The 274,760-nt window shown below is 41.7% G+C and overlaps 7 protein-coding genes across 11 annotated transcripts; 4 read left to right on the top strand and 3 right to left on the bottom strand.

The window, feature by feature from the left end:
- Positions 1-71,001: 71,001 nt before the first annotated feature.
- On the top strand, positions 71,002-124,148 carry unc5b (unc-5 netrin receptor B). Of its 4 annotated transcripts, XM_086259871.1 has the most exons (17): positions 71,008-72,059; positions 104,903-105,133; positions 105,427-105,570; positions 105,967-106,070; positions 108,237-108,417; positions 109,238-109,405; positions 110,351-110,515; positions 112,441-112,473; positions 116,132-116,323; positions 116,717-117,085; positions 117,176-117,263; positions 117,579-117,753; positions 117,849-118,088; positions 119,071-119,220; positions 120,396-120,560; positions 120,693-120,871; positions 121,341-124,148. In XM_086259871.1, the coding sequence occupies exons 1-17, from the start codon at positions 71,972-71,974 to the stop codon at positions 121,504-121,506; spliced, it is 2,838 nt and encodes a 945-aa protein (XP_086115997.1). In that variant the 5' UTR covers positions 71,008-71,971; the 3' UTR covers positions 121,507-124,148. The 4 variants fall into 4 exon arrangements, with proteins under 4 accessions (XP_086115995.1, XP_086115994.1, XP_086115996.1 ...); XM_086259869.1 differs by having other exon boundaries at positions 71,002-72,059; positions 116,744-117,085; positions 120,396-120,871; XM_086259868.1 differs by having other exon boundaries at positions 71,005-72,059; positions 120,396-120,871.
- A 7,299-nt stretch (positions 124,149-131,447) lies between these two features.
- Positions 131,448-142,124, top strand: slc29a3 (solute carrier family 29 member 3). Its single transcript, XM_086259867.1, has 7 exons — positions 131,448-131,722; positions 132,563-132,714; positions 132,799-133,211; positions 133,666-133,748; positions 134,814-135,040; positions 140,526-140,688; positions 141,027-142,124. The coding sequence occupies exons 3-7, from the start codon at positions 132,882-132,884 to the stop codon at positions 141,631-141,633; spliced, it is 1,410 nt and encodes a 469-aa protein (XP_086115993.1). The 5' UTR covers positions 131,448-131,722; positions 132,563-132,714; positions 132,799-132,881; the 3' UTR covers positions 141,634-142,124.
- Positions 142,125-142,773: 649 nt separating this feature from the next.
- psap (prosaposin) lies at positions 142,774-151,032 on the bottom strand. The gene is made up of 14 exons (XM_086259866.1): positions 150,873-151,032; positions 147,989-148,122; positions 147,730-147,804; positions 147,483-147,608; positions 146,588-146,803; positions 146,042-146,185; positions 145,898-145,954; positions 144,942-145,091; positions 144,707-144,799; positions 144,404-144,587; positions 144,057-144,220; positions 143,889-143,969; positions 143,542-143,649; positions 142,774-143,396 (listed from the first exon to the last, which is right to left on the bottom strand). Exons 1-14 carry the CDS (start codon positions 150,904-150,906, stop codon positions 143,361-143,363), a joined length of 1,602 nt encoding a protein of 533 aa, XP_086115992.1. The 5' UTR covers positions 150,907-151,032; the 3' UTR covers positions 142,774-143,360.
- Positions 151,033-153,825: 2,793 nt separating this feature from the next.
- mrps6 (mitochondrial ribosomal protein S6) lies at positions 153,826-159,537 on the bottom strand. Its single transcript, XM_086259865.1, has 2 exons — positions 159,061-159,537; positions 153,826-153,946 (listed from the first exon to the last, which is right to left on the bottom strand). Exon 1 carries the CDS (start codon positions 159,397-159,399, stop codon positions 159,067-159,069), a length of 333 nt encoding a protein of 110 aa, XP_086115991.1. The 5' UTR covers positions 159,400-159,537; the 3' UTR covers positions 153,826-153,946; positions 159,061-159,066.
- A 365-nt stretch (positions 159,538-159,902) lies between these two features.
- nolc1 (nucleolar and coiled-body phosphoprotein 1) lies at positions 159,903-167,366 on the top strand. Its single transcript, XM_086259864.1, has 14 exons — positions 159,903-160,032; positions 160,325-160,380; positions 160,947-161,098; positions 161,210-161,319; positions 161,420-161,534; positions 161,623-161,750; positions 161,876-161,993; positions 162,391-162,522; positions 162,608-162,697; positions 162,792-163,046; positions 163,170-164,396; positions 165,979-166,106; positions 166,180-166,263; positions 166,378-167,366. Exons 1-14 carry the CDS (start codon positions 159,922-159,924, stop codon positions 166,534-166,536), a joined length of 2,865 nt encoding a protein of 954 aa, XP_086115990.1. The 5' UTR covers positions 159,903-159,921; the 3' UTR covers positions 166,537-167,366.
- A 2,931-nt stretch (positions 167,367-170,297) lies between these two features.
- Positions 170,298-208,650, bottom strand: micu1 (mitochondrial calcium uptake 1). Its single transcript, XM_086259863.1, has 12 exons — positions 208,496-208,650; positions 201,904-202,068; positions 200,694-200,889; positions 198,811-198,973; positions 192,839-192,882; positions 182,506-182,620; positions 180,885-180,967; positions 180,286-180,486; positions 178,122-178,259; positions 176,640-176,748; positions 171,364-171,453; positions 170,298-171,168 (listed from the first exon to the last, which is right to left on the bottom strand). Coding segments are annotated over exons 1-12 (1,467 nt in total). The 5' UTR covers positions 208,498-208,650; the 3' UTR covers positions 170,298-171,007.
- Positions 208,651-213,268: 4,618 nt separating this feature from the next.
- On the top strand, positions 213,269-273,038 carry mcu (mitochondrial calcium uniporter). 2 transcript variants are annotated; one of them, XM_086259862.1, is made up of 9 exons: positions 213,269-213,433; positions 240,644-240,754; positions 263,875-263,938; positions 266,671-266,841; positions 266,948-267,052; positions 267,323-267,483; positions 267,812-268,015; positions 268,884-269,000; positions 269,207-273,038. In XM_086259862.1, the coding sequence occupies exons 1-9, from the start codon at positions 213,317-213,319 to the stop codon at positions 269,285-269,287; spliced, it is 1,131 nt and encodes a 376-aa protein (XP_086115988.1). In that variant the 5' UTR covers positions 213,269-213,316; the 3' UTR covers positions 269,288-273,038. The 2 variants fall into 2 exon arrangements, with proteins under 2 accessions (XP_086115988.1, XP_086115987.1); XM_086259861.1 differs by having other exon boundaries at positions 240,641-240,754.
- The last annotated feature ends 1,722 nt before the right edge of the window (positions 273,039-274,760 follow it).

Raw genomic sequence — 274,760 nt, 5'->3', positions numbered from 1 at the left:
CTAACACATAGAGACAATCATTCACTCTCCCATTAACACCTCCTGTCAGTTTAGAATCACATTAACACAACCGCATGCATCTCTTTGGATTGTGGGAGGAACCAGGACCTACTTGTTATGAGGTGACAGTGAAACTATTGTTTCAGTGCCGCGTTACTGTCAAATGTGCAGAAGAAGCATGGTGTGATACACAACTGCAATCCTCACTCACTACTGACTTCATCAACAGATTTGCCTCTTTGCATCTTCATCCAGACGCCAACAAATGAGATCCGGCACCCATCACACAGAGACAAGTACAAGGAACAATAGCAGAACTTGCACTGCGAGATCTTGTTATGGTCCTGGCAGGTTTGGGGTTGTCTCTTTGTTCTCTCTTTCTTTCAGTCTCCCTTTTGTCTTGAGTCCATCTCTCAGTATCGGGTAGATTTGTGGGCAGGTGCTTCCTCATCGGCTGCCTACAGGTGAAGCTTCTCCCGCTCGAGCTGTCTTTCCCACACCTGTTTCCAGTCATCACATCAAGCTCTTAGTATTTAAAGGAGGGATGGTGATGCCGTTTTCAACCAGGTCTTTAAAACCAATACGGTGGTAACCAGGCCCTCTTTGATACCTGGAAGTTAACCCTGTTTTTCTATCTACACCTTGGCCACTCCAAGCATTGCTTTCATTTACGTTCCAGTTCATTCCTCCTTTTTAATGAACACTATGTTGCTATATACACTATGCTGCTGCGACTGTGATGAGTTTGATTCTTAAATTGTGCTTCAAACATAGTCCAGAGGTGTATGAGAAGACCCTGAATGTGAGTTTTAAATCAAGTAAAATTTAAATTTCCATGGGCTGTTCTTGGGACTTTTTGATCACATTTCCTGTGTGGTGGGATACACCGAAGGTATGATTCTGCAAACTGCTAAAAAACATGAAAAGGAAGTGGGGGAATAAGAGCTTGTAGTGGCTTTGTCGTGCAAGGCTCATCCTGCAATGCTTTGTGATGTGAGAAATTACTTTTTTGGGGGGGGGATGTTTAATTCCACTCACCTAGAATATTTGATTCCTATACCAATTCATTCATTTGATTTATGTTTAAAATAATATCACACAGTCTTACAGCTAGACATTTAGGAATGAAGATCTCTACTGCTACTGAAGCTGCCAGAATAACTGTCTACATTGTTTAAGGATTGTGCAAGTAACCTGTAAGCAGGATTGGTACCGGCTCAAAGAGATACAGACAGGTTGCGATATGGCCAACTCCAGCAGATTATTCTCTTTCCTACTGTCCAAGGAGCCCTTTTTTGACTTTCACATTTCTATAGTGGTAGTGCAATTATTTTAATCTACAGTTTTGTTTTTAATATGCAGTGGAAGTTGCATTTTATAAAATTCAACTGTGTTTTTATAGCAATTTACGAGGCTTTTAATAATTTAACACAAAAGTAAAAGACACAGGGGTTACTTGTTTTATTTGTGTTGACAAAGAAAGTTTTAGTTAGGATAAAACTAAACTTTATAATACAGATGGATGGAGTTAAAAAATTGTGCAATTAAAGAACTTAATAGGCCGAAAATATTTTGCAAAGCACTTGTAAAAAAAACCCCATTAGGAACTGAAAACCTTCCAATCAATAGGTCAACAAATTTATGTCTTTGGTGAAGCACTCAGTAGTCATTACGGGGGGGGGCAGTGACAGAGAAAGCAAAAGCTATTTTTACTCTGAGGAAAGAAAGTATTGTTTTACACAGAAACTGTCAATGGAGTTAAATTATCTTTGTGCACTACGACTCAGGAAAATAAAAGGCATCTGAAAAAGTGGGGCGAACGAAGATCAAAAACTGTCTTACGAACCTACTGTATGTCAAGACTGCAAGTCTACAGCAAACAAGAAGCTGTAGTGTTTTTATAGGTCATAGAAAGTTTGACCTTAAGACAGTTATAAAACATCCTGCAGACTTCAGATTTAACAGGTTCACAGAGGGGTTGGGAATGCCTTCAGTTATTTTTATGGGATAGGGGCCATTTATCCAAAAGTAATTATTTATAGTGGACACTTTGGCTTGATGATTATGCAGGCAAAAAAACCATCAAAAATTAACATCTTAGTTTTATTTACAGCAACATCTCTTGCCAATATTATAATATAGATAAAATATAGAATAGCTAATACTAGAAATAACTTTAAAGCAATTACATGGGATGCTGTCTGCTTCATGAGCCACATTAGTAAGGAATCAATATCTAGGCCATTTCCATATGCCATAAAACAGACAGTCCTCAAATCTTCCACAGACTGCACTGGCTCTGGCTGCTCTCCATTTGGCTGTGCTAGTGTACGGCGCGTTATGTAGCATCAAGGCTGATGATACCCAGTTTATTAAAGTGCATGTGGCATCCGATAGACAGCAGCAGGTGGTGAGGATGCTCTAAACTTTAATTTGAACATTTCAGGGCTTGTGTTGCAGATTCCTGCGACACCACACAACATTTCCTATTTGGAGTCAGTTATATTAACCCCAGTTTGTGCCCTTCGTGTCTCTCCCTGTGTTTTTATTGTTATGATCTCAAACATATGACAGGAATATCACATTTATATTATGTGAGTGACGCAAGATCCTATCCTCGGTTTGCCAGAATAGTGGAAGTAAAGCTTCACTACCTGAGAAATAATGGTCTTTTTTTTTTCATGCACAATATGGGATTGTTTTTTTTTCTTTTTAAATCCAGATGTTTAGAGGAGTCTTTGAAGATTCTGGAAACAGCTTCTGAATCGACGTTGTCAAATGACCTTCTGGGTTTTTGAAAGATTATGGAACTGAAAATGGGATGCTTAGCTCTGTGACTTGAATTTATTACACAAACTGAGGATATTGTTATGTAGTCTGTGTGCTTTACAATGCTCTTGGCTGGTATTTTGACTAATGCTTTCCAATGACATATTACACATGCTTTCACCTTTGACATTAGAGCTTTTGTGTTAGTGGTCCCGACATGAAAAATGATACGTCACCAGATGCACGAGTTAATTATTCATCAGTACATTTGTAGTGCAGTCTAAGTATCTTGGAAGCTGTGCTGTGCACATTGTGTGAGGATTAAATTTAGAGAATCGAGCTGCAGTAATGCAAAAGACTGGATTCAAAAACGTTTATAAGTCTGAGACGGTTGACAGCAACACAGGACTTCTGCTTCCTAGTGAGGATCACTAATGTATCAGATTAAAGAAACTGCTGCTGCTCGTGAACGCTCGGGGATTTAAGGCACACACTGAAGTTCAATCTGGAAAGAAAAAGCATTTTACCTCTGCGAACAAACATCGAAATAACATCATCCACACAAGTCTTTCCCGGAGGATTTTCTATGGTGATTCTCTCATCTCTTTATGAGACTTTTACATCTGAGCAACTTTATTCATAGCTCAAAGAGGAAACAATAGGGAATCCATCTTACGGTGTTTTGGATGTGAGAAGCAACGTGGCTCATGCTCATTCACCTTACCTTGCCACTACTTTTCCAACAATAAAACATTACTCACGCTAAAAGCAGCTTAGAGAAATTAAATCACCATGTGTCCTGGCGGCTCAATAGACTTGCGTCTTCACTTGGATACACAAGAAGATACGATTAATCCTCTGGTGTTTGGGCACAGCGTAGAACTCTACATCACAGTAATTACTATCATCTATGCCAATTTACACCACATGATAATAGAAATCTAAAAAAAAAACTAAAAGAAAACTAAACAATTCAGGTAATTACACAACAGTGCTATCACAATAGTCTTGTTGCATTATTATTTATAAGTGCACGGGCCTGTGTTTGAGTCAGTCTCTAGGTCCCACTGGAGTCTGTGATATGTTTATGTGTTTATGCGAGTGTGTCACCCTCCCTTAGTGCCATTCTCAGTGTCAGTGTTGTAGTCATTCTGGCTACAGTTATCCCATCGCTGCGGTGGATTTACTGGCAACATGCCCCCCCTCCCAACACTCCCCTCCCTCCCCGGCCAGCTCTTTAATTACCCTGGCCTATTGATCCTCCAAGGGACATGGCACTCTGCAGCTGAACCTTGGCCTGCACCAGTTAATGACTGATTATTCCTCCTTAGGCCCTTGGGAATGAGCATGCAGTGTAGGGACAGAGGGAGCCTGAGAGCGCCATGCTCTGCAGCAGCATACCCACTTTCCACCGGCTCACCTGATTGCACAAGTGGCTCAAAATAGCATTTTGTACCTCTTGTTCTGCTAGCTCGAGGTTTTTGCCAAAGTGGACAACGAGTTTAAAAGTTTACACCATCAGGCTACTGTTACTTATTGCAACTGCTCCTGTATACGAGACATGTCTGTTTCTCCCAAGCAGGTAAAAAGACAAAAACATTTAAGTGAAATTGTGTTGTGTTGTACTTTTATGGCAGAGGCCCCGGGACACAAGTGCGACAGAACGGCGTGGAATCCAGCAATGACATAATGATGTGCGAGGAAGTAGAGAAGGTCGTGAGACAGCAAAGTGTTGATGTAAATGCACAGAGTCCTTTGAGGTCACAGTGTTAATCTATTTTTTCCTATAATCATTTCACACTGTGCTCACACCTTGACGTCTTCTTCAAACTTGTCGGCCTACTCAAAGCAGACGGGTAGCTTTTGAAGTCAGAGCGAGTGCTAATCATCGGCAGAAACTTTAATGCTCCACGCTATTAAAGTCCTCCACTTTAAGTTTGCTTACATGCCCATTTTCTGCCCTTCTCTTTTTTTTTTTAATTCATATTTTTATTAAGGTTTCAAAAGCAGGCATTCACAGTATGTACATCATGTAAGCATTCTTCATACTTAGGTTATCTGCCTTAAATACTGAAATAGTATTTTAATTTACATCCAAGTCATAAGGGAAGAATACTTACAACGATAGAAGTAATTGAAACCATCACATAATCCGAAAATCAAAAAACAAAAAGCAAAACTAACAAACCTAAGAAAGAGAAAAAAAAAAAAAAAAAAAAACACGGATGTGTTGGTATGGGGTGATCCTATAAATATATATACATACATCATAATTATTGGTTTGTAATAGTAAAATCTGGCCTATGAGGCGTGATATATTTAACCCAGTTTTCCCAATATGATGTAAATTTCTCCAGCTTGTGGTTAACAGAAGCTGTTATCTTTTCCATGTTATAAATTTCCATTGTGATTTCCATCCATGTACTTATGTTTGGGCTCTCTGGGGATAACCATTTTCTGGTGATATTCTTTTTACAGGCCACCAATAAAATATTTATTAAATGTTTATCATATTTAGGCCATTCCTGAGGTATATATCCAAAGAACATAGTCTTACTCTCGAGAGGTATTTCACGTTTAAAGATATCCTGTAAGGCATTATGTATTTCTCTCCAATAATCCCTCAAGATTGAGCAGTCCCAGAAAATATGGTAATGATTTGCACTTTGATTTCCACAGTTCCTCCAACAAGCAGGGGCGTTATCATCATAATGAGACTTCTGAGAAGGTGTTATAAGGTATCTAATTAGGCACTTCCAGCCAAATTCCCTCCACTTTTGTGAGCTGGTACACATCCACTGATATCTCCATATTGCCGTCCATTCTTCCTCTAATATTTTTATCCCTCCTTCCTTCTCCCATTTTGTTCTAATATATGAAGTCGAATGTGGTTTCAAATCCATTAGACCCTTATAGAGACATTTTTCTGCCCTTCTCAATCAATGGGAATAAGCTGGAGTAGCCAGTTCCTGGCTCTCTTTAATGAGAGCTGATGATGAGTGGGGGTCCACATCGTGTCACTTTGACTGATGTTCTCAGAGGGGAGACATTGGTTGAAGTTCATCCTTTATGAAAGAAAAAAAAACATTGAATGGCATGCTTTTCTTACTGTTCTCTCTCCCTTTCATCCATCTTTTTTTTCTTCTTCTGAGAGCAACAGCTATGTCTGTTTGGAAACTGCAACTTTTCCCCCCTCAGGGATTGCCTGAGGGGGAAAAAGATAGTGCTCATGATGAGTGATCTTTAACAGTCACTCCTCTGGAACTGACACAAGTCAGAAAGATTAAGGGGAAAGTGCTGAATATTTCAAAGGAGAAGAAAGACAAAGATATAAATGCAGAAGGTAAAACGAGCCTGCGAGTTGATCTTATTCTTTGTATCACTGGTATAATATCAGGGACTTATAATCCTGATAAAGCAGCTTCTTTAAAGAGGCTATATCATACCAGTCTGTTGCTGCATCCGAATGTATAACTTTTTAATGTATTCATTGTTTTTCATTAAAGCCTTGCAGTTAAACTGAAATTAAATTATTTTTTACTTCTTTATCTTAAGTGTTTGATTTGATATCTGCATATATTTTGTCCAGGCTGTGATTAATGGTAATGGTTTTCCTGCAATGGTAACACACTGTTGATCGTGCACTGATCTGGGAAGCTTAATTGTTGCTTATAGAATGAAATCGATACTGTAAAGACAGTTTGGTGACTAGCAAGAGGCCAGAGGAGGAGCCAGAGTTTTATATTAGCCCACGTTTTTGTTTTGATTTAATGAAGCTACATTTCAGTTATTTCTGTTGTGGAGGTTTTATTATTGTCATCTTCCTCATCGTTCTCCTCAGTGGCACCACTCTAGGGAACCTTCTGTTCACTCCCTGGTTTCTGTCTGCGTCCCTTGCACTTGTTGTCGTCTCTCAGCATCAGACTTTTCTCCATTAAGTGGCATTAAAAGTCAGAAGGCCAAGCAACCATTGATTCAGCAACCCACATCTATTATTTAATAATGTGATTTTGACACACTTTAAAATGTACATTTCAAAAGGGAAGTATTTTACTGTGCACAAGGTCCTGCTTCAAAGATGTATTTATGGGAAATTCTTTCTGATATTAATCTATACAAATAAGCTACTTGCAATAGCTGCATGTTCATTTACCCTCTATAAGTATTATTGATGCAAAAACTAAAAAGGAAACAAAAAAGGCTAAAGCTGAGCTGTTTGGGCCATACCAACTTTGACTATATAGAAGGGGAATTCCCTCGGTTTTTAATATCCACCTGATGGACTGTGACCCACAGGCTGTGGTGTCACAGCTGTAGAACGTGTCGTCTACTTTTAGAGCAGATTAATCAACGTGGTGATTGAATTAAATTGGCCTGTTTTATGTATGACCAGCACACCAGTCCAGCTTAACAGTTTTTTTCTTGTTTGGAAGTGATTTCCCGCGGCCACTCTGGCACAGCAGCAGGTATAGCATACACACTGTGTGATACACTTACACTGGTGAGCAACAGAGACACACTCTGCCTGTGTCATGGTCCTGAGTCTGAGGACTCAGTGTTTTGTGTTTCCTTATGCTTTTGTTCATTCCGAGTGTGTATTCTGTTGTGATTTTGCCATTTGTTAGGTTTCTGTTCTTTGCCTGCCTGCTCCCACTTCTCTGTGTTCCCTCTGTCTGTCCATGGTGTTATTGTGTCTGCTCATGAGTCTGCCTGTCATGTTCAGTGTCCTGTCTGGTTCTCTGTGTCTGTTAGTTTCCTGTTTTATTCTGAAAGTTCATGTCTCATGTCAGTGTGTTCAGTTTTACCTCTCCCCTGTCTCGTTAGCCTTATTGCTCCCAGCTGTGTCTCCCTCCTGTGGCCCATTCCCTGATTACTCCCCGTGTATTTAAGCCCTGTGTTTTCCTGTGCTCTCTGTCGCGTCGTCTGTTTAACGCCGTGTCCGTCTGCAGCATTCTGTGTAACCTGGTGTTTAGTCTGCGTCTCTCCGCCATCTTTCATTGTGTATTTTGTTCCTCCCTCTGTGCGTGTTTGGTTTAAGTTGAGTTCTTTAGTTTTCCCCAGTTTAGGTTGGTTTACTCCCCGCTCTGCTCCTCCTGTTTTTGTCACCTTATCACCTCTGCAAATAAATATTCACTCGCACCCCAGTCAGTGCCTGCATCTTGGATCCTTTACTCAATTCACCACACGACTGCTGTGCAGCCGTGACAGCCTGTGTAGTTTGCAAAATGAACATATTAGGATGAGGTTAGTTTTACACTAGCCCCCAGGACATGTTCCTGATTTCACCCAAGAGTAAGGTTTTGTTCTGCTGTTTTTAACTGAAAATGCCATTTATCTTGACATTTTAAACTTTCAAGTGCAAATTTCTCCCTCGTCTCACTAGAAAAAAAAAAGTGTTATTTATGCAATGTCTATGTCATAAAAGCTGCTGAGTATACACATGCTGCTCTGAGGAAACGATATGCCCTGGGTATGTACACAGCTGACAACAGTTTTGTGGATGACACGTGTTTAATTGTAAAGCTGTGATTTTAATTAACTTAAATTTAATCTAACACATGGACTTGTTACTACTTTAGATCACAGGGACATGTGATTGATCCACGCTGTTTGATGACCATTTTTTTACAGCAAGTTTTGTGTTTCCATAAATTTACTGAACATGTATATTTTCACTGTTGATCCATATTAAACCACATCTGGACAACGATTAAAAACATAGCTTCAGTTTCCTCTTGTTTGGAATTGATTTTATATACATGCAATCTAATAAGTGACTCAAAGCATCTAAAGAAAGAGTCATGGTCCTAAAGCCGTTCACAGATTCCACACTGCTAAATGGAAAAACTTTATTAGACTGAATATCTGCACGTAGGCTAGTCTAGTGTGTTTCCTCTGTAGAGGTCCTCTGCTACGCCTTTACTGCAGCCTCCTTCAGTTCCTGCTTGTTTGTGGGTGTCTCTGCCTTCAGTTTTGTCTTCAGTAACTGAAAAGCAGGCTTTATTGGGTTGAGATCAGGTGACTCACTTGGGAAATTCTTTGCCTTGAAAAACTCTTGTGTTGCTTACAGCAAAGGACACCTTGAGCGTATTCCTGTGACACTGGTGGTATCAGAGTATTTCAGAGCCTGGGATGAGGATTTTGAGTCCTCCTTTTGCTGCTCCTTGCTTACTTCTCTCATTTCATGGCCTCAGCTTCACAGTCCAAAGACACTGTCCAAAATAAACATGTCTGGAAATTCTGTCTACATCTGCTGCCGTTTCATCAATGAAGCCAAATTCAAATTGGCAGTTCAATCTCGTTTAGTTCTTTAAACAGTATTATCAGTTCACCCAGCAGCTTTATCCTGTGAAGTTTTAAAGCCGAGATTGAAAATGACATATCCTGTCAGTTCAGTTACTGTTTGTTTCACTTTGTCAAAAAATGTGTGGGGAGCACAGTGGTGCTCTGCGGGTCTGGATATAGAGCACACAGAGTAGTTTGAGGGGGGCTGGTTGATGCAACTCGGAAAGTTAAGACAACATTTAAAATCACCCTTGACCAAAATGCGCACACTGTCATTTGGTTGCCATGCCAAAGGTTCACCAATTTAGGAGCCGATCATTATCTCAGAGGGAGACCTGATGCATTATCCCCATCTTATGCTTCACTGATATGTGTGACTGTGTGTGGCTTTCTTAAATCAACTTGTGGTGAAATCTTAATGCCCCTATTTAGAGTAATGAGTAAAGAGTCAACATACGTTGAACAGTCACAAAAATTGTTTGACTCTCTAATAAATATGTAATGACAAATATAAATTAAAGTCCTTAAATATCATATAGACATATAGCTTAGCAGATTTTATTAAAACTGAAGATGTTTTGTTTTTTAATGTATTTTTATTAGTTTTTCTGTTTTCACAAATAATACATAATTACATAACATAATAAAGTGTACAATTCAGAACCAAAAATAAATTTAAAAAAACAAATAAACAAAAACAGACTGTTAACTAAGCACAGAACACCAGCTCAGTTCCATCTAATAAATAAAAAAAATAAATAAAGAGAGAATGCAGGTGTAGCCCAGATGAAAAAAATCATACTTATTCTCTTTATATTAACTGTCCACATCAACAAGCGTCGTATTTCCTATGACCATTGAATGCACCTCTCAGTTCACCCCACGTGAGGGCACCTAGCTCAGCAACCAATCAGAGCCTACCCAGGCCGCATTGACCCTGTCAGCCAGGAAGTGAGGTGGAGGTGCATGGTGCTCCCGGGTTTTTTTCTCATCTCAGCAAGAGGAGTGGAGGCATCTACTACTCAAACCGAGAAATCCACGGACAAAAGAGAGGAAAACTCAGGATTGAGAGGAAGGAAAGCCAGCCTACTTACCTGCTGGAAGTCCGGAGTCGAGTGGCTGGATGAAGGAGAGAGGCAACGTCGGTAAGACGAGTGTTATTCTGATGGAAAAAACTTGTAGAGACTTACCGTCGCGATCATGCTAATGCTAGCTCGGTGTCTCACAGGCTAACCACTCACCTTTCATCCGGAGAGCTGCTGCAATTCCAACGCCAGTGTGTGTTGGGCTTTTGTGAAACAGAGCAACGGTGAGCAACATGTTCTTAGCTGCTCTAAAGCTAATTTTTGTCAGTTCACTGTGAGTTAAAGTAATCTAGAGGGTAATTTTTAGTGCATTTCTCTCTCACGAATAGGCCTATAGCGTGGAGAAATTAAGCACACTGCTTTAATGCCTCTGAACTGAACTCACATGTATATTTTGTTGCTTATTTGCACATAGTTCTGAATTTGTTATGGTGTATTGTATTTTGAGTGTCAGTGGTTACTTACCATAAGTATTGTTTAATTAATGTTTACATGAATAGAGAAATATTTGAGCAACTTAGATGTTTAGTTCTCATATTTGATATGCTTGAAAATTGAATGTTGTACAACAGAACTGTGAGATTTGATAAGATTTAAGATGTTGATGCAATGAATATGAGGTGATGCAATATTTTGATTTTGTATTTTAACCTTAAACAATGCATCTGAAACAGACTGATTAGAATGTACATTTTATGACCTGGATTATAGGTCAGGTTTTTTGGAGAGGACGGAAAAGTCCAAGGACCAGGACGATATTCTGGTTGTGATAGATGGCGAGCCAACCACTTTGAGGACGATCTACCCCAAAGAAGATACACACCACACACTCATACATCCCAGTTACATTCACAAGGACCTTTGAAGTTGGCTATCGCCAGCTTAACTCTAAATTCTTAAAGGGCCCCAACGAGTACTTTTATTTTGTTGAGTGTGCACACTATTTATTTTATTTTATACTTTATCTGTACAAATTGGACAAATACCTGTTATACTTTGTAACAATACAAGAGTGGCTACTCAAAAGTTAACATTGTGTCCAGGTCATTATTGCTGCTCAATACTTTGGCTCCATACGAATTTGGTGTCTTCTGATTCTGGCCAGGGTCTTATTACGAGCCCAAGTAATTATTGCGCTGTAATTCACCTTTATACCTTAAAGTTGGTTACAGAAGTGGCGAGCCAGCCAGGAGCCAATTGATTTGAGCATCAATATTGAGGCAATGACCAGCATGGATTTCATACAAAAGTCTGGTGTCAAAATACCTAATGCGGTTGTTGTCGCTGGGATAACACAGGTATCTGAGAAAGATGAACAGGTCATTGACTTTCTGAAACAGTATGGTAAAATCACAAGAGTCCTTTTTGTTGATGATTCACTGTCCAACTTCTACCAAAACCTGATCGTAGAATACTCTAGCAGTTCAGCCTTAGAAGGTTTAGAACCTCGTTTACCATACACATACACAGCACAAGCTGATCCCAGCGTTGTCTATGAAATTAAAACACTCAGTAGTATGTACACTACCACGGTTGGGAGTAATGTTACAAAAACCTACTTGGCGGAACTCAAGGAACTAGCCAAGCTGAGTGGCAAAGACTACGGTGAGGTGCTGAAGGAGATGATGTGTCAGATTGGGGAGGATGTTGAAGCCATGCGACCTACCACTGAAGAACCTTCTCCCACGTATGTCGAGACCACTGTTGTATCTCCGCCCGCTTCTAAAGAGCGACAGTGTCACACCTCACATTCAGATGTTACACCAAGTGATACTGGTGGCACTGATGATGTTCCCCTCACTAATGGAAGGAGAGCAGCGTCCCTCTCAGTAAGTGACTTGAACCCACCTGACATTCAGAAGGTTGTGGTAGAGCATATCGTACGAAGGCAAGATGTTGTCCCACACATCCAGTCCCAGGTGAGACTCCGTTCCTTCTCCGGTAAGGTTCCCAGACCTAACAATGAAACTGATTATGACACATGGCGCACACAAATTGAACTGCTCCAAAATGATCCCAGCATGTCCCCCCTGCAAATATCCAGAAAGATCCATGAGAGCCTGCTCCCACCAGCAGCTGATATAGTTAAGAGTTTGCGGCCTGAGTCACCACCTGTGACTTATTTGCAGCTTCTAGATTCAGCCTTTGGCACTGTAGAAGATGGTGAGGAACTTTTCGCTCAATTCCTGAACACCCTTCAAGATCCAGGTGAGAAGTCATCCACTTACCTTCACCGGCTACAGCTAGCATTAAACAGAGCCACGAAGAGGGGGGGAGTCGCATGTGAAGAAGTGGACAAACATCTACTTAAACAGTTCTGCAGGGGATGTTGGGACAACGACCTACTCAGCGCCCTGCAACTTGAGCAAAAGAAGAGCAGCCCACCCCAATTCTCAGACCTGTTGTTAATGATTCGCTCTGAGGAAGATCGACAGCAAGCAAAAACTAACCGTATGAGAAAACACATTGGCACCACAAAGCAGAGAACTCAGTTACAGTTCCAGGGTGCACATGTTTGTGAACCAGAGGAGAAACATGGGAGTAGCATTGCTGCTATTGAGGATCTGCGAAAGCAGGTGGCGAGTCTGCAAAGTCAACTAACTACATTCATGTCACAGAAAAAAACAAAGTTTGCAAACAGCAAGGACCCTGCAGGGAAGCCGCAGAGTAAGATGTCAAAGCCACATGGTGTAGATGGACGTATGCAAAGACAGACTTCAAAGAGGCAAAGGGGCAGACCCAAGCCCTGGTATTGTTTCAACTGCGGTGAAGATGGACATATCGCTCCATGCTGTGTTGACCCCGCTAACCCCAACCTAGTAGCAGAAAAAAAGAAGCAGTTGGAGGAGAAACAACGCCAGTGGGAAGCGCGAGATTGTACAGATTCACCTTTAAACATCTAACAGTTCCTGTTGTGGGACAAACAGGAGCTGAGGAGAGTCAACAACGTCCCTCAGACGTAAACAATGGTGACAAAATCACAGCTGAGGTTAACAAAGTAAGTACCCCAGCAAAGACTGTCAAAGCACAAACATGTTCTGGCTTAAACCATTCAGAGCAGAACCAATCTTTCCAACTCCCTAAACAGTTGATTGGTACCAGAAGTACAGCTCAAGTGACTGTGAGAGGTGAAGAGGTCAACTGTCTTCTTGACTCAGGCTCCCAAGTTACCACTGTTCCTGAGTCATTTTACCAGCAGCACCTTTCAGAGCAAAAGATCAAGCCACTACATGACCTCTTAGAAGTGGAAGGTGCTAATGGCCAGCTAGTGCCTTACTTTGGCTATATAGAAATGACCATAACTTTTCCAAAGGACTTTATAGGTGTTCCAGTAGATGTAAACACACTTGCTTTAATCGTCCCTGACACTTCACAATCCCTCATGCTCATAGGCACAAACACCCTAGATGTACTGTTCGACATCTACTCAGAGACTGACTTAGCCAATCGTCAACCCCTCCCACATGGCTACAAAGTAGTCTTCAAAATCATTGAGTTGAGACGGAAGCAGACAAGTGACACCCATCAGGGGGTAGTGAAGCTACTTGGCAAGATGCCTCAAGTCATTCCAGCTGGTTCAACTGTAGTGGTGGAGGGAGTCGCCCTTGGCGAGGGCCTTCAGGATGAAAAATCAGTTGTAATTGAGTACCCATCATCGTCCCCCTTGCCCGGTGGCCTGCTACTTAAAGCCGGTCTGGTGGACTTTCCCCAGCGGCGGCCCCACAAGTTGCCAGTTGTTATAAGCAACGAGTCTGACCACGACATTGTCATCCCTGCCAAGTGTACTATTGCAGAGGTTAGTGCTTATCAGACCATCCTATTAAAGGAACACAACAAGACCAAACAGTCAGAACTATCCCAGAGAACTCCAGAGACTCCATCTTTCCAAGAGCCCACCATAACCTTCAATTTTGGTGACTCCCCAGTTCCATTGGAATGGAAACAGCGCATCACTCAGCAGCTCAGCGGCATGCCTGAGGTGTTTGCACAGCACGACCTGGATTTTGGCCGGACGGACCAGGTGCGACATCATATAAAACTTTCGGATGGCACGCCTTTCAAACTACGTGCCCGGCCAATCCACCCACGGGACATTGAGGCTGTCCGGAAGCACATTCAGGAACTCCTTGATGCAGGAGTTATTAGAGAGTCCGAGTCCCCATTTGCGTCACCCATAGTGGTAGTCCGGAAAAAGAACGGCCAAGTCCGGTTGTGCATCGATTATAGGCGTCTAAACCTTCAGACTATAAAAGATGCGTACAGCCTTCCGAAGCTAGAGGACACATTCTCAGCCCTCAATGGTTCACAGTGGTTCTCTGTTCTTGATCTAAAATCAGGGTACTACCAGATCGAGGTCGAAGAAGCAGACAAACCGAAGACGGCCTTTGTGTGCCCTCTCGGCTTCTGGGAGTTCAACAGAATGCCTCAGGGTGTAACAAACGCCCCCAGCACGTTCCAGCGGTTAATGGAGCGGTGCATGGGGGATATGCATTTGAAGGATGCATTGGTCTTTCTTGATGACGTGATAGTATTCTCCCGAACCCTTGAGGAACACGAAGAAAGACTCATGAAAGTGCTCACTCGTCTAAAAGAGTTTGGGTTAAAGCTGTCACCAGAGAAATGTGTCTTCTTCCAGACTTCAGTCCGTTATCTGGGACATGTGGTCTCCAGAAATGGAGTTCGGACTGACCCTGAGAAGATTTCGGCCCTTAAAACATGGCCTGTCCCACAGACCCTGCGAGAGTTAAAGTCGTTCCTTGGTTTTGCTGGGTATTATAGAAGGTTCGTTAAGGGGTATTCCAGCATTGTGAAACCTCTCCACAACTTAACTTCGGGGTACCCACCTAGCCACAAGAAATCAAAAGTAAACGCAAGACAAAGTGCACATCAGTACCATGACCCAAAAGACCCTTTCGGAGGTCGCTGGACGCCAGCTTGCCAGGAAGCCTTCGAGTCAGTCATCCAAAGTCTCACCACTGCCCCTGTACTTGCCTTCGCTGACCCCCAGAAACCCTATATACTGCACACCGACGCCAGTACCACCGGGCTTGGTGCTGTATTGTATCAGGAGCAAGAGGGACAACTTAGAGTCATAGGCTATGCAAGTAGAGGGCTGTCACGGAGCGAAAATCGCTATCCAGCGCACAAGTTGGAGTTTCTGGCGCTCAAGTGGTCAGTTACAGAAAAGTTCAGCGACTATCTCTACGGCAACCACTTCACTGTTGTAACGGATAGTAATCCGCTGACTTACATTCTGACTTCAGCAAAACTTGACGCAACTAGCTATAGGTGGCTAGCAGCACTGTCCACATTCTCTTTCAAACTCCTCTATCGTCCAGGGAAGCAGAATGGAGATGCGGATGGATTATCACGCAGACCACACGGAGGGCTAGCGGACGACCTGAAATCACAAAAAGAGATTGAACGCATACAACAGTTCACTCAAGATCACCTTTGTGATCCAGACAACATCAATGCTGTAAATCAGTCTGTGGTGAAAGCAATCTGTGAGAGGCAGTTCACCTACAGCGTCAGTCCTGACAATGAAAGAGAGGCAGATGCAGATTGTGTTGCCTTGGTGGAGGTGCTTGCTGTGTCTCCTAGTGCTGTACCTGATAGCTATGGGCAAGAGGAACAGTTTGGAGGTCTGCCAACCATTCCCCATCTAACTGAGGCAGAGCTGGCAGACGAGCAAAGAGCCGATCAGTGTATAAAGCATGTTATTTCTCAGATCGAATATGGGGACACACCACCTCCAACCGTGCGCACACAGTTCCCTGAGCTTCCACTGCTCCTCCGAGAGCTTAACCGTCTTGAGCTCCGCAACAATGTCTTGTACCGGCGACGCCAAGAGGGGTCCCAGAAAACCTACCAGCTTGTACTTCCAGCTGAGCTTCGCAACACAGTTCTCACCAGCCTGCATGACCATATGGGTCACATGGGAGTCGACCGTACACTGGACCTTGTAAGGTCAAGATTTTATTGGCCAAGGATGGCTTTGGACGTGGAAAGGAAAGTGAAGACGTGTGGCAGGTGCGTGCGGAGGAAGGCACGGCCTGAAAGAGCGGCCCCCTTGGTCAACATTAATACGACACGACCTCTTGAACTCTTGTGCATGGACTTCTTGTCCCTGGAAGCTGACAGGAGTGGAACCAAAGATATATTGGTGATCACGGACCACTTCACTAAATTTGCAGTTGCTATCCCAACACCTAATCAAAAGGCCCGCACAGTGGCAAGGTGTCTGTGGGAGAACTTTATGGTACACTATGGCATCCCAGAAAAATTGCATAGTGACCAGGGTCCAGATTTCGAGTCCCGCACAATCAAGGAGCTCTGTCAGGTGGCTGGTATCCACAAGGTGAGGACAACCCCATACCATCCTAGGGGCAATCCTGTGGAACGATTTAATCGTACCTTGCTTGATATGCTGGGAACTCTCCGTGATCAAGATAAGTCCTGTTGGCGTGACCATGTAAGACCCCTGGTCCACGCTTATAACTGCACCAGGAATGAAGTGACTGGTTTCACCCCGTACGAACTGATGTTCGGACGCCAACCTCGGTTGCCAGTTGACCTTGCATTCAACCTGCCAGTGCAAGAGGAACAACACTCATCTCACTCTGAATATGTGCAAAAACTCAAGTCACGTCTCAAAGAAAGCTACAAGTTAGCTATGGACAAGGCTGCAAAGATGGCTCACAAGAACAAAATGAGGTTTGACAGACATGTAACTGCATCAGACTTGGAAGCTGGAGATCGGGTATTGGTCAGGAATGTCCGTATCCGGGGCAAACATAAGATTTCAGACAAGTGGGAACGCACTGTGCATGTAGTGGTGAGAAGGGCAGGCAACCTCCCAGTATATACAGTTAAGCCTGAAAACAAAGATGGTCCCCTAAGAACACTACACCGGGATCTGTTGCTACCATGTGGCTACCTACCTGTGGAGGAAAGCAGTGAGCATGTACAGAAGCCAGTGTCACGCAGGCCAAGAACCCGTGCAAATCCAGCGCTAGAGGAAGAGAACTCCTCAGACGAAGATGATTTGCTCATTCCTGTTTGGTTGAGTTCCCCTGTCCACACAGTGAGTGAGAGTCCTGTAAATGTTCCTGATATTGACAACCCACCTGTTTTTGACAGCCAATCTGATTTTGGCAACATACCTGATATGCCTAACAGTACTACAGATGATACTGAGTACTTATCTACCAATGGAGTCACACCAACCGAACAAGTGGATGAAATAACCTTAACTGAAACTGACTCACCTGTTGATGACCCAGACGTCCAAGAAAGGCAACTTCCATTTCAGGAGGCTGGCACCAGAGGTGCGAATTCTGAGGAGAGAGTGGAGGAGATAGTCCCAGTGGATACAAGGGAAAACATGGATACAAATGATTCTGTAAGGAGATCTGAGAGAAACCGTCGTCCGCCACGACGGCTTGACTATACGGAGCTAGGCAATCCTCTGATCACTGCAGCAAAATCATTCTTGCAAGGACTGTCTTCAGCTTGGGCCGATGTCATCAGTGATGGTGAAGAGCCTGCTTCGCCCTCTTCCTTGACCCGTCAAATAATCATCATTTAACTGTCTACCATGCACAGGGACGTGCATGAGTTCAGGAGGGGAGGGTGTAGCCCAGATGAAAAAAATCATACTTATTCTCTTTATATTAACTGTCCACATCAACAAGCGTCGTATTTCCTATGACCATTGAATGCACCTCTCAGTTCACCCCACGTGAGGGCACCTAGCTCAGCAACCAATCAGAGCCTACCCAGGCCGCATTGACCCTGTCAGCCAGGAAGTGAGGTGGAGGTGCATGGTGCTCCCGGGTTTTTTTCTCATCTCAGCAAGAGGAGTGGAGGCATCTACTACTCAAACCGAGAAATCCACGGACAAAAGAGAGGAAAACTCAGGATTGAGAGGAAGGAAAGCCAGCCTACTTACCTGCTGGAAGTCCGGAGTCGAGTGGCTGGATGAAGGAGAGAGGCAACGTCGGTAAGACGAGTGTTATTCTGATGGAAAAAACTTGTAGAGACTTACCGTCGCGATCATGCTAATGCTAGCTCGGTGTCTCACAGGCTAACCACTCACCTTTCATCCGGAGAGCTGCTGCAATTCCAACGCCAGTGTGTGTTGGGCTTTTGTGAAACAGAGCAACGGTGAGCAACATGTTCTTAGCTGCTCTAAAGCTAATTTTTGTCAGTTCACTGTGAGTTAAAGTAATCTAGAGGGTAATTTTTAGTGCATTTCTCTCTCACGAATAGGCCTATAGCGTGGAGAAATTAAGCACACTGCTTTAATGCCTCTGAACTGAACTCACATGTATATTTTGTTGCTTATTTGCACATAGTTCTGAATTTGTTATGGTGTATTGTATTTTGAGTGTCAGTGGTTACTTACCATAAGTATTGTTTAATTAATGTTTACATGAATAGAGAAATATTTGAGCAACTTAGATGTTTAGTTCTCATATTTGATATGCTTGAAAATTGAATGTTGTACAACAGAACTGTGAGATTTGATAAGATTTAAGATGTTGATGCAATGAATATGAGGTGATGCAATATTTTGATTTTGTATTTTAACCTTAAACAATGCATCTGAAACAGACTGATTAGAATGTACATTTTATGACCTGGATTATAGGTCAGGTTTTTTGGAGAGGACGGAAAAGTCCAAGGACCAGGACGATATTCTGGTTGTGATAGATGGCGAGCCAACCACTTTGAGGACGATCTACCCCAAAGAAGATACACACCACACACTCATACATCCCAGTTACATTCACAAGGACCTTTGAAGTTGGCTATCGCCAGCTTAACTCTAAATTCTTAAAGGGCCCCAACGAGTACTTTTATTTTGTTGAGTGTGCACACTATTTATTTTATTTTATACTTTATCTGTACAAATTGGACAAATACCTGTTATACTTTGTAACAATACAAGAGTGGCTACTCAAAAGTTAACATTGTGTCCAGGTCATTATTGCTGCTCAATACTTTGGCTCCATACGAATTTGGTGTCTTCTGATTCTGGCCAGGGTCTTATTACGAGCCCAAGTAATTATTGCGCTGTAATTCACCTTTATACCTTAAAGTTGGTTACACAATACAGTACAATACCTGTGGTACGTTGCAGTTTGAACACTCAAGAGAATCCTTGTAACATAATATTAGAAACGTCAGGTTCCACATAAGTATGGTTCCCACACCTTAAAGAATTGATCTGTTTTTGAGTGCAGTACACATGTAAGATATTCCAATGGCAAAAACTGAAGATGTTTTTGATGGCTGTGTGAATCATTTGGCAAATATTGCTATATTTTATGGGACAGCTTATTTTTATTTGAAATGTTTTGTTGTTGGTTTTGATCACTGAACCTTAAGGCTACCTTAATACAGGCTCATACCAGGAGTTTTTGAGTGAAACAAATATAACCTCCACGCTTGTTTAGCAACTTCAATGCAAATCTAATCAATGAAAATCACATATTCAGACAATACACTCAGCTCAGAATTCAATGGCTCACCTGTTAACAATCACACAAAATATCTTAATTTCTTGGTAAAATTAGTTTTCTCCGTGGATTGTATTTTCAGGAGGAAACATAATTGTCTGCCATCTAGCTCCATGCTGGATCAGTTAAATTAATACTTTGACAAAAACGTAATAGAAATTTTGTTCACTGTTATGATTTAATTAGCTTGACCATGTCTCTACAATTGGATTTTAATAGTATACTGGAGTTAACTGAAACAAATGACAGTCTGGTTGATAGGAAGAAAAAAACAACTCTAATATTTGCTGCCCCAGTAGGATTGTTTTTTTTTTTTTCTTTTAGAAAATTGTTGTCATTTACCAAGCCAAACATGCAAAATCACTGTTATGGTCATTTGTAGTGAGAAGCGCTCACTATGAACACAAGGTTAGCAGCAGTGAGTTTGCTTATTGTGTGTGGAGGAAAAAGACAATGCCTGAGAGAGGCTACCTTTGCTTCTTTGGTGTTTTCTTCATTCTGATTACTCTCCATCTGTTTCTTAAGTACTGTAATCATGTCTCAACCATGTCTCCAGACTCAAGATTCTATTACATTTATTGAGGTTTTCATCTTTTGACCATGCAATAATGACTTTACTTTAATTTAATAGAAATATGCCACACCTAAGAAAAAGAACAAAAAGAACCAGTGGTTGATTTTAGTCTCTCTGCCTTTTTATTATCATCATGTGTAGCATGTTGTTAAAAGGGTAAGGTGTACACTACAGCGCAGGGATGAATAATGTTTGAACACTGGAGTAAATTTGGAATTAGTCCATTACATACAAGAGTCCAAACATAAAAGCGGTTTGTGGAAGCCACCACGTCTAGAGCAGCAGTGAGTTTGCTTAGAGTGGTCAATGTTCCCTCTAAGCTGCGCGCGTGCGCAATTGCGCACTGCTGGCACGGTCTCTGCGCACAGGAAATCTGCGTTGCGCACAAAAAAAAATCCAACCTGAATTGAAATTAAAATTAATACTTTAACAATTCTGTTTTGCAGTGTTGGTCAGTAAGTGACTAGCTGCTCCAGTATGGGATTAGAATGATGTCACCTTATCCCATAGTCCAGCCAATTACGCGATTCACATTCGTACATAGGCAGCTAATCAACGTCGTCTATGACAGCGTCCTTATGTTCCGACACCGGTGCTTTAGCTAGCAAAGCCGCGTGGCTGATGTGGAATGAAGCCACGTTAATGACAACGTGTACAACCATTGGAGATGTGAGCATGACAGATGGAACGACTGACGGAAAAAGTGTGGACTTTATACCAGCTTTTAAATTGTGTTGATAGGCCACATAAAACCAGAGTTATGATAAAAAATATCTGCAATGTTTGTTTTTCTTCCTGAATACTATCGTTGTTTATATTTACTGCGGGAGAAACGGTCAAAGCCAAATCCAAGAAAAATCCCACCCTTTCCTATTGGTCGAAAAATGTACCCTGTCGACCAATCAGAAAATGTTATGTCAACATGACACTTAGTTGTTTAGGCAGGGGGAAGTTTTAGGAGGTGTTTTGAGATGTGAGAGATTTGCAACATTTAGCGCAAATCTTGTGTAGTTAGAGTGTAGTGTAGTCAATAGTTTTGTTGTGTGTGTCAGAACAATGAGGCGACTACTGAATGTTATGGGTGTTACAGGAGCGATACATCTCCTGTTGTCAGGCCTGCAGGTATCAGGCTTTTGATGTTCTCCTTTATCTCATAGTGGACAGAAATAATGAAATAAAAGTACAACACAACACAAATAATTTGTGTGGCATCAAATTTGATGCAGAACAGCGGATTGTTCTGTAAATAGTTTGAAATGTTTATTTTAAAAGACGCCTTGGCTGCATTTTTAGGTAAACTGCTGCAAAAAACTTTGTTGTTTGCAAAACTCAGTTACTTTTTTGAAGAAGTAACTATATAATTAATTGCCCAGCATTGGTCTTCATATACTGTATTTTGCAGACAGAGAGTTACAGGACTCTCACCCAGACCACAGACTCATAATACAAGTCAGAGCTTTATAAAAAAAAAAAAAAAAGAAAGAAAGAAAGTTTTGTTTTCAAAATTGGAGTTCAAGTACAAATTTTTTTTTTAAATTCTCATTGTAAGTGGGCTAAAGCAGTTAATTAAAAGTAGTCTAACATAAATGTAAATGCTGTAATTTTATTATTTTAATAAACCATGTAACTTGGATGGATTTGATGCCGGTGTGACCACAGTGCACACGTCTACCGTTGCTCACAGTGGTCCAAGGGACCGCTCAGGGAGTTTGTGTGTTCACTCAGACACATGAAAAATTAGAGGGAACATCAGGATGCTCATCGCCATTCAGCCTAATTCCATTTTGTGTATGTGGCTAGACAAATATGTAGTATGCCAAAGCTCGGGAAGAGAATTTGTAGGTGTCCGTGTGCGATCAGGGTATATTTTAATCTGTGTCTGCATTTTCAGACTCAAGACATGAAGTACAGTATCACACCTATGATTTATCCAACCTGATATCACGGCAAACTGTGTAATCAACACGCACGTAGAAGTTGCAGTAACAGAAATTCTATTACTGACACGAGCTGGCTAAATAGCAACAACTGCTTAGGTTTAGGTCCCATAAATATTTTTAAAAATCCCATTTTTGGTATCTTCTTCCTGCCTAACGATGCTGTTGATTTCTGCCCATCACAAAATTTTAACCCTTTTCCTACCTTCCCTTTGGTGTTATTTTTATAATAGCCTAGCCATAGCAATGTTGCTCTTCCCTGTGTAAAGTAGCCCAGCTTCAGTAAACCACCAAATCTCAGTGCTGTTTAGTTTTACATCTTTGTTTGCATACAAAGTTATAGCAAAGCTGTATGTTTTTGTTTTTTTAGAGAGAACATGATATATCATCATTAAATGGAAACTAGATGGCTAACTCCCTGCTAATTTCTAGCTTTGCTAAACCTTGTGAAACCTCCTTTTTTATAGGTGCATACTATGAGCAAAGTTCAACACAGCCAAGCTTTCTTTTTGAGATGTTTGACAGGGTGTATCTGATATCCCAATGGGGGTGATCATAATAATATTGGTGTAGGATCAACATTCAATTCACCAATCATGTTGTTTTGATGCCATAGCTTTGCAATTTGGGGAAAATTAAATTCATTTATTTATACAAAACTTTCTTCTAGAACAAATGGTAAGCATTTCATTAAGAATGAATTTATACAATAAAATCAAATATTGTCAAGTCAGGTTTACTGTTAACCAAATTTAGGTTACTCATGCTGGTTGATGGATTTTAACAGCATGAGCTAAATTATTTGCTACCGCTAACTAAAGAATCAAGTATAACAATATTTCTTCTTCACCAAAATAATACAAGAACATTCCCATGACTCTGCAACGCACAGCGCCTGTGCTTCACTTTGTAGTTTCAGTCTATATATATTATTTGGGCTGACACTGCCATTGTCCTAACAGGTTAAAAATTAAAATTGGGAAAAAGTAATATCCTGTCGGTATCACTGCTGATATTAACAAGTTAGGCTCAATCACCTTCTGAATAGAAACTTGACTTACATGCTATCTTTCAACACAACATTGGGTCAAAATACCTTTATTATATATTTCCTTACACAAAAATATTCCCAATCTATTATTTAGGTTAACATGTCTAAATAGCAGGACTTCGGGCAATGCAGGTTCAAATCCACCAGTTTGTCTCTGGGAGAAAACTGAAGGACTGAAACATCGAGATATAAACAATGTATTGATCATGAGTCCCCCTTACAGTGAGGTGACAGTACTAGCACATGAGAGATCACAACTGATGGTCTAGTTACCCTGAAGATGATGAAATTACCCAAGGTCAAGAACCCGAAGATTACAGAAAATGTTCTCTGGACACACTGAAAAGATAGCTTTAACGTTTTACTCTGAGAGAATCACTTCTCTTGTTTTTGTATATCCAAAGACTATCCGTCTCAACTACAAATATATATCTATATCTATCTATCTATCTATCTATCTATCTATCTATCTATCTATCTATCTATCTATCTATATATATCTATATATATATAGATATATATATATATATATATGAGAGAGATACTATATTTCCTATGTTTTTTGGTTTGGGGATGAGTTATCACTTTGAGACATTTTTGTTTGCTTAAATAGTTTTTATTCATTTAATTATGGGAAATGGTGCACGTGTGTATTTGACAGCTGAATATATATTTTGCTACCTAGTTGCTGACTTTGGCCGATGCTGCCCTTGTTCTGTTGCACCTCTGTTGCATAGCAGTCTGGCAGCAAAGGAACATTTTGCAAACACATGCATATGATTAATGTTCCAACACATACCATCCATCCCTGCCTCCCACCGCTGTATTACCAAAAAATGTCTCACAAGATTAAACATTCTGTGTAAGAAACACATCTTTGACTCTGAGAGAGAATAACCTTAAAGTAAAGAATTAACAAGCTTTAATAATTGCTTAACTTTTTTCATTTGGTTATAAATCACCACTCTATGAAGTGCATGTTATTTTCGTCAGCAAGCACAGTTTGTTACCAGTGTGTTTGGTAGACATGAGAATTATGTGATAAGCAAGCAGTGGTTTGCTGTGCTGTTAATTGTTGATTACAAGATATATACTGCTGTGGTAATACAGTTTGTTTCCGCCCATGTCTGTGAATTTGCAATTATTGCGTGCTATTTCTAATTATCATTAGTCACAAACAACAATAGAGATTAAGTAATTGGCAGTCTAATCTTGCTTTTCTTCTTCATCGCCTGCCTGTAATACCGCTTGTTTATCACCCACTCTCTTGTCTTTGCCTCGTCACTGTAAAAAAAAAATTCATCACAGCAATGTAAGAGTTCAGTTAACTACTTCAAATGCCTGTTTTTGCTACTGCTGTAACATAAACGCTGCTTTGTTTAGCGCTTCGAACAAAAGGAATAAAAAAGTTGCTGAATGAAAAAGCTGTGGATAAACCTGTCGTGACATCTTTCCTAAATGACTCATTTGCAAGCAGAAGAGGTGTAATAACAGGGGGGGGGCTGTATACATTTAACATGTCTAAAAAAATTTGAATGTTTAATCAATAAAATAAATGTGTAACAGTCACATTTATATTGAATGTAAAATAAATACAAAATCACAGTTAAGTAATTATTTAAAATCAGAAGATTTTAAAAAAAATTGTTGTGGAAATGACACGATATATACCTTAGCACTAACATACTGTTTTTAGACTGCTGTACTCAGAAGTGTAAAGAATGGATTCGTTTCCTGCAGTTTTACTTCCTGTAATTGGATGTTTTTAATTTGTGTCACTTGTCATTTTGTCCTTGACACTCCTCCCTTAGTCATTTCCCTAATTAAAGAAAAGAAACTTAAAGAAAAAAAAATCTTATTTTGTCATTAATTTAATTGAATCTAGGGAAAAGAAGCTCACTTTTACATGTGGCACCCTTGATGTTTACACATGAGAGGAGAACATGCATTATAAGAATAGCAAGCATACATCAAAATGCATCGATAGAGAATTCATCCTTTATATATTTTATTACGATTAGTAGGTAATTCCTAATAACAACAACAACAACAACAACAACAACAACAACAACAACAACAACAATAATAATAATAATAATAATAATAATAATAATATATAACATTTGATCTGGCTTGTAATGATTCATCATTCTGCAAAAATGTTTTTAAATATTAAAGTTCCACCATTTATTCACTAAGCTTAACATTGGTCTTTCTATTAATATATTAATAATACAGTATAAATAAGGACGGATGCAACAGATAAGAACAGAATTTGTTTTGGATAAACTGCTGAAAAAGTTGGCTGCCAAAAAAACACTGAACACTGACAAGAAATTACATGAAGAGATGGAAAAGAAGGAGGAGGCAGAGAAGAGACACATGGAGCAGAAGAGATCTGAAATTTTGAAATCACAAGATGAAAGTATACCGGTTAAGTTAAAGCTGAAAGAAAAAGAAAAGTGTGCCAGACAAAGGGCAGTGTGGGACGGTGTGAGGATGAAATTAAGTATATATTACAATAAAAGGAAGGAAGAAGTTCAGAAGAGGTGGGGAAAAGGTATCCAATTTCAGAATGTAAACCTTGCCCTGGCAGCAGAAAAAGATGATCTAAACTGGAGAGGAGGGCAGAAGATCCTTCTCTCAAGGCTACAGAGCTGACTGCTGAGAAGGAGCAACTTTCCAGATATTTTAGAAACATATATATATATATATATATATATATATATATATATATATATATATATATATATATATGTATATATGGGGCACCAGGCCAATCCAGAGATTTCACCTCTCTATAATGTCCTAGGTCCCCCACAATGCTTCCTCTCAGTTGGGCATGCCCAAAACACCACACCTAGGCGACCAACCACTAGGCATCCTAATCCGAGGCCCAAACCACCTTAACTGGCTCTTTTCAGCTCCAGTGTGAGTTCCTCCAAAATGAAGGGGAGCCCAGACACCTTACAGTGGAAACTCATTTCCACCACTCGTATCCGTGATCTCATTCTTTCGGTCAGTACCCAGAGCGCGTGACCAGAGCTCTGCTTCAGTGGAGTCATTTTCATTATAAATATTTACATTTCAGGACATAAAACAGATGAAAGAGATGCAAGGCTACACAGATTACACATAATCATAGAGATACCAGATGAATAATCAAATTATCATTTCAAAGACGAGGCTGAGCCAAATTACAGTCTGTTGAATGCAATTTAGCCATGAATGCTACTTTAAAAGAAGAATAAGTTATTAATAAGCTCATCTGCAAATAAAAAGACAGATTTAAAGCAGCATAATAACTATGTCAAGGAAAATGACCTTAAAGACAAAACAAGACAGAAAAAAACACGCCCACACTCTGCCAAACACAGTTAACATGTGCCAGTAAAGACACAGCTTGAAAGCCACTGTCAACAGCAGATAGGCATTTATGTAACACTATAGATGTTGACCAGTCTTTCAGTCTCAGCTGTTGCCACAGTATTAAGTGATGAGTACTGTGCAGTCAACTATACAAAGCTGATATTTCGTTGGTGAAGTTCCTGTTTGAAAACACACTGTCCAAAGGCTACAAATGAATGTATACAACCTGCTTTAAACCGAGACCTCGAGCATCAGTGAGAGGCATATCATCTCATGACTCATCTTTCATCCTCTCTAGATTCTGAAGAACGCTAAATGATACTTTCAACCCACAGTGTCTGTTGCTGACGGTTAAACATTGCAGCCTAGCTGTAATAGTAGGGGCAGCCTCCACTGGGGATCATTAGGTCTGATGATTGCTCTGCATGACTGCGTAACAGCCAAGGAACGCGAAGGTATTTTACACGAGCAAGTGCACCCCGTGGCGTAAATTTTGTACTCTTTCGATGGGCCCGTAAACCAAGATGATAACACCGTGACGCCTGCTGCTAAATAAATTAAAAAGTGGTTCCGTGAACAACAGGAAGAAGTCGCAGATCTTTTAATTCAAAAATATCTAAGAGGAAATTTTAACCTGTTTTCCTCCATTAAAGAATGCATACTTTCTTTCTTGAAGAATTTTTAATAGCACACTGTACATGGCATGACACAGTTTCACAGGGATTTGAAGCTACCCAGAAGGTTAGCTTCACAGCTTTAAAGGTGACGCATGCTCATATTACAGAATAGGTTTGATTTATTGCTTTTCTACCTTATATATGTCAAAGGTGTGTTGTAGGTTTTACTCTGTTATTGAATGTTACTCTACAGTCCTCCGGTTCTACAGTCTATGCCTGCCTCGGGGTCTAAATAGGAGAAGGTACCTGTCTCCTATAGGTGCATGATTTATGATGGTGAAGTCTCATTTGTGCTCTCTATGCAGAACAGGTGCATTTTGTTTGTAGCTCTATACTTCCCGGACTTGTCACTTGGTAGCTCTGTCCTTTCCTTTATTTTCAATTATGCTGCCATTCTGCCCATGGAAAGCTGCAAGTCACTGATCATTGATTCATATTTCTGTCCTAGTCGCTCTGGAAGAAGGTTTGGCTTTCATAAGCAAGAATACTCACTTTCATTTTTAGGCTGAGAAACTGGTAGTAACTAATTTTTATAGATACATACAAATGACTAAATGGAAAATGTATTCACTTCCCAGAAAAGGTTGTCCGACATCATACCCTTTCAGTGACAAATTATATGAAAATAACAGTTTGTGAGCTACGTTGTATCTGGTTATTTTCACTTCCGTTTCTACCTTTTTCTAATTTGCACAGAGTTGTCTTCTTAGACCTTATTCACAAACTTGCCACAAACTTGCCATAGCCAAGTTTTTTTGCTAATCTGTGTCTGTTAAAATGAATTTTTTCTTTTGAAAAAGAAAAGAAGAGAAAAGTAATCACTCTTGGTCTTTTCTCTCAGCTCATTTAGCTTGTTTATCCAGTTAGGTTACAAAGCTGTCCTTAGCAGAGCTACTACACATGTTGTTTATCCAATTAACAATTTACCACTAAGACATGATGAACTTCTTTTCATGTCAAAAAGTTGTCATTAAAAGTACAAACAAAAAAATTTATATATTTATGTGAGAAAACATAGTTTTGAGTAGAGTGCCTGTGTTGCTAAGACACAGTTCTCAAAACTCCTAATACAAAACCCAGTTTTAAAATTACATTTAGAAAACGTCTTATCATAATGTCACTGCATCAGAACTTTATTTCCAAATATCACAGTATTTTACCATTTTTTCCCCCAAGAAAACATTAGAACTTGTATTTAAATTAAAATTTCCAAAAACTGTGCCTCACATTCAGAGCTGACTGCTTTTTCATAAAGTCACACATCTCTTGCAAAATGAAACGCAGCAATTCAAAATGGATTCAGTTTGCCAAACAATACACACAGCTATTATCTGCTCATGTCTTACAGAGCATCAAATAAACACTGATGTGATCAAAACGCTGCCATTAAAGTGTTCATTTATGTTTTGGCTTCATGATGCACATCATGTATTAAAATATATAGACGTTTACAGAATATAAGTAAAGTTTTGGTTAATACAGGCTTTTTTTTCCTTTTGTTATTGCCAAATTCTGTTATAGCTGCTACATGTGGGCCGGCACATTAAAGCCTATAGATTATAGGCATGTCAACATGTGTTTTATGTTGACATTATTATTATTTCTTATTAATATATTATTGTATGTTTTATTAGCGTGTGTTTAAATAGGGGACTTTACAGTAGTGCTGGACTTTTTTTTTTATATTTTAACAATACATAGACATTTTTTCAGTTTGGGGGATTTTCACGTTCAAATATAGCCTCGGATTTTCATCTGTTCTATAACCATTCTCTTCCGCTAATGCCCAGATGTCATTAGACAAGAGGTAGGGTACATTACAGACAGATCAAAGTCTGTTGTAGGGCGAAAACTTAGAGAGACAGACAAACATTCACACCAATGGGCAATTTAGAATCACCAATTAACTTAACTGCACTAATTGCATGTCTTTGGACTGTGGGAGGAAACCGGAGTACCTGAACAGAACCCACCCAGACACAGGGAGAGCGTGAAAACTCCACACAGAAAGGCCAAGAGATGGAATGACCTATATGCAACACAAATGCAACTTATTTTGCTTAGTATTTGGCAAAACTCTGTAATTTCCCCACTACAAACACTAGAAAGAAAATCGGCACACAGATACAAAAAGGTAACAAAAGGAATATATATATGTGTTTTACTGCATTACAAAGTCTTCTGCAGAACAGTCCAAAAAAACCTGCAAATTGCTTTTTGCTGCCTCCTAGGTTTCTTCTTATCCTTATCCTCACTCATCCTCTTCTTTTGTGTTCTTGCTGCTCCGTCTTCTTGCACAACTATGTAAGTCACTCGAGATCTCTTGTATACTCTGGCACACAACACAGTTGTTCTTCCAATTGAAGTTGAACAGGTGACACAGGAGTGAGACTAATTGGTAATCATTGTGTTGCATTTTCAAGGCCAGTGTTCCTAGGCGAACAAAGTGTGCTAAATGATTCAATTTATACTCAGAGACTTACGAGTCGGGTATTTTGAAAGACGTGAGGCCAATGAAATTGTGCTTAGAGTTTAGCAGTTTAAAGTCATTTTGTTGATACATGAGCTTCATGTTTTCAGAATTTTGTGCACATGTGGGTTTTTTGCATTTCTACAAGAATCCAAAAAGGTTAAAATAGGTCTGAAAATTGTGCCTAAATCGGTTAAAGCTGCTTTTGGATGCTTGAGTTAAACCCTCAAGCATCCAAAAGCTATCATAACCAGGGGTGCACATAAGTGGTCCCCAGGTGTGCATGGGCTGTCAAAATAAAAGACACGCACCAGATGAGAAGCTGCAACACATGTTTGCGTACATATAAAAGGCACTGTTTCTGTCCGCTAGAGTGGGATTTTCACGGCATATTCTGCACCACATCTCTGTGCGTTCATCATTTGTTTGAAGCCAGCTCTCCTCCTGCAACCACTTTTCCAAGGATATGCGATTCTTTTGCGGTTCAGACTCCTTCTGACATTTCTTTGTAGGTGGAGGAACACCAAAGTAATTGCTTAAAGGAGCTTCTTCGACATCTTTAAGAGTTCTAAACAAATGTCTGTCCTTCTGCAGAAAATCGAATGTAACCAAATGTGCGTTGCAATTTCTTATCTGGTGCGCGTCTTTTATTTTGACAGCCCATGCGCACCTGCGGACCACTTATGTGCACCCCTGATCACAACAACTAAAGTCACAGAAGGGGCTCCTTTGTGAGCCAATTATATTTATAAATTTAGGAATACATTTTTAATGATTGTGTGTTTATCAGACATATACTGTTCCCTTTCTCTAATCTCAAATGGAAGTTCTGGTGATTATCTGCTTGAGAGATGTGTTGAAAGCCAGATATAGGCTTTCCTGTGACTGTCCCTGTGGCAGCACACTTAAATCAGTCTGTCAGAGAAAATGTTTCCCCCTGCAGAGCACAACAAAGTCATGATGGGAAACTGTTGAATGAAAAGAATCTCACAAAAGCACATATAAAATATATACAAATATCTCCAGTCTTTTAAAGGTTAGAGAATTTGTCAAAAAAGTGACTGATTCCAGGCAGGCATTGAAAATTAAGTTTTATAAATATAGTATAAAGAATTTTCCGCTTTCCTCTTTAAATGGCCAGTTTCCTCATGCAGTTTACTGAACAAAAGTCTAACTTTAGGTATTTTATGGTGTTGTATGGTTTCCATGTCTTGAGCACCAAGGCACAGTTGGAAGCTCCTGTGCTGAATTTTGAATGTTGAATAATAATTTTCCAGCTTGTTTTCTGTAAGCGTTGTGATGACTGTTCTTAAATGGTGAATGCTGCCACACCGTTGCCATCCAGACACTTGAGGCTGCTCTAAAAATGGGTCTATTTTACCGAGGTTTCTGCACCTGCCCGTTGCAGGGGGGGGTGTTTGCTCTAACATCGCATCGCTGCCTCTTAACAAGAACACATCATGTTCAGACAAAGTGCTGCTGACAGGCAGTTCAGGGTTTAGCAGCAGCCGTGCTGTGCCAGGTCTCCCCTGGGGTATTTTCTCAATGCCTCCCATAGAGACACCCAGCGTCACGTAGCCAATCCCATACTCCAGTGATTCCATACACTGCTCTCTGATTGGCTTTAAGGAGGCTGAGGTGAGCTCACTGAGGTTCAAGATAGACCAGCGTGGGCGCAGGATGGATTGGGAGGAGGGTGATGTTGGGAGTGGGCATAATTAGACTGTTGGGAGCCATGGTGATAATGGCCATGCTCAGAGCACGGGAGCTCAGGGAAAGCACTTTAATTGAGATATAAAAGACTTACCTCCAAGAGTACTTCACAGGAAAGGGGGATGCCAGCTACAAATGCTTGCTCTGTGTAAACATTAAAACAATGTCACAGAGCCATTTGGTCTGTATTTAGAACACTGTTTATAACACACTATGTAATTAATTCCTAATTGACGTTAACAGCTAACGCTAACTGTCTTACAGTCAATGGTCTTAATGTTTTAATAAGCAAAGGAAGTAAACAAGATTCATCAGAGATTGTTTGCATGAGCACATTTGGCATCCTTTTTAGTCAAAATGACCGTTGCCAATTGTGCACAATGAGCCCTAAATATGTAGAATGAGAATGAACCAATCGAAAGTAACATCACTCTGTTTTCCAGTGTAGGTGTTGCGATAGCAGATGGAAAGTGCCTGGGACAGCAGGATAGCAGGTAGGGTGTGGCACATAGCAGCATACATGTGCTCTTTATTCTTCTTTCTGCCTACACGCTGCTGTAGTCAGTGACAGTCAGCCATGACTGCGTGCAACTTCAGGCAGGTACGTCTTCAAGTTCAGTTAATCTCTAATTCAAAACACATTCAAATCAAATGACTTCTGCAAATACTAATGATAAATATTTTCTTGTTTGGTTAGAGAATTTTGCATTTGTCTTTAGCCTCAATGAGAAGAATCATCATTACGAGCCCTATTTAGCATTTTCAACCAGTGTAGCTTTGTTTTTCTGCATTTGCATACAAATATTGTCTTGTCCTGCCCGGGCACAATTTTTAGTAATCAAAGCCTAATAGTGCTTAATTCCTGAAATAAATGTGTGTAGTCTAATGTGTTCCAACTGACTTCATTTGTATATCAAAACACAACAGACAAACACAGCTGAATATAATGTTAGTTGACGTGAATTTACATAGAGTGTGCATGTTGCTTAGAGACAAACATAGAGGGGTTGGTACATTTCCAAGCTAATATTAAGAAGATCAAATCCAGTCATTTCTCAGTTTCTTTCTGCAGCTGTGCTTCTTGCTATGCACACTCTGAACACCCCAAACTCACATGCAATCAAAAGCTCTCTCTTCCTATCTGTTTGCCTCTTGTCTTTAACTGACACACGCACAGAAACACTTACCCTCACTTTTGTCTGAGTCACTTTAGTTCAGGACTTTGTTATTCCATTGATTGAACAAGGCCATCAATAGCTTTCAAATTCAGCTACATGTCTGAAGAGGAGCTGTGGAGCATGAACAGAGGCACCTCAAAAGATTTCCTGCTAATGCTCTCCTTCCCTGGGCACTGAAGGCGCTCTGCTATTATTTCCAGCCTTTTGCCTTTGGCCATTTCGCTCTGTTCTGAGGTGAGAGGGCTTTGTCGCCACACGAACGCAGAGCCACCAAGACACCTTTCAAAGTCAAGGTAGGAATGTTTCCATGGTACCCAGCTCAAGGTCATCTGGACAACAATATAAAATTAGCCCTCCTGGGAGCAAACCTCCTCTGACACCTCTGCTTACGAGTCCCATTTTGCCACCAGTGCTCTTTCACATCTCTGTCCCACTCACACACACAAAAACGAGGTTGACTGGATGGATTTCTTTCTCTCTTTTTTCAGTGTGCTCCACTGGGATCTCGCTGAGCAGAAGAGCTGGCACCTGCAGGGGTAAGAGAGGCGAGGGGTAGTGCTGGTTGTGGTAGCTGAGGTGGGCAGAGTAGTCTGAAGCTTGAAGGAGAGTGGAGCAACTTGGCAATAGCGGCTACACAGGTCTCCCAGGTTTGGTCGGATGGCCCCTCATGGCCCAACCTACTGCTGGTGGTCAGATGGTCTGCTCTACTACCAGGCGACAAGGCCAGGGGTACGCTTTCACATTCACTTCAGGCCGTCTTTGTCAAAGACTCTCAATGACTTTCCAAAAATAGGCAAGTGGGAATTCAACACAGAAGGTGTAGCGTGTGCGAAGGAGGGAAAAAAAGATGTGAAATAAAAGCCAGTCTTAAATCGAGAGGTGTAAGGGAGTAACATATGTTGCTTTAGTGCTCTCATTACAGGTCCTCTTTCTCTTCCCGACATCCTCAGATGGGTCCTTCGATTTAAAACAGGTTCCAAAATGACAAAGAGGCCTGCTTATGTGTGGATGGCGAAAAGGGAGCATTTATACATCTGTACCTACACTTTCAGCAGCATCAGTGACTGATGTTGTGGCTAAGGATGCAAAACAAAACAAAAGGAGCTAAGCAGCAGGATATTCTTAAGCCAGTCACATGAAACAAAACAGTCAATGGCACGTCTCATGCAGTGCTTTTTAACAGTGCCTTTGAGACATCTGATGTTTTGTAATAAATTTGCCTGGTGGGCACCGTTTATCTCAATGTGACAGACAGCATTAAAGATGGGGGTTTTATCTGTACCACATCCAAAAGCCTGACTGCCCCCTCCTCTGCATCTAGACGCCCTGTTCCCCCACATCAGTCCCACATCCCTGGAGTGCAAGGCTGATAATTGTTAGAATTCCCAGCAGGTGATGCCAGTGGTTTAATCTAGTGATGGTGTAATCCCGTGCCCTGTCTGGTGCCGAAAGCCCATCGCAATACCTGCTGCACCCCTGAGCTTTAACAAAGGAGCACAGGTGGGACAGAGCTTTTAAATAAGACTCAAGTGTGGCACGTATGCCAAGTCCAACAGAGGAAAATATGGTGATAAGTATCAGAATTTTTAAAAATGAGTTGCCAGTGTGGAATTGCTGAACACGAGGATGCATGTTTTGCCTGAGGATATGAAAGATGGGATTTGACCTGTGTTAACTCTCTATTCCTGTAGGCTTAGAGCCAAGCCCCCACCCCTCAGGCTCTGCCCTTAGGGCTGGATAAATGTTGTCTTTTGTGGGCTCACTGGATAAATCCTGGGTATCAACAGATAATGAATGACTTGTTAGAATAGCTGCATTTTCCCCCCTAATCTGTAAATAAAATAAATTGACTGTTGGCATGGAAATCACAGATACTTCACTTGGATCCACATGCATAAATAACAACCTCCATCAACGTGCCCATTTCCTTGTACAGTCGAATTCAGTTAACGTTAACAAGCATGGGAGAACACGACTTCACTCTCCCTAATCTCCCTCCTCAGCAGCCCTACTCTACTTAAATGGCTGGGTTTCCACTGGCCGCAATTCTATATCTGTTACAACCTGTTTTTCTTGTTGACCTTCAAATCTCCTGTGGAGACCCTGTGCCATCATTGTGACAGTGTGGGCAGGAATGAGTTGGACTCTTTCCTAGATTCTGCTTTTCTAATGAGGGATATCAGCACTTTGGCACAGCTTACTGGCAGCCTGCATAGAAATGGATGGGGATGGGATGCAGCTCGTCAGAACTGTCCCACAGTCTTGGTCCAAGAAACTGGTGCCCAGAAGGATTTTGTTGCATTATCAAATTTTAAAATATGCCCATTATTTTCGCAGTTATATTTAATCCAAAAGCACCTTCGGGATTGTGGTTATTTGCAGATAATAGGAGCCACATTGTTTGCAGAGAGGTTTTTTTTTTTTTCTTCCAATGTCACGGTATGCTGTAGGTATCATTTTCTGCTCATTTTTCTCCCCCTGAGTTAGGTGCAGCATATCCACAAATAGCCTCTCTTGATTTTGGACATCATTGCATCTAAAATAGAGGTGCCTTTGAATGGACTTCTTGGTGAATCTGAAGAAAAAAAGAATACACTAACAGTCCTTCATAGAAAAGATACACAAGGAAAGTGCACCCACGAGAGATGTTTCGAGGGGTGCTGTAGACTCATTATCCTGTCACGTATCGTGAAAAAGGTAGCAATAGCCTACGTCAGGGGGCTTCTATGAATGTGTCCATACTCCCTTGGCTCTTGCTCAGCCAGACTCAGCAGCAGCCTCCCTTGTGGCACATAATGAGAGAGGGCTGTAGCCACGCAGCTCGGTGAGGAGTATTGATTGTCTCCCCAGAACCTTCTGCTGAGAGGTCTCATTCTGTCTATCACACTCCCACACAGGTGAGGAGCACACACAAAAACACACATACAAAAACAGACACGGGCACACTCTGCCAAACACACACGCACAACATATGTCACCCTAGAGAGCCTTCCTGTTTGATATCTCGCTCACTGGTTGCTCAATTAAAGTTTGAAAGTGTGACGTTAATGCCTTAAACCATTAATAACATAAGATTCTGTCAAGTGAAGACTCACTTTGCAAACCCCCACTCTCTGTCCTCCATGACTTTGTGACTTTCCTGCAAGGCCCTCTGGTGCCCAATCTTTGTCAACAGCGAGCTGGGAGGCCGTAAAACACCGTGGCTTTACTGGTCTCTGCCACTCAGAGCGAGAGCAAAATATCCCCCTGTTAATAAGAAAGAATGGAGATGATGGAAAGTTTACCACCCATTTTCTCTCACTCTCGTTTTATTGGTCACGGGTCTGTGCATATGCGTAGGGGTGCTCTCAACTGATGACAACTGAATCACTGGGAATATATTTTTTTTTATTAAATCCTCATTTCACCATTGAGCTTTCTTATAGCTTTCGGTCGGGAACAGTGTAACCTCTCAAATTAAGCTTTTACTGCCTTTGTGGCCTCATAATTCCAAAGCGCGTCATGCTGAATAAGTAATAAACACACACACACAGGTCCTTTTGTCTGATACACTAATGTTGTGCATGCAGTCTGTTTCTCTAACGCACACTGACTCGCTCGCAGAAAAGGCATGAAATTAACACCTTTCTGATTCACTATATAAAGGCACAAAATAAACATGTCCATGCAAATTTAAACAAGTGTGTGAGTGGGGGGGGGGAGTGGGGGTGTTAATTGACCAACCTGCTAAGTAATTACTGTTAGTTGACCTCATAACCAAAACTTGTTTCTGATTCTCATGCTTCAGAACGTCTGTTGTCAAGAAAGCCTGTTCAGACAGCACCTTTCACAGTCCTGTTCTCAATCAGGCGAGAATGTAATCTACGCCGCAAACTAATGAAAAATGAAAATGAATATTTTTTTAATGCTTTCTTTTTCTCTTAGTATTTGAATTTGATTACCATATTCTAATTATACAAAGCTCTCGGAATGAAAAGAAGATTTGCATGTAACCAAATCATCTGCCTAGTGGACCACGGACGTCTTTAGGACTCAAAGATATTAACTCCAGGTTCTTATGCACGGCTCGCCCCTGACTGCAAACCGATTATTAAATTTTTCACACACCTGTGTAAATGTCTGTGCAGCAGCATGAGATATGACACAATTAAGAAGTAAAATTCAACTGTTTTTTTTTTCTTTTTGGAAACTTCTGAGGTCATTTATTCCAGGTGAAAAAATGGTTTTTAGGGTGGTGGCTCCACAGCATGAGCAGAAATGTCAGCGGCCAGACAGGCAAGGGTGCTGAGCCTTGTGCGATGAAGATAGCTCTAGCAGAAAGAGGGGGTGAAGTTACAGTGTGTTTGTCCAGGAGATTAATATCCACACACACACATACACACACACACCCTGGGGATAAACACCGCAGTGACAGCGGTCGAATACTGTTTCCCTTTTATCAGGAAGCAGTTCCTGATAAAGGCGCAGTTTGTGTCTGTTTGCTTTCCAAAGCGCAAGTCATACCACAAATGAAGACAAACATCAAGTGGTGCAGTGAATTAGAAATTCTTTTCCCCCCGTATCTAAATCCTTTGAATTCTCCAGGTCCCCAAAGTAATTAGAGTCTCAGCAGAGTGGGGCTCACAGGGGCGCCCACAGTCCCTTTACTCAAATAGAGGGAATGCCCTATGCCTGACCAAAAGAAAATGATGTCCCAACCCTTCTCCATCAATTACCCCCCTCACAACTCAAATTTACATTAGGTCCTACTTACTGCTGCAAAAATTTTTTTAAAAATTGCGCTCCTGTATTTGCCTTCAGGCGTTCTACTACCTCAACAGAAAACCCATAGTTATATATTTTAGGATCAACCTCAGTTTGCTTATAGGTATATATATCTATATTTCCTGTGAGCAATATTATCTTCGTGTACGTACATGCACCACTGATAAGCCTCACTCATCTGCAGGCTCACTGAGGGTGATCTGTCCAGACAAGGGGAGACGGTACCCCAAACCAGCATGCCCACAGGCTGAGTGTTATCAGCCGGGCAGTAAGCGGGTGTTTAGCAGGACCCCGATAGCTTGTCCTCACCTAGCCTCGGGCACAGAATCAAACTCGCTGTCAAAGAAAGATGAAGTCAACACAGGCAGTCTGCCTTGGGTTAACGGCACTAAAAATGAGGGTCAGGACTTCTATTATGGACCAGCGCCTTATCAAACTCAGAACAGTCATCTGTCAGTCACCTGACTTACCTGCTATCCATCTGAGCAAGTCTTTAATTACGAATGACACGTGTGGACTAAGGAGCACTATATCTTTGAAGTGCAGCTGTGCAGTCATTTTTTTTTTATCATTTTTTTTAAGGGGGGTGGTGGAAAATAATACAGATGCAGTGGTGCAGGTCAAAGCTGACAGATGTCTAAAGGGGGGAGATGTTTGCCCAACCTTGTCTGAGCAGATATCTTTAAAAAAAGTAGCTTGTTTTATTTTTATTTTTCTCTGGAGCGGCTGCTCTTTTCTCGGGCCTCAGTCACTTCACCTCTCTCTTTAGCCCCTTGTTTCTCTATAGATCAGCCGGCTATTAGCTCTTTGTTACCTCCTTTTGGTCTCTCACATCCTTATGCATCCTATTATCTCCAGCTGCTTTTCTTTCTATACGAAAAGCTCAATGTACACTCGAGTGGGCCGTGAGTAGTTTTCCTTTTTTTCCCCTGCCCCTTTCATCCATCCTCCAGTCTCTAAACCCACCTCTCGGTGCCTTTGTTCTTGTTTTCAATTCTTTCCTGGCCCCATCCCTCTTTTCCTATTTTTTCTGCCAATGGACTGATTTCTTTTTATCCAGGAGCGGAGCAGATTAACAGATATTGTATCATGGCCAAGACAGGCAAAGCCCCTCTCTGTCCCTGACATCTAATTAATGGTAATCCTTTAATCTGCTGCTTGTAGTGCAGACCCCTTGGTTGCTGTCCCATTTGCAGCAACAGAAACAAGTATGAAGAAGAGAAGGAGAAAGAGTGGAGAGGGTGGGTTTGCTCACTCAGCAGGTCGACCTGGGCTGCTCCGGACAAAAACACAATGAGAGATAAAGTCCTTTTCATTTCTAGGGATTACACGTATTTCATTTGTACCCTATACCTGTATGCAAAAGCTGCTGCCGTGCAAAGTAAGAAGAATAAAATAGGTTTTTGCATGTTATATATGCGAAGTGTATGCAAATTTACCATTTATTGGCAACACGAATTATGTTTACACACCTGCATACAAACATGCGCGTGCAAACAGAGCTTAATCCCTAGCAATGCCGGCGCACAGATGACATCTGTATTTATGGCACCGGCCCTGTGCTGTACACACAAACACAATGTAATTAGCAACAGGGAAGACAGAAGCAAATCCTGTCATCTTGATTAACTTAATTAATAGATATAAATAATCACCTTCAGACTGTCTTCATTTGTTAAGCAATAAAACCGGGTATTAAAACCTCATCTTGGCTCTGTCATAAACAATATGCACCCTCTCTCACTCTCTCTCTCACGGTGACACCCCAGATGGTGTTTGGATGTCATCTAACGAGTTCGTAGCATAGGCTTAATATGGCAGCACTGTCTTGGACTTCTCAGAAAAAAACAAAAAGAAAGACGCAGGAGCTCCTAACAGCCAAGTTCATGAGACAAACTTATGTATGACCAGACTGCAATGAGTAATCAGCTGCAGAAAAGTCTCTTACAAAAACAAATTATCACACTTGTACCATCTGCATTATATTATCCATTTGCTGAGCAGACAGGACGGTCCCTTCCAGGATGGAACACATTTTTAGTTTTGGGCATTTGCTCATTATCGTACAGGTCCAATTAATCAACACCAAAAATGTAATAATGAGAAGAGGACTGGCTTCTTGTATCTATGCAAACTTTGAAAAGAGCGATTTTAATTGAAAGAGCTACAAAGATAGATCAAGTTGCACATACATGGGCAAACACAGGAAGAACATGCATTGCAGCTATTAGTCTAACATTGTATCCGAACATAACCACCGCTCTGTGGGCGTGTCTGTATGCACAAATGCACCACATTCAGTTTGTGTACATCACCCGTGTTGGCACACATTCGCACAAAGCAACAGACAAATACCCGCAGACAAAAGCTGTGATTAATGCATTAGGCACACCGCCCTGCTGTAGTAGGTGTCTGTGTCTTAATCACTCTCTCGGCGTGTTTCATTAGCTCTAGGAGGTCTCTGATGAATGGACTGGCCCTGAGTCTCCCAGCATCTCTGGCGGTGCTGTCACCCAACAGACTCTGCTTCTGAGGTGCTAATCGATCCCACCCCCTCTTCACCCATAATACCCACCCCCACATGCAGAGAGCCCCACCACAGATTGGCAGGTGTGTCTGTCAGGTTGTTAAAGATATGATGTTCATGACTGTCAGTCTGTTCCTGAATTCATTAACCTACATTTGAAGGATAATTCAAGCACCGGTTGTTGGCCATATGTGCTTTGATTGCTGGATTCTTTCCCACTGCTGGGATTTAGTGCCAGGCGATGGGCAGTTTAATAACACATGCAGATGGCCTCTGGTGTTTCTTCATTCTTACTGCTAGTCTCTTATCCTCATCTCATCTGGGAATGCTGAACTCATCTTACACTCTTAAGATGCTGCACTTCATTTGTAATATACAGTAAATCCCTAAAAATATGGCACCAGTTATTCTAATTAAGCTGCACTTCCAATTATACAGTATATCTTACTTTATTGCACAACTACTGCCCATTATATAATGGGAGTAAAACCGAATTACTTAACTGCTTGATGCGCATTCCATGCTTTTGCCACATCTTGGTCCACTCTTGGAGGCTCCGTCCTTTTTATAATATCTCTTTACTTTCTCTGCTTGACTGTAAACATGGCACCTGAGGTTTTCAGGTGCTGTTTCAGCTAAAACTCGTATAGACCCGAGGGCAATCGTCTCTTGGAGCTTTAGTACAGGAGTATTTTGAAATTTGGAAAAAGACAGAAAGGGATGTTGATCTCTTGCATTCAAATGTGCCTACATTATCGGAATAAATGCAGCGTCAGGATATGTTGTGGCCCATTACCTCCTGTTCTAAATGCTGTAGCAGAGATTGTTGCTGAGGCAGGCACTGGAGTGTTGGGGCTTGGTGTTGGCACATAGGCCACAAAGTTTGCCAACTCTCTCTCTCTTTTGCCACTCTCTCAGTCCATGATGCCGATGGGACCAGCCAGAGCAGGGGGGAGGAGAGGGGAAGCCGCCAGCTGGGGGCTACAGGAGGCTGCCTGGACTTGGATACTTCCAACATGTTTTGAATTAAACCTACACAGCACCCTGCTATGCCTTCACCCTCTCAAAAAAGAGCAACTAATAGTAAACATATTATTGTAATTTTCGTATTTTTGGCTTGATACATAGATAGATTGCATAAATTGTGAATACTAGTTGGTTGCGTGCAAGATTTGTGTTTCCGGCTTTCATGTAAGACACCACAAAAGTGGGTCCTGTCCCAAACCTATAATTTAACAAGAAACACTCAGAGAGTGTAAACCTACAAAAGCACACAAAACACATTGGAAGTTGAAGAAAACTCAACGGAAACAGAGAAAGCTCACAAAAAAAAAAAAGCATAACTCACTGGAAGTGAATGGAAGTGTTTTTGCTGAGACATTAACATGATGGATGACGCTGTGAAATGACAAGCTAACAGTAAACAGCTAACAATAAACAGCGAACAGCAAACATGTATCTACAGTATTATGTGAATCACAAGATAAAAAAACACACATTTGCATCTTTTTCTCCCTCACAATTGTCACAATGAATACGTTTCTTTTAAGTGTGTCTCTGTGTGATTGTTCATATTTTGAATTTGGTTTCTGTCTCTTCCGCAGCTGTTCCGACATCTTATTGTCTCCGCAAAAGCAACCTTTGCAGCATTTTTTCATTTCCTAGCATTTTCTTAAGCTGCAGTGTGTGTAACCTCTCAGCTATTTTGTAGTATTTAATTGGTACTTTAACTTGTTAGCTACTGTTCTTACTGTCTTGGAGCAACTGTGACCACATTGTCACTGGGATCAATAAAGTATTTGGATTCTGATTAAAATGAATAAAAGTGTACTGGTGCTACAGTTTGGGGAAGGCCTCGAATGGGACCGGCACTGGCTCCCGGGGGCATAAAATTGGTGGTATTGTTGAAGGGGACATATATAGCCTGAGGCCAGAAGGGGCGTGAATGAGGTGTGGTCCCGCTCCTGAAATTCAGATAATATCTCCACTTAAATTGCATATTTAAACCGTTATAACCTCTTAATCGAATGCACATAAAAAGGTCATAACCAGCATATTTCTTAAAAATTCCCAAAAAAAACAAAGGTATTGGAATTTTAAGCAGGGTTTTAAGATAAGAGACATTTAATGAAAGTTTGACTTAAAGAAAATTTGACCTTATTTAATCATGAAAAAGAAGTCAGAGGTCTGAAGTAACATATATATTAAAGCTCCCCATATAGCTTTCCCTGTATGTTGTCTGTGCAAAAGAAGGCAGAAAGATAGGTTTGACCTTCAGATCTATTTATGACCTTGAAGGAGAGGTCAAAGGTGTAATGTAACATGATATTTTAAATCTTTATATGGTGCTTTCGATATGCTGAAAATCATTGGGATGCGGTGACTTTTACAGAAAGGCAACCAGAGATTATTTTTGTAGATTTGAGAAGGCAAGCACTGCTGCCTTGCTTGTCCTGACAGAAAGCCATTGTTAAAAACCCCGCTTGAAAGAGATAGAGTCAAGTTATAAGGCTTTTTGTCAAATTCAAGCCAATAGATCATTAAGTTACCATGAAAATCTAAGCCAAATTTTTATGGATTGTTAACATGACCCCACTCTACACGCCGACAAAGTTTTATCAGAATGAATTCAAAACTTTTTGCGCTATCATGTTTGCAGACAGAATAACATTCACACCAAACACTATCTCCATGGCAAAGGTAATTGTTCCTTCCCGTAACTACAATACTACAATTGTAACAATAATATTTAAGTTGCCCCACTTTAACCATAACTAAGTTTAAAGCTTCACATCATAACATAATTCTGAACCCGCCCCCTCAGCTCAACAGAGCTTTATAGTGTATTTTAGCTTGTTGCTTCTGATTTCTCGCCTACAACTTCACTATCATGGCTCATTTTGTTGAGTCCCATCTGTGTTGTTTTCAGCCACATTAAGCAGTTCTTTTCAGTAAAAAGTTAAGCAGCAGACAGACAAAGTTATCAACTAACTGGGAAACATAGTAAAGCATTATGCAACCGTAGAGTCAAGTATGCTGCCTGAGGTTAAAGAACAGATGCCAATTCTTCTTTGCATCTTGTTGTCGCAGTGGTTACTCATGATAGTGTACAAAAAAAGAAAAAAAAAGATCAAGGTCCAAAATAAAACTGATGTCAAGACATCAACTAAGTCAAGTGAGATTAAACTGTTTGCATTATGAATTAGAATCCATCAAGGTTCATCATCTGGAAAAACAATTTTTGTTGTTGTGAGAAATGCGCGTAAATATCAGAGGGATATCTATTTTTGCATTCTACATAATGATAACTTTGTTTGTCTGCTGTTTTTCCTTTTTACTTAGTTTGTTTGAAATAAAATCCAAAAAGCTGAAGACAGAATGTGTAGGTGATCTAACTCTGTGTGTGTAACTGAAAAGGCAAACTTCCCTTGCAGGTCTTTGAGGACTTTCTTTGCCACCCACGGCCACAGTAACCACAGAGCATTCACAGGGTCTCCATGCTGCACATGCTCTTAGCATATGCAATGGTGAGGAAATAAACATTCACACTGTTTTTCTTGTACATATGCCCTAAGCGCCTACCTAACAGAGTGTAAACACAGAAGCATTACCAAAACAACCCGAAACTGAAAAAACATTTAAAATACATCCAGCAGAGTTTTTTTTGTTTTTTCTGGGGGTTTTTTGTATGTGTGTTCTTGTTTTTGTTTTGTTTTGTTTTTGTTTGTTTGTTTTTTTTGGGGGGGGGGGGGTAGTTGTTGTTTTTATTTATTATTGTCATACCTGCAACAGAGAAGAAATAATCAGTCATGTATATTCTCCTGTGCATAAACTCTCAAGCTGGCTCGGTCTCATACAGATTAGCAGAGCGAGCTCGTACCATCAACATCATACATTACTTTTATGCATTTCTTACAAAATTAGATATTTTCAACTATGCAAAGCAGCTACTTTGAAACATATCAACACCACATTTGTTTTTTAGTGCCTTAACATTTATAACCAAAAACAATAAAAGTGCAGAGATCAAAGTAAACGCGTACCAGGAAGCATCCTAAATATAGCTTAGAAAATAAGCCTTGTAGTGCTTCCAGCAACATCCTCTAGCATTTCCCTTTTTAGGTTAATGCATACAACTTTAAACACCATGCTGAAGCTATCAGGAACAGTTAGACAGCTTATGAAGCATAGCAGCAAGGTTATTATAGTAAATCTAAATAAAACTGGATGTTGAAAAACTTAAATAAAATTGAATGTGCTCAAAAACTAACTAAAATAAAATAGATATAGTGGTAATGTCGTCAGAATGTCTACTGGACTATGAATTAATGTGACCTTGTCAAATCTTGTCCCTGACAAATCCTCCTTTTTTAATAATTAGGAAGGTTAAAATTATGAAAACTGAAAGTAACTAAATTCAAAAACTAAAAAACTGTAAAAGACCTTTCTATAAAACTGCGGACAGGACATCAACTATACATAAAGTCAGTTTAAACTGTTCTGACCCAGATTCACTCTGGAAACTAACTATAATTAACCGTAACTGAAAACAAAAACTCAAAGCCAATCTGAAAACTAATTAGAAAATACAAAACTCAACACGGCAACTTTAATTTACATCAGTCAAAGACAAAATCTACACTTCAGTGACAAACACAGTTCGTGTTCATTGACTTATACACATCAGCACATCAAGATCAGAGCAACAGCATCCCAGTACTGAAAATTACAATTACAGCTTCAGTTTGAGTGACCGGGACAATACTGATGAGCTGATGCTGAGACGCCGTGCACCTCATTGAATGTAGATGTGCTGAATTCACTTGTATTCTGCTTTGTAGCTTCTCTACAACGTAAAGTATGTAAGAAATGTAGTTGATAAAACTTACCTGCTGACATTTTCTTCAAAATTCTGTCTGTTTTTGAAGACCGAAAACCGAGAGTTCACTTTTGCAGTTGAGTGAAGCGTTGGGAAATGGGAAAATGTGACATGACTCAGACTTTGGCTCAGTCTGAATATGATCCAAATAGTCATGTGTCTGTGGAGGTGAGGCAGGCTGTTACACCACACTTCGACTACATGGAACTCCAACTTTGTGTAAATTGTCGTATTTTAAAGTGAAGACTTGTTTTTATTGTTGGATACAGGTTAAGGTTAGGGGTAAGGTTAGACAAGGCTAAAGCCTAATGTAGCTAGGTACTTGCTAATGTGAGATGTGGTGTTTTGTGATATCCATTTGGCAGCAGAGCAGCTGTATTTCAATGAATGACCTCCATCATAAGAGTCCAGTATGCTTCATGAAATACAGATGAGGACAGAGAGTAAGTATTTTTTAAAGCGCTTTTAAAAAATGAAATGAACTATTAGCATAGCTTAGACCTGCTACTTTATTTTGGAATGCTTGCAATATTTTACATTGCACACAGAAAAAAAATTATTTCACAATAACTCAAAGGGACAAAATTATCATTCTGTGTCCTTTTTGCTTGATAACAACCTGCAGTCATTTGTTGTAGTTTTAAACAAATGTCACACTCGTCTCCTGCGCAATCCCAGCCCATTCTTCTTTGGCCAAACTCTCAGACTCCTCCAGGTATGTTGGTCTTATGGCATGGACCTTGGTCTTCATTTCACCCCACAGATTTTTAATAGGATTTAAATCAGGGCTTTGTGGAGGCAGCATTCACGTTGGTCTTTTGGAGGTGGTTCTTCATCAGGACCAACGCATGTTTTGGGGCGGCGTTGTGTTGCAGGACAAAGTGATGACCGAGACTCAGTTTTTCTGCTCACTGATTAAGGTTTTCAATCAAAATCCTCACATATCCATCTTTGTTCAGAATTCCTTCCATCAGTTCCAGAAACACGAACACACTTTCACCATTGTGCTTCACTGTGGGGACAATGGATTTTTTCAATATGCGTCTTTCTCCAGGTTGTCCTTAGTATATTTCAGTCTCGATTAAATGTGTCCCTTCTGCCGAAGTGGAGGGTTTTTTTGGTCTTCAACCTCAGAGTCCATTTCTGTGCCAGGTTCTAGTGATTGTCTTCTTTGAGAAGTCATTCCCTCGTGTCTTGGCAGTTGTTCTGAGCACTTTAGACTCATCTCTCAGTAGTTTTCTTTCCAGAGTCTTTGAAATCTTTTGCTTCCTACCTCTGCCAAAGCTTGTATGACTGTCTTTGAATTTCTTGATGATGCTTCTCACTCCAACTTTTGACACTTGGAAACGCTGTGATAGCTTTGTATATACATCTCCTGCTTTGTGAGCATCAACAATTCTTTTTCTTAAGTCTAAATTGATTTCTTTTGTTTTTGGCATGATGCTTTCTCAAGTGACAGCTCAGACCCTTGTTGAAGTTTTTAAAATGTGCGCAAATTGGATGATAACCCTAGCAAGAAAAATCCAGTTTTAACTTGATTTTTAGAAGTTTTTAGAAGTTTTACAAAGTTGAAGCCCAACATTTTACAGCAGTGGATTGTGCTATGTCAAAAGGTCAGTTTTTCAGGGGGTTAATAATATTGATCCCAGCAATTTTTGTTTTCCTTCAGAAATTGCTATTATGTGCAAATGGAAATAATTTGTGTTTGCAAAGTTTTTGTAATCAGTCCGTGTTTTTCATGAGCCAACCAATAAACAATGGCTGCATTATTTTTTATAGCACCCAGCTGCAAGCTTAAAATACCTCACGTTGTCATGACAGCACTGCAAGAAATCAAAAATTCAGGGTTCACATGATTTTTTTATGTAAAAAATTAGAATTACAGCAGCATACAGCCTCACTGAAGCATTACTGAGTAGTTGAAAAAAAATTGAAAGACAGGTTTTGTTTTTCGATACGAGCATCAGAATGTGCTTTAATTTTGAAACGTTCCTGTTTTGTGGCGTTAATTTATATTCTTTTGCAGCTGACCCAGCAATTATGTTTGAAGGCTGCTGAAAGTCTTTGATTTCCATGCTATTAAAATCTAAAAGGATGCATAAAGGAAACATTAGGATACAAAGAGAGGAGCACTGCACCTTGACGCAGAGTTAGAGAGAGGCTGAATAAACAGAGTCTTGTAAAAATTCCCTACCTCTCCACTACCATGTGCTCCCTCCATCTTTTTTTTTTTTTTTTTTTGCTTCTTCTTCTTCCTCCCTGGTCTCCTGGCCCCATCACTCCTTCTCTCTGCTCATTTACTTTCCCCTCCTCCTCTCCCTTTCCCGTCTGTGCGCTCTGTGCTTCTTGGAGTCTCACCAATTGTTTCACACCAGACTGTGTAGAAAACACTAAAAATATATGTGTTTGGTCCTGGCACTCCCAAAAGGCAACTTTATAGAGAACAAAGGAGATAGTAGGGCAGCTCAAATAACTCATGAAGAGAGAGAGAGGATGCTGCTCTTGGGGCTCTGTTGCCCCACTGAAGAACATTATTACTGGATTATTGATTTACAGCACAAAATGGATGGAACATAAGTAGGGTTAAGCTCATTAATCCCTCGCCCGTCTCTTTTATGAAAATGGACTTGTTATCAGTGATTATTCTAATGGATTGAACACTTACTGTACTGTTTGTCAGCTGCCTTAGCAAAGAGCACGGGGACATTGTAAATGAGTTTTGGGGATGTGAATACCGGATGAAAGCAGCGAGGAAAAGAGGTGTCTGTTAGAGTGAATGCACCAAAATAAAAGCTCAAAGCGCAGACGGTGGAACTGCTGACATTCTGGTGACATTTGGTGCATTCAGTGGCATTTCGCAAGACATATGAGCACGCAGTTCAGTTCACACTCCTTCCATGAGTCAGGACTGCATGGCAGTAATATAAGCTGCTGCGGAGTTTATATTTAAAATGATTTTTTCGTCTCGGGGCTTAACGTTTAATTGCAAAATGTTTGTTCTGATCTATTGTTTTGATGTAAATCTTTCTTTTATGAAGCCCAGTGAGTGGTTTCATTTACAGTAATGGAAACTGTACGACGCCTCAACCTCTATCTTTGTCTCCCCGCTTCTCTCTCTCCTCTCCTCTCCTGGATTCATGTACATCCATCAGGGAGTGCTCCAGTGGAGCGCAGCGGCTTTGACGATTGTCCTCATAAATTGTGTGTGTGTCAGGGTGCAGAGGGGCTAAGTGAGCAGTAAATAACAAAGGGTCCCGCCGCCATCCGTTCACCATCGCCATGTTTCCGGCCATGCAAGATTACCCAGCATGCCCCTGGAGGGGTGTCTTCTTCCTCTGTGTGATGAATGGACAAGAGGAGGGAGGAACAGGCCTTCACCATCCAGTGTCTGACAGATAAAAGGTGAGGTCCGGGAACCCTGCTGATTTAAATTGATGAGTGTCTTTATTTTGCTGTTGGAAAAAAACAAAAGAAAGAAGCTGTTTGTCTCCCTCTTTCTGTAATAACAGATCACTCGGCAGATATCTTTAACTGCCTGCATTCTTCACTGTCAGTCCCTTTTCTCTCAATCCCACTCACTTTCTCTTGCTCTCTTGTGCCCTTCTTTTTCTTGATTTTTCCTCTGCTGCTTTTTCTGTCTCTCTATTGACTGTGCATTTATAACCACCATCTGGTCATTTATTTCTTCTCTGTGTCCTTATACAATATTCCATCCCTCGTCCCTCCGGTGATGTTCGTCTCAACTCGCTATAATGGCCCAAGCAGCTATCAACAACGCCATTAAGCCCGAAAGTGCCACTTATGATTTTTTTTATTCACAGCTTATGGTTCTATATAGGAAACTCCTCTTTTCTTCGCCTTAGATTGATGTAATTGTTTCTAACGTTCAGTTTTTCCATCTTTATCGCTGTAACACCAGATCATTCTGGCACATTAATAAGCACAATTGCACCTTTTCTGGTTCTCGATTCTTCGCTATTCACCTCGCTTTGCAGTTTTTCAGCTGTACTGGTCACCTTCGTACTCACCATCACTACATCCATCGATCTTGATCAACATGTCCTCTTCTGCTCTCCCTTTATCTCCTATTTGCCGGATTTACACCTGGCAAGCTAAAATCTCAATCCTCAGCGACACATGCTTTTGTTTTCCCATTTCCCATCTGCTAATACAGACTGTGACAGGTTTATTGTACATTCTGTGATTTCAGTGCAGCTGCTCCATTTAGTTGAAAGACATTTGGCTGGCATGTGAAAAAGAACTTAATGTTAGGGTTTGTGATAGTTTGGTTTGATGAGAGAGATGCAAGAGAGTTTTCTCTCCGAACGCTGACAACCATAAGAAAGAAGATGAATGTTTCCCAACCTGAGGTTTAGTCTTTTTTTCTTTCTGAGATATTCTTAACATCACTTATGTAAGAGCTGAGTTAGAGGCAGTCCTGTTAAATGTTGTCTCCCTTCTTTTCTGTGTCTGTATGGGAGAAAACTTAATGTCAAACATATTGTGGGAAACAAAGTGTCAGATTTTGGCGTTGAAGTTTACGAGATGTTCAAAAAAAAGAAGCAGCATTAGTTATCATTAGTTTCCCCGTGCTTTGCTACGTGACGGCAAGAAGTTAAAATACTTACTTCATTTCTTACTTAGGACGAGAATAACATAGAGTATCTATAGATTTCCATAAACACACTGCATATTGCTCAGGGATCGATAAAGTATTTAATAGTTTGACGTGTAACCTTTTTAAGAATATCGATTCGTGCAGTGTTCTGCATGAGGGCTCAATTTGGATTGTATTGACTGTGGCGTTGTTGTGATATGGTGAGAGAGGGCCTCGGGCTCCGAGCAGACGCTCTCAACGCCACGGTTATTGAACCTCCTGACTGTCTCCCTACAAAAACAATATTGGCATATCTATGTGGTCCAGATATATTGTATCAACACTGCAGAGATATAAACTGAACTAGCTGTTCTACTCTTATTAGAACCAAAAGTGCTTAAAATGCTTCTGTCCAGCAGCAGTCCCATTAGTGCTGTGGACTGTCCTTCACCGCTTTCTGAGTACTGTTTTTTTCCTGTTATATTCCTGAATGCTCTGGGTTTTTTCCTTATTATTCAACCAAGTACATCTATATCTACAATTGAATACTGCATTTTATTTGGATGATGTGCCGCATGGTTCTACAGCACAAATCCATAATCCAAAAGCAAAATAAATTGTTACTCAGTGAAAATCAAATATTCAAACCGGTGTCACTTTTAAAATAGTCCTTCAATTTCTACTGACATATTTCAAAGGACAATGACGTCAATTAAAGGCAAAGCTGCTGTAAATCTGAACCTGTAGAGCAACCAACAACAGTTTTTTTTTTTTTGCTTTCCAAGCCAAACTTTTAAAATATGTGTATACTTTCACATCAAATTCAACTTTCCTAACACCTCTAAAGCAAACAGTATTTTTTTTTTTTTTTTTTTTTTTTTTTTTTTAAATGACATCAGAAACAGCAGTATGCGACATTACGTGATGGCAGAGCTTCAGTTCATCCTTTGTCTTTTTTTTTTTTTTTTTTTTTTTTTAATAAATAGGACAGGGGGAATGAATGAGAGAAAGAGGGGGAGAGAAAGAAAGAAAACCAAAGGGGAGAAGAGACGGTGAGAAGGGGGGGGAAGAGAGAGAGAAAAAAAAAAGAACTCCTGGGTCACCTGTATGGAGAAAAAAAAAAACAAACAAAAAAAACAAACAAAAAAAACAAACAGAGGAGACAGCAAACAACAAAGAGCAACATAATAATAGAGAAAACAAAGCACCATCACAATAAACTAGCTAGTCATAGATATCAATATTTACTAAATAATAAACGATATTGTGCAGCACGCAAGATAGACAGCGCACAGTGTGCTTTGAGGCAGCAGCCAAGAAAGCTTTAGTCCGCGTCTGTGAATACCCGTGTGTGCATACCTGTGTGGATCAGCATGCTTGCATTCCAAAGGTTTCTCCATGTAATGATCTGCTAGGGAGTGTGGGGGGGCCACAGCCCCGTCCTCCAGGGTGTGAAGCGGGTATGGAGGAGATCAAAACTCCAGACATCCAGAGGCCCCCAGAACACAAGAGACCAAGGAAGACCAACAGAGGGGCAGCCGCGCCACTGTCCCAGTAAGAGCTGAGGAGAGTCCCAGATGAGGGCTCGCCCAGCAGCCGCGGAGCAGAAGTCAGGGGGAGTTGCAGTGACGCGCCCGTGAGCTCCGCCGGCCCCCAGCTGTGCCTGAGTGACCGAGCCCCAGGCCGAGAGGCCGGGGGCACCCCACCTCCAAAGGGGCCCGAGCGAGCCCCAGGCCCCAGGCCCCGACAAGCGGCCGCCAAGGAGTGAGCCGGTGTGTACCCGGACGCCCACCCCCAGACACAAAGAACCACCAACACACCGACACCTGAGGGAGTCCGCCACCGGCAGGGGAAGTGGTGGTGGGTGGAGATAGGCCTCCAAACCTTGGAGGGCCTGAGGTGTCCCCAAACTTTTAAAATATGTGTATACTTTCACATCAAATTCAACTTTCCTAACACCTCTAAAGCAAACAGTATTAACATATTTTTTGTCTACAGGTTAAGCAAATGTCTCAGTGAGTTCCAAACATGCTTGGAGGGAAATAATCATTAAAAAAACCAGTTGGCCGCAGCTAGGTTAGTGCTTACGCACAGAGAAATAATAATATATGTGGAGAAATAGCTGTTTTTATTTAGATAGCACTTTTATAAATTCAAGTTATAAAGTGCTTCAGGAAAAGCAAAATAAAACAAGTGTTAAGAAAAAGTGTGAAGTTCAAAAAACTAAATAAAATGATAACTCAGTGGAAATGATTTCTTTGGTCCAGTCTCTGGGTCTGGACTGTCTCCTTGAGGTTTCCGCTGAAACAGTAAGATTATATCTGCCTAAAAATTTACTGGCACTAAGGTCGGAAACCTCAGCAACTACTGGAGGTGAAAGGCCATGAAAGGATTTGAAAGTCCTCAATCAATTAATCAATTTTAATCTATTCCAAATACATACCAGAAGCCAGTGTAAAGAAGGTCACGAGTGCTGTAATTCTATGTTTCCTGTCCTGCTTAAATATTGATGTCCTGATGGCAGCTTCACAATTAATGGACAGATAGACATAATCTGGTTGTGAAAAAGATAAAAACAGCAAACTGTTCCTTTAAAGTGGCTTCATTTTAACTAATGCTGTTGTGGAAGATAAACGTTTGAGTAAAAGCATACTGTGGGGGAAATAATTATTTCATTCCCTGCTGAATTTGTATGTTTGCAGTGGTAGTTTTATGGTCATTTTATGGTAGTTTTATTTCAGTAGAGAAAGACAGAACAATGATCCCAAAACAAATGTTGACGTGGCGAGCACAGCAGTAACATTTTTTCTTGTAGCTGGCCATCGGGTTTGCACACGTCTCAGGAAGGATTTGGGCCCTCTCCTCTTTAAAGAAACTCTTTAAATCCTGCAGGTTTCTTGGCCGCTGCTTGGCAACTTGAAGATTCAGCTCCCTCCACAGATTTGTATACGACTGAGGTCTGGAGACTGTCTAGGCCACTTCATGACCTTTATGTGTGTCTTCTTTAGACACTCTTTTGTTGCCTTGAAGGTGTGTTTTGGGTCCTTTTTGTGCTGGAAGCCCCATCCACAACTCATCTTCAGTGGTCTGGCTGAGGGAAGGAGGTTTTTCAGTCAAGATTTTCTAGTAGATGGCCCGTCCATGGAAATCAATTTATAACTTTTATGTCATGTTTTTTTTTAAAGACTTTTGATTGATATTCTGTCTCCTGTTGGAGTGAAATATTATTTTACATTCATAATCTATGTTACTATCCATGATCAGTATTATTACTGTGGCATCACTTATGATTCATGATTATTGTGATTTGATTGACACATTTATTGAAACTGATAATGTTATATTAAAGTCTGTATTTCAGGTGTTAGCATAAGCATATAATAATCTTTCATTGCAGGTGCAACTGTAATCATGTTATACATGTATTGCATAATTAAAGGGTTGAAGCTTGGTCAAGTTAATTAATGGTTTGAAGCTACGGGCAGTGCGATGTCTGGCCGGTCAATGGAGTAAAGTTCAAGCTGGAAGGATTGCTTATATATATACAATTTAATATGTATTTTCTATGATTGTTTAAGAAAGGAAATAAAGGCAGTGTGCCCTGTGCTGTGGATGTTTGCCTGGTAACAGATGACGTAAAGGGAGGTCATGCACTTAGATTAACGACACAGCCTGTCTGGATAAACTGATTGCAAGTGTTGTCTAAGTCTGGACAAGTGTAATAACAGGATGCATCTGGGAGGCGGTGGAGGAACTGAGAGAGGAACTGTTCTGTTTTAGAATATGTCCTATGTTGTTTTTCATCTGGGGTGACGTATATTGTTGGTCATCATATGTATAAAATGATCCATCTCAACTGTTGTAAGGAAGTTCGATGCTTTTTGGGTGATCGTGCTCGACTTCCCCCCATATGTGTTTCAATAAATCCTGTTTTGACGCACCTGAATGGGACTTTGCAGTCGTTTGTCTCTCCCCTCAAAAAGAACAGGTGACACTCCCTCCATTAAAATGAAATGACTATAAAAATTAGAGACTTTTCATTTCAGTTAAAGTGTGCAAAATCACAAATAAAGCAGGAGCTCAAGCTGCACCTCATAATTATACTGAAAAAAAAGATTGGTTTAAATTATTATCCTCTTTTACTCTTTTGTAAGGCGCCCTTGGGTTTCTTGAAAGGTGCTATACAAATCTAAGTTGTTATTAATATTAATATTAGGCTTAGCTGGCATGCTCCTCAAAATTTTGGAACTGTGTCCAGCTTCGGTTTGCAGTTTCCTTTTAAACTTTTCTTTGGAAACCTCCTTATCAATTTATTGATAACAGAGACAAATTTCACCTCGGGAAAAGAAAGTTCAGAAACTGCTGCTCTTTCTGAAGGAAAACAAAGAAGAACTAAATGACAGTGCCAAGTTCTTTTACAGAGGGGCAACAGAAGATATCCTAAGTGTGCCCATCACAAATTGGTGTGGTATATGAGTGGCCTAAGACCAGGAGGCTCTGCAGAGGGTGACTAAACCCCACAGCACATGACCTCCACTAGTCCAGCAGATGTGAGGTGGGATGAGGTGTACATGTAGAGCCCAAAGGATACTAAAACACGATACCCACACCGACTGCTGTCTGTTCACCCTTCTGCCATCTGGCAAGTGACACAGAAGTACCTGCTGCTGTTCTGCCACACTTCAGAGCAGTTTCTTTCTTCAGGCTGCAAGACAAATGAATTCATAACCCCCTCACTTCAGTACAAATTGTAGCTTTATATCATGATTGCATATATAATTTTTCTTAGTAGTACAAAGGGACTACATCTACTATTATGTTCTACAACCCTGTGCTGCTGGTGGCAATTATAATTAATCTTTAATTCATAATGTCTCATATGTTTTGGTCAAGCGTCTCCCTGAAGCTATTGTGCACACTGAGTGAAATATTCAGACCAAAGGTAACTTTTTTTGACTATGCTATTATATGAAGTGGAAAATTTTTAAAGTCTTGTATGCAGTCTGAAATTTCTGATGACTTTAGGGACCTTGGCTTCTTCCCTGCACATCAAAATTAAGCTCTGCTCCATCCTCCATCCAGAATAGAGTTGTAATAATGCTCCCACTAAGCGCTCGAGCAGTTGAAGGGGCAAATATGTGCATTCCTTTCACCAGTATACACTCTTTAAGCTGTTACAGCTGCGAAACCTCATTTACTTTTAAGAGATGACCAGCTGGACTGGGATGTGTAAGCAATATCATATCTCTTCAACTCTCTTATCCCCTTTCCTCCAATTTCTCTCTCTCTGTCAGCCTTCCTGTCCTCCCTCTACCCTCCCACTGCTGACTTGGGCATCCGTGCAGAGGTAAGTAGCCTCCCTTGGCTAGAGGTGACCCCCCGGACCCTATTAACATCACACACTCTGAGTGGCCAAAACACACTCCCTAAATGAACTCTCCTCTCCCCCTTGGCCACCATCATTGCCAGAGCCCACCGCTGGGTGAATTAGATTGCAGGCTTTTTAATATGGCTCTTAATGGTTTATAAATTGCGCGTAATGATTCCTCCTTTCCTCTCTCTCTTGCAGAGCTTTTTTTATGGCCCCTTGACTTTCCAAAGGAGTGGGTGGGATTTATATATGGCGGAGGAGGCGAAACTAGACCTGCACAGGCTTTCTGCCTGGCCTTAACGCTTCCCCTGGCTATAGAGCGGGAGTCTTGGAAATAATGCTGGACGTTGATACTATCTGGCTGTGGCACGTAACTACTCCGTCATGACGAAACCGTGTGATGAAATGCTCACCAGAGATGTACAAATAATCCGGCACAGTGCCGTGTTTGCTGGAGGGGAGAGGGCACAAGGAAAGGCCACATCTTAGGGAAAACTAAAAGTATACACCTCCCAATCAGAGGCTGGACAAAAAAAATATATGTATCCCAAAATAACAGCTATGATTAAAAGAGCCAAATGCAGGACATAGAAGGTGGGTTAAAAGAACAAAGAGTGGAGTATAGATAGGCAGCAGCTGACAAATAAACAAAATGGGTACACACCCGAATGTATTGCTTAATAAACACAGGAATGAAGCTTAGGTAAAGAACAAAGGTAAAGAACCCAGGAGACGAATACTCATGAATGCAGGGAATAAACACACAGACTGATGGTTACCAAGGGAGGAAACTTGCATAGCTGGTCAGAGAAGTTCTGCCAGAAAAATTTCTTTTTTATTTATTTAGATAGTTTTCTGCCACATTATGGTTACTTTTAGGCATTTGAACAACTTAATTGGTAACTTAACTCAACAGTGGCAAGCACCTCTAAGATAGCCTGTCTGGCAGAGCCTTCAAGGTAGGTTTCTCTCATTTTAGTTAGAACATAAATATACAGAGAACTAATGAAATGACAATAACTAAACCCCAATCAATGCCAGTATCACCCCCAATGTAAATGTTATCATATTTTTAAACCGTATCAGTGCGGTTGGCATGGTATATTGAGCCTGAATAAAATCTAGTCAAGTACAAAGTGATCTTTCACTGTGTACTTTCTCCTAAGTGGTGTACTTGTAACCAGGAAACCTGAACTCCCTTTTGTTCTTACACATGAGGGAGGATGTGGTCCAGCTTTCCTCTTCTTTTCTTTCATTTTTAAACAGCCTTTAAAGGTCACTGTGCACTGTTAGCATTGCAGAGCAGTGTTGGCATATGCACCTCATCTGCTTACAAGAGATAAGAAATTAAAAAAATTTAAAAATTACTGACAACAGTCACAGTACACCGCATGATTGTGTTTTGATACACTTAAATACATGAAATAATTATCCTGTTTATTAAGGCTTTTTCTCCCTGTTAAATTCACCCTGGCACGTCTTTCTTCCACTGGCCAAGAAGTGCTTCCAAGCTGTCTGGAGGCTGGTACGCAGAGGTTTTCAATTCCTATTGCAACATAATATGAAGAGCAGCCAGCACAAACCCAGTGCGTTACTTGATGGTTCGTTGGCACTAAGTGAAATTCCAATTAACTGGCCCAAATGTCTACAGGGAGTGTTTGTCTGAGAGTGTGCTGAGAATGCAATTATTTTCCATCTTGTGCTTGGATGTCATCCGTGTGGTGAGCAGCAGAAACAGGGATCTAGCAAAGGCAAGTTTTGTAAAGCTTTACCTTTCACTCCTCCACTCTGGCGTTGTGGTATAAAATGTGATTTATTATTTGTGTCCAGTGGCCCACTAGACAGCAGAACTGGGGGAGCACAAGAGAGAAATCATTTACATTGTGTGCAGTGAACCCCACGAGGCACCAAAGCTCAGCTAGACTCCCTTTTATGCGGACATTGTCATAGTAAGGTGCAATGTTTGTAACAATGACTTCTACCCAACTAAAAGTCTCTTAGGAAGCAAGGCACCATGGGTACTGGTGAAAAAAATACCTGCTACCAAACTCCTCCATCCAACTGAGAACAGGTGGAGAAGCAAAGCTCTGTAACTGCCCCATGCTGTGCTTTAAAGAACAGTTCAAACTATTTAGTTTGTCAAAGAGGGACTCCTGCCCTACTTTCCCTAGCTTTAAATCTTCAGCTATTCCCCGTCCTGCCTCCAGACCTTTGCTGAAAAGAGAACAGCTCCAGGGAAAGAAATTTGTCTACATAAATAAATGGTTTGGTGCTTAAATACTCTGTTGGATGAATGATTATGTTAAAGAAAAAACACATAAATTGGACGTTAGCCTAATGCTTGAACTACTGATGCCATGACACGGCAGAAAGAAAAAGGGGAGAGGAATTGAAGAAGGATAAAGTAATGGCAGAAGGGGATGTGGTTTCCAAGGGGCAGACGGTGTAGGGGGAAAATTGAGGATATAGGAAATAATCAAACACTCAGGTGCACACACATAAACACACGCACAGAAGCACGAACAGATGAGAAGCGGTGAAAGAAAGTGCTGATCCATGTTCCCTGTCTGGGAAGGCAAAAACAGAACATTGATTCTGCAAGATCCACAAATGAAAAATCCATGGGAGTAAGGAGCTCTTGGCCCTGCGGCAGAGACAGGGCACCAGCGGTCACATTCTAGTATCGCAAGTGACACCGAGCCTAGGCCTCTCACTGGGTGGTAGTGGGCAGTGCTGGATCTGCTGGACAAGGGCCAAAGCTAATCTAACCAACAGGAAGGCTGCCTGAGAAAACAGAAAAGAGGAGATTTAGTCTTCCGGTTAGAAAAGAAATAGGAAGCCTTCTTTTGTTTTAGAGCAGTATCACGGTGACTGAATGGAAAACTATAAAATACCATAATATTTAAAAAGAAACAAACAGGCTATAATGAAAGCCTGAGTCTGGTTATTTCTGTTTCTGCTTTGGTTGCCTGGTTGCTTAATCCTTTCATCTCACTGTTGTGCCAAAATTTAAGAAAACATGGTCACTCCCTCTACCTGTAACAGGGAGATAAAGAGGTCCTGCAACTCTATCTGTAGCTCAATTCGAAATCCCTCTGTTAAACCGTGGGTAGGGGTTTGGATTGTGGGAGGGAGGTCTTTTTTCCTCATTACCACCCTCTGTCACTACATGTACACACCAGTGAAGCACTAATCTGTGTGATATGCTAATCTCTCAAACCACCATCCACCACCCCTGACTACTTTAAGATTGCAGCCACACCTAAACGCACAGTGAGGAAAAGGAAGTAATTAAAGCACGCCCTGCAGGAGCCTGGCTGGGCCTGGCCTGGATGAGCTGGGACAGCACCAGCACTTTAGGTGGATATCCACAGCGGGAAGAGAAAAAGGATCCCTAGGGAGAGGCTGATCTGCTTAGTCACTGGCTCTGCTCTGGTTCCCCCTGGGGTAGTCCCTACCCCCAGCAGACAGGATAGCAATCAGACATGCAGGGTGTGGAGGGGGAAAAAATATTGTAGTGTGCAGTGGTGGTGGGGGTATTTCTGTGTTTGTTTGCATGCTGTTTTAGAAGATTAAAGGTGACAGTCATAGCTTTGCTATGACCTGATCACCTGCCACCATCTGTCATTAAGCAAAGCTGCTCAGGGAAGCGTACTGCACCTGTCATCTGCGAGTGTGCGCCATGGCGTGCAAACCTCGTGTGCGCACCTCTCACTCTTTGTGTCATTTCACCCGACACGTTAGGAGATATGCCTTCTTTAAAAGGGATCGTGGTACTGACGGTGTTCCAGTGAAGCACGGTCCTCCATCATATGCATCGACTGCGTGCATTCACCATCATTTAAAATGATCATTTTAATAGACAGAGAGTTTTGTGACACTTCAAAACCCCAAAGATTAACATGCTTTTGAGAAACACATTCTGATGGGTATTATGCGTTTGTGTGCGTTTGCCTGTTTGCATTTATGCACACTCAGACATCACCTATGTGAGAGAAGAACTGATGTTATTGTGTGCAATCTTCCTTCTTCCAAACTTCAAATGCGGCAGATTAACATATTTCAAAATATATAAATATACCTGTGCTTCAGAGCGGGAGAAGAAAAGCGAGAGAAAGACACAGACTGCATTTCTCTGCCTGAAACACCTTAACTGATCACATACAGTATGTCTCCTATCAAAAGCTATGAGCTGTTTAACAGTTTGAGTATAACCTCTTCATTTGTCACAGGCAATAATCACATTGTAACTCAGTTTTAATGGCTATGTGAAAAGCCATAATGTGAAATCATACTGATTACTGTGCGAGCATGTGTGCGTGCATGCTAGAGTGGGTGGGTTTCTGTGAGACAAGGATCTCTGCACATGCCTTATTAAAGCCGAATATTATGACAACTCAGTTTTTGACACATATTAAAGACTGTATTTCATCTTTACAGGCCGTTCGTGTTTTTGGCATAGTTTTTTTCTTCTTTTTTGAAGAAAGTTACAGTTTCTGACAGTATTAATCTAAGAGATGTTCAAAATTGCAGTCAGGGAGACAAAAGGAAAAAAAATGTGCGGATAAAAGCTAGGCAATACAGTCTAATGAGCTAACAGGAGATGAGCATTGCATTTATATGCCCACTGCATTCACATCAGTACCTCTTAACTGCATTTGTTGTAAATAAATATGAGCAATCAGCTAAGAACTGCAATGAAGGCCCTATAAAGTGCAGCAAATAGTGAGACGAGAGGAAATTGCATACCAACACAGACAGACAGACGGACAGGCAGAGAGACATAAAGAGCGTACAGCAGATAAAAATACAAAAGAGGAGAAGCCACAGTCATTCTCTTTGACCGCCATATCTGAAGACTGCATGGAAGGTGAGGAAAAAACTATAAAATACAAAAAAAGGTCATGGCATTTTGACCATTTCAGCACAAGCCCGGTAAAAAAGAGCTAACAACAGGAAGCGTGGTCTTGGAAACAGAGAAAAGAAGAGTCAGAGAGAGGTTAAAAAGAAGTGTTGTATCCTCTGCTACCTCAGCCCTGCGGCATGGGGTCACCTCGGAGACTGGAGACTGAATTACCCAGCAGCCCCGGCTGCTCGCAGGATCAGGCGGACAAGGGGAGAGGACGAGAGGAGTTAATGAAGGGAAGAGACAGTTCGGGTCCCCCGAGGGCCTCTAGGCACCTGCCTGGCAACTTCCCACTGCCCAGCCTGCGCTGGCTGGCTAATTATCAACATAGACTTAGCCCAAAGTCAAATCACTGATTGATTGGAGTGTTTTCAATCTGTCTTTGGTCTCTTGCTGTCCTTTCGCGCTCTTTTCTCTGCGGAAACTCTCGGTCATTGGAGTCCCACTGTGGCCTCATGCAGTACAATGGCAGCACAGGAGCAGCAGGTGACCGGTGCTTCTGTACAACACTGACACACGGCCCCAACTCTTGCGATTTAATTCCTCGGCGGAGGTATAATTAATTTGTTAAGAAATTATTTTACTGTATGGATAATTGCTAATTACAGCCCAATAAGTGACAGAACATTTTTCAAATGCGAGCGAGGGAGGAAAGGCCGTGGACTCACTCATATTGGGTCAACGTAATTCCAGTAATAGATGTTGTTTGCCATTACCATGGAGGATGTGGAGGTGTGATTAAATAAGTGTTGCTATGTTTGCTTAAATTCATTCATCAGCCAGTAAGTAGGTCCTGGTCCAGTAGGAGTCTTTGTTAAATGTCTGGTTCATTAGACTTTACATTAAAAGCCAAAGGGAATAAATGCTGTGCAGCTTATGACTGCTGCCATTAGTCAAGACAATTAATATGACTTTTTGTTTCCCTGTAAAAAATCCTTGTTCTTGTTTTCTTTCCCACTGATCCAAGGGAACAGTGCTCATTCTAACGTGTCTTTTCTCCCTTCATTTTAAAGTTATTACTTCCTAAGGCATTCTAGTTCATATCAAAGCAGTCTAAAAAAAACATAAAATAAAATTTTAAATTTGGTTTTGCTGGGTACTGGAGTAGTATCAAAATACATAACTATGTGAGTGCGCCTCAGAAGTGCTTCCCTTTTGTTTCCCTCTCTGCCAAACAGAATGCATGAGCCTGTTACGCCACTGACAGAACGAGAGATGAAGAAGTAGCTAAAACCGTCAGAGCACATGTTGCTTGTAAAAGAATGCAAGTAGGCGCGTCTCCCTATTTTTCAATGCATCAGATCAGTCAGAAGCCATTCTCTCTGCAGCTGGAGGAAACACAAGGGGTGCAGGAGCTCTCACTGTGGGATGGAAGCACTTTGCTTGTGCACAACTCCAGCTGAGAGCTTTACAGGGGGAGCAGGAATTCTGACTACCAACCTACATTAACAAAAAAAGAGAGAGCAGATTTAGCACCATGGCTACAGTCCGCACGACTGTTTGGGATGCCTCCCTCTATTTGCTGCAGTGCATCCTGGGACAGGACATCTATAGCAGTCCTGGGAAGCCCCATGGGAGGCTGGAGGATTAGCACTGGCCTATCTCTTTAGAGCTGGGAATTAATTAAGTAATTATGAAAGCCAAGCATGAAGGATGAATTATGCATGAGCCCTGATTGGGACATTTGTGATTGTGTAATCTAATTTCAACCAGCCGCCGTTCCTGTCAGCCAGGTAGATCTCACATCATAGGGTCAAACACACACATGTGTGCGCATGCAACAATAATGCTTTCAGGGTACAAAAAACATAACCAAAGATCACATTCACCATGGGCAGAATGGATACTCTGAGCATCTCATTATGTTAATTAAAATTAGGTAATCAGCGTGGATTAATCACCGTAGTAATGAGGATTGAGCCTCAGATTATGTCTTCGTACCTAATCCATATAATTGTATTTGTAGAAGCATGAGATTAATATTGCTAGCACCCAATTAATAATAAAAAGACTGATTGAGCAGGAGTTTTGCTTTGGAAATTTTTTTTTTTTTTGGCATGTGAAAAAGTAGATATTTTTTTTTTGTTTCTATCATTGTCTGTTCCTGTTATAGGTGCCTGTGGATTCCACTAGGGTTTCTGGTGCACTGATGTCTCTCTGCTGGTCTCGCTTTCTTTCTTTTTTTTTTTTTATTTTTTTTTTTTTTTTATTGATGCACTTCAATGCCTGTTTACAGCGAGGAGCTCTCCCCTGTTCTCCTGAAAAAATACTTCCTGTAGAAGACTCAGTCGATTGCAAACGAGAGACCGGTAGCCACAAGATCCACCACAAAAAAGACAGTCACATTCTCGATATACATCTGCAGCACAAAAGTGCAATATAGGTCTTAAGTGTAACCACTAAAGTGTAAAACACACATGCACATAAGGCACAAGGCTCCCATTTCCTCTGTCACCTGAAATCCTATCGATCCAGATGCGCCCCCCTCCTCCTCCACCACCACCCTTTCCTTTCATTTTTCATTTCTATGTATTGATTCACACATTGGTTTATTTGGAAAGTTGAATCCCAAAGTGTTTCAAATATAGACTTCTAGATTTGACCATTTTTGCCTCAATAATGACTCACGGTCTCATCTTAAGCTTCCAGGGCAACAGTGGTGCCTTTAATATCATCTTTAATGTGCCTTGATTAAAAGGGATTTTTCATATAAATTCACAACACCTTGAAAAAGGAAGAGAGTACTATATGTTTTACTATACGCTCCACTTCAGTGAGGCACTGCAGTTAGAACCTCCAGTATCTAAACTGGTCCCCAGTGTTTGAACTCTGCTCAGAAAGCAGAACATAAAGCATTGAGATGAGAGGAAAGCTACACAGAAAGGAGCAGACATGAAAGGCTGCGGCGTGCCCTCCAAAGGGAATGTGAGAGCCCGGGAGCACGCTCACTCGCCATGTTAGTTAGTTGTGTGATTGTTCCTTTGTCTCTTTTAGCTGCAGAAGGAGCCGCTTTAAAGCCTGAACATAGGAAATGTGACAGGAAAAAGACTGTAATTCTCAAGTAATTATCATGCTTCACGTTCACATCCATGCTGCTCCTCAAGTCATTGGATCGCTTTCCATATTTCTCTCAGAATTATTAAAATGTCTAAGATTGCATCACGAGGGAGGTCAGAATTCACCGAGGTGGATTTTCTTCACCTTGTGATTTTCTTTTCAAATAAAAATCATGTAAACGATGAAAGGAGCAGGTGTGTCTCCAGCACCGAAGCGTCCACCTTTCCCACCCTCTTCTGTTCCCTGTTAGCTGGTGTGATACTTGCTCTTTAATTCCATCTCAGGTTATGCCTTGCCTCAGTGTAGCAGTGCCCTGTTTCTCTGCCTGTTAACTAAATCATTGCTTTTTATTTTTTTCACAAACGATGGAGAGAAAAAAAGGCACAAAACTATAATTTAAGGTTCAATTTCCCATCATTTCAGAGAGATAGTATATAATATCACACCTTTTCTTGCACTTTGTCTTCTATTTGTGATTCCGAGGTGGCATAGGAAGTGGCTCATATTTCATGCTTTTATGTGAAAGAATAAAATTCTACTATCTGTACTTTGCTGTCTATACTTTTGATCCAAAAGCCCACTTTGAAGCTCCTTTGTTTTTTACACCGGCTACTGTAAAATCAAAGATGAATGACCTTCATGCCTGACAGGAACTTGCATATATGCTTTTTCCTTAGTTTGTCTGCAACACACAACCTACCGTCGCAATATGACCTCCTTGTTTGATGCAGTGTAATTACCACATCCTGATTTGTGGATTTAACCTCAGCTGAGTGCTTTGCATGGATTTGACTGGTAACTACCAACATAATTTGCATCTCGTGAAATAAAAAAGGACCTTAAATGCTGGAACTCAAAGGTTAATGATAATACTTAGAAACAAGATAAGCTTCCGGTTGTCCTTGCAGGTTCTGGCTCCTAACAACCTGCCAATATATTGATTATTCACATTAACAGATGTGGAACAACATTTGTCACCTTGCTCAGTGTGCACTCTTCCAATACTTCTATTAAAAGCTTGAAAATCTGTATTAAATTTCATTTAACAGCAAACCAGAAATATGTTATAAGTTGGTCATTGAAGGCTGGATTTTCTGAGTATTTCCCATCCATTTCACTCCCTCTCTCTGTCTTTCACTGCCTTCTCCTCTCTGCCCCTGTTAGCTCCCCACCTCCAGAAATGATGGGATACTGGTATAATGGGAGGCCATGTGCAGACAAACAAAGCCCACCCACACCTGAGCTTTTTATAGGCTAATAAGATGGCCACTGGATGGCTTTCTGTGGGGTCAACTCCTGTGTTATCTACCCTCCGTCTGCAGAAATCCAACCTATTATTATCAACATGATTGGCTGCCTAGTCAGACCTCTAATAATAGAGTCCGTTTAGCTTGAAGGAGAAATGTGAAAATTGTCACTTCTGTCACTGTCTGCTTTTATGACCAGAAAGGTAGATTTTTAATATTAGACTCCTTTTGACTGGCTGTTCGTGCTCTGCAAGCCATGATGCCACCCTGCTGGTGTTGTCCAGGCTACCCACATATGTTAAATCGATTTCAATATGTACAATCCCTGATAGGAAAACCTTAACGGTTCATTTCTGTGGTACGGCTCTGGTGTTTTTTTGTTTTTTGTTTTTTTCTTGGAACATCTTGTTGTTGTGTTTTCAAAAGTGCGATGCACAGCTTTGGTTTTGTTTTGGATAACAGCTGAAGATCACTCAAATGTGTCAGGCAAAACTGTTTCATACAAAATCACAAAGATACCTTCATGAATTGAAATGTTGTGAAACCATAATCTACTGTAAGGCTGACCTTACTTCATCATTGTATTTGCTTTACGCAATACTGTGCAAAACTGCTACCCTTCATCCATCTATGCATCCACCATGCTACCCTTCATTTCTTCATATTTTTCTTTATATTTTTCACTTATTTTCAGTCCAGTGCTTGTCTAATTTTAGAGGAATGGTTTTAGGTTTGATGAGAAACTTAACACTGACCTATGAAACATTCCAGTATAAAAAAGACACCTAACTCAAGAAATGAACCACTGATGTGTAGACATCACTTAGCAAAGAACCAATTTTGTGTCTTTACAAAAAGACACTTTAGGAAACTGTTACAAAAACTAATTTCTTTACTTGAATCTATTAAAAAAATACCAAAGACAGTTTGAAAGACATAAAACATTAATTTTGCATCAACAAGGTGATTTCCAAAGAGTCAAACTTGACATATCCCAGCATGGTGTGAAGTGTTTCCTTCAGATTTGAGGAAGCTGGACAAGTTATTGACAAAATAAGAAGCGGCATCAGATGACCAGTGTCCAAAAGTCATGTCCATAAGAAACGGGGGGGGATCCAGCACAGACCTGACACAGGACCTGATAGATGCTTCTGGCCCTTCAGTTGATCCATCTACTGCTCACTGAAGCGTCATCAGGAATTGTCTCAGCGGAAGGGTGGCTGTCAAGAAGCTGTTCTTAAAAACTGGAAGCAGGGAGATACATACCATAATAATTATTGACTATTTTAGATTTGTGTTTGTCGAAATACACTAAAAATACAGGTACGTGGAGGTGACGAGAGACTATGCAATCATAACTGCACAACGGCATATAGATTTTTTATTTTTAATAGTAACAATAATTACACTTATAAAAACTAACAGTATTTTCATACATACTGACATGATTTCTGTGTCTGGCCAATCTCACACTTATTAATATAAACCAGATGTTGCATATCACAGTATTCTGCCCTGTCTCAACAATCAGCTTGTCCAACTACATCAACCACAAAAAACACACATATAAAGCAAACAACGTCGTGTTTTGCCTTAGCCACCCCCCACCCCACCCCCAATCTCGGTGGCAGGGGGGAGTGCACTAGCTGCAGTTCTTGAGTATTATTTCCATCCAGAGCTGTCAGTGTTTCCCACCAGATCAAGGCTGTGATTAATAAAATGGGCCTCCAGTTCCCCTCCAGCTTATTCTCACCTTCTCCCTTCATGCTGCTTTTGCAGCACATGCTTGTCTCTTGGTGTCTCCACCTCTGTCAGCTCCTCTCCTTATTCTCATTCTCTCGTTCTGGATAGCACTGTTGCTCCTTTCAGCCTTCCTACCTGCGTGAGCAGAGAATTTCTTTCTTTCCCTTTTCTCCTCTGCTCTGTATCGCAGCCTCTCCAGAGCCCCTGGTAAATGATGCATGGTAGACTCATGGCCGCTGAGCAATCATTAGTGAGGTGGCACGGGTGAACGGAACCGATGGATGATGAAGAGAGAGGGACGGAGGGAGAAGCAGAGGACAGCAAAAGTCACGCTTCCACCCTCAGGCGCATATCGTCACAAACCTAGAAGTTGTTTGTGTAAAACACTAGTCGGTGGCATTTCTTATGCCAGTGGTCATTAATCTACACACAAAAACACACACACACCCCAACAAGTACACAAGTACATACAGAAGTGGAGCCATAATGTTGCTCTCACAGATGAAACCCTGACTTACAGTGTCCTAAAGCCCTGTGCTACCATAAAAAAAAAACAAGCCTGGACTCGACTGGCAGAGAATGTGCTGAGCAGCCAATATTATGAAGTGTACATAATGCTTCCCTCATGAAATATCCTCACTCAACAATGCCCTCATGCCCCTCATCATAAACAAAATTTGGGTTTATAGTTCATATCAGGGCTAATAAACTGAGACATTACCTGACAATGGTCCACAGTGGGTAAGAAACTCCTACATGGAGGCAGGATTCAGCGTAGAGGAAGAGCATTTTCCCCTCTGATCAATCAAAAAAATGTATTGTGTTTCGAACAACATAACAATAATACTGCGGTTTCTAATCGCAGATGATTTGATTGTGAGCTTGATAGCTGCCAGTGTCTCTGCTTCCAACAGATGTTATGTTTAATTAGTGTTCACATCTACTCTTCACCAGAGCGCAGAACCGCCTCGCAGTAACACAGCATACGCACGCATCTGTTTTATTCCTCTGATTCTAATAGTGTAGCTGACACTGTATAAACTTGTGTTTTCAATTGTTTCCCCCCTTTTTTTTTTTTGTCTGAAATCACTCTTTACACAGCACCTATTTTACACTTTCACAAAAGAGAAAGCACAAGTGTGAAGGACTGCCTCTAGGTGAGCTAATTTTGCAGTCTGGCATTCAAACTGGGATGCTTGATGGGACCAAGGCATTACAAGCAGAACCTATTTTGGTCGCTCGTTTCCTGTGACATGTTCTTTGTGTGTGTGTGAGTAAGGCCGATGGATGATGTGAAATATGAACCCACCTGAAAAGGATCTGTAGCAGGTGAGATTGATGTTTTGACGATCCATACCTCTCAGTGTGCATCACTCACTTTCTAACACATGATCCCTCAGCTGCGCACATTACAGCTACATCCTTTATCTTAACATAGTGGCGATATGAATCAGTTGTAAACTTGTTTCTCTTTCTACGCTCCTGCCCAAGTATTCGGCACAAACGATCTTGTTGCTCCTCGGTCTGCTGTTTACTAATGATTCCCGTGCACGGCTGAGAGGAGAGCTCAATCTGATGGTGGCCATTAGAGAATAAGATGAGCATTACGCTTTCTAGCTTTCCTGAATATCAACATAGAGTTTTGACAGCAAGGTTCAAGTCATGAATTTAACAGTGCAATTATACCGAACGCGGGATATTTGTGGCTGATGAATTTTCTACTTACAAATATTTATTTTATGCAGTTCTGTGAGGAGATACATTTAAATCAGCTTTTCCAAGTTTGGATGAACTTACAAAAAAAAAGTTTGGAATTCATTAGGCGGTTACAGAACTGACCTTTCAGGGTATAAAAACCTTTTTTCATTTGTTTGTCAAGTTGCTATTTCTGTATAGCACGGCAGAGTTGGATATATATTAAGAGCAGCTTGCGGACAGATTCTCTCATTTTCTATACTGTTCTGTCACCTTTAATTTCATTAACTTTTTTTCCTCGCCCAGAAGCAAAGTGAGAGCTGAGTTTCTAGGGCAACAATCAGTGTAATTGTCCAAAGTCTGACACATGCAATCTGCTAAAAGCCCTCAAGCCCAAAAGGCCCAGGTGTACCCAGGGATTACAAAGGTGGAGGACAGGTGAAGTCGATGCACACTGACAGTGACACGTGCACACGGGCGCATTCATTCTGTCTTACTCTGAAGCACACATACTCGCGGACAGGAGCGGGCATACAGCATACAGCATGCCAGCATACGCCGACACATCGGCAAAACTCCAGCATCACATGCCATTGTGTACAGCACATACTGGTTGGTTTTATTAGACTTCTTAAAAATCTTGAACAAAGACATGTGTGGGAAATGCCCTACATTTAGAGTCATATGTATGTAGATGTAAAGAAATATTATTTTTAGTGAGTACTTGAAATTAAAAATTTAATATAAAATTACTGCACAGAGGCTCTAGCTCCCCTGTAACCCTGAACTGCATAAGAAGTTAAGAAATTGGATGGATGGATTACTGTACAGTGTACTGTATAATGTATTATTCATGATTTAAAAAGCATTTAATGTTCAGCTTGTGGAAATGCATAATCTATTCATATGTCCCATATATTGCATATTTTTATGTGCCCCATTTGTGCAAAATGTTTTGAATGAGATTATTAATATGCAAACTACATCCAACTCCAGCTGTCAAATAAATGTAGGGGGGGTAAAAAAAAAGTGTGCAATTTAACAATCAAGCAAATATGTGTCCAATACGCAATATAAATATTAATCAAAACTCAAATAATTAAAGTGTTGAAGAAATGCACACACAAACTATCCACCACCGATCTAGAAGAACTAGGACATTGCTTCCTGAAATGACAGAGGACACCATCCTGGAAATACTGCAAGAAAAATGTGTGATCATTCCCCAAGCCAAGCTCTAATGATGGGTATTATTCATTTTTCCACAGACACTGTGTATCCGGTCAGCAGAAAGTCTACAGACTGGCTGCTTTATTTTCCCTTATTCACTGCTACCCAAATCTATTAAACACGTTCTCCTCTGGCCTGCAAGAAATAATTAGTCTACTGGATAGGTCAACTTAATCATTCCTGAAAATAATATTCAATTATCTCCACAGCAACTTCTAGAGCATGCCTCCTATTTTTAGACCCCCCCCTCTGTTTTACAGAGATAGGCAGTTTGATCCTTTTTATGTCAGTCCTACAACGCAAAGCAACAGAGAGTCAGTGGTGCTAAAAAGTCCTCGGAGGATAACCTATTATGCCTTAATAATAGCCTAGCTTCATATTGTCTCCTCTTCTCTGCCGTTTACAGCATATCAGTTCCATCCTACCTGATTATGGCTCTCCATTTCCCGAGCTTTCTTCTCCAGTTTTCCACTGGATGCCCTTGACTTATATCTTCAATTAGTCTTAGCAAAGGGCAAAACAAAATAATATGTTATGGCAAGTTCAACTTTATCATCACTGCAGTAATAATTGGAGGAAAAGGAAGCGAGGGCAAATTGTCTAATTAGAGTTTGCAAAGCGCTAACATCCGGCATAACCTCATCAAGGTGGATGGGCCATGAAAACTGTCAAATGAGCTCCTCACCGCAAAGTGCGAGTGCGAGTTGCCGCTAAAGCGATCTGAAAATTAAAGGTCACTGTGTCATTCAAATATACTGTATATATCCATAATGCAGCACATATAGCTGTTATGTGATAGGACCAGGCAAGTGAAGAAACACTAGAGAAACACAATCAGAAGCTAGAGCATGCACGGGCATGTAAACAGAAGATGCATTTGCAGCTCCACGATCAAGATCTGCCTCAAACACAACCTGCAAAATCCATTTCACGCCCAACCTCTCCTGCTCTATCAGCAGCTCTCTCTCTCTCTCTCCATCTCTGTCTGTGTCACTCTCATCCTACCTCTCTCATTCTCACTCTCTCACCAGTCACAGTAAAGACACGGAGAATAAATAAATAATCCAGAGTGTACTCTGTGCTTATGAAACAGCATAATTGTCATCAGAGGAAGGAGGCATTGGGAGTCATCACTTGTCCAGATGGATTATGACCTTTGAAGTTGGATTTGAGCAAAGTACAGCAATGCTGTTCTGCTGCCAGCTACTGTCACATCTCAGAGAATGGCCTCGCGCTGGGCTCAGCGGCATATTGGCTCTCTGTCTGTCTCACCCCGTGCTTAAAACTCCGGGCTTTACTCTGAAACTCTTATGTATCTTATTTATTCTTCAGCATTTTACATTTAAGTATGTCTAATCTCAAGGTGCGAGTCATGCTGGGATAAACCTTCCCCTCAGTGAACATCAACGTGAGTCAGTTCAGAGGGAATGAACATTAGCCACGAGCCAGACAGCGATACTGCTCACAGAGAGTGACGTTGAAGAAAGGCACAAAGTAATAATCTGTGACATTTTTAGAAAAAAAACATAATAATACATTTCTGCTTTTATTCACCAAACCATACAATAGGCAGGTGACACAAGAAGGAAACACATTCAGTTTGCAGAACAGCATCAGCCACTCTCAAATACAGCAGAATATCTTGTGCGCTTCCAAAAGATTGTCTCTTAAGATGCTTCTGTTGAGCGCTAATTTCCCATTAGTGCTCAACTGTACTGAAATCTAGTGATTGTGAAGGCCACATAACATAATCAAACTGCTGAACGAGCCTTCATGCACTTATTTATTCTGGATTTCCATTTAATTTGTCCTCTGCATCATGTGACCTGTTAGTGAAAATAAACGTTCTAAAATCCAATGCTGTGGAGCTTTGTCACCAATAAAATCTCATGGGCAGGAGAAACAAACATGCAATTAAGACTGAAAACACAGAAGGAGGAGAAGGTAAAACTCCAGCCAGGTAAGGCCTTAAATTGGCAGGTGACCCCTAGAAAGGTAACTATACTAAAAATGAAATAATGCCTCAGATGATGGAAAGCTGAAGTTTTTAGTTGTACCTATTTGCTCAGTCACTGCTTTACAAGAATAATCAACAATAAAATACACAGTTTTAATGTCCAAGAAATGCACTTATCGACGCCACTCGGTCGTACAGAAAGCGACTTTTACACAGTCGTGTACCGCAGAAGACCCGGTCAGCTCTCGTCCTGGCCGCAGATGGTCTCATTTATGAAAGGGTGCTCTCTTGTGGACGCCGAGAGTAAAGAGTAAAATATGACCCATGGATGCGGAAAGAGAGGATTGACGAGAACTAATCTACACATGAGCCAAAGACTGCTGCTGCAGGAACATTTTCATGGACAGCAACAGGAAAGGAGACTGTGAGCTGTTCAATTTTCAGAGTAAACATAGATAGATAGATAGATAGATAGATAGATAGATAGATAGATAGATAGATGTGAGTAAACTCACAAGCTCAACCTCATTTTGTAGCAGAAGGACTCCTGCTGAATCCAGAGCTGATCCGTGTTTTCTATCTCTCCCCTCGCATCTATTTCCTCCTTGCTTGCCACTACTTTACCTTCACTTGTTCAGCCTTCATTCTGAGAGGAGGAGGAGGATCATATGTGATTGGCCGGGCTGGGACTGGTAGTCCGGAGGCTGGCATTGTGAAGCTGGCGCTGATCCCCGTGCTCATGTTTACACCTTGCGGACGGGGACGAGACAAGACACCCAGGGGCCCAGCACAAACTCGGGAGTTCGGACTTTGGTGTTGGCGGTTACCTGACAGAATTACCTACCCCCGTGCTACTTTGTGTTTTGGGTTTTTTTTCTCCTCCCAGACTCTGTCGTTTAATTTGACATCTTCGTTTAGCGATGCGTCAAACTTTTCGGTGACTCTCGCAGCACCTCTGCGCTCACGGCTCCCAAAATAGTGGAGCTGGCAATGAAGTCTACCAGGAATAGTCACGATGAATCGTTTCTTTATTTGAGCAGAGCTTGACATCCGCGGACCTCTTCAAACTTTAATTACGCATGGAAATTACGCCCTTTCAACCTCTCCCAGACGTTCTCGAGCTGCTCGGTGATGGATGTGATTTGAGCCCTTTGGCGTTTGCGTCAACAGTCAGGAGTCAAGTATTTACAAAAACAGCGGTTTCTAACTCAATTACTGGAGTCGCTGGTGTGTGACTCTTCCCCGCGCAACCATTCTGGGGGTAAAGACTTTTCCGGACAAAAAGCCACTCGGTGTATTAAAAGCTCCGCAGGTTACACTGCGTGGACGATCCGGGACATTTCACGACGGCTGGACGGGAAAGATGCGCTCTGTGCGGATGCAGCGTGGCCAAGGTCTCGGTCCTCTGGTTCTTCTCCTCCTGCTTGGGGGATTTGCCGTGTCCGCTACTGGTAAGTGAAATTAAAGATCAGTTTGTACTGTAATAACTGTGACCGCGCGCTCAGCTGTGTTCACACACACGCGCACGCACGCACACAACGTGTTTTTAAATTAGTTTAAAACAACTTAAATGAAAAAACTGAAGATTGTTTAAACTTTATGCGTTTTACTAAAAGTGTCTAACTTCAAAGTTTGCTTCAGACCCCAGCTACTGGTCTATGGGATTTTTTTAAATTTTATTTTTGTTTAATGTGTGAGCTGTGCAGGGGTCTGAGATCACCTGCTGACGAGGACTTTTTTATTCACAGCATAGCGTTCAGTCTTACAGTAGACCTGAGCTCAGAGCTCTTCTTTCTTCTTGGAGCGGAAAAATCAAACTCCCCTGGTGCGCAGGGAGTAATTAAGGTTTTGCTCCATGCCTTCTTGGCCTCTCCAAAAAGAAAAAGCAAAGCCCCGTGAAAAGTAAGACAGAACACTTGTAGTGCTTCAGGGGGAAGAGATTCCTTCTTTATTTCTTTATTCTCTTTGCAAGATATAGCGGCTAAATTTAGTGGCCCTTGTTTCAAGCCTGGGTGTGCCAGTTGTTTTTGAAATGCTAAACTTGTCCTCATAAACGATTTATACCTTTTTAATTATTATTTTATTAGACAACCTTTTGCAGAGTGAAGAGCACAGGCTTTGATTGCGGCAGAGCAGACTTTTATCAGTGGATTTCTCAGTGTTAATGCCATCAAAGACTGCAGCCAGCTTTCATGGAGATGAAATTTCTTGGCAGGCAGGACAGGTCAGTGCTGGTGAGCTGATGGGACAGGACCTGAACACCGAGGGGACACTTCACATCTCTAGTGTTAGATTAATGATTCCTTTCAGTGAAGCCGAGTGGTAGGAGATTCTGAAGGATTCCTCAGCACCCACTGTCAGATCAGATTGAAATACAAGGCAGAAATCTGAGGGTTTAGTGGATTGTGGATTAAGCTCTTTTACAGTAGGCTAAAAATAAAAAAGAACAACGCGGACAACAATGCGTGCAGATTCTGTATAGTTTTTTTTTGCTAAAAAACCTCTTCAGTGAGTAAATAAGACCCTCCCGGGAAGAACTCAGATTTTTAACTTGATGGCAACAGTAATCTTTTGGAAGATACACTGACTGTCTGCCAAGAATGTGACCATTTATTTGAATGCCAATAAGACCCCCACCCACCCTCCCACTCATACCATACCTCCCAAGGTCCTCATGTGTGTGTGTGTTATTCCCTGAACAGGCAGAGCAGAAAAGCAGCTTACGTTTATTAAAATTGCGGACTGTTCTGAAATCCTTGCATGAGAAATGAGAAATGTCGATATAAACAGTTGAGGACTGCAATGAGGTCCTGTTAGGGGAGCAGAACCAAGAGGAGGGGGACACCAGGGGACAATAGCACAGTGTGCCCCAGTAAAGTTTCTGTCTGGGAGAAAGGAAAGCAGGGATATATTTAGGGAAAGCATGATTGAACAGACAGATTGCATTTATCTTCTCTCCTATTGTGTTTAAACCTTACCTCTGCCCCCCCCCCCCCCCCCCCCCCCCCCCCCCGGATCCCTCATGTCTCTGTTTTATGCCTGTATCGTGGATGTGCTGAGCTCACATTTCTGCTGTGGTGCTCTTCTTTCTGTGTTGACATATACATTAATTACCAAGCCTGCCAGGAAAACTTGTCTGGAGTAACTAGCCTGCTGTCCAGCGCCTCTCTTGATGTGTCTTATTATTAATGATTTTAGCACAATTACAAAAAACCCCCAACTGACATACGTGAGGTGTGTTTCGAGCACAGTTTGTGACCCAGAGATGACCAGATGTCCAGTAAGTCCACATGAAGCCACTGTGCAGACTGGGAGGTCAAGAAAGGAGAAGAGTGTGTAAGGCTAGGGAAGTAGCAAAGGGGCAGTCAAGTGTTCGGAGTTAGCAAGCGTGGCATGTCAGACACTCCCATAGAGGACGCGATGAATAGTGACACTCTCACAAAAAGTGCTGTCTCATTTGTGTTAAGTGTGGGAGTCTTCCTGTCTGGAATGGCAGTGCAGTCGCTCCAAGAAGAGTCACATTCTTTGAAATTATATGTGAGCTTGTAAAGTACATTTTTTTGGTGGGGAGGGTTTGCCCTGTTTTACAAAGTGGCCAGAAAAATCCTGTAATTCTCTGACATTTCCGTTGTGAGATTTAGACACATGGAAAGAAAGGAATGTGACAACAAAGCTAACGTCAAACAAACACCAAAGTAGATTTGGCTTCAAAGACGCTCAACAGATTGAGATGTCAGATTAGATTAAAGAGTCTCTGAAACATGTAGTCATAACAAGAGTGCTGCCAGGCTGTTGCATCTGCAGAGATCTGGACAGGTGGTTGGGCACCGTGATAAATAAACAGACAGACAGCTCTCTTCGAGCCAGGCCACGGGCCAGTCGAGCTCCACGGGCGTGCGCTGCTCCCAGACCAGATCAGGCCCCATTCTGGCCCCAGGCAGTGCATTAGTTTTACGGCCGTGGGGCGGCAGGGGATCGGTTCGCTGGCCAGCCACTGGCCTCCCTGCTGTATTATTCATACGTGCAAAGTGGTCTTTGTTAATATTTAAAATGTGCTTATGATGCTCAAATTTTTTGACATCAGAGACGGCAGGGGAGAGGGAGAGAGAAGTGGGAGGAGAACGGCTGCTCCTCTCCTATTGGCGTAAGTGACCCGGATGGCTCCGGGAGGTAGTGAAGGATTTTAGGGCACCGGCAGTGCATTTATAGACTGGACGAGAGCGGTGCAGTTCGAGCAAGTGTGCCAATTGCAGCTGGGAGCTGTTGACGATGATGCGTGTGAACCAAACCGGAGAGAGGTTACGCGGGGTAATGTTGTCCATTTGAAAGCGATGAGGGGAAAAACAGAAAGGAGAAATGGAAGAGAAATGGATCTGCGAGAGGCACATTGAGACAGATTGATCTCAGGGCATGCCTTTTAAATATCCTTTATGAGAAAAGAGTGAAGACGAAAAATTCCATAGCAATGGCATTCAAGCATCATTACACCTCTGGCACAGGCCAGACAATGAGGTGGTGGAGTGGGGGCTGACATCGGTGGAGAAGGCAGGCAGGGAAAGCAAGCAAGGAAACGCTTTGAGTTAGCAAAGCAACACAAGAAACAGCGGTTAAGAAAGAAGGATGTTGTCAGGGAGGGTGGTGGAGGATTGAAAGTGGAAAGAGACACACAAATCCACTAGGGGGATGTTTTTATTAAGGCTCTTATCGATGGAGAGAGCACACAGTATTAAGAGTAGACATGTTTAATGCTTTGCCAATACTGCGCATGTTAGACCAGACCATAAATCTGCAGCAAGCAGCAAGAGTTCTGTAGGAGGGCAAAACAGCAAGGTAAATGGAGAAGGGAGCTGACTATGAAGAATGTAAAGAGAAATTAGTAGCAGGAGAAAGTTTGGAGCACAGACTGGCTGTCTTGAGACGAATATGGTTTCAAGAACAGGTCATTATTTCTGCAAATACAATGTGCTCTCAGTGTATTTCGAAGTCTGTGGTAATAACGCTTTAATCAATATTGCTGAGCCTTCACCAACTTCTTCAATCTGTGCGCTATTTAGGAAAGCTCACCAATATAGTGTAATTATCACGAGCTGAAGGTATTTAAATGTATCATGTATTGTCCTTGTGGATCCTGGTTTTGAAACGTCCTGTTTATCTCACAGCAGATGGTGCCTCCTACCTGTTTGCCTCCATATAAAAGCGCGGTGAAATACGGGAATGTTTCATTTAATTCAAACATTTGAGGTTTCAAATCTGAAAAAAAATTGTTTTTGAACAACCTGCTCATTGCAAGGGCTCAGAAAATAATAAGATAAGATAAGATAAGATAAGATAGAACTTTATTAATCCCTCGGGTGGGTTCCTCTGGGAAATTCGACTTCCAAAAAAAGCACAGCAACGACCAAAGTTACAGTTACAGAACTGTTATATATATATACACACACACACACACACACACACACACACACACACACACACACACACACACACACACACATATATAAATACAGAGACAAATATAAATAAAATATACAAAGGGGATAAATAGAATAAATAGGAATAAAAAATAAAAATACAAGTGAATTGCACATTTCAAGTATTGAGTAAAGTTGAATTTTATTTTGTCAAAAAGTATATAAAATAGTTTGTCTCAGTATAGATGTTGGAGTGAAACAGGAGGATGGATGGATGGAGAAACTGGGGGTGGATAGTTTTGGTGGCAGATGGGAGCTGAGTTGCTGTTCTGCCTGCAGGACAGGGTACCCCCTGCTCTTCCATCCTGGCCTGTGGGGGGAGATGGGTGGAGCGGACAGGGAAACAGGAAGAAAACCTCTGTGGGGTTCCATTGTGCTTTAGATGAATAGGAGTCTCCAGAAAGCCTTTTCTGCCCCTTTGTGTGGGGTAAAAGGGGACAGCAAAAGAACACACACACACACACACACACACACACACACACACACACACACACACACACACACACTTTTATTCCCAACTTCAACAGAAGCTATAGATGCATGTAAGTGGCTTTAGAGGTGTGCGTTGTGCATGGAAAGTGTAACACACCTACTTGTTTTATTTTATTTTTTTATTATTATTTTCCCTTCAGTTGATGCACTGAGACGTGCTCACTGACTTCAAAAAAGAGAGCAACCCACCCACCCACGCACTCACACCCACACACACGCACCCGTTTAATGCAACACAGACGAACATCCTCTAAATGATAAAGAGGCGCCGTTTTTTGTTTTGGTATTTTTTGCGTGTCATACTGAAAGACATGCAAGGTCACTTGGGAGGAGTGAGTGAGTTAGTGGAGGAATTTTCATTTAAGATCTCAGCAGCACTCTGAGAGTCGTGACCAATAGGATCAGGATTCACGACGGGAGGTCAGTCCTGATCCAGAGAACCCCCCCCCCCCCCCCCCCCCCCCCACACACACACACACGGTAAGAGCGGTTGCTCTGAGGTCCATAGATCAGAGGCAGAGTGAGCATTTGATTGGCTGTGCTTTTTTTCCAGGACTCTGCATGTGCTCTTAAATAGAGGTTTTTTTTTCCAGCCCATGTAGATTCCTCCTCATCTTCTTAGCAGAGGCTGTCTTGTTTTCTAAACGCAGTTGAGCCAAGTCCACTCAGGGCTTAGACCACAGCCAATCTGTTAATGCTTGTGTTTGTGTCTGTTTGTATCAGTGTGTGTCATGTGGGCTTGGCTAACTGGAGGGAGAAAAAAAATCTGCTTAAAGTGTGTTACTAATACACTTTCCATCCTTAGAGGAAATGTGCTGCATTACAGAGGCGATGGAGTTTGTGTTAGTTTCTTAAATGAATTTGGCGTACGGATCTACATTCCTTCACACCGTCATTAATAACTGCTATCACTTGTCCCCATTTCCCCTTTCTCTTCCCTCCGTTTCTTGATAGTCTCATCAGGCGTATTTATAGGTTTATAGTCTCACATATACCAACCTCTGTCATCCATATCTCTCTCACTCCATCATTTTTTTTTCTTTTTTGTAGCCAGCTTTCTGCCAGAGTTTGGGAATTGCTCTTTAGAAGGCAGTGTGAAAAATCCCATTTCTTTGAGTGTAACGCTTATTAGGGTCCCATCTGCCCTCGAGGTACTTATGAATGTGGGGGGTGTTTGAGTTGTCGAGGGTGGGTGAAAGAGGGGAGCGAGGGGAGCTTTGTCATGCCTATGTGTAAGTGGATGTGGGTGCCACTGGGGGCTTGTGCAAAGTAGGAAGGGGCTCTTAACACTGCAGAGCACACACACCGAGCAGCTGGTGTGTCTAAAGTAAGGGGATGACACATAGACCTCCCCGGGGAGATGGGCGTATTTGAGCGTACGTGTGCATATCTCCGGATGAGAAAGGGAACGGAAATGATCCTGCGTCCTTCTGCTTGCATGGCGCTCAGCTAGGCAACAGCAGGACTCAAACTTACTTTTTTTTCTTCCTCCCTGATTTAAATCAAGGCAAATGATGCTTAATGAGTGTATTTGTGACTGTGTAGTGGGGGGGGAGGAGGGGAGGCTTGATGGATTTTGTGTGATTGGCTGCATGTCAGCAGTGTGCTGCTGTTATTTAACATAGCGGCTGTTGCGGAGTTAAAGCATCATGTTTGTCTCTTAAGCCCATTGCCTCTGTCAGTAATGAGGCTGTGATTGGCTTCCTAACCGCAGGTCAACAGGGGTGCACCCAGACATCCATTGTGCTTTCCCTTTACCTCCTTTTTGTCTTTTCTTTGCCCGTCTCTTCATTTCTCTTCTTCACTGCTCTCTTCTATCTCAGATTTTTCTTCTCCGTCCATTTCTTTGCTATCCTCTCCTTCCTTGCGTTGGATCTTTCGAGTCCATGTTAAAGGGAAAGGTCTGCCATGCAAAATCTATCTTCAGCCTTCAAAGATATGCAGGCGCACACAAACAGCCACAGTAGCTGCAGTAATCCCCGTTTCTGCTTTGACACTCTTGGATTGCAACCATAGCAAAGAGAAGAGTGAAAGAATGAGATCTGGCCTCATCCACCCTTTAATTCCTCCACATGTCTCCAGCTCCAGGACTTAATTCTTACTTCTCCTCTAGAGGCTTTGACTGAGAGCCTCCAATACACAGTAAAGATTCTGTTCTCGCCTTGGATGCAGGTCTTAATCAAGCACTGACAGGCACATCTTGGCTCGGTTTGTGTGTCTGGCGTGGGTGTGCGTATGTGCGAAAGGGTGCACAGACGATGGGAAAGCGACTGTATTACTTAGGTATTACTCCCTTTTCTGCATGGATCACAGTGGGGTCACACTCCTCGGTTTCAATCAGCGCACAGCTCGTGCACAGACTCATCTCTCTTGTTCTGGCAGCCGTTCTGATTGCACAGGAGGAAACCTGGTTTATTCTCCCGGTGCGTTCACCGCGCCAGGTGTTATGCGACGCATGCTACAAAACGCTACCAGGCATAAGCCGGCGAAGAGTTAGGAATCGTTTTAAACGGGTGCCATGTGCGAAGTGGAGGGACGAGCGCTGATCTAATGTGGCAGATGTACATGCATGTAATTAAGGTTAGATTTAAGTGTATGGGCTCACACTTGCATCAAGTGTGTCAGCGGCTGTGTGTTTCAAGCCTCTTACCTGCTGTTGACCAGATGGGCTCAACAGTCAACCTCGTGCTCACCTCTCCCCGCAACTCCACTCAGATTAGGTGGTGATCTCGGCTATGCCGCATAGGCTTTATAATCTACATACGAGCCCCTTCCCTTTCCCCGCGACACACAATCCTACACTCACACATATAGAGCACAAACCTCATAATTCATGTGGGATATTTAGGATGATGATGTGCTGTTTGCGTGTGGGTCTGTGTTGCTGGCTGGTTGAGCAGTGCCCATGGCTCTCTGTTTATGGGGATAATGAAAGCAGATGGACAGCCATGCTGACTGGTGAGGGTTCATTAACTCTGGGTGTCTCTGTTCTGACTCCGCTGCTCGGCTTCACTTGCCTCAAATCCTCTCAGCAACAAGACCTGGTGTGTGCGTGTGTGTGTGTGTTTCTGTTTCTGCGTGCCCATAAGTACAGCAGGTAGGGAAAGCTCCTCACACAAGCAAAGGAAAGCTATATAGATGTTTATCGATCGGGGATAGATGTGAGCTTGAAGTTTCTGTTTGATTGGTTCATGTGGCAGTGGTGCAGTGGCGGACACTTTTTTTCAGTTTTTTGTTGTTGTCTGACGCTATTCTTTTAAACTGCTTCTGCTTCTATAGGTAATTTTTTATTGAATCTTACCTTGTGCTGCCTCATGTTAAAGGAACATTTTTAAGCAGCTGGAGGGACATGATTCATATCGTGCAGAGTGAGGAGTTGTGATTTAGCATGATGCAGTATTGTCAGCAGAGGACCATTTCTATGGCGTTTCTCTGCTCTGCTGGGAGAGATGAATAGGTATAGTTATAGTGGATCATTAAACACTGAGCAGTGTCTCTCTGTGTCTATAGCTTCAACCTTCATGCTGCAGCCAGCTCCTGGTCTTCACTTGTGCAGCTTAATGAAAGAAGCATGGCTCATGTAGGGAAAGACAGACATACCTGTGGCGAATCAGACAGACAGACAGACAGACGGACGGGCAGATCTATGGACAGATGGGTTGTTTGGTGCACCTCACAGTCCTCGGTGCCATTAGACAGACAGAATTATGGAGAGAAATAGAGATTGCGACCATGAGGGGAAAAAAAAATAAACATAATTTTGAAAATCGTCACTCCAAAGTTTCAGACCCAAGGGGCTGTCTTTAAATCACTTGTGTTGTCATGTTCAGGAAACAATGGCTTAAAAAAGCAGTAAATTCCCAGGAAGCTAGCTGTGTTATTCCTTGGATTTTTGTTTGATAAATGAATTACAGGAGAGAGAAAAAAAACAGTTGCTAGGATTTTAGGAAATGCACAAGCTGTGCATGCAGTGTTCCTGAAAACCAGATAGCATGATTCATGTCTGTGCAAAAGTGTAAAGATAAAGACAGCAGCTGGTTAGCATAGCTTAGCACAAGAAACGAGCACAATTTCCTGTCATAACATTACAACATGACATTATGATGTTCAGATTGTTGGATTAGACATGTTAAATATGAGCTTTTGAGTTGCAGTTTACCATTTTTACTGTTGCGATATCATTTTTACTTATTTATTTTTGAATAAAAGTAACCATATATGGAAAAAGCCACATATGGCTACTTCTGCACGGACTAGGTTGTGCTCCACAGGCAGAGATACTTGCTAGGTAGAATTTCATTGACCAAAAGCACCAACCACAACCGCAAACACGACCATGAGATCTGTTTCAGTGATGGACAGGATTAGAAATGAGTACATCAGAGGGACAGCTCATGTTGAGCGGTTTGAAGAGACACAGTTAGAGAGGCGAGGCTGAGATGGTTTGGACATGTTCAGAGGAGGAGGATAGTGGATACGCTGGACAAAGGATGTTGACTATAGAGCTGTGGGGCAAGTGAAAAAGAGGAAGAACACAGAGAAGATTCATGGATGTAGTGAAGGAAGACATGCAGAGGGTTGGTGTGACAGAGGAGGATGCTAGTGATCGTCCATCAGCAGCTGAGCAGCTAAAAGTAAAAAAAGATGATCTGGTTTAGTGACTTAAATTGGTTGAAGTGATGGCTTTCAGGCAGCTACACTCTACCGCTTGTCTCTCAAAATAACCATTGCCCTGAATCATAAGAAACTTTAAGCCTTAATAGAATTTAAAAGGGGAACATTAGCTTTAGAAAGCAAAATCCATTTTTTGTACCAATCTCTAAGCTTGCTATGCCCAGAAATGTAAGTCTGATCTGCAAACCAGCTAAGAAGGTAGTTCATGGGGAAAGTGCTTTTAGATGAATAGTGCAAGGTGGAAAAATAATCCCTTTATGTTAAGAAAGTAACTATATTCCAATTTCAGCCAAAGTTAAGCTAGTCACATTTTGTATAGAGATGGTAATTGTGACATTTATTCCCTCTCTAAGGCAGACAAAGAAGTTGAAGATGACGTTTAATTACATGGCCATTTTGAAGGCTTTCAGCTCATCAGTCACATTTTGAATAAACACAAATTCCTGAAGCAGGATCGATAAGAGGACGGCAAAACTGATAACAGACAACACTGCTTTGAACGATGATGAATGTCTTCTTGTTTGCTGATCGACTGATGGCGGCAAACAGCACAAATATCGACTCATTCCGATGGCCGGTTGATAAATCAGTAAATTCCCACTTTCGGTTTCCGTTTAAATGTTTATAACTTTAATATATTGCGTGTATTCTGTTACTCTCCAACTCTGCCAGTGTGTTCCTTTTTGTAGAGAAAATAGTGACTCCAGTGGAAGAATATCAGAGTTTTACAGTGAAACAGTGACAGATTGAAACTTAAGTGCTGCTCTTAAGTCCTTTTGTGATGAGATGAGGGAGTCTTTTTCTTAGATTTGGGTTAGGAGACTTTGAACGGCAAAAGGAAGTAGAACATTTATGTGTGCATGTCAATGTCCACCCACGTCTGTGTGTGTGTGCACTAGGTCTTGTGAGTGTATGTGTGTGTGCACGCTGACATGCTGTCGCTCATGGCGTCTATCTTTATGCTCTTGTGAGTGTGAGGAGAGGAACTCAGGAGAGGTAGGAGAGACTCTGTAAACAAGGGACAGAGGAGGTTTATTAAAACCCCACCACCACTCACCATCCTTTTGTCCTTCTATTCTCTGTATCCCTCACCTCCTCTCCCCCTCTTTCAGTTAGAGGAGCGATTACATGCCTCTGTCTCTCTTGCCTTTCATCTCTCTCTGTGAAGAGGAGAGGAATGAAGGTCTTCTGTGGCGTGTAATTACACAGAGACATCCTGGATGAGGGCGTCTGTCTCCACAAGCAAAAAAAAAGCACCCCCCCTTCTCCCTTTAAATACCTCTTGATAAGGGGAGATCTAAAAAGAAACATTTAACTGCCTTTGATCCACCGCAGGGCTCTTGTCTTTACCTGCCACTTATGGAGGCTTAATAAGCACTACCACAAGTCTATTTATTTCATTAGAAGCCCTGACACCAAACATGCATGGCTCCGCTCCAGTACCGTGGGAATGAAATACACAGCTCCTCCATTCATTTTAAGCACAGAGTCATAATCATGACACATTTACAGTCCAGTGTTCCAGTCTTACCCATGAGTCATATTGTTGAATGATTATGAAAGGGTGGATTTTTATGGGCTTACATTGGTATTGGCCCAACCTCTAATTGGCCCAATGCACATTTGCATTCTGGGAAGGTAATAATGGGGCTCTTTGGAGGCACTTAAAATGAGAAAGTCACTGCACTTTGACTTAATTCTGCTCGCAGAAGTGCTGATGCCTCCAGATGGCTTTTTTTACTGAGTGTGATATGGCCATTTTGCCTGCATGATCATACACTTTGTCAGTATTTTGGGAAACCGTTAAGTTGCTTGTAATGCAACTAGTCTCTTGTTATCCATTTTTGCATTATGCTGGGGAGTTTTTTTTTAGTTTTTTATCGCTTTTTGTAATATACCTGCAATAGGAGCAAATACAAATAAAACCAGCTAATTTGACAGGAAATGATGGAAATAGAAAATAGCCCAAGTATTAAATCTAGTAGGTGTTTGTCATATTGAATTTGAGCTTTTTTCCCATTTTCTTTAGAGCCTAATCTGTGTTCTGTTCAGTATGTTGATTGTTGTGTTGAATAGCCACACAGAGGTGATACTGTGGTTCTACTGAGGTCACTGTTTGAGAGCTGAGGTTGGCCTGAATGTGTTTAACGTGTCTTTTTTTCAACTTGTGTGAATCCGCCTCCATTCACGGGGAGTTAATTCTTTCTGTGAACTCACTGGGAGATAAAGTGAGCGTTCTTCTGCAGCTCAAACAGATCTGACGTCAGACAATAGGCCGGGGACCTTCGACTGCACCTAGCTAGAGCTGCTCAATAGGCCTGAAGTGGTGTGGCCATGCAGCTGCCGGACAATAGCCTGCTCAGCAGAAAGGCAGTCAGTGCCCTCGAGGCGTGGCCCAGCCCTGTCTGCTCTGATCTCTGAACTCTCTCCACACAGAGTCAGTGCAGGAAGAGCCACGACAGCAACCTGCTGCGAACTGAGCAATTCAGCCATAGTTCGGAGCTGTAAACGCAGTTATGCACGAGCATCAAAGGAAGTTTAGCAAAACCTGACCACAGTTAAGATACTCCTACTGAAACCTTTAAATGTTACCAGTTAGCAACAGTTATATTAAGTTTGTTCACTACAAATGAAAGATTTTACAGGTGCTTAGATACAGGAACTGGAATTTCTTAGCCGGAAGTGGTAATTCATCATTGTTGTTAGGCACCCACCACATTTCTAGAAATGTCAAACTGTTCCTTAATTTTTAGTTGAGCTAAGCTTCCTGGAAGACCTGCATCCTCTTATATCTGCATAATATCTGCTGTTTGAGCTTAAACGTGGCCCCACTAATTCTTTTGCCCCGTGTTATTATTCCCTGTCAATCCCTGCTCCTTTTTCCTGTCTTTTTTTTTCTTTTTTCATTTTAATGACTGGCAATGGTCATATATTTTAATAAAGTCTTGAAATGCACTTCCTCACTTTTTGTCATCTCGCCCGAAAAAGGGTCAGCAATCCACAACGCTGAAGGAATCAGCCTGTGTTTGAGCAGTCAATGGGAAGCAGTTCATCGTACTTTAATAAAAAGCAACTCCCTGAGCCTTAAACACACTCTGGTTTCCCAAAATAAACACCATCATCACTCTCACACCCAAAATCAAACACAACCAAACACAAATCCCACCATCAGGAATAAAACCATCCACACACAGGCGATGCAGCTCCCCTCCCGGCATTTGATCACAAGCAGCCTCCCCTCCTCCCCTCTTGTGTTTATTCTGGGGATTATTTTGACCTAATCTCTTTAGAGCATAATTCAGATTAGATTTTGTGTTATTATTATTGCTATGTCCATTCCCCACAGTCCTGCTGGGATTTCCTGACTGCCGTAGTGCTCCTGTGCTGGTAAAATTGATTAAAACTGCTGACCACTGCCCTAGATAGCGAAGGCTCTGGATAAAAATATAAGCAAACACAGACGATACAGAAGAGCATTTTCTTAAAACATGCACTCTTTAATATAACTGTTGGAGTCGGCACAATGCACAGTGGTGGCCAGTGCTGAAGTCCTACATTCTGCATTCATCCTGGGCTAGAAAAGCAAGCTCTTGAGGTTATTCACACTGAAACACAGCCATAAAGAGAGCAAACAAAAAAAACTGAATTCTCTGCTAATTACCTAAAGCAAGGCTGCGATCGTTCAGTCAAAGCTGCGGCTCCATCTGTATTTGTGCTGCCATACTGGCCTGAAAGTTGCTCAACAATTTGATATTCCGATGCCATGTTTAGTCTCCATTTTTAAGACAGTGTTTAAACGCCATCTGCCTTTTACCTCATTCTTTGAGCTCAGTACTCTTAACCAGAGAACCCTTGAATAAATGACAGCGCATGCATAAAATCACAGTGAGTACAGATGATCAAAATACAGGCTTCATTATGCTTGCAGCACGGAGGATCTCATTTTCATTGCTCTTAAAATATTGCATTCAGTTGCAACAATTATGTCAATTTATTTAGTCGTTGTGGCAAATGAACCAATTGACAGTGAATCATGACATAAAGCCTGCTTCTTTTGTGTATAACAATTTTGCATCCAGTGTGATTGTTTTGCATCCAAGCCCATTAGAGGGAAGGAAAAAAGGTTTAAATAAGCGTTGCAAAATAAATAATAGACAAATAGTGTGATCTAGCAATAGGAATCCCCTTGCCTTATCGTTCACACTGTGTCATCCAATTCCACAAATACACACCCTGCACATTTTACATCCGCCCACCACCCCACCAGTCTTTTTCCTGCTTGAATTTCTCAATTAAGATGAATTATAAAATTTCACATGGGAATCAGGACTTACAGCACTTATTGCGATGCTACCCAGAGGCGCTCTGTCAATGGCTTAGAGAAGCTTAGTGCTGTGGGTATTTGAGTCTGTGTCTCACAGCCCTCAGACTCTTAATGGACCACACAACATGCAACTTTGACTCTGCATAAGAAAGCGAAGTGAAGGGGTGGATGGGGAGGAGGGGCGGAGAGGAGAGCAAGGTGGAATTTATTGCTCATATGTGAAGGTGGAGAAGATGAAGGAAGTGAGGCAGTGGTGGCATGGGGGCTATGTTTGTGCTAGCTGTGGGGGACTTTGAAGATAGACTGGGCTGCAGTGTACATTTCATTACTCGTTCTCCTCTAGAGGCCCAGGTGTGTGTCACAGCTCCTTTTGTGGGCACTAGATGATTAGATGAGCTGCACCTCAGTAAATGGATGCTATTGATCTCCACACCTTGTTATATGGAGCACCTCAGAGCATGATAAGTCTAAGACAAGACGGCATGATGAATCTCACGCTGTCCAAAATTGCCTCTTCTGCTCAGCTTACTTTCTCTGTTTCATCTTCACACTCCTTAAGTACACATCCCATCCACTTTGCTGCTTCCCTGTGTCTTTCTGTCCCTCTTTCCTCCCTTTTTTATTTGCTCCGCTGATTGCTTTCAGTGTCTCCACAGCCATTAAAATGATTGGAGACTGTGTAATGTATATTAATGTGCTTGTACTTTTAGAGTAGTTTAGCTGTGCGCTATAATATTTCATGGGGAGAAAACAGAGTAGCGAGGCTTTGTGCTGGGGTAATTAAATGGAGATTGTGATCTGCTGCTTTTCTATATGCGTATGCAGATAAAACGTGAGTGCCGAAACCTGAGATTTGCCTGTCACGTATGCATCAAAAAGGTGAGAGGTCAAGGGGCCATGAGAAGGTGTGTCGAGAGACTTTGCAGGTTACACAGGTTTTTCTCAGTGTAGTGTGACATCGTAGTGAAGCACCACTGTAATAACAGTTGAACATTGATCAGTGCAGCCTGGCATAAAGAGTTAGCGGGAAGCTGTGACCTTTGACCTACAGATTAGCACCAATAATTTGCAGGGTTGGCGCATTACGAGGACAGGGCCAGAGCGAACAAGCATAACAGAAAAGACAAAACACCGCCATTATTATTGAATTTCATTAACTAGCCGCCAAATGCTGCGGAGTTAATAAAGCTATGGTGTCGGGCTTAACTTCTGCTTCACGCACATTTGCAGAGCAGCTGCGCGCACTGCGTCTCATTTCATTCCCATCACTCATTCGCTGTTTGTGTGTTTCTGGTTTGATGCTAGCTTGTTAACTATCAGCCCGAGCCTTATTGTGCCGCATATAATGCAATTCATAATACCAGACAAAATAAACTATAGCTCACAGTGCATTTCTGTAGTCTGCTCAGGCGGGCTCATGCTCTCACCTGCACTTCAGCCCATGCTCTATATGAAAAATAGAACCTCTGAAGTCATTCATGCTGAAAAGATTGTAAATTGTGGGAAAAATATAAACACCTTTATGTTTGCAGACTGCCATTGTGCTTCACAAATGACCCATCTGACCGCAACCATATGAGGGTTAAGCTGTTCTATTCTTACAGTTTCCAATGTAGTGTGGTCATTCAAGAGCTACACTTTGTTCCCCTTTTTTTGCTCTGTGGGCAAGAAGTCTTACAAAGGCTCACAGAAATGAGAAAGTTTAGGACTGATGATGTTTTAACCCCTGCATACTTCGAGAATACAATAACTCAAACGGTCCGTCCAGCCGCCAAAAATCAGTGCTGATTTAAAGAGAAAGGATCGCACGGCTGCTTATAAGACACGTGGAATTACTCATAGTGATAAACTTAAAAATAATGATCTTATTCTTCTCAGTTCGGCAGAGTATTTAGCTCGAGTGCTTACTTACCTGTTCTGGTTGACACCTGTTTCCTGGTGCAACAGATTGCTGTTTTCCCACAAGAAAAAAGTGCTATAAAATCAGCTGTGAGAGTGAAAGCAGAGTGATCTGCCTTCATCAAGTGATTACAATCAGCGCTAATGCTGCAACTTTCGCTGGCCATTTAAAAAGTGTTGAGTTTATGGCTTTCGGCTTGTTACAAACGACAAAAAAGGGGAGGAAAAAAAATCAGCTGAAGCATTTCTATTGTTTGAATCTATTTTTGTGTAAACGTGCTACGTGACAGTGTAGATGGGTTTTCCTGCAGAAACAGCTTTATTTGCTAATATATAAATGTAGTGGAGCATAACTGAAAGTGTCTGATGTCGTTATGTGTTGAGCTGAAGGATGCACAGATATTTCTACTATCTGTGATACATTTATTTAAGTTTTTAATGGCATATCTTTGCATAGCCTCAATGTTTTTTAAGCTCTGATATCTCAGAATGATCCAGACTTGCTATTGTGTACATGAATGAACACCCCCCCCCCAAAAAGAGCTACATTTCACACAGCCCCCTGTGTGCTGGATATGCAATCCTGTTTAACCTGTTTTTATGTGACACCAGTTTCAGCTAATTGCCCTAGCTGTCATACTTTTTCTCTGTCGGTATTGCGAGTCATAGTCATGCATGAAGTGGCTTACTCGGTTTTCTTCCACCTCATTAAGATACAAGCGTTAGATACCTTTCTCTGGTACTTTCACCTAGTTTTGTCTTTGTACCTTCTCTCTCCGTGAGCTCATTTATCTAGTCTATAAGCAGGGTCTTTGTTTGGCTTTTCATCCTTAAGTAATCAATACTGGCCCTATGAATCCAGGTCATCTTGCTCCTGTGGCTTGTCTGTCCTTCCTGCTCACACCCTCCTCTGTCTTTATCAATCTCTGTCTCTTACTCCCTCTTTTCCTCTCAACAGTCTTTCTCCATTTTTCTGTTCCTCTCTTATTTTTTCTTGGTATTCATCCATTCATATGTCTTTTTACTCCCGCTCTTCACCTCCTGAAAAATTACTTTGCCCATCTGGACGGAGCTCTGCTCGGCCGTTACGCTATTAGTCCTTGTGCGGCAGTGATTAAAAATAGATCGGCGCACCAAGTCAGAATTCGTAGAGACTTTTCTACCTCTCTGATCTCCTCGTGTTCTCCCCTCCACTCACATGAAACTGTATTAGCTAGAAATGGATATACGATTGAAAGCGAAAAGTTAGCAACAAAATGTTCCAGTCTTATCCGTTTTGTTTTCTGCCCAGAGTCTTTGTGCGTAAGTGCGTATTTGTATTTGTCAGCAGCAGTGAGTGTTTGTCAGTGAGTCTGTGTACTGCCTGCGGACCTCTTCGCTGGGTGCTGTCTCATGTCGAGCTGTGTGTTTGAGAGGCTTGTCGAGGTAAAGCTCCTGTCAACGCCTGGCCGGAGGGAGTGTACTGATGAAAGGCCTCTTCATCATCCTAATGGGATACACAAACCTCTTAACCAGCACTGCTGCCTTGGCTTCGTCTGGGTGAAACCAAGAGAGACACAGAGAGCGCGCGAGAGGGGGAAGAGAGAGCACTAAGTGACTAGCTGGACTGCACGCACCGAGGACCACACTGAAAACATACACAAGTGCACAGGTCAGAAAAATGCACAGTGCAAACAAAACAATGCTGCTGGGAGTCAGTTGCAGAGGAAGAGTCGTGACTCTGCGCGGCCTTGGGATTGTGAGAGTTTCAGTAGGCCAGGGCCATTAGGATCTGGGACAGAGAGTTAATGCCCTGCTGTTCACTAGAACTATGACAACATGTCCCCTGTCCACTGGCACGGACCCAGGGTAAGGGGACTAGGAACAGGCATGTGTAATATTATACTTTAATCGTGTCATTGCCTTTAACTTTGAGCCGAATTTGAGTTTGAAATTTAAAAAAACAAAGACAAAATTGGAACAGCTGGACAAACAGACAAACATCTCAAGAACATCATCTTAGAGCGGTCCATTTTCAGTATCCTCCCCAAATCTATACATGTTCACACCTGAAAGCTGCTCAATAAAACACAATCTGATTTGTTGACTGCTGAGCAGCTCCATTTCAGCAATGGGAGGTTATGGGCCTTGAGAGAGTGAGGTAAGCCCTGCTGTTTTATATTAGCCTCCCACACTTCTCTTGTATGTTCAGGTACTAAAGCATATTCTTAAAACTTTAGACCATCACTGTCCCAGTCATTTTCAGGGGACAGCAGTACTAGTGTTTCAGGTTACTCCCCTTCTTTGCTCCACACCTAAATATTGGATTGTTTTTTGAAAATTGCATACTGCACAGAGGTTGGATCATCTATGAATGTTTCCTCTGCGCAACAACAAAGGATTCATTAAATCAATTATCATGAAATACTCCACTTACATATGACTCCCGGTGGCACACCTAGAGCCCTTTTTCACTTTGAGAGAGATGTTTCAACAACTATCGAAAAGATCTGTTCTAATGCTGAAAAACTGAAGGTATGAAATAGATATTATTGCCTACATTAAAAAATCAATGTGTTAAATTTATCACTGTAGGTACTTATTGGCATTTAGCTCTAAAGAGCAACTTGTGAAGCCTGTGAGTACATGTAATACTAAAGTATTACACAGTCAAGATGGCAAATTAAGATACAAATACATATTGATTTCTTTAGCGAGTTGCTCACCAAACTATGAGAAATTTAACACTAATGACTAAAAAAAGGATCTGCCACTGTTAGCTAGCTAGCAAGTATGGTGACCACTGAGGGGGGGAAGCGAACACATGGAGGGTCTGTCACAATAAGCGCTGCTTCAAACCAATTAGCTTGAAGTGGAAGTGGGTTATAAAGGTCTCCCAACATCAAGTTTGCACCTGTGCAGGATTACTGCCACTAACAGTGAATCTGCAGCACCTTTTTCTTGCTGATCTCTTTTTATAAACAAAACTAGCAAAAAGAAAAGAGTGAGAGACTGTTATAAGTACACCATCAAGGTGTACTTCATACAGCCACACTTATTCACTCATGCACTAAAAATAATGAATAGTCAAAGTATCTAATTTGAGACATAGCAAGTATTGTAAAGTGTTGTAAATTGAGAACGCACTGTACACAGCTCATTATCACAGTCAATTTAGTTTTTCTTTTCTGAACTTCAAGAAAAAGTCAGAAAAAGCCTTTTTGCTGACTTTTTGACTTCCACGTGAGTCGGGGTTTGTGGGATTATGCGACTTTGCTTGCCCGCTTGGTTTGACCCAGGCCAGGAGTAGGACACACAGTCAGGGTGTGGATCAAAGCACTTGGCCGCTGCAGGGGGGCAACAGAAGGAGGAGGGACGGACAGAAGAAGGAGAAGCCGCGGAAATCGGGCCTGAGTCTCTCGTCATTATTGTCACAGTGTCACACACTCTGGCCACTCAGTGTCACCATCAGTCTGCGCTGGCCCTGGGCGTCTGGCGGGTGACACTCTGCCTCTTCTTCAATCCGCCCGTCTTTCCCTATTTCAGCTTTTCATCACATGCACAAGCAAGTTTTCTCTCTCATTCACAGCCGCCTACTTTATTTGTCTATGCCAAAGGGATTTTTGTCATCCTCTCCCCATCGCTGCTCTCTATCACCGCCATCCCTGCCAGTCCAGTCATACAGTACAGGTCCTGGCTCGAGGCTGCGCGATGCCCTCTTTTTCGCTCCATCCCAGTCCCCACCCAGTCTTTGGGTCAAGGACGCGTGTGCAGCTGCAAAGAAGAGCAGAGACAAAAAAACTTTGACATCAGGCAGCAACCACAGCCTCATGAATGATTGATGTGCGAATGCTGACTCATCACACTTGGGAAAGAACCAATATTTTGACCTGAAACATAACAAGATTTAGATTCGTGGAGGAGAGCAGAGACGCGTGCGCACAGGCTGCCCAGGATGCACCAATGTTGCGTTTTCCCTTTGCTGCGATGCAGAGTTATCAGTTCTCACTGTTTCACAATCTGTTAGCAGCAGAGTTTGCCAGATATAGAAAAGTTGGCCTGGCCAAAAGTGATAGTCTGTGAGATGCTTCTGCTTTAGTTCTTACTTTTATGTGTGCTGGTGCTGCACTGCGCTGAGATTGCCCGGCAGTCAAATGGTATGGTGTGTTTTTCCCTTCCTATCTTGACCTGCACATTTCCTTGTGAAGTCTGGCTTCCTCTGGGCTTACAATTTTTCTTGCTTGCTTGTTGGGTTTAAAGAAAAAAAAACTAAAAGTAGCACAATAACTATAGTAGAAATACAAAATGGACATGTGTGTCTGTTTCTTTTTTTTAAGTTAACAAATATGCAGAGGAAATATACCTTTAGTTGAGCAAAGAAAATAGTTCCTCTAGTTTTTTTGTCGTCTGGCCTGATTTGAGGGACTGGGTCAGAGTTAAGGCGGGCAGGGAAATGTATCTTGAGAGAATGATGAAGCGGGGCATAAAGGGAATGAAGGGAAAAGATCAAAAGGATAAAACAACCATTAGCTTCACGCGCTAGACTACTTTTGCTTGCAAGACCCTGACATTCTGCAGAGTGAGGAGATTGAATCTCATCTGTTAACTCCTGCCTCTCCATCTGTCCTCTTCTGCTATCACCGCATCACCTCTCATCATCTGTATTCTCCAGCACTGATTTTCTGCCTATTAGTGCCCCACTCCTTACTACGCCTCACCTACTTCCTGGTCTCCCCGTGTAATCTGTGTTTTTCACTTTAACATCTAGTCTAAGCCAAGCTTGTTTTTCAATCATGTTATCCAAGCTCTTCATTTAAACAGCAATTTGATCCCTAAGTTCGTTTTCTGTGTGCGTTTTGGGAGCGGAGGCCTATTTTCATCACCTCGAATATACATTGAACGCTACTTTTCAGAATTTCATTGGCAACTTTACAAAGCTGCCTCTCACGAGCTTACACACAGGCAATCCTACAGCATGCTGCTTGTTGTGCACTGCGCATCTAGGGATTTCTCTGATGCAAGGGGACGCAATGAAGGAACAGAGTGACGCCAACCCTGCCGGTGTTTGTGTGGAGTATAATCAGGCTTCTACTTTTTAGGTGCTGCTGTTGGGTTTTTGGTTTTTGTTTGTCCATGTGTCGCCACCTCTGTCACACTCCCTTTGCAAGTAGTTATTTGCGCGCAAAGATGTCTGTCGGGCGCTGTACACGCTGAGGATATCGGCATCTTCTTGTGTCTTCATATAGACCATCTAAAAACCTATTTTTTCAGGCCGTGAAGGGTCATCGGCGTGACCCGTTGATTTGCTGTCAATCCGGCTCATCTCCTCATCTGTTCATTAGCATGACAGAGGAGCTCTCCTGCCAAAGCAGTTAGTCACAAGAATCAGCCCCTGTCACAACACATTACAACAGCAGGCTTCTCTAATAGCGCTGGCAGTCGTGGCAACCATAGCCAATGCTCAGTGCATGTACACACCCTTGCACACACACTCACACCAATCAAGAGTTGCTCTTGATCTGCACCCAGGGAGTGTTTCTGTATCTCTCTCCATCATTTTCTACCTCGCTCTTTCCATCCACATATTCTCCCTCCTTCCTTCCTTCCTTCCTTCCTTCCTTCCTTCCTTCCTTCCTTCCTTCCTTTCCCTGATGCTTGGCTACCCATTTACAGCCTGCCATTAATCTCCCTCTTTCTCCCCTCCTCCTCCTCGCCCTTTCCCTCCATCATTGCCTTACATTAGCGAGGTTACCTGTGCTTACCATCCATCTCTCCCATTTTCTCGTCCTTTTCCTAAGTTCTCTCCCTCACTGGCTCTATTTCTGTCACCCTTCTTTCTGCTCCGTGTCTTCATAATGCTCCAAGAGATAGGGACTTTTCATTTTTAATCCATCCATCTTTCCCCTGTGATGTTTTAGTTTACTCTCACTCTCTTCCCACAACTCGATAAGCCCCCTAACACTCTCCTCTCCCTTCATTATCACCTGCTCGGAGTGTCTGGTGTGATTTGTACAGGAAGTTTGATCCGTCCGTCTTTCTCCCTCTCCGGGGAGTTGAGTTGTCATATCAAATAATAAAAGAACCGCATATGTTTTGACGTAATTTGCCGACTCGTCTCACGATCGCAGGTCCCACTTCTTGACGTAGCGCATGGTAACGTGGCAGGACCCTAAGACAAAATCAGAAACATGAGCTGAATTTAAATTTTTCAAACAGAGCACAAATTTTAAAGTGCACAAATTGTAAAAGATGGCCATTCTGATCATTTACTTGAGGCCAAATGAAAGAGCAGCGAGGACCCAGAATGCAGCTCTGTGCACCAATTAAGGGTGTTCTGGTGAAGGACGTGTAATTTGACTGTGTGTGTGTCTCCAGTCTTGCCGTAATCTCTGAGTGGGGTGGATTTACTGGTTTTGGTGAGGTTTGTGTATGCGTGAGGTCAGGTGCTTATCTCCACCTGTGTGTGTGTGTTTGTGAGAGAAACAAAAGTGGGGTGAGAGAGCAGAGTTTTGCCTTTAAGGCAGAAACTGTCTGTTCTAAAGGAGTGGCCACTGGTATTGACTGGAATTTAAAAGCAACCCTCCTCCCTACACACATTTACACACAAATAGAAGTGCGCCTGCTATACATGTAGTAGTTACTTTCATCAAAAAGTAGCCTTTATGCATTCTGATGCAAAGTTTCATGCTTACATGCATAGTCAAGGGCTTCATAACACATGGGATTTAATGTCAAAGAGATCTTTAGGAAAGAAATTGAAGGCTGTATGCACTACATTCATGATGCCACCTCCGCTCTTTGTCCTGTGAGTGGTCTCTAAGCTCTAAGTGTGTGTGTGTGTGTGTGTGTGTAAGGAGTAATCAGTTCAAGGAGTTATGAGTGAGGACAGAAGAATGACCCGGTGAGCGAAGGGGGAGGTAGACTGTTGCAGAAGTTGGGAGAGAGGTGGATTAGAGGACAGGAGAGGAGGGTGAGGTGGGGGCACAGACCAGCCAAAGCAGAGAGAAACCAATGCAAGTACAGCGGGATGGAGGGTGAAGCGCCGGTTGGGGAGGGTAGGCAGGATAGGGTGGGTAATTACAGGGGCCCAGAGAGGAGAGGCCTGTAATCAGTCTGCCCTCAGGAAGGAATGCAGCTCATCTTCTCATGTAATTACGGCCATTTAAACGGCTCCGGCTTCCAAACACTCATCCCACTCAACTGCTTACCTATTCACTATACATGCTTGCACACACACGCATACACAGAGACACCGTGAGACAATCAGCGACAGAAACGGACAGATTTTTAGGGAAAACTTCCAAATGGAGGAAACGAGGAGACAGGCTGTGGGCAATGTGTGAGCGTGTGTAGCTGCAGAGTTGATAGCCGTGTAGACTGCAGGCCTCTAGAGGAGAGGACTCCATGTGAATACCCACCATGGCAACCAGCCACTCCAGGTAGATTTGCGCAATTCTCATCAAGCAGCTGTGCAGTGGGAGAGTAGGCCAGCAATGGCGCCTTGCACTCAGCTCGTGCACTTGGATCTACACGTGCAGTAGGAAGGGAAAGAGTCGCGTTCTCATTCGCGTGAGCTTGACCTCCAAGTAACAGTTGTGATGCTGGTCTGTAATTTTGAGAGGACGACAATATTTGTCTCAGCCCTCTCTAACCCCCTGTCTACATCAGCAAAAGTGATTGATAGCACTGTTTGTGTACGCCTGTGTTCCCATGCAGTAGGTGGTCGTCAGGGCATACACAAACAGCACAGAGCCACTTTTTGATGGGCCATGATTAATGAGCTCAGTGGGGGGTGGCGCCCCCTAGCTGTGACAGAGCACACTTTCAGCCATGATGTATCCCCCCCCCCCCAGTCCCCGCGTCTATTCAAATGCACCAGTAGCAGCAGTGGGCTCACAGCTACAACACAAGCCCAAATCCTCTTAGCGCTCCCACTCTCACAGTCACACTCACCCACACATCCAAAAACACAGTCGCAGAAGCTCGCTTATGGATGGGGGGGGCACTGACGGTTACATGCACGGTGAGTAAATATATTCTATAGATTGCTGCAAACACACCCACCATGTCGCTCTTTTACACACACGCTTTGAATATAGTGTGGGTCCATGTGAAACAACCACGTAATTCTCCAGTATTCACCCAGTTATCAGCAAAAACCACCACTGTCTGTCCCTCTTTCATTTACTGCCTTATTTACCGTTTGTAACCATGTAGTTAGATAACATGTTTACGTGTGTTTCTGTGCATTTCCCCCCACCAGCATCGCCTCCAAGAGGACTGGTTAAGTATTATTGTGACAGGATATGTTTGTGGGAAGAAATGACACAGGAGGTGAGTCCTTTGAGAAAAAAAAAGGGGGGGCAGGTCACGCTTCATTTACAATTAGATGGTTGTAGGGCAACACACCTTGCAGATAAGAGTGTAGGATAACATTCTGTATACAATCAGATCGGTAAATGAGGTCTTTGTTGTGTTGCACGTGTGTGTGTCTGTGTGTGTCTGCATGCATATGTGTTACTATGTCCTCAGGCTTCCTCGCTCTCTCCTGCTGCCACCGGGACATACTGGATGGACAAGCGAAGGATTTCTGTCACTGTGCATCTCCATCACCTGCTCGGCCTTCCTCCTCTGCCAATCTGCTTTTCTTGCCTCCTGTCACCTCACTGTCTCTCTCTCTCTCTCTCTCCCAAACACACCTTTTCTTTTGTGCTTACTGCCTCGCACAGATTCTATCTTTCTTGCCCGCTCGCGCACAAACCCTGCACAGTTAATTAAACTCATGCACTCGTATCTTGATGAAACGATCGGCTTCACACCCCACAGAAATAGCCGCTCTGCAGGTGTCCTCGTTAGCATGTTGGAAGCAATCAAAGGTGTGACATTTCCACTGCTATGATGAACTTCCAACAAGTTGCATCTCACAAATATATGACAAATATACAGAAAGGGTGGCAAAGCATTAACAATGTGTGTGTTGTCATATAGTCTTCAGTGCCATTCTCAGAAAATGCCGGCATCATGGGTCTGACAGAAACAGATTTCTGTCATTTTACTCATAAGTTACTTTTACATTAATGTTCCTCGTGGTTCATTGTCAGATTCGTAAAACTGCTGTCACAACTTTTATACAAAACTAAACACATCTTTATATTTGAAAGCAATCTAAAAGAGGTTTTAATGTTGGGCAAGTTCTCTCACACCAAAGTCCTGTGAAGTAACTTACAAATATAGCAGCTAGCATAGCTAATATGTGAAAAATTACAGCTGAAATTTGCCTTATCATTCATGTTGGAACAATGGAGCAGCAAACTATGGCATATATGGACCTATTCAGAGGTGTATAGCACAATTCAAAAACTTCTTTTACAAAATGAGCCCATGCTTTTCAGGTTTACAACTTCTGCACAACACATCAGCTGCTGTGGTCACTGTTTGACAATGTCCGTGACACTAATATCACTATTACTGTGTTTGCCTAATGCAACATTTATTGTGTATTGTAAATAGCTGATAAAAAGTTAAAATGTCAACCAACACTGTGAAAAAGCCCTGTTTCTGTGACAACAACTTACCCAGCTGCCTAATTACCTCAAGAAGAAGCTCTCAACATCTAATGGAAGGTTTCGCAATCATCATCCTTGAATTCAACTTCTTATTCGCTGGCAACAGATGTGCTAAAGTTAGCTGCAGGTCTTTCTGTGAATTTGGCTTCTAGGCTATCAAATGCGGTCGTCTCTTCAGCTTTTAGATATATTTTGTGGCTGAGGTTCTTTACTCAGGGGGCAGCACAGTGGTTAGCCCTGCTTTTTCCCAAAGACCTTGCAAGAAGGTCAGAGGAAATTCCATCATCGGGTCGGGGCATTTCTGTGTGAGTTTGTATGTGCTCCCTGTGTTTACGTGGGTGCACTCTGGGTACTCTTCCTCGCAAGTCTAAAGATATGCAGTTAGCACAGTCGTAGGAATGAATGTGCGTGCGAATGGTTGTCTGTCTCTCTGTTAGATAGCCCCATGTCAGCTGGGATAGGCTCCCCGAAGTAAGGTTTAGTGAGTAGGAAAATATATAAGCACATTTATGTGTTTTGTGTTCTTTAAAAAGCTTTTAATTGGTCAATATTTGACAAAAACTAGTATTTTCAGTCTCTACTAGCTAATTGTTTAACAAAAGAAAGGTGGCAGTTCCACTTTTAACAGAGCAGACTGTAGAGATTCTTTAAAAAGATTGAAGCTAATTACACAAATTACAATATGTAACTGGTTTCTTTTTCTTTTCTTTTCTTTTTTTTTTACCAACTTTAGAGTATTTCAGTATGCAAATTGCAAGAAATTACTCTCTCTTGCATGGCTGAGGCACTATTGTGTTCACAAAATCAGGTTCACATCTTGGTGGCAGTATCAAAATACCCAAACAAGAGCTTTCAAGGCCAACATTTGGAAGACTTGATGAGAGAGCACACAGAGTTGGAGCTGTGGTGCTCTTAGCAGGAAATCAAATTCTGCTTCCTGCCTCCTGACGACTCACAGCAATCGTGATGAAATGAAAATAATGGCACTGTTAGTCACTGGTGAATTAATGACATTTCCTATTAAAAGATGACCAATTTTGCCCCCTGTCTGCGCTCAAAGGGGCTGCTTATGTTGTAAGCGTTTCTGCGAGTGTGTGCGTGTTCGGTCAGATGGGTGAACCGCATGACTCCTCACACTCCGTCTGCCTTTGTTGATGTGAGAAGCGATGCTGTGTCGCTCCAACCTGTACTCATGTCGCCTTGTGCCCTGCTTGACGCCAAAATACACACACACTGTGACTGCCCCACTCACACGTGCAGTGATTCTCCATCAGATCCTTCTAAGTCTCCACACATGCTTCTTTCCAGTCTTCACATCTCTTCACTTTATCTTTTTTACCTCCTCCCTGGTTTCTTTTCTCTCCTCTTGTACGATTTTTTTCAAGCTGATGAGGATGAGGTCAGGCTGAATATCAATCACTCAATGTAATTGTCCTTTAAGGAAGGCAAGGAGAGACTGTCTTCCTCCATCAATCTCTGTCTCTTTCAACCTGCCTCTGTGTAGTGTGTGCAACTTGCACCCCGGGGCTTCCTCTCAAGAATGATGATAATGAGGTGGATAGGGTGAGGATGATGTATAACGTCAATGTTGCATAATGGCTGTTGATCACTGTATTAATTGGTCTTGTTTTCTTAGTCATAAGCAGTGTTGTCACATTTGACCATCTGTCCTTACAGCTGTTTGACCTCAGTGGGCTGAGTAGAACCAGACAGTGATAATATGTAATATGTTTTAACATTCTGCCACTTTCATATTTTTACATATGTCATTTTGCAGTGGCTGGTTCCTCTTACAGTAGTATATAGATAATAAAAAACTATGTTGTCATAAAAAGGAAATAAAACAAGACAACAACACCAAAACAATGAACAGGAATAGTACTTATGGAGTACTTCCCTACTCTTACTGAGCACTCAAAGCCACAATCAGCCATTCACACGCACACACACGTTCGCACTGCACTTTATCCTGTGCCTTCGAGTGCTTTTACCTATCACACACGTTGAGTCGGATGCATTGGCGGCAATTTATATCCTGCCTCAGGACACTTCAGCGTGTACTGTGGATCAAACCGCTGACCTTTCAACGAGCAGTTGATCAGCTCTGCCTCCTGGGCCACAGCGACCCCTACTCTTAGGCTCTGTTAACAAAACCTGTAATATTTTGTACGGGGCTATGAAGTCGGTCCTTAACAGGCTGCCTGTTGTGCTTTTCGGTTAGATGTAATGCCACTTCTTGTTCCCACTGTTTGTAATCAAAGTCAACATCTGGCTCGTTAGTGTTAATGTTTCCACAGCAGAGCTGTGAAGTGCTGCCTTGAGACATATTCTTCCAAACTCTGTGCCACAAATGAAGCCGTGGCTGGGAGAAAAAACACCTGTTAGCCTTGAGTATCTTTGCCTCACCTGTTTCCCTGAGATTGTGTGCGTAGGGTCTGATCTCCGCCTCCAATGAAAGCCAAGCAGAGTGACCAGAAGTGACAGCAAAACGAGTCAGATTATTTAAAACTGATAAAATTTTAAACACCATACGCAGCTCCTGTCCAAGTTGCTTTTGGTCCTATCTGGCCAGCACCATAATGTTTGCCTCGCTGAAGATATTTAGCGTCAGAACGAATAAATCGTGTCTTATATTAATATTTTGCATCAAATGTTTATGAGAATGAGTAACAAGGGGCCCATTTCTTACAGGTTCCTTCTCCATATGTTGCCTGGTGGCCAATAATAAAACACATTCAAACACGCTGAAAAGCCACAGTGGGTATTTTTGTCTGTTTACCGGTTTAGCAGCATTTGAAAAATTCATATCATGCATGAAATTACTGGCTGGTGTGCTGCTGCATCCAGTACAGCACCCAGCACTGGGGTTGGTTGTGCTTCGTAGTTGGGCCCATGTTTTCTTTGCATGTGTATTTTTCATTAAAGTAAGATGTCATTTGAAGTTGAATGGACAGAGCAAAGTGCTTTGAATCCAGGAGGCAAGAGGGAAGGAAGACTGGAGTCAGGGGAGGGCAAGAAGGAAAGCATTGCCACGTCATATACGAGGCAATGGGATGCTGCACCGCCGATTGTTTCTGATATAACTCATATTTTTTTTCTATAAAAAAAATAAAAACTTCATGATCTTGCCAAACACAACTTAACCCCGTCTCTTTTGTAGTATTTCTCTGTCGCTCGACCTCTTCAAAGTACTCTTCCTCCTGTGCTTTATTCTCTCATGCTTGCTTTCCCCCTACTTCTGAGTGCAGTGTTGGGATAGTGAGGGCACTGAAGGGGACAGTAATGACTAACTCTGTAAAGGTAATGATAAAGTACAGATGCTTTAGACTCCACTCTGGCTAGAGGCGCTGGGGCTAAGAAAATTACAGTCATTCATGTGTGTGTGTGTGTGTGTGTGTGTGTGTGTGTGTGTGTGTGTGTGTGTGTGTGTGTGTGAGAGAGGGGGAGAGAGAGAGAGAGACAGACAGACAGAGAGAGAATGAGGAGCAAAAGAAAAGAGAGGGCAGAGAGAACAACAGAGAGTTTCACAGGCTTAGACAAAGACAGACATTGCTGTGATTCATTTCCCTTGCCAGTTATTATAGCTGTCCAGTGTGTGTGTGTGTGTGTGTGTGCGCGCGTGCCTTATTGTCTCTCTGCTCACCACTTGGCTTTGAGTGTCTCTTGAACTGTCTTTGGCCAGCTCTCTTGTCTTCCCATCCTGTCACCCCTGTCCAGACGCCCTCTGTCTTTCTCCCACGCAGTCCTGCCTTGAAGTGACCACTGTCACTTCAACTCTCCGTTACGGCGAACTGAAGCTCTGCACTTCACCACACAGTCAAACGTGAAGGAGGGGACTCCTTCATTTGCAGATGAGTTCAGCATGCATGAATAAGAGTGGTTGAGAATGCTCTGTATAACTATAGGTTGTCATCTAGTGTCTGGGTCTACTTGTGCCTATGTGTTCACACAATTGTGTGCTCTAGAAAGGAATACCCAGAAGCCTGTGTTTGCTGTCTGCTGTTTGTCATTAGAGTAATAAAAGACTTGCTGTGCTGCACGGTGAGGAGTTCTTGTCTTTAAGGCTCCTCCATTCCGCACAAATTGCCAGCTGCTGAGCTCTGATGGATGTTTGTATGGTGGCCCAAAAACACAGGTTCTACTTTAAACCCCTAGCTCCATTATCCCAGACAGAGATGCAGGGGAGAAAAAGGGTGTCTGTCTGTCCGTCTCCTTCCTCTGTCATCTAAAAGTGTTTTAATTAAACTGTGCCTCTCTGCAGGCCTCAGAGCGCACACGCGCGCACACACACAGACACGGCACAGAGAGGGAGGTTTATCCAAATACGCAGTGCTCTCCTTCCATTCTGTCTCCGGCTGAACCGCCGCCTCTCTTTTGTTTGTCTTTCTGCAACCGTTCTTTTTCTGCCTTTCCTCCTTCTCTCTCCGTGCCCCCTCTCATCGCGCCTGAAGAGTGACAGGCTGTGTTTTCAGCCGATGTTTGAACACAGAGCGATCAATGCCGGACAAAGGGAAAAGAGCGGGGGAGTGGGGCGGGGAGGGGCGACACAATTGGTTGTTGACAGAGAATACAAAGTTTGAGGGACTGGAGGCGACAGCTTAGCAGGGAGAGAGGAACCGAGAGAGGGAGAGAGGCATGCCAATGAATGCGATTCATGTTCATGGTTAAGCATCACGTTCTGATGTGTTAACTTCCATTATTCATAATTGTTTGTGTTTACCTGCTGGTATCCTCAGCATTGTGCATGCTTAATTGAGCGTATATAAGTGAGGTAATAGTGCGAACACCTGCTCTAAGGAACAAGTGGGTGTTTGTTCCTGTGTTTCTATTTGTTTCGCTGTATTCCTCGGAAACTCCTTGAGGATCGCCCTTGGCATTTAGAAAAAAAAAAAGTCTAGTATGATGAAGCCACTCTCGTTGAACTAAAGTAAAATTTAGTTTTAAGGTGTCCATCACTGACACAAATATTGCACTGGTGGCTAGCTGGATCGTTTACGATGCATTAATGCTCAGTGAAACAGAAAAAAAGTATTTGAAAACCTTTATTGATCACGTTGAGCTCATCATCACCGTCAGCATTTCTGCTTTTACTGTACACTGCCGAGGTCTGGGTGGGTTAAAAGGTGAGGGTTCAGTTTAAGGTCACAGGTGATTGCAGTGACTGGAACAATGAAGTGTTTGCGTGGGAGAGAGAAAAGAGTCAAAAACAAGACGCTCCAAAACAGCGATCTATCCTGGATCGCTGTAATGCCTTGAGCAGCTGATGGATTTCTTGTCTCTGGCTACCCCTCAGTTGTTGGTAATTCTACTTTTACCTCAGCTAGACCTTTTATAGTCATATAGATGTGACTTTACTTGAAGATGGTACAGCCTCCTGAATACCATAAATCCTCGTTGGCCTTGGTTTCAATCCTGCTACAATTTTTCTCTCCTGCTTCCTCTGCGAGCTCTGCGCTCTGCTTTGCTTTCCCTAATGTCTCAGACAGAATCTGTCAAGGGGAACAGTGGGATGAGAGTGGGCAAGTGCTCACTTTCCTAAAATAGGAGATGGTATCTTTCTAAGTACTTTCTCTTGTTCCCTGGTTGTAGAATACCTGATCAGGTTGAGGCTTGATACATTTTGAAAACTGAACACTGCAAATCTGCCTTGTTTAAATCTCGTAGTTTAAAAGCAGCTGAATTTGCTCACGCATCTCTCTCTCTCTCTCTCTCTCTCTCTCTCTCTCTCTCTCTCTCTCTCTCTCTCTCTCTCTCTCTCTCTCTCTCTCTCTCTCTCTCTCTCTCTCTTTTGTTTTAGCCATTCTGAATATAGAGGATGAGATTTGAGAACTGCAAGGCTGTAAGGCTGTAGTGTAGGAAAAGCACAGTTTCCAGTGAGCGGCTCCCACATATGTGAATTCATCTGTAGGCATACATGTGAAGTGAAGACAGCGCACCGAGTTCGATATGCCTTTAGCTTTTGGATTATCCTGACTGGAGAAAATGTAAATCTTCTTCACGTTAATGCTCATTGACTCCACATCATTTTTACAACCAGGTAAAAACAAGTTTTCTGCTGTAAAGTCAGACATATTAAAAATTTATAAGAACCTGTATTCCTCAGAAATGCAAGGGATGGGACCAGTATGATAGAGTGGGGCAAAATTAAAGGAAAACCTGGACTCCTCATCTCTACAATGAGGGGATCCAATGGCTGTTATGCCATGAGGGCCATTTTCCTGCTTCAATTCAGGTCAAATTATCCCCTTATAGAGAAGGGTCCCTGCAAATGAGTATAAATTGTCATCTTTAGGCTATGACTAGTCATTTTTAGACTGATGGTAGTGGTCTGTTCCAAAATGACAGTGCTACAGAGGCCCTGAGAGGTCAAACACACTGCAACTTAAGAAAACACAAGCAAATAGTAAAACACTTTAAATGAATGCAAAACAGACAATGGAAGTAAAACATTTAATCAAAAAAACTCTGAAGAAGCACTATATAAGACCCAGTCCATTTACCATTGTGATTATTATCATGTGATGAGAACACACATTCCCTGCAGCTTTTTCATCCTTACAAAAGTCTCAGTTTCTGTCACTTTTGCAGCTTTTATTGTCACATTATTGTCTTCCCCAAATCACCGCCATTCTGGTTTTTGAGCGTTTGCAGAGTTTTTCTACTTGCTGGTGGTGCTTAAATTGCAGTGTGTCTGACCTCCCAGGGGCTCTCATCTAAAGGGGTCTTTGAATGTTTTGGTGAGAGATAAGCTGACGTGAATCATCAACAAAATACCAAATGAGCGACTATATTTTGGGAAAATGTTTGAGGCACTTGTAGCCCAAATGCCAAAATGCACCGAAGCTGTTCAGTGTCCCAACAGTTTTTATTTGTTTTGCCTTTCATTAGTCACCTGTGTGTAGCTGTTAAACAAAACGAGAGAACATTTGGAGCAGCTGACCTATTGCAGCTTTCAAAGTATGCCTACACTTTTTATGTATGTGCTACTTTTGTGCTAACTTTTCATGTTCAAAGCAGACCCTTATATCCCTGCCGTGCTGTCACACGGTCTTTTCCAGTCCACCTGTGCACCTACACACTCGTGCACACAAGGGTAGAGTTCATGTAATACATATATGAGTTGCAGCACGGTTTATTTTTATACATTATTGTAATATTCTTGAAGCTGTCCAGGCCATTTTATTTATTTTGACTACTGTCACAACTTTTCCTATTTATCTGTATAGCACGCATTTTGTCACGCATTATCAGTCCATATACACAAATCTGTCTTCTGCAATAAACATCATTGATATACTGCTTGGGATCTACTCATCATCATTAGAGTACCGCGTCTGACAAAAGAGGTCAGAAAGACTGTGTCCTTCCTGCCAGGAAAAGCTTTTGACAGCTTTTCCAAGACGGACATGTCACATCGAAAATGTCATGGGATAATGTGCGATCAACAGGACTGACCCGCAGAAGGTCAGCGGCTCTCTGCTCCAGCTGAGAAGCACAGACTCTTCCAGAGAAACTAGAGCAGGGGGTCTGCCTTGTCCAGATTGCTGGTTATACAGGGAGGCAAAAATGTCACTGTACTTCTTCCATGATGGTACAAACTATCAGCACCTTAAATGTCTTCTTGAAATGCACTTACAGAGTGGCTTTCCCCCGAAGCTTGAGAGGGGCACACAAAATAAGCTGTCATACAGACATTTTCTCCCTTTCGATGTGTGATAGGTTAGTGATATGGACAAATTTGGCATTTTGCTTTTTCCATACCTCCTCGTCAGTGAGGTCAGCGACCAGGAGAAGCCGCAGATTTGCCATAGATCAGATTCACTGCACTGCTCTTTTGTCAGGTCGGTAAATAATTTCTATCCCCCCCCCTTTTTTTTTTTTTTCTCCAGAGAGCAGCGACTACAGCGAGGCCGAGGTTCTTCCTGACTCCTTCCCGTCAGCGCCGGCAGAACCTCTCCCGGAATTCCTGCTAGAACCCGAGGATGCTTTCATAGTGAAGAACCGTCCAGTCCAGCTGCGCTGCCGGGCGTCACCCGCCACCCAAATCTACTTCAAATGTAACGGAGAGTGGGTGAACCAAAACGATCACGTCACTAGAGAGAGTCTGGACCAGATCACAGGTGAAGACCTGCACGCTCACACACTGTAAACACACACACACATACACACACACAGTAATGTCACCTTGTATTTTACAGACATAAACATCATCCTCAATTACTAACATCATTTTCAACTACATAATCCATTAGCTCCTATAGGATTTTATGTGCACGTTAACTGCTTTTGGCCTGCAGCCAATGCATTATTTATATGCACTGTGAAAAATGTGCCTCACTAATCTCTCACTCTCCTGCTCTTCCCGTGTCTCTCTTCTCTCTCTCTCTCTCGCTCCCTTTCTCACTCTGCACAGGCCTGGTGGTGCGGGAGGTGGACATCTCAGTGTCGAGGACCCAGGTGGAGGAGCTGTTCGGACTGGAGGACTACTGGTGCCAGTGTGTGGCCTGGAGCTCAGCTGGCACCACCAAGAGCAGCCGCGCCTACGTTCGCATTGCATGTCAGTATCAAGGCGGCGTGTTTGCACATGCTGCACGTATGCGTGTGAGAGACAGAGTGAGAGAGCAAGAGGAAGAGAAACAGCGAAAGGGCAAATGTTTTCAACTTTCTCCTTGTCACACGCGTCAGTTTAAGTATATATGCAAATAAATTGCCGTAACACTCCATCTTGATCCCTGGTGGTAATGTGGGGCGCGGTGTGATTGACACGTCGCATGTTTATGAGAGTCTGGAGTGTGGAAAAATGACACAGTTACTGAGGCTTTTGGGGGCTTTGCCTGGTGTGTGTGTGTGTGCGTGTGACAGGCAGTGTCGCTGAGATAAACTGAGTGTCACTCTCTGCTGTCACAGGGCAGCCTTCACTAACTGCTGACTGCATGTGTGTCGCCCTCTGTAGACTTGAGAAAAAACTTTGAACAGGAGCCTTTGGGGCGGGAGGTGCGTCTTGAGCAGGAGGTGCTGCTGCAGTGTCGCCCCCCAGAGGGCATGCCTGCTGCCGAGGTAAATGCTTTTCTCCCCACCGTCACTCTCATCACCTACAGATGAGGACTGAATTTGTAACCCCCCTATGAAATTTTTAAGTCTTTGTCAAAACTTTACCAAGGACTTTTTTTTAAAGAGCATAGGGTTTTCAACATTACAGCATTTCTACACATACTAGCTCTCTTTAGAGAGCATAAATTATCTCTATTTGCACACAATAACAGAATTATTTCAGAAAAAAGTGATAAAAGCCAAGATTATTAGCCTCCTGAAAAACTGACCTTTTTATTGAGGCGTATTACAAAACTAAGGGTTATCGTCCAATTTACACACAGCATAAAAACTTCAGCAAGGGTTTGAGCTGTCACTTGAGAAAGCATCACAGCAAAAACAAAAGAAATCTGTTTAGACTTAAGAAAAAGAGTTGTTGATGCTCGCAAAGCAGGAGATGGATTTACAAAGTTATCGCAGCATTTCCAAGTGTCAAGAACTGGAGGGAGAAGTATGATCATGAAATTCAAAGCGAGCCATACAGTACAGAACAAGCCTGGGAGAGGCAGGAAGCAAAAGATTTCAAAGGCTCTGGAAAGAAAAGTAGTGAGAGATGAGTCTAAAGACCCCAGAATAACTGCCAAGACACTAGTGAATGATTTAGCGACGTCAGGAACATGAGATGAAACTGGAGCGCTTTAACCGCAGAAGCGCTGCTCATGTTTGGAGAAAGAAAGGAGAGACATACAACCCAAAGAGCAGTGACCCCATCGTGAAACATGGTGGTGGGAGTATTATGCTTGAGTATGACTGAAAGTAAGAATCCTGACAAGATGGAAGGAATCAGGAACAAAAATGGATATGTGAAGATTTTGAAAGAAAACTTTCAAAGAGAACTACCTCCAAATGCTCAAAGTGAACGTTACTGACTGACCTGCACAAAACTCTGACTTGAATCTTAATGAAAAATCTGTGGGGTGAACTGAAGGTCCATGCCAGAAGACCATGAAATCTGAACTGCAGGCTGCAGGCTGTTATGCAGCAAAAAGGACGCACAATTGACCATTAGCATTGGGAGAGCTAATCATTTTGACCCTGGTAGTTTTTGTGTTTTCTGAATAAAAATCGTATTTATGTGCAAAGTAAAATATTATAAGCATCCAAACAAAGACACGCATGTTTGGAAAAGCTGTGTTAAAAAATTCCTTGCTCTGTTTAACGGCACTTTGGAAATACTTTTAAAGAATGAATTTTTCATAGGGGGGCTAATTTGTTCCTCTTCTGTAGCCTTTTCAACACGTTCACACTCATATTTTTCTTCTTGATTCTGATGAGCAATAAACAGCTCAAATCCTTTTGTGTTGTGTTGTTTTGATTTCAGATTTATGCTGTGCAATCTGCAACAGCATAAAACAAAAGGAAAGAAAGTAAAGGGCGAGATGCTGACATTTTGACACCATCAATAAAAGAGTCACTAAAACACGCAAAGAAATATGCTTGTGTCATGTTTTAACACCAAGCTAGTCTAACTGTAAAACCTTGTATCTGAATTGCTTATTTTACCCACATTTGTATTGTGAAAGCTGTCTTTTTCTTTTTAGATACCTATTAACCAGGAGAATTTTGACATAAAAAGCACGTTACGTAAATTTCAAAATAAAAGCAAATTGGTTTAATTATAAAATTATACCAATTTTGTTAATGTAATCAGTTAGTTATGGATTTTTGCCCATTAAAAAGGCAAAAATTAGTCAAAATAAAAGTGAATGAAAGACATTTTTCGAGAGAAGAAACAAATTAGTGTTTTTGCTTGGCAAAAACAATCACATTTTGACTGCATGTTTGATCAATACTTTGTGTTGTGATGGCTTGATACACTGCAGGTTTACCGTGTTTACTGAATGGCTCTGTGCGTGGTGAGATGACTCATATTTATGCATACACACCTGCTGATTTTATGTGAAAAAAAAATACCTGCCAAAGAAACATTTGAGTCAAAACTAAAATAACATCGAGCATCTGAGACTGTGAGAGCTAATTTCTTGTTTTCTATATTTACTCATTGTGAGTGTGAAGCGCCTGATTTGTAATTTTATTTTTTTATGTTGGATAATTATAACTTTCATAACCTTTTTGAGGCTTCCTCATCTTTATTTCAGCGGTATGTGTCGGCCTATTCTTGCTTGTCTCCAGGTTGACTGGCTGAAAAATGAGGACGTCATTGATCCATCGCAGGACTCCAATTTTCTGATCACAATTGATCACGATCTGATCATCAAGCAGGCCAGACTTTCGGACACGGCTAACTACACCTGTGTGGCTCGAAATGTGGTTGCCAAAAGACGCAGCAGCACAGCTACGCTTATTGTTTATGGTAACACATCCGTTTCGCACCCCCTCCACACCTCACACCTCCTCACATTAATTTCAGGTTTGCTTTGGATTAAAGAAAAAAACTATGAAATGCTGGTTATGAATTCGACTTGTGACAGCATGTAGCCATTATCAGAATCATCTGTTTGGTTCTTTGGTTTAGTGATTCAATATGCTGAGCAATAACTGACTGAAAAAAACAATGAATTGTAATTTTAGCCCCTCTTGTGTAAATCTTTAATACTCAGTAAACTTAATTAATGGTAGAATTTTTTCAGTAGATGTATATTAGCAGTTAAACCACTAAAACAAATTTAAAGTTCTGCTAGTAAACCTTTGATCTTTGGACGAGTTTAAATTATTTTTACTTTTATGATTATTAGAATATTATTACCAACATTACTGTAGACCAAGCAACTCCACTTTCTGCAACTGCAGCAGCCTCTTCCCACCAGGAGAGTGAACGATGCACACAAGAAATACTTAAATCGCACCCACATCATGCACCAAAAGCACAGCTTTACCCTACAAGCAACATGATCCCAAGCATCCACTGCCAATGCACTGCTTTGAAAAATCAAATCTCCTATCAGGGCCCTACACAATATCAAGCATGTTGTTTTAATGTTGCACCTGATTGGTGTAAGTGTGGTAGACAGATTTCAGTAAATATACCTCAGGAGGTGATCCTGGCCATCACTCACTGATATGTATGTTAAATATAATAGCAAGAGTTGATAAAGTGATTGTCATGAATGTTAAAAATCATCCACGTATTAACTTTCAGACTTGCTCACTTTGTCTCATTTTGTGCGTCTCAGTGAGCGGAGGTTGGTCTTCTTGGACGGAGTGGTCGGAGTGCAACGCTCGCTGTGGGCGTGGCTGGCAGCGTCGGACACGCAGTTGCACCAATCCGGCCCCTTTGAACGGAGGAGCCTTCTGTGAGGGCCCGCCGGTACAGAGAGTAACTTGCACCACGCTATGCCCAGGTGAAGACCAGATACTCATTTGTTGATTTCTAAAATGTTCAGATTTTAAGTAAACAAACAGCTGCCAGTTTTGTTCCTCAGCTGGAGATAATTTATCTGAAAGTGCTCTATTGAGGTGATACGGTACTATGAGGTATTTAAGATAAGATAGGGCCTGATTCATCGAGACCTTGTATCTGAGGAGAAGGATTTAATGTCCATTCAGGATTTAACAGTTAAGAGAAGCCAGTATTGGAGAAAAAAGCTCTTCTTTTTGGATCAACCAAAGGCTTTTCAGGGAGCATTTAAAGTGGCCTGACAATAATAAATTAGATGAATTATTGAATTGAACTAGTTTTTCAGCATCACTCTGAGACAGGACGTTTCTAATTTTAGAGATATTGTGCAAATGCAAGAAAGCAGACCGTAACATTTGTTTAAGATGCTCATTGAAAGACAAATCATGATTTAAAGAAATCCTCCCAGTGTTTCTGGATGTCTGATTAATGCAATCGAGTCTAAGTACCTGATTAGACACCAGGCCTAGATCTTTGCTTTCTCCATTCACCATTCAATTTCAATAAACATTGTCTGATCATATTTGAGGTTGTGGTCCATGTTAGAGAAAACCAGACGACTGTTTACTCCATCATAACTTTTCCCAAAGAGCACAGAGGAGTGTTTGCTCTTACGAAAGCCGTGGCTTCACTGTTAAGAGGTGCCTGCACTGGGAACACAGTGCAATGTTGTACAGTCACATAACATCCTGTCTAGACCACCCTAACTCCAAAGCACAGAATGTTGTTTTTTTTTTTGTGCAAAATTGTTAAATTATGCACTTCGAGCCATTACATATGCATCAGACTGCATTATAACAGCATGCCCAACTCCCCTTTACCCGAAGCAATTAAACTGTTTTGCTGTTGGCTTACTGTAAAGTGACTCACATCTCTGTTTTCATTCCAGTGGATGGAGGATGGACTGAGTGGGCAAAGTGGTCCGCCTGTGGGACAGAGTGCACCCACTGGCGCAGCCGAGAGTGTCAAGCCCCCCCACCCATAAATGGAGGAAAGCACTGCAGTGGCAGCATGATGGAGAGCAAGAACTGCACTGAGGGGTTATGTGCAAGAAGTAAGTGTCCAATATGTTGGAACTGGATGTTAAACATCAAAGCTGGGTAAATATTTGGCTTATGTATATGTATTTCTTCATGTATGTAATGTAACCTAATACTCTCCCCTGCCTTTTAATAGAGACCACCATCTGTTGAATTCACTCACTGATGCTTATAGTTGATGGAAGATGGTGTTATTGATGTATCCATAGGGGTCATTTCCCTAACAGCATAATTTCTCCTTCAGGTGGTTGTTGAATTGATCTCGCAGGCGCGGATTTCTTTGCTCACACTTTTATAAGACATATTATATTTCAAAGCTATTTGGTAAGAAACTGTATCCCCGAGGCGTTGAGCCACTGCAACATGGTGAGAGATATAAAAAAAAAGGGGGGGGGGGAGAGAGAGAGAGAAGGAAATCGCAGACAGATGTTTCAGGAGGAAAAATTCAGGTTCACAAGGAGAGCAGGCAACTGATCCACATCTAAAGAACCACAGATGGAGAGAGAGAGAGGGGGGAAAGTGAAAGATGTGCGTGGAGTGGGAAGCGAGCATGACACAGCCAAGTCGAAAAATTTGCACAGGGAAGAGCATATGAGAGTGAGTCAGACTCGCGCTGACACCCAATGTGCAGCCCGTGATGAGCTGGGAGGAATCCAGCTGACAGCGCATTAGAATCTTAGAGATGCACATCCACAAAAGGCAGGGCGAGAGAAATACATTCAAGCACACGCTTAAAAGACACACACACAGAGATGCAAACACGCCCAAGTATGCAGAGACAAACCTTCTAAATGCACGTGCAGCTGGGTTGCAGAAGGTGTGTGTGTCGCAGGGGGGATCATATGCACACTCAAACCAATGCTGAGCGTCAGCCGTGTCAGCCACACACACACATGCGAGTCCTGCCATAAACAAGCTTCCACAGAGCACCCACTTTAGACGGAATACGCTGCTGTCCGATCCGGCTGCACGTAGCCGGCGTTCTAAGGAGGCCATCGGAGGAAAAAACGAGCACTCGAGTGGCTCTGACAGGGAGCGAGGATGAGAAGCACTGTGCTGTCGAAAATCTGTAAATGTGTCAGTCTGCAAACTACAAGTTACTGACTGACTTATTCATGTTCCCAGCACATCATGTATGACTATCCCGTGGTCACAAACACACCTGATGATATTAGAGCTCTTTGCATCCCTCGCACGCTTTAATCAGAAATCAGACTCTTTAGCTCACGCAATGTTAATCCCTCCGAGGATCGGCTAAATACCCCGAGTCGTAAATGTGCAAATGCTCTGAGACACCGCAAACCCTCATCTTCATCGCATCCTGGTAGATTCTAATTGCAATTGGACAAATGACAGCATCTGGGGAAGCCATTTGTGCGTTCTGATGATGCCACGGAGAGACGCTTATTTGATTTGAGATCTAGTCAGCGACACAATCCTGAAAGATGGTTTCCATATTTCCTCAAACCACTTGGTGATGATTCACGCCGGTGTTATCGTAGGAATGATTGTTCCCGTCAGCGGAGATGTTTTTTTTGTCCTCATAGGATGAAGAGGATAACATTCAGGTTTCAGTCTACTTGGTGTCAGTCATGTACCACACAACCGCCAGAGTCCTGGTTCATTTTCTGAAGCAGCCTCATCCATATGATACTGATATTATTCAGAGTGTTATTTTTCCTCATGCCACAAATAAACAGTTATGCTGAAATTTATCTCACATTTTCGCACATTTCTAGAAGAGGTTTGTTTGTTTAATATGAATTTATCATTTCTTGCCTGTAGTATGCATTTTATGTTCACAGATTGAGCTATTGTTTACGTTCCTGTTTTGGCTTTGTATTATGTTATTGCATCTTTCATTTGCATAACAAACCAGTCCACCCATTTTTTACATTATGTTTTTTTTTTTTTGTTTTTTTTTCTCCTGTTCAAACAGATAAAAAGATTTCTATTGAACATACAAGCCATCGTAAGTCCACCTTCCCATGACTTTGCTCTGTCACCGCTTCACGCCGCTTGCCTTTTGCGTTGTGTGTGTCGTGTGTCTCTCTGCTCACGCAGGTTAGGACTCCTAACACCTTGCGTTAGCACGTGGGGCTGAATGCGTGCAGCTTTTTGTGTTGCCTGTCTGTCCGTGCTTTTATGTCAGCTTGCATCACGCTCAGCAAGGACACGCCTCACCTTCTTGTCCAGCCTGCTTATGAGTGTTGTTATCCACGCTTGTCTAGTGTGTTGACTAAGTGTAACATTGGTTTCAGAGCTGACTCAGTCCTAGCATGTCTCATCTTTTGTACAGAAGCTTATTGTGATTGTAAAGGGGGGGGGGGGGGAGAAAAAGCAGTATCTGATTACAAAATGCTGGTGTAATTACACATACTGCCCAGAATGGTTTAGCGAGAGCTACTCCGTCATGACAACTCTGTTATGGAGTGAGCAAAATGACATGCCTCTAAGCTGAGACTCCTTGATCCATAGGCTGTGTGGTAGAAGCACAGCGCTCGCAGGAGAAAAGCCCTTGATTTCTGTCTGACTCTCAGTTAATCTGTGATATAGTTTACATTTGAAGTGATGGTAATTCCTCCAGCTCAATGTGATGTGGACTCAGGGGAGAGCAGCCTTAGTAATGCACCTAATTCGCTATTGTTCCGTTTCTGGTAATAAGTGTGGACGGCTGTCCGATTCGGTTCAATCGCGCCACGTGAGCATGGGAGCTCTCCTCTTCCACAGCCTGCCTGCCTCCGGCTTTCTTATCCTCCACCCTCTCTTCAGCTCTAACCGCTGCTCTGTAGTGTCTTTGGTTGTCTTCTTTCCTAAAGCACTGCTATCCTTATCTCCTCTCCCCTCCTCAACACACTTATAATCCCTCTGTCCTCTCTACAAATCACAACCTTATCTAACTTCTTCCTGTCCCTTTTGCCAAATTGCCTCTCATCTAGCTCTCTCTCCTCCTGTGAGTCTATCTAGGCCGTCTACTCCTTCTCCCTCTCCTTTTTTTTTTTTTTGCTCCTCTTCGTCTCCCGCCAACTTTGCTCCTTGTCTTCTCTTCTTTGCTACTGTGGCGCGACTCCCTCACGTGTCTGGTTTGGGTCTGGCTGTGGCGAGCCTGCTGACCAGTCACAACCAATCACCCAGCCAGAGACGTGGGAGGGAGCTCGGTGGGGAACAGGTGAAGTTAGGGCCAAACACCCCCTGGAGGAGCTGTTTATTAATGGGCCTTTCAGGGATGATTTCTATATTTAAACTGACTACATGGTGCATAGTGACAGGCAGACCAGAGTGAAGCAATCGTAAAGTATGTCTTTAAAAACAACAAAGTGTCCACAAGTACTCCAAAGCCACAAGAATTATTGGGCCCATTCCTCATAATCATCATCATTTTTAATGCACTTCCAGTGGAACAGATGGGCAAGAAAATCCACGGGCTTTGCTCCGTGTAAAAATTCATTTCTAAGTTTCAGCGAAAGCTACGAGGCTTAAGCTGCCTGATTTTCTAGGTATGAATAAATCCATCTTTTTCTCCCCTGATACCAATGATACTCAGAGTATCTGCATATGCTCAGATAACGGGGCTCTCTTTTCCTCTGCTTACTGCATGCAGCTCACTGTTATCTTTTTTATGGAAAGTAACACTATAACAGGGGATTAAAGTCTCAGACTGCAGAAACAGTCAATTTTATCATATCATTGAAAAGACAATGCAATTACTGGTCACATAATGGCCTGTATGGTGATTTAATATATCAGATCAGTGGAGTATTTTCTCTTTGAAGCTTTTCAATATTAATTGATCTCTTTCAGTTTCCTGGACAACATGTTTATGTTGAGCTGTAATAGTACGGCGAGCACTAAAATGACCATAACTCTAGTCGATACACCCTTTAATCAGCTTTCTGTGAAGCTTTATAGCATGTTTAAGAGCCGTTTTTAAGGGAGGAGGTGGTTTTTAGGGGTTGGGGGCAATTGATTTGACGGTGCAAATTGAGATAGACGGGGAGGGGGAGCGGGTAAATGCAATAGCATGCAGTAGGGGTCCTGTCGGGTAGTAGCGCTCAAGCCTTTGCTGCTTAGGACTTTAGCCCATGTGGTATGCGGGCTGAGTATTTTGTGCCCCATCTGTTACATCATAATCATGCTGGGGAGGTCATTCAAGTGCAGCAACTAGAGCGTTGAGTCGGTCTGCTATTTGTGCCAGTGCTGTTTTAAAGAGAAATGAAACGAACTAGCTAAACTCATTAACAGCCACTTTAGTAGGTACACCTTACTAATAACAGTTTAGACACTGTTAAGGTTCACAATTGAGGAGGGAGAGTACAAACCACTCTTGGTCCAGAAGGTCTTGGTCAAACAATGATTTGTCTGCGTACAGAGTGTCTTCCCACAACACCTTTCTGCCTTCAGAACTGCTTTAATTCTTCGTTGCATAGATTAAACAAGATTGGCTGCACATCCATGATGTGAATCTCCCGTTCCTCCACATCCCAAAGGAGCTATACTGGATCTGTCACCAGATCTGAGATCTGTTCAATATTGAGATATATATTGTGGTCACAGAGAGATAGACATGGTCAGCAACAATACTCAAGTTGGCTGTGGTGTTTAAAAAATGCTCAGTTGTTACTAAGGGCCCCAAAAGTGTCCCAAGAAAATCTCCTCCTCACCATTACACCACCATCAGCAGCCTAAACCACTGATGCAGGCAGCATGGATCCATGCTGAGACTCATCAGACTAGGCAATGTTTTTTCAGTCTTCTATTGCCCAAGGTTGGTGAGCCTGTGTGAATTGTAACCTCAGTTATTTGTTGGAGTGGTATCAGCGTGGTTTTCTGTTGCTGTAGCTCATCTGCTTCAAGATTCATCGTGTTGTTCAGAGATGCTCTTCTGCAAATTTTGGTTGAAATAAGTGGATACTTGAGTAGCGTTGCCTTCCTATCAGCTCAAAGCAGCCTGACCCTTCTCCTCTGACCTCTGGCGTCAACAACAATACCACATTCAAAGTCACTTAAATCACCTTTTTTCCCCATTCTGAGGCTCAGTTTGAACTTCACCAGGTCATCTTCACCATGTCCACAGGCCTAAATGCAATGAGTGGCTGCCATGTGATTGGCTGATTAAATATTTGCATTAAAGAACAGTTGAACAGCCGTACCTACAAAAGTGAGCAGCTATGCCAGCCCTGATCTAAAAAGGCTGAAAACACAAATTGATTTATTTTAACACAGATAAATCTGATTTTTTTTTTTTATTAATAACAGATGTTACTAATTACTAATTAGAGGTCATTTCCTGAGTTCTAGGAAAGTTATTTTTACCCCACTCAATACTTTGACCCCCAACAAATTGGATTTACAGCTATATAAGAAAAAAAAAAGATTTTTTTAAATATATTTTTTATGTTCAGGACTCTGTTTTTAGTCTGATGATGAACTAATGAATTAATCAGAAAATGCTTTCAGCACTAACTTAGACTTCCATGACTAATTTATTCTGCTTACTCTACAGCATGTAGTAAATCAGATGATATGCCATACATTATGCTTCCTTCCCTCATGGTTTTTCCTTGCAGATGTAAATGTGTGTTTTCATCTGAGTCTCTTGATGATGTTTTGGCTTTCTGTCCCTCTTTCAGCCCTGGCTCCAGGTATGGGTGTAGCAGTCTACACGGTTCTCGTGGCCCTGCCGCTGAGCGTAATAATGGCACTGTGCGTGGGAGTGCTCGCATACCGCCGCAGATGCCGACATCTCCACGGAGACATCACCGATTCTTCATCAGCTCTCACCACCGCGTTCCACCCTGGCAACTACAAACCTCCCAGACAGGGTGAGTTTGCACACGCATGCACACTCGCGTGAGTCGGCAGGTATTTGCACTCAATTTTTTTTTGCATTATTCCTTTTTTCCCCACAGCTATTCTCGTGTTTTTCTTATTTTCATAGAAACACTGTCCCTGCTCATTTTTATCATCGCGTTGCTATTTATATCATCCCATAAATTAATTCTCTTATACCATTATCTCCTCTCAGTCAGCTCTCCATTCTTTACTGCGTTACATTTTTTACATTTTAAACATTCGTCATGGTGTCCTTTCTCTTGCTCTTGCCATCAAATATTAATTAGCAACATTAATCCATTCCACTGGCGTCACTTTCGGCTCTCTCAGCCCTGCTCGTGTCATTTCTAGTGATAAGCTCCTCTCTTCTCCCGTACCCACAGATAACCCTCACCCTCTACATCCCTCAGCTCCTCCAGATCTGACAGCCACAGCGGGGGCTTTCCGTGGGCCGCTCTTCTCCCTCCAACAAGGGGTCAACGACAGCCCCCACAAAATCCCCATGACCACCTCTCCGTTGCTGGACCCCCTGCCCAGCCTGAAAATCAAGGTGTATAACTCCTCCACGCTTTCTTCCCTGGAGCTTCCCAATGACATAAGCTCAGGTGACGGAGAGATCCTCAGCTTAAAGTCGGTGGGTACCGTGGGCAGAGAGCGAGAGTATCACACCCACACGCTATCCAGAGAGGCTGGGTTGAGTACAAGCGCCACGCTTGGAAATCTAGGAGGACGCCTCACTATTCCCAATACAGGTACAAAGCTGATTTGTAGCTAGTGATAACTAAAGACACCTTTAGATGCATTGAAGACAAGATAAGTCATGACCCCCTTCTCTTTTTTAGGTGTAAGTTTGCTGGTCCCCCCTGGCACAATCCCCCAGGGGAAGTTCTATGAAATGTACCTCATCATCAACAAGTGGGACAAAACAACGTGAGTGCCCCTTAGTTCTTTAATTCTTTATTTCTCTTATCTGTTTCACCCATAGAAGGCAGAATAGACCTTAGTCTCACCTCAATCAGAAAACTTTCCGTTGCAAGACTCGCTTCCACTTCTGAGCATAAAAATATCAACAACTTGTCCCAGCCTTTAACTTAAAATTGAAGAAGCTACTTTCAGCTGCTCCCTTATTCGTAAGGGTTCACCACGGCGGGTAGTTCCTGGTGTTTGATTTAAGTTAGGATGTTCCAAACATATCTGCCATTTTCTTTTAAAAATGAAGCGTGTGCATGTGTGTGATATCTACAGGTTACCCTCTGAGGGCAGTCAGACTGTACTCAGTCCTGTGGTGAGCTGTGGTCCATCTGGTATGCTGCTGAATCGCCCCGTTGCCCTTACTTTGCCACACTGTGCCCAACTAGACACGCCAACACCTGACTGGACTCTCACACTGAAAACGCAAACGCATCAAGGAGCATGGGAGGTGAGAGAGCCTCACGCTGGTATCAAATGATGAATGCCTTCCCTTTTTTTTGCTCTTTTTTTGTGTCACTGATTGCTCCTTTTATCCCTGTTCAGGAGGTGCTGACTGTAGGGGAGGAGACTTTGTCGTCCCCATGCTACCTGCAGCTGGAGGAGGAGTGCTGTCACGTTCTCATGGAGCAGCTAGGAACATACGGCCTTGTGGGCCAGTCGTGCCCTCCACAGCCTGCCTGCAAGCGCCTGCAGCTGGCTCTCTTCGCCCCCCGCGCACCATGCCTCTCCCTGGATTACAGCCTCCGGATCTACTGTATCCATGACACCCCACATGCACTCAAGGTGCTGCTCTCATGTTTATGCATCTGTGTGGGTTTATATTACTGTCTCCTCACGTGCACTTTAAGCTGTTCACCCTGTTGCTTGCCTGCGATTTCCTGTCTCTGTTGCTTTCTATTCATTTGTCTTTCTGCTCTCCCGAAGCATTTTCCTATACTCGAAAACATTCCAAAATTAATTAGGTCTTATTTATTCCACGTTTTTTATTTCCTTAGCAAAACATGGTACCCATACACATATACAGTGGGACTTCCAAAGGTGTGTAAACTTAAAAATAAATAAATACTCATCAGATAAGCTGAAAAATACCCTTGTTTGAGTTGATTATGTCACTAAAGAGAGATATAACACGACTCTGAAGACATGCGAAGCAAAAAATAATGTAACACAAAAGATCCTGCATAAGACTTGGACATGCAAAACCAAAAAGCATAGCAAGAAATAAAATTAAATGAACTATAAATAGAAAATAACATAGACAAGGTGTATTATATTGAAGCATGTCACGGAATAAAAACATTAAAAGTTAATATAACTTATTTCCATAGTGGTTCTGGGCGATAGAGGAGTACCATCCCCTTTCAACTCTGCAGATCCATCTCATTTCTCCAAATTAAATTTGGTGCAATACATTGAGTTTTCATGTCCCGCAGGAAGCAACGGCTCAAAATAGTAGAGCAAAATACAAAAACTATACCAAACACAAAGTGAGTGTTCGATTCAGTGGAAAAATATTTTTCCTCTCTCAGACCAGCCAGGATAGTAAACACGAGTGCGCTGTGTGCAGTATATTGGCATCCCGCTGCATGATTTCTGGCTGGAAAAGTTCAAACAGCTTTTAAACTGTTAGCTCAGAGCATTTCCATTTGGACACATTTTAATTAGGCATCTTTTGAAAGCATGATCTTGCAATGCGAGAGGATGAGCCCGCGCTAAAACCAAATAAATAAAGCCCTAAGCCCGTCTTCTATGGCTTTCTGTGCAGGAGGTGCTGGATTTGGAGAGGAGTCTGGGTGGAGTTTTGCTGGAAGATCCCAAGCCGCTGCTCTTCAAAGATAGCTACCACAATCTGCGACTGTCCATCCACGACATTCCCCACACTTACTGGAGAAGCAAACTTCTGGCCAAGTACCAGGTGACATAATGCAGCAGACTCGTTATAGATATATGCATATATATATATATATACATAATATGCATTATATGTATGCCTGAAGTCCAACTGATATTCACCAGATTTCTAAATAACCTTATCACATCAACATCATTAGGCATTGCAGATTTGCAGCATTTAGGTTTTTGATGTCACAGACCTAAACTGTTTTTGACATTTCATGATTGTGGTTTTAAGTGAAACACCACCACACTCATGTTCTTTGTGAAATGACTTGTTTCTTCCATCAGTCCAGTCTGGCGGCACGTGAATAGAAGAGAACAGAACACAGAAGCTTTAAAAAAGCTGATACAGACCAGTGACAAATTAAGGTGTCTTTTTAAATTGCAGGGCAGCTGAGCACTGGCTCTAAAAAGTCTCTGGCAGTCTACTGAAGTGATTAAACAGTGTTTTTTAAAAAGATATTCCCTCATTTAGGGTTTTAATCATGGTGGCGGCGAGACCTGTCTAAAACCTCAGTCCAAAATCTCCCATAGGTGTTCAGTTGGCTTGAGCTCTGATGATAGTGATGACCATGGCATATAATTTAAACATTTTCATGCCATAAGGATGGGGACATTGTCATCCACAGACCGACCACTCCCACCAGGATAGAAAGGTTTCATTTAAGGATGAAGCTGATCGCTCATGCCAACTTTATACTGTGCAGTAGCCTGCAAAGTTATACCAGCAAAATGCCTCCCACAGCTAAACAAAACAACCAGATCAACTCACTGGGGTGCTCAGGCTTTTCCTTTAATTTGTCATAATGAGCAGTACTACACAAGCTTAAACAGTAATCTTGCTTCATTTCAATAAGAGGGCTATTTTACAAATGTTATAGCATACTTGACTGCTGTAAACACTCAAAGTCTCTCCTGCATTCTTTTCGCAGGAAGATTGCAGTCTGAACCGTTTCTGAATAAACAAACAGAAAATCTGATAGCGCTTCTAATTTATGGACAGTGCGATTTAGAAATAAATTATCCTCCAACGCACCCAGTTGGTGGAAACACCCACTGCACAGACCTTTAATGGAAACTGCATTCTAGATGATCCCAGATTGTGCTGCTCGGGAAGAGGTCGCTTTAATCACAGTGGTAGAGAGCCTTTTTTTTCCTGGCTTTTCCTGTTTACCACTTTTGTCTGTGTGACAGGAGATACCGTTTTATCACATTTGGAGTGGCAGTCAGAGACCCCTGCATTGCACCTTCAGCCTGGAGAGAGGCAGCCTGGCTGTGTCGCAGCTCACCTGTAAGATCTGCGTCCGGCAGGTGGAAGGGGAGGGACAGATATTCCAGCTGCACACTGACATCCAGGAGGTAATGGTGACGTCTGAGAAAATGCTTGCGCACACACGCGCACACACAGATAACGCTGCAATGCAGCTGCACAGTTACTCCAATCAATACAAAGGTTGGTCTCAGTGCTTCTCGACGCCTCTGTTCTTCCAGACTTTACCTCCGCACTCGCCCCTCCCCTCAGGAGGAACGTGCCTACCTTCCTCTCAAGTGGGACCTTATGCCTTTCGCTTGCCTGACTCCATCCGCCAGAAAATCTGCGCCAGTTTGGATGCACCCAGCGCTCGAGGATGTGACTGGAGGCTACTGGCTCACAGTCTGGGCTTTGACAGGTCAGATAAAGCACGTTTGTTACTTGAGTTGCATTCTGAAACGACTGTAGGAGCTGCAGTGTTCATCATTGTCTGATATGAGATGATTTAAAGAGGCCTCAGAGGTCAGTTTAGAATTGGGTTTAAGTGAATTAAATTTAGACAGACGACTATGAAAAGTCATGTTATATCTGCCCATACTGATTAGAATCTCAAAAGCTGGGCTTGAATATTAAGTTAAAAAATATGATTCAGTCATGCGTGTTATATAATGTTACAAAAATCCATCTTGCTAATTATCTAACCATGCCTTTGAAATATGATGCTTAGCTGGGTATCAGTATTGGAGTGTCAGAGGTTTTTCCTCCAGTATGTGCAACATCCAGTAATGACCAAAAAAAGAAAAAAGAAAAAGATAATCAGTGATGAAGGACTGTTTTTGCTCTCTCCTTTTTCTTCTCACAACTTGCGCCTTCTTTCCTTCATCCAGGTATTTGAACTACTTTGCCACAAAGCCCAGCCCCACAGGTGTTCTGCTGGACTTATGGGAAGCATGTCACCAAGGTGACGCAGACTTGGTCTCTCTGGCGACCGCACTGGAGGAGATGGGCAAAAGTGAGGTGCTAGTTGTCATGACAACTGATGGGGATTGTTGATTGGTCAAGAAACAAGAGAGCAAGACTTTTTTTTTCCTCTCTCACCACCACCGCAATGAAAATACCTGCCTATGAATGAATATGCACACACGCCAGCGCAAATCATAAACCCACAGAGCATTTTGGTTGCTTCACATAAACTTTATTACCTCTGCCTCATTTCCCTTTTCACTGGCCCTGAGAAGATCAGCCACTGTAGCTCCATGGCCACCATAACATATTCCCATGCGTGCCATCCACCTGCTAACCCGATTCGGCTTGAGCCCTCCAAAGCAACGTTGCATCTGCGAGGTATAAAAAAAAAAAACTATCCGAGGGTACCAAGGCATAAAGTGGCTCTAAAGTTGTCTGTCAGACATGGTGTTGACTGCCTTTGAATGTTGAAAATGGCTCCATGCTTGTATATATAAATATGAGTGCTTTGGGAAAAAATGGAAACGTTCATGTATTCAGCACGCTGAAGCACGCACAACGACACAAACGCTAACGCGGGATGGCCTGTGTTTCAGTAGCAGCATCAAAGTGCACCCTCACCTCATGGCAGAGGACTTTTGTTTCTTCATTGTCATCGCCATGTGTGCGCTGAAGGACAGGCAGCACCGACCTGCCTCCAGCCTCCCCAGACTGCACACACTCCAACACACACACAGGCAGAGCAGTCATTAATCGGCTCTGAAGCAGGCAGGCTAGGATTTCTCATCTAACTGCTTCGACTGATGACAAATCGTGTAGCGATCGAACCCTCAAGGTTCGAATTTTTTGGGCGTAAAAAAAAAAGCTGCCTCTCCTATGTTGTAGAAGTGCGAATTTTTGAAGTTTGCTTCAGAATTGGCGAATAACTAGACTGACTCTTTATACCAACAAACGCCTCAAAGCCTTGGCATATCATTCCGACTCACAGGGGTGTTTCTCTTTCATCTCTCCTTGCATTCCTCTTACGCTCTGCCACACTTCAATCTTTTGAGAATAAACTGCAGGAGAGCTTTCTGGTCATCCCTTAAAAAAACATCAACAAAAACAAAGTTTCCTTTGGGGAACGCTTTCATTTATTGTCCAGATTTGTGGATTCTTTGTTTTCTGTTTCTTTTCCTTTTACTGTCACTGGTGTTACGATCATGTAGAGCCTGTTTTAACATCTGTGCTTGTTTAGGCTACTGATCTGCTGTGTATTATTTTTTTGATCCTAGTAGAGCACGCCAAAATTGGAGAGTTAGGACACAGTGGATGTCTCTCTTGTGAATAACAAAACTATGTTTATTTCTGGGTTGTTTTTTTTTTAAATCTTGTGCATCAATTCAAAAAATGTAAAATATAATCTGTAAGACATGATTGGACGGGGGGTCAAGTGTCCTGATGAATTTGCTGCACGCTGTAATTTGGAGGCTTTGCTGTAATTGAAGGCCATTTCCCGAGATCACACATGATTGTAGGATAGAATAGCCCTGCTTTGAATCAAATGGGCAGCAAGGGGACCGTGAAACTTACCTCAATCTGTTCTCTGTCCCCCACTTATCTATATGTCCATATGTCCATGCATCGCCCTGTAGCTCATTCTGCCTCCCTTCTCTCAACTCTTTTAATCTGCCTGCTTTGTGGTCAGGGTCCTCAATCTGTTTGCATTGTCACTATTGTTCCGTCAGCTTAAATGCTTTCGTCTGTAACATTATCTTTGCCTAAGTTCTGTGTTATTGAGTCTTTTTTATCCCTCTAAGCAAAAAAAGTGTTCATATCTTAAAACAACCACAAGAACCAAAACACAGGCAGTATCCCTCCTCCTCAGCAGTGAGTCATGTCACTGTTTTGTGTGAATGAACCGTGTGTGTGCGCATATGTGTGTGTGTATGTGAGAGTGGATGTGTGTGGGCAGGTGGGTGTGCGCGTACAGTATGTGCACATTCTTAAGATCTGTCATTTCTCTTTGTAAGTGCTATGCAAGTACATAAGAAAAAGTGAAGCGTTTTGACTTCTTTTGTTTCCTGGAAGAGTAAGATTCTATTTTTTCAGATCAGGACATTGACAGGGTTTTGATTTTGTATCCTAAATTGGTTTAGGAGTAGTTTTAACATTTTTTCGGTGATGCTAGTCTGTGTGGGGATTCTCCATCCGGAGAACAATTGGATCACTGACCAAGAAAGCTGCTACCTTAAAACAAAAAAGCACACGTGGGAAAACAAAGTGGCACAGCGACTGACATGATGACCTCGTGCCCTGCAGGTCTTTGCCCTGAGGAAAAATACCTGGACACAATCTGTTCAGTACTTTGGATCCCTGAACACTGCAGGACTTTTTTTCTTTCCACAAGTCTTGTTACAGAGACTGACTAGCTGTAGAGTACAGTGTTTATTTGTCCAGATTTTTTGAGTGTCTGCTGGATCTTTGGCCATATCTCTGGATAATTTATGCTGGAGCTGTACTGGATTCAAAACGTGCTCCCGTCAAAGAGAGAAAAAAACTACCCTTTGTTCAAGAAGACAGACATTTTTACAAAAAACACCCAAAAACAAAACTAAAAAAAACTAAAACTAAATGGATTCAGTGACATGATTTCATCTCTGTAAAGTACTAATTGTAAATAAATGTCTAGCCTTCTTACCTGTAACTAAATATAATTTTTATGCAATAAATTATATTTCTTAGTTTAACAGCTGTGTGTTTGTGTTTTGCTCTTTATTGCACTAAAGCCTGCTATTGCACTGCCATATCTCAAATAATGCATAGAGCTAATTGCGAGCTTCTTCAGCGCTTAGTACTTAGCACTGAAGGACAGAATTACAGTTAAATGGCATCTGTGGTTTTGTCAATTACACCCATTTTCACAGAAAATGCAGAGCTGCTCAACCTGTCCCTCTTTACCTCACACTTCACTGGAAAATTCCCTTTAGGTCCATTTAGCTTTAAAAGCTTTTAACTGGCAGGCCGTCTGGTCTTCACATTAACATGGTCTTGGAGGTACTGATAGTGGCCTTTAAAGACTGCCTTGGGTGTTTAGATTGAGGATTCTAACCTCAGTTTTCCTTTATGACTGGGCAATGAGTGGGAAATGATCAGATGAGGCTCTCATATCGAGAAAATATTGTGTCATCTCTATATGGAGCGTGCGTTGCTGTAAGATAGACAACACTTTGCACCTGTTTCATTGGTGGCTGACAGTGCGTGAGATAACTGAACCTTGTATAGTGTATAAAATGCTGGTATAAAAGCTGACTGTAGCTTCAGCCCTGCACAGGATGTTTTTGTATTTTAAAGAAAAGAAAATGAGAACATGCAGCATTAACTAAACATAATTTTCTCCTTTTTCGCATGATAACAGTCATCGCTGAGCCTACAGCATTTTAAATAAGTGTGTGACCATATGAAGAGCACTTCAGGCGCTGGTGTGAAACATGCACCCAGAACTAGCCTGTCAGTGGTTCCAGTCCAGCCCACTGTGAAGCCATTAATAATTCAGGTTTCCCAATAAAATACACTGCTATTCCTGGTGTGGTGATGCCAGCGCTACTACTCTGCCCCTGAACTCTATGGAAAGTTATTATTTTTAAATTCTGGTGAGTGTTTATGGGTTAGTTCCCAAAACACTGTAGATGTGAAGCTTTTGTGTCTGTGCTCTGTAATGCTCGTGTAATGACAGCAGGCTGAATGAATAAAGAGTAATGGGGGTTTGGGGGAGGGGGGTCATCATAACTAGGTTACAGTTGCTTTACTGGTTCACCCTAGTAAAAGATCAAACTGAGCTCTATAGTAATGTGCGAAAGTCTTGAGCCAGCCCTCCATCATTTATTTTTATTTTGCTTCCAAGGAGCCAGACTTTCTTGTCATTTTTAAAGTAAAGTTAAAGTGATCTTGAGCAACAGGCTGTGTGACATCAGCTGCTTTTTCACTCATTTGCAACCCATACGGTAATGTTTTGGTTTCATTTGTTAAGCCTCGCCATATCTGAGCATGGTGTGCGCTGTGTCCTTAAGAGAATTTAAGGGAACTGAACAAGTGGAAGACAAAAAAAAATCTAAACAAAACAAATAAACATTCTCTACAGCAGATGAATAGTATCTGAAAGTAATGAACTGAATACATATCAAAAAAGATCCGGCAAAGACCTGATGCAGGATACAGAGATGTATCTGGCACTCAGTTGATCCATCTACTGGTCACTAAAGCTTCATCAGAAATGGTCTCAGTGGATGGGTGGCTGTCAAGAAAAAGACTGAGGTATGACAAATTACACAAGAACTGTGCTAAAAGTCTGTGGTAACCGCTCAAGTTATTATCAATATGTATGGAAAAGGTCAGGAGACAAGTACAACAGAGTATCTAAAGCCATCTGTAAAACAGAGTGGAGGCTACATTTCCACCAGTGGTGTTGTGGATCTTGTTAAAAGTCATGGAATTATGAACGCAGAAAAGATTTTGATCCATCACGTGATACTGTCTATAAAGCATCTGATTGACTGTGGATTCATTTTTATAGTATGACAGTGATCCCAAATAGAATGCCGGTACAGTGAAAGAATACCTGGACGGAAAAACGCACAGTGGAACACTATCAGTCATGGATTGGAGCCTGAACATAAAAAATGTTGAAGCAGTGTAGGATCATCTTCACAGGGAACAAAACAAAAGGCAGCAAACATACTAAGAAGAGCTTTGAATATTCTTCAAGAAGCTGGAAGAACTATTCCTGACGACTATTTAAAGAAATGACAAAAAAGCTTTACTAAAAGATTTCAGGCTGTGTTGAAGAATAAAGGTGATCACACCAAATATTGACTTTCAAACTTGTTAGAAGCCTACCTTACTGTGTGTTTTTCTTTATATAATTTATGTTTGTGCACGTTTCAATAAATCGCTGCTTCTCCTCCCTGTTTTGCTCGTGTTTTTCTTCTTACAGGTGTTGGAATTGTTCTATACAAGAGAGGTACACGACGAGACCTGTGGATGTGTTGTTCTACAGTGCCCTCTCCAGGCAAATATGGGCTAATGATTTAAGCATTATTTTTTATGCATTTATTTTATTGGAGTGATAAATGTGATATATGCACAAAGCCACAATATTTAACATGACTCCTTTTTTGCAAGAGAGAAAACAATATCAAGAAAAGTTTGAAACTGTACTCCCGTCACATATAGACATAACTGACACTTTTACGTCAGCAAGGAAAGATGACTTTACAACTGAAATCTACATATTGTATTACATTATAATTTGTTAGTTTGATTAAAGAAGCGGCACAAATCAATTACTACACTGCATTACTCTTTCACCATGGCTGTATTCTATATACAGTGGGGCAAAAAAGTATTTAGTCAGCCACCGATTGTGCAAGTTCCCCCACTTAAAATGATGACAGAGGTCAGTAATTTGCACCAGAGGTACACTTCAACTGTGAGAGACAGAATGTGAAAAAAAAATCCATGAATTCACATGGTAGGATTTGTAAAGAATTTATTCGTAAATCAGGGTGGAAAATAAGTATTTGGTCACCTCAAACAAGGAAAATCTCTGGCTCTCACAGACCTGTAACGTCTTCTGTAAGAAGCTTTTCTGTCCCCCACTCGTTACCTGTATGAATGGCACCTGTTTGAACTCATCATCTGTATAAAAGACACCTGTCCACAGCCTCAAACAGTCAGACTCCAAACTCCGCCATGGCCAAGACCAAAGAGCTTTCGAAGGACACCAGGAAAAGTATTGTAGACCTGCACCAGACTGGGAAGAGTGAATCTACAATAGGCAAGCAGCTTGGTGTGAAAAAATCAACTGTGGGAGCAATCATCAGAAACTGGAAGACATACAAGACCACTGATAATCTCCCTCGATCTGGGGCTCCACGCAAGATCTCATCCCGTGGGGTCAAAATGATCATGAGAACGGTGAGCAAAGATCCCAGAACCACACGGGGGGACCTGGTGAATGACCTGCAGAGAGCTGGGACCAAAGTAACAAAGCTCACCATCAGTAACACACTACAACGGCAGGGAATCAAATCCCGCAGTGCCAGACGTGTTCCGCTGCTGAAGCCAGTGCATGTCCAGGCCCGTCTGAAGTTTGCCAGAGAGCACATGGATGATACAGCAGAGGATTGGGAGAATGTCATGTGGTCAGATGAAACCAAAGTAGAACTTTTTGGTATAAACTCAACTCGTCGTGTTTGGAGGAAGAAGAATACTGAGTTGCATCCCAAGAACACCATACCTACTGTGAAGCATGGGGGTGGAAACATCATGCTATGGGGCTGTTTTTCTGCCAAGGGGACAGGACGACTGATCCGTGTTAAGGACAGAATGAATGGGGCCATGTATCGTGAGATTTTGAGCCAAAACCTCCTTCCATCAGTGAGAACTTTGAAGATGAAACGAGGCTGGGTCTTCCAACATGACAATGATCCAAAACACACCGCCCGGGCAACAAAGGAGTGGCTCCGTAAGAAGCATTTGAAAGTCCTGGAGTGGCCTAGCCAGTCTCCAGACCTCAACCCCATAGAAAATCTGTGGCGGGAGTTGAAAGTCCGTGTTGCTCGGCGACAGCCCCAAAACATCACTGCTCTCGAGAAGATCTGCATGGAGGAATGGGCCAAAATACCAGCTACTGTGTGTGCAAACCTGGTAAAGACCTATAGTAAACGTTTGACCTCTGTTATTGCCAACAAAGGTTATGTTACAAAGTATTGAGTTGTATTTTTGTTATTGACCAAATACTTATTTTCCACCCTGATTTACCAATAAATTCTTTACAAATCCTACCATGTGGATTCATGGATTTTTTTTTCACATTCTGTCTCTCACAGTTGAAGTGTACCTCTGGTGCAAATTACTGACCTCTGTCATCATTTTAGGTGGGGGAACTTGCACAATCGGTGGCTGACTAAATACTTTTTTGCCCCACTGTATATATATATATAAAACTCAGAAACTAAACACATTTGTTAGATCAAATCCAATTTAAATAATTCCCATCAGTATAGGTTTCATAGCAGTATGCATATTTAAAATATTTGTAAAGGATTTGTCTGCAAAGAAAACTGTTTTTGGGTCACTTGTTAAAATATTTTTTGGTCTATATTAGTAAACAGTGTTGGGACTAACGCGTTATTAAGTAACGCGTTACAGTAACTACGTTATTATTGTGGTAACGAGCACGGTAACTAGTTATTATGCCAAAATCAGGAACGCGTTACTCGTTACTGGGATTTAGATTGGCTCGTTACTCGTTACTTCGTGTGGTGGCTATCGCGGAGCTTCCACAGATTCAGTAACATTAGCAAGTGGTGGAGGCCAGCAGGTGGATGAAGGAAAAGGGAGGCAGAAGGAAAAGAGACCCGAGGCGGCCGCCGGTCCGAGTGTGAACTGAACTTCAGGTAAGAAGTTATGACCTGCAGTCTCTCTGGGTCAGATATGAACCGAGTTTAGGTGGAGTTTATTTTCGTTGTGCTGACTTTTTCCGTACTGCGTGCTAGCTAGCATGACGGAGTTTCTATACAGCTGGATGGTGCTATGAAGTTAATGATGTTGCACTTTATTTTGTTCATAAGTTATTAGAGTTGCCAACCGTCCCGTCTGGTATTCAGAGAAAATATTACGCGTTTCTTATTGAGGTGAAAAGGAACAGTTTGTCCCGTAATTCAGCTACAATGGAAAAGACACAAAGCTGGAGTTACTCTGTGTCTTTGCTGCACAGCTGCCTCTTCTTCTTTCATTCTCCCCCCTCCCTCTCCCGTTTCTACTTCAATCATGAAAACTGATCAATGATCAGCTGATCGGCTCTCTTGTTTGTTTATCGCTCACTTTGCGCCGAAAGAGGAAACCAGCGGATGTCGCGCTAAACAACAGCAGCATGTTTAAGCTTGATCAGCTGTTGTTAGAATTTATTTAATATTAATTTCTAGTATCAGCTGATGTTTGCTGGAGCCACAGCTGCAAAAAAGATGCTGGTCATGATATCGGTTTGGTTATCTGGTGAGAGGGAAACATGAAGATGAAACCAGGAGATGTCCTTACTGAATCATCAGAGCTGAACAGGTGATGGAGAAACAGGTTTACCTTTTAGGTGACATGAATGAGTTGAAGTTATGAACTGTTTCTGAGAGACAAATAACACCAGGATCCTTTTCTAAGCAGCTGACAGCTGGTAACTGTGCAGGGGCGGGTCTAGCAAAGTGTTGCCAGGGGGCCATGTAGGGCATTAACAGGGAGAGGGGGGCACAAAGAAATACTTTTCTTTCTTATTCTCATTTAAAATGTCTAGCTTTTAAAAAATAATAATCTGAATCTTACAACAAACGATTGATAGATTGATGCATATATACCATCAGAACAGTGAACATCACTGTCACAACAGTGTTTATTTTCATTCAAAGGCTTTATGATTTTTCCTATATTGGTGGGCCGGTCTCTAGTCAAAATGCCCGGGCCAATTTTCTGTCCCAGTCCAGCCCTGTATGCAGCTCATCTGCAGTCTGGTGTTACCTACATCTTCCTATTCAGAAGGCAGAATTTCCGAGTTCTGAGTACAATCAAAGCACCACGACTGCAGTTTTTGTGTTGATGTAAAAGGCGCACATGACACTGTGACGTAGGCTAGAATCATGGCAGCAGTCAATGACGGTCCAGGCGTGGGATTTCTCTAGTGGAAATATGCACATTATCTTTTCCTTTCTATTGGTAGGTGGCACAGTGCACTGTGGCAAGTAAGCAAGCTAGAAGACTGGCAAAGTTATGGAAGCAATACATTAACAAGAGAATTATGAGTAAAACCAAAGTTACTTTCCCTAGTAACTAGTTACTTTGAAAGTAACGAGTAACTTGAAGTAACTGAGTTACTTTTGAGAGAAGTAACTAGTAATGTAACTAAGTTACTATTTTAAAGTAACTTACCCAACACTGTTAGTAACACACGGCAATGCACGCTCCATATAGAGATGGCTCTACATAGTAAACTCTTCTCTTTTTGCACAATTCAAACATTTTTCACATAGAAATTGTTGCACTTTGTAAAAAACAAAATGAAACCTATTAACAGCAAGGATCACGTAACAGCAGTGTTCACTGTGTCTGAAAATTTGTGAACATGAGACATTTGTTTTCAGTATTTCATTACTTAAACCTGCGCTTTTCATTTAAAAAGGCTGTAGCGGAAAGTGTTTGTCTCTATAGTGACAAGACTTCCGGTTTTTCCTTCCCCACAACCCATTTTAAGATAAGATAAGATAACCTTTATTAGTCCCATGCTTGGGAAATTTGTTTTGCAAAGAAAAATTAGAGAAAATCACTGGAATAAGATATCAATAAGATACTGTACACAATAGGGTAGAATAAAATAAAATAAAATACTATATACAATAGAATAGAATAGAATAGAATACAAATGCTATATACAATATGAGTATAATACAACGATGCCAGAAAGAGTATTGCACTTAGTGTTATTGCACATGTGTGGATGTGTGTGTTTGATCAGTTGAAGGCTTTGTTGTGGAGTCTGACAGCAGTAGGGAGGAGAGACCTGGGAAAGCTCCAATGCCAGGCTGGTAGGCAAACTGAAGCGGATTCAGTGATGAGCTCACCAGGCGCCGAAGCTGAGTCAGGACCAGCCGCTCCAGGGTCTTCATCAGGTGGGATGTCAGGTCCTTAGGGCGTGAAGTCTTTGCCTTTTCGTTTTGTACATAACTGTTTTGGGGGCAAATAAAATGCAAATAGGGATTAAAACCGCAGAATTAATGATTACCGGTGCTGGAAATACTAGCGCTTGATGCAGTGTTTTGATTTTGTTGCCACTGGTACCCACAAAGCAATGCGCGAAAGTCACGTGGTCTGTCTGAGGTCCTTGGGGCGTGAAGTCTTTGGCACTGGTACAACACAGGAGGTTTTCCAGAGATGTGGGACTCTCCCCAGCCTCAGCCTCAGGTTGAAGAGGTGCTCCATCACCCCACACAGTCGGTCTGCGCAGGAAATCCTTTTCAAACATATTTTGAAATGCCTCCGAGTTTTATACACATAAGCGTAACTCGGCGATATTTTATTTTGCCACTTTGTAAAATAATATGGTTTGAATCAGCTAGTGATTGTTTTAAATATTTACGGCTTTAACTTTGAAGATTTTTTTTTTTACCGGAAATGATGTTGTTGTTGTTGTCAGCCCTGGTCAGCTGACCAGAGTTTTTGAGGCGGTCCATTAAGCGCCAAGGAAAGGCAGAAGCAACAGCGAAGGAGTCCACAGAGAAAGGTACATTTAAAATAATTTTACTTGAGCTACAGTTTGTATGGGTCGAGAAGGTTGCTCACGTTTCTTTTTGCACTTAGCTAGCATCTATTGTTAGGTCACGTGTAGGTGTTAACGAATAAAAGACAGCTTTTCGCCATTAACGACCCTTAAAATGAAGAGTGCCAACAAAAGAGCTGAATAATTTTACAATGAACACCGGGAGTCGCAAAAACTGCTGCTAGCAGGATACTTTGTTAAAAGAAGCGGCTCTTTAGTCTGTTTTTACTTACTGTTGCTTTTTCGTGGGTAAGCGTCACGTGAATATTTGTTCCTCATCAGCACATCACGATTTTAAGATGCAAAGTCAGCTGTGTGCTTCACGTCAGTCGCCTTTAATGACCCGCTTTTTGACGTGATAAAGCCGTGCTAGTTTGAACCTGCTTTGTTTCGTTTGTCTGTTCCTGCCTGCGGTGTTCAAACACTTCAGGCAGCTTCTGTTCTGGTCTCATGAGCGGTCCTGCTTGCATCACTTGCCGCTTATTTTTAGCGTCTTTCATGTGATACTTTACTTTTAAAAAAGAGTAGAGACGCTTTATAAAATTGCCGAAAGCCAGTATTATGGTTCAACAAGAACATGCCCTAATATGATAATTGACATAAATGCTGACTTTTCCTTCTGATGGAGCATTTAGTTGTGGGTTCAAATCCGTAGTTGCAGTGGCCCATTAAGAAATGGCATTGGTCTCCTTTGACAGTCCACAGCAGGTCACGATTGTCTATTTACTGTGAATGTTTACTGACCATACTGTGGTGACAAACACAGGATACTTATATTTTTTTTATTTCTTACATGTTATAAAGAAACAGATGTGGAAGATGCAAGACTGAATGAAATTGATCATGTCAGGTGGCTGATTCACTGGAATTTCTGTCAGCGTCAGTGACCTCTCCAGACTATGGGCTCCGAGCAAACGTGGTTGACTTTTCCCATCTGTGGACAAGTTCTAAGAAAAGTAAGCGTTATAATAACAATATAATGTCAGTTCCTCAGTGAATTTGTTTTGTTCTCATATTTTTCTTCTTCTCCTCCTCCACAGCTTTCTGTTTAAAACTTCCTGCATTGGTGCTCTTCACTTTTGCAACCTTCGCTTTGTGAGTAACCGGCACACAGTCTGTGGAAATGGACGGTACAGGGCCTGTGCACCCCAGTCTTAACTCATCATATCTTCCTAATGCACTTGGTAACCATGATGAATCTGATGAGGAAGACGAAGAGAGCGAAGACCATAGCCTCTCTGCGTCTCTTCTCCCCCAAAATTCCCCACCACCTTTGGCTGTGCGCTATAGTCCAGAGGACTCGTACTATTTGGTGTACATCATTTTCTTTCTGATGGGCATTGGATCCCTGCTGCCTTGGAACTTTTTCATAACAGCTAAACACTACTGGCTCTATAAACTTAGCAACGACACTCATCACAGCGGCAACGAGGAGCAGCATTCAGACCTCAGTGTGAGTGCTTAACAAAGCGTGATATGCATGTTTTTCACAGGAAGAAACACATCTGGGCAATTCTGCATGCTTGTGACATGAAGCTGTTGCAACCCCGTCTGAGATCATATGACTTGCTGTCTTTTTGCATCTGATTGAATACCATTGCAGCCTGCTCCCAGGCATTGTGGAATTTGTTCATTTGTTCTCACTCATGGTGACACTTGTATGCATTAATGTGTAAGAAAAACATAAAGCAAACTGCCATTAAGTCTTGATTAATTTTTGATTTTGCAAGATAAACACTTGCTTATACTTGGAGGAAATGGCTATTACAGATTTATTTATTCGTTTCACCCTCCCCTTTCACTTCCTTTTTCTTTTGTGTGTCAGATGCCGCATGCATCCATAACTCTCTGCTTTTATTCAAGTGAATACTGATTAAAAATGTTTTCTTTTATCTCTCTGTTCACAGGATTACTTTGAAAGTTATCTGTCCATAGCCTCCACTGTGCCCTCTGTGTTGTGTCTGATCCTCAACTACGTTTTTGTTAACAGGTTAGCTCCCCACACACACACACACACCCACACACACACAGGTCAGTCCTCTCTGAGAGTTTTCTGTCTTTCACAGTTCAGCCTTGCTGTTCGGTTACTGGATGATTGGACGGTACAATGTCACATTTGTCCTGTCTAGGTTCTTAAAGGACAGGGCAGCGGTGATCTAATTTATGTTGGAACATTTGATCTAGTGTGTCTCTTCACCCTCTCTCTGGATTTTTGTTCAGCTGTGTTTATTATTGGGGTGGATAATTAAAGGCTAGCTGTGTCACATTAGGCCAGACTGCGTGTGTGCGTAATAGTTTATAACATGTTTAAACAACACAACAAAAAAAAAAAAAAAGTAAATCCATTGTGAATGGTCAAATGTGACTTTTGCATCACTTTCAGCCTCTACACACATTTCTCAGGGAGATGGGTCACTTGACCAGAGGGTTTTACCATGGTAGCCTTGTGGATGGGTTCTGATGAATGGGGCCTTTTTGAGAGAACCTCAAATTTGGGGTGAAATCTGGTCAAGTGAAGTTGCCTTTCTCCCTTGTTGTCTTTGTTGTTTACTTCCAACTCTGATGGTTTCTCCTGCTCATGAACTTGAAAACAATTACAGTGCTGTGGAAAAGCATTTTTCCCTTCCTGATTTCTTGGGGGTTTTTGGTTGTTTTTGTTTTTTTTGTTTTTTTTTGCATATTCATCACATTTACATGTTTCAGATCATCAATATTAGTTTTTACATTCTCATTTCATTTCAACCCCTACACAGTTTCTCAGGGCGATGCATCTCTTGACCAAGGAGGAAACCACTGCTGGCCAAAAACAACACGAAGGCCCGTCTCACATTTTGCCAAAAAACATCTTGAAATCTTTTGTGAACTAACTAGACAAAAGTTGAACTTTTTGGAAGGTTTCAGTCCCGCTACATCTGACATTAAACTAACACAGCATTTCATGAAAATAACAACATATCAGCTGATTTGACATCCATGTTTACTTTTGTAAACCCAATTATGTTAACAGAGCTCAAAGATCTTTCTGCCTAATCCCAGTATGTGTTTGTGTGGATAGGGTGTCTTCAAGAATCCGAATCCTATCATCGCTGTTTGTGATCCTGTTTGTGTTCGCGGTGACCACAGCGCTGGTGAAGGTGGACACGTCAGACTACAGGATGGGATTCTTAGTCGTCACACTGGTCAGTGTGGCCGTAGTCAGCGGCGCTTCCAACATCTTCTATGGTAGCATTTTCGGGATCAGTGGCCACTTTCCCATGAGGATCTCTCAGGCCCTCATATCAGGTAGAGATCTTATTCAAGTCAAGTTAGAGATGTCTTTTGTTGACACTGGTGTCTTTTATTAAAGTGCATGCTCACAAATATTTTCTCATGTTTTCAAATCCTGATTATGTGCTGCTTCATGAAGATGATTTCACTGTATGTAGTAACTTCTTACGTCACATTGTACGAGTATAGTTTCAGTTTTCAGTTTTATTTGTCATATGCAAGTTAGCACAGGGTCAACATTGCAATGAAATGTGTTTGACGAGCAGCAGTCACTCAGCAGCATGATACAGTAGAAGAAAATATAATAAAATAAAATAAATAGAAAAATAGTAAAGAGCAAAATATTAGAGAGATGTGGTAAAAGAGGAAAGATGACTAAATATATATGTATCTATAAATATAAATTAATGTATACTAGTGATTAAATAAGAATCTTGAAAAGAAATATGACGGGAGGGCAGATGGGATATTGCACAGGAATGAGCAGCAGAAAATTACAGTATTGCACTTTTTAAATGGTAAATGGCCTGTATTTATATAGCGCTTTACTAGTCCCTAAGGACCCCAAAGCGCTTTACATATCCAGTCATCCACCCATTCACCCATTTTAAATATAAATATCAATAACAATAAAGTGGCGTGACCAGTGCAGATTAAACAGAGAACTTGTGAAGCTGCAGGGTAGCTTCTGAGTGCGTCCTGTGGACTGTGTTGTGTGTGTTTAAGTGTTGTGGTTGAGATGTCGTATGGTTGGTGGTAAAAACTGTTTTTAAGTCTTGTAGTCCGAGCCGACAGACTCCTGTAACGTCTGCCAGATGGTAACAAGGAGAACAGCTGATGTGCTGGGTGGCTGTGGTCCTTGATGATGTTGTGTGCTTGACGGAGGCATCGCTGGAGATAAATGTCCTGAATGGCAGGAAGCCTCGTGCCAGTGATGTGCTCTGCTGCCTTCACCACCCTCTGTAGTGATTTACGGCTGCTGGCAGAGCAGCTTCCGTACCAAACTGTGATGCAGCTCGTCAGCAAGCTCTTGATTGCACACCTGTAGAAATTTGAGGTGATTCATGCCAAACTTCCTCAGCCTCCTCAGGAAGTAAAGCCGCTGGCGAGCTTTCCTGACAGCAGTGTCTGTGTGAAGGGTCCAGGAGAAGTCCTCGGTGATGTTGACTCCAAGGAATTTGAAGCTGCTGACCCTTTCGACCTTGACACCGTTGATGTGGATGGGCTGGTGTTACCTGACTGGGCGTTTCCGGTAGTCCACTATCATTTATCTAGTTTTGCTGATGTTGAGAGTCAGGTTATTTTCCAGACACCTCCTCTCTATAGGCCGTCTCGTCGTTGTCTGTGATGAGGCCTACGATGGTTGTGTCATCCGCAAACTTGATGATGATGTTGGACTCATGTTTAGCAACACAGTCGTGTGTGAACAGGGACTATAGGAGGGGGCTAAGCACACAACCCTGTGGCGTACCTGTGTTCAGGATGAGTGATGAGGAGGTGTGCTTACCAACTCTCACCACCTGGGGCCTGTTTGTGAGGAAGTTTAGAATCCATCTGCAGGTTGGTGTTCCCAGCCCAAGGTCGACGAGCTTCGTGGCAAGTTTTGAGGGGATGATGGTGTTAAATGCCAAGCTGTAGTCAATGAAGAGCATCCTTGCATATGTATTCCCTTTTTCCAGGTGAGTGAGGGTGGTGTGCGTTGCCAGGGCGATGGCATCCTCTGTGGCTCTGTTTGTCCAATAGGCAAACTGAAGAGGGTCCAGTGTGTCAGGGAGGGAGGAGCAGATGTGACCTTTGACCAGCCGCTCCAGGCACTTCATGATGACGAATGTCAGTGCAACAGGACGGTAGTCATTCAGACAGGAGACCACTGATTTTTTGGGAACGGGAATGATGGTGGATGCTTTGAGGGACGTGGGGACCACTGACTGCCTCAGGGAGAGGTTGAAGATGTTGGTGAACACCTCTGCCAGCTCGTCTGCACACACTCTGAGTAGCCGGCCTGGGATGCTGTCCAGTCCTGGAGCTTTGTGAGGATTGACCTTTTTAAAGGTCCATCTCACAGCTTCTGTTTTCAGAGTTAAAGTTGCTGCCTCACTGTCCTCCTGAGGGTAGAGGATCTGCTCTCTGTTGTCTGCGTCGAAACAAGCATAGAAGTTGTTAAGCTCGTCTGCGAGAGATGCAGTGGGCTGAACACTGCCTGTGTTGTCCTTCTTGTAACCCTAACCCCCATTCGGCCAGTCAGATCACTGCTCCATCCTGCTCCTGCCCGCCTACAGGCAGAAGCTGAAACAGGAAGCTCCAACCCGGAGGGCGGTGCACTGTTGGACGGACCAATCGGAGTCTGCGCTGCGGGACTGTTTTGATCACGCGGACTGGGAAATGTTTCACGTGGCCGCCAGAGACATTGATGAATACACAGACTCAGTCTGTGGATTTATCAGGAAATGCGTGGAAGATGTCGTCCCATCCAGAACAGTCAAATCCTTCCCAAATCAAAAACCCTGGATTAACGGAGATGTTCGCGCGGCACTGGCGGCACGGAGCACCGCCTTTGCCTCCGCGAACACATCGGACTACAAACACGCACATTACCAACTCCGGAAGACGATCAAAGCAGCCAAACGTGAGTACAGGGACAGGGTGGAGCAACAGTTTGACAACCCTCGGAGTATGTGGCAGGGACTAAACACGATCACAGACTTTAGAGGGAAAACCAGCACACCGCAGACCACGGCCTCTCTGTGTGAGGATCTAAACGTATTCTACGCTAGATTCGACACAGCGAACACCATGAGACCGGACAGTGTGCGCACCGCGGATGACGTCAGTGCGCACACTGTGTCTGAGGAGGATGTGCGGAAGTGCTTCAGGAAGGTGAACGCACGCAAAGCTACTGGTCCGGACGGGATTCCCGGCCGCGTCCTCAGGTCATGCGCGGCTCAGCTGGCTGGAGTGTTCACGCACATCTTCAACCTTTCCCTCTCTCTGTCTGTAGTCCCAGCCTGCTTCAAAATGGCCACCATCGTCCCTGTACCCAAATCCTCCACCATCTCCTCATTGAACGACTGGCGACCTGTAGCCCTGACCCCCATCGTAAGCAAATGCTTCGAGAAGCTGGTCAGGGACTTCATCTGCTCTGCACTACCCGACTCACTGGACCCTCTACAGTTTGCATACCGCCACAACAGGTCCACTGATGATGCCATAGCCCTGACACTACACACTGCCCTGTCACACCTGGAGAAGAGAGACACGTATGTGAGGATGCTGTTTGTAGATTACAGCTCAGCATTCAATACCATCGTTCCCTCGAAGCTGGACAGGAAACTGCAGGATCTAGGACTGAGCAGCTCCCTCTGCAGCTGGATCCTTAGCTTCCTGTCTGACAGACGCCAGGTGGTCAGACTGGGCAGCATCACCTCATCCCCCATCACACTGAACACTGGTGCTCCACAGGGGTGTGTACTGAGCCCTCTCCTGTACTCACTCTACACCTACGACTGCACAGCCACTAACAGCTCCAACATCATTGTGAAGTTTGCGGACGACACTACAGTGGTGGGTCTTATCACCAACGGTGATGAGACAGCTTACAGGGAGGAGGTCAGCGCCCTGACCCACTGGTGTCAAGACAACCATCTCACCCTCAACGTCGCAAAGACAAAGGAGTTGATAGTGGACTTCCGGAGGTGCAGAGAAGTACACACCCCCATCACCATCAACGGCGCCGCTGTGGAGAGAGTGAGCAGCTTCCGGTTCCTTGGCGTACACCTGGCTGAGGATCTTACGTGGTCAGTACACACAAACAAAACAGTGAAGAAGGCGCAGCAGCGCCTCTTCTTTCTCAGGAGACTGAAAAGATTCGGCATGAGCCCCCGCATCCTCAGGACCTTCTATCACTGTGCCATTGAGAGCATCCTCACTGGATGCATCACCACCTGGTATGGCAACAGCACCGCCTACAACTGCAAAGCTCTCCAGCGAGTAGTGCGGTGCTCTGAACGGATAATTGGAGGTGAGCTTCCCTCCCTCCAAGACATCTACAGGAAGCGGTGCCTGAGGAAAGCGGGGAGGATCATCAAGGACTCCAGTCACCCCAGCCATAAACTGTTCAGACTGCTTCCATCAGGAAGGAGGTTCTGCAGCATCCGGTCCCGAACCAGCAGACTGAGAGACAGCTTCTTCCATCAGGCCATCAGACTGCTGAACACGTCATAGACACCTCAGCTTCACTACTGGAACTTTAACATTATGCACTCCACACTGTATATAAATGCCACTTGTTTTGCACATATTCAACTCTGTATATTTTATATATTTTATTATTATTATTATTATTTTATTTTATTTTTTTACTATTTAATTTGTAAAAATGTGTACACACACACACACACACACACGTAGGAAAATATTTAGTATACACATCCAGAAATGCATACTCTATTATATATTGTACATATATTTATTAGTTTCAGGTTGGCCATTCTTGTATTTTGCTCGTTTGTGTTGTTGTGTTTGCACATCTCTGTTGCTTGTGGGGCTCGCACACAAGAATTTCACTCGCATGTGCTGTGCCAGTGTGCCTGCACATGTGATGTGACAATAAAAAGTGATTTGATTTGATTTGATTTGATTTGTAGTCAGTGATGCAGCGCAGTCCATTCCACAGTCGCCTGGTGTCAAAGCTGTGGTAGCTGGACTCCATTTTTGTTCCTGTAGTCCTTTCTGGCCTTTTTTATGGACTTTCGGAGGTCGTACATGGCTGCTTTATATGCATCAGCATCCCCGGAGTTAAAGGCAGAGGTCTGCACTTTTAGCTTGGCGCGAACGTCTTTATTTACCCAGGGTTTCTGATTTGGATATATGCAGACAGTGGTTTTTGTGATGGTATCATCCATGCACTTTCCAATATATCCAATGACCGAGTCTGTGAGTTCATTGATGTTGCCATCAGCTGCATCCACAAATATCTGCCAGTCAGTTGTCTCAAAGCAGTCCTGCAGGACCTCCTCAGCCTCACTGTCCCATTTGTAAATAACCCTGGAAGCTGTTTTTTCCTGTTTCAGTCTTTGTCTGTATGCAGGCAGCAGCAGAATGGAACAATGGTCTGCCTTACCAAAAGCTGGGCGGGGAAGGGGTTTGTAGCACTCTTTGAATGGAGTGTAACAATGGTCCAATGTTTGATCACCTCTTGTGGGGAAGGAGATGTGCTGATAGTATTTGGGGAGAACCTTCTTCATGTTGGCTCTGTTGAAGTCTCCCAGAACCCTTATAGTAAAGATGGCCCCAATTTTTGAGTCCCTTTTTATTATATAACACACTGAATTAAGAATTTGGGATGCTGGATCACTGCCTCTCTTTCTCATTTCCTTTCAGCCTGCTTTCTAATAAAGCTTATAACATTTAAAAAGAAAACAAACAATCAATTTAAAGAGGCAACAATGCAAGACTTTTATCTACTGCACAATACTTAAACCAAGCTCCTTTTCTGCTTCAGGTCAGGCTATGGGAGGTACACTGAGTGCTTTAGCCTCAATAGCGGACCTAGCCATAGCTAAAGATGTGACAAACAGCGCTCTGGTCTATTTCCTCACGGCGGATGTCTTCATTCTGCTTTGCATCATCACATATTTGCTGTTGCCCAGGCTGGCATATTCAAGGTCAGTAGTTCTGGTTTCCATGTGGTTAAATACACCACCAACCACATCTGTATTTTGAATGTACAAATGTGCTCTTGTGTAGTTTATATCATTATTTGTGATTTCACCTGAACCAGTGTTCGTGTCATACACAGGGTGGGTTTAAAAACCCCTCAAAACCATTATAATAAATTAAGATCTGGAATGGGTTCTAAATTAACCTGTGCCAGTCATTTTCTGCATATTGTATATTTAGTTAATGCATTAAATGCATGTGAAATAAATGTATTTAATGATGAAGCAACTATAAATCAATAATAATAATGAACCTGTTCCAATTCACCATTTTTATTCTTTAGACACTACATGGCATGCAGTAGTCCAGGTGGGATGAGCGAGGATGAAGGTGCTGGAAACAAAACCCCACCTTTGCGACCCATCCTTAAGAAGATTTGGCTGCTCGGACTGAGTGTCTTCTATGTCTTTTCTGTCTCCATCATGGTATTCCCTGCTGTATCCTCAGGAATACAGTCTGTTAACAAGGATAGTGGCAGCCCCTGGACAACCACTTACTTTGTGCCTCTTAGCTGTTTCCTCCTGTACAACGTAGCAGATTTATGTGGCAGGATGGCCACAGCCTGGCTGCAGGTCCCTGGTCCCACAAGTAAAGTCCTGCCTGTGCTGGTGCTGTGTCGCTCCGTTATGGTACCACTCCTCATGCTCTGTAACTACCAGCCAAGGGATCACCTCCTTACAGTAGTGTTCAATCATGATGCGTATCCGGTGCTCTTTAACTGCCTGCTGGGTCTCTCTAATGGCTACTTAGGCACACTGCCAATGATCTACGGCCCAAAGGTGGTACATCGAGAGCTGGCAGAGGCCACAGGAGTGATCATGTCTTTCTTTCTCGCTCTGGGACTGGCTGTTGGATCTGCATTGTCTGTGCTCATCGTGCACTATATCTGATCAGGCTGGTACACAGTAACCTGGTCATGTTCAGGTGAATCAGAACTGCAGCATGCACCAGTAAAGTCAGGTATCTGCTCAGGGGGAGTTGCCAATAAGCTTTTCACTTGACCAACATGCCTTAATTTCTTTATACCTCGCATTAATATGTTTACATTTATGAAGTGATTTGTAATCACTGCTGTCTATAAGAAACAGATTTTAAAATTTTTAAAAATCAGATGACAATTTTGGAGTACTCGGTAAATTGTAAAAATTATATTTACTTTTTTTTTTTTTTTTTAAATAAGGCTTTGGGTGAAAATACTTGGTTAAAGGATTTCAAACATGTGGCTTGATCCTGTCTACCTGCTATGAACCTTGACACATCTTGATGAACAGTTTAAAAAACAAATCTACATGCTGTGGTTTGCCTTACTTCTCAATGCGTTTTGCTGTACTACATTACTACTGGCTGTATTGATGGACAACAAATAAAACTCTGGAAGAGGTTTTGTGTGAGGATCATTAGTTTTTAATACAAGTACACCATTGTCTTGTCAGAGACAGTTCCATACTTTCCTCGCAGCTTCTTTAATCTGAGTCTCTAGCATTTTCTTCAGGTTGCAGCAGACAGCACACAAAGCTTTAGAGCAGAGCTGATCGAGTGCAGCAGCAAAGAATAGGCCCAGCAAAGACTCAAACACCCACTGGATGGTGTGTATATTGGACTTTATTTGTATTGCTATGACGTTTTACACATTTTCCTACTAATAAATACTATTTTTTATCATGTAGAAAAACAGACTGAAATTGGACTCTTAAAGATATCTCAGCAATTAAATGTGTGAGCATCTTTTTACAGGTTCAGTCCACACAACACCATCTAATAATCAGAAGGTTGGTGTTTTCATCCGTAGCTGCTCCAGTCTGCATGCCAAATTTCCTTGGGCAAGATACTAAATGTCACTTTGATGGGTGGATCCACTGGAGTGTGAACATTAGAAAGCATTAAAAGTAAAGGACTTGTATAAATGAGGAATGCTGTGTGAAGATTTGGGTGCTAAGGCTGAGTAGAAAAGCGCTATACAAGAACCAGTCCTTTCACCATAGTAAGTTTGAGGGAAATTCCAGTCACAATACAAGGAAAAAACCAAACAATAGATTGGGAATCGCTTTATTTGTTAAAAAGTTTGCACTGTAACAATTACCTCAGCGTTTCAAGCAGACATTTAATTCTGAGAAGTTTAGTGCATTAGAAGCACACAGATTTACAAACAGTTAAAGAGTGAACTCAAATTACACTCTGATTAACCTCCAGTGTTAGCTCATAAAAACAAATCTCTACAAAATATGTTTCAGAGAAATTTATTACTGCAGATTTACAGATCAACTAATGAACTGAATCATTTGTATTTGCAAAGAGTACTACCATAGAGAAGAAAGCAAATGTGAAAATTGTGTTCTTATTTTCACCTCTCCCAGTAAAAGAAAAACCAAGTGCAACTCAAACGATGCCAATTTTGAAAAGCAGACAGTGAAGCAATTGTGTGCCACTATACATGTAATTACTCCCCCCTGCCCAATAATCCAATACTTTGTTGGAGGGGGAAAAGAAGAAAACACTAGTCCCTTTCCACCATAACATCATTTAAAATATCAAAGTTAAACACAAAAATGAACAGTGGGATGCAGCACTAGAGTATTTCTGTTTAATTCCCTACAGGTCAGTTTGTATGGGTCGTCCTCTATACCCACACATGGCGTTGGCAATGAGCCACGGCCTGAAAGACAAAAACAAGTGGTTGTAGAGACGTATTAGAGTAAGGTTGAGCTTAAACAGTTTACAATCAGTTCCAGTGGCATTTTGACACCAAATGGTTAATAAGATACCCAAAAATATGTTCAATCAAATTTCAAACTACTCACATTGCACTGTTGTGCGGTCTCCATGTTCTTGCACCAGAATGAAGGTCCCCAGCTGCACCGCTCTGTCCCCAGCAGTCTGTGTGCAGCACCAGGGCAAGCTCCCAATTTCTAGAACACACGCAAAAAAAACCTCAGACGTTAAAAACTAAGCTGCAGGTATGCAGTTTAAGCCATAACAACCTCATTTACTGCTAATGACCAAAAATGTATACATTTCAGCATTCGATGTAAGCTGTATGGTTTTTGGAGTTAAAAACATTCCTATTTCAGCGTTTAATCATTTAAAGTCCAGTGAAACATACTACCAGTTAACTTTATTATCATTTTGAAATAAGTAATCCTTTTACCATGCACACAAAGTCTGGGTCAAGCATCTCAAGCAGCAGCTGGACAAGAATTGGCTCATACTGTTGGACCAACTGGTCACACTGTTGACAAACCACAGTTAAAATGTAAGGGTGTCACATGAGGACAGGTAAAAGAGTTCCACAAGATTAATTAGCACATCTACTCACCTCAGTCTTGTAAGAGTCAGGCAGAAAGTTGCATACTTTTCTCACAGCTTCCTCAATCTCAGCCTCTGTTGCATTCTTCTCCAGGATGCCGTCGATGTAACTGACTGCAGCTTTACACACCTCACAGTAGCCTCCGACCTTAAAGCGGGGCTTGTCAAGTGCAACTGTGAAACAGTTTTAGGAGTGATTATCCATCCATGTATTTAAATGCTTAAATGTTTAGCCCTGCAACAGCCTGGCAATCTGTCCAGCGATGCCTCTTGCCTTAGGGTAGCTAGGATAGGCTCCAGCTAGCTAAAGCACAATGTACATCTGCATAGAGCGTGCTCTGAAGACTAAGAACTTACCAACATATGCACGTCCTTGACCATTGCAAAGTCCCAGCACTGTGCAGACAGTTTTGGGATCAGCCTCCTGCACAAGCAGATCAATGATAGCCTGACCATATGTCTCAATCAGATCCTTGCACTGGGAACTCAAAGAGGAGGGCAGGATTGAGCACACTTGCTCCACAGCGTGAATAATCTCCTCCTGCACAGGACAGACAGGTTAGTCGGTCAGCAGAGCAAACCACACCAGTATTATGTTGGCAGCAGTTTGTAGCTTATTTTTATGATCATACTGGACATATTAAGTGTTACACAGCCCACCTCTGTAGAATGTTGCTGCACCATGCTCTCCAACTGTTTCATCACATACTCGCAGATGGTACAGGTTGGGGAATCACGGACACGGACCATGGGCTGGACACAGGGTATGGCTCATTAGCATGTGCAATATACTGCTATACGACCAGTCTTTAATTATCTTTTTTTTTTTAAACTAAAATAAATATCAAATACAAAAATCAAGATTAACCACTGTACACTATCCAACATACTATACCTTGCCAGACGTTTCTGCAGCAGAGTCTACCTTAGTGGCAGGGAAAAGCTTGGCGGCGGGCACAGTCTTAGCGGCCTGAAGTGTCATCATGGGAATGGATTTCTTCGTTCCAGCACAAAAGCCAGCAAAGGCACAGATTTCTCTGGGTTGCTGAGGAAGGAAGCAACACAATTACTCAGGATTAAAAGCCAAAGTTTTTGTTTTGGTAAGTAATTTAAAGTAAAATTTCATGCTTATAGCATAAAAATTCCACATTGCCACCCATGCAATATGCAGGAGTTTTTATGCACATACACCTACTACATCTTTGTTTTACCAGCACACACACTGCAACACACACACACACTCATGGTGGCACAAACTGTCATTTCAGGTGCAGCATGAAGAACCAGGAAAGACCGGTGCACCTCATAGCTGACTTGATTCTTTAAACTAACATAACCTAGGCACATATCACAAGAACCAAGTAAAGTGCATGCTCTGACTGTGGCCCTACTCCATAGTGTTCAAACAGGCACCAAAGTGTCAGGTCATTAACCAAACAAGCCCAGTGTTCAAAAAAAGTATAATTAGACCATCATTCGCACGCGTCTCAAGAGCTAAGGGTTAAAAGGCTACAGGCTGAACACAGAATGACCTACCTGTTCCTGGGGAGCAGCATACAAAACCCAGAGTAGGAGAAAACAGAGCAAAAAGACATGAATGGAGAGGAGAAAAGTAACAAAGGAACACAGGCGAAAACAAACAAAGTAAGAAGATAAAATTTGAAAGGAGAACAAGCAAACATGACCAAGTTTAAGTCAGCAGGCCAGGTGGTGCTGTTCTACAAAAATGTCTTGCTGCATTTGCTTCTAAGCTTAAGTACTACAATGAAATAACTATTAAAGCCACATTGTAGCTTCAAAAAGTCAAACAGAAGGTTAAAGCACATCATCAAAAGGAACCAGAAGACTCACCATAGACATGAGCTGCTGAACAACCAGGGTTCCATACTGGCTAACATATTGCTTACACTGCAAAGACAGAAGTATAGGTATTAGAAAAGCTTTGTTTTTCTCCCTCCTGGGTGTGGTGAAGAAACCCACACATGGGATATTTACCTGGTCAGCCAAGCCTGGCCCCAGCATATCACACTGCTTCTCAATATTCTCAATGAGAGAGTCGATAAATGAAGAATTGGCTTTGGCCTCTGCTTGAGCATCAGTCAGCAGTTTGATGCAGTCCTCGCACACCGTATCACTTTCCTACAAAGAAGACAGGCAAGTTTCAGTGCCAAATAAAGAGTACACTTAACAGCAGGTAAATGGCCTGCATTTGTATAGCGCTTTTCTAGTCCATAGGACCCCAAAGCGCTTTACACTACATTCAGTCATTCACCCATTCACACACACATTCACACACTGGTGATGGCAGCTACATTGTAGCCACAGCTGCCCTGGGGCGCACTGACAGAGGCGAGGCTGCCGGACACAGGCGCCACCAGGCCCTCTGACCACCACCAGTAGGCAAACATGGGGTTAGTATCTTGCCCAAGGATATTTGACATGCAGCCAGGATGCAGCCTGGGATCGAACCACCGACCTTATGATTAGTGGCTGACCTGCTCTGCCACCTGAGCTACAGCCACCCTGACATTTCAAGCTTACCTGCTTTGGAGACTCTTGTTTGGAAGCCTCCTCTTTGTGGTTCTCCAGAGGATAAAGGAGCCCGGGCACATTGAAGAGGAAGGGAGACACTTGCTGGGAAAGGTCAACTTGAGGTATTTCATTGGACAAGAGCTGCTGCTGGGCCTGAACCTTAGCCAGGGCTGCCTGCTGTGACTGACAGAGTCCCATGGCTCCGCACACCACGCCAGGATCATCCTAATAAACACAACTTCATATTACTTTCAATACCTTCCCCATTTTAAACTCCCTTTGACCAAAACACTTTGCTTCCACACACATTAGCCTAAAGAGAAGTGAAATCCTTTAATTCGACTGTGCTTAAAAAAATAAATAAATAAATAAAAAAAATAAAATAAAAAAAAAGTCTGCATTTCCTGTGCGAACAAACTGGTTTAGTAAATACTAAATGGATTCTCCTTTCTCCCCCCCCCCCCCAAGAATGCTGTAGCAGGTGTGCGTTAAGACAACTATACTAAATGCTCCTAGTCATGGGTTTAGTATTGCACAATGACTACTCTGTTCCCATTTTGAGTTAAAACTCATTTCCCCATCAATAGCCCTTTTTAAGCTGGGTGCACTCTGGTCACACAACCACTTGTGTTTCCCTTTAGAAAGAAAGAACTAACAGATGGGGTATTTACTTACAGTCCTAATAAGAGCAGAATGATAAATGCACAGACAAAGCAAACGATGTTTAAAAGAATCTATGGGTTATATTTGAAAGCATTCAATATGGTTCAAAATGTAAACCTTATGACAGTATAACTCTAAGGCAAACTCAATAATGAATGTTTTTTTTGTCCAAATGCTAAAAGCCCGGATGGCCGCCTATATTTAAAGTGAAAGCTTGCACAAACAGATTCAAGAAGCTCACCAGTTCTCCCTCGATGATTCCCATGAGAATGGGGAAGTAGTCATCCACCCTCTCTTTGCACTCTTTACTCAAATCTTGATCAGGGATGAGTTGGCAGGCCTTCTCCAGGTACCCTAGGACCTCAGCCTGCAGTCACAGAAATATGCAAATACCAATGTTTAAATCTTAGTGTGGTTGCAGGAAACTCTTATTTTAAAAAAACAAAACAAAACAAAAAAAACCCAAGTTGTGGATCTTTTGGCCTTACCTCAGTGGCATTCTCCTTCAGTACTTGCCCAACCACAGTCAGAACCTCTTTACACAGCTCACATGGCACAGATTTCTGAAACCAGAGTATTGAGTGTGTAAATAAAAAGCTGCTAAAAATGTTTTAAGTAAACCAAAGATCCCAATACAAAAAAAATAAATTCATGTTTGCCTAACTACATATTTCAATGTAGGAGAAAGCAGAACAGAACAGTTTGCCATTTGGGGAATTAAAAAAAATATATACACAGGTCACTCACCATCTGGGGCTTGTTCCACACATTCTGCTGGCAGTGAGTCACAGCTCCACACAGAGATGCAGTTTTCACATTGTTACACCAGTAGGGGGGGCCACGAGCACACTGCTCAGTGCCCAGCAGAGGAGTTGCCACCGCTGTGAAGAGGACAAAGAGTCATGCTTTGACAGACAATTTATACTTTTGTGTTAAATCATCACCTCAAACCAAGGAATACTGATGATAGTAGCAACATGAGTGCTCACGAATGTAAGCAAATTCCTGGACGGAGATAACTTTAGCTATCAGAATGGACGTGAGGGAATGTACAAAGAAGTGGAAGAACTTGAGGGACAAATATATTTGCCTCTGTGGTGAAAGGATAAAAATAGGACTACAATAAAGAGTGGGGACTCTGGGGCAAAAAAAAAGAAAAAAGAAAAAAAAGAAATATATTATAATATAAATATATATTATATTTGGTGTCAGCCATGACACCAAATATAAAACTAGGACAACCTCTGACAGGCAACAGTGTCAGACACCACTTACATAGGTTACATCTTAAACCTTTACAGAGATTCACTGCAGAAATCTAAAGCAGCAGTTACAGAGAGATCAAAAAGCAATCTCATAACAAAATCATATTCCTCGGCAAGTTCACCACTGCTTTATATGACAGCAATGGAAACCGATACATTTGTTTTTCAGGGTTGTCATTTTCTTCTTTTAGGTTATACTTCAACTATGTTTAAAGTTTTAAAATAGGCTAAACTAGCTCGATTAGACCAAAAATACAAAGTATGACTTTATCAAGCAGGACTTCATACCACAGAAAGGAAATTCAAGGCCAACTTCCTCAACTGAAAGTATGATTTCAATAAGACACTGCCCTGCAGGTTGAATTTTAAACAACTCTGTAAAGATGACTGACAAAAGGTCAGCTGTTAACCATGTCGGCTGAGTTCTAAGAGGTTTTTCAGAAAGTAGTGAGGGGTTTTTTGTTGTCGTTTTTTGTCGTGCGTTTCTATGTTTTGTCTGTGTTTCAGCACCCTTGTCTCTCCATACTAATGAGGCTCACTTAAAACCAAGATAATTTACAAATCACTGAGGATTGTGGGTACCCAGCTATACTTTGCTAAGGTTTATGACCATTAATGGGGGGGGGGCTAAAACCCTATTAGCATGTCTATCTCTGGCATGACCACATCAGGGGAATTTAATTGCTCACTCATGCATCACAATTGCAGAAGTAGGAATCGGGGAGGTGGGTGAGGGGTTGTGTGTATAGCTCAATGCAAAAAAGAAGCCTTTACTGTTCTTCATGTTTGCTGAAGTGAAAAAGTGATGCAGGAAGGCATGTTTTGCATGCAGTGTTTCCTGTTTTGCCCATTAATGGTTTTGAAATGAAGATCCAAACTATCTGCATGTCACAAAACCTACATTTGAAAAATTGTGACAAACTAAAAGTAAGCTTACACTCACTGATTATTGGATTTCAAGGCCAGTGAGCAGACTTGAGTGATAACGGCCAAGAATGAGCAACGAAGGACAGGCTGAACCAGCAAACCTTCAATCACCAGCTACAGTGTATGCAGGGTCACATGCTTTTTATACAAAATGACAAGCTGTTCTGACGCAGACAACAATAGAAACTGCCTGTTCTGCATTTTATGGCAAGAAAAAGTTTTACAGTAAGTCAACAAATTCTGTGTGACCTAAAAGCCTACATTTGGGTTTCTATAAAGTCAAGAAAAGAAAGAAAGAAAGAAAACAACAGAAAAACACTTGAGGTGAGTAATCACGATCACATGACCCAGTAAAGCACAACAGGCTTTAAGCAGGATTCAGATTGGATTTTGCAATATCAGCATGTAACCTGTGGTATAAACCTGTTTAATGAGACAGGCTACACTGTTTTTGTGATCCAAACCACCAACTATCAGCAGAAAGTACACAACACATGTTAAACAATATGACTAAGCCCAAAACATGCGGGAGTAGGAATGCCAATGCAGGAATGTGGATGTAAAACACTGAAGTTAGGTTTCACCCAGAAATTCAGGTGAAACTAAGCAGTAACTAAAGCAAAGAAGTCTGTGTGTGAATAAAACAGCCCTGCCAATGGTCAGTAAGGAAACCAGGCTTCTGTCATGATAGTCCATAGTCCAAATGGCACATTTGGTTTCATTGCAGAAATAAACGGTTGGTATTGGTGACACAGTTTTATCACAATATAAGGATAAACCCATGAACACGACTCAAAGTGAAGCACAAGTATAGGTCCCGTTCCAAAATCCCCTAAAAGAAACAAAGACTGAAAAGAAAGTTTCAAATTCAACATTTCGGTGTGGGTGAAACGAAAGTGTTGCTTTAGTAGATCAAACGTAAACTTCCCCTTCAACATTACCAGTAGTCAACAAAGCACCAGATACTGTACATAGCCTGGGCTAAACAGGGGTCTACAACAGTTAACTGACTGATCGGTTTTCTATTGTAGTGTTCTACCATATTTATACACGTAAACGCTATTTTTAGGTAACTGATGTAGCAACGTTAGTTAGCTGAAATAGCTAGTTAGCATTAGCTGAAAAGCTTGAGTTAGCACAGCTAAGGCCAACGGTAAAACAATAAACTTCAAAGTCACGCGGTTAAAGATTCACTTGACATCGCTTTAAATATGTCTATAAAACTTGTAGAATATTATTTATATATTATATACTGAAAACAAAATCCCAGGTTACTTTATTAACAAATAAATAAAAAATAATTCCCGGTATACGCTTCCGCCTATTGATGTTAAAACGCACATAGTTACACAACCAAAATCTGTCGAAATCAGGTCACCTATAGTGTTAAAAAAAACGCGCACACACACACATTATTTGTCTACTTCTGTTAATACTACCTGAGGACACCAAAAGAAGAGTTAGGAGCAGCATGACTGCGCTGTTTTCCGAGCCCTGTGTTTGTGTTGGTTGTCGGGGAGGATTGACTGGAGAAGGGCGAGCACTGCAATGCAGAGCGCGAGGGTGTTGATGCCTTTATGGTTCACGGTCAGCTGATCGAAACATGTGACTCTCAGCCTACCGTCATAGTACCTCGAAACGCCGATTGGGGGGTTGTTTTGTTTTGTTGTTGTTTTTAATTCAAACACACTTGTGAGCAACCAGAACTTTTGACTAAACAGATTTTTAAGTAGTTGTAATATTTGTACAGATATCTAGGGGAAATGCATAGTTTCTACAGTGAGGGCTCCGTGGTGGGCCAAGAAAGTAGTCAACAATTTTTAGTTAATAAAGAATTTGAAGTTGAAAGTTAATCAAATAAATACATTTAGTTTTGATTGTTGAAATGTGGACAGAATATCGAGTAATCAAAATGTATGCATTTAAATTCTACATATAAATTCCCCTCTTACCCCTATGGGCGGGCCTATCGTTCAAGCTTTGGTCCTCTAGCAAAGGTCTGGGAGCTTGAGGGTCTTGCGCTCTTCTGGACGGAGATCTTGGATGTTGTTCCTGGAATCTGCTGGAGCCACTCGCCTAGCTTGCGTGTCACTGCACCGAGCACTCCGATGCTGTCATTAGGTAAAACTACATCTATCACTGTAGCCATCTTCTTCTGCTTGTCTAACACTACAATGTCTGGTTGGTTAGCCATCACCAGTTTGTATCTGGAAGTCCCACAGCATCTTGGCTTGGTCATTCTCAACCACCCTAGTGGGTGTGTCCCATCTTGACCTCAGCACTTCCACGCCATACTCGCCACAGATGTTCCTGTATACAATGGTTATGGTGTTCCATGTATGCCCAGCCTGCTAGCATCTTACAGTCTATAATTATGTGCTATTACTTTTTTGTTTATTATATTTATATTATACAGTTGGATGCAAAAGTTTGGGCAACCTTGTTAATAGTCATTATTTTGCTGTATAAATCGTTGGTTGTTACAATAAAAATGTCAGTTAAATATATCATATAGGAGACACACACAGTGATATCTTATTAGTGAAATGACGTTTATTGGATTTATAGAAAGTGTGCAATAATTGTTTAAACAAAATCAGGCAGGTGCATAAATTTGGGCACTGTTGTCATTTTATTGATTCCAAAACCTTTAGAACTAATCATTGGAACTCAAATTGGCTTGGTAAGCTCAGTGACCCCTGACCTAAATACACAGGTGAATCCAATAATGAGAACGAGTATTTAAGGAGGTCAATTTTAAGTTTCCCTCCTCTTTTAATTTTCTCTGAAGAGTAACAACATGGGGGTCTCAAAACAACTCTCAAATGACCTGAAGACAAAGCTTGTTCACCATCATGGTTCAGGGTAAGGATACAGAAAGCTGTCTCAGAGATTTAAGCCGTCTGTTTCAACAGTTTGGAACATATTGAGAAAATGGAAGACCACAGGCTCAGTTCAAGTTAAGGCTCGAAGTGGCAGACCAAGAAAAATCTCGGATAGACAGAAGCAACGAATGGTGAGAACAGTCAGTCAACCCACAGACCAGCACCAAAGACCTACAACAGCATCTTGCAGCAGATGGAGTCACTGTGCATCATTTAACGATTCGGCGTACTTTACACAAGAAGATTCTGTATGCTAGTGTGATGCAGAGGAAGCCTTTTCTCTGCCCACAGCACAAACAGAGCCGCTTGAGGTATGCTAAAGCAAATTTGAACAAGCCAGCTTCATTCTGGAATAAGGTGCTGTGGACTGATGAAAGTAAAATTGAGTTATTTGGGCATAACAAGGGGCGTTATGCATGGAGGAAAAAGAACTCAGCATTCAAAGTAAAACACCTGCTACCTACAGTAAAATACGGTGGTGGTTCCATCATGCTGTGGGGCTGTGTGGCCAGTGCAGAAACTGGGAATCTTGTCAAAGTTGAGAGACGCATGGATTCCACTCAGTATCAGCAGATTCTGGAGACCAATGTCCAGGAATCAGTGACAAAGCTGAAGCTGCGCCGGGGCTGGATCTTTCAACAAGACAACGACCCGAAACACTTCTCAAAATCTACTAAGGCATTCATGCAGAGGAACAAGTACAATGTTCTAGAATGGCCATTTCAGTCCCCAGACCTGAATATTATTGAAAATCTGTGGTGTGAGTTAAAAAGAGCTGTCCATGTTCGAAAGCCATCGGACCTGAATTAACTAGCAATGTTTTGTAAAGAGGAATGGTTCAAAATACCTTCTACCAAAACCCAGACTCTCATTGGAACCTACAGGAAGCGTTTAGAGGTTGTAATTTCTGCAAAAGGCGAATCTACTAAATATTGATTTCATTTCTTTTTTTTGTGGTTCCCAAATTTATGTACCTGCCTGATTTTGTTTAAACAATTATTGCACACTCTCTGTAAGTCCAATAAACTTCATTTCACTTCTCAAATATCACTGTGTGTCTCTTATGATATATTTAACTGACATTTTCTTTTATTGCAACAACCAACGATTTATACAGGAAAATAATGACCATTAAGAAGGTTGCCCAAACTTTTGCATCCACTGTATATACATAAAGACATCAGTTAAGTTGGCTGGCTCTTTTGTTAGTAACCTGGTTAATTCAATGTTGTCTTACACAAAATAAATACCATGATTGTGTACTTATACTTTAATTGAGATTTAGGCAACAAATACTGCTCAAAGAACCAAGAAAGTCCAGAGAGAAAACGGAAGCAACAACAAGCGGCTTTTTCCCCAGAGACAGTTGATCAAGTTTTAATGGCTTAAAAAAACCCCTGCATAAACCACACCTACAATAAAAGAACTGAAACTTCCATCACATGACTAACCATCATGTGAAGCAGTGTCTCAAATGCTTGACAAAAAAGGAAAAGTGCAAAATGGATAGAAAAAAGTATTTTATTATCACATATGATATTACATCCAAGTCGATGCATGCAGCTAATGAAATAGGTGAAAGAAGGAAGTGTCACATGAGTCATCTTCTGCATGTGATCTGTTGGAACCTGCGAAAGACAGAACAAACATTATGTAGGGCTAAACGTTACAGCAGAGTCAGCATGAACCTGAGATAACACACTTAAAAATGTGCAGTGAGAGAATACTGAGCATACTAATCGATGACTGACTTTGTGTTTGTCTACTGCGTGTAGACGTGTTCAGAAATATTGTCACTGATCAATAAAAGCTGCTCATGGAATTCTTTAAGTTTCATGTGATCTTGTATAGATTTCTATTTCTGTGGCTTCTGTTAGTGCAGTTAAAGTTCACTCATGTGAGCCTGCGGTGAAGGTTTTTTTCCATGAGATTTCTGTTTTACTGTCCGTTTCTCAATCAACAAGTCAGTTCGTTTAACATCAGTAGTATTTCATTGAGAAATACTAAGAAATACTTTAGTCTTGAGCTATCAGAAATATTCAGAAGAGAAAAAAGGCAAGTCTTTTGACAGTTGAGCAGCATGCAATATTTGTCAAAAGAACCAAACCTTTTTAAGTGTATTTGCGTGCCACATAAAAGTCAGATTTTAAACTTCTTTTAACAATGTTAAAATCAAAACAATATTAACAAATGCAGTAATTCGTCCATCTGTCCAACCATTTTCTTTCACTTATCCACTTATGTATCTTCTTGGAAGGTGTTCTGACAGTATTGCGTCTCCTGGATGAGGTAGATTTGGTGTGTGTGTTTAAGTGTGGTAGTGTAGCAGTGAGTGTGTGTCTGTAAAAAAGCATGTGATGGCTGCAAAGAAGAAAAGCGAGCTAATCGGGATTCTCTGAACTGAGGTTTGGCCTGTTATTTGATGCGACGTTTCCTGCGGCATAACACAGAAGTTCTGATAGCGTGGACGTAAATAATTAATGTTAATTACTAATGTTAGAATAATTCAGGGGCCAGTCGAACAGCACTGGGTAAGTGGTTCAAGTTTTATTGGCCCAATAAGACTGCTTTATATTTTAAAACATTAATAGAATGTAATTAGTAGACTTGAAATAAGCCTTGAAATAAATAGGGTGTAGTACACCCCATGCCCCCCCTTTAGACTCACCCCTGCTTACTGTTGGCATCAGTGTGACAGAAAGGATGGCTGTAGTCAACCTCCATTAGGCTGTCTTATTTAAACATTGTATGAGACTAAGTTAAAAGTTCAGTTGCATAAATATAATTTTATTGTAATTTCTATAGCTTTATTGTAGATGTGTTGCTGTGTTAAGCAAACTGCGGTGGGTGGGAGCAGCTAGAAAGTTCACTTTTCTTCCTGTTTGCACTTGTTGATCAATGGTTTTGATGAAGGACAGTTTTTCCCAGTAAAGGCCTTTGTGGTGATTACACGAACAAGCACTGCTATTTTGAACGTTCGAAACATGTTTTCGTTCACGCCACCTGATTGCACCATCTCTGCAACAGCTCCGCCCCGTGGCTTTTCTGTCTTATTTAAAAAGATATTTTTAATTGTCATTCTTTTTATTCACACATGTGATCCTAGATATGTTTCTAATGCAGGTCTGTTTTTAAATCACAAATGTGGGAGAAACAGCTCTTCTTACATGGATTAAATGAAACATCGGAGAAAATAATTTCTCCTGGGGAAGTTTTTTAATGGAATTATCCAAGTTACAGCCCTAGTCAATATTAACGTGTTGTGACAGTAGCAATTTTTCACCTTTGTTAACTGAAGGGAAGTGCTCACCTTTAATGACAACTAAGAGCTAATCAGCACAGGAAGTGTACTTATTTCTTCCTAAATGTATCAGAGAACCCAAACAATAGTGTCTTTTGTTCTCTACAGTTTAAACAAAAGCACTCTGAAATAAAACAACACCGGCCTCTGATAAGCAACCACTAGGGCTGTTCGATATAACGATATATATCGATGACGATATAAAAACATCTTCATTTTACGCCATTGTTTGTTTCGTGGTGTCGCAAAATAAACTGTTTGCGGCAATATTTTTTCATCGTTCTGATGGTCACTGTAGTGGCTATATTCATTTCTTAAAGTTCTCTCTTTCTCTTATATTTAATATAACCACACTACTGACGGACAAGCGCCTGTTTTTATGCGTTGTCGCTACAACAGCGACAGTAACACCTTCGCGTGTCCGCTTGTTTATGTTCCACATAAACCTTTCACAATAAAGCTCAAGATCCTGTTGAGACTTTTCAAAATAAACCGAATCACGTGAAAGAGCAGATTATTTACGGATGAGAATTAAAAAAGAGCCGCCAGGTGCTAAAAAAAATAAACCTTAGACTCAAACGTTAGAACAGGCTTTTCCCCGCAGCACGCCGTGTAATAAATACTAAGAAAACAGCGGCTGTTACAACTTCTCTCTAAAAATGTATCGTTTCATGCATCGGTTAAAACACTCGACTCCGGGTAAAGGACGCGCAGCTGGAAACACTTCGCAAGTCGAGCTGCCCGAGATTCACAGAATTTACAGAAAATTTTACATTTTTGTGATTTACATCGTTATCGGACGATAGAATTCTTATATCGGGATATGAGATTCTGGTCATATCGCACAGCCCTAGCAACCACCACTGTCGATCAACACAAATACTGATGCATAGTATTGTGGTTATATTAGAGCACCACAACGACTGTATTAAAAGGTCAGTTCAGACTTAACAGTAAAATCCCCTACTCCCAGTTCCTGTTGATTATAGCATTTTAACTAATAGTTTAATTAATCACTTCATGGCGAAAGAATACAGACACTTATTAGTAGAGGCTGAAAGATTTATCAGTCAACTGTAATTATCAGGCATTATTGTCCTATCACACATATTTCTGTTGGAATATATGTAGTGAAGCTATTATAATATCATTGTGTATGCGTACACGTCTAGTTAAATCCATTTCAGACAAACAGATGGAGGGAGGAGAAGGGGGGGTGCTTATCTGTTTTCAAGAGGCACGAGGGAGCTCAATATTTTTACTTTAATGGTTTTGTGGAAAGAATCAATCATTTAAATCCTGATTAAATTGCTTCAACAATGACACCTGCAGGCAAGGCGAGAGATGACAGGGCTGTATCTGTAGGTAGGGGGTAGATGAGGAGGACAGTACAAACTCAGGGTAGGACCTCTTATTAGAGCTTAATACACATCTATGTTTGTCTGGAGGATCTCATGTGGATCTGCTGTTGTTGCAGACATGCAAAATGATCCTCCCTTACAAATCAGCAAGCAAACAAAGTAAATACAGACACTGTGTTTGTGCAAACTAATCTTATATGAACCAAATGTATGAACTTGTAGTAAAGTAATACACTCACATATTACAGGGATGGTGACTAATGAACTGATCATTTATTTAGAGGATTATCTTTGTGTTTGGCTACTTCATGTGTGATGGTCATGTCCACAAACACACAACTGAAATACTTTTGTAATATTCATTCACATTTTTACACCCCTGCCTCATTTTCACAATAAGTTAGTTTGCAGTCACTAAAGCTATAAAGCAAACAACTGGTTTAATGAATTTGGTTAATTTGTTTTAATACATTATCACACTATATCATATTCCTTTCTGGTATGAGCAAGCGAGGAGGCTGAGGGTGGAGCTGGTTTAGGTACAGAGTTTACAACCAAATGGACTTAACCATCTGTTGTAACCACATGGGGGAGTTTGTTTTTTCTAATTATTGTCCCTGTGCAGCAATGATGCACAGAAAAGAAGGTCAGACACCAACTAGGGAGAATCAGAGGGACAAACGGAACAATACTGTCATCCCTTATGTAGCAGGTTTATCAGAGAAACTCAGGAGTCTTCTCCAAGCACGAGATCCCAGTGCACTTCAGACCCAGCCACGCACTCAGACAAAAACTGGTTCATCTCAAAGACAAAACTACCAAACAGAAACTTAACAACGTGGTGTATGCTGTACAGTGCAGCGAGGAATGCTTTGGACAGAGAAGACAGATGGTTTGAAAGAGGAGTGAAAGAAGCCATCTATGTCCACTGTGAACATGAGCAGGGCTTACAAAACTAACTGTCTGCCATCTATAATCCAGTTTTGAGGTTGGTATGTCTGTGAAGGTTCTCAGTCATCCAGGTTATCGTAGTCTAAGGAGCTTGGATAGAACAGCGTCTGGACTTCTTAAAGTTGCTTGAAAACGTTTCACCTCTCATTCAAGAAGCTTTTTCACTTCTAATGTCAAATGGTGGAAAGTCCCATATTTAAGTCCTATGGGAGTGTCCCCCTAAGAGTGACATGGATCCCCTAATGTCCACTGTGAACGACCCTCTTTGAACAGAGCCCATGGCTTACAACACCAACTGTCTGCCATCCAGTTTTGAGATCCCTTTCCAGACGCCTTAAAGCCCACTCACATCCTGGGCCTTTTGACCTCAGAAAATCACATGATAGGGTGAAGCCTTGGCTGATTGTTACCTACACCCGTTTTCACACCTTGGCTCATGCGATTAGGTAGAGGATCATTAGGGGGTCCATGACACTCTTGGGGACACTCCCATAGGGCTTAAAATCCAAGACTCTCCACCAATTGCACTTAGAACTGAAGAAGCTTCTCAGATGAAGGGCGAAACATCTTCAAGAAAACTTAAAGAAGTCCAGACGGATGACTGAGAACCTTCACAGACACATTGTCTGTTTTTTTTTCTTTTCTTATGTGTTTAAAATGCTTTAAATCAGTTACTAGAGGTTGTATTCGGTTGCTTGTTCCCTGATATCCAGGATCACAGAAGTGACTTTCCCCCGCAAATAAACAGCGGTATTCCTTTCTGTCTGGGCTATTTAAAGGTCGAATTAATCATCAGTGCTAAAACACTTTATTACATGCATGAGGTTTGTTCTCATCCACTGTGTGTGTGTGTGTGTGTGTGTGTGTGTGTGTGTGTGTGTGTGTGTGTGTAAGTAAGCGATTTTCTTCAATAAACCGCTGATAAGTTTTCACTACTGTAACTACTCAACTGTGCTTCTGATTGCCATTTCTCTAATGGAGTTAAGTGGCTGATAAAGCAGAGTATTTCATATTTTACTACAGCCCAAAAATACACGCATGTAACAGACAGCTGTGGTGATAAAACAGCACTTTGTTTCACTCTGAGCACCAGTGATTTTAAACACCTCCGCCATTCATTAAGCCTTACATTTAATCACTTCTGGGGTCCGCAGCAGTTACTGTTGGGGACCTGGGCGTCTTTCTTCAGCACAGTGGGCCTCACAACGTCCACATCACGGTGCAGGTGATCCAGTACGCCAGCGAGCATGCTGGGAGCTGCGTAGAAATCCACCAGAAAGTAAGTCCCTCGGCTGTGCCTCTGGTTGTGTTTGGTCATTCTGTAGGGCAGCTGTCTTTCTCCCAAGTTCTCCAGGTCTCTCACCAAGGCGCCCCGCTCCATTAACGTCTCCACCGTCCTTCGCAGAGCTGCCGCCGTCTCCGGCCGCTGCATCTGTTTCAGGATCAGGGCCAGCTCGTACCGAGGCATGGCTGCAGCTTAGTAATACCCGACTCACACGTTTAATTCAGCTAGAACTGGGCTGTCATTGCCACACTGCTCAGTTGAAAGGCGACATGTTATGACACGAGGGGCAGACACGAAAGGACTTTAGTGATGACGCATAAAGCGTGCGCCTTCGTGGGCAACAAAGCCTACTAAATATAAAAAATAGGAGTCATTTATTTTTTTTAAATATGGCGTTAAATCTATAAATAAGTGTATTTCAATAATAAAAAAATTGCGTCTTATTTAGCATACCCACATATTTTACTCGTATTGTTTTAGGAAATTAGTCACGTGAGAGCAACCCGAAATATTTGTAAAGTTTTCTAAAGGATTTTTAAAATCACAATTAGTCAGTGGAATTGTGTTTTATTTAGTTTTCTGACATTTGGAAATCTCTAGAAACTGGTATTTATTTTTTTACTGAAGCGTGGATACGTCGACACCAAGCGTCTGCTCACAAGTGCCTGATTCCGTCACTTCCTTTTCCAGAAGAACGTGTTGAAGATGGCGGCGGAGAAGTCGGTACCGAGTGATCTTTTCAAATGCGTGTACTCGTTTCTGGTGGAGAACAAGTTCACCAAAGCGGCTCAGGAGTTCTTGAAAAAGACTAAAGTGGTGAGTAGCCTACGCTGTGTGGCGGTGTTTGACGGACACGTCCTGTCGTCGGGTATTAGACGTTAGGTCCAGGCGGCACGAGGGGTAAATACGTGCAGGTTACCGAGCCGGTGAAGTTAGCACGTGTATCAGCTGCAACCTGCCTTTGGGCTAATTAACGGTCTCAGTGCGTTAAAGTGTAAATACTGCAGCGTGTTTATACTTTTTAAATTATGATTTGTGGAGTTTTAGTCACAAATTCAAAGTGCTGCAAGGGAATTATTAACTTACTACTTCACGTGTTTCTCTACAGGCTCCGCAAGATCAGAATGAGGAGAGACTCGTCAATATCTACAACTTCTGGGTGAAGTGAGTTGCTTATTAATATTTATTTATTTTTATCCGAGAGGGGTTTTTCAAATAAAAATATGAAACGCATGACCAAGCTGACTTTCTGTGTCGATAAGTATGTTCCTTTAAAAATGTATTGGTACAATAGAAATTCCACTGCTGCTCTCCTAGTGTCCAAGGGTCTGTTGAGTTGAGGATTATCAGAGAAAAATCTGATACAATATAAACACAACCCTTTTGTTGTTTTACAAATTTGAAGCGCTTTTTGTTTAGACAAATGGGAAATGAAATGGTTCTTATATAGCACTGTACTACTCTACTTGAATGTTCAAAGCATTTTATTCAACATGCCAAAGAATAGTTTACCATGCAGAGTGGAGGGATTCAACCAGTCTCTCACTAACTCAGTGTTCAGTTTTTTGCCCAACGACTAAAGCATTATTATTTGCATATCTTTCTACTCTGGGAAAGGGAGTGCCTTTTATCCCGTTGAAGTTTTCTTTTTAACATTAATATAGGGTGGTGTTGCATACTGTGTATTAATATAATTATGGGCTGTATCATTGAAACTCTATTTTAAATAGATCTCCCGAAGCCAAAAAACGAAAGGTGCCTCCGAACTGGACGGGACCGTCAGCCAAGAAGGCAAAACCCAGCACTGAGAGCTCCAGCAGTGAAGAGTCAAGCAGTGAGGATGAAGAGGCTGGCGCAAAACAAACTAAAGTAGCTCCTGCAGGTATAACCTTCATATTTGATATGGATAACTGAAAGGGTTGGCTGAATTCTGCTAGTAATGTGCATTCTGAAACGCTGTGATATTACATTTTTTCCTCATTCTACATTTTAGCAGCCAAAAAGGGGCCTGCTAAAGCAGCAGCTACTAAAGCTGCATCCAGCAGCAGTGAAGACTCTAGTGACTCTGAGGAGGACAAAGCTCCTGCAAAGCCTGCTGCAAAGGTAGAAGGAAGCATCAGAATCAGACATTCTCATGATAGCCTGTTATTGCTACATTACCTTGCCCGTTATCCTTTTATTAAAATGTAGTGTCTGTTTGTAGGCACCTGTGAAACAACCTCCTGCTGCTGCAGGTAGCACAAGGAAAAAGGATAGCAGCTCCAGCAGTGAAGAGTCTGACTCTGAGGAAGAACAAACCGCCAAAGCTCCTGCACAAAGTAAGTCTATATTGAGTAATTTGTTTAAGTTAAGATTGGGGAAAAATCTTGGGTTATTTAATTTACTGTATGCGTTTCTGAATAACAGAACCCAAGGCTGGTGCAGTCACAACACCCAAAGCAGCTGTTGCTGCCAAAGGTGCAGCTCAAAAGAAGAAGGAGAGCAGCAGCAGCGAAGACAGCTCCTCAGATTCTGAAGATGAGAAGCCAGCCAAGGTACACACAAGGCCTTCTTTATGTTGTTATGTGTTGTTGATTGTCTCACACTCAGCCAAGTGTGGTGTGTAGCGGATAAATGCATGCAGCAGATATTAACAGCATATTTCCATGTGTTCTGTCAGGCTCCAGTCAAACCAGCTCCAGTCAAACCAGCCCCAGTAAATAAAGCTGGTGCTGAGTCAAGTAGTGAAGACTCTTCATCAGAGGATGAGGCTCCTCCCAGCAAAAAACCCAAAGCAGGTGTGTTTTCATGCTTTCTTACAACTATACAAGCTACACAGTAACAAAAGTCTGGTTTGGAAAGATGTGAGGCACACTTGCATCAGCGGCAAACCTGAGAAGTGAATCCCAATCAAGTCTTTTTAGCCTATTACTGATGTGCGTAAGTTCGACAGCTATATGAAAAAATAAGTGAGATTTAGTTCACATTAATTACAACAGTCCAGTTTTGTCCATATCATGATCATAACACCAGTCTGCTCTGACTGAATTATACCCAGAGCTGTTCACTTGGTCATCTCTGGAATGATCTGTGATTATCAGAATCAGATTACTTTATTGATCCCTAAGGGAAATTATTTATTAAAATATGTTTGTATTTGTTTTTGATGCTGACGATCTACATTTGTCTTTCTAGGAGCATACAGTGCTGTACCACCTCCTGCTTCAATCCACAAAGCTCCTGCTGCACCAGTAGCAAGCAAGGCCAAGGACAGCGACTCTTCAGACAGCAGTGATGACAGCAGTGATGACGACAAAAAGGTGGCAGGTAAGTGGGTTCCTTTTTATTTTTTCCCCACCTTGACTTCTTGGTGTTTATTGTTAAATGTCTAACAGCATTTTAACTTGCACAGCAAAACCAGCCCCCGTAAAGTCACCTGCAGCCAAACCTGGAGCGTCCAAACCTGCTGCAAAGAAGCAGGAGTCCAGCTCAGAGAGCTCTGGTATGGATCACAAACGTCACTCGCCCATTTCCCATCTTAAAATGATGATCAGTTTGTGACAGTGAATGTTTGTAAATGTCTCTCATCTTTCTAGATTCCAGCTCAGAAGAGGAGACGGCCAAGAAGCCTGCAGGTAAAGGAGCCCCAGTCAAAACTTCTCCAGCTAAAGAGGTGAAGAAACCTGCAACAAAGGTGACTCCTGCTAAAGCGGCTCCAGCTAAGTCCGCTAAAGATGAATCCTCCGAGGAGGACTCCAGTTCAGAGGAGGAGGAGGCAGCAAAGAAACCCCCAACCAAAGCTGCACCTGCCAAGACTACGCCAGCTCAGAAAGACGAGTCCTCGAGCTCAGGTAGGAGATGCACATTTTGGGTATTTGAGCTTCAGAAGTTGTTAAATATGACCTAATATAATTTCTGTTATTAACCCTATATTGTTTGCAAACCTTCATGACAACATTGATCTTGCTTTCCAGATTCAGATAGCAGCTCTGAAGATGAGGCACCAGCAAAGCCTCCCACAAAAACCGCAACCCCATCCGCAGCTTCTGGAGCTTCTAAACCCCAAGCCAAGGCAGCAGAGACCAGCTCTGACTCGGAGGACTCCTCTGAGGATGAGGAAGAGCCAGTGAAAGCCAAGCCTGCTAAAACGGCTACACCAACTTCAAAGCCTGCAGCAAAGCCCCCTGCAGCAAAGCCCCCTGCAGCAAAGCCCCCTGCAGCAAAGCCCCCTGCAGCAAAGCCCCCTGCAGCAAAGCCCCCTGCAGCAAAGCCCCCTGCAGCAAAGCCCCCTGCAGCAAAGCCCCCTGCAGCAGCAGAGAGCAGTTCAGAGTCTGACTCTTCGTCTGAAGATGAAGAAGAGCCTGCTAAGACTAAACCAGCAGCAGCTAAGCCAGCTTCAAAGAGTTCCACCCCTGCAGCTAAGCCTGCTGCTGCAGCAGAAAGCAGCTCTGACTCCGACTCCTCATCAGAAGATGAAGAACCGGCCAAGGCCAAGCCAACAGCAGCTAAGCCTGCAACACCAGCTTCAAAGAAGGCTACTCCGGTAGCAAAGGCTACTCCTGCAGCAGAGAGCAGCTCCGACTCCTCCTCTGAAGATGAAGAGCAGCCAGCCAAGGCTAAACCTGCAGCAGCTAAAGCTGCTACTTCAGCCTCAAAGCATGCTAAATCTGCAGGAAAGGCCGCTAAACCTGCAGGAAAGCCTGCCCCGAAAGAGAGTAGCTCAGAGTCCTCTTCTGAGGATGATGAAGAGCCAGCTAAGACCAAGCCAGCAGCAGCTAAGCCTGCTACGCCCGCTTCAAAGCCTGCTACTCCTGCAGCTAAGACTGCTGCTGCAGAAGAAAGCAGCTCTGACAGCTCAGACTCAGAGGATGAGGCAGCTAAGAAACAAGCTCCAGTTGCTTCCAAGAAGCCCGCCCCTGCAGCTGAGAGAACAACAAAGGCAGCGCCTGCAGTCAAAAAGGCAAAAAAAGCAGAGGAGAGCAGCTCTGATTCCTCAGATAGCTCTGATTCAGAGACGGAGACCCCCGTGACTAAGTCTACAGTTGCCAACGGCAAGGCAGCAACTCCCAAGACGGCATCAGCGAAGGTTGCAGCAAAGCCAGCAGAGTCATCATCCAGCGACAGCAGCTCTGAGGAGAGTTCATCAGATGAGGCTAAAGTGCCACGTAAAGCAGCCACTGCACCCAACACCCCAAAAAACAGTAAGTCTCAAACATCTGGTCATTAAATGGGGAAAAAAAAAAAACTATCACTTAACTGTCGGTCCTTAAGTGTTTAATATTTATAGAAGTGTAGTGTTTACTAGAGCAGGGCGATATGGCCAAAAATATTTATCACGATATATATTTGAAAATTTGCGATAATGATATAACCGACGATATAATTGATGTGAGACAAAATACAACTCCACAACATTACTAGCGCAAAAAGACAACCTTCCATTTATATTCACTTAAACAAGAAGCTGGTTTTTATGTACATTAAAGCTTTATAAAAATGTAACAGTGCAAATGCAAATTCCTTGCTGAAAGTTTAACCAAAAGGCATTTCCAGTAGAAATGGGCCGACATATCCTGAGCATAACCATGTATAATATCCACTGAAGTTAAAAAGAGGTGCTTTGCAACATTAAACTGCAGTGTGCAGTACGTATGTTTCGGACCATAAGGTGCACAGGATTATAAGGCACATTAAGCGAAACAAAGCAGTCAGATAAATCAAACTTTATTAAACTCATTCTTCTTGCTTCCTCCACTTCTGTACCATTGATTCATTAATGTTGAATTCTCTGGCAGCTGCTCTATTCCCATGTTGTTGCAGTATATTAATGACTAACCTCGTATTGTGGATGGATTATCTCAGTTGTTCTCCTGACTGAAGTTTGGTCCGTTTACAGCATCCTGCCATGCGATTGCATTTGTTTCTAACCATGAAGAACCTTCACGTTAACTTTTATAAGTGGAAAAAAGTTAGCGTTCATCCTCCAGCTTCACTGTTTATGTTATGCTAACATAGCTGTGTAGCTAGCGATCACGTAGCACATCATTATATACCAGCTAGCCCAACTTCAGTAACCCTACAAACGTCACTGCTGTTTAGTTTCCTGTCTTCATTTATGTTGGAAGTGATAGCAGAGCTGTACGTTTGATTTTTTTCAGAAATCTCTCAGTCAGAACATGCTATATCATGCTTAGGTAACTAGCGAAACTAGCGAGCTAACTTCCGCTAGCTTCCTGCTAACTTCTAACTCCGTTAAATGTAATAACTTTTGTTTTCATGGATGCCTGGAAGTTAAACTTTATAGTTACACCTGGTAAAGCAGCAATGCTGATCGTTTTATTAAAGATGAAAGAATTTAGACAGTTTTTAACTCTTAGTGATGCTGCAGTGTTGTTTGACCTGAAGCATACGGAGTTTAGGACCCAGATTACTCCCAGATTTAAGAGCATCTTAGTCCGACAAATACGACAATAACAACGGCCGCTTGCATGTTCTGCAAAAAAATGTGCTTTGTTGTGTATCTGACGGACAAACACCAAACCAGTTCCACATCACTGAAGTTGCACCATTTTTACAAACCAATTCTGGTTCATCTGTTTCACTCAACAATCGGCCATGTGCGTATGAAAACAAAGGCACTGCGCATGCGCGTTTTACTCCCATTCTATCGCGATATTTCATTTTCCTATCGTTGCCTAACATTATACCGGTATTACCGTGAACGGTATAATATGGCCCAGCCCTAGTGTTTACTAAGTATGAGCCCCTTTTCATCTGATACAGGTACTAATGGAAAAAGAAAAAAGGATGAAGAATCATCAGAAAGCGAAGAGGAAGAAACGGATTTAAAAACACCAAAAAATAAGAAGGCCACAACCACACCACAGACTTTCCCTAAAGCCAATAAGAAGGTAAGACCTGCACAAAGCTAGAATTGAATTAAAGTGAACTGAAATAAGCTGACTGAAACATTTTGTTTTCCAGTCTACCAACGTACCCTTCCGTAGAATAAAAGACGACGAAGTAAATGTGGACCCGCGCCTTGCAGACAATTCGTTTGATGCAAAGGTGAATTATTTAATCACAATAATCATTTTTACAGGATTACTGAGCATTATAGTTGTTGAGGTGGCAGATAAACAATCTTTTTTTTCCTTCTCTCTTTATAATGTTCTATTTCAGATGGGAGCCAATGGAGACTGGGGCCAGAAAGCTAACGATGTGCTCAAGTTCACAAAAGGTAAATCATTCCGCCACGAAAAGACAAAGAAGAAAAGAGGAAGCTACCGTGGGGGAGCCATCTCCACTTCAGTCAACTCCATTAAGTTTGACAGCGACTGAGAAAGTCCACAACCTCCCATTTCAACTGTACTGTACCGGACAGATCAGGAATACAAGTTGTCTGCTCAAACCACCCTCAAACCACCCTCCTGTAAACAGTCTCTCCAGCAGTAGCAGCAGCACACTAACAGAAGATGGTCCATCACACTGAACTGGCCCTTTGATTCGACTTTGCTTTAGTCTGTAATGGAGTTTACATTTAGCAGAGCTGTGGCAGCAGGGAAATGTGCTCCCAACTGTGACATCACTTATAGCCACTAGGTGGCTGCAGCCACTGGCTAATGGAGAAAATGTTTGGCTCTTTCTGCTTGTTTTCACAACCTCCTTTCTTCTTAAATGGTGAATGTTTGTAACATTAAGCAATCTTCTTGTCTAGGTATGATCGAAATTAATCCATCTATACATGTTCTTCATTTTCAAATTTGTTTTTTGTTTAATAGACTACATGGATTCTTGATGTTTGTCCCTTTTTCTTTTTTTTTTCTTCTTTGTCCACATTTAATGTGAAGAGGTTTGGGGCTTTTTCTTAACATCACAAGAAAACCTATCAAGTAGAAATTTTATACTGTATTTATTATGTTTTATTCCACTTCAATCTTTAAGGGCCTCTCAAGGTCTTTTCTCTGTTCAAGGATTTTTTTTCTTTGGATCCGTTCCCTTTGTTAGGAAGTCCTTTCAGTCCCTCCCTGTACTGTTCAGTGGTATTAAGTATGTAATTCGAACATAGCCATGCTCGTTTCAGTTATTTGATTATCATATGAGATCCTGTGTACCGCTGTCATTTTTTTTTTCTTTTACACCTCAAATCTGTAAATAAAGACTAAACAATATACTGGTGATGATTTCATGGACAGTTCACTCACTGTTTGCTCAGCTGACAGTTTTACATGTGCACAATTGGAGAGGAACTCCAATTTTTAGTATCTGCACATACCAAGTTGTTGCGTGTGTGCTGATATTGTTGTTGGCAAATTAACGGTCTAGAAAGTACATATTTTTAAACTTTGTTAACCCTTTAAACCCTGAACTGTGGAATAACAGCCAGAAAAAAATATTTTTTTAAATTGAGTGCTTATTAAACCTTAATGAAATAAATTAATTTGCATGTGTTTACATTTGTATCATATTTGCTACATCAGGCTTTATTTTTTGCAACTTATTCTTTAGAAATCTACTTTGCAATTGCCACTAGGTGGCAGTGGAGTAGCACTGCCCTCAGCATGACATTTAGTCAACGTATGTAAACTGTCACCCGATTCCTCGGGGCAGTTTGTGTCCAGACAGCTCATTTCCTGTTTGTTTTTTTCATCTGTTGAACACAGATGCATAAGTCTGTCATCTCAAATGAACTGAGGCCTGTTCGATCAGCATGTGCGGCTAAAGGGATATTCCAGCAATTTAGCACCACTCTGAAAACAGAGATAAAGACTCAGTTCTACACACTATGTACTGTCCATGCTTAGATTTCAGGTTTTATACCAGATGATCAGGGATTTTTTTTCTCAATTAAAAAAAACAACCAGTGGAGATGTTGGGGTTTTTTTTGTGTGTTTATTTTTCTTTTCTTTCTTTTTTAAGCACTTATCTAGATTGTAGGCAAGGGTGGGGACAAGCCTATCCCAGCTGTCATAAAGTGAAAAGGTGCGCTACACCCAGGACAGGTCACCAGTGTCACAGTGCTTTGGGAGGAAACCAGAACAGGCACAAACTCCACACAGAGAAGCTTGAAACTACCAGGTTTCAACCAGAAAATTCCTTGCTGTGAGGCTAACCACTGCTCCACTACACCACCTAAATTTTCCCTGATAGGGTAGCATAAATAAGTTCAGTATTACTGTACTTCATCTGGGTTGGTATGCATGAAAAATTCTCAACTGAAATGTTTATCAATATATTGTTACAATGTAATCACATTTTCCTGTTAAAGAAACTCAGACATGACCTCACCTGCACACAAGCAGGTTTCCCTCTGGGACATTAAACTATACATTTATCTGTATTTTACAGTGAACTTTACATGAACAGCTGGGTGGCCGTGGCAGTAAAAACTTGTTCTTGACAGCAGTGGCTGTAAAAAATGTCTGGTTTGTATCAGAAAATGACTGAATATTTAATCTTTCCCCGTAAAACTCTACAAACAGCCTTTGGTGAAAAGTGGATTCATCGCAGTGGATTGGATTGGCAGATATTACTGTAGTCAGTGACTGTTTAAATTATTTTTACATTTTATCCTCTTAACTCCTTATGCTCAAGTGGGAAAAGTGATTGCGAGACTAAATAATTTGCAGCCGACTAGCTGATCTCTTATTCTTATTGCAGAGTATATTTTTTCATTAACTCATAATATCTGGCAGATAGGAAACCGCATATGACCAAATAAATAATATACTCTCTGGTTTCAGTGCAAAAAGCTTCAGGCTTAGACTGAATGAACAGCGCACACCCCGTGCATAAAGCTCATATGTACGCACAAGGAGGAAATACTACATGAACTCAATGCACAAAAAGAGCTGTTGACTTATGATTGAGGTCTGTAGTCACTCCAAATATAGCCTCCTTTGCAAGCCTGGCAACTGCTAACCACTGAGCAATGCTCCAGCGCTCATCAAGCAGAGAAATCTGACAGAGCGTGCTTGCTCGAGGTTTTACATGGATGAACTGTTGAGAAGTGGTTACTGTAGAACGGTTACTGGGCAGTTTTTGAGCACGGATGTAGCTGCTGTTGCACTTGGAGGCTCTGTGCAGCAGCAGTGGGTCAGGAGGTCCTTCAGGGAGTTTTAGAAAGTAAAAGGAAATAGTGTTTTGCTTTGCAGGTTTTAAAGCTCATCATTTGTTGATTTGGGATAAGTGCTTTGAAATAGAATAATTAGGAAAAGGCAGGCCGGCCACAGCTTTTAAAATGTCTTATTTAGAATTTCAACATTTCTTCGGACTGTTGGGCAAACATGATCTTCAGCTGTATGGGGAAGGAATTACCACAGGCCTTCTTATGGGGAAGGAAGTGCTGCAGAGCAAAACAGCACAGAAGACAGAATCTGTACATTTCTTTTTGGGTCTACTTTGCAAGCCCAGCAAATCAATAAATAATTTGATTAAATGAAAAAAAAAAAAAAGTTTCACAAAGCTGGATATGAGACTCTCCTAGTTAATGTTAAAAGCTGGCATAATGGAGATGCATGACTTTCACTGGACAGCCATTCTATGATTAAAGCAGAATGTAAGTGATGCAATGTTAAAAGAAAAATAATTTTCCACTTCTGAGCTATTGAAATGCCAGACAGAAACTCTGAAAAGACCATTGGTGAGGAATACTGATGAGAGGTCCACGTACCTGATCTCCTGCCTAGCAATCACTCCCGAGCACCACTTCTGTCTGTCAGTCGTATTACGTGCGGCAGAGCGAGCCAGCTCGTTCGGGTAAATTGCAGCAGTGTGTGTGCACGAAGGGCTGCAGGACAATCTTTTAATGGGCAGCGGAGGCTGAGGACTGCCCATTTCAATTAGACAAAAATGCTGACTACTCTTGCGCATAGACACACACAGACACACAATAATTTTCTCCGTCTGGAATGAAGTCAAAGCCAGGGGTTACAATCAGCCATGCGTTTTTGCTTGAAAAATCATTACACTTGACAAATGACTTCCCAGGTGCTCCAACAAATAGTCGTGCTAATCCCCCCCACTGTGCTGTCAAAGAGGGAAAATGGGAACGTGGCAGGACAACAACTTACAAGTCAAGCAGAACTCTGTTATAAAAAATAAAAAGCTTCATCACCATTACATTATTGTAGCATCTTTAATAGAGTTCTTCTTTTAACATCTGTCGTATATAAAGTGTTTCCATGGGGAATAATAATGCTAAGAACACAGGGTAAGACGGCATACTTAATCTTTTATGGGACATTATAGGAATAAAGATGCAGACTGAGTGAAGAGGTGCTAACGACATTACAGACTTCTGCTTTGTCCCACCAAAGAAATATCCAGGCTATGTTAACAGCGTAGAACAGATATACTGCAGCCTTTATAGAGCTGAAGGTCAAACTAGATTGATTCATCTTTTAGTCTTGCCCTTTTGCTGTAAAATGCATTAAATACAGAAGAGCAAAGTGGTGTTTTTAGCATTTGACAAACAGATGCACCGTTCTGCATTCCTTTATAAAACATGAAAAAAAAAATCAAACATACAAACTTTGTATATTTTCAAACATACAAATACCCATGATGCCTCAGGCAGGCACACTAGAGAAGCCTTTCAGGACACAGTGCACTGCGTCAGGATGCTTCAGCCACAATACTGATAGCTGGAACTACAGCAACATGCGTTAATGATTGATGATGAGCTGCAGTCTTAATTGTCTATTAAACTTCTTAAAACCCGTCCAAGCAAGACTGCCTTTGATGATATTGGTAATGTTGCCCTATACACCTGCTGTCTTCCGCTCTCAATTGCAACTGGTCTCCTGTGACATTATGTCTTCGGTGTGGCAAAATCCCAGGCGGTATCCTGGGCACACTTCCACATGGCACGCACAAGCCGAGTGAAGCCCATGTCTTTGGGTTTCTCCAGCCCACGCATGAGCCGCTGCTTCATGATGGCTATGAACTCCTTATTACTAAGCTCCCCATTCCCTAAGGAAGACAGACAGAGAAGGAGAGAAGGGGGAGAGGGGTGATGGACAGGGGAGCGGGATGATGAAATAATAAAGGAAGAGTAAGTAAGACGAAGGAGCTGACTTCCATTTATTGATGATTTCTACCTCCGGAGGCTTTGTGTTTCATAAATATTTAGAGCAGAGAGATATGATGAGACTGTCAGCTACTTACCATCACAATCAAAGAGCGCGAACACCACGTCGCAGACGTGATCCGACAGCTCCACTTTTGCTACGGTGCGTGCCACCTGCTTCATGGTGACTGAGAGACAGAGGGAGGAAAGATACACAGATAAAAAGATTCACTGTGAGAGCAACACAGGCACAGACTCACACATGTCAGCACATCAGCGGTGCAAGTGGAGAACAGTGTGTGCAAATCAGACTGCTCGGATCAACAAAAAGGGTTTCAATTCGCTGGGGAGGCTATCGGATGGACACATGAGAGAAAGAAGGGGCTGAGAGGAGAAGAAAGAGCGGACCGCTACAGGAAATCCAGCTGGGAATAGAACTGGACTGAGGAAAATATGGAGGATGTAAGTTTAATCAGGATTTACCACAAATGGAGGAGGGCAGGTATGAAAGACGAGTGGGGGTGAACAAATAAAACGTGACAAAAATTTCCCTGCAAATGGTGAGAGAAAAAGATGAGCCAGCACGCCATCAAGAACCTCATTACTGGCCTTCTTTTATATATTCAACAAAGCCATTGTGCAGATCCAGATCACACACCCACACATGAGAAACTGTTCTGAAAGGGTGTGAAATCAGTGGACTTGAGTGCAAGATGAAAGCAAAGGAAAAGAGAGTAACAAAGACATTAAAAAGCTCAGCTGAGACACGAGCTGCTTCGGGCTCGAAGAGGAGAAAAACGGTTTCAGTTCATGGACGGCAGCAGGGAGCAGAGAGTTCGCAGACATGTGTCTGCCAGCTCGCTGTGAACCCACAGCATCCTCCCAAAGCCGCTTTACGCAAAGTCAAAAACACACTGATACACATACGCGGTTTGTTACTGTGCAGAAATGCCACTGAAACCAAATGCCTGAAAAAGCACCTCGGGGTAGACCCTTCGCTCCCTTAACACAGCAGCTGCTTCATAAATGAATCAGAACAAATGGATGCACAGACCGAAAACATATGGAGGTCTATTGATGGACTGAATCACTGCAACAAATGAAGGAAACAGACTCCTCAAACAACTGCCACAGGTCTCATCTGCCGCTTTTGTTCTCACATTACAAAGATTTTCATTGTCAGCTTCTGACAAATGAATTGAGTAGTAATGAAAGTGCTGAGCCACATAAAGACAGTACGAGTGATTTAATGAATTTAAACTTTGTAATTAGTTTTCACCAGTAAGCACTGAAAATAAATTCTTCAGCACTGAGAACAGCATAACCACAGTGAACTCTGTGGGCGATTTTTAAAGTCTTAATATGTGAGATCTTTCAGGGTTTTTTCCTAACTAAACCCCTTTGTGACGCTTTTTATGTGGATGAGTTAACCAACTTTTCAAAGTGAAGAACTACTACTGTGCGGTGTGCAATACACTGCAGGTGTTCATGGTATAATGGGGGGGGGAAAAAGGCCAGTTAGTAACTGGAGTTTGGCTCCACTGTAAAAAGTTACACCAATCGCTCTTCAAAAATATTTACCGAAGTTTTATGTCTGTTTGTGCCCCCACTGTCACGGTCCGCAGTGGCTGACCGTGTGGAGAGTGTTTGGAGGACCCAGGTGCGGACACAGATAAGCAGACCAAATTAACTTTAAACAAAAAGCGAGCCTTTATTTGAGGCTGGAGTACATGAACTAAACTAAACGAGAACTGAACAGGGACAACAACTAAACAGGAACCTAAACTGGGAAGAAACTACTAACAGTGAGAAACATGAGGGAACTGTGAAATATAAGAATAAGCATCATGAGCCATGACCTGCACAGAGACTTGAAACCTGACATGACATAAGGCGTGGAACACAGACGACGCGACACAGACTGAATGAAACACAGAGACTAAATACACACAAGGGATGATCAAGGGAAGTGGAAACACATGAGGGGGAACAGCTGATACACATGAACTTAATGACAGGACAGGGAAAGTGAAACTACATACACTGACATTAGACGGACTTTCAAAGTAAAACAGGAAACATGGGGATTAGACGCGACCTGAACTGAACATAACCACACAGACAGGACGCATGCCAGGTAGGTGCACAGACAAGGGAGACTGAATACAGGAGGAGATGACATAAACACCTAAGAAACAAAGGACTAAACAGCAACCTTGAAATTAACTAGATGAACTAAACTAGGGCACAAATGAATACCAAAATATATAAAAACTCAAACACTGGGTCACAGACCCAGCCCATGACACCCATTTCTCAATGCAGGAACTCCAGCAACACTTAAGGAAAGAAGAACAACTTTACTGACTGACCAACGGGTTTCGGCTTGTGGATGACCCTGATGAAGGCCACAAGCCGCAGTCAGTAAAGTTGTTCCTCTTTCCTTAAGTGTTGCTGGAGTTCCTGCATTGTGAATTGTTTCATCCTCTCCATGCACCTTGAAAGTAGGTGAAGTTGTGCCAAAAAAGTTTGCTGTGATTTGTGCCCCCACTTCTGATGAACTATGATCTTAGGGATTACAGTGCTAATAGCCCTATAACAGTCTCCACCCTAATGCCTAAGCTCTCTACAGACTTAATTGTTGTTGCGTGTAAAGTGACTGAGGCTGCAAGGCCTCAAAAAGTACATTAGTATTTGTATCAAGTACTGAAAGAAAGATCATAGTTTACCCATGCTACACTTTAAAATACTGACACACAGAACCCTGAATGATCTCCCCCAGTGAATCTCAAACACCTCAGAGTACAATATTATCCAGAAATAGCACTTACCTTTTAAACCGCACTCTAATTTGTGAATCCCAGAGCCTTCAGCTATCAGGGTTGCACCTTGGATTCAGAAAGTAGACACCCTCTCTACTTTTAAGAAAGACCCCAACTTTCCTTTTTCATATACAGTGGGGCAAAAAAGTATTTAGTCAGCCAGCGATTGTGCAAGTTCCCCCACTTAAAATGATGACAGAGGTCAGTAATTTGCACCAGAGGTACACTTCAACTGTGAGAGACAGAATGTGAAAAAAAATCCATGAATTCACATGGTAGGATTTGTAAAGAATTTATTCGTAAATTAGGGTGGAAAATAAGTATTTAGTCACCTCAAACAAGGAAAATCTCTGGCTCTCACAGACCTGTAACGTCTTCTGTAAGAAGCTTTTCTGTCCCCCACTCGTTACCTGTATGAATGGCACCTGTTTGAACTCATCATCTGTATAAAAGACACCTGTCCACAGCCTCAAACAGTCAGACTCCAAACTCCGCCATGGCCAAGACCAAAGAGCTTTCGAAGGACACCAGGAAAAGTATTGTAGACCTGCACCAGACTGGGAAGAGTGAATCTACAATAGGCAAGCAGCTTGGTGTGAAAAAATCAACTGTGGGAGCAATCATCAGAAAATGGAAGACATACAAGACCACTGATAATCTCCCTCGATCTGGGGCTCCACGCAAGATCTCATCTCGTGGGGTCAAAATGATCATGAGAAGGGTGAGCAAAGATCCCAGAACCACACGGGGGGACCTGGTGAATGACCTGCAGAGAGCTGGGACCAAAGTAACAAAGGTCACCATCAGTAACACACTACAACGGCAGGGAATCAAATCCCGCAGTGCCAGACGTGTTCCGCTGCTGAAGCCAGTGCATGTCCAGGCCCGTCTGAAGTTTGCCAGAGAGCACATGGATGATACAGCAGAGGATTGGGAGAATGTCATGTGGTCAGATGAAACCAAAGTAGAACTTTTTGGTATAAACTCAACTCGTCGTGTTTGGAGGAAGAAGAATACTGAGTTGCATCCCAAGAACACCATACCTACTGTGAAGCATGGGGGTGGAAACATCATGCTATGGGGCTGTTTTTCTGCCAAGGGGACAGGACGACTGATCCGTGTTAAGGACAGAATGAATGGGGCCATGTATCGTGAGATTTTGAGCCAAAACCTCCTTCCATCAGTGAGAACTTTGAAGATGAAACGAGGCTGGGTCTTCCAACATGACAATGATCCAAAACACACCGCCCGGGCAACAAAGGAGTGGCTCCGTAAGAAGCATTTGAAAGTCCTGGAGTGGCCTAGCCAGTCTCCAGACCTCAACCCCATAGAAAATCTGTGGCGGGAGTTGAAAGTCCGTGTTGCTCGGCGACAGCCCCAAAACATCACTGCTCTCGAGAAGATCTGCATGGAGGAATGGGCCAAAATACCAGCTACTGTGTGTGCAAACCTGGTAAAGACCTATAGTAAACGTTTGACCTCTGTTATTGCCAACAAAGGTTATGTTACAAAGTATTGAGTTGTATTTTTGTTATTGACCAAATACTTATTTTCCACCCTGATTTACGAATAAATTCTTTACAAATCCTACCATGTGGATTCATGGATTTTTTTTTTCACATTCTGTGTCTCACAGTTGAAGTGTACCTCTGGTGCAAATTACTGACCTCTGTCATCATTTTAGGTGGGGGAACTTGCACAATCGGTGGCTGACTAAATACTTTTTTGCCCCACTGTAAATTATAGTTCAGGCTAGTTCGGGTGCCCCTAGAACCAGATGTTCACAGAGGTGCCACAGGGCCAGTGTGCTCCCTGATGCACTGAGCCCATCTAATCTTTTCTCTTTCACACTCTATATCCCTGTGATTTTGTGCCACATCATTATTCCTTTCACATCTTACATAGTTTATGCTCTTCCTTCTTTCTCCATGCAACTTTGTGCAGGTATCTTTGGAGCAGCAGGTTTCTTTATGAGTGACTGGCCCCACCAGCCGGTTGAGTGTTTACTGTTCTACTGTAAGCTCTTTTCTCTTTGCTCATCCAAGCCAGTGATGGCTGCAGAGCCTCCCCAGGCCTGTTTGTCCCAGAGGTTATCGTCCAGTTTTTTGTATTCAACTGCTGTTGCACACCACCCTGCAGTAACGGACTTATGGAGAAAGAAACCATTTAATGGTGGGTTAACTCAACCCTAATCATCCATTCACTTGCCCGGTGATAATGCTGGCATGTTTTAGGGGACATCAGCAGCCTGTAGTAGGAGCACAAAGCGATCTGTCATGTGTGCATAAGCAGTTTTTGTGTTTGAATTTGCACAATTCTTCAGGCCCAGGGGAAGAAGTGGTGGATAAATGGATGGACTGATAAAAAGATGACAAATAGCTGAGCTTGGTTTGGGAGAAAAGCCAGGAAAAAAAAGATGTGGGAAGCAGATCTGGCTGTCAGAGTGTTAACAGCCATGAGATGCAGACGATGAAACGGAGAACAGTTAAGTCTAAAGGGGGATAATTAGGGAAGGGAGAGAATGTCAAAGTAAAGGGTGACTGTGGGTGTACCTTTATCTATGGAGGCTCCAGCCATATGGTAGAAACTCAGAGCTGTGTCCACGTCATTTACGTTCTTCAAGAAAGTAAAGAAGTTCTCCACCTCCTCAAATGTGATGCCCTGTGCGACAAAGAAAAATGGACAAATTTGTTACAAATCCTTCCTGCATTTGTATTTGGGCTATTAGAGCATTCCAAACCTGCGAAAAACAGCCAACTATTGTTAAGACAAGAGCTGCCACTGTAGAATACCACATTTGGAGGACCTTAGGAGTGTGACACAAATGACAAGAGGAAGTCTGCATAAGCTTTTGACACACATGGTTAAACATTGTGCCACAGACCAACAAGGGGACAGACAGCCTAAAGCAAACATGCGCACATACACATATAAACAGACACATAGTCACACAGCTGCTGCACTGCTGATGAGCTTATTTGCAAAGAAAAGTGAACAGCTGGTCTTGGGCTGTAAATAATACTTGAGTCATTTACATTACAGGTTCTGCCAATACTGACAGACTGACAGCAGGATTGAGGAAGACAGGGTAAACCGTAAAAGAAGTGAAGACAGACAGGGAGCGATGCTTGCTGCTGTTTAATTCCTTAGGGAGACAACTCTGGCAGCATCATCTTTTCCCTCATGACTTGGAGGAACAGTCACTTCCCTGCTTTCTGTTCCTTTTCTCTCCTAATCGCTGTATTTAACCATCAGACGTGCCTTATCGTAGCTAAGTCTGACATCTGTGGTGCTTTAATGTATAACAAACAGCTCTGTGACAGTCCACATCGTTACATTCCAAAAAATTGAAATGGGACATATTTCGCTGCAACACCCCTGGGAATACGATATGCATGGGTGTAACTTCAGTCAGTTGACTGATGGGGCTCGTTACCGTGAAACCGATCCAGCATAAAAACGGGGTTCATGCAAAGAACTTGAAGTAGGAAGGAGATATAAGCATGTACTAAATTTAGAAATTATGATTTTTACATTACCACGAATGTCTGTGGAGAATTTTTATGCTTAAAGCAATGTGGCTGTAAAGCAATAGTCTTGTCTTTTTTTTTTCTTTCAAAGACTACTCAACTGAGGATAATGTCTAAAAAAAAAAACACAGTGCAATTTTGTGAAGACTCTGAGACGACCAGAGAGGAATGAAGAGAGCTAACTGCACCAATATGAGGTCATCCCAAAATAGAGCTAGAGGTGGCTGGAGAGACTGAGTTGGTAAGGTGGATAAGATCAGACACTGTATGTGCTGCCCACTCCCAGTGATGTATTACCTCTCATCCAGACTCTCACAAAGACTCTCAATGCCCCTGCACAGTCTCTTTTTCCCTTACGCATGCACCGTCTGTCATACATCCTCCCATGTAGGCTAATTAATTAAAACACTCAGAACACCTCATCAAGCGCTGTATCTTACCTCTGGAGTGGCTAAGACTTTCAGAGCTACATTTAAGGATGGACGAAAGGACATATTTATTTACCTGTGCATCCTTAAACATTTTCTTCAACCCCTTCTGCATCTGCTTGAGTTTACGAGACTGGACGCCGCTGTAGGCCAGCAGCATACCCCCGAACTGCCTCTCAGTGATTCTGCCGTCCACAGGATCGTTCCTCTCAAACTAGGGAGGGAAAAAGAGAGAAAAACAGATCAAGTGCTATGTGGAGGAAACAACATTTTTAGTAAGGGAGCGCACAGGGAGATGGGAAACAGTAAATACTGATGTCAGGCTTCAAGCTGAGTCACGTCTGGAGCTGGCATTGGTGACATTAAATGTGCATGTGCATTTTTGCAATGTTTCACTGCAACAACAGCATGCCTCTGCTGTGTCAGGTCAACACACTTGATTTATGACTGAGGATGTTTGACATTTCTCTCTTAACTTTCTGGCAGGCAGGATGTGACTAAGCCCCCCACATTATAATAATGAGAATGGCACGTATTCTTTGACCTGTAAGTTTGTAAGCATAAGAGTTACAACTATAAAGAGTCGTCATGCATCACTTTGAAGCTGACGGTTGGTCCCTAGCAGACATTCCAGGCTCCAGCTTCCTAGGTAACCCTGTAATGTAACCTGATGATTACAGTATAGCATAAAGTCAGTTAAACCTCAGGGATATCAGTCTGTTCATTTAGGAAGCATAAACCATTGTGAAACCATTTCATGTGCTTTGATATAAAGGAAAGAAACAAAAGATGCATTGGAGAAGCAACACAACAACACCACCTGCGAAACCATCCTCATCATTTTTATCTAATTTACCCTAATTTACGAATAAATTCTTTACAAATCCTACCATGTGAATTCATGGATTTTTATCATTTAAGTCTTGCACATTTCAACAATGTACTTACTTTTACTTTGTGTGTAAAACCACCTGTCACTACCTCCTTCCTTCCCCCCTCACAGAAACATTTTTTTATTTAATTGTTAGGGTAATTTGGGACTACATATAATAGTAAGATTTGTTTCCTCAGCATGAAAATCCTTCCAGACTGATTTGTTTTTTCTAGTTTTTCCATTTGCTATTGTCCTTGTCACTACTTGTAGCAAAAGATGTTACCTGCAGCCATTTCAGGTTGCACATGTAGTCCAGCGCCTCCAGTATGGCAGAACAATATGATCAGTGTCTGTAAGGTTTGTTGTTTCCCTAGCACAATTTAAATTGTGTGAAGGAGATACTAGGAGATAGGCTGTGACCTGCGGCGTGCTGGACAGGGGAGTAAAAGGGGATCAACCTTAGCAGCAGGACTAGTATCTGCTCTTTTGTGAAAGGAGGACCAACATGACCACTGTTAAGAGTCGTACAATGTAGCTACAAACTGGTCACTGTGCTCATAGGCCAGAGCTGTTGGGTTTGCCTGGCAGCACCAGAACGGGCTTGTCCGCCACTGGTGCGCCGTTCTCTACAGAGATGGAGAGCACCTTCACACTGAACATAAGAGCAACATCAAAAAGTCTCGAGACACTGTTGAAAACGCTATGAAATGCTAGCCACTTCAATCGCTTTTCTTAAATTCAAGAAGAGTTAAAACTCAGGAACCACTCATTTCATGTTGGCTGCAGTTATTTAATCTGCTTTCACATGAAGTTGCTGAATGTTAAAATAAATTCAAACTTATCTGTTGTGTTATGATTTCCCCGAATGACTACTGAGGTATCATTAAGGCCTGACACATAATGCTTCCTTTTCTTGCAGATGCTCAGATCTGAGTCCTGTTCTCTGAGCCTCTGATAATGCCACTCATTATGGTTTGGAGCATCATTTAGGCACTAGGCATGGTAAACACCAGCTCAACCATATGCTCAGCAGCACTGATCAGCTGTTGCTACTGACTTCATCATCGTTTTTGTTTTTAATTTATGTGTAAAACCACCTGTCACTAGCTCCTTCCTTCTCCCCTGATAGAAACATTTTTTTTTTTTTGATTTAACTGGACTCTGGAACTACATGTAATACAGACAGTGAGATTGTTTTTGGCTCTGTGAAAAAGCTATTCATTTTCCTCTGCAGCTCCTAATAAGTACAGAGACTTAATATGCATTTAAATTCAAATGGACTGTAACTGTACACAAACTGCAGTAAACCAGTAGATGGAAAATTGAAGTTGAATCATCTCCTCATTAATTTTTCCATTTTTGTTACCTCTAGTTTGAGCACGTCGTGCTGCAGTTTCCTTTGAAACTCCAGGAAACTGCCAATGGTGAGTTTGCCCTTCAGATCCCCTCCAAAGAAGTATGTGGTGAGAGCAGAGCTGCAGCCACCTGTCTTCAGGGTATTTCCTGTGGTAGAGCGATCGCGGTGTCGCATACCCATGCTGGTCTGGGAACGAATGATGCTCTGGACCTACACATACAGAGAGCCAAGTGTCAACCAGAGTGTCCGTGCAGACTAAGTTTTAGAGCTAGTTATAAACTACAATATATTCACTACAATATATACTATATAGACTGTATAAGACAAACTGAGCTGCATATATGTTGATGTTAGCACAGACTGCTGAGCACAGCATCTATCTGTCTCTTTGAGAAAGGGTCACACTGGTGGACAGCAGTGTGGGAGCCTACCTTTATTGCTAGTCAGTGTGTGTCACTGTAAAACAATCAAAGCTACTCTGGTTATTCAATCTCAATATAAATATGTGGGCTAGCTCTTTCAAGCTTCTGTCACGTTTAATATGTTGATTTTGCGCAGGTTTGCGTGCATCTGCTGCACGTAGGACATCCTGCTGATGTCAGTCTAACCTGTTCAAACTCCTCCAGGTCCACCTCTCCATCGCCGTTCAGATCAAACATCTTGAAAGCGATCTCAAAGTTCCTCTGGGGAGCTGGACACAAGAGCAACACACAAAGCCACATGAAGAGATACTCTCAATTACACACAGTATATTACAAATATTACACAAAACACATAATTGTACAATATATTCAGTCTTCTCCTCATTCAAGGTGGCGCAAAGTTCTCACACAGGGAAATCAACCCTCTAACTACACAGCAAAAATTGGCCCCGCCTTCCACCAACACTGAAGCTGCTAAAAAAAACACTGCACACTCTGTTATTTTCTTTTGCTTTAATACATTAGTAACTTAAACTTTACTGTCTACTTTTGGAACCTGATCTAAACTGTAATATTTTGTGAGACTATGTATATAAGATCTATATACCCTGATGTGACAAAATGTTACGAACACGCTCACTTAATATGCTGTTGGTCCTGACGAGACAGCTTAAAGCCATCGAGGCACGGACTTAAAACGAACTCTGAAGGTGCCTGTTGGTAGCTTGTGCCAGGCCCTATTAGCAACCCCGTTAGTCGAATGATGTGTTTCAAACCCCATCCCTCATTAACTGTTTGACCTGCTGCAGAGCAGCACGAGCAGGGATTCACCACTGCTGACCCCACAAGACTGCTAGTTTTAGACATGCTCTTTATCAACTGGCTTCTGTCTGTCCATCCACCAGCACAGGGAAAAAAAACAAATACATAAAAATCACCGTTACCAGATGTGACAATCAAAATTTATGTGTTCATCTGTGAGTGGTCATATTTTGACCGATCCATGTATTTCATACACCAAAACAATAACATGCAATATAAAATATTATACAGTCTCTCCTTAATTTGTAATTCTTTTCATGGCTTCACATTGTTATTGTACAGTTAACTACTATGAATATTTATTGCTTCAAATATTCTTCAGTGCCTTTTATGGAAGATTAATCTTTATTAGAAAGGCACTATGAGGTGTAAATCTAAATCTGGTAGGCAAAATACATCTACTTTGCTGTTTTTTGTGGCTGTGTTAAACAGATTGAAACCAACCATAATGCATCCTGCTTCGTCTGCTTTAAAAAAAAGGCTTGTCCTTGAAAACTTCCCTTAAGGTTTTCTCCCTATGAACGGATTATAATAAAAGGTCTAGCAGAGTTGGGGATAAAAGTTTACTAGCCTTTGGAGAGGAACGAGTTGAGCTTAATTTTCATTTTATTACCAAACACTACGGCCCGTTGGGAGTGGAGGCATTAATGTGCGATTTATTTCCTGTATGAACCACCAATACTAGATCAAGGTAAGACTGATTCTGTGTAAGCAGACTTGGTCAGCTCACATTAACATTTAAAATCCACGTCTTATACATGTCCTGTCCTCCCTAATAACGTCGTATCAAAAGACATCCATTCTTTTACTTTCTGTCCTAACTGACAAGTAGAAATGTAGAGAGCAGAGAAGACACAAAAGAGACTCTCATGAGATCTGATCTGTGAACTATGCAGACGATTTAAAAGATGTTATACTTAATGAGACAGGTCATGTGAACCACTTCAATTCTAGGAAGTCTTGCACATTTCAACAATGTACTTACTTGACAGCACAGTGGTGAGAAAGATGTAGTCAGAGAAGGAGATAAGGCCACATTCCCCCAGTGTGTAAAATATGCTGTCCTCATCTGCAAACTTCTCCCTCTCCTGGGCAATCTTCTGCTCATCCAGGTCAGGACGGACACACACACACACACACACACACACACACACACACACACACACACACACACACACACACACACACACACACACACACACACACACACACACACACACACACACACACACACACAAAAAAAGGTAAAAGCTATATTAAAAAACCTTCCACATGATCCAGCACTAGCCTTACAGCCTCTATAGCTGTGCAGTTGTGTGTGTGCAAGCAAGTACGTGTGTGTACGTGTGTGTAGGACCAAGGCTCAATTAAAGACTTGCTCAAACACAAAAATCTAAACACATTCTGGTCTTTCACACACATACACACACAATAAAAAGTTCACTTCATATAGCTGGGTTATCACATGAACAGTCATGCAAGTGCTGCATACACATGAAGCCAAACAGGTGAGGATGATGATGGTTAGTCAGCAGTCAGCTCGAGTATAAAACATTGTCCACCAGAGACCGTACTCACAGTGAGAAACTGACACAAAGAGAGGGAAAACATCACGAGAGACTGCAGCACAAACGCACACACCATTTGTTAAACATAGCTGTAATGTAACCCAGAGCATTAATCATTAAAAACAGGGCGAATTAAACTCTCTCTCACACACACAAACACACAGTTAACGACATGTTTTCCATGTGTATATCCACAGCACTGCATGAAAGTGCGACTTAATCACATGCACACTACACACTCAGTGACAGACTTGAAAGACAGTGTCCCACTAGTAGGGCTCTCCACCAAACAGACGGACAGAGCATGCCTAGAGAAGGAAGAAGGGGTGGAGGAGGGAGCTCGGCAACGCTGAGCCCATGTGGAGTTACCTCCGTCTGTAAAGGGGTCCATTTCAGAGGAGTATGAGGAGGGAGGAAAAACAACTGTTAGAAAAACAAAATCATGGCCTCTGCTGTTTTTTTGCTTTGTTTATAGCAGGGCTTTAATGGCAAAGACACAGATTTGCATTCATATAGCTGCACACACACACACACACACACACTGAAACAATCTTGCTCAAAACAAGATAATTGGTCGATGCCACTCAAAGTTAAGAATTCAATTATGCTTTGCAATCGTCACGGTGTGCAACTACAATTAGTGTACAATGAATAATCACACTAGGACTATGATTTGCTGTGCTACATATTATCACATTTTGTGTACACAGAGCATATCTAAACTGAAGTGAATCAAAGTCATGTTGCAGTATAATCACAAACGCAGGCTGAGTACACTACAAATCAAAGCTAATCTCATGTTATCACTTGCAAGGGTCACAGACATATACTAACTACATGAACCAAAACATGTATAAATATAAACATTTGGTGGCACCCCCTTCATATCAAATCTTTCAAATCATTACCCCTTTGACCGACTCCCTTCTCATTGCATACAAACAAAAGACAATTAGTATGAGGGCATAAAGTTTATCTCTATCTCCAGTTCATGTCTATCCTCAGTTTTAAAAGTCAGAGATACAAAGACAACAACAGTTTCTACTAGTACTTAAGATATATTCATTCTCCAAGGAGAAGGGAGTGAGGGAGAAAGGGGAAATCAGAGGGAGAGAAATTTATTTTTTAATCATACAGGTTTACAAGAAGTGACAGAATAAGAAAGACAGCAAAGGGCAATGTTTTAATTCCAGGTGCTTTGCAAGCTTTTCTGGTGTAACTGTGTGTATAAATGCAAGAAGGAAGAAGAAGAAGAAGAAGGAGCAAAACAAGATAAAGTGAGAGGTGCGAGAGTGAAAGAGGTTGGTACTGTCCCCTAAGTTGGGTACAATAACACATGGAACAAGTCCTCTGGGTCCAAGGTGAGAAGCAGCTGTAATGCCAGTCTACAAAACAGAAAAGACAAACACTTCTGCACGAGTGTGTATGCCAGTAGGCACAATGGGACAGCTACAAGGCCGTACACCAAGACTCATAAAAACACTGGGCCTCATTATAAAGATCAGAGCAGAGGCACCAAGCACATTAGGGGTAGTATCACATTTTTCACTCGTCTGAGTCAAGGATAACAGCATCCTCACAGAAAAGCCTGGAGTGAAACAAATCCAATTACAATCCAGCTTCCCACAAACTGAGATGCTATTTAAAATGAATCAAAAAGACAATGCTAAATTAGCAAACTAATTTTTTACGCTATTTAATATAAAACAGTATAAAGATGACATATTCAAATAAGAAATTCTACGGTTTGTTTTTTCAAATTTTTTTTCGATTTGCTGTTATCGTCTACAAATCTGATGAAACTACTCGATGAAGATGATTTGGTATAAAAAGAGCCTTTTACAGTAATACAGTAATTCCCTCAGATCCCAAATGCTTACAGCGTGTTTTTAAAAGAAGAGTTGATGCAACACAGTGACAAACACCCTACTTTATAAGAAATGTGTTGCTGAACAAAAATTCAAAATGGGCTGTTTTCCTTTACATTTTACAAAGAATTTCAACTTTTTTTCACAGGGTTATAAAAAGGCCACACGATGGAAGTTTTTTAAGTCTTGTAGGATCCCCTCTATAGCTACAGATTTCAGTACCAATGAGCTGACATTAAAGCATTCTCTCTTTGTTTGTTTTTTTCTATTCGCTCTATGCTATAACAATGTGCACGCTGTTAAGAAGAAGAGGAGGTATGGCACTGTGAATATCAACCTATGCTCCATGTTTCATACTCCCCATCCTGTGGCTCTGTTGTAAGGGTCATGCTTGGACTTACACTTTATCCTCCATCTTTCTGTCACTAGTGCAAGCCTCGGCTTCCGACTTGAGACACACAATACTGGATTCTCCAGCAAAAAGCCAGTGAACAGTACAGAAATGCACACAGAGTACAACATCAGATAAAAGGCAGAAAGTCTTATCTACAAAATGCAGCTACTAGGTTACTTGATTCCTTAGACAGACTTCGTCTCTGTGTCTAATTAGTTAGTAATTCATTAGTTTTGATAGCTCAACAGGGAGGACATTATGCCTATAAAACACCAACTACATTTAAATCAGTATTTAACACTGGTAGATTTTTCCCAAAGCACTTAAATGACTGTAAACGTGATTGCTGCAGCAATCAAGTAAATTAAAACCTATCTCTTAATCAGTACCAACTTCATATCTGTCTGTATACATGTGAGTGTGGCTGCTTTTCAGACTTCTGGCTTGAGCCTGGACATGTCTACATACTTGTCCTTGTGTTTCAGCTAGAGATGACAATCCGACTAGCCTGTTAGGTGAGGCAGAAACACAGGACTGACAGAGCTGCTGTCTGGGCGTCACTGGTAGCAAGGAGGAATGGACAAACAGAGTTAAAGGTCTGGTCAGGGCTAATCTCTCTAGTGCACTAGAGCTAAGGAATAGCCCATGGCTACTCTGACCAAATTTAAACTAGCTTTAAGAAAACTAAGCATGAGACCCGTACAACCAGACACAGCTGAAGGGATGCATGCAGAAGGCCAAATTATTCATTCATTATTCATTTCACGCAAATACTAAGGAAACATTTTCTAAACACTTAAAAGTGATATACTTAAAAACTTGCCATAGAAACATTTTAGATCCTAATTTCTTTGATAAAACCAAAACAGCTTGCAGCAATGCAGTCTTATATCGACACCCTATATCAATCATCAAATGACAGATGCTTCAATGCATTACCTTCATTATTTAGTGTTTTGTTACTTTTACAAATAACAAACTGTATATAACATGATTATCTGGACAGTAATTTCATTTTCACAGTTTTGCATGTGTACACGACTATAAAAAATTAGAGATCAGCAATCAAGATGTCAAAAGGTGAAAAAAAAGGGGGAAGAAAAGCTCATTATGAAACTAAAAGTCACTTCACCCTATCTTGTGTCAGTGACAGAGAAAATACAAAAAAAGGGGGGCATGCTCCAAATACTTAAGGATGTGACAATGAACACATCTGTGCTAATGAGACTGATCAAATCTCCTGACATCCAGTGTCATAACAAAAGCAAACAGACAACTGCTGAAGCAACTGACTGATATGAGACACAATTCACATAATTCTGTAATCCGCTTGTACACACATTTGGATACCAAAAATACATAATTTGTCATCCATGTATTTTCTGCTCTTTCACTCTTTTTCCTCCATGACTGCCATAATAAAAACACAAATTTATGAGTCTAGGGTTTGATGAAAGGCTCAGGCAGCAACAGGGAGAATTTGCTCTCATTCTGCTGTTTATGTGTTTATTGAGTGACGCCTGTCCTCAAGTGACCTCGCATCTGAATGCAAAGGTGAGTTTCAAAATAACGTGGTTTACTGGAGCGTGTTGATGAACTGACTGGAAAAAAAAGAAAGAAAGAAAAAAAGGTCAGTGACATGTAAAGCCTGACCGACAGTGCAGAAAGAGTGAAAGACGGGAGGAGTGTGACAAAAGATGCATTAAAAATGAATCAGGACCGTTGTGTCCTTTGCACCGCAGTATGTGATGTGGTAGCTCTGAGGTTACTGTCGCTTTTGTGGGTACAATAAATGATTTGAGTATCAGGGAAAACTGAATTCAGGATGACCTGCTTGAGGGTAAAAGTCAATCCAGGTCTCAGCTTGATATTTCTGAATGGTCTGACAGCCTACACGCCCACTTGCACTGCATCTTCAACACAGCATGGCGCCCCATTCACAAACTACGCACCCCAACAAACACAAAGACGATGTGATTTTTCATCTTTTACTGAGCTGCAGACGATAATTTCTCCCTGTATATGATCGCATCATTGGACCAAAACACTGCATTCTGTAGGTGGGTCGGCAGGTGTGTGGGAGGAGAGAAAATTAATGCATTAGCCACCTCTGGTCTCAGGGGTAACCACAAAGCAGGTTTGCCATTAATAACTTATGCAGTGAGCACATTCAGTATAATGCTTCCTGATGTGGAACGCTCAATAAACAAATTTTGTTCGTTGAGGACTGGCAGCTGTCTTATAAACGACAGGTTGAACTGAATTAAAGGACCAGCTTTTGAGACAAACCAACCTCTAACTGAGTGGAAGAGAGAGAAATAGAGAAGGATCAGGAGTATTCAGTGTATTTTTGTGTATGATCTTTCAGTGTCAACAAAACAGAGAACAAAGAAAGCATGTAGAAAATTACACACAGCGGAAGAATATATACATATACACACACACACACACACACACATATATATATATAAATAACAGCACCATTAGGATTTTATATATATATATAAAAAGTGGTCTGTATCAGTCCAAGCAGCAGGCCCTGGGAGCGTCCTGTGAGATCAGAAAGGGTAAACATGACAACAGTTGGTGTGACAAGTGGCGTGTTTTCCATTGGAGCAGCACTCCCTCTGAGTGACAGGTTTCGACTCTCCGTCGGTGGAGGTCATCCGGAAGACAGCGTTGCTTTACAAACACAGTGAGCCAGAACATGTAGGAACAGTTTGCATACATTTAAATGTACAAACCAAGTCCTGCCTCCAGTAACTCTAAACCATGCTCTACAGAGATCATGCAGCACTGACACCCGGACAGTCCAGAGGATGGATTTGTGCAGACTATCAAGCACACCAATTCAGCCTTGACATCAGCTAACAGAGCCTTTATGGCTTTTTTCTGGGCCCAAACCACCCTGTGATGACATCATGCACAGAGAGGGGGCGCCGCCACCAGCTACTTTCTCTGTGAGACACAGGCATCAGAGCAGTGCATGCTGGGAAACAGCTCAAGTGCCAAAGCATTTGGAAAGCTACAGCTGTTATTAGAAGAAATGAAAGATGAGAAGAGAGAGGTGTGCGTGTAAAGCAAGACAGTGAGAGTGCAGGGGAACAGCACCATTAGCATGTCTTACTGACCAGTACTCTTAACAAAGAAATCATTTCAGCGAGCCTTTTTATTCTACCTTTATTCTACGTATGCTATTAACATGTACAGCACTTTGTGAAACTCTGGTTTTATGTTAAAGTGCTTTAGAAATAAAGTTGGTATGGTATGGTATGGTACCTTTGCAAAACTTAAAACAACTATTTATGTATGAAAGTAGGTGGACTTTACTTTGGGGTCCGATTAGTATATATAAATGATATAGGATTGCTGCAGTCTTTAATAATCGCTGTCAAGGCAAACTATAGCCTGCACTTTCAATAATTCAGCAGGGAAGGCATGGTATATAGCTGCCTCTAACAAAGCTTTACAAAGGGCACTGGGAAGGTCTCCAACACAACGTCCAATAACAATGTGGAGTTGGAGTTTGCATATTTGATACAGGATCACAGACAATGGGGCGTGTGTGCCTACTTCACATTATTGCACCACCAGTCATGATATGGTGAACAGGCTGTAACTTGCCCTTTGCTATGACTAGCTTATCTTCATGCAGTGCTGACTGACAGAAGCATTCAACCTGCTTAAAGACCAAATCTCTTTGACATTTAAACAATACTACAAGTATTAGGTATCTTACTGCAGCGGATCAAATAAAGAGACATGGCAGGGGTGGAGAAAGCTATAACAACCAAGTAAGTTATTTGCCAAGATAAATCTCAAAGTGCATAAGGCAGATAAGCATTTATATTACCAAGCTTTTTGGAGTCTGTTTAAAGGTGGTTAACAATTAAACAGACCAATTTCCTGATTACTAAAGCAGCTACTTGTGCAGGTTACTGTCCAGCTGCACTGTCTTTAAAGCGGTTACCAGCCAATCAGTAACAAGTACTTTGCATGGCCATATTCTGCTTACTATAAAAAAATAAAGCACTAAAGTACTACAGTACTGCTTTATTCTACTTCCATCCCACCTGCAGCAGCTTGAAGCTATGAGGGAAAAACCAGTATGGAATTTTAGGAATTGTTATTGGCAATCTAGTTAAGATGTAAATATTAAAAAGCACACTTTGGCTGCTGTCCTAGTCAAAGTGCATGTAAGTCGTGGTAAACACTGGAGAATAAAAGTGTCTGAATAGCCGTTCCCCTGAACTAACAATGGTGAACACCTATGCCCTCCATATTACTGCAGAGAAAGAGCCAGTAGTCAAAAGAAAGTAGAGAAATCAGAGGGAGAGGAGGAAAGAGTATAAAGGAGATAGAGGGAGTAGCAAGTGGCTACAGAGTGCATTTTTTCATTCAGGTGCACACATGCTGCTCGGCACACACCCCATACCTGCCAGAAGTCCTGCAGAGAGGGAGTGGCAGAATGAGAAGGAGGGAGCGAGACAGAGGAGATGAAGAGGAGGTGAAGGGGGAAGGGGAGTTGGTTGGTGGAGAGTGGGGATCAGCAGATGTAATGATTGGGAAAATGAGGCAGAGAAAAAAAGAGGGGATGTTGGGAGACGGGGAGTTGACAATGATGGTTATTCAAGAGGAAGAGAAGAGAGAACATGGGGGGAGGGGTGTTATTTGTTACATGAATGAGAGAGAATGGTTGATAAGAGCAATAATCAACAGTTAACAACGTCAGGTCACATCAACATTGGATTACTGCAGCTGAAAAGCATACCAACATGATGAGGACAGAAAGAATAACCAGAGCGAGGCAGGGAAATAACAGCAGAAGGAGAGGTGCGCTTAAACGATTTGTCGAGCAAAGACAAGCAGTTAAAGATTTTTAAAACAATCGCGATACTGCACACATGGATGGAAAACAACACAATGAGCAGGTTGAGTCAATATGAACCACAACTGGTAAACAACCATACAAGTTTGTCTTACATAAAGACTGAACCTGGAACAAATTTAGTGTCAGCGGGAGATGGTGGACAGAAGGACGTACACCTACACATATTCCCACTTAACTATGCCCAAACATTGCAGTTGGCTTAGCTATTTTTAAATAAAACCATGGGAAGTGAGATACAGAGGCCTTTAGGAGACCTTTCATGGCATTCTCACACATGGTGTGGGCTTTAGCTTTGGTTTAGCTGAAATGCTCCCTTCGTACTTAACTATATTTCCATTCACTTCATGATTTAAACAGATATTGTACCATTACACTTCTCTGGGCATTTCATGTAGGTCTTACTCATTGTACTTTTCAGGTTTGTGTTAACCTAAATAGTAAAATGGAAAAAGTAATAGTTTACTCCTCTAAATTGCTAGAGGTGAGAAGAAGGTGTGTCTCTCTGGGCAAATGAGGAGTTAAGAAGATGGGAATCTCTCGGGCCACTCTAGCCATGGCAGTAAAATTGCCAGGGAAAATCCAAAGCTAAACATGCCTGGCAAATGCAAGAAACATGAGGACTGAAGCATCGGATCATTTACATAAACAGACAAGGGCCAGACAGGACGAGTGCTCCACTTTAATTTTGGTCTGCCACACAATTTCATAAGCCCCTTTGATTACTATATATCCCATACTTTTAACAGATTTTTAAAATATGGGTGAGTAAAAGTACTCTAGGTCTCACAAAACATAAGGTAAGGTAAAGCAAAAGAGCAGGAGCAGAGAAAGGAGTACAGGAAGAAACCTATGACAAAAAAGTAGACTGCAATCCCTCGCTACCTGTTCATCTGACTTCAATATGGAGATCAGGCAGAGACTCGTAGCAACCTGAGGCCTGATGAATTTTGTAATGAGGTTAGAAGCTATAATCGCCACACTGATGATTAGCTAATATTAAATGAACGCTTAGCTGTTGGGTGTTGAGAGGTGCTGTCCGAAATCTATGGAAGGGCAGTAATGGTCACTAATCAATATCAATAAAATGTACTTATGCAATATGATCTTGGTGATTTATATTCATGGAAATGTCAGCATTTAGAGCACTGGCACTAGCTCCCTGAAGTCAATCAGTGTCCATAAGGGGCCAGCCTATAATGCTTGCATGCTGCCATTGTCTTTGAAGAGGTCATTATACAGTGGGCGGGCCTTCTTTGTGCATGTCCCTATTATAGTTACTCTTAAGTGCTTTGTTAAAGGCACCTTCACACTAAATGGCTTTTCTGGCCTTTAATCCTTTTTCTGAATTTTAGAGCTCAAACAATAGTCAGAAAACAACACATTCGGGTTGGAAGCAGACAGCAAACGCAGGACCAAAAGCAAAGACACGAGCAAAGAAGTATATAAGATACTGTTCCTCTTCAATATTTAAGATGGCGGAGGCAAAAACATTTTTTGACTGTTATTCTAATCTAATATTTTGTTTTGACAAAACTGACATACACACAACAGCTTAACAACAGAAACAAGGAAAATACAAAAAAATACAAGTTAAACATGTTATTCAGACAGCAGCATTAGATATTTGCTACTAATTTCTGGATTGTTTGCTGGATGTAATGATGTTTTCTATTTCTTTGCTTTCTCTTTGCCACTTTTGAAATGCTGCAATCCAACTTCCTGCGATAAGTATTTAATGTTTGTTCAACAGAGTTATAGATTCCTTTCATGCAAAGCTCTCCAGCATTACCAATTCATCCAGAAAAATGAACAAATGTAGTTCTGTCTCTATGCAAGATTTAATTCACAGTTTTCACACAAAGTTGCTAATATTTTACGAGTTAACCTGTGATTTGGCTCTAGTTATTTTTCTTTCAGAGGGGATAATACTGACTTTTATACTCACTTAATTTCAGTAAGACCAAACCTTATAAAACCTCACTCATAATTCCCTCTCTCTGTTTGCATATTTTTTTAAGTCATGAACAGATAAAAACCTTACTATAATCTGATGATTAAAAGGCTAATTATCAAGTGCAGACTTCATTTGCTTCATCTTTTCTGCATGAAGATACAATTCTAAATATTTTTAAATACATTTTAAAAAAAGGCATTTTTCTAAATGTCGACTTCACTTTGGTCTATTTCTGCTCAAGAAAAAAAAACACATCTTTTTTAGATTTGTGGATTATTCAGAGTAACTAGGCTGCTGATTAAGTTTTCAATGTTTTCAGTCTTTTAAAGCTAAAAACTAAAACAATCAACAATTTGTGTGACTGAAAAAATTCTTTTTCTTTTTTTTTTATTTGTTTTTTATTTGATGAACTGATTCTTAAATCTGGGTAATAAACCCCTCTGTTGGACTAGTAAGATGTAACAAGCTTTGCAATAGGAAAGATATAAACCTTCTTCTCTTGGTTTACATTACACTCACAAAAATCCCACAACAGCTACTCTAAGCTGAATTTAAGAATTAAAAATTAAGCTATGACACAATTAAACTCCTGGTGACCTGCATGATGACCAAATAGACCAAGACCTAGACACCTGTTCCTTACCTTGCCATCATACCGCTTCACGATGAACTGGTCGAGGCCTAGATCTATGAAAAAAAGAGAGAGATACAAGGAGATTATAGATTTGGGCAGAAAAATTCTAACAAACGAAGACAGACTTATTAAGAGCATGAACCAGAGCAATTACATTTACTTGGTGTCACTGTTGAACCTCTGGTAACAAAAGACATGTGCTGGAGAATAATAATAGTCATTAACAAACCCATTTGCATTTTGCCAAACAATGATCAGCATTCAGCGTTTGCTGGCCTGATCATCAGTTACGACTCAGTTCTCAAACAAGGATTCATTTTATAGATCCAGATGAGCAACACAAACCAAGATCCACACCATGCAGGAATTGTATTTACACACAGATTATCTTGACACGAGTACTTTCAGGCATTTGGTTTAATTAGAAATCAGTGTTATTTCATGCCAACACAACAAAGAATCACTTCGGTTACACACACACACAATTTGGATCAGGTGAAAATCAGTCTCGATGCTTATTATTATGGTTCTGTTGCTTCTCCCTGAAAGGAGGACAGAAAATGTGATTTTTACTAAACTATTAATTATCCCTGAAAAATAAGTTCTTCGTTTTGCATAAAAGAGAGCCGCACCTTTTAATAAAGCTAAATCTAACTAACTTTGGTGTGAGGCGGCAATTTTCATCCATTATATGATAATTCATGCAGAACCTGCAGTCCTTTTAAATTCCAAAAGTCACACTCAAGCTTCTTTGGATCACACAGAGAGTAAGTTCAGACTGACTTCATTAAATCTAACTCTAACACAATAAAAAGACTTAAAAGTCTGTTTCATCTAAATTACAGGAAACCACAAATTAGTTCACTGGAGTATGAAAAAGCTACTTTTTTTCAGTAGTTGGTTCCCATGGAGAAGAATATAATATAAAATAATGTGGGCTGTGAGGATGTATAGACATTGATAAGCTTGATATTTAAAAACTCATTCTTTTTAATCTATATTGAGTATTACTCAGAAAGAGCAGACAGCTGTTGCACATCATCTACAACTTACATGCATCACTGCTATTAGAATTCAGCAGTTTTAATGGTGGAGGAAATTTGAAGCTCGTTGTGTAATAACAATATATTGTAAATAATCTAGCTTGAATAAAATGACAGTTTCCTATCCACCTTTGCACTGCATGTATGCACTGATACAATATTAGAACACTACAAGCATACACATGCTTGTAGTGTTCTAGTATTGTATCAGTATCATAAATCCCTCTGCTCATGAACATCGTGTAGTGAAAATGTGGCAAACTTGGACGGATCATATAGACGTAACAGAAAAGAGGGTGAAACCATGCTGCTGTTGGTTGCTTGTCTAATGGGGTCAGTTCTGGAAAAGCGGTGAGCAAAAGTAAAACACTTGAATTCCTCAATTTAAAACAAGCAAACTGTTTTGTCATAAGATGACAGACTAACTAAAGCAAATTGCTGCGAAAATCTCAGCCTCACCTTTAACCCCTAAAGTTCTTGACCTTCCAGAAAGTACGAACCCTGGAAGTTAAGAAATAGTAACAAGTTTTTAAGTTGTACTAGACTTAGGTCCAAAAGGGTCCCAGAAAAATTTCTGCAGGGGGGGAAACTTATGAACAAAATCCTTTCTTTTGGCTTTGTTATCTGCTTGTCCATCAGAGCACAGTTTATCATTATTTTAATGCCAGTTTAGCAAAAGACAGTAACCTTAAATAAATGAATAGCTTTAAAATTGACACATGAGCGAAAGGTGAATCTAAGAATAAAAGGTTTGGGGACCAAGCTAAGCCAAGTCTTAAACATTATTAACAGATGGAATAGCTGAGAATCAACACAAATGTGAGACATCCAGACTAATCCTTATTGAGTGTTAAGCACGCTTGAGTCCTTTACTGTGAATGAAACGTTCTTTAACAATAAACCAAGAATACGACTGTGAATCTAACTGAATTTTGGAGTTGAATAGTAATGACAGATAGAGACGAGGGAGGTGATAAAACAAATCTATGCCAAGTTAGGCTTCCTAACTTCACAACTCTCCCATGGCTGTAGATCAAATATCTCTCACTGGCTCCATATTCGACGCCTGAGATCTGCTCTTGTTTGAACTTGTTAATTGATACACCAACTGCTGTGTCGTGACTTCTAAACACAGCATGACGGGACTACCCACCCCTCCCTTCTCGTACTAGTATCCTTATAGCACGAACTTTCACAAGTCCAGAGCCATGTGTGTTGAGTGTCCCTGAACGGAGCACAGGGGAGGGGGGATGTGTTGGGTAAGGCGCTGCCATTTAAGTGACATGATCTCAGCATTTCTTAATGGAAACATCTTACCCTGTTTATTAATGACCATAAACAACCTGCATAGAAGTTGTGTAACTATATATCTCAGATCTCCAGGTTGTATTTGGGGCTACACTTCTACTGCAGAGACTTGACATTTACTTATATCCACTGTGACAGACCAAAGAAGCTAAAGAGGGAGTACAATCATATGAAAGAGGAGGGTATGTCAGTGGGTGAAAGTATTGCCCTTTTCACACATGGGACACGTAACATTTCCAGCTCCATCAATCTGTTAAAGCAAGCAAATTTTGCCATTTACATCACTGTCATGCTAATGTTTCTCCTGAAATACCCAAAACGCTGATGGGACAAGCCATCACGAACATGATATGATCTACACAGGCCAGATTTGGCAGAACATCAAGTGAAATATAATACATATGGTTAGAGTTTTGCCCACCAGGCATATATATTTTAGTAGCTACTTTGATCATTAGAGATGCATGTATGTATGTATGCAGATATCAAGGGAATGCATCCATAAACATATGAGCAAAAAAATGGGAAAATGATTAACCTCTAGCTTACAACCAACAACTCATCTGTCTGGAGTGAACTATACCATGTCATGTGCTCTTAGCTCCTAAATGATCCTTTCTCTGTGCTCTTGATAACTTCCTGTTATTACTGAAGCTACAGATGTTGCCATGTGAGTAAATATGTGGCATTAACTTGTTTTGGAAAAGCTTTTATCTTACTAGTATCTGATACTAGCAAGTATCTGCTCTGAGGCATTGACATTTCCATTTTGGCTTTAGCCACATTGGTGTTTTTGAGCCAAAGTTAACACACTACCCTGTCATCTAAATGTGGTTAATTCATCAGCTAATGATAGCAAGCTTTGCTAGCATTAGCATTTGGCTTTAGTCGTAATCCTTTAACCAAAACTATTTTAAGTTTTAGTCATAATTTAGGAATCTAAATTCTTATAATTTTAATCAATTTTTTAGTTAACTAAACATCTAAAGTTGATACACTTGACTATAATATGCATTGATGCATTGAGAGCATCCTCACTGGATGCATCACCACCTGGAACGGCAACAGCACCGCTTACAACCGCAAAGCTCTCCAGCGAGTAGTGCGGTGCTCTGAACGGATAATTGGAGGTGAGCTTCCCTCCCTCCAAGACATCTACAGGAAGCGCTGCCTGAGGAAAGCGGGGAGGATCATCAAGGACTCCAGTCACCCCAGCCATAAACTGTTCAGACTGCTTCCATCAGGAAGGAGGTTCTGCAGCATCCGGTCCCGTACCAGCAGACTGAGAGACAGCTTTTTCCACCAGGCCATCAGACTGCTGAACACTTCATAGACACCTCAGCTTCACTACTGGAACTTCAACATTATGCACTCCATACTGTACATTAATGCCACTGTTTTGCACATGTCCAACTACCAACCTCTGTATATTTTATATACCGTAATTGTCGGGCTATAAGCCGCTACTTTTTGCACAAGCTTTGAACCCTGCGGCTTTTAGTCAGGTGCGGCTTTTCTATGGATTGTCCATGATTTTTGTGATATCGTAAGACGATTTGTTTTGTTTGTTCCGCTGTTGTACGGCACTACGTTGCCTGGCGGAAGGATCGGGGTTCAAGAGTGGTATGTTAGTCACATGTCCGTCCGCCAGGCAACGTAGTGCCGTACGAAGTAGCGCGAAAAACAAACTTCAAAGTAGCGCTACGCGTTCAGCGGGAGGCGTGGATGACGAGCGGCAATAAACTTGCGAAAAGCAAGTTATGCCCAACTCCACCGGTGGATTCTGACAGCGTGGAAAAGTGCGAAAACATCCACGATCACCAACGGATTTTGAAGGGCTGGACTGCTGCATGATGGAGAGGAGGACACCGCCACGGCCCTTCTGAGGGTGTTCGACTCCGACACTGACAACGAGGATTTCTTTGGTTTTGAAAGTGACAACGAAGGAGAGAAGCGGAGAGTGGATGACGAAGCCATCCTGAGCCTGTTCGTTTCCGACATTGGAGAAGAGGACTTTGGTGGTTTTAGAGCGCAGGAAGAAGAGAAAGATGGTGAATGACTGACTTTTCTTCTTGTTAAAGCCGTGTCACTGCACCTGAGCCTAAAAGGTAGTCCGAATCTATTTTTCTGGTGTGCTGTAGGTTACTGTTATGTACTACATGTGCAAATATGTACCCATAACTTGTTTTTCAAAATATTAATAAAAGGGCTGTGTCTCCAAACAGCCGTCTCTTTCCTGACAATTCCCTTTGTGCATATTCTCTTACATATGATAAGTCAACATTGAAACACCTGCGGCTTTTAGTCAGGTGCGGCTAATGTATGTACAAAACAGGATTTTCCCCTGATTTTAGCTTGTGCGGCTAATATTCAGGTGCGCTTTGTAGTCCGGGAAATACGGTATTTTATTTTATTCTTTACTCTATTTGTAAAATATGTATACATACCCACACCCACACACGCACACGTAGAAAAACATATTTAGTATACACATCCAGTAATGCATATACTCTTATATATTGTACATATATTTATTACTTTCAGATTTAGCCATTCTTATATTTTGCTTGTTTTACGTTATTGTATTTTTGCACAACTCTGTTGCTTGTGAAGCTCGCACACAAGAATTCCACTTGCATGTACTGTACCAGAGTACCTGCACATGTGATGTAACAATAAAAGTGATTTGATTTGATTTGATTTGACACGTCTTACTCATCTTACTCTCAAGCATTGAGATGTTGTCGTATTTTCATGGGAGCTAGCTGTGCTATCATTCAAAGCTTTCAACAGTCCTAAAAGGTTGTTACAAAGAGATAAATCAGTTGGAGAGACCAAACCCTTGTTGCACAACAATGTAAACAAAATTATTTCTGCTGTATAGTATACAGTTCAACATGGGAGTCTAAACGGGACTCCCATTTAGAACCAGCTTCAAGTGGCCACTTGAGAAACTGCAGTTTTTAGCACTTTTGCGCTGACTTCATTTTTTTAAAACTGGAGGCTGCCTTTGGTTACACGAAACCAATTTCAGCTTTCATTTATGTTTTTCAAAACAATGGACTGAAATCATTACTGGATCAATTTGATCTATTCCAGCCTCTGACTTGTTATAAAGAAGATAAGTAAATATTTATTTTAGAGTCATTTCAATCTGTAATAGATGTGAAATTGTAAAGTGAATGCAGGAATACTAAACATAATTTTGTAGAGGTCTGGCAACGAAAGGCCGGTAAACAGTGTCTTTACTCCTCTGATGTTTTAAACCAATGTCAGTGCTGGAATGTGTTTAGAAAAACTCCCATAAAAAAGCAGCTTGGAAACTTCGGTGAAATTAGTTAGAGCATCTCACACTGAGATGTTACTGCCATTTAAGGCATTCTCCAAAACAATCCTGCATTCTATTCAGCTGAACTAAATAAAATGAACTCCACAGTCTTCATCTTGTTTATACCATACCTATATCTGGTAATGTGAAGGCATGCATGCTGAAAGTGTTAGATAAATGTGTTACAGAAAACATGCTCACTCTCACATTAAGTCAGTGTGCAGATGCCATTAATGGAAAGAAGAGCATGCACAGAAAGAGCTAAAAGAATATAAGCAAAAGTGGTGAAATTAAGAACTTACTCTCAGGCTGCTTCTCATTAGGTGTGATGGAGCGTATGAAGTCCTGAGGCGTCATGTAAACCTCAGCATCTCCATGCTCACTGATGACCTTCAGAGTGGCAAAGTAGCGGAAAATCTTGTCTGGAGTTGAGTAGGCTCGTATCCTGTTCTCATACTCCATCACCTGCCAACCAGCCAGAAAGCAAAATTAATATCACAAGATTCCCACTTTAGGCAAAAGCTTTAATGTAATATACATAAAAATCAACAAGATCAAATCAAAGAACCAGCAATATTTCAACCATGTGTGTAGACAGAAAATAACATGAGTTAAGTGAGAGTAGATTGAGTGAAGGGGAGCCCAGAGCAGCAGGAAACCAATTTGTCATCCTTGATCGGGAGGTATATTAACCTCCTGACTCAACTGCCACAAATTCAAATCAGGAACACAGAGTGTTTTCCTATTCGGGGTCAGTCTGCCTGCTAGGTTAATATGAAGGGAGAGTTACCAAAACTACATAAATCTGTAGACAACACAAATAACAGCTACAGACCATCAGCATGGCGCGACACATTAGCCCCTGTCAACTGTTATTTGCTGCAATGCCATCCACTTTTCAGGAGAAAGTTTCAAACAGATGTGGAGTAGCTGGGAAACATACAGGGCAGTGTGTGTTTAGAATCTGTGTTGGGCTGGAACCCAAACAGGTGGTTATTTTGTGTGACATTGATTGATTGCATTCACTACAGAAACTTCTTTTGGCAAAAGAAAAAACATTTCAGAGCTTCAACTTTTTGTTATCAAACTCAGTTTTATGATAAATATCTGTGGGGAACAGTCACACAGTCACACTACATTCACTTCAATTTCATATTTATGATTACATGTGTCAGTGTCGGTACTCTCACTTTAGGAGACCTTAATAGTCTTTGGGGAAATCACCATGAGCATGTCTCCAGCAGAGGCAACCAACTGTGTATGGATGAAGGTCTATTAGACAGTTGTGTGGAAATGGCAGAGAACTGAGTGACTGACAGAAAGACTGGGTTGCACTCTTCTTTCTCTCTAGCTTTCATCTGATTGTGTTTACAGATTATGGATCTCAGCATTTTCAACACTGATGAAGACATGAGCTGTCTTTCAATTTAAATAAAAAATTCAAAAACCCAAACAAAACCAGGAAGGTAAAATTCAAGTCACACGAGGAACTTATTATTTTGTGTTTCGCATTTTCACTCAGTGTTGTGAAACATCTAAGACAGCGGTAGCACTCAGTTGAAAAAAGTGACACCACTGAATTTCAAACACAAACATTGGAGTAAAAATGTCTTCCTGCTGCATGATTTTGCATTATTATTATTTTTATTATTATTATTAAGCATCTCCTGATCTGACCACCTAATGAATAAAACACAAAGAAAGCCAAAATCTGTGGATATGCTCAACATACACGTAAAATTCCAACACTGGACCACTTCAAAGACAGTCAGCCCTTAGACATCTATTTGCTTTTTACAGACTGTGGCTGCGCAATTTTTACATCATTCCAAAAAAAAAAAGTTCTTCCTCCTTTTTTTTGTTTTTATCCTCACATCCTCCAACAAGCAGTGCAACAAACACTGCTTATTTGGCATCAAATCAAAGATCCTTTGTTCTTTATCTCCATATCCTTTGTCATCTTCTGCCTAATTAACAGCAATAAAATCATAGGAGTGGGACATTCCTGTTCTTTATGCATGCTGATTACCCCATTACATTTCTTAGTCTCAGCAAATATTCTGTCAAAATATACTAGCTCTGGCATACTGGAAATTGCTTGCTGGGGGTTTCAAAACACCATTGTGGAGATGAATTAAATAGGAAGACTGACTGCATGGCTGAATGGTTATTGTTTATTGATCACCTTGCGGTCACGGAATCCAGAGCGTTGCTTCTTTTTTTTCCCCTCTCCACCTTCGTCTTTTTCATCCTCATCTCCACTGCTGGCCTCCACCGATTTCTCTGACTCCGCTTCGGAGTCTGGGTGTCTCCCAAAATCCGGTTCCTCTCCACTTACTTGCTCAGAGTGTCGAACAGAAGACCCAGCATCTGCATATGCTCTGGTTTTGTAAATAAATTTAACAAAAAGAGAGATCAGATTACAAAACAGATCAATACCTGGGGGACAGATCGATGTTATCTAAATAGATGAATAGATAGTTCAGCAATATGTCTTTGTGCTTTGCTCTAGTACCAAGTAGATCTCGGGAGGTATGTAGCAGACTGTGTTTTGCAGCTAGGTGTGTACTGTCGCTATGATGCTAAACAGATTGAAAAACAGAGAGGCAAAAGGGCCAGGAGATTATGTGCTCTGCTGTGTTTTGCTCATCGGTGCAGTGCGGGGAGGTTTTACTATGGCAGACTCCCACGTTACCATTTTTCTGACTAAACTGAAATTGGAATAATAATAATAAATAGCTGGGACTGTCTGGAGCAGGCTGAATAATTCAGTTTAATGACACGCGTTGAAAATGAAGCCCAGGGTGAAGGCCTGGAACAGTCTCGTTCCATCAGTCTCAAATGCCCTGAGTCGCCATCCATCACTCTGCCTCCTGCAGCACAGTCAGTGTGTCCCCATAGAGCTCTAACCTCAACACCTTCTCCAGCACATTGTCTTAACTAAACAACAGGCTTTAAGGCAATGGATAGCCATAAAAACACAACAAGCAGGAGAATGAAATGTAACATGTGCTCTAAAGTCTAGCTGCTTTTGAGTACTGAGCCAAAAGCAATTCCTAATTTGCTCAATGAACCTCAAGTCCTGTTCACTGAATGCTGTCCCATAGAACAGTGCTGAAGTTTAAACACATGATGGAAAACCCACTTCAAAAAATGGCATGTTTAAATTGAATTCCCAGTCATGCCACATTGTATTAAGTAAAACTAGACAGGCCTTCAGCCGAGAAGCAATCTGCACCTTGAGCAGGCTGCTTGTAAATCACTGAGTTGTTTACACATCAGCTTGCTTCAAATTGCTTCTTAAGGAACAAATGCAGTATTTTTTTAAGACCACTATTATTTTAAGAGCAATAAAATGAGGCACAAGGGTGTAAAAAAACAAAACAAAAAACTACCTCTTCCACAGCAGTCCAGCACTAGCAGACACACCGGTTACCCCAGCTAGGGCTGCCAGCATCAGCCTTCTCCGGCCAGACTCTCGCACTGCCCCGCTGTGATAACGCCGGGACAGCTGCGCGAGCCCCACTGAAACTGCGGACAATGCCCGCAAGTGGAACATCCTGCAGAGGGACGAGAGTAAAGGGTTAGACACTCTTGCAGTATCGGTATGTACAATGACAGAAAAAAGCAACACACACCTATTAAATTGTGTTTCTGTTTTGTATTCTACTACTGTATGCCAAAACTGAATAAATAAAAACTATGAAATAATTTCATGTTAAGTATGTGAATACAAAGGATATGAAAATTCTGAGCTGAGTACATAGTTTCATAACTTTTATCTGTCTTAGAAATCACCAGTTAAAGCTACCTCAGATTAGAGCCCACATCAGTGCTTTGCAGAGTTTAAGTCACAGACAGATCTCAACCGTGGTAAAGAAAGTTTAGAAGCCTCGTAAGGAAATCAAAGAAGACCAAATTCATCTTGTCTTGTTAACGTCTGAAGAGGAGCAATGAAAGCATCCTGACTGGAAACATCACAATCTGGTATGAGATGTGCACAGCAGAGACTGGATGGGTGCTGTGGGGGAATTAAACCCCCCTCAAGAGTATCCCAACCACCCATCTACACATCATAAGTGGTATTAGGGAGTTGAGCCCAATATCCACCTTGCTATCCCCTGGCAAGCAAAACGGGAGTATCTGCTGCTGTAATATCAGCAGTTTCTTTCCTCATGCTGTGAACTTACTGCATACTTTAGTGCAGTTTTTTTATTCAATTTATTCAGTCATTCTTTTACATTTTTGTTCGCACCATAGCAGATTACATGTAGACTATATGTGCCATCATTTGATCATCTTGCACAATTATAATAAATGTTGAAACAACTTTCTGAAAAGTCTGTGTGAATCAGCCCTTCATAGTCAATCTGCTGCAAAGATTATTAACCAAACAAACCTGGTCAAAGACCACACAGGTGAAGGTCTGCCCTCTGTGCTTCCTGCTCAGCACCTATTAACACCCATCCCTGTATATTTAGTGACTAATTTAAGCATTTTTTTTTTGTTTTAAAGTTATTACTTTGTAAACTCTTTGATTAAACGTATTGGACAATTGAATCATTATATATGTGTGCACACCTATATTTCATTAACTCCCTTAGTTAGGATAATAAAAACAGAAACCTGTACTTTGGCCTTAAGATTTGTAGCCACAGTTGTAGTATTTTTATTTGCTTTGATTTTGATTCCAACAAACAGCATGTCAGGCAGTCGGATTTCCACTGTGAAGTAAGGATGCCTGATTATAGCAGAAATCAAAACTAGGATTATTTAGCTGAGATTTAACACATTTACTTAAAAAAAACATACATAAAAAAAAAAGATTAGTGGATTAGAATGGCAGTGTGCTATCCCTTTAAACTGGCCGTAGGTGGGGATGTAAGAGTGATTGGTTGTTTGCTTTTTCTACGCACTTTGTCCGCTGATATGGACTCCAATCCCAGCCAATCCTGATCAGATACGAATGTAAGATAACAAAGGAACAGACAGATAGATGGATGAACTACACATGTGGATTCATACCACAAGATCCTCTAAACACTGTAAAGCTAGCACATAGCTACCACAGTACTAAACACCTACCTTGTCCAATTATAAACCATGGAAGTCATAGGTAAGGATTTGCAGATTTTAACCCCCCCAAAAAAGTAATTAACAGTCACCTCAAGAGACAAAGCTTAGAACAATGGGAGTTCACCATTGGGATCTGCCTTCACATGGCACTGTAGACAAAATGGTTCCCTAAAAAGTCAATGTAGAAGGTCCTGGCTTTCCCACATACCTAAATTAATAAACAACGGAAAATCAGGGATAAAACTAATTGCCACCAGTGCACCTAAGCTCCAGAACTTTTTTCAGCTATACTGTTGCTTAATTCTTCAGTGTCACGGAAAGATGATTAACAATTAGGAAAGGGGCTACTGGTGTGTATCTGTAGCTCCCATGTGTGCACTTTTCAAACTACATGATGGAGGAGTTAACCCCACTGAGGCTCAAAGCTACCACCTGTCAATATCCTATTAACAATTCAGGCACCAACTGTCAAGCAGACTCAGCAGAAAGAACAGTGAAACATGGCATATGCTAATTGGAGTGTTCAGTAGCCCATGACAATAAGGACTAAAGGGAACAGTGAGCATGCATCCACACTATTATACTTTTTGGGACTGGGGGAAAGCCTAATGGTAAAGGAACGACACCAAAACTTTATAGAAACAGACCAAAACTCACATGATGCAACAAGAAAGCCCAAAAATGCAAGTCGTTGGTGTTGCAGAAATCTTTAGTATTAATAAACTTCTTTATATTTTAATGCCTTTCCAAAATTCACCAAGGTACATGTACAGTAAACAAAGATTTTCAAAATGCAAACTAACTAACATATTTATGACACTGGTATATCCCCACAGTTGTGTGAGAGCCAGTGAGTGTCTGCACATATGCCCACACATTCATCCCCTGAATGTCTTTCCAGCAGTTTGAAATTAGTTGGCTCCCAGAACAGCAGCTGACCAAATGTTATTTGCAACTCTGTGTTATCTAACTCATAATTACTGAGTTCACTGATGAGTGCTTTCATTTTCACTAGAATGCACTCATTTTGTCTGAGTTTTTGAATCCAGCACATTTTCATCGCAGCACTTTGCTTTCACACCTCCCCAAAAACTTCGATGCCTAGTTCAACTGGAGCTAAGACGATAGAAAGCGGTTTAAAAACTTGAATGAAGGTCTCCAAAGGTGAACTGTTAAATGCAAAGTTTGCTGAGGCGTGAGTGCTGCTGGTTTGGAAATCCAAACCAGACAGCCACCTATTCCCCGCAACCTCCACTACATTTTGATATTACGATATTTACGATATTTACGATATTTACGATATTTACGATATTTAAATTAAAATAAAGCCATTGTTCAAAATAAAGTTTTTAAAATATAATGCACCAGTTTTTGCATAGAAATGATATGATATCAATATTAACCAACCGTTTGCCATTTTATGCAAATATAATTACCTACATTTTCACAAAGAAGTTAGATAACAGGTCCTAAGTACAGTCAGTTAGATTTCTTTGGCATTAACTAATACTCTGTAGCTAGCACAGCAGCTCAATGGCTACATCGTTTTGCTAGAATAACAGATTTAGGTTTGGAAACCTTTTACAGCACTTAAAGTAACAAAACTACATGTTATCAACTTCAGCAATGTTATCTATAATTCAGCTGTCTTCGGCAGCCTGTCTCTCCCAAACAACATCTCCAGCCCTACACAAAGCCAAGTGGAAAGCTAGTAATTTGTTTATTAGTCTAAAACCAAAGATGAACAGATGCTGAGTGATCTCAAACATATGTAAGTCTCATAGCAGGTTAGTGAGTCCTGGCTATAGCACTATTTGCTCTGCTGCTGAGTTACAGCTACACCACCAAACAAAGAGTATGGGCTTTTACTCTCACTGTTTTTGCCTTTTCACAGCAGAGGCAGCAACACAGTTATTGACACTCTGAAATGCTCCTCTGTACAGAGTAACAGAACAAAACAAAGACTAAGAAAAAGTGAGATGGCAGGGAAACCACCCCAGGGGTGGTGTTGCAGCAATGTGATGTCTGGACACTGCTCCTGACTGTAACAACTATGGCAGCTACGGTGATTACTGTACTGCAGCTGAAAGAATTTGTAATGATTTTAGCTCTCAGCAGTACCTTGGGTTTTATTTGATTTTGGGAAGTAAGGCAGTAAGGTGCATTACTTAACTTTACTACACTGCAAAATATGGAGCAATGACACTTTATGTACTACAAAACTGAAGAACTAATGTCATATTTTTTGTATATTTTTTCAAATTCTGACTTGACACAATCTCGTGAATCCTTTCCTCCAACCGCCAGACAAGAAGACAAGCACACACATGCGCCAGATTCAATTTAAAAAGAAAAAGAAAAAGGGATGAACATAAAATATGGATTTAAATTTCTTGATCTTTTTGATTCCTAGCTACTAGTTGAGGGTCACTCATTTAAACTAGTTAATAATGTTTGCTTAAATCTTTGAAATACATCTACCAAGTGAAATTAAACATTTTCAAAGGGGAAGTTATACACGCTCTGTGTAATCTCCAAATGGGAAGCCTAAAGCTTGTTCAGATAATAACTTTGTGAAAGGACACTGGAAACTAACTTGCATAAAAGCCAGTGAGCCACACTACAACAAAAACCTGCCCATTCGTTATGTCTAACTATGTAAAGAAATGAAGCAGTCAGTCCAAAATTTGCTTCTCATTCATATCTATGTGGCATATATACATTTATTCGGTTTCTACTCTGCTCTATTTTACCGTGTGCACGTTCTGTATAATGAAAAACATACATCTTTCATCTGAACAAAACAGCAAAGCTGTAAAAGAGAGAATATCATAAGGAAAACAGCATTTCATCATCCTTTCAGTCTGATCACAAACCAACAAAGAGTCCTTCAATGTACTCTTTTGAAAACCTTACATTAAAAAAGTTTTAAAAGCGTGCATATTTTGATTACAAACTAAAGGTAATTGTAAGCTGTTAGAGTTCCTGATATATATTTTTAATTAGGTTATAATGGAGTAACATCTGATACATTTTTTTCTTTCTTTGCACCTGTACTTAACCATGCAGGAATGCTTTGTCTTGGCACGTTTTTGGAGAAATTTGAGTGCGAGACTTCATTCCTTTGGCATGCTCAAACTTTGAGTGATGTTTTTGATTGCAATGCTTGTCTCCTCATCAACTCCATCAACGCAAGCTAAATCTGGAACACAGCAGCCACAACAAAGGGGGTGGCTGTGTTAAAGTAAAATGCTCATTATTATCAAAGTACATGTAAAAATATCCTAAACCTTGCAGAGCATGACTTAGCTACTTATTAAACTCCATCCTGTTATTACAGCTTTATAAATCCAGTGCCGCCCTCACGATATCAGGCAACTTTTTTCATGTATTTATGAGTGTTTAAAAATGATTAATTTACATCATATTTCAAGAATTCAGTCTAATTTTTTGAATCCACATTTTTAATTAGAGAGTTTTGCTTTTACACTTTCCCAGAAGCTCAATGCTAAGTTCAGCTGAAGCTACAATGATAGAAAACTATCATCGTAAGTCTAGTTACAAGGCACACTGGACCTGGACTGGAAGAAGGAGCAGGTAAATCAATGTCCTCAACAATTATTCTTCACTACCTAAAAGCAAACCTTTTTTTAATATAAAATGTGTGTGTGTGTGTGTGTGTGTGTGTGTGTGTGTGTGTGTGTGTGTGTGTGTGTGTGTGTGTGTGTGTTTGGGGGGGGGGGGGTGTAATCTAAATAGCCTATGGCATTAAAAATTACATTTTATGATCTCAGGTGAGACCACAGATTCATTCCAGTTAAACAACAGCAAATACAGCAGTTCTTTTTGCTGCTTGGGGATCTTTTTTTCCCACCCTAGGGGTACACATACACAGAGAGATGGGGTTATTTTCAGAAGTATCAAGAGCATTCAGAATTTTAAAAAGAACAGTTTGGATATATGGACCAGTACCTCATTAAAAAGAAATAACTAAAGCTTTCAGAAACTGCATATCGTTGTCAAGTGTATCTGGGTCAGGACTTTCTCACCTTTGTTACAATACACTGGCTGCCTGGTAGCTGATTTTAAACTTACAGAAATTACTTCTAAAGCCTTACATGGCCTCTTACATACATGCATTATACATTTACTCATACTTGTGCTCCTCAATTCAATCCAAGCTTTTAAAAATCATATACATAACATAAAAGACAAACATGCAGACCTGAATTTTTAATGGGTGTTTTGCGACACCCAACCCAAAAAAGCTATGTATTGTTCCCAAATAAATTAGGAAATGTTTTCTTTGGGTAAGAGCTAGCATTGCACTATCCTTTGAAGCATAATCATTTTAGTCTCTGGGTGTTTCGTGTAAACATGCAATAATAATAATCTTAGACAAACAACTGAAAGATACACCTTCCTGTGTTTGTGTTCAATATGACATGGCCCACTGTTAACACAACACCAAAAACACACACAAAAACAGCTAGCTGTCAACAACTGGCTCAAAAACACTGGTTAAGGTGATGTTAGTGTTGCGTTTGGCATGTTGAAACGGAAACACGAACAGCTAGAGCTGTTCATTTGATAGTGATCCCAGTGTTTTGTTTTTAGCCGCAAGTTAACTTCGTTGACAACAGCATGACGGGCTACAAGGTTAGCAGCTACCCGTCTAACCAATAATAAACTAAATGCTTCTATCGTCAGTCACTTGTTAATGTCAATATTTAGCTGGTTAGTTCGGCAGTCAAGTAATTGTTTCGTGGGGTAACTCACGCTGGCGAGCTAGCTAGTTAACGTTAGATTTAATGGCAAGTGCTAGCTCTACTAGCAGCTATTTCATCGTTTTGTTACACACTGCGTCATTACGGAGCTTTCTTATAGCTCATAGGAGGCACGGTTACTTACATAAGCAGCGATAAAAACACCACTCAGTCCAAAGTAATAACGTCTTCACCGATTCAGAGTACGTCTTTGCTCAGTGTGTCTGCAGTGATGGAGTACTGCGCTAATAGTTCCGTGTTTCAGAGAGGGTGGGACAACATCTCCGTACCAGCCCCATGCATTTCACACAGGCACCCTCCCATCATCCCTCCGTCCAGGTTTAGGCGGAATTACAGTGTAAGTAAAGGAAAATCAAAAGTCTTGTGGGGACTTTAAGTTGTCTAATCGAATAGGTACATTATGGTCAGCACAGCACAACTGTTTTACTTTTTTTTATAGGGCTTACAGAGAAGGGTCCAAAAAGAGAAAATATTCAGAGAGTGGCAGTTCTCTTTGTGAACAGACAGACTGCTTCAAGGGAAGGCAATGCACTCAACTCACTCAAATAACCACTCTTTACAAGGAAGGCATGCAGAAGAGCATCTGTGAACACACAACACACTGCTACAGCTGCATAGGACCTCACCAAGTGGGACTCTTATTAGCTCAGAACAGGAAAGAGGCTGCAATTGACACAAACTCACCAAAACTGGACAATAGAAGACTGGGGAAACATCGCCTGGTCGGACAAGTCTCGGTGTCTGTTCTAACAGTTGGCTGGTAGGTTCAGAATTTAGTGTAAAGACCATGAAGGCGTGGATCCATCCTGCCTCACAGCAGTAGTTTAGGCTGCTGCTGCTGCTGGTGTAATGTTGTGAGGGATTGTTTTTTTAACCAACTGAGCCTCATTTAAACACCACAGCATAGCATACCATCCTTTTATGACCACAATGTACCAATCTTCTGATGAGTACATTTAGCAAGATAACGCACCATGTTGTACAGCTGAAATAATCTCGAACTGGTTTCTTGAGCATGACAATGAGTGCACTTTACTCCACAGTAATAAGATCTTAATGCAATAGAGCATCTCTGGAATGCAGAAGAACAGGAGGGTCGCTTCATGGGTTTGCAGCCCAAAAATCTGAATCAACTGTGTGATGCTGTCATTCCAATATGCCCCAAAACTTCTGAGGTACTGTTTCCAGTACCTTATTGAATCAATACCATGAAGAATTCTGAGGGGAAAAGGGCTCCTACCCAGTACAAGTAAGGTGTACCTACTAATGTTAGGCCTAAATACAGATTCAACAATTCTATTTCAGGTTTAAAATTTTAGAATAAAATACATTTCATTTGGTATTATGTAACAATATTAAACTGAACTGAAAGAGAGTGTCTGATTTCAGTCATATGTCTTTATAGAGTTCCAGATTAAATAACGAGCCTCTCCACAGTGTGCCAGTTATAATTGTTGCCTTGAAGAGCCAACATATCTGGTGGTTTGCATGCAAAATGTGAAAGGAAAAACTGGAGAGCGGCTGAGCTTGCCTTGGGACGTTTCATGACTGCAGGCTTTTGTCACATCCACTAACAATGTCACCCAAATTTCACAATGATGCACAACCTAGGCCTTTAGAAATGCCAGAAATGTCAGAAGAGTTCTAATAATATTAATTATTCTCATTAGTCAGACTTAGATTGATAACATTTATCCCTTAGCTACTAAGTGAAATGAATGAACACGCAAGATATATCTGAAATTGAACACACAAGCCTTAAAGACGTTATATGTCCACCTAACAGCCTCAGGTCATACAATCTTTGCATTACATGCAGTAGGATGCAATGCTTATGCAACCAGGTGTCATGGCTTAAACTATAAATTTATAATAACTCAGTGAAATGCTTCATTGAGTCAGCTCTCTATGATTGTTTGTGTCTCTGTCTGTGTGTGTTGTCTCAAACAGGTGATACAAACTTGAAGTGATTATCAACAGTATAATAATATCACATGCTCACACACCGCAACTAATATTGCTGCCTTCCTCCTTTGCAAATTGTCACCCATTCCCCTTCCTTTTATCTTTTCATAAAATCTTTGTTAGAACAAATTGTATCTGTGCTGTCTTTTAGTCTACAGTTGTTTGTTTTTTCTTAAATAAGGGACACTGTTTAAATATGCCTGCAGCTCCTCAGCATAGAGTTCATTAGGACTCACAATGTATCACCAGAATGCCACAATAGAAACCTGTCAAATACTGAAATTTCAAATTGGATGTTATTAGTTTTACTACAATAACCTCAGCGTCACCTAGAACTCCACAGCAGTGCTCTTATTCATATTGACTCCTTTATTGACCCATAAACATGTATAACATGAAAGTTGGTTTATAACATTTTGTACAAAATTAATGGGCTACAGTTCAGAGAATGGAAATGGAGTTTCTATGAAACTTGTGAGACAAGAAAAAAAAAAAGAATGCATGCAGTGCAAATGTCAGCCTACATATAAATAAATATGAACATCCAGGCCAAAAATGTTTCTGTAGGCATGGAAGCATATTCAGAAACATGTCTTCCTTCCACTACTGATCAAAGCCATCCTGCAAATGTGGCAGTGCAAAGGTGGAGCAGGAGATAAGACCAAACCTCAACTGTTTTTAGAAGGATGTTTGGACACTGTTGTTAACTCTTTTAATTTTGGTTGGTTTAAGAGGGTGTCACACTGTTGAGAACCACACTGAGGAACACCTTTGTAAATCCATGAAGGTGTGTTGTTCGTCTGCAACAACAACAACACCTTCTTTTTTATTCTTTTTTTGACATGAGAACAAAAGCTGGCTCCGTCAGTCTTATTTCTCTGACGTATTCCACGTCTGCACACCCATGCATGCTGTCTTTGAGCGTTACTTCTTTCATAAAACCACGGGCGGAGCTCTTTTGTATTTTCACGCTGGGCGACATTTCATTCAAGTACAGACATGTGTGAACACTCATATTTACGTGGCAACCAAACACACCTCATTTTGTACTCTCCTCAAATCACTCATCATGACCTTGAGAAATGGTGGCAGAGGGTGTTTCAAATCTGTACCGTCTCTATTAAAATTAAATTAAAAATTCAATCATATGAGGATAACTGGGGGAAAAAAAAGATTACTGTCAGCAGTGGTTTTATTTGAGTCGCACAAATTTAGTGCTGTAGAGACTTGTCATGTCCAATTTATATCAGTAATTTAATTTTTATTTTAATTTGTGTATTAACACGAGTGTCTTAGTGAAATTAACTGGGGTATCATTGAGATTTTCCATAAAGTGGTTTTTTTTTCCCACTTTGGTTTGGATATATCTAAATACTTAGTTACTTTCAAAAGGAATGGTGTCACCTGGTCTTATTTTCTTGCACCTGCAGTGTTAGTGTCTTTACGTTGGTGATAACTCACCCAAAGTATCATAACTGTAGATTTTGAGGAAGATAAGAAGTTGTGCTGTTACAATAATGTGGCATGTAGGGCATTTTAGGTTACACTGAGATCAAACACCACGGTCTGATATGTATAGCTTCTCTTTATTAGCTGATTTAATGCTGTGGACACAGTTTGGAGTACAAACAAATCATACACGTCTTAGCTCTAATGAAATCTAATACATGCAGGTAGCTTTTCTTTGCTGCAAGCTCTTTAGTTTACACTGCTGACGCATCATGTGCAAATGCACCACCGCCGTGACACAGTTAGAGCAGACGTCTAAAGGTTTATTTGAGCCAGTGCACGGTAGTGTTTGGCACCACACAAAAGATCTGCCCTGTGAATCGATGCAGGCTTGAGGCCTTGAGCAGATCCTTGTCCATGACTGGGAATTTGCATTTAAATTGCATCACCCACACAGCCTGATGCAGTGCACCTGAGGAAGTACAGAAGGGATTGGGATGAGTTCAGGAGCAATGACATACTGCTACTGTATTTGAAATAAATACATTATAAAAAACATAAGACAAGCAACAAAACAACGAATTTGACTCATTCCTTATCTTTCTGCTCCTTACTTTGGATCTAAAGTTGTGATAAGAAACCATGTGATCACATAAATCACTGCGGTGAATTACACAAAATGTGTTTGTTTTTGTCTTTTAAGAGTTGCCTATCTGGACTCACCCTTGACCAACACAGGTGTGGTAGGTGGTATTATATGATGGGCTTGGTCAAAGATTACAGACAAAAACAGGTTGCATTCCACGGTGGGGAGTCTCCTTGACATTCATTGACCAAACAGACCCATTAGCACTCCCATTAGCTGAATTTGCAGTGGATGGATGATTCTCCAGAAAACAGTGCACCTCATAAACTGCTTGCCCCATTGAACGGCCACAGAAGCTCTGAAATGTAATGAAAGCCTACCTGTTTAAAAGCCGATGAAGACCAGTTCACTTATATTTGATCCAGGAACACAAGTGTGACTGAAGGACAGGTTATATTTGATATTTGGCTATAGATGGATAGAGTGACGAGTGACAGAAAGACATTCAGACAGGTTGCACTGTGCACTGTGTTAAGTGTGAAGCTTTAAGAATGAAACCCTCTTTTTAAAAAACAACAAAAACATAGTATACATGTTTTCTTATTTGGTTAAACACATTAGACATAAAAACAATGATTTTCACCGAGATGTGTGTATATAGTTCCTTCACCCATGCCACTATCACCAGACTTCTTTTTTTTTTTTGAATTGCAGTAGGGTATATTGTCACTGGAGACAGGTGTACTGCAGTCTTCGCATAACATACATTTTTTTGAACTAGTGCGCACAGAAGTGCATTATCTTAGCACACTGGTGCAACACTGGGCATGTGTATATCATAGTCCAGCCCCGCAAACCCGCCCACCCCTCCCTCTGTGCTTCTTCGGTGCCTCTCCGTCCGCCCGCCCGCAGCAGTCTCCTTCACGGCGAGCTTTCACTACAGAGATGGCTGTGAAAGTGTGTAGATCAGTACTCCTCTTGTCCCGGAGCAGCGGAGCGGTGGCCAGCAGCCGCCCCGCACTTGTTGTCTCTTCACAGCGGCATCATCAGCATATAAGACCGGTAAGTCCCAGGACGTCTGAGACAGCTCCGAGAGAGAGAGAGAGAGAGAGGGGTAGGGACCGAGCTGGCGAGGCTGGACCGGAGAGAAGGCAAGCGGGGCTGGCTAAGGAAGTGAAGCTAACTAGCGTCAATATCTCCCCCACTTCATTTATTTCTTTGAGGTCGAGCTTCACGTAAAGGTGAGGCACACGACGAGTCATGATACGTATCCCAACCTGGTGTCGCGTGGATATTTTAATCCACGGTGGGACGTAGAGGTTTGACAGAGAGGCAATGCAGCTTTTTGGAGCACTTGAAACCCATCGACACCCCGCTGCTGCTGCCCCGCCGTTTACTGTAACTAGCCTTCAAACATTCGCCTCTCAAAAGCTTCATAACCCGTGATTTAAAAAAAAAACAACAAACCCAAAACCCAGAAGAAATCCTTCAACTTTGCAGGCATATGTTAATCCCAGTATCATTCTGATCAGCGAATATGAATTAGAATAAGACCCAGTTTGAGCTTCTAGGTTGCAGTACCTGCTAGGGTTGGTTTGACTGTGGAAGGGTATGGATGCCTTATTTTTTGTGCTTTTGCAGTAAAGGTGTGATTGAGAGCCCGTGGCTGATGGTTAGCCCCATCTCTCTGCTATTACCTGGTGTGTGTTTGTGCAGCAGCAGAAACTCAGAACAATGAACATCTGTCCAGACCTGAGGAGGAAGTTGTGCTTGTGTGTGTGTGTGTGTGTCTGCAAGAGAGCTGAAGAGAGTTATCCATAGATGCACTCAGTGTTGACACATGAGGCTTCACAGAAACATGGAAGTCTGCACTTGGATGATGTCAGACTCTCCAGCCAGCCTGCTGTTTCTCCCCTCCCTGTGGGTGTTTCCCCATTCATCAGGGAAATCCTAGGTATTCCTGCAAGCTGATGCAGGTCTTTTCTTTACATGGTCACTGTAGTAATGGATGCACCCTCAACAATGCTCACAATAACAGGAAGGCAATTGCGTTTACAGAGCTGTCACTACCATGCAATAGTTGCACAGCGTTTTCCTGCCTCTGTCACCCCCGCCCCTCCCCCCTTGTCAGAAGGGGGGGTGTCACAGAGGCAGAGGAAACTGTGAGTCTTTCCAGCAGCAGCCTGAGGAGGGAGGAGAAGCCCAGGATGGGGTTCTGGGAATGTGGAAGTCTTTGCAGTAGTTAGAAGTACTGATGTAATGTTTTGAGAGTTTTGTTGTCTTTCTCTCTATCTCTGACACCATCTTCAGGCACACTTTCCACAGGCCTTATGAAATTAAATGAGGCTTTCCTTCTCAGCGAAGCAGGCCAGCCCGGAGGTTAAGGAGCTGTCAGAAGAGACACACACACTCCATATCTCCACACTAGACCCACTGTGAACTATCACCCACTGTGAACTATTACAGTGAAAAAATTTGAGTCTGAATTGATATTCTTGGCCTCTTCCATCTCTAAGAAAGCCTTAACTGTTTTAAGCACGTTACTACTCACTGTCTCTTGCCAGAGTTGGCCGCTAATAAGTTTTCATTTTATTTCAGGCTGCCCAGGTTTGTAGTGTTGTTTGTCTGTCATATTGTGTCTCCGTCCAGTGAAGCGTTGCTGCGGCGGCCCCTAACGCGGGCCTGTCACTTTGTGACAGCCAAGCCTCTGTATTCATTTGTGAGTCTTCCAGTGGAAACCCTGTTTCGGCACTAGTGTTGATTAAAGCTGCAGTGGGATGCATACAGTTTCCATGCAGGCTGTATGCACACGTGTTTCAAAGAAGACCTAAATATGGTTTCTAGAGCCTAACTTGAAATGTAGAGCTGTGTAATGGCTCTGATGATGGGGCTGCAAAGGAGACAGTGTACTCCATATGCTTGCATTTAACCTGCACTAGATTAATATTGAGCCAGCTGTCATATATGATGCTGCTTTCCTGATGTGTAGTAGGAGTGGCGAGTCACTGGGAATACTCCTTGTAAAAGGGTTATAAATCAGTCAGGAGTTTCTGTACTGCGAGATAGTCAATATGTTCATATCTTGCATCTAAAATATGTGATTTAATGGAAAATGTGGCAATAAAAGGCATTAAATATTGTTTTTTGTAGTCATTTACTTACATTAAAGCTCCTATGTTCATTAAAGCTGAACAGCTGGAGACTAGAGCAGCTGGGGCCGGGGGGCCGAGGCCCGCTCCTGGCTTTTAATCCAATCAGTAAAGGAGTAAACTAATTTATCCGTGCTGCCTTCACAGACTCAGCTCTGAACTTGTCCGGATTAGTGTGATAAGAGAGTGACTCTAAGCTTGTGGCTGTGCTAAGGGTGATAAGATAGCTGAATGACTGATAGACGTGTCCGCAATGGCAGTTCCATCAATGTTATTCTACCATTCACGGACAAACTGGTTTCAGACTCAGCGATCCAACATTTACAGACTGAGGGGGGAAACAGGTATATGGTATGAAGTGATGGGGGAAATGTCCATTCGGCTGCCATTTATCTGCTACTTAATGAGTCCAGTCTTCAGTTTGCAGTCAGATGATTGGCAGGTGTATGACCCCATGTTGTGTGAAAAATAACTGATGGCAATTCAGAGACCGTTTGTTTATGACATTTGGGTTTTACAACGATGACCTTCGTTTCTGTTCTCAGATGTTATCACATCATGGCCAGTAGCTCAGCAGGAGAGAAGTGATAATAATGTGTGGTCAACATAGCTGATATTGGATTACTATCTATACACAGGGGCGTTTTTAGTGGGATGAGTTTTTCTTGGGTGAGTGGGTGAGAAAGCTGATCTGAGTTTTCTCGCAGGGCTTTCATTGTCTTTGTAAGTGACGGTTATCGTGACGCTAAGTGATTTCACTTTTATAAAGTCCTGTTTTAGTTTTATCATAGATGACCCAAAACCCTAAAAACCTGAAGTGAAACCATGTCAGAAAGATACATGAAAGCAATTCATGCAACGCATCCCATATGAAGAATCTGAAAGAACCGTCAGCAGTGCTCTTATTGTTTGGCTATATTCAGACTGTTTTAAAAGTTTGCAGTGTGACTCGACTTTTAGTCTAAGCCATATCTGTTCCTATAATGAGCTTGAAAAACTGATTAGCCAAGATCACTAGCACCAGTGTTTATGAGTTTGAGATAGTGAGCTTCAGAGTAATGAACAGGAAATAACAACGAGGCAACCAATCTTGTTTTGCCAGACGGGCATGTTAGTTTACCCCGATTCACTGGGAACCTATCTTAGTCAAACGGGTGTCTTGAGACACTGTGACTGGATTCACTACCCACTAACGTATAGACATTGTTCCAAGCTGTGACCCGCATGCATTTGTTTTTTTGGTTTTGTTTGCATAAAATCTGTCCAAAAATCATCTGGTTATTAACAGAGCAACACTGTGTGAAAGGTCGAAACAGGTAAACCAGATAATAACATGCCGGTTGTGCCAGTTGTTATGTCATGCCATCCACTCTTCCTGCCAATCCTGATTTAAACGAACAAATAAAGCGGGGAAGAAGTAAATGTTGTTAAAATACACAGCATGCCACATTGACAGAAAAGGATTTCCTCTAAATAGATTTTCCTCATTCCCAAAAAGATATTTACCAAGTTCGTAGTTACTTCCTGAAATCTCTTGATTGTTTTTTTTTTTTTTTTTTAGAGCAAAAGTGGCTTCTGGGTATATATCATGCGTCTTTATCAAAACAAATCCAGCAATCAGGCCAAGCCGAGCACCCGCAGCAGTTTAATTTGTTGGGCCAGCATAAAATCAAAATAGTTCATTTACTCAAGGTTGAGGTAAAAGTGCATGTAGCCTAATAAAAGATAAAGAGTTAATTTAGAGATGAGCTGAAAATAAAGAGGTGCACTTCCTCATTTAGTTGAAGTAAAACGTATCTAGGGTGTTAATTATTAAGCTGACGTGACAGTAAACTGGTACCACTGTGGGTTATATTCTGCCAGGGACATGAACTAGTCTGGCTGGGTCTAAATGCGTCTCAGTAACTCATAACACCAGAATGTGGACGCATACTCGCTCTGAAGCTTCAGGCAGTACAGACTTATGTCTCTTTCCTGTCTGTAAGGCTCATGCTGCAGCACCTTTCCTGGCATTTCGTGGCAGTGTCGTGAAAAGATCATGGATTATCTTAACACCAGACAAAATGACAAGTGTGTGTTGTCATCTTATTACGGTGATGAAAAGCTGATAGCTTTAGCGGCCGTAGTAATGACAGAGCTCCTGTCAGCTCTGGTGGCGGTCACCCTGTCGAGTGGTAGCCAGAGTAATTTCCAGGGTCTGCTGTGGTTCAGGAGTTATGTGGCGGATGGGCCTTTTTTCCATCTACAGATTTCGGCAGGGTGACTCACTGTGTCTGTTACAGTTAGGTCGACAAGTTTGTGAAACAGTTCAGCTAAAACAGGAGTGTCAAACATAAGGCCCAGGGGCCAGAATCAACCAGCCAAAGACTCCACTCTGGTCAGCTTAGCAGCTTTGGAAAATGTGAGGGATGATATACATTTTAGACTTTTAACTGTGTTTTTCAGCTTTTCCTACTGAACCAAAGTAAATAAGTAATAGATAAACAACTAAATAACAAAAGCTAACGAAACGTTTTCTGAGATTTTCCAGATATTTTTCCTACAGTTTCAACCCAAAGCAGCATTTCTTCATCAGATTGATGAAGAAATGCTACATCAACATCAGTACGTCTCAGTTTTTCTGAGACGTACTGATGTTGACGTAGCATTTCTTCATCAATTTGAACTTGCACTTGTTGTTCTTATATCAAAATCTTTCATAGATTAAATGTGTAGTTAAGCTTATTTACACTGACAGGAGAGTTTGACTGGTCAAAATTTGCTGAGAATTTCATGTCAAAAGCACCTTTAGAAATGTGTTCACTTACAAGAAAATTTGTGACGTGTCCAATACTTATTTTGTGTGTGAGTGAGTGCACGTGTACCTGTGTGCACGTGTGTGGACGTGCTAGGAGGCGAAGCTTCTCACCCGCTGTGTTCATTCACACTGCTTCATATCTTTTAGCAAACTTGCTTTCTAGTTGACGCTCACTGGCCCTTAATGATCCGTGAGCTGCTGAGAGCACAGGCACACGGCCCATAGCAAGAAGCGTGTTTGACTTTTTTTTTTCTTCTTTCTGAGGTTTGTGTGCGCCCCAGAGAAATCACCCAGTGCTCTCTTTTTGGCTGCTGTCTCTGCCTTGTTAACCCACTGTGGGCTGCCCCACATGGGATTTTTTTCTGTTCCTACTGCTCTATTTACATACATACACTCACAAATGAACATGTAGTAAAATTTGTGTAACATTACATATGTATGTCATTGTTTGTAGTATAATAAGTACAATTCTGTAAATATAAAAAAAGAAACTTAACATATTCTTTTCATTTCTCTACAGTTTACTGGCTTCATTTTGGAGAGTATTGCTTTAAAATACAGTTGTAGGTTAGTCCTGTTAGAAGGATGCCGTAGAAGCGTGTGTGCCTAATGTTCTAAATACTCCAGCTGTGAATTTTCTAACTACTACGTTCTGCATTACTGCCTTTAAAAAAACAAGGTGAACTTTAGCAAATTCATCGGCATAAAGAGGGAAAAAACAAAACAGTTTTTAGGCTCTGAGGAGCGCCAATCATTTGCAGCCTGTTTGCTGTCTGCCGTGTTATGTATTTAGCGAGTGTGGTCGCTACTGTAGCACTCGATCTGTTTCCTGTTTTGCATTTACCGTGCAGTTATTATTTTAATGATCCAGCACCTTACTGTAGCGAGGATCTGCATGCTTCAGTTATCGCCTCATTATGGTGACGTTTGGCATTGCAATGGGTGAGACTGTCGTGATGGACAAAGTCCTCATTAGTAATCCGGATGGCATTTCATCCTTGAAGTGGAAAATGACTGGCGAACCTCTGCTGTTGGCGTAGACTAATTAGCTGCTTTCCATGTTTCTGTGTGGCCCAGCGTGTCTGCAGTCAGGTCTGAAAAGGACATTAAATTAAGCCAACTTGCGTAATGTGATGATGGATGGAGGCATCGCTTGGTTACCCTCTCTCATCTCAGATCGGGGGGCTTGTGGCATCCTCTGCCAGGAGGGCAGGTTGCTACTAGAGCCCGAAGGTCATCAGCTGCCCTGCCTTTCAGGCCATTAGTTATGAGATTGGTCTCATTATTGTGACAAATCAGTGGGAATGCTGGGTCCAAATGAGCAGTGTAAATTAGACCGGGCAGATTTAGCTTGTGTGAAGGTCGGCTTTACCCGAATTCGTCAAAAATATGTGACAGTTATGGGAAACGGTTTCCAGACTCGCGTGTTGTCCCGTCACTTTGTTAACCTATACTTCACTTTTGCTGCGCTGAAATCATTGCTTTGTCCACAGTCATTTTCATGGCATCGTCATGCGTAACCGGGGTAAATTCTTACCTGGATCTTACCTGGACATTTGCAACCTGTCACAAACCAGTTCAGAAGAACTATGAAGAGTCTGGAAAATACAGCTTGGGTTGACCTTTCCTTCTGGAAATATTGATTGGGTATAGCATCGTTTATTCAAGTTCATGGTGAATTAAGAGCAGCTGCAGAGTTGGATGGATGTTGTGTAGACACATTGACAGTCTGGGGTGACAATTAAATAAAAAAAGAAAAGAGTGGGTGCTTTCATTTCATTAGGATGTAAATTGCACCTCATGAGTGCAGTCTTTCTCCTCCTTTTGCAAGACTTTTGTTTAGAGCAGGGCGATATGGCCAAAAATATTTATCACGATATATATTTGAAAATTTGCGATAATGATATAACCGACGATATAATTGATGCGAGACAAAATACAACTCCACAACATTACTAGCGCAAAAAGACAACCTTCCATTTATTTTCACGTAAACAAGAAGCTGGTTTTTATGTACATTAAAGCTTTATAAAAATGTAACAGTGCAAATGCAAATTCCTTGCTGAAAGTTTAACCAAAAGGCATTTCCAGTACAAATGGGCTGACATATCCTGAGCATAACCATGTATAATATCCACTGAAGTTAAAAAGAGGTGCTTTGCAACATTAAACTGCAGTGTGCAGTACGCATTTTTCGGACCATAAGGTGCACGGGATTATAAGGCACATTAAGCGAAACAAAGCAGTCAGATAAATCAAACTTTATTAAACTCATTCTTCTTGCTTCCTCCACTTCTGTACCATTGATTCATTAATGTTGAATTCTCTGGCAGCTGCTCTATTCCCTTGTTGTTGCAGTATATTAATGACTAACCTCGTATTGTGGATGGATTATCTCAGTTGTTCTCCTGACTGAAGTTTGGTCCGTTTACAGCATCCTGCCATGATTGCATTTGTCTCTAACCATGAAGAACCTTCACGTTAACTTTTATAAGTGGAAAAGTGTTAGTGTTCGTCCTCCAGCTTCACTGTTTATGTTATGCTAACATAGCTGTGTCGCTAGCGATCACGTAGCACATCATTATATACCAGCTAGCCCAACTTCAGTAACCCTACAAACGTCACTGCTGTTTAGTTTCCTGTCTTCATTTATGTTGCAAGTGATAGCAGAGGTGTACGTTTGATTTTTTTCAGAAATCTCTCAGTCAGAACATGCAATATCATGCTTAGGTAACTAGCGAAACTAGCGAGCTAACTTCCGCTAGCTTCCTGCTAACTTCTAACTCCGTTAAATGTAATAACTTTTGTTTTCATGGATGCCTGGAAGTTAAACTTTATAGTTACACCTGGTAAAGCAGCAATGCTGATCGTTTTATTAAAGATGAAAGAATTTAGACAGTTTTTAACTCTAAGTGATGCTGCAGTGTTGTTTGACCTGAAGCATACGGAGTTTAGGACCCAGATTACTCCCAGATTTAAGAGCATCTTAGTCCGACAAATATGACAATAACAACGGCCGCTTGCATGTTCTGCAAAAAAATGTGCTTTGTTGTGTATCTGACGGACAAACACCAAACCAGTTCCACATCACTGAAGTTGCACCATTTTTACAAACCAATTCTGGTTCATCTGTTTCACTCAACAATCAGCCATGTGCGTATGAAAACAAAGGCACTGCGCATGCGCGTTTTACTCCCATTCTATCGCGATATTTCATTTTCCTATCGTTGCCTAACATTATACCGGTATTACCGTGAACGGTATAATATGGCCCAGCCCTACTTTTGTTTGCATATGACCATGGAGTATAAACGTCTCAAAGCTTCCTGTATCTTGAATTTCTCATATCAGTCCAGTCATTGTTGGATTCCCTGAGCCGAGCCTGCCCAGTATTACTTTCTAGAGTTTATAAATGACAGGTTTAGAAATTACAGTTTTTCAGTGAAACGCAGAAAATAACCAGGGTGGTGTGAGGAGAATCGCGCCTGCTCGACAGGCAGCAGGAAAGAAGAAACTGGGATATCGGTCAACTGTGAGGCAGTTCTTAATTACAAATGGAAGCATGTGCGAATGAGCCCCGCTTTGCTGATGGAGTAATGTTTGGAAAGTGGTTCAGAGGAACGTTGGGAATCTATGATGTGAGGATTCCCTTGGCCTCAGGCTCACCTTTATTTCACAGAACAGAAACTAGCTGCTTCCCTTTACAACTTTCCCATTACTTTGACAGCAGAATTGGAAAGATTCCTGCATGTGTCTAACTCTGGAACCGTCTTTGCTTCGAAATTGGAGTTTTACTCAGAAGATCATTATCCAGTTTCCAGGAAACTAGTAGATGTATAAATAAAACATAAAATATTGTTGCTTGGAAGCACTTTTGTGACTTCCAGGGTACCTTTTCAGAATTTATTTTGCATAGCTTTAGATGCACACTTCCACACGGACTCTTTCATGCATTGGTAAAGTAGCACATTTTACATGCCTGACAAAGCATAGTAACTTTGTAAATTATTTATGTATATATTAGAGTCTCTTGGAGGAATAGGTAGTACATTACTGGCCATTCACTGCACAGTTGTGCTCCTTTAAGTTATAGTTTAACCAAAATAGAATAAAACATGTGTTGCAGATTTTGGAGGCAGCCCTTGAAAGCCAACTAAGGCATACAAATGACTCAGTGGATTCACTTTCCAAGCGGAATCCCGACAAACTTAAACAAGGCTAATAGCACTCTTAATTACTCGGGCCCCTCACAACGGCACACACACAAACACTCGCACAAGCTCATAAGCAGTCCTTTTGTTCCTGCTGGATCGATGCTCGGGGTTAATGGCACGAGAGCTTGACATTTTCGAGCTGGCTGCACGTCTTTTGTCCCGGTGATTTTTAGCGTGTGAGCCAATGTCTCCTCTGATAAAGCCAGCTGATCTCTGAGAGGCACAGGACCTAGAACTGCTGGGGGGAAATTTGCATGTGTTTCAGAGTTTATCTGTATGACAAAACCTGCTCGTGCTGTGTTACTAGTGAAGCGAGGCCTTCACCAGTCATGGCTAAACAGGATACGAGGGCCACTGTGACATCATCCTTGTGTCGAGGTCATTGCGGGTAGTGGTAGCGCGTGTCGACCTAAGAGAAATTGTCTCCTCATGGTGGCTCAGTGTGGCGTGATGTCTGCTGGTTGTTGTTTCTTTTCAGCATTGCCTCTATTTGCTCCTTTTACCCTCACGGTCGCCATGCATTAGCCACAGCTGTCAGAACAGAGTTTTGTAGACTTCCGCTCATGTACTGATACTTCATGCTTTGGGCCAAAAGCAAATTAAAGAAGCGCTCAGATTTGATGTGCGTCGTCCTCAAGAATATTCTAGCAGGGAAGATTATGTAAAAAGTCTATTTGTTTACACAAATACAACTATTTTTAGAGGAGTGCTTTAAAAGCACACTTCAAGATTCACATGATTTTAAACAAACAAATAAAGACGACCAAGAATGTTGTATTATTTTATTATATAATAAATCAATCCTTATCTCATATTAAATCAATTGTACTGTGGACTCCAATAGATTTGGAGGCTGCGGAAGTCCTTACTTTTCAGAATAATCTCATCTTCCTCTCGTGTCCTCAGCTTGTGTGTTTCTTGAGCTTCATTTGTGCTTGCTCTTCTTTTGTAGCACTCGCTAGATAGTTGCTGGAATAAATACCATGATGGCAACTTTATCGCCATCTGCATGCGTGACCACGTGACGGGAATGAGAAGAAGGAAAAAGGATGTGTAGAGTGTGAGAGCAGAACTGTGGGGTGCCATAACGTTCATAATGATCTGTTTCTGCGAGGCACGAGCAGGAAAGAAGTCTGCAGCAAATGAAAAATTAGCTTGCTTTATGTTATTATGCATTAAATTGCCAAATCTGATTTAATTATTCAACAATTTAGCACTTGATCCCCCAGAGCTCCAAAGGGCTGACTCGCAAACTTCAGTTCTGGCCCCGTTTGCTTTTGCACCACCAGCCCGCTCTCTGTCTGAAATCAGCCGCCTGTGTTTTGTGAAGGATGCTTATGACATCCCCATTACACCACTAGAAGTCAAGATGTGAGCTTCAGCTGAGATTGATCAGAGTCTGAGCACATCCGGGGAGTCAATGAGCCCCATAAAACAAGACACTCTGTTCGGCCTGGCGCCCAGTTTGTTTGCACTGTGATTACCCATATTGTACCGGTGCCATGGTAGACACAAGCGCACACATGGGGGTTTCACCATGGAGAAGACAAACAAAGATGCACACCTCTGTCCAACAATGGACTCCAAGCCCTCAAGTCCCATTGTTATATTTATAATAGGCTGGAACAGATAGAGACAAATATATCTTCACCAGGACACAGCAAGGGCAGCTTAGTAACCTAAGCTCATATTTTATTATTTTTTTGTGTTACTTTTTGTGTCCGCGCATGGCTTCACAAGCCCTAATTCTAACAGTTTTCCTGCCGATAGAAGCCCCTCTCCTCTGAATTCTCAATTGCTTGTTTTAAATGAATCGGGAGTCTGAGCTTTGAGCCTTGTCTCTTTTAATTAACTCCTATATCAGCACTAGTGGGTCAATGACTGGAGACGCGTGTGGATTAAACATAACTGATCCAGAGAGCTGAACTGAGGTATTGGACATGAGACAAAGCACGGAGGGGTTATGTGGTACACTATGGGTGGGGTTTTAGAGGCTCGTTCAAACCAACAGGGTCACTGTAATGGTGCTCTATACTTCTGCGTGATCATGAGGTTTTGACCTGATAATCTCATTATGATGATATTGTGCCAATCGTCACGGGGCCTGTGAGATATGGCCAAATTATAATATCACACTATATATGAGTCAGAGAAGTGTTAATGTATTGCTGCTGTTGATAAACTGTGCATTAAACACTGTTGAGTGTTTTTGATTTATTCTTGTACCCTCACTGCTGACCACATCCCGTTCAGATTAATCCATCTAGTCTCCTTTTCGCTGGATGAACGACTCTTTTGAGGGATTGGCATATTATCAGCTCAGCAATAGTGTTCGTAGTAATATGGATGACACACTGTCAATATCTGCATTTCAAGTATTTATTTTCAGGTGAATGCAAGAGCACGACTGGAAACCAGATCTGTGTGCCGGTAACACGAGATTGTTCTTTGTCGAAAGCTTTGTATTATGCAATGATTTACAAGCTCGATGGCCCGGGTGGCTCAAGTTGATATCCCACTGGGCTGAAAAACACTAGGTAATTTTTTTGAGATGGAAACCTTTTAGATAGAAACATAAAAAGCATATAACAGGAATACAGAACCAGGCAAATGTTGTAATTTAATACTTCACCTGTTTAGCCGCTGTCTATGTTCCTGCTAGATCAATATTTAACACATGAGAACAGTGTTAACAGTGATTTTGTGCTTTCTAGCTGGTACAGAAAGAACTAAACCCCTACTGTGCGTGCAGAGATGCACCTAAACCAATACAGCTCCATTATGCTGTCTGTGCTGCACACTTAGTGTTATAGCGGCTGAAACATTAATTGAATGCAGCATTAACACCCCCCCCCAAATCGCCTGCTGGTTGAAGTCGCTGGGGTTAACAACATTTCCAGCAGAAGCTCTAATAATATATAATGTTATATTACACATTCTTATTGCCCTGTCTAGAATTTTTCATTTAATGTGTGCATAAACTATACAAAACTTTGTAAATTTAAAAGCACTATAAAGCAGTCCTGGCCATTAGCTTGAAACAATGACCATAATGAATCAATACATTCAAAAATTACTCTTAGTTGGCAGATGCCTTGCATGTATATTGTCACCTGATTCAGATTCATTGGCCAGTGCATCACGGCCTACTCGCCAATCCTTTAGAAAACTGTGTTCTGTCCTCTTCTTCTATGGGAAATGTCAGAGAGGACTTAGAGGAGACGACGTGTGAGAGATACAATCTTCTCTCTTCTCAAAGGCACCTCTGGGAAGCAGGGCACTGAGTGAATTGCTTATGTAAATAGCTCTGCTGCTATAATCCATTGTTGATGATGCCTTTGACTGCAAGGCTGATTTTTAGAAATGCTTTAGTTCTTTGGATCAAAAGAGCGCTTTACCTTTTGACTCTTGACAGCAGTATCAGGCCGTCAGTTCAAGACGGAGCATTTAATAGTAGATCAGCACCTTGGATCAGTGGAATAAAAGAATTGCAACTCAACAAGTCTTGTTAGCTGTCGCTGAGTAACTGTGTTTGCCAATGAAAACCGACATCCGTAATTGTTGTTTTCAGTCATTAAGTTAATGCAATGCTGTTTGCAGGAACGTGTCTTCTTTATAGCGCAGCTGCGCTGTGATAATAATATGTGTGATGTTCATGCGGGCTAATGCTAATTAGCAATAGCTGCACGATTCAAGAAGACCTTTCCCTCGAGCTGTGAGAGTGTGTTCAGGCTGTGGCTGTTAAAGGCAGAGATGCAGAGGCCCGTGAGATGCTCAGATGATGGGATCAGGCTGTGCATTGTGTCTGCTACAGCAATGCAATGCTAGTCCAGCACTTTGTTCTGTGACAGGCATGGAAGGGAATGTTTATTAATTTATACACATGTAACTGTGCAACCCCCCCCCCCCCACACACACACACACACACACTCTCTCACACACACACACACACACACACTCACACACACACACATATATATGTACATTGTGGTAGAAGCTGCTGACCTTAAAAAAACATTCATGGCGTTTTCATCGTTATTCCACACACGGAGGTCAAAAAGCAGCAGACTGTGAGTCCCGTGACCTTCTGTCAGAGGAGGTTAGCGATGACCCTCGCTGCCTTCTGTCTGCACTCTGCTGTCTGCCGTCGTGCATGTGTGCACATCCTGCCTGCCTCGCATCAGTTCTGAACACAGAAGCGAGCGTCTTCCAACTTCACTCACATAAAACCTGCTTTCCTCTTGTGAGGCTGGAGAGTGTTAGTCAGCTGTTTGTGTGAACGCTCGTTTAAAGACTTTGTTTTGAAATGAGGCTGTGAGGGGGGGAAAAAAAACAAGCAGCGTAGAGAAGTGGAAATACGAGACATTTCCATTCTCACTACACTGTTACTCATCTTTTGTCGGCTAGCTAGTGGTCATTCTATAAATAGTATTGAGGAGATGGCGGCCAGGAGACTTTGTTGGAAAATGTATTTCCATGGAGACAGTTTTCATTGCACTTTGTGATTAGAGGCTCTTTATGAAGGGATTGTAGATGATGTAAGGTTAAAGTATGTATTGTTGCCGGTACAGTTACAGCAGAAAAAGGAAGCCTGTTTTACACAAGCTCGTTACTCAGCTGAAGCACTATCCCCATTTTAATTTGGAAACGACATGTGGACATTGCAAAGTCTGCAACACTATGACTCGGCTACCACAGACACATCCACAAACGGCGTGCAAAGCAAATACTGCTTTGCTTCTTTTTTTTCCCTGCATGCAAAATGTGTGGGAAGACAAACACAGATAAAAATCGTATTTTCATAGACCAGACTCTGAGAGCAGCGCCGGAAAACGCTGGAATCTCAGGACTCACAAAGTGCCTGTATAAGGAACATGAATGTGCTCCTTGATCACATGCTCCATGATCTTGTTGTTAAGGTATTTAAATGTGGCCACATGTCCAGCATGTGGCAGCTACATTGAATTATCCCAATCTTTTTTTCTCTGCAACTGTTTCCTTGTTCAGCCATTGAGTGTAGCTGTTGTCTCTGGGGCATTGATCTAAGTGTGGGTGGGGCACTTCCTAGTATGGAAAAAAACTCAGCTCATACACTGCCCTCTGTGTCTTCTCTGGTGTTTTCCTGCTTTGCAGCCCATCTGCTGAAGAGCCCTCAGATGTTCCTATTATAAGCAATAAGACGGCAATTGCCCATCAAAGACAGGTTAAATCTTCATTTATTCCTCTACATAGGCACTGCTTACCAACAAGACCAAACGCTTATTGTGCAACCAGACGATTTCCTGGTATCAGCCTAGTTGTTTTTCCAAGGAAAATAGCTATAAAAAAAGGAGGCAGAAAAGCTGAGATTGGCATCGTAGTGGATCAGTATGTACCTCCAGCAGAGCTTTCATCTCACACTGTCAGAGCCTTTACCGACCTGGGTCCTAAGGGGAACCCTGGGGAAATCCCAACCTGGACATGAACTGCATGTAAGGAAGAGGGATTGGAGGGAGAAGAAAGAAGAAGGAAACAAAGAAGTGAGAGTGAGAGTTATATGTGTCTCTTTTTTTCGATATTTAACACAAGCAGTTTCACTTTTTTTTTTTTTTCTCTTTTGTTTTCAGCCGCGGGCAGTGTTTCTAATGTTACAGTGTATTGAGCCGCCTGCAGATACTGCTATTTTACGATGGATATGGGATTACAAGAGATTTTAATCTTTTAAAAAAAACACACACACTGATTTTGTGTGTGAGAAGGGTATATACCGTTTCCTGGAGATGTTTGAAAATCCTGGTGCTGCTGTTGCCTCGGTAACCCTTTGCACCATGATAATGTCCTTTTTCTAACAGAGGATTGAAGGTTATCCACGTCACAGTCTTCTGTTCCCTCCTACCTGTGAATAATAGCTTCTCTATTTTTGATATCTCATCCAGCAAGATGCAGTGCAACACTGTCAGTGAAGACATGTACTCAAAATGAAAAGCCATCTGTACAACTCGATTACTTGGCTCTTTTCATTTTCATTTTTCCTTTTTAACACTTTTTTAAATAAAAAAAGCTACAGAGGAAAAAAAGAAGAAAAAATCAAATCTTTTGAGTCACAATTTCTTTGGGGTTTTTTTGGTTCATGACTCCTGTCTTATTTAGCTGACATGTTGTTGCACACCAAAATGCTTTTTGTGTATCTAAGCCAGTGAGCGTGTCAGAGTCGGTCAGCTTCAGCAGTGTGCTTCCTCAGAAGTAGGGCTGGGCCATATTATACCGTTCACGGTAATACCGGTATAATGTTAGGCAACGATAGGAAAATGAAATATCGCGATAGAATGGGAGTAAAACGCGCATGCGCAGTGCCTTTGTTTTCATACGCACATGGCCGATTGTTGAGTGAAACAGATGAACCAGAATTGGTTTGTAAAAATGGTGCAACTTCAGTGATGTGGAACTGATTTGGTGTTTGTCCGTCAGATACCCAACAAAGCACATTTTTTTGCAGAACATGCAAGCGGCCGTTGTTATTGTCGTATTTGTCGGACTAAGATGCTCTTAAATCTGGGAGTAATCTGGGTCCTAAACTCCGTATGCTTCAGGTCAAACAACACTGCAGCATCACTTAGAGTTAAAAACTGTCTAAATTCTTTCATCTTTAATAAAACGATCAGCATTGCTGCTTTACGAGGTGTAACTATAAAGTTTAACTTCCAGGCATCCATGAAAACAAAAGTTATTACATTTAACGGAGTTAGAAGTTAGCAGGAAGCTAGCGGAAGTTAGCTCGCTAGTTTCGCTAGTTACCTAAGCATGATATAGCATGTTCTGACTGAGAGATTTCTGAAAAAAATCAAACGTACAGCTCTGCTATCACTTGCAACATAAATGAAGACAGGAAACTAAACAGCAGTGACGTTTGTAGGGTTACTGAAGTTGGGCTAGCTGGTATATAATGATGTGCTACGTGATCGCTAGCGACACAGCTATGTTAGCATAACATAAACAGTGAAGCTGGAGGACGAACACTAACACTTTTCCACTTATAAAAGTTAACGTGAAGGTTCCTCATGGTTAGAGACAAATGCAATCGCATGGCAGGATGCTGTAAACGGACCAAACTTCAGTCAGGAGAACAACTGAGATAATCCATCCACAATACGAGGTTAGTCATTAATATACTGCAACAACATGGGAATAGAGCAGCTGCCAGAGAATTCAACATTAAGGAATCAATGGTACAGAAGTGGAGGAAGCAAGAAGGAGTTTAATAAAGTTTGATTTATCTGACTGCTTTGTTTCGCTTAATGTGCCTTATAATCCCGTGCACCTTATGGTCCGAAAAATGCGTACTGCACACTGCAGTTTAATGTTGCAAAGCACCTCTTTTTAACTTCAGTGGATATTATACATGGTTATGCTCAGGATATGTCAGCCCATTTCTAGTGGAAATGCCTTTTGGTTAAACTTTCAGCAAGCAATTTGCATTTGTACTGTTACATTTTTATAAAGCTTTAATGTACATAAAAACCAGCTTCTTGTTTAAGTGAATATAAATGGAAGGTTGTCTTTTTGCGCTAGTAATGTTGTGGAGTTGTATTTTGTCTCGCATCAATTATATCGTCGGTTATATCGTTATCGCAAATTTTCAAATATATATCGTGATAAATATTTTTGGCCATATCGCCCTGCTCTACTCAGAAGTACTTCAAACAGACTGGAATTCATTGATTAGAATAATGGCTTATATGCTTATTATATGCTTATAGTATTAAATACAAAAGGGCACGATAAAAGCTGTGGTTTTAGGCTCAGCTGACCCTTAACCTTTTTATAAAAAAATATCCCTGTATCTTTTTATTTATATCAATCATGACTCCAGGTGCTGAAACATGCAAAGCTGAATCTAGTTTGATGAAATGCCATAGGAAAAACCCTTATATTATCTCTTTCAAAATAAATGCTTGGCAGTAATTTGCTGATGGCAAATATTTGATGTCAAGGAGCAGCACAAAGCATTGAATTGGCATGAATGATATCTAATACCCGCTGCAGGAAATGTCCCTGTAGGTATTGGCAGCACTAAATTTCTATTTTACAGTGCACCTGTTACAACAGTTTCTTTAAAAAAAACAACAACCCAAAACTATGGTCTGTTCTGTACAATAACTTTCCAATATAATACTGTATTCTCAGCCGACAGCATTTATGATGTTAAAATAATTTTCTTCCTAGAATTTCCATAAGCAGTGAAATATAGTTGCTTGTACTAGCCTGTGTACCCTGGATTCAGTTTATTCTTGTTCTTGAACATAACAAGATATTTATTGCTTTGTAAAAAAAAAAAAATCTTTGGGAATGCCATGACATTAAACATTTTAGTAGCTATCCTGAAAGTGAACATTGGCCAGTTCTGATTAATTCCCTTTGGAGTCTCAGTCACTGTGAGCCATTTAAATCTTTTTAAATGTTCAGAACTTGTGCACAAAAGTCAAAATCTAAACACAAATTAACTGAACTAAACAATCACAAATCTTCTAAATTAATGATTTCAACTCATACATTTACATTATGATGAAGAAAAAAATAGTCTTATACTGTAGAAATGTAATGTGTGTTACTATTTGTTTTTCATCAAATGCACCAGCCTTGTATTCACAAAGAGGAGTATGTCCTTGTACAGAAAGTATTTTCACAGCTATTTATTACAGTGTGAATCGCTCACCAGGGCCAAAATATTGCAGTGCGCTGTTAATGTACAGTAATGGCTGCAGTGCAAATGATATACAAGCTCATAATTCCACATTTAATTCTGGTTTAATGAGTTGAAGTGTGTAGCGCGAAGGGAAGGTCCTTCAATCAAGTGGTGTGGGTGGTCCTGCAGATGTAAAGGATTTACACAGTTTCTAATGCCATTTTAACCATGTGATTGAAAAATATCTATGTGGCCTTAAACATAGCATTTTGAATTTCATAGTAGATATAAAACCAGTCATTACAAGGTTATTCATTCTGAATTTACTGTAGGTGTGCATAACTAGGCACGATATGTGAAATGGGGAAAATTTGCTGAACAATTTTTTTTCAGACTCTAGTCATCCTGTGTAAGTATAAATTTGTCCCACGAGGAACCAACCAAACCTGTCTTATGTAAGCCTCAGGTTAAACAAATGACAAGCCCTTAAATATGTGATTCATATGACTGACTAGAGTTACAGCACAGGCTCAACTTGGAGTCACGCCTGAGCTGCTTCAGCTGCAGTGTTGTGCTGCCGTTCCCCAGACTCTTCTTTGGGAGGCTGAAATAAGTGGTGGTACAGGCAGAAGTTCAAAGGTTATTTGAGAGAATTAACCTGCAAAGCCACAGTGTGCAGTTAGCCTGTGTTCCTTTACTACATCAGCTCTGGTAAGCAGCTACTTTCTGCAGTACTCTGTGAACCCGCCTTCGAATGTAAGCCATATTTTACTCCTTGTAAGCTAAATTTTGCTTTGTAACTTCTTGTGCAAACAGTAAGTGTTGGTGTTGATTGATGGATTTCAAGAAACTGTAAAATGTGGCCTCCTTTGTACTGATGTTATAATTTGCCGCAGCTATTCAGTGCCAGTAGGTTCTTGCTATTTGTGGATTTCACTGATGCTAAGAATGAGTTCTTTTGTTGTGATTACTCAGACGCACACAACCACACATTAAAAGACATGCAGAGCAGAAACACACACAGAATCTTCCCTCTCCTCTCTGATGCTTGTTCGACCCGTCTCACTCTCGCTGGTGCATGTGCTTCCTCCCCCTCACGCCCACATTGCTACTCTCTGCTGATCATAAGCGTCATGATCATAAGTAGAAGGATGTGCATGTATCTTGTATGACATAATACAAACATTACAGTCTATTTCCATGTGTGGTTTCCCACTATCCATTGGCTGCACCCTATTTCTAAATCCTTCCTGTGTCATCTTCAAATCATTTGTCTTTAAAGCTTAAAGACCTCCTTTTTAAAAGCTAGAATGACTAGTAAGGGCTTTAACAGTGTGATAAAGTCAGCAGCGTATGTCCTGACATTTCCGGGCCGTTCCAGCTCTCCAACAAGACCAACGTTAAGGTGTTGCGTTCTCTGCCCTTCTAAGCTTTATTTAGGTAACACCTGGGGCGATAAATCAGGAATATATTTTGTGTTGGATATTCTGTCTCACAGGCTCTCCTGCGCTCCGTTCTTTAGTTTGCTCTTATAGTTCCCGAGACACCTGGGGCTGAAGCTGCTTTGTTGCCGTATTCCATTATGAATGAAGGCAGTTTTGAGGCCCACCCATTCATCTCTGCTGCAGCTGGAGAAGCTGAGCTGTCAGCCTCGCTCTCTTGCACACACTGCCTTCATGAACCAGATGTGTAAATCCCACACAAACTGTGTGATATTAAATGACAGAGGGGGGGTAGTGCATGTTTGCATCCCATACATTTGCAGGTGAGCGTCCGCATTTGTCAGTTAGGCCAGACACTGACCTTGGAGCCTTCTCCTTGTCTGTTTGGTTCATATTACTTTAGAACAACCTTGCGGCGTGCTTCTGGTAATTTCTTTGTCCAACCACACGTGCGCGCACACACACACACGTTCATCTACACAAAAAAGTCTACCTGCCCTTGAGACCACAGGCCTAGTCAGATTCACTCTGAGTGTACCTGCTATTACCCAGTGGAATGATCTTATATCACTGACAAACACATTGTTGACTGCATCAACTGTGCTGTTCAAACTTTCACACCACATAGAAACTAAGCAAGTGTTTAGGGTGACGCTCACTGGACGGCGGCTTCCTTCTTCTGTTGTTATTTAACACAAAGCAAGGATGGACAGATGACAATGACTTGTTGCCAGATACCTTGTTTAGAAATGGCTTTTCCACATCAGAGCTTTGGCAAATGAATGTTATCTGGAACGCACAGACTTCTTCAGCCGCTTAAATGGAAACATCCCAAAGAAAATGGAAAGTGTTTACCTTTGAAACCCATGGCTCACACTTCATAGTGTGCAAAAGGACGCAAATAAATCACAATAAGCTTAGTGTCAGAGAGAATGATAAAGACAAGTCGAGTATTAAAAACTCAAAGGAGCTATTGTTTGTCAGTTTGCTTTAACTTCATTAAGAGGTCAGCTGGTATTTTAATACTGGGTTAGTCATGCTGTGTTGTCTTTAATTAAGTACAGATGGACAAATTAAAATAGTTTGGATGTGATTAGTCCTTATTTTAAAACTATGTTTATGTATGTATGTTATGTTTTTGTGTAAAGTCTTGCAAAATAAATTGAAGCCTACTAATTTTGTTTTAGTCAAATTTTGCATGAAAAAAATTGTTGGCTTACTAAGCAGTTTAGTAGACGTTAGTGGTTTGCAGCACAGTTTGGACTTGTACACATCAGACACGGTGTTCATGGCCAGCGTTAAGTTACATCAGTTTATATTGATGTCGATTCAATTCAGTCACTGAATTCCGCCTTTATACTAGCTTCACGGTGTCTAGGAAAGCTGGTTATAAAATTTGTGAAATATCTGCTTACATCATGTTGAATTCGCTGTGCTGAACCCAAAAAGAGCAGTGAATACAGGCAACACAGGCCAGCTGATTGTATCCTCATAAAAATAATTATGGGAATTATTTCTAGGTTATTATTTTCTTTATGCTATAACGCTGCACCCAATCTTAGGGCTCCCCCAACCGCCAAATCTCACTTTAACTTAAACCCCCGGCTACATCACCCACTCCTAAATGTTCCCATGTCTGTGATGGGATTTCTTGAGTCATTAGTATCCTCTCTTCTTTCCTGGATACAGTGACCGTCTATCCTTCAGCATCTTCCTGTTGCTGTGTATCATTACAGATCATCCAGGGAACCCCTGTAACTCAATCAATTCTTAGCTATAAACTACTTTCACCATCCAGCGGTCGCTCAGCAGCCCCTACCTCACTTTACCCTGCATGTGCAAGTACTGGGTTACAGGGTGTGCTTAATGTGTTGGAAATTTCATTTAAGCCTCCTCCTCTCGTCTCCTATCTCGCTCACTTCATCTTTCCTTTCGGTGCCCAGTTATTGCTTGTAGCCAGCGCAACCCACCACCGCCCTCCATCCTCCCTAAGGCTGGCTGGCTTTCTCTCGCTGGTGCTGGAGAACTAGAGAGGCTCACTGAACCACGCAGGAGAGGAAGGCAAGGAAACGAGGAGAGATGGGACAGATCAGATTGATTCCTTTAAATTGTACAAAATATTGTAGTGCAGAGTCATTAAAAAGGTGCACATGTGGATTGCACGCTGACAGCAGAATTGCAAACGAATGCAGAGAGACAACAGACTCTGCATGTCAGTCTCTTTATGTACCCAGTTTACTATATTAAATAGCTGTGTGCAAATGAGGACTGGAGGATATTATAGCTCACTAGGAATAAATAGTATACACAAGTTATCCCCAAAGAGTCTTTGAGCATCCTTTGGGCACATTTTGTTAGGACACAAGTCTGCTTGTGTTGTTGTTACTGTAATTGTCCTGTTTGTTAAAGCCATGGGGAAGGGCCATTGTTTATTAAAAGCTATACGTGACATGTCACTGAGTACTAAATGGATAATTTGCAGGTTGTATGTAAGGAAGTGATTTTTTTTAAATAGACTATTAGATCAGTTGGTTGTTTTGTAAAGTATCAGCCTATGCCAGTATTATGAAATGTTTCCATGCGGGTTGTGTTTTGTGTGTATTTCTAGTAGTAGTATTTCTAGTTGTTGAGGTGTATTGGCTCTTAGGTAGACTGTTTTGAAAGCACAACGTCTGATGCGTCCTTTGAAGAACACAATCAAAGTGTTGCCTTTGCAAAAAATGTTTGAGGAATGAAATTGTTGGGTTGGAGGCAATGACTGTGCAGACATATTTTGCAGCATATTGCGATGGTTTTCAGTCTAAAAGCTATTTGTGCTTGGATGTGCATACACGTTCTCTTTTTTGCCCCTACAGTACATACCCACACACTTATTTCACTGCACAGTCTTACAATGAGGCTCACTTAACTGAGCATCTGTGGTATCTTAATGGTTAGCTACTCTGAACTGTGAGACACGCAAGCCTTCTGGATGCTTGCTGATGAGCCGATCCCAGTAATTATAGAACTGGAGTTGCTGGGAATCACCTCAGTTCATGCATGGGGGAATGCGCAGAGGTGACAGATTTCTGGAGTCTCGCCCTGGATCAGAATTCATGTAAACACTCCGGTGGGAGTTGCTGCAGATCAGGCAGCACTCGGGTGTCATAGCATGGGAGACTGACAACATGCAAAGCTAATAATAACTCCAGTTTCGACTGTTGTGACTGAAGTTACCTGCAGAAACGGAGAGCTGAGCTGCTCGCCAGAGTTTAGGTTTGATGTGCACATCTGTGATCAGTGCAGGTTGGTCCCTCAGCAGCTCCAAGCTCATAACACACCGTGCCATAAATCAATCAGTAAATCAATACGCAGCAGCCGCTGAGTTTCACGCTGGGACAAAATGTGTGAAGCAAGTCTCGAATGTGTCACATATGATGTGGTGCAGAGATGCTATTTTATATATAAAATCGCTCCCCAAAAAAGAGCACTGAGCCTATGGTTTGAACTCTAAATACATCTATCCGTTTTTAGCAGCGTCTTATGCTAGTCTCGTGCTACTGCTGGGCAATACTGCTGTGTTTTGTTTTTGTTTTTAAAAAAAGGAGATCCATAAAATCTATAAGTACTTACCTTGTTTTTCATTATTAGGGAAGACATCATTTCTCCATTGATATATTGGATATTTTAATGCAACAGCTCTCACCCTAATTGAGACAAAATATAGTGTTTAGTATCGTTTCACAGCATAAGCAAGTCAGAGCTACATACGCCTCATTGTAGTTTGGAGTGAATGGTTGAAAATCTGCTTTTCTGCTCGCTGGGTAACAAGATGCACTTCCTTTTTTTCTGTTTTTTTTTTTTTGTCACAGTGAAATTGCTGCCTTGTAAGCAGAAAATAGGCCTTTCCTCTCACTTGTTTGTAGCTTGTTGTGTTTTATCTACGAGTAAAAGTGTTGGGATTTAACCAGCTTGGGGACGTTTGTGTCAGGAGACAAAGTGATGTGTTTTGAGTGTGCGTGCCTCCTCGGTTTGTCGTAGGTAGTATCTAGAGAGAGCAGCTGTCGTCCTCAGTGGCAATCTAATCAACAGAAATAGATGGACCCCCCCCCCTCGACCCACCCCTTCCCTTTCTGTGGGTGGCAGGCCGGGTAGTGCAGAGAGGTCACAGCAACCTCATTGAGAAACGCCTCATATATCATGCCGCATTAATGAGAAGAAACATTTGTCATAGTTTCAGTTGCAGTAATATCTGTCTGTGGAAATTAATATGGTGTGGTTTTGGCCTTACATTGGGGCTATCATTGTTTTTTTTTGGATTTGTGTCCTCTTTTATATTGATTTATGTGCAGCACGTCTGAAACCTTGGTGGGTTAATGAGTCATCTGGCCCCAAACAAATAGAAGGGAGTTAATTGTTCAAGCAATAGCCTGCACTTTGTTTCCCGCAGCTGATTTTTGGCGAGGGCTGGACTTGTTATTTTGTTTAGTATTTTGTTTGAGTGTTAATATACAGTGTAATTCTTGCAAAAAAAAAGAAGGTCGGGGGATTGAGCAATATAAGCGTATTATTCTGTAACTGTATTACTGCAGTTTGAATTCGCTGCCAGGGTGAGTCAGTTTGGTTGCTTGGCAGAGAACTTGCTTCATTGAAAATCACACATCACAGCACCAACAGTTCAACAAATACGCTTCCTCCTCCACACTAACAGACCAGAGGAGACTCTCTTGGCAGTTCATGGACACTTTTTATAGGCACTGGAGTCATGAATATAGGCTCCTCCTATGAGTTAATGTGGTGTGCCTGACCTGTCACAGATAAGGAAGAGGCAATAATCCCTCTGCAGCATGCTATCTTGGTACCAAGGTCCATTCCTATCTTCATGTTGAGGACACTGTGTTTGCAGCTGTGATATTGCTCTTTGCTAAATGTTTTTAGTGGTCGTTCCTACAAGTGTGACCACTTGCAGACATTGGGCTCCTAAGTGGTAATAATACTCAGTTGCGATTTATGTTGAAAAGACTTGTGTCAAACACGGTTATGAACAGTGGAGAGTTTCTTTCATTAACTGTCCTCCGCAGCCCTTTCTATAATTAAATCTGCTTGTTTACTGCTGTAGAAGCTGAGAGCTGGAGGGGAGGAAAAAAAATGGGATCGGTGCTGGTTATCATAGCAGCTTGGCAAGGATGCGTTATGCTTGAGCTTGACTAGTCCTGATACTCTGCAAGTGTGCGCAAGCTGACTTTTTCGTTCTTCTTTCATAGGATGTATTCATCGAAGAGACACTACAGATTTAATTTCCTAAAGTTTTCCTTGTGTAACGATATATGATGCACAACTGTACGTATGTCATTAAAGAATTACTGCAATACAGAGGTGTCTAGGTATTGCAGTATTAGGGAAGTAGATTACTGTGGGTAAGGTGTTGATGAGTTAATGTTGCATTTACTGGGCTGTTGGTTGGCAGATTGGTTAGTTGTGTCAGCGCACACTGCCAGGTACACGGGTGTTCCCTGTGTGCAGCTGGCATGCTGTCCTTCTGACTCTGTGTGTTTCCTTCCTCTGTCCAGAAACACACAGGTTGGGTAAAATGCGCTGTGATTATTGTGTGAATGTGATGGCTGTGTTTTAAGGTGTCACCTGTCCTACAAAATCCTTAGAAATGGTCGAACTTTGTGCGGCTCCGAGCAAGAGTGCGTTAAGAGGTTAAGGGATGTGAAAATACTGATGCCACTCTCAGGTGGTAAACAACATTATGTCGTTTTCACACTTTGGTTTGTGTACAATTGTTAGATGCTAGTGGGCGGATTTTGTTAGCTTTAGTGAGAGCCAGGTTCCCATATAGTTACAGAAAAATTGCAAGTTTTGGCTCTTTGTAACAGATCAGGTGTTTAAGGTAAAGACATTAGAAGCACTCATTGACGTTTTTTATTTTGGTTTTTATTATGTGCATGCACTTTTTTTCATTTTCAGTACAGTTTAGCACATCATCTTTGGTTCCTGTTTTATTTTGAACGGCTCTACATTTCAAACGTAACGGTGACAGTGGGTGCATTTCACACCTGACCTTTTTCTGTTGTTACTGCTTAGTGTGGAAGTCTTAGAGCTGGTTGGAGCTGCCAATATGTAACGTGTCCGCATCTGTGGGTAAAAAACGCGTAGTTAATATTTGTTGTGGGCAAAGTCGGTGCACTCTCAGTGTTTTTTGTACAATTTTATCTCCACCTAATCGTTCCTTAGTGCTGGGAGGCACAAAATATTGGAGTGCGCATTTTGAAGGTGAAAGTATTTTAGTCATTGCAGTCTACTGTGACTCTTTCATACACTTGCCCACACACACACACTTCTGCTGCTATTTTCTGCTTTCCAAAAACGTCCTCACACTCCTGTTTAGTAACTCACAAAGCTAAGATATGTATTTGTGTGTATACAGTGTAGTGTATACAGTAATGTGGAGAGAAAATACGTGTTCTCAGCACTCCTCCTGCAGTTTTGTGGTAACTTTTTGCCTCAATAAGTTGAAGTAATCGTTTCCTATATATGTTTATCAGTCACATCGTTGTTGTGGCCCATTCTTGTCTACAGAAGTCCCAACACAGCATTTCAACCAGTTTCAGCTGGCCATTGTAACACCTTGAGTCTTTTCTCTTTCAGTCATTCTGTTTTCGATCTGCTGGGGATCATTGTCCTTATTTCAAACATACTTTAGCTGTCAGACAGATGGCCTCAATTTTCACTATAGAATATAGAGGAGCTTTGAGCTGTTGAGCAGTCCTGTGACTGCAAAACAAGCCCAAATCATCATGTGTCCACCACACTTAGTATGTGTGAGGCTTTTGTGTTGAAATGCTGTTTCGTTTTCACTCATCATGGTGCTGTGCGTTGTCCAAACATCTCCTCTTTTGCCTCGTTTGTCTGAAGGACATCGTTCCAGACGTTGTGTGGTTTGTTCAGATGTAACTTTGCAAAAATAAGCTGTGCCGCCATGTTCATTTTAGAGGAAAGAGGCATTCTTTTGGCAACATGTTCTGTTTTTTCTAATTGTACTGTCATGAGCTTTAAGATTTAACATGCTAACTGAAGCCTGTAGACTCTGACATGTAGCTCCTAGGTTTATTTTTATTTTTATTTTTTACAATTTATAAAGCATTACATGATCTGACCTTGGGGTAAATCTGCTGGGATGTCCCCCTTTGGGAAGATTTTGGCATTGTGTAACACACACTTGAATGCTACAGACTAGCAAACTGCTAAAATGTCTCATGTTCTCACTTGCTAATGATGAGTTACCCCTGCAAAGCATGAAACATAAAATAACTGCCAGAAAATTCAAATGACTTCATTTGTATAGTTTTTGCTACAGCCAGCATTTTCCCAAATATGGTACACTTGGGGTTACAGGTTTAATCAGTTGCATTTGATTATTAGCACCTGGGTGCTACTTACCCTCTTAATTGGAGAAGCAGTAAGATTGTGCTTCTTTTTTGACTTGCCTGTGTTTACCAATATGTGCACTGAAAACCTGCCTTTTCCCTCCCAACCATCGCACAGAGATCACATTCCCAAATATCAAATCTAGCGTATTTTACACTTTTCCTCAAATATAATAATAGTCAACTTGTGCACAACCTAAGAAGTAGAAAACTAACTCGCTGCTAATGCTGGTTTAGATTTGGTAAGCGCGTTTACCTCTAGGTGTCAGCAACAGCAGCAGAGACTTTCTCACACACATGCAGTCTATATGCATACAGTAAGTGCAACACAAAGTTTCACATCATGTTTCTTGCACACGTAACCGCCTCATTTCACCGTGTGTTTGAATGTTTGCCACAAAGAGGAAATATCCCCCACATTTCAACGAGCAGAAAATAAAACCTGCTCCTTCAAAACCTCATTGTAGCTCACAGTAATGCACTACTGATCACGACGGTGGATGTTTTCGTGGGGGGTTGGATTTTGATCATCCCCGCTCTGATGATGATGTCTCCTATTTTGACATTTGTGTCTGTTTGTGGCTTTTCTTCAGCAGGACGTACTGTCTGCTCCTTTCCCCCATCAGACTGTCAGGAGAGCACATGGCCTACGGTCAGCAACCCACTCCACACTCTTCACCCAGCCTACCAATGCCCTGTCTCCACAGGTTAGTGTGTCCGCGTGCATGTGCATCTGTATTATAAAGGAAATGAAAACAATAGATTGTCTTATTGATTTCTGGGCCACTTGGCCTCAAGAGGAAATCCATAGTTAGTTGTGTCTGGCTCATTGATGTGGGCAGCCTTTGACAGCAGCTGGGTTTAGCGTTGTCAGCACTTCCTGACACATTCATCACCTATTGCACTTGTCATTTGTAAAGGTCGGTCAGGGAATGGTTGTATTATTATGCAACTGAGACCTCAGATTGTTGTAGGTATTGAATCGATATTGGCTGGCTGAATATTGCCAGTCATTGTAACTTGCGTCACCCAACCTTGAGAAACTACTAGCTCTCCTTTAGTAAAACTTTAATATCAGCTCTTAGTTTCGTTTTTAGTGACCATGTAAATGCTGATAGAATAAAATCTTGTGCTAAACACCTGATTTAGCACAGCATCCTTTTTTTTTTTTTTTAGTCTAGATCGACATGCATGATAATTACTGTTCCCATCAAGTCTCAGTCGTTCACTGCTCGTTACTCTCTGGATTAGGAGTTATCAGTTCTTTCATTTTACCTGCGTCTCCTTGATGTCAAGACTAAACAACCCTCTTCATCTTTCAAAGGCTTCTCCATTAAAAAGCTCTTATTTTGGGAGAAGCCTTTGAAGGCTGATTAGATCATTGGACATCAGGTTTTCTAAAAACGGTCACCAAAAAAAAAATATTCAAATGGTTTCACCAGTGGAAGCCCACCATTCAAAACAACCTCCCCACAGTGGTTTTTACCCTCTGATTCAGTGTTGTTGTTGACAGCAGCAGCGTGAGCTGCCGCACGAAGCCGGTTTTCCTATCAAATCTTATTACGCCCTGCATATCATTATCCTGACAAGTATGCATTTAGATTATAAACAGCACCGAGACTTTTCCAAATGGGGAGTGCCACATCAAAGAGGAGAACGGGCAAACAATGTCGGTGACATTTGACTTTGATGTGAAATCATCAAAAAACTTTTCACCAGTTTCGTGCTACAACTACGGAAACTTAAACTCGATGGTTATGTTTGTGTGCACGGTAATACTGCAAACAGTGGTTAGAGCTTCACTGCAGATGGAGATTTTACTTGAAAACTTCAGTCACTACTACCCAACTTGCCTGTCCTCTCATGTTTTCCTACCTGAAGGCTGCTCGGGTCGTTGTTGTGGCAGTCCTCTATGCGATTCAATCTCCTCTGTAGAGAATCTTTTGTTCTTCAGGCGCAGTTCAACTCCATCATCTGGGACTGCAGCTGGTGACAGTTTTCCTTGTTCTGCTCTGCTGCCTCTGTGTTTCAGTGACCCTCCTGCTCAGAGCAGAGAACAGAACAAGGACTAAAGTTGCCAGCTGATGTCCAAGTTGGTGGACATGGAGTCCATCTATGGCACGAGGCTCAATGCAGACGAGGGATTGAGATGTCAAGCAACAATACTATACAGTATTTACTGGGGGGAACTGTTCACATTTCCTTTGAAGATTGCTGTCTGCTTTCAAACATCATAGTTGTGCTCGGCTTGTGATATACTATCATGACCTGGAAGTTTGAGCGGTATCTTGTTTTTGCTTTCAGTCCATTGTCCGTTGTAGTGTTTGGCTTTGCCTGTTTTTCCTGTACAGTTCCTTTTAATTTCCCCACGTCACACACGTTCTACCAGAGTGTGGGAATCATGGTGTTAACTGTTGATAGGAAAACTTGTGTCGGCTTTACCAGCTAATCAGGAAATGAACATTCTGAATACTTTGTCTGTAAAATAGCATTGGTGCATAGCTCTTTAGTCATAATGAGGAATGGGTCTATTGTCATTCAGAGTCGTTTTTAGAGAAAAATAACAGCACTGTCCAAATATCTCAACTTCACACAACACAAATGCAGGATGTAGATATTTAATCAGCTGGGACTTTGGTCATTAAGTTAAAGTGACAGGATTTGTATCCAGGCAACCATATGCCGTATGTGTTCAGTTAAGTCCGTTGGGAAAATTATGATTCACATCTCAGATTGTGATCCCACACAGATTTAAAGTTAAGTTCTCAAAATGTCTAATACTCCTGTGGAGGCCTTTTCTTTTCTTTTCTTTTCTTTTCTTCAGCACAGTTCAATAGTCCTAAACTTTACTTGCTTATGTTTGAATCAGCTAAGCTGTCTGGTATTTTGAGCGTTGCAAGATAACAAACTTAATCTGAAAGAAATTGAATGAGTCTGTTATAGTTTATGTCTGTTGCTGGGCTCAGTAGCGTGATATCAATACCAGATGAATTTCTTCCTCAGTTACAAATTTGATAGACTGTTTGCTATCCGTTTATTGAACCATACTGCAGGGGGGAAAAAGACACAATGATACAAGTGAAACTTTTGTTGGATAGCTCGAACTCTGCGGCATTTAAAGTCAGAGGTTTTGGATGTAATCTGCAGCACTTCAGTGAGTTGTTGTCTGAAAAGTGCAAATGCTAAATCTAAAATCTGCCCAAGATAATTATTCATCAGTTCATGTTGTAACGATTTGGTGTATTCAATGTGGCTATGTACACATGGATCTCTCTCTGGGGGCTTCCCATGATGCACTGAGTGTTTCTTCTTCACTCACAGTGTTTATTCAGCTCTCTGCATGTAATCATTATTATTGTTATTAATCTCTGGCTCTCTTCCACAGTGTGTCTTTTGTCCCGTCTTCCTCCCCTCACTCCCATCTGGTCATGGCAGATGGCTGCCTCTCCCTGACCCTGCTTCTGCTGCGGGTTTCTTCCTGTTAAAAGGGTGTTTTTCTTTCCCACTGTTGCCAAGTGCTTGCACAATAGGCGGGAGGGGAGGGGGGGTCACCTGATTGTTGAGGTTTTCCCTGTATTGTTATAGGGTCTTTATCTTACAATATAAACCTCCTTGAGGTGACTGCTGTTGTGATTTGGAGCTATATAAATAAATTACAATTAAATTGAATTGAATTAAAATATAACAGTCCTTAGATCTGACAGAGTGACCTTTCAACTTTGCTATTTTGTCCTTCGACTCATCTCCAACTCCTTGCACTTGGTCTTCCTGTGACTAAGATCCAGGAAGAATCCAATAAAACAGATACATTATGGAAAAATGATCATTTCAAAGTTAAGCGTCCGTTTTTTTTTTCACCAGGAAATACTCTTGACCCTGCGACGTTATCCTTGCATGGAATAAAACTTTTATGATGAGAACACGATATTTATCCCTTGAGTGCTTGTAATCCTTGTGCAACAAATAGCAGCGCATTAGCTCGTCTCCCCCTCTTTTCTGCGTGTGTTTATGCTGTTACTTGGAGCAAATGTATGTTCAGTGTGCTTTGTTTGTGCTCTGTGCTTATGTGTCACTGGTCTTTATGAAATGAAGAAGGGTGGGCATGGATTTGCACAAGGTGGGGGTGGCTGTACAATGAAAACCGAGCCGAGGCTTTCTCTTGGAGTCCTGTTTACATTTTGCTGCAATGGGCCACTTGAAAAGGCATCGGGTGGAGTGATGTTAAATGAGAGCAGTGCACAGTACACACAACTTGCCTTGCCTGAAAGTAACAGCTTTAGCAGCGGGCTGTATTAGCAAGTTCACTGTAGAATGACGCAACAGAGCTCACAGGAAGCCCGTTCCCAAGCGTCCCTTTCCCTGCCATGTACCCTCAAGAGAGACAGCTGTTTGTTCAGAGGGCAGGGGAGGGAGGAGACATGGATGGCCCAGCAGGGAGTGTTTGCCTTGCTACGGCCTGTTGTCTCTGCGAGGTAGAGCCGGGGATGATACTGCCTGAGCCGTAGTAAAACAAGGAAACATCAGCAAAACAGAGATGCTGTAAAGAAGCACAAGAAATCAGGCTGCATAAACTTGTTAGCTTTGATAACACTGGCTCTAAAAGTGCCTGCTTGCACTGTCTGCCGTTTGTATATAGCACTGTTATCAGTCAACACCCCCCCCTTTCATCTCATTGACACCCTTCTCCCTCGCTCCTGCATTGCTGCAGTACAGGCACTTGTCTCCTCCTTGGCTAAGCCAGCCCTCTCTCTCTCTTTCCCTCCCCTTGTCTCCAACCTTTCCTCCCTCCCCTCCTCGCTCTGCCGTTCTTTGGCATCCTTCAGTTTAGCTGCAGCTTCCCACAAGGCCCTGATGGGTCAAAGCTACACAGACGCGCACACACAAAGCAGTTTACAGCAGCGCCATTCACGCACGGACCTCTCGATCCATCTGCGACTCGGCTCCTGCGGAAGGCAGCCGTGATAGTTTTAACAAAGTTGTCAAATGTCAAGCAGACACGTGAAGAGAGAAATCTAAAAGGGCGGGTGTCGTGGAGGGGGGCACAACAAGTTGCTGTCTCCTCACTTGAGCCTTGCCAGTTCAGCTCATGAGTTCAAAACTGCAGGGCACGCGAGTGGATGGATAAAAGATGGAAGCAGAAAAGGTTCGGGGGGTGGGAGGAAGGCAGCAATCATCAGGATGGCAGCTGGTAAAGGTGTAGCATACGGCAAGGGCAGTGAAGGTGTCGCTGTGACTGCAGTCTGCAGAGCTCTTAAGCAAGTCACATTCATCATTCACTTTGAATCATGTCTATAGCAAAGCTGTGTCGAATAGATGTGTCCTTTTCATGTTTTGACCAGTTTTTTTTTTTTTAAAAAAACAACAAAAAAAACCATTTGTTCAGTTCAAGGATTTATTGCCTTTTCCAATCCTTTTGTAAGAGGGTGTAATCAGTAATCTTCACCTTCCTCTCTGACAGGTGGGTGTAGTTCAAGAGCCTTTTACAGAGAGAGCTCAATGTACAGGCTTGCATCAGAGAGACGAGGGGTTGAGAAATTGCCACTGACTGAAAACTATGGCTGTGCTTTTTGGAGGGAGGCAGGTGTATTTTAAAGTGAGCCATAAAACCTATTTGTTGCTGTATTTATATGATGCACTGAACTCCCTCAGCAGATGTGGCCAACCGCCTTTATCCTTGAAGCATAATGTTTCATTCTGAAGCAGAGGCTCGAAACTCGCTCTGTCTCTATGTTTGCGTCACTTTCTCGCCTTGAACGGCGCTGATTTAATGGACTTTATGGAATACCTGCGTTATGAGCCCGATTATTACACATCTGCCACTTTAAGCCAGAAATGAATTTTGTTTGAATGTCGTCACAGAGCATTAAAACGTTAAACCCGTTTCCCTCTTTTCAGTCATTTTAAACCATGTCTTTTATAAAGCTAAGCAATAAGTAGCCTTGAATTTAAGTTATATGATTAACAACATTGATGACAGCATGGACATTTATCAGAAAACACAAAGCTCTCTATTTTAACCCTCTCATCACCAATAGTGTCCTGCAAAATAAAGATTAATGGCCTGTTTCAAAGGATATGCACAGTTTACCTCAAATGCTCAAGGAGACAGCAATAATCAACGGTAATAAACTGCACTGAGTTTTTTTGTTTTCATTATCTTTTATTGTTTGAAAGCACCGGCAGACTTGTTCGGCTTTAATTAAGTCAGCAGGTAATTAGGATGTCTGTATGCTTGTTTTCATATGACTGTTTTGAGTGACGGCACGCAGCGAGGAGAGACACCGAACCAGCGTTTCGTCAAGCGTCATCTGTGCGTAGCTCTTTTTGTTGACTTCTAGTCAAATGGATTATTCCCGAATGACACGCAGATACTGATCGGCCTAGCGAGCCTTAAGCCTACTTTAAAGTCACAGATGCCATCGCCGGGTCTAATTGCATTATTGATCAGTTTGTGTCTGTTGGAGCGTTTTGCACACGTAGCTGCAAAAATGAGATTATTTTTTACTGCTTACGTTTCCAGGCAGCGCGCATTTGAATATTTATCAGGTAAACAGAGCACTGAATTGAAGTGAGGATAAAAAGGATATTGTTGTGAAAAGGAGTGCGTCTGTTTTATGTCCCGAATGAAATGCCACCACCATCAAAGTTATGCTTCAGAGCGCCTGTAACTGTCGAGAAATAATTCTCTGCCGATGCGTCTAATTATTTATTTTCCACTCTGGTTTTAAACATTGGTGTAAAATAACTCTTGTATCTGCGTGTTTATCCAAACTGAAGTCCTTGGGCGCACTCCTGTAACCGATAACAAACTCGGTATGAAGAATTTCAAAAAGGAAATCAATTTGCTTTCAGGATGGTAACTGACATTTTTCCGTCAGAGTATCAGTTATCCAGTTGAATAAATCTATTGATCTTCGCATCTCAAACTCCCATTGATTTGTAACCTGCCCGCCGCTCAGCAAGCCGTCATTACATCATTAGAGAAACTGCTGCATGCTTGAATTTTGTGATTAGTTTGGGATCTCCTCAAACTAATAGTAGTGACTTAAATCTTGCTCATCTGACTGGCCAGTCATGGCTGATGATTAATGCTGTTTGTAAATCGTCATCGTCATGATGTCGTCTAATAATAACGCGTTTAATTAATACAGCCGACACACGTGGTTAAATCTCAGTCAACTCTATGTCGAGGCAACCTGATGATTAAGCAAAGAAAAAGCGTGCTTATAAACTATGTGCTGATATTCGGAAATGCAGATGCCTTGCAGATGTATTTTATAAAATCCTATTAAACACAACTTTATGAGCGCCCATTAAAAGCATAAATCTCATAAATATCATTACTGTTGTACAAAACGTTGCTTGTCGTGCAAAATTTCTTGTATGATCATCAAAAACATAATTTAAAAACACTGTCAGGTTAATTTTGAATCGATAACTTTTTTCTTTCCTCCCTCTTTTTATTTTATCTCAGAAAGCCTCAGATCAGCTGAAACACTCAGTTTATTTAAATCCAGGTTGAAGACTCACCTGTTCTCAGCTGCATTTGAATAAAGCACCAAATCCACACTTTAAGCTTAAATTTCAAAACTTACATTTAACTACTGATTTTATCTACTGTTCTGATTTTATCTGTTTTGATTTTATATACTGTTGTTTGTTTGTTTGTTTGTTTGTTTGTTTGTTAATTAGTTAGTTAGTTTATTTGCTTGTTTTAATCAATTTTAAATCATGCTTTTTATTTGTTCTTGTTTCTAATGTCTCTGTAAAGCACTTTGAATCACCTTGTTGTTGAATTGTGCTATACAAATAAACTTGCCTTGCCTTGCCTTGCCTTATCATCTTCAATTCAAGAAATTAACCAGGTTGATGATTCGTTCCATTTAATGGCTTTTGAAAGGTATTGATACTCAATACTGTCTATTTGATGTTTACTTATATTCTAATTGGGAAATGTAGTTATTATCTTTAGTAGTTGTCTTCAAGGCATTTTGTTGTCTGTAAGCTCTGTTTAAATATATTTTAATGAAATATAAACTCTCAACAAGCACTTTATTAGGTGCACCTTCTCAACTGCTTGTATTAGCCAGTATTAGCCAATCATGTGGCAGCAATTTGATGGTTGAGACTACCCGCTGAAGCTCAAACTGAACATCAGGAAGTAGAAAAGATATGTTGATTTGTTGGAGTATTTCGGAAAATGCTGATCTGCTGGGATTTTTTCCCAGACAACCATCTCTGGGGTTTACAGAGAACAGATAGGAAAAGAGGAAATATCTGGTGAGCAGCAGTTTTCTGGGCAAAAATGCCTCGTTGATGCTAAAGGTCAAACTGCTTCAACCTGATAAGAAGGCATCTGTAACTCGAATAACCAGCGCTAGAGTTAGAATTTGACTGAAACAACGTGAAGTCATGATGCCCTATACAGTTTGGGCTTGTGGTGGTGGTGTAATGGTGTAATGGAGATATTTTTTAGCATACTTTGGGCCCCTCAATATCAACTAAGCATTGTTCAGACACCACAACCCAGCTGACTGTTGTTGCTGACCATGTCTGGTGACTATTTATGACCACAGCTTGCCCATCATCCGGTGGCTGCTTCCAGTAGCATGCCATGTCTGTAGACTCAAATTCCTTCCACAGTCACCAGATCTTAATCCAACAGAGCACATTTGGGATGTGGTAATATGGGTGATTCATTACGCATGTGCAATTGACAAATCTGCAGCAACTGTGCGATGCTGTCATGTCATCATGCACCAGAATCTCTGAGGAATGTTTCCAGCATCTTGTGGTTGTGCCATAAAGAATTAAGGCAGTGCCAAAGGAAAGGGGTCCAAGCCAGTACTATCAAGGCATGCCTAATATAGTGGCATGTGAGTGTATTTATTAACCAGCTTCTGTGTAATCTAGTAGTCTTCTTTCTTACAAGCAGGTGTTCCTTATAATGTAAACACGATGTTGGCATCCATGTAACAGAAGTCTGAATAGGAATAATTTTTCTTGAGGATCTTTTGATGTTAGCTGAAATGTGCATAATCCCACAGCCACAGCCTAAATACTGTGTTTATAGGGGCTCCACTTTGCTGTTTTTTTTTTTAACCTACATAATCGCATTAAGACTAGATTATTTCAGTGTATTAATTTCACTGCACTTCCTGTGATGGTATAGGGTGACTTGCAGCAACATTTTAATTATATGAAATATGAAATACAATAAAAAAAAAAAAAAAAAAACACAAAATAATTGGCCTAAGAAAAAAAAAGTCTAAACCCCTGTGAACTGTGTTAAAAGGTGGGTTGTGCTATTATTGAAGGGCTGTCTTTGTTCCACTTAACACCAGTGATCAAACTGGGGTCATGCTATGTCGGTCAGCTTGCCAGAGGTTGATTGAAGCTGAAGCTGTTAAACCTCTAATATGTAGTAATAACAGCTCTAGGTGATTAACTCCACATACGCATTATTAACACGTTATAAAAAATAAATAAAAGGAAGGTGTTTAACGTCATGGTTCACTTGGATTATTTCAGAGCTGCAAAAATTAGTTGCCAGCTGGAGGCAACTTGCCCAAACACCTCCTCTAACATCTGATGATACAGAATTGAGAGAGGGAGAGTTGCAAACAGGTAGAAACAGTGCTGGGGGGTCGAACAGTGAAGTAGGCCCTTGAGGAGGGTCGAGAATCAAATCGCATTGAAACAGGATTGAGTAGAAGAGCAGAGGAGGCAGGATGAGCAGCATACTGATGATGAGGATTAAGATTGTGGATAGGAGCGTGAGGGCAGAGAGATATGGAGACAGGTTTTTGTTTTTTCCTTTTTCCCGAGCATCAGTGATGTTGACTAGCTCACTTTGATTTTAGGTCACGATGTCATTTGGGAGGATAAAAGGGCAGAGATGAGAGGAGGAGCAGGAGGTGATATGAGGGGAAAAGTGACAAGCTTTAACTAAGGAGTCGCCGGCAATGCGGTCTGATCCGTCATTCATTTCAGCGTACTCTACTAGATGCCGCTTATTATCGTCAGCCTTGCTTGGTCGGTGAGTCAGCACGACGTGTGATTTCAGTAGCTTGTAAAGCAGAGGCCATCACATCGCCCGCAGGCGTCATCGCATTGCTGCCCAGAAACCCTTTGAGATTTGAAAACTGGGCTGTCTGCTTATTTGACTGCTGTGACTTCGATTCCCCTACTCTGCAGGTGGGTGACATGACAGTAGCTTCACAGAAACCGGCCCAGTTTCTGCTGTCCAAAGTCTGTATGAGGGTAAGCTGCTTCTCCACATGGCCCCACGGCACAGAGCCTGTGAATATTTGATGCTAGTTGTGAAAGGCCTGGAGTGAAGCGTTTGTTGTTATTAAAAATCTGACAAATAGGACCCAAATGTAAAATCCTGGACGTACCATGTCAGAAAACACGATTTTATCTGAAAAAAAAAATCCTACTGTAGACTGCCAATCACAAACAGTCAGCATTATTTATTCTAACACTTATTTTATTCCGTGTTAACACACAAGGTACACCTACTGCGTCATTTCCTGACGTGCTCAGTACTAACAGTCTGCCTGAGTCACTCATTTTGTAATGCAGAGTGAGAATGTGGCTGCTTCTTATCTCATCACTGGTGAGTATTTAAAAACGAGGTCTTAACCCTTAAAATGCTGGCAGGCCAGTTTTACACGTGGTTTTTAAATGACCGTAACGCCATTAGATACAAACTTTAAATGGTTTTGGAAAGAGGAGCAGACAAGCTTGACAGGGGCATTCGGTGTATCGCGCTAGCATGAAGCATTCACAAAGCCCTGCTGTCTGAACACAGACAGAGAAATGAGCTCCACCTAGTTTTTTCAGTGTCCACGTCACCGTAACTCCTCAGCCATTTTGAGCTAAAGAGAAAAGTCAAATGGTTCTTGAATGATGAGAATTATTTTATAACCCCAAACAGTAAGTCCAGGTGATGGCCATGGGTCATGCTATGCTGTAAGTTCGAAAAGTATAGTTTTTAGCCCAGGGTATTGTCATTATGCTGTCAGGAAGGGGGCAGCTCGGACGCCTAACTTCATGAACACGATAACTAATCTACTAGTAGACGGAGGGTTCGCACTGGCAGCCGACATTATTTTACTGCTGTGTGACACAAATTTGTTAAAACTCACTTCTTGAAATGTACTTCAAAACGTACCTTTTCCGGAAGTGGAAGTGCTGCTTCACTTCTGTGTATTATACTCTCAGTGAGAGGAGTGTAATAACCATTATTCTTTTACCATTCATGCATGTAAAAAGGTAAGCAGTACACAGGGTTGTTCCTGGTTCAGGAGGGGGTGACTGCACATATAAGGCTTATATGAAAAAAAATCTGTGCATTTTATGTTTGAGGTATTGAAACCTCATCAAAACCTCATCAGATTGTAATTCAAAGATTTCACTGCAGATTTTCTTTAATTTTTAAGCCTTTTCTCAAACTTAGATATCTGTCACCTCAAGTCTTAGCAGTGATACCCCCGTCTGGGTCATTCAGACAGAGAGCATTAAACTCCTCGTTGTCTGATTTTAAGGAGAAGCTAGGGAAGGCACAGAAGAGGCATATGGTGTTACACACCCTCTCTTGGCCTAGCAGAAGGCCGTGGTGAAAGTGGAAACTGGCACCAAACACGTTGGCCAGAGGGCCAGTCAGGCACACGGGCTGTAAAGATAACCCGCCTTGATTACGCTTACACTTGGAAAAACAGCATCGCAGTTAGAAAACACTGAGGCCAAAAAATTAAAGGACTTGTAACAGCAAATGCCCACATGAGGTGAGCTGTGTGTTTCTGTGCCGCAGCTCCTTCAGAAGTGTCTCCTCCAATCTGTGTCTGATTGGCATTCGTGAGCTCAGTTCGCTGGCTTATGTGCATGCAATATGTCCACGCGGACCACGGCTAAATAAAACCTCAGGCAGACTTGCTGACCGATCCAAGAAGCAAAAATATTTCTGTGAATTCTGTTGTCCAGACTTTTGTGGACTATTCCCCTGATAATACAAGATGGTTAACAGTACTAGCTGAACAGTGAGATGACTAAGACCAAGTATTGATATTCTTGGCATTTTTAGAGAACCCTGTTTTTGCCGGGTGAACTTTAATCTTTTGGCATCTAAGTCATATTCAAGGCATGGGCACAGTCACAGAGGGGAGAGCCTGTCAAAGTTCCTGAAAAGAAGCATTCCCAGGCTCGGCTCCATAAATAACTGATGCTGCTTGAGGAGGAGTTCACATTGGTCTGTGACAGACCGGCCGCTGCCCTCAGTGTGACCTTGCATGATCGCAGAGAGCAGAGTCACAGGACTCTCAGGTCAACTCTAAACTACGGCTGCCACGATTAGTCGACTAGTCACGATTACGTCGACTATCAAAATCGTCGACGACTAATTTAATAGTTGACGCGTCGTTTGAAGCTTTGTAAGATCCCAAAAGACGCAGGAATAAGTAGTAGGATTTAAGAGTGTAATAACGGGCTGAAACAGAAGATGGCAGCACTGCATGTACAAGGATGCCAGCTGCCGTTAAACCCCGAAGAAGAAGAAGCTGTGTCCCAGAATTCATAGCGCAGCCCAGCTCAGTTTCCAACAATGGCGGCAGCTAGTTAGTTTTAATATTACTCCTATTATCTTTCTGGGTCCCAAAATAAACGGTTAACACATTTTCAGGCGAGAATGTAGCTGTGTAAACCTCAAATATCTGCTCAGTTTATCAAGACACCACATATTTTCAAAAAGCGCTCCGACGTTTTCGGAGACGTCTGTTACCCACTAGCTCGTTGGCTAGCCAGGGGCAAGGCTCACTAGAGCCGCTGAGAACATCGAATTCCCGGCAAATCGTTTTCAAACCCACTGCCTCAGGTTAAACATATATATAAGTCACTTAGACAACTTAAAAATGTTATTGTTTGGCTTTTTTCAGTATTTTATTTGTTCCTGAGTAAATCGGTTTGGCTGAGATTAAAGTTATAGTTTTTACACAGCTGAATAAAGCAGACAGCTGATCATCAGAAGTGTGAGATGCTCGAGAATATACTCTGGTGTCCCGTTATATTTTAGATAGCAAGGAGCAGACGGCTGAGATTATTAAACTCCACCGAAACAATCTGCAAATGTCAATAAAATTTAATAAACATCTTGTCATCATCATCATCTTGTCTTTATTTTTAGTTAGCACATACCTTAAACACTTAAAGCTGTAAGCTAATGATAGTTATATAAGAGCAGATGCACGCTGTTGCAATAAGCTGTACGTTGTACATCCAATGAATGCAAGATCTGATTAGTCGACTAATCGCAAAAATAATCTGTCACTAGTCGACTATCAAAATAATCGTTTGTGGCAGCCCTACTCTAAACCCAGGAAATATTGGTGAAACAGGCACAGCTCTAGTTGTTTCTTAACCATTTATGGTAATCGCGCCTCTCTAATAATGTGTTGCAAATCCTTCAATGGGTCACCAAATGAAGAAAGAAACTGCATTGTTTATATAACGGGAGATAAATTATATAATTTGTTGTGGTATATCCTGTAAATTCTATAATTACCCTCCTCTTTCATCTTTGGACCCTGCATTCTGGCCAGGTGGATGGTTTCAGTGTGAGCAGGCTAGCTCACTGGTCTGCCCTATTAATCAAACAATGATGCAAATTTCTCTGAGAAGAAAGACCAGAAACTCCCCAATGCACCCAGTCAGGATTAATAGCCACCTGGCTGCCTTGGAAATTTAAATTTGACATTTTCATTGTTGAGCTTTACTTCATGTTTTGTCTCAGCTGACGTTTTTAATTAGTCCCTCAACTGAAAAGCTTGATGAAAGCGTTGCATTTCCTTTACCCTTTTAAATACTCACATCTTTGGAGTTGAGGATGGATGCTGCTAAAAAGCATTCATATAACAGGAGTATGGATCAGCTTAGATTTAGGGAGGAAGAACCGCGCCTACGTGTTTCACGGTTCAACATTTTCTGCTTTTGTGCCGAGCTGTGCTGCTCATTCACTTTGAACGTGTTGCTGTGATCTGCTGCTTACGTTTAAAGTCGAGGACTTTTTGAGCACCAGTCCTGACAAAACGAGACGGTTGCGTGTGCAGTCCAGCATGTTGTGAGACGTCTCACAACGCAATGCAATGCAAACAGGACGTTTGGCTAATGTAAATATGGGAAAAGAAAGCTAGCTTAGGTTAGCCTGGTTAGCTTCCCCTGTAAGTGAAAGGTTGTTGTTATGACAATCGCACCAGCAAAGATACCCATGCCCGTCTCAGACATACCCTCATGCATCTTCAAGGCCACCTGTACATTTGAATCCTCCCCAAGGACAGTTACCAACAGTTATTTTCATTTCTGATAAATCTAATGATTAGTTAGGCACCTACTCGAGTGCACAGGACAGTGGGGAGAAAGAGACATAAGACAAAGATACAGATAGTGAATGTCATGGTCTGATATTTTACATGTATTAACAATAGAAAGCCTACAATAGTGGTGCTATGCGAATCAATGGTCAGCGACTAGTGCTGCAGCTGTCTATATGTCACCTATGTCTTGGAGGATAATAAGATGTTGCCTTTATGCCTGTCAAAATTTCTTTTGCAGAAGTGTCATGTATTTTTAGATTCAGTTATAACTCCAAAGAATTAACTATCAGGACTCCATTGTGAATAAATGTCCCTAAATACACTTTGATATCATGGAAAGAAAATGCTGCTCTTAATTTTCTGCAGGATCAAAGTGATCCAAACTTCCTGTTTGAATAATACATCAATGGGTACAATGCGAACAGGACGTTTGGCTAATGTAAATATAGGCCAAAAATGATCTCAAGCTGTAGGCCATGGTGTAGCTCACTACATTCACTTAACTGCTGGACAATCCCTTACAGCATTATTGTAACTCTTTCATTTAGTCTGAAAAACAGTACTGTTACTGTGTGTGTGCAAGATGTTCAGAAAGGCGTAACAACCTGGAATATAAAGCTTTATGACCTTAATGTTCAACCAAGTAAACATGTTTACGGGTATTATGAGTCTCAAGGTAGAAAGTTTGCGTATTTCACCGTTAGCGGAAACCGAACTTGACGGTCAGATTTTGGAAGCCAGGCAAAAGATAAAACAGCAGAAGGGTAAAGTGGAGCATCTTGTGCCTCTAAGCATCAGTGATGAGAGATAAATTGGTGGTGACCTAGTACTAATGCGTGCTCTGAACATGATACAGTGTGGGTTTTGATATATGTGATCATGAACTCTGAAACCTAGAGGGGAATGTTTTTGCCACAGAAAATTGTGTCTGTGCCTCCTTATTGGACCATTTACAGTCACATAAAAGTGCATCCCATGGAAACTGCCTTTTGGCACATGTGGACACGCAAACACTTTAAAACATACTGTGAAAAGTATTTTGCACTCGTCTCTTTGACGTTGCCCTACTGCAAATTTTAAACACTCTCTCATCTAGATTTCCTTCAGTTGTTTCAAGGTGTTTTACAGTTTCTTTGCATGTACTGCCCATTTTAAACTCGCCAAATATGAGCCATAACATAAGCCTCCATTTCATCCTTCATTAGCTATAGTGTGGTCATTTGATCAGATCATTGTCCTTTTAAAACATCTGCCTTACGCTCAACTTCAAGACTGATGCAGATTCGTAGTGAAGTCATTTACTGCAAGCTGCTCAGTCACTGAGACAGGGACATGGGAGCAGCTCCAAAATAAAAACACTCGACTTCACTGCACCACACATTTCTGCTATTACATCTCTGTCTTTGATTTGTCTGTACAGAGATGAATAAAGGCTTTGCGTGTTCCTGCCTGCTCATTGGCAAAAGGCACTCTTACTCTGTTTGTTTGGAGATCAAATTGCACAATCCCTTTCTGATCACTGATCAACAAATCCACGCGTTACCTGCAGATCCTGTGATGACACGTTGGGATTTTTGGCTTTTTTTTTTTGGAATCAGCTTTACTAAGTTCCCTAATACTTTAAGTGATGCTGGAGTCTTTACATCATCAGATCTTTGTCTTCTCCACCTTGGAAGTAGGTGCCAGAAAAATCTGTTGCCATCTTTTTTTTGTTTGGTGTCAGACAGCGCTGCTGTAGGGTTAAATAGTCTGTGGCAAATTGGTAGTTAATTGAAAACAAGGGCGATTTTAGGTGATTGTAAATGTATTTAAATGTGCTTTTATTATACGGAAAAATCTTTTCGCATCCCTTCCTCGATGCATGGGCATCCAGAACCTTTTCTTTTCTTAGAGAGTAGGTTTCATCTGTCACTCTGTAAAGACAGTCTAATATTTGGGCTCTAATCTGGAACCCCTGATTGAAGTTTTATGAATTTGAAGGTTTGATAAATGCTGTGGTATTCTTAGCTCATCCACAGATTGAGCCCCCCCCCCTTTGTGTCAGCTTTGCTATTTGAACACTTTGGAAACTAATGAATGCTTAGATATGATATAATACAAAAAAATATGATAAAAGTTCCACATATTCCATAAAGTCGTCCTTTATGACAGACTATTTAGTAGATAGGCTATGGCACAAACTTGGGGACGATGTCGCAGTTTCTTCTGTGCCCAAAGCAGCAGCCGTAGGAACAATTAGTGTGGTAGCCACAGAGGAGCATTGTGCAGTCTTGGAGAGAGCAAATGGGAGCTACTTTATTTCTCAATTCAAAACAACTGTTTTACCCATCTATAATTAATGCGCCTAGAAACTGGGTAATGCCAGTGCAAAGTGTAGCTCTGCTCGCAGAGGGGTCCTATAACGGTGGAAAGTGTGTACGGATAAGAAAAATACTCCCAACGCCGCTGGTGATTGGAGGAGGAAATTTGGGAAGATAATAAGAACTGAGCATTGCTTACTCAGCGGCATCGATCGGAGCGTGTGGTACGTGTAACGTGAAGGAGCTACAGACCTCCACCTTTTCACACTCTTGAGGTTTAATCGATGCTGTTAAGGTCACCGGTGAGATCAGGGCCAGTGTGTAAACTGTGTGTAGGCAAAACTGGATTTTCATACTCTCAATTATTTCTAAGAGAAGAAAAATAAAGCTGGAGGGGCGAGATAAAAAAGATAAAAACAACAAAGAAAAAAGTTCCACCTACTAGTCTGAAATGGCATATTGAGAGGAAAAGTATTGCGTGACTAAAATTAAAACACTGACACAAGCAGCTAGTGCCATCTGGTGCATGAACCATCAAAGAGGGTCTCGGTGTGCCGTCGCGCTGACCACACGCACATGAATGTGTGTGCAAGCACTAATTTCTGCATACTCTCAAATGTGAGCCCAAGAACAGTGCCGGTCCTTCTCGTCGGGATCGAATCCTTTGAGGAGCAGCGCTGTGGAGCACAATAACCGAAAGCTGTTGTCTTCCAAGTACTTCCAAAACTGCTGTTTAATAATGCATCAGGTTCTAGTGTTGTTGGTCTCAGGGAGGGGAGGATGGGTGGGGGGTGATAGGGGTATGACGGTCAAACTGGGCCCGCACGTCAACAATCTGATTCATTCACTTCTGAGATGTTATCTCGTGGATTAAGCGGGCTATGAGCTGGAATTAATTATCCAAAGCATGTTCAAGTCCTTTAAGGCAGTTTATTGAAATGGAATGAGCAATTAAGCCGGAATTATTTATGTCTTGCTGTAACTATCTTGGAGGGGTTTGGTGTTTGGATATCCTAATCAGGGGAGGGTTGCTTTCACTACGCTGCATTGCAGTGCAGGGATCTGATCGGCACGGGCTTTTGTGGGGCACACTCTGCTCTGACACGGTTTCCCTGTCGGCGTGCGAGTCGCGATTACTTAATATCGAGGCGTTCAAGAATGCGACTGCCGATTTCATATCTGTTAATGGCTTTCACCGGGCGAGGAACACTGCCGAGAGAAAAGGCAGCGTTTTCCTTTGTTGCATAAGCTCGTCTGTGCTGAGGCTGGAAAAAATGACGGTGATTGCTGTCACACTGTTCTCAAATCCGCTTTCTTCTGTAGCAATTGCTGAGTGGCCACCTTATCGAGGTGTATTTCTGAGGGGTGGGACGATTCGCTTGTGTGCCTACAGTGATTTGTGAGAGCCTTGGAAGGGGCACAGCTGTGCTTTTCAACTTGTTAGGCTCAAAGTGGAGAAATCTGGGCTTCAAGGGGCCGAGCTGACGAGATCTTGCCCTTAAGGCAGAATATAGAAAGTAGACGTAGCATGAGATGGCTTTTTTTTTCTGTCCTATTTACTGTTGTTCACTTCAAGAATAAATCAATAATTTGATAATAAACTGATGAGGATTTTTCTGGATTTGCTACGTTAACGATGCCTCTGGGCTCTGCAAAAGACATTCTCGTTAGTAGACACTCCGTAATTAATGAGTTGTTAAATTAAAGACTCATTCATGTCAGTTCACCTTAAGTTTAACTTTATGGCTCATTGTGTGGAAAAATGCTTTATTTTATCACTTTAAATGGCTTCATTTTGTTTGTTTTGACTAAAAATGCTTTTATCTAAACAGTGAATATAGAAATTCATAGAAAAATTGTCCTTTTACATAATTGTCGATATTTAATTACTTGTTTGAGAATATAAGGCATTCTTCACATTCCTGGGATTGAGCGGAAGAAAGGGTTTTCAGCTGTTCCAGTCAGCAGTCTCTTAATATGCTATAAAAGAGTAATAAAACCAGAAACACGAGGTTCAGGAAAGACTCGGAAATCTTAACGGCGATCGTTGTGCACAGACATTCCTTCTAGCAGGTGATAAGGTGTTAGAAGTGGTGGATTTTCAATTTAATACCTCGTAAACCTCATTTGCCTTCTCTGGGATTCCACCTGGGAGCGGCCCTGTAAGGCTGAATCAGTATGGGTGACGCTGCTTTTTGTTTGTGATATATTGCAAACTGGTGGCACATTCGTCCCTGTTTTAAGTGTTGAACATTTCGGGTGCACCTCTTAGACACGATGCGTTCACTGCCAACCCCCTGCGTGCCCTGTCCTGTCTCTTCAATGTGCACATTTAGCAAACAATAGTGCAAAAGTCTTGAGCCACCCTTCATTTCTTGATATTTTACTTCCAAGGAGCCAGACTTTCCTGTCAGTGTTCTTGAACAATAGTTCTGAAGGTATTCAAACTTTTTCTTTGGACAACATGTTTTATTTTTTGTTTTTGCACTCATTTTTAATTCAGTTCTTGTACCTGACCATCTTTATTTTTCTTTCTAACTCCATCAAATAACTTTTTTTTTCAATTTCTTTAGCAAATCTGCCAAAAAATGGCATAGTTTGACGGGAATTAAATAATATTTTTGCACCAGCAAAATGATTTCTGAAGAACTATTAGCTGAAAACTTGGCATATCTAAGGATGTTAAACATTTTGGGGAAACTGGACAAGTGGAGGACAAATGAAGTGACAGGCTTAAAAACGGTCTACAGCACATGAACCCAAAGTCCTTTATTTAAGCAATAGAATAAAAATCCAGCAAAGACCTGACACAGGGCCTGAGAGATGCATCTGGCCCTTCAATCGATCCATCTACTGCTCACCAAAGCCTCATCAGAAATGGTCACTGATCACTGTTTGGAAGAGCGGTTTTTAAGAAGCCATTCTTAAGGGAAACTGTGAGGAACGATATACCGAACACACTGCCAAGAAAAACACAATCGGTGGAAGACAGTCGGTCCTGGATTGGCCTGTCCAGATCCTAGACTTCAACATTTTTTAAGCAGTGTTAGATCATCATCACCAAGGAATGAAACAAAAGGAAACCAAAGTCCAAAGAAGACCTTTGAATGTACTCCAGGAAGCCTGGAGAACTATTAATGACGACTACTTAAAGAAATTACAAGCAAGCTTTGCTAAGAGAGTGCAGACTGCTGAAAAGTAAGGGTGGTCATACCAAATGCTGACTTTCAAGCTTGTAAGAGTTTCAAGCTTGTATGCTTACACATTTCAGTGAATCCCGGCATCTTTTTCCCGTTTTCCTAACAGAATATAAAGAAATAAGGAGTGGCGTAAGACTCTTGCACAGCACTGTGCAGTGACCTCCTACAAACTTCAGCTTCTCGGGAATCAGATCTTCTCGTCTATCAGAATGATAGAATGATTACTGCAAAATTGATCTGTGTGTTCTGATTCTGTACTGGTAGAAATGGACATAAATAAGGATTTAAACATGTCTGATATGCAGGCATGAAATTAAAAAACAAAACAAAAGATCATTTCAGTGTGTATGCTCAATGAAGCCCAGGATGAATCTATTCTTTATATTGAATCAACATGGGTGCTACGAATGTGCCCACGTTATCTGCTCTGTAGCCACAACCCAGGACAGCACATTACCACATAGATGGATGCAGTCATTGTGCAGATAAATGGCAGAGGTTTCCACTCCTCCAGAAGGGCACCGTGAAATGGGAATTATGTCACCAACATTATTCCTCAGCGCCGGTGTCTGTAACACATTTGCACGCAGGCTCACACAGGCACACTTTGCAGCCGTGCTCGGGAGCCGGTGATTTCCCCGCGGTGTGTCTGGAGTTAAAATGATGTGTTTGCAAGGATGAAGAGGTTTTTAAAATGCAGTGTCATCTTGGGTTTAGATTCAGTTGCAATAGCAATGCTTAAACAAAAGAAGTGCTGCCCACACATCTAAGCTACTGCTGTGGTTTTCCAACCGGGGTTGAAGTAGCTGAGTTCATCTGATGGGGCTGTGGGTAAAAATGTCGAGTACTGCCACAGAAGTAGCACGCTGTGTACACAGTAGTCGGTTACCAAATGTAGCATAACCAGATTTCTTTATATCAAACTAAAAATAGCCCTGTTTCTTAATTTTTTTTCCCCCTGGCATGAACAAAACCATCAGTGAGTAGTGTGAACCCACCCTCAGAGCAGCTCTGCTAGCAGCTTATGAATTTGTATAGCTGCGCCAGAGGAGGAGGAAGCTAATAAATCTTGCAAATTTCTCCAAATGCATCACCTGACCTGAACTAAAAACAAGAGCATCATTATGCTGCTGGAATTAAACACAACTAACATAGCGGAGGGATGATGTCGATGTAGCAGCGATGCATGTAGTAACCCGTGCACCCGCCCTCCTCCATCCTGAAGCCTGGCGCTTGTATGTGAAGTTGTTCTCTGTGAGGATGATTTATCTTCGCTGCAGATCGGTTTCATGCCTCTTCACTGTTGCTGTGTAATACGAGAGCTGGGAAAGACACAGCTGTTTCCTGTTATCAACATTTTTTTTAATCTTCTACAGGAATTTATTATGTAATCTTCTGGGTCTCTGTTTGCTTGCTGTGAATTTAGTACACTCAAAATGTAGACGTGCACATATGGACTGTGGTAAAAAGCAGCAGTGGTTATAGAGCACGGTGCTGATGAGAGTTGAAGGAGATCAGAACCTGCACATCACGATTCTGTGTGAGTCGGACAGAGATGGAGGCGGTTAGGGAGGGAGGGTGAATTCGAGGGGCAACCCCCCTTTCTAGACGAGGGATTCCTTTACTGCAGTGATCAGCAGTACTCCCCCCATCCCTCCCCTCTCGTGCTCCTCTCACTCATAGCTTTTCTCTTTCCGTCTCCCTCCCTCCCTCCCTCGTCTTCCTTCTCTTTCTTACCGCCATCCCTGCCAAACATACACACTCCACAGTCACGTTTCGGGTGGGGAGGGACTGTCTGCTGCAGGGTACAGTGTATGCAGCACATGGTCAGAAACGCAAGCGCGCTTGTGACTCGCACGTTTTTACTCCAGACTCCATTTATCTCCATCGCTCCCCCGCCACCCCTCCATTTATCCTCACGTTCATTCTCCCTGTCTCTCCACACCTCTTTCCCCCTCTCTCGTGGCCCGTCTGCCCATCTCCTCAGCCCGTTTTTCTTTGTCTCTCCCCCTTTCCCTTCGCCGTGTGTGACATTGATTCCAAGGTTGCTGTGCTGTTGACTGCTGCTACGCTGTTAAATATTGCAGGCAGCGTTTCAGTGGCTGCGTGCCGAGGGGAGTGGAGGCGCGGGAGCTTTGCTCAGTCGCTGCAACTGCAACTACCGCTGACAAACAGGCTGGTGAACAGACGGGTTGGACACACACACACACACACACACACACACACACACACACACGGCCACCTGCAAGCACACAGAGGTATATCCACGCATACATGTCACTCCACAGATCGACGTGCACGTGTGCCCGTGCCATATTTGCATATGTTTGTGATGGCGCTTTGTGCCAGCGGGTGCGTGGGCTGGTGATGACGCTGTTGTGGGTATCTCCGTGAAATCTTCCTGGCTTTCGAATAGCTGAAGTTAATGAATGAGCAAAGCAGTGCTGGAGTGCTCTCTGCAGACTGTGCAGTTATTCCAGATGAGCCAAAAGCCCTTTCTCAGCATGTCATCTGATCAGAAACCTAATCACTGTTTGGGCTCTACTTGGTGCTTGGCAATTGGTATTCTCATTTAGGACACACACACACACACACACACACACACACACACACACACACACACACACACACACAGAGAGAGAGAGAGGAGGTGCTGCAGTGCTGGCATTTACTCTCACACCTTCTCCATCCTTTATCCAGATCAACATCATTCTGTGCATTTGATTGATTGGCAGTCCCAGTCACTGATTGACAGCAAGCCTGGGTTTGAGTTTCTGTGTCTCAGTTTGGTGGTCGGATTACAGCCAGCTTCCTTTGAAGAGGCCCAACTGCTCACAGAATTATTTTTATATACGAGTTTATTTTCTGTCAGTCACAGGAAACCTTTTGACACAGGCCGTCTGTGTCAAACATGAACAACAGTGTAAAGCTTTGTAAATACTTAAAGAATCTGTGGGAAAGCCTTATTGCAGACAGACCTGGGATAATTGTGTTGCTGACTAATAATAAAATCAGGCTTTATTATCCGGACCGTTGACTTCTTTTTGCTGCCGTCTTGCTTTTGTCCAGGATTAAAAATGATGTTGGTAAATGGAGCATGTTTATCTCGGCTGTACAGAATTAGAAAGGATCTGTTTGCAGTGAAAGTATACGCACACAGATGCACAGATGCACAGATACACGTCTCCTGTGAGATATCTTTTCACTCTGTGACTATCAGTGCAGTTGAGAGAGCTTTGAAGCTCTGCTGTTGTGGTTTGGATCAGTAAGGGTCAGAGAGTGTGGGTGTATCGTAGATCTGATGTTACAACGGTTGTACACAGATTAAGCGCATCAGTACATTGTATACTTGTACACATTGTATACAATTATATGCAACCCTAAAAGTTGCACAGATCTGGGCCCCAGATGTCAGGGACAGTGCAGAAAACTGAGCATTTTTGTGGTACAGTCACAATTGGTTTATCCAGAAGTTATGAGTCCCCAGAGGTGTCTTTTTTTGGTTTTGTTTTTTCCTGATGTCTCATCTTCATCTGTTCATTTGTTTTGTTGTTTTTGTTTTTTAAGAATGAGAAGAGCAGCCCGCCTGCCATTTGCCCTGGGCTGGATGATGTCCCGCCAGTAATTTGAAACATATGAACACTCAGAAGTATTTTTGTGACAAGAAAGCCGCAGTTAAATTGGTTAATTCGTCCTACTCGGGCGTGGCTCTTGTCTGCAAATGGGAGCATTTCTTGAAAATGGGAAAGCGGTCCCTGTTGTGTAACACAACACTCTCGGAAATAAACAATTAGAGAAGTAAGTGGCATTGATTAGGGCAGTTTCATATTGCTGGGTGCTGCACGCTGATCTACAGCAGCAGCAGCTGTGGCTGGGTGAAAGAAGCATGCCAGGTGAGAACAAACAGTGAAAAGGCAAAAAGTAATGAGTTTGGTCCACTTTCTCCTCCTATCTGCAGGTTTGGAGGGGCGCCCCCTCATGGCACGGCCAGAGACTGTTGTGTTCCTCTGCAGCTCCAGAGGGTAAGTATTCCCTTCCTACTGCATCGTTAACTTGACACTCTCACCAGCAAAAATCCAGATGCAGCACTCGTAGCTGTATGAGAGGTTTCCCTTCCTTTTTTTTTTTTTTTTTCTCAAACGAAGGAGAAAACCCCAAACAACAATGCGAGAAATTCTGCATCAATCGGAGAGTAGAGGCTCATTTGGAGTTAACAGGCAGAAGTCATTAATGTGGAATCAGTCTCGGGGTAGCATCTGCTTGTCTGTGTGAGAGGCGGGAGTGATGGAGAGTGTGAACAGAGGGTGGAAGAGAAAGGGAGCAGCACTGCAGAACAGGCTGAATTCATTTAAAAGCGTGCCTTAATAGCTGTAGGATTGTAGTAAAGATAGACACGGGGTCTTTGCGCTTTTAACAATGCTCCTGCGATGACAGGATAAACGAGGACAAAGGGAACGTGTGCGGCAGAGGGGGGCACTCGGGGCAACGTTTCAAAGTATCACTGTAATGAAGAAACGGTCTTAAAATGAAACGTCTGAACCTTTGGTGTCTTTTAAACGTGACACCTGGAAAAGAAGCCCGGCTGGCGCTGCCTGTGCCAGCTGAGCGTCCTTCATTTCTTGGTGTGGACCTGGGCAGATATCTGCTGATTCACTGCAGTGGGCCTGTGCAGGAGGCGGAGGTTTTTGGGTGCAGCAGCAACAAGGAGGCTCGGATCATATCTCCTATGGGCTTGCAGCCCCCTGCCTTGATTCATGTGTCTGTCTTTAGAGGCCACTCAGCATGATAATGGTATAAGCTGCACAGGCTCATTACAACAGTAGTTTGGTTATGGACCAATAGAGCCATATTACAGGCTTATATTAGCAGAGAGTGCCAGTGAGCCGAGCGTGGGCTCAGCTGTTTGGGACAAAAGTGATGGAAGAAAAAAGCAGGGTGTACAGATGGCACCGAAAACGCACAGAATCCTAAACTTGAACTCAGTCCCAGGTACACTAAGTGATTCCATCTTTTTCTCGGCTATGAAAAGTTAAAAAACTTCAAAGAATGAATAAACTACGGTGTTTACCTCGAGGCCTTTTAATTCAGCCTCACCACACGCGCATGATTTAGAAGTCTTTCAGGCTTTTATGTGGGAATAAGAAACATCAATAGTTGGCTTCAAAGAATCATCGGCAGTCCTGTGAGGAACAGGTTCGCAATGTTAAGGCTGTATCGATTCTCCAGAACAGATGGCCTGAATAGGGCTTATTTTGGCAAACCGCAGCGAGCAGTGTATGTCTTTTAGTAGCTATTAGTCCTGTGTTGATTACTGACAAATATTAGATGTGCTAAACCAAAAATTAGGTACTGAGAGTAATAAGAATTTTTTGACAGCAATGTGCATAGACTCAATTATTAATGCAGCTCTCAGTACAACTATTTTACTATCTTATTAAAAAAAGATTTTCATTGACATGCCGTCATTGTTGATGGTTACAACCAAGCTTGGATGCATGCATTTACAATAACTTGGAAATGATCGTTAATTGGAACCAGTTATCGAATACCATTCCTAATCACAACTTGGTCAATGCACACGTCCAGTCAAAGCATCCTGTCTGTGGGAACCCACCCCTACACTGCCTCCGAATTTGTACCAGATAATTTCAGCCAATAAATAACTGTTGATGAATTACATTGACTGCAGCGTCTTATTGGATAAGTTAAATGGAGCCAGTGTTCCAATATGGCAAGATCTGTTAACGTTTAATGAACGATCACTGAGTTTTATGTTTAGTGTTGTGATGCGCCCAGTTAGGGCTACTGTGACGCCCTGAACCACAGTCCAGTGAGCCGATAGACAAAATGCTCTTGTTAGATAACCTTTTTTTTCCAAGGTTTCTGTGTCCATGTGTTGGACCAGTTGTTTAAGTTTTATAGCAGTGCACTTAAGTTAATTAGATACTTAGTATCAGAACTCTGACTCCATACCACTACTTTGCTGGGCAAACTGTTTAATGCCAATATATCAATCAGGCCACAGATGGTATCATCTAGATGTTTTGTAGTGAGCCATGCAAAGTAAACCAAGAATAACTAGACTCCTGCTTCTCATTAACGCTTCTTAGCCTTTCTGTAACCTCATTTTATAACCACAGGAGTTGGGACAAAGATGCAAATCTCATGAAACCATATTTTTATTCACAATACGTCATAGAAACATATCAAATGTCTTGAAAAAATTTCGAATGGGAGCAACAAAACCCATGAAAGGTAAGTAGTACTAAAAAAAACAACTGGAGGAGCATTCTTCAGCTAATTAGCAACAGGTCAGTAACATGATTGGGCATAAAAAGAGCATCTCAGAGAGGCTGAGTTTCTCAGAAGAGGTTAATGAGTCCTTAAAAGAACTGCACCTACAAATTTCAGAATAATTTTCCTCAGCGTGAAATTGCGATATCTCATCATCTGCAGTATATAATATCATGCAGAGATTTCTGATGGTATGTGGGAGTTAGTGCTTGCGCATCTGGAAATGCACTATGAATGCTCAAAGGTATACACAGGTTTTAGAGGAGCATGTGCTCCAATCCGGGGAAGTTGTTTACTTCAGCAAGATGATGCTAAACTGCACACATACTGTAAATCATTGCATTCTGTATGTACTTCCATTTTACTCAGCATCCTAATTTTTTGGGCATTGAGGTTGTGCAAGATTACTGCTTTTGTGACGTTCGACCCGTCCCTGTTTTCTTACTCGCGACCCCTACAGAGGTGACGGTGGTGTATCAGAACGGGCTGCCGGTGATCTCAGTCAGTTTGCCGTCCAGACGAGAGCGCTGTCAGTTCACCCTCAAACCTCTCAGCGACTGTGTGGGAGTTTTCCTCCAACAGCTCCAGGCAGAGGACAGAGGCATCGACCGGGTCGCCATCTACTCTATGGGTATGCTCACACACACAAGTGAACAAAACCTCATAACCTTTAGTTCCAGTACCTTTTTGTTGCGTAAGCCCTCTCTTATTTTCTCCCCGTTTCTCTTTCTCTTCAGATGGGGCGAGGGTTGCCTCCTCCACAGGAATAGACATCCTGCTGCTGGATGATTTCAAGCTCGTTATTAACGACACCACACACCTCGTGCGGCCACCGAGGAGAGGTGAGAACCGGCGAAGCCTCTGCTGTTCGTTGTTAGGCAGATTTCAATCATGGCGTGTACCGCTGCGACTGTGGGTGTGACAGGTGTTTTGGGGGTTGCAGTGATCATGGTGATAGGTGCTTTAGCATAATAAGAAGCACAACCACTGAAGCCTGAAATTCTTGTCTGAATTCTGCCTTAGGGGGCGTCACCAATAAGAGGAAGTCAGGATTTTATTGCCAGCATGTGGGAAGCCTGTTTATTTATTTGCATTTGTGTGTTTAACTTCAGAGCTGTTGCCCCACGAGGAGGCGGAAAAGTTGAACGATGTCAAGTTTCTGGTGCAGCAGCTCTATACCACGCTGCGCATCGACGAGCACCAACTTAGCAAAGAGCGTGAGCTAATTGGACGACTGGAGGACCTGAACTCACAACTCCGCCCCCTAGAGAAGGTCTAACTCTCTTAACGTGTTTTGGAGTGCTGTAATATTGAAATTTGTGCTGCTACAAGACGATTAACCTTCACCACAACATCAGGGAACTTGAAATTAAGTGACCTGCATGCTTTTATTAAATTTTTTCATGGGAGACAAGAAGCTGTTATGTAACTAGTATAGCATATCACCCCAGTCACAATTCACACGACATGGCTAATATAACTAAAATGTTGTTATTCAGTTGTTACTTGTGTACTGAAGGGAATTACTGACCTAATGGAAAATAGTTTTATGTGCTCCGCTTGTGAACGCATGTGCGGTTTCTGTATTATCTCCTGTGCAGGTGAAGGAGGAGCTGAATAAGAAGGCAGAGCGACGCACCACTTGGGTGTTGTGGGGTGGCATGGCGTATATGGCAACCCAGTTTGGTATCTTGGCCAGGCTAACCTGGTGGGAGTACTCCTGGGATATCATGGAGCCGGTCACCTACTTCATCACTTACGGCACTGCAATGGCCATGTATGCCTACTTCGTTCTAACACGTCAGGTAAGACCACAGTCTTCAAACTTGGATAAAGATGTAAAGGCCTTAGCTTTCATGTTTACACCTTGTTATCACATGATCTAAGCATCCATGTTTGAAGATTCATACTGGTGGAGAACCAGGAGAAATCTGTATACCTAATAATTCAAACCTAATAATGGTTTGAATGCTGCAAAGCAGTGGATTAAATCTGAGAACCTGTATCATGAGAGTGAAGGCATGAAGCGAATGGAGTGCCTTGGATGTGTTTCTCTTTTTTCTCGATCTATGGAAATGCCATCCAAAGACAAGCTCAAACGGATGTAATATGCATTCAGGCAGTGTTCCTGTTAAATATTTTTACATTCTGATAACCGCTGAAGTCACTTATAATAGAAAAAAGTTCAGCTTTGATAGAACCTAATCAAATATGTGGATTTACTCCTTTTCCCTGCTGATTTGTTTTGTTAATTAACAATCGTGCACTGTTGCCTGACAAAAAGCATGGAAATAGAATCGATCTATTCATATTATCGTATTGAAAGCCTTTTTTCTAGTCTCCACACTTGTGTTTTGGGTGCTTTCGCTGTACCAAAAAGTGTGACTCATTGTAGGCCAGTTATGCCGAAAATCTGTTAAGAACCCACCCAGGAAATCATCACACTTGGGAAATTTAATGGATTTTTAAAAAACTTTTTAAAGCCTGGTGACATCGTCGCCCTTCAGAAATGTGTTCAGTGTTTATACAATTACCATAAATTTTTAAATCCAAGGACATGGAGCCAATTTGATGTTGGCTTTCTCACTCCTATAGAAATGAGTAGATGGAAGGTTTCTGATAAACTGGGTCCTCTTACACACAGCTCTGACTGCGTGTCTCTGTAACCTGCAGGAGTACGTTTATCCCGACGCCAGAGACAGGCAGTATCTGCTGTTCTTCCACAAGGGGGTGAAAAGGACACGCTTCGACATTGAGAAGTACAACAAGCTGAAGGATGATATCGCTGAGGTATAGTTGCTCGGTTGAAAGCTGGGTGTTTTGTAATGTAAAACCAGCGCTGCAGTCGCACTGGGGATTCACGCATTTTGCAGTTCAGCTCTCGGATTTGTTGTGCCAGTGGATACATGCGGATTTGTACCACCCCGCCACATTTTATTTATTTATTTGAATTTTCACTTCCCTCATTTTCCTCTCTCACTTTACATCCTCTTCAGGTGGAGTTAGATCTGAAGCGTCTACGGGACCCGCTCCAGCTCCAGCTCCCGATTCAGCAACTCACCGACGGCAAAAATTGATGGGAAGAGTGACCTCCCCCTCGCTCAGCTCCTGCAACCCACTTTTTTCCTCTTCTCTTCTGCTGTCCTACTCCCTCCTCCCTCTTTCCCATCCATTTCTCTTAGAGTCCCCTATCCCTGCATCCCTCACGCACCCGATAATCCCATCCCTTTATTCTCTGACGGAGGTTTTTTTCTCCTTTTTTTTTCCTTTTCTTTTTTGGGTTCTTCTTTTTCTTTTCCCGACTGGAACCTCGAGTCGGAATTGCAAGCAAAAACTGCTAAAAGGCGAAAAAAACAGGATGGTGAGAACATCAAGAACTGAAAACGTCTCACAGCTGATGGATGCTGGGGATGATGGAAAAGGAAGACGATGACGATAGCATTAAATTGGCCACAATGGATATGCCTCAAGTCTCCAGAGGGACAGCCGGCAGGTAACTCCAGGGATGAAACGGGAATTACTACACCTGTAGAACACTCCACGACAAGGAACACGCAGCGGGGGCAGCTGTGTGTGTGTCTGTGTGTGTTGGCAGGACTTTCAGGCTACCTTGGGACACTGACCTTGGCTGCCCTGCGGGTTACCACGGCGGCGCAGTCCTTCTATCTCTAGTGGTCAAACTGTCGACACACACGCCTCCTCTTGGACGGGGCAGGCTGCGAGGACACGTTTACAAGAAATCCCGACCGCAGTCACACCATCGGGAAGACCTTCGTTTTTCCTGTGGCCGACTCCTGCTGCCTCTCCCTCTCGGAGCCGCGCCTCCTCCAGGCGACGGACAGCTGTCACAGATTGACCTTCCTTCGTCAGGAGTCCGTCTCCACTCGCAGGATGCAGGATTGAAAACGCCTCATATCCTCTTCCTGTTTTAACGCCCTGTAGCGGCCCAGCCTGCGCAAGTATGACAGTACTACCGACAACAACATCACTGTGTGTTCTTTTATTCCAAAAAAACGAAAAAACAAAAAGAAAAAAAAATGATAAAAATATTTTGGCACTTTTTATTTTGAAAGCCATAGTATATTTGTTATGGAAAAATATGAATATATATGTATACAATCAAATAAACCAGATGACCAGAGGCTAGTTTTTTCAGTGGGGGGAGGAGCTCTCATACAACAAACCTCTTTTTTTCTTCTTCTTTTTTTTGGCATCAAACAGCTCATCTTACACCCTCTATAAAGATCTCCTGCCATGAAGGAAGCCCACTAACAGTCCAACACACACTTAGTCGCATACGCACACACACAAAAAGCATCGCCCTATATGCAGTACATACATAAAGCTACCAGTTTTTATGCATTTTCATGGCAAATGCACACTGTATGTGCCACAATAACAGCATTCAAGGTGGATGTAAGGCTCGTCTGCATGGCTGCCAAGGGGATTGGGGGGAATCCAAATACAAGGGTGCTGTTTGACTTCTTTAATTATCTGAATGCAGCAATTGCTGTAGAAACGCTTAACATAACGGCAAGGTTGAAATCTTTACCGATCATTGCCTCAGACAAACTTACAAGCATGGTAATACACTTGATGAACTGGCTTCTACAAAAACTTTCTTAATAGCTAGAGGTTTTTAGTAAACTCCCCGCAGCTCAGTAACCATTTTCTTGCCATCTTGTGTTTTTTTTTCTTTCTCTTACCAAATGAAATCACAAAATAAAAGCTCAATCCAACAACAAAACAAGTGTCATGGCATTGAAGTCATAGAGGTTTTCTCATTCAGAAACAAATCCAGAGTGTTCTCCTCCCACTGCTGCTGTAATGCCCCTCCCTCCCTGCTCCCTTGATGGCAAGGCGGGGTAGACTGCATGCTGTGGTATGCCCTCAGTAGAAATCTGTGAATGTGTAGGAGCATTATTGCAATTTTGTACTTAATTGGACACCTTTCTTTTGCACATTTGCTAAAGAGTCATCCACATCAAGCTGAAGTCTTATTCAGAGGTTGTACAAGCCATATATTTATGTTGTCCATTTTTATTTAGGGGGGATGGTCATGGAATAAACCTTTGCCAGGTTCACATATAAATTTATGTTCAGGCCGAGGATTGGTGGCCTTTTCTTCCCCCCATAATCATCTCTATTAGCTTCTCAAAGCCAGTTATCTTCACTTCTGCAGAGGGGAGGCACACGTGGACTTCAGCTCCAGATCATCCTGTGCCTGTGTGTGAACAGTTGGCAAAATCCTACTGATGAGATGCTTGTGTTAAAATACAGATTTTATATTAAAATGCATGATTTTAGGGTCAAATCAAAGGTTAGACCTGCAGATCTCAAGGCAGGATTTTTAGTCGAAACTGTTACCGTGTGTGTGTGTGTGTGTGTGTGTGTGTGTGTGTGTGTGTGTGTGTGTGTGTGTGTGTGTGTGTGTGTGTGTGTGTGTTTGTTTTACCTCCCAGGGAAAAGGTGCCTTTTGGATCATTAATTATTTAAACTTTTTTGACAATGTAGCAATTTGGTGAACGGCAACATGATACATGATAGGAAAAACTATAAGAAGAGAAAGTTAATCTGTCTTTTTTTTTTTCCCACAAAGAAGGGTTAAATTTCACTCTGTGGAAGTGGAAATCAATTTTTTGCTGTGTGTGTGTCTGTGTACATGAGTGTTTGTTTGAACCTGCATGTCTAGTGCACAGAGAGCAAAAGTGCACATCACCATATTCTTGAGTCCTTTGCTCCTAATTGCCGCTTGTCAATAGCGCTAAAAATCAATTTGGCTCTCATCCCGTTTTACGGCCGTCATCAGCTTTAAATTTGTCTGTCCTGAACACACACACACACACACAAACACACACACACACACACACACAGAGAGAGAAAATGGTGTTTCCTTGGAGATGTTCTGCAGAAGGTGAGTCCTCCCCTCTGCTGTTTCTACACAACAACTCCATCATCATCATCATCGTCACAGCCTCCTTTTTCTTTTTTCATGCCATCCACCGTTTATTGCCTTTTTTTTAAAAACTTTTTTTTAAAACAATATATCAAATATAGGGAAACTTTATTCTAAAGAGGGTGTTGCATGAATGTATGTTTACATGGGAAATATGTTAAAAAAATAAATAAAAAAACGATGATTTATCAAAATAACTGCAAAGATAATTTAAGAACGTTGTTTGTAGAGATTCCTAGTTATAAAGGGCAGCGGGGCGGGGTTGCGTCTTTAGAATCTGCCCTGCCAAATCTGATTTAAATCCAGGCCAACCAAATGCTCAAAGCCCATCTTCACCTTGTTTACTCCCTTAAATCCCTTCCCTCAGCTCCCCAATAAATGGAAAAAAAGCCACCTATAAAAGAGGTTTTATGACCTCTCGTCTTGGAGTCCAAAGTAAAAGTGGCAGGTGCATTTTCTTAGCTTATTGGGGGCTATCTCCGGTTCGTATCCCTCCTGTTATTCTTTTTCATCAACCCCCAGCCTTTTTTCTTCTCCAAAGTCACATTATTACAATGTTTTGAATTTGTTATGTTCTGAATTTCTTGTTTTGTTTCTTTGTTGCGTGGGTGTGAGCACTTACAATAAGATTTGTTTAAAATGCCTGAAGAATGAAGCAGATTATTGGGTTGAAAATGATCTCGTACTTCATTCTGACCTCTTATTTACTTTTTCTTTTCTCCTGTTGACATGATGCTGTAATGTTGGCAAAAAAAAAAAAAACAAAAGGAAAAAAAAGGAAAGAAAATGTAAAATCCTGTATCATTTATGAAATATGTATAAAAGAGAAATGTAATTCAATTATCAATAAAATCCTTATCCAGTTTTTGGAACCAGTGGTCCGGTTGAAATTTGTGATTAATGTGTAACGCTGCCGATGTTTACAAGAAGCTTTCCAAGGTCTCGATGACTTCCCCAGACTTTCCTTGGCCTTCAGCCCTTCCTGCACAGGACATCCTATGAGATAGATCTGAGAATCAACACACTCTTGTTTTTATTTTTGGTGCTTTTTCAATCTTATTTTGATCATTAGAGCAGAAAAGGAATCATTTCCCTTGAATAACCCGAGAAAAGCCATGAGCCATATCGCTGTGTGGTTACACTTGGGTGCATCACTGCTTTAAGCTAAATGCTAATGACAGCAGAAAAACACTCACAGTGACCAATGTGAGTGTGAGGTCAGTTGTTGACATTTGACATATAACTTCCTGTCTGCTCACAAGTAAAATACAGCTAAGGTCATGGTCTCAATAGTTTTGCAAAACATCTTGATAAGAAAAAAAATTCATCCAAATGAATCATTAGAGCTGTCACAATTGTCTTGAGAGCAAACTAAATGTGATCTCTAATCTTCATGACCTTTCTGGTTAGTACCTAGCTGCTCATTTAGTTAAAAATCCAACAGGTCAATCTCAGCTAAAGGATCATAAATGGGATTTAGTGTCAGGAACTGGATCCGGCAGTGCAGCTTTAACAAAACTGACCAACTCACAGAGGTGTGTGGTTCCTTATCATCATCTTCTGCTTATTCGTTTTACAGTCGTAGGGAGGTTTTGAGACTATCCCAACTGTCATAGGGTAAGAGGGAGGGTACACCCTCGACGAGTCACCAATCTCCTCATCTGCATCCATGGATGGAGTTCATCCATTCATCATCAGTTACTCAGCTTGCTTCATCCATCCTACGGTGAATTTAGAATCGCCAGTTAACCTAACGTCATGCATGTCTTTGGACTGTGGGAAGAAGCCAATGTACCTTGAAAGAATTACACAAACGGGGAGAAAATTCAAACTCAACATAGAAAGCCCAGCCTGGAGTTGAGCCCCGGACCTTCTTGCTGTGAAATGACCGTGCTAACCACCATCATGTCACCCTCTTTAACGCCATAATATTAAAAATCAAGCCTAAAAGAAAGCATTGATCCTTAAGGCAAAAGCAATCCTTTTAAGCAAAGTCATGAAGAAGTCAAACTATAGTAACTTATTCAGATTATGACTCAGTTGTCCACATATAAGCCTAAAAATCTGGCCTTTAAATAGGAAAAATTAAGAGCATTACATAAAGGAGCAAATAAGGTTTTATAATACATATAAACATATAATTTATGAAACTCCTGCACTGTTCTAAAATACAATGCTGATTCAGTCTATTTGTTCCCCAGAGACTTGCAGCCAGGAGGACTAACGACATCTTACTTACAGAGCTAAGTGTTCTGACTCATTTCTTCTAACTACCTCATGGATTAATGTCTCCACTGACTTAATTACATAATGAGACACAAAAACTGCAAGCCTCAGGTTGGCTTCTGCAGGTTTTAAATGAAAAGGGCAAAGCTGTAGATACCTCCGCTGGCGGCCTGAAAAACCTACGAGCACACGTCGACTCTGCTGGATCAGTTTGTCCTCATCAAAGGTCTTGCTGCGCTAAAATTTGAGTGTGCAAACCTCGCCGTCACCATCTTGAAGTGAAAGATGCTTCAGCGCGACGCTAAGCAGTTTAATCAGATTGGTTAAACCGAGATTAGATCATCACTCGTTTTTTCAACGAGCTTTAA

Source organism: Aulonocara sp. 'chitande type north' Nkhata Bay, linkage group LG13 (assembly GCF_057382095.1).
Source record: "Aulonocara sp. 'chitande type north' Nkhata Bay isolate Kocher_YH1m ecotype deep benthic linkage group LG13, A_spYH_male_GT1.1, whole genome shotgun sequence".
In the NCBI taxonomy this organism is placed as follows: domain Eukaryota; kingdom Metazoa; phylum Chordata; class Actinopteri; order Cichliformes; family Cichlidae; genus Aulonocara; species Aulonocara sp. 'chitande type north' Nkhata Bay.
This window is presented reverse-complemented; position numbering and strand designations above follow the sequence as displayed.

What these genes read in the sequence shown, in the direction of transcription:
- unc5b (XM_086259868.1), top strand. Translation starts at nt 71,972, where the DNA reads ATGCGCTCTGTGCGGATGCAGCGTGGCCAAGGTCTCGGTCCTCTGGTT. An exon ending in AGCTACGCTTATTGTTTATG is followed by an intron (nt 108,418 to 109,237) that starts GTAACACATCCG and finishes TGTGCGTCTCAG; the next exon opens with TGAGCGGAGGTTGGTCTTCT. An exon ending in CACAGTCTGGGCTTTGACAG is followed by an intron (nt 120,872 to 121,340) that starts GTCAGATAAAGC and finishes TCCTTCATCCAG; the next exon opens with GTATTTGAACTACTTTGCCA.
- slc29a3 (XM_086259867.1), top strand. Translation starts at nt 132,882, where the DNA reads ATGGACGGTACAGGGCCTGTGCACCCCAGTCTTAACTCATCATATCTT. An exon ending in AGCAGCATTCAGACCTCAGT is followed by an intron (nt 133,212 to 133,665) that starts GTGAGTGCTTAA and finishes CTCTGTTCACAG; the next exon opens with GATTACTTTGAAAGTTATCT. An exon ending in CCCAGGCTGGCATATTCAAG is followed by an intron (nt 140,689 to 141,026) that starts GTCAGTAGTTCT and finishes TTTATTCTTTAG; the next exon opens with ACACTACATGGCATGCAGTA.
- psap (XM_086259866.1), bottom strand. Translation starts at nt 150,906, where the DNA reads ATGCTGCTCCTAACTCTTCTTTTGGTGTCCTCAG. An exon ending in GGCCAGGCTTGGCTGACCAG is followed by an intron (nt 145,955 to 146,041) that starts GTAAATATCCCA and finishes CTGTCTTTGCAG; the next exon opens with TGTAAGCAATATGTTAGCCA. An exon ending in CTGACTCTTACAAGACTGAG is followed by an intron (nt 143,970 to 144,056) that starts GTGAGTAGATGT and finishes GTTTGTCAACAG; the next exon opens with TGTGACCAGTTGGTCCAACA.
- mrps6 (XM_086259865.1), bottom strand. Translation starts at nt 159,399, where the DNA reads ATGCCTCGGTACGAGCTGGCCCTGATCCTGAAACAGATGCAGCGGCCG.
- nolc1 (XM_086259864.1), top strand. Translation starts at nt 159,922, where the DNA reads ATGGCGGCGGAGAAGTCGGTACCGAGTGATCTTTTCAAATGCGTGTAC. An exon ending in CTGCAAAGCCTGCTGCAAAG is followed by an intron (nt 161,320 to 161,419) that starts GTAGAAGGAAGC and finishes GTCTGTTTGTAG; the next exon opens with GCACCTGTGAAACAACCTCC. An exon ending in TCCCTAAAGCCAATAAGAAG is followed by an intron (nt 166,107 to 166,179) that starts GTAAGACCTGCA and finishes TTTGTTTTCCAG; the next exon opens with TCTACCAACGTACCCTTCCG.
- micu1 (XM_086259863.1), bottom strand. An exon ending in GCTGGACTGCTGTGGAAGAG is followed by an intron (nt 200,890 to 201,903) that starts GTAGTTTTTTGT and finishes TTACAAAACCAG; the next exon opens with AGCATATGCAGATGCTGGGT. An exon ending in CTGGATTCCGTGACCGCAAG is followed by an intron (nt 198,974 to 200,693) that starts GTGATCAATAAA and finishes GCTGGTTGGCAG; the next exon opens with GTGATGGAGTATGAGAACAG.
- mcu (XM_086259861.1), top strand. Translation starts at nt 213,317, where the DNA reads ATGGCTGTGAAAGTGTGTAGATCAGTACTCCTCTTGTCCCGGAGCAGC. An exon ending in ATCATCAGCATATAAGACCG is followed by an intron (nt 213,434 to 240,640) that starts GTAAGTCCCAGG and finishes GCTTTTCTTCAG; the next exon opens with CAGGACGTACTGTCTGCTCC. An exon ending in GGTCGCCATCTACTCTATGG is followed by an intron (nt 266,842 to 266,947) that starts GTATGCTCACAC and finishes CTTTCTCTTCAG; the next exon opens with ATGGGGCGAGGGTTGCCTCC.